The sequence below is a fragment of the Drosophila obscura genome, unplaced genomic scaffold (genome assembly GCF_018151105.1).
Source record: "Drosophila obscura isolate BZ-5 IFL unplaced genomic scaffold, ASM1815110v1 contig_187, whole genome shotgun sequence".
In the NCBI taxonomy this organism is placed as follows: Eukaryota; Metazoa; Arthropoda; class Insecta; order Diptera; family Drosophilidae; genus Drosophila; species Drosophila obscura.
Genome location: NW_024542775.1, coordinates 942087 through 1176467, shown reverse-complemented (window position 1 = coordinate 1176467; position 234381 = coordinate 942087). Strand labels below are relative to the sequence as shown.

General features: G+C 38.0%; 21 protein-coding genes and 2 long non-coding RNA genes across 75 annotated transcripts; 10 read left to right on the top strand and 13 right to left on the bottom strand.

Annotated features, from left to right (window-relative positions):
* Nucleotides 1-4562: 4562 nt before the first annotated feature.
* Nucleotides 4563-8241, top strand: LOC111070763 (zwei Ig domain protein zig-8). 3 transcript variants are annotated; one of them, XM_022361613.2, is made up of 9 exons: nucleotides 4563-4656; nucleotides 5086-5273; nucleotides 5360-5475; nucleotides 5780-5990; nucleotides 6165-6218; nucleotides 6276-6378; nucleotides 6434-6621; nucleotides 6692-6870; nucleotides 8136-8241. In XM_022361613.2, exons 2-8 carry the CDS (start codon nucleotides 5141-5143, stop codon nucleotides 6826-6828), a joined length of 942 nt encoding a protein of 313 aa, XP_022217305.2. In that variant the 5' UTR covers nucleotides 4563-4656; nucleotides 5086-5140; the 3' UTR covers nucleotides 6829-6870; nucleotides 8136-8241. The 3 variants fall into 3 exon arrangements, with proteins under 3 accessions (XP_022217305.2, XP_022217304.2, XP_022217306.1); XM_022361612.2 differs by having other exon boundaries at nucleotides 4580-4672; XM_022361614.2 differs by lacking the exons at nucleotides 4563-4656; nucleotides 5086-5273; nucleotides 5360-5475 and adding an exon at nucleotides 5521-5596.
* Nucleotides 8242-8328: 87 nt separating this feature from the next.
* Nucleotides 8329-19906, top strand: LOC111070761 (rho GTPase-activating protein 6). Of its 6 annotated transcripts, XM_022361600.2 has the most exons (13): nucleotides 8982-9599; nucleotides 9667-11799; nucleotides 12988-13145; nucleotides 15767-15911; nucleotides 16073-16171; nucleotides 16323-16492; nucleotides 16901-17182; nucleotides 17265-17415; nucleotides 17483-17768; nucleotides 17832-17966; nucleotides 19089-19184; nucleotides 19240-19454; nucleotides 19511-19906. In XM_022361600.2, the coding sequence occupies exons 2-13, from the start codon at nucleotides 9813-9815 to the stop codon at nucleotides 19708-19710; spliced, it is 3924 nt and encodes a 1307-aa protein (XP_022217292.1). In that variant the 5' UTR covers nucleotides 8982-9599; nucleotides 9667-9812; the 3' UTR covers nucleotides 19711-19906. The 6 variants fall into 6 exon arrangements, with proteins under 6 accessions (XP_022217296.1, XP_022217293.1, XP_022217294.1 ...); XM_022361604.2 differs by lacking the exons at nucleotides 8982-9599; nucleotides 9667-11799 and adding an exon at nucleotides 8329-8714 and having other exon boundaries at nucleotides 19511-19895; XM_022361603.2 differs by lacking the exon at nucleotides 9667-11799 and having other exon boundaries at nucleotides 9001-9599; nucleotides 19511-19896.
* A 30-nt stretch (nucleotides 19907-19936) lies between these two features.
* Nucleotides 19937-29714, bottom strand: LOC111070762 (nuclear factor 1 A-type). 4 transcript variants are annotated; one of them, XM_022361610.2, is made up of 10 exons: nucleotides 29647-29714; nucleotides 26980-27047; nucleotides 26751-26894; nucleotides 24187-24342; nucleotides 23525-24122; nucleotides 23285-23467; nucleotides 22927-23223; nucleotides 22045-22853; nucleotides 21738-21936; nucleotides 19937-21629 (listed from the first exon to the last, which is right to left on the bottom strand). In XM_022361610.2, exons 3-10 carry the CDS (start codon nucleotides 26829-26831, stop codon nucleotides 21571-21573), a joined length of 2382 nt encoding a protein of 793 aa, XP_022217302.2. In that variant the 5' UTR covers nucleotides 26832-26894; nucleotides 26980-27047; nucleotides 29647-29714; the 3' UTR covers nucleotides 19937-21570. The 4 variants fall into 4 exon arrangements, with proteins under 4 accessions (XP_022217302.2, XP_022217298.2, XP_022217301.2 ...); XM_022361606.2 differs by lacking the exon at nucleotides 29647-29714 and adding an exon at nucleotides 29364-29528; XM_022361609.2 differs by lacking the exon at nucleotides 29647-29714 and adding an exon at nucleotides 28834-29004.
* Nucleotides 29715-31369: 1655 nt separating this feature from the next.
* Nucleotides 31370-34072, bottom strand: LOC111070789. The gene is made up of 4 exons (XR_002607406.2): nucleotides 34025-34072; nucleotides 32114-32235; nucleotides 31950-32060; nucleotides 31370-31878 (listed from the first exon to the last, which is right to left on the bottom strand). It is a non-coding gene; the product is annotated as an uncharacterized LOC111070789 (long non-coding RNA).
* On the top strand, nucleotides 33899-38354 carry LOC111070787 (synaptotagmin-7). Of its 4 annotated transcripts, none has more exons than XM_022361697.2 (9): nucleotides 33899-33974; nucleotides 34860-35021; nucleotides 35248-35385; nucleotides 35488-35569; nucleotides 35723-36025; nucleotides 36108-36188; nucleotides 36456-36624; nucleotides 36772-36984; nucleotides 37087-38354. In XM_022361697.2, exons 2-9 carry the CDS (start codon nucleotides 34861-34863, stop codon nucleotides 37185-37187), a joined length of 1248 nt encoding a protein of 415 aa, XP_022217389.1. In that variant the 5' UTR covers nucleotides 33899-33974; nucleotide 34860; the 3' UTR covers nucleotides 37188-38354. The 4 variants fall into 4 exon arrangements, with proteins under 4 accessions (XP_022217389.1, XP_022217387.1, XP_022217388.1 ...); XM_022361695.2 differs by having other exon boundaries at nucleotides 33906-34038; XM_022361696.2 differs by having other exon boundaries at nucleotides 33927-33974; nucleotides 34832-35021.
* Nucleotides 38355-46585: 8231 nt separating this feature from the next.
* Nucleotides 46586-48427, top strand: LOC111070786 (UV excision repair protein RAD23 homolog B). Its single transcript, XM_022361694.2, has 5 exons — nucleotides 46586-46766; nucleotides 46920-47613; nucleotides 47681-47775; nucleotides 47829-48146; nucleotides 48208-48427. The coding sequence occupies exons 1-5, from the start codon at nucleotides 46701-46703 to the stop codon at nucleotides 48316-48318; spliced, it is 1284 nt and encodes a 427-aa protein (XP_022217386.2). The 5' UTR covers nucleotides 46586-46700; the 3' UTR covers nucleotides 48319-48427.
* A 409-nt stretch (nucleotides 48428-48836) lies between these two features.
* On the bottom strand, nucleotides 48837-50584 carry LOC111070788 (zinc transporter ZIP9-B). Of its 2 annotated transcripts, XM_022361701.2 has the most exons (4): nucleotides 50253-50292; nucleotides 50123-50164; nucleotides 49882-50063; nucleotides 48837-49803 (listed from the first exon to the last, which is right to left on the bottom strand). In XM_022361701.2, exons 3-4 carry the CDS (start codon nucleotides 49976-49978, stop codon nucleotides 49256-49258), a joined length of 645 nt encoding a protein of 214 aa, XP_022217393.1. In that variant the 5' UTR covers nucleotides 49979-50063; nucleotides 50123-50164; nucleotides 50253-50292; the 3' UTR covers nucleotides 48837-49255. The 2 variants fall into 2 exon arrangements, with proteins under 2 accessions (XP_022217393.1, XP_022217392.1); XM_022361700.2 differs by having other exon boundaries at nucleotides 49882-50164; nucleotides 50253-50584.
* A 2180-nt stretch (nucleotides 50585-52764) lies between these two features.
* Nucleotides 52765-54163, top strand: LOC111070843 (RING finger protein 11). 4 transcript variants are annotated; one of them, XM_022361804.2, is made up of 3 exons: nucleotides 52765-52877; nucleotides 53264-53371; nucleotides 53440-54163. In XM_022361804.2, the coding sequence occupies exons 1-3, from the start codon at nucleotides 52869-52871 to the stop codon at nucleotides 53788-53790; spliced, it is 468 nt and encodes a 155-aa protein (XP_022217496.1). In that variant the 5' UTR covers nucleotides 52765-52868; the 3' UTR covers nucleotides 53791-54163. The 4 variants fall into 4 exon arrangements, with proteins under 4 accessions (XP_022217496.1, XP_022217499.1, XP_022217500.1 ...); XM_022361807.2 differs by having other exon boundaries at nucleotides 52766-52877; nucleotides 52942-53371; XM_022361808.2 differs by having other exon boundaries at nucleotides 52767-52877; nucleotides 53259-53371.
* A 3914-nt stretch (nucleotides 54164-58077) lies between these two features.
* LOC111070770 (plasma membrane calcium-transporting ATPase 3) lies at nucleotides 58078-85145 on the bottom strand. Of its 13 annotated transcripts, XM_022361641.2 has the most exons (19): nucleotides 85058-85145; nucleotides 79722-79893; nucleotides 79466-79660; nucleotides 79100-79386; nucleotides 78817-79027; nucleotides 78247-78288; nucleotides 77021-77436; nucleotides 76685-76927; nucleotides 76347-76588; nucleotides 75849-76293; nucleotides 75698-75785; nucleotides 75260-75573; nucleotides 74989-75187; nucleotides 74708-74919; nucleotides 74470-74621; nucleotides 70560-70698; nucleotides 67398-67409; nucleotides 59620-59688; nucleotides 58078-58567 (listed from the first exon to the last, which is right to left on the bottom strand). In XM_022361641.2, exons 2-19 carry the CDS (start codon nucleotides 79876-79878, stop codon nucleotides 58346-58348), a joined length of 3645 nt encoding a protein of 1214 aa, XP_022217333.1. In that variant the 5' UTR covers nucleotides 79879-79893; nucleotides 85058-85145; the 3' UTR covers nucleotides 58078-58345. The 13 variants fall into 13 exon arrangements, with proteins under 13 accessions (XP_022217333.1, XP_022217336.1, XP_022217334.1 ...); XM_022361644.2 differs by lacking the exon at nucleotides 59620-59688; XM_022361642.2 differs by lacking the exon at nucleotides 67398-67409.
* A 733-nt stretch (nucleotides 85146-85878) lies between these two features.
* On the bottom strand, nucleotides 85879-87009 carry LOC111070774 (G/T mismatch-specific thymine DNA glycosylase-like). Its single transcript, XM_022361652.2, has 3 exons — nucleotides 86756-87009; nucleotides 86315-86677; nucleotides 85879-86175 (listed from the first exon to the last, which is right to left on the bottom strand). The coding sequence occupies exons 1-3, from the start codon at nucleotides 86816-86818 to the stop codon at nucleotides 85978-85980; spliced, it is 624 nt and encodes a 207-aa protein (XP_022217344.2). The 5' UTR covers nucleotides 86819-87009; the 3' UTR covers nucleotides 85879-85977.
* Nucleotides 87010-88641: 1632 nt separating this feature from the next.
* Nucleotides 88642-97712, top strand: LOC111070768 (host cell factor). Of its 5 annotated transcripts, none has more exons than XM_022361633.2 (13): nucleotides 88642-88728; nucleotides 89105-89533; nucleotides 89622-89931; nucleotides 89991-90202; nucleotides 90274-90462; nucleotides 93094-93239; nucleotides 93337-94617; nucleotides 94699-95871; nucleotides 95934-96180; nucleotides 96243-96415; nucleotides 96480-96749; nucleotides 96813-97176; nucleotides 97256-97712. In XM_022361633.2, exons 2-13 carry the CDS (start codon nucleotides 89224-89226, stop codon nucleotides 97399-97401), a joined length of 4821 nt encoding a protein of 1606 aa, XP_022217325.2. In that variant the 5' UTR covers nucleotides 88642-88728; nucleotides 89105-89223; the 3' UTR covers nucleotides 97402-97712. The 5 variants fall into 5 exon arrangements, with proteins under 5 accessions (XP_022217325.2, XP_022217321.2, XP_022217324.2 ...); XM_022361629.2 differs by having other exon boundaries at nucleotides 93094-93245; XM_022361632.2 differs by having other exon boundaries at nucleotides 88664-88728; nucleotides 89123-89533; nucleotides 93094-93245.
* Nucleotides 97595-109078, bottom strand: LOC111070772. Of its 2 annotated transcripts, none has more exons than XM_022361648.2 (9): nucleotides 108966-109078; nucleotides 108126-108227; nucleotides 103811-104096; nucleotides 101201-101385; nucleotides 100805-100970; nucleotides 100388-100723; nucleotides 100262-100329; nucleotides 99086-99706; nucleotides 97595-98913 (listed from the first exon to the last, which is right to left on the bottom strand). In XM_022361648.2, exons 1-9 carry the CDS (start codon nucleotides 108993-108995, stop codon nucleotides 98302-98304), a joined length of 2406 nt encoding a protein of 801 aa, XP_022217340.1. In that variant the 5' UTR covers nucleotides 108996-109078; the 3' UTR covers nucleotides 97595-98301. The 2 variants fall into 2 exon arrangements, with proteins under 2 accessions (XP_022217340.1, XP_022217341.1); XM_022361649.2 differs by having other exon boundaries at nucleotides 97596-98913; nucleotides 108150-108227.
* A 106-nt stretch (nucleotides 109079-109184) lies between these two features.
* On the bottom strand, nucleotides 109185-116036 carry LOC111070773 (myb-like protein AA). The gene is made up of 4 exons (XM_022361651.2): nucleotides 115946-116036; nucleotides 113836-115710; nucleotides 110951-112074; nucleotides 109185-109789 (listed from the first exon to the last, which is right to left on the bottom strand). Exons 3-4 carry the CDS (start codon nucleotides 111905-111907, stop codon nucleotides 109763-109765), a joined length of 984 nt encoding a protein of 327 aa, XP_022217343.1. The 5' UTR covers nucleotides 111908-112074; nucleotides 113836-115710; nucleotides 115946-116036; the 3' UTR covers nucleotides 109185-109762.
* Nucleotides 116037-162269: 46233 nt separating this feature from the next.
* On the bottom strand, nucleotides 162270-169879 carry LOC111070800 (protein BCL9 homolog). 2 transcript variants are annotated; one of them, XM_022361734.2, is made up of 7 exons: nucleotides 169851-169879; nucleotides 169048-169221; nucleotides 168626-168991; nucleotides 168350-168571; nucleotides 165766-167880; nucleotides 164352-164548; nucleotides 162270-164287 (listed from the first exon to the last, which is right to left on the bottom strand). In XM_022361734.2, the coding sequence occupies exons 2-7, from the start codon at nucleotides 169208-169210 to the stop codon at nucleotides 162698-162700; spliced, it is 4653 nt and encodes a 1550-aa protein (XP_022217426.2). In that variant the 5' UTR covers nucleotides 169211-169221; nucleotides 169851-169879; the 3' UTR covers nucleotides 162270-162697. The 2 variants fall into 2 exon arrangements, with proteins under 2 accessions (XP_022217426.2, XP_022217425.2); XM_022361733.2 differs by lacking the exon at nucleotides 169851-169879 and adding an exon at nucleotides 169725-169844.
* A 988-nt stretch (nucleotides 169880-170867) lies between these two features.
* LOC111070838 lies at nucleotides 170868-172175 on the top strand. The gene is made up of 3 exons (XM_022361799.2): nucleotides 170868-170957; nucleotides 171021-171241; nucleotides 171306-172175. Exons 1-3 carry the CDS (start codon nucleotides 170947-170949, stop codon nucleotides 171473-171475), a joined length of 402 nt encoding a protein of 133 aa, XP_022217491.2. The 5' UTR covers nucleotides 170868-170946; the 3' UTR covers nucleotides 171476-172175.
* Nucleotides 172176-177255: 5080 nt separating this feature from the next.
* Nucleotides 177256-181863, bottom strand: LOC111070844 (homeobox protein onecut). 2 transcript variants are annotated; one of them, XM_022361811.2, is made up of 4 exons: nucleotides 181470-181863; nucleotides 177923-180656; nucleotides 177678-177844; nucleotides 177256-177615 (listed from the first exon to the last, which is right to left on the bottom strand). In XM_022361811.2, the coding sequence occupies exons 2-4, from the start codon at nucleotides 180576-180578 to the stop codon at nucleotides 177256-177258; spliced, it is 3183 nt and encodes a 1060-aa protein (XP_022217503.2). In that variant the 5' UTR covers nucleotides 180579-180656; nucleotides 181470-181863. The 2 variants fall into 2 exon arrangements, with proteins under 2 accessions (XP_022217503.2, XP_022217502.2); XM_022361810.2 differs by having other exon boundaries at nucleotides 181387-181476.
* Nucleotides 181864-183656: 1793 nt separating this feature from the next.
* Nucleotides 183657-187784, bottom strand: LOC111070798 (43 kDa receptor-associated protein of the synapse homolog). 6 transcript variants are annotated; one of them, XM_022361722.2, is made up of 10 exons: nucleotides 187681-187784; nucleotides 187203-187276; nucleotides 187053-187135; nucleotides 186813-186982; nucleotides 186572-186756; nucleotides 185712-186186; nucleotides 185553-185651; nucleotides 184827-185018; nucleotides 184550-184749; nucleotides 183657-184492 (listed from the first exon to the last, which is right to left on the bottom strand). In XM_022361722.2, the coding sequence occupies exons 1-10, from the start codon at nucleotides 187702-187704 to the stop codon at nucleotides 184078-184080; spliced, it is 1917 nt and encodes a 638-aa protein (XP_022217414.2). In that variant the 5' UTR covers nucleotides 187705-187784; the 3' UTR covers nucleotides 183657-184077. The 6 variants fall into 6 exon arrangements, with proteins under 6 accessions (XP_022217414.2, XP_022217416.2, XP_022217415.2 ...); XM_022361724.2 differs by having other exon boundaries at nucleotides 187203-187470; nucleotides 187681-187773; XM_022361723.2 differs by having other exon boundaries at nucleotides 187203-187542; nucleotides 187681-187768.
* An 8907-nt stretch (nucleotides 187785-196691) lies between these two features.
* On the bottom strand, nucleotides 196692-206799 carry LOC111070796. 5 transcript variants are annotated; one of them, XM_022361719.2, is made up of 5 exons: nucleotides 206719-206799; nucleotides 204668-205652; nucleotides 200366-200676; nucleotides 199664-200287; nucleotides 196692-197117 (listed from the first exon to the last, which is right to left on the bottom strand). In XM_022361719.2, exons 2-5 carry the CDS (start codon nucleotides 205501-205503, stop codon nucleotides 196792-196794), a joined length of 2097 nt encoding a protein of 698 aa, XP_022217411.2. In that variant the 5' UTR covers nucleotides 205504-205652; nucleotides 206719-206799; the 3' UTR covers nucleotides 196692-196791. The 5 variants fall into 5 exon arrangements, with proteins under 5 accessions (XP_022217411.2, XP_041449329.1, XP_022217408.2 ...); XM_041593395.1 differs by having other exon boundaries at nucleotides 199670-200287; nucleotides 206252-206781; XM_022361716.2 differs by having other exon boundaries at nucleotides 206252-206779.
* On the top strand, nucleotides 197324-199006 carry LOC111070797. 2 transcript variants are annotated; one of them, XR_005967790.1, is made up of 3 exons: nucleotides 197324-197500; nucleotides 197561-198213; nucleotides 198285-199006. It is a non-coding gene; the product is annotated as an uncharacterized LOC111070797 (long non-coding RNA). The 2 variants fall into 2 exon arrangements; XR_002607408.2 differs by having other exon boundaries at nucleotides 198280-199005.
* A 2215-nt stretch (nucleotides 206800-209014) lies between the features above and the next one.
* On the bottom strand, nucleotides 209015-209888 carry LOC111070839. The gene is made up of 3 exons (XM_022361800.2): nucleotides 209799-209888; nucleotides 209515-209735; nucleotides 209015-209450 (listed from the first exon to the last, which is right to left on the bottom strand). Exons 1-3 carry the CDS (start codon nucleotides 209807-209809, stop codon nucleotides 209281-209283), a joined length of 402 nt encoding a protein of 133 aa, XP_022217492.2. The 5' UTR covers nucleotides 209810-209888; the 3' UTR covers nucleotides 209015-209280.
* A 2487-nt stretch (nucleotides 209889-212375) lies between these two features.
* On the top strand, nucleotides 212376-214315 carry LOC111070793 (NADH-ubiquinone oxidoreductase 49 kDa subunit). Its single transcript, XM_022361708.2, has 6 exons — nucleotides 212376-212565; nucleotides 212640-212764; nucleotides 212846-212955; nucleotides 213037-213238; nucleotides 213300-213487; nucleotides 213546-214315. The coding sequence occupies exons 1-6, from the start codon at nucleotides 212462-212464 to the stop codon at nucleotides 214233-214235; spliced, it is 1419 nt and encodes a 472-aa protein (XP_022217400.2). The 5' UTR covers nucleotides 212376-212461; the 3' UTR covers nucleotides 214236-214315.
* A 75-nt stretch (nucleotides 214316-214390) lies between these two features.
* Nucleotides 214391-219245, bottom strand: LOC111070794 (transcriptional activator protein Pur-beta). 5 transcript variants are annotated; one of them, XM_022361711.2, is made up of 9 exons: nucleotides 219154-219245; nucleotides 218402-218564; nucleotides 218266-218328; nucleotides 218081-218193; nucleotides 217514-217616; nucleotides 216787-216920; nucleotides 216606-216727; nucleotides 216248-216353; nucleotides 214391-216188 (listed from the first exon to the last, which is right to left on the bottom strand). In XM_022361711.2, exons 2-9 carry the CDS (start codon nucleotides 218445-218447, stop codon nucleotides 216033-216035), a joined length of 843 nt encoding a protein of 280 aa, XP_022217403.1. In that variant the 5' UTR covers nucleotides 218448-218564; nucleotides 219154-219245; the 3' UTR covers nucleotides 214391-216032. The 5 variants fall into 5 exon arrangements, with proteins under 5 accessions (XP_022217403.1, XP_022217404.1, XP_022217405.1 ...); XM_022361712.2 differs by having other exon boundaries at nucleotides 218402-218561; nucleotides 219154-219237; XM_022361713.2 differs by having other exon boundaries at nucleotides 218402-218456; nucleotides 219154-219212.
* A 1283-nt stretch (nucleotides 219246-220528) lies between these two features.
* On the top strand, nucleotides 220529-233021 carry LOC111070764. 3 transcript variants are annotated; one of them, XM_022361617.2, is made up of 7 exons: nucleotides 220542-220556; nucleotides 222924-223075; nucleotides 224180-225876; nucleotides 226025-226708; nucleotides 226819-226984; nucleotides 227082-227444; nucleotides 227584-233021. In XM_022361617.2, the coding sequence occupies exons 3-7, from the start codon at nucleotides 224402-224404 to the stop codon at nucleotides 230035-230037; spliced, it is 5142 nt and encodes a 1713-aa protein (XP_022217309.2). In that variant the 5' UTR covers nucleotides 220542-220556; nucleotides 222924-223075; nucleotides 224180-224401; the 3' UTR covers nucleotides 230038-233021. The 3 variants fall into 3 exon arrangements, with proteins under 3 accessions (XP_022217307.2, XP_022217309.2, XP_022217308.2); XM_022361615.2 differs by lacking the exon at nucleotides 222924-223075 and having other exon boundaries at nucleotides 220529-220934; XM_022361616.2 differs by lacking the exon at nucleotides 220542-220556 and having other exon boundaries at nucleotides 221217-223075.
* The last annotated feature ends 1360 nt before the right edge of the window (nucleotides 233022-234381 follow it).

Sequence of the window (234381 nt, the reverse complement as noted above, 5' to 3'; positions counted from 1 at the left end):
CACGGGTCAGCTTTCGTAGAAGTCTGCATCTCATAGGTCTCCTTGCAAGGACATTTGGGTGCCTCCTTAGCTTGGCCATGTACCTTTCGGCCTGTTGGTTTATAAACCAATGAACAATAGTTCATTGCCTCCACTTTCCAACGCTCAAATGGCAGAAACTGTTAAATTCAAATCTGAGATACCAGGCGAACAGAAATCAGCAGACGGTCGCTGGTTTTTTTAATTTCTCGTTTTTTCTTGTTTCTCTTTGGATTTCGTTGCTTTTTTTTATATAATTTCTCTCATTTTCTGCCTCCACTTTCCACCGCTCAAATGGCAGAAAACTGTTAAATTCAAATTTGAGATACCAGGCGAACAGAAATCAGCAGAAGGTCGCTGGTTTTTTTTTGTAATTTCTCGTTTTTTCTTGTTTTTCTTCGGATTTCGTTGCTCTCTTTTTATACCCGTACTCAAAAAAGAGTTAAGGGGTATATTAGATTTGTGGTAAAAGTGGATGTGTGTAACGCAGAGAAGGAAACGTTTCCGACCCCATAAAGTATATATATTCTTGATCAGCATCAATAGCCGAGTCGATAGAGCCATGTCTGTCTGTCCGTCTGTCCGTTTGTCCGTCTTTTTTGACGCCTGGATCTCAGAGACTACAAGAGCTAGGGCAACCAAACTTGGTTTTCAGACTCATGTGATATCACACTGCTAAACGTTTACTTCAAAATTTCGCCCCGCCCCCTTCCGCCCCCACAAAGAACGAAAATCTGTGGCAGGCACAATTTAAAAGATACGATAAAACTAAAAACGCATTATCGTAGAGAATGACCATATCTACCAGATTGCCGAATCTGAATAAGATCGGATCATAATTATAGCCAGAATGAAGAATTTTCAGTTCGCTCCCCTGCCCCCTCCTGACAACAACCAAGCTACTCATTCGCTTTCTCGCTCGCACACTCTGCCGCGTTCAGTGCGCGAGCAACCCCTAGCGGAGGAGATGTAGAATATAAATGGTACATGTATAATCTACATGTTAGATGTAAAATATATATTGTAGATGTAGATAGAATGTAGAATGTTATACATTCCTACCTTTTACAGGATTTTACAGGATATAACTGAAGCGGTTTTTGGGGGTATATTGCAAATTTGAAGTATGAGGAAGTGTTTTACTCATCCAGGCCTACAAACTGATTTTTGTCCAAGTACACATTTTTTTGTGAAAACTATGATACATTCTCTGGCTATCATTAAAAAAAAAGCATGCAAATTGGTGCACGCGTTTCGGAGATAGCTGGCATGCACCGCCTAATAATACCACCCGACACGATTTTTCCTCAAGGAACCACACTTTTTCGGATAAGTTTGGAGCTTTGAAATTGTTTAATTAGATTTTTTTGAAAAATTTGTTAAAAACGCATTTTTTTTATTATTTATTTTAGAGTTAACAGTTTTTTATTGACATAAATTAAATATCTTACTGAAAGTTTGCCATTCTGAAAATATAATAAGCGTTCCAGCAACGTTTCAAGCGGTAAAATGTGATTTTCGGAGGGTGGGTCAGCCAATTTTAGCTCAGCCGTTTCTCCATGCATTTTAATCAACAATAACACTAGTCGACACGACATTTCCGCTGTGGCCCAAAATGACTTTTTCTGCTAGATTTCGTGATTTAATTTTTTTTAAAGAATTATGGTTTTTTTATTTATTTTTTGTTTTAAGAATTTTTTAAAATCTGGTATTTTTTTATGTTTTTTTTTCAGAGGTAGAGCTTCTATTTTTCAAATAACTTCAAATATCTGGTTGCATAGAACATAGAACAGTACTGAAAAGCTGACAAATGCAGCTATAAATCTAACCCAGTCATTTTGTAGCTGCAGCTTAACGCCTGGAAGATATTAAGCTGATATTTTTTTCCGTAATTTTCACTTTAAAAACTCAGGAAAAGTCGAACAAAAAATTCTTGGCATGTAGTTTTAGAAAGTTTTAGTTTTAGATAAACGCATTAATTAGGCGTCGTTTAAGGTATTGTTCATTAAAATCTATGGATAGACAGTGGAGATATAATTCGATAGCCAAACCTAAAAAATTAAAAAAACAAATACTACTTTTTGGAAGGTTGCGGGCCCAACTGCCGATTGGGAACAAAGCAAACGAATTGGGTTGAATTGTTGGTACCTGAAAGTGTTCCTTTGGCATTAAATGTTGTTGACAGTTCCTTTTTTCGTTTTGTTTTTCGTATTTTATTTGGTGTTATGTTGCTACAAGTTTTTAAAATTATGTGATAAATTTGGTTTTCTACTGCTTGTTACTGTTCTTAAAATAATTTAAGTTTTGTGGCTGTCTTCCTTTGTCATTCGAAACAGATTCCTGTAGAAGAGTCCACACATAGTCGCCCAATATATTCTCATTCAAAGCACCTTGATACCGTCGTTCCATAGCTTTTAATTGTTGGTGAAATCTCTCTCCGTGTTCATCACTAACGTCCCCTAGGTTTGTCGGAAAAAATTCTAAGTGGGAGTGCAGGAAATGGATTTTTAGTGCCATGTTAGCTCCAATTTTTTCATAGTTCTCAATTAGGTCTCGAACTATATTAACGTAATCATCACACTTGGTGTTAGCAAGATTATTTTTTGTATCCAGTCGGAATTGAGTGAGAGCGGTACACTTATAAGCGGTTGCTGGAACCTACTTTTTGTTGCTCTACTCTCTCATCTCAATTTTAACGATATCGCTTTAAGAACTTGCTCCGCTCATTGTTCTTTTCTCTAAAAGTTAAGTTAAAGTCTTAATATTATGGATTTTTGTGAAGTCTGACAGTTGGGACTTCGGCCACATCAGCTTGCTAAATTCGTAACTTCTGAATCAAGATATTTTCATAAAATAAAGTGCATTTGAAAGAAAAATCTTCCAAAATTTAGCCTTAAATGCTAAAGTTATGTTTTTTTCCATCGATATAAAAGGTTTAATAACTATTTTCACTACACATAATAGTTTTAAAATTTATTCTTAATTAAATATAACTTTAAAATATTTAAAAAAAAATACATTTTTTTATTACATAAGTTACATAAATAAGTCAAACCTTTTTTTAAATTGTTATCTCATAAACTTAAAAATTTGTATGGAAGAACTATTTTGCCATTAATTTGAGATGAAATAAATGAAATTGACCTCATTTTCGACCGTTTTTCAACTTTAACTTGAAATTAAAACAATATATCCCTTAATTTTCCCGAGATTTTTTTTATAAAGGCTCTTTGGATATTCCTTTATCTAAATTGTTTATCTTTTTCCTCTTTTGACTTGTTCGGCTTCTACATCGATAACAGTGACGCTACCTCCTACGTAAAAAAGGCAAAATTTTTATTTTATTTGGGAACTAGAGCTGCGACAGCCCATTTCCAATTTTCTTAAAACTTGGATTTTTGAAAGCTCTGGAAAATTATCTATTGGATTCGTGTATTCGATTTAGCCAAAGCGTTCAACAAATTCATTGACTTTTTCCACCTCTTTGCGGCTGAGGCCCCACTGTGCGTCGCTATCATTTCTTAATTCGTCGGCAAACAATAATCAGGCAATTTCCGATTTATTTGCCCAATTTTTCGAAGCAACATATTCTCATCAAAGCTCCATTGTCCGCCGTATCCATACAGTTACCAAGGTCGACGGCATTTTCAGCCCCGTGTTAAAAGAAAGCTCACTGCTTCATGATCTTCGACTAGTTAAGCTGGTGTTTTCACCAGGTCCTGACGGAGTCCCCGGCTGTGTACTCAGGTACTGTGCCGACGCTCCGTGAGGACACCTGCTTAAACTATTCACCCAATCAATTAATTCTTCATGCTTTCTCGCTTATTCGTACAGTACAGTAAACCTCAATTTTAACCAGGACCGTATAGAATCAGTCCAGAAAAATTTTTTTTGCGTTCGCCAAAATTGGATGCTGGTTTGTGACTGCCATCTTACTCTCGTAGATTGCTTTTAATAAACATTCCAACCTCAGTTAGTCGTAGAAAAGCCTTGGTGTGATTTTTATGCACAACCTGATCAGGAATGACGTAGATAGCCCTGACTTGTTGAGTCGCAAAAACTTCACGATTCTAGTTAGATCCACTAGAAACTTTATTTCTTTGTTCCTTCCACTTTGTATATCGAATTATTCCTTGCATAAACCGATTAGGGTCTTCTGCTCGGAATTTATGTAACTCCCTCTACCATATAATATCCAACAGTGATTCCATTCCTCTTCTTAAATCCTTAAATAGACGTTTGTCGATTTTCACTTTTTGGGCGTTCGGTACTACGTATATGAACACCCCTTCTTAAAATAATGTGTAAAATAGGATTGAATATCATTTTGCATAGGTATTTTTATTTACAGTGATATGATTTTACTTAAATTTAAACAATCAATGAATCTATGGTTTCTTATAAAAAAAACCGGTTTCTAGTTTTATTGCCAACTTCATTGTTATACTGTTATACTATGTATACCTGTAGTCCGCATGCGCGAATACTCGCTCAGGGGTGCACAAGGCCGAGCCGCCGAGTCCTGATAAAAGCTTGCTCACAAGTAGTGAAGTCTTTTGGGGTTGAAAAATCTCTACATAAAGCTAAAAATTTTTGTTCAATACAAATCAAATGAGAGCGAATTTTCAACACAATACCGTAAAATCAAAATTAAGTAAAACAAAACGATATTTTGGCAGTTTAGTTATCAGTGCACAATCGCAATCTTAATAATTCCGAAATTAAAACAGCACCTTGAATATGCTAAGCAATATAATATGTTCAATGATACTTTTATCTGAATGTTGTGTGATAAATAAATCTTACGTATACATATATGATATGGATATATATGTGCTTAAATAAATGTGTACGAATTCATAAGCACATATGTATAGTAGTCCCATTTCACATTCACATTTACATGTTAGTTAGATATAGCTAATGCAACTATGTATGTACGTTCCCCACAAATACATAAATAGAGTACATACATATGTAAATTTGAATGTGATTGTTAGTATTTTAAGGTCGCGCTGGTTGAAAATGTTTTTCATATTTAAGCTGAATATTGCGTTTATTTTGTAGGCATGCTAACCATCACCATCCAGCCTGCAACTTCAAGACACTTGTATTAACCGATATGACGGCGCCATTTGTAAAATCAACGTGTTTGGACTCTTCCTTCAACAAAATCAAGGCTTTAATTTTTTTGATTTTGAATTTTAATATATGTTTTCAGCATATTAGTGCAACTTCATTTTTAAACATAAATGGTAAGCTTTTTAGGCTATTAAGAGATCACAATTAGACCTATTAAGTTTTGATCTACGTTTTGATTTATTTGTATACATTATTTCAGACTTAGCAAGCTCGGATCGACCCTTCTTCGATGACATAAGCCCAAGAAATGTCTCAGCTGTCGTTGATGAAACTGCAATTTTGAGATGTCGTGTAAAAAACAAAGGAAATCGCACTGTAAGAAATTACACACAAATACAAATTATTACTGATCTATATTTTTTTGGTTATATTCATCCGCAAAGTGCTTAATACTCGTTCAAATCATATTTAAAACAAAACGACTGCACAATAATAGGTACTAATAGCTCCTATTTACACTATTGTACACCTTGAGCATCGGGTATAATGAGTAAACATATCCACACCAGTACAAGGGCCTAAAAATGCACTGCTAAACTCTTTGAAAATATTAAAAACTATAAATTTAACTATAAATTATAATTCTAACTTTTAATAAATTATTTAAAACTTATTGCAGGTTTCATGGATGCGAAAGCGGGATCTTCATATTTTAACAACAAACATATATACATATACTGGCGATCAACGATTTTCCGTAATACACCCACCCAGCAGTGAGGACTGGGACTTAAAAATTGACTACGCCCAATCACGGGATAGCGGCATTTACGAGTGTCAAGTTAATACTGAGCCAAAAATAAACTTAGCAATCATTCTGGATATTGCAGGTACAGTTTTCCATAAATCACCGAGTATACCTCTTAATGTTTTTATGGTGACGGGGGGCGTTGTCGTTAAGCAATGCCCTCAGAATCTAAGATTAGATTTATATCGGCTCGCTCTGTGATAAATTCCTTTAAAAACTCATTCGGATTTCCGCAATCCATCCCCTTTTTTTTTAGCTGAGAGCGAAGCTAGAGATTTAAATTCGGATAGACGGTATTATGATTCAAAAGGTAAGAGGTCAGCGGTCTGGTGAACATGTATTTATAAAATAAAATTTTCTATAACAGCGGCTCGTGCAAAAATATTAGGATCGACGGAAATTCACGTTAAACGCGATAGCACTATCGCCCTAGCCTGCTCAGTAAATATGCATGCATCATCTGTTTTATGGTAAGGGTGTTTGGACTGCCTGCTATTTATTAACTTCTTTTCCCTCCACCTTAAGGTATCATGGTTCTTCAATCGTCGATTTTGATTCACTGCGAGGCGGAATAAGCTTGGAAACGGAAAAAACTGATATTGGAACTACTAGTCGATTAATGCTGACAAGAGCTTCATTACGAGACTCCGGAAACTATACTTGCGTTCCTAATGGTGCTATACCAGCATCGGTGCGGGTTCATGTATTGACTGGTAGGCTGTTATTATAATGATATTAATCAACGAGCTTCAACTAAAATTTAACTTTTAAATACTTTTACAGGCGAACAGCCGGCTGCAATGCAGACAAGCGCGGCCCTCGGGATGAATGCTCACACCGCCATGATAAACATCATATCAATAAAGTTTTTGTTAAATATTTCAACTCTAACAGAATATATGTACCGAAGAGAGAGATGACTAACTAAGCAACTATTCATACTCTAAAAATGTAACTTTAAGGTAAACTAACATTTTCATTCGTAAACATTTCTCATCGTAAACATACAAAATTTTGTTCAGATATAATAACATTATTATTATTATAATTAGTTTTTTAATTAAATAATTGTGAGAGGCCATTCATTATACCCGTACTCGAAGAGTTAAGGGGTATATCAGATTTGTGGTAAAAGTGGATGTGTGTAACGCAGAGAAAGAAACGTTTTCAACCCATAAAGTATATATATTCTTGATCAGCATCAATAGCCGAGTCGATATAGCTATGTCTGTCTGTCCGTCTGTCCGTCCGTCTGTCCGTCTGTTTTGTTTGTCGCCTAGTTCTCAGAGACTATAAGAGCTAGAGCATACAAGTGTATTTCAAAATTTCGACTCGCCCCCACTAAGGACAAAAATCTGTGGCAGCCACAATTTTAAAGAAACGATAAAACCAAAAACGCAGTATCCTAGAGGATGACTATATCAAAATAAAGTGATTCATTTTCGGTCGCTTCCCTTGCCTTACCCTTACCTGTGCAATGCGCGACATTTATGGAGAAGATGTAGAAATTGCATTGTGTCTGTAGAATCTACATTTTAGATGTATAATATACATTGTAGATGTAGATAACAGACGTTGCAAAAATTTAAAATACAGAAGCGACTCACACGTTCCTTCTCGTTTTTATTTTTAAACCATACATTTTCCGGATATTAAACCCCCAGTTATATATGAGCAAGGATTACCATATAATTATTTATTGTTTCATCTGGTATAACGGAAACTAAATATGTATGCTTTGATCTATCATAGATATTGATTTTGCGTTAACGTGAACTCTTTTGTTACTCTTAGAGAGGAGATTTCAAAATTGGTCAGTGGTTTGTTGCACATAGAAGGAATAATTTTGGGCCCAATCAAGTGTATACGATTATGTACATGTATGCATATATATTTTCGATCAGGTTGAAACACCGAATCGATCTTATTCTGTATTACTTTATTATACATTTTATGGCACTAAGATTTGGACACAATCGGAGTACTATATCATAGTGAAGTAATACACAATGCGAGAAGTGTAGATGGTCGATCAGGGTCAGGCGTGTAGCGTCGAATAGGGGAATGCTCGCAGACAAAATGTGTGAAAAAAGATTGAAAGAGGACGTTGTCGAACCTCGAGGGTATATAAACTTCGGCACGCCGATGTAAGCATTCTTCATTAATATTAATGAAATGAAGTATTAATTGTTATTGTATTTCGTTAATAAGAGCTTTTTTATTCTAGATTACAAGCCAATTCCAATGGAACGATTGTAAAAGAAAGTGTTTATAAAATTATTCAATAAAGAAATACAAAATACAAAATAATTCCTATAGTCATATGTAATTAAACTATTAATAAATACTTGCATAAATGCATATGTACACAAATAAGAAAATTAAAAAGGCTTGTAATTAATTTTCACCCAATTAAGTGGACTTGACTTGGTTTTAGCGAAGCTAAACAAAGCTCCACTACCCACAGTGGTTTTCCATTGCGTTTTATAGTGTCTATAATCATCATAGCAACCAGTGTGAACACACTTTGAAGGAAATGTATGCAGGCTTTAAGTCATATCAACCACCCCACCATTATAGTAAGTAAATAGCTAGTATGTAGTGTATTGTATTTACGTACATGGGTGATTTAGTTTATGCCCTACAGCGAGTGATCTGCTCGTACGTTTCTATTATTTATCAGAGCAGAGCAAGTTTTTAGTCATTAGACAACATCAATGTAGTCTGCAAAATAATGAGAAAATTGTAGGAATAGTTGGAACATAAGGAAAAATACTCGCAGACACTCACACACCCTCTGCAACAGGTATGCCATTTTCCTATAGGAAATACTAGTACTATATATGTATATATTTAATAAATGTACATACACACTTATAAAAATGTACATGCATATGCGCATACGCATACATATAAACATACATGTTTCGTATAGAAATATTTATAAAAAGTGTTCCATGCGTATATATGTACATATGTGTATGTTTTTGAAAGAGAGAGAACTTTAAATGTATTCAGTGGGTATATAAATACATTCAACAAAAATTTCTCAAGAAAAATCAGATTTTTTTATTTATTTTTTTTGTTTGAAACCGTATTCTTTCTTTTATACTTGCTCCCAGGCATTCAACGTTATTCTGGCAGCTAAGTTCTGATATTGAAAAGTTTAACTAGTTGCAATGTAATTGTAATCAACAAAAGCATTTGAAAAAACATATTGTGTGAAATAACGTGTAATGAAAACGGGCACGATAAGCCCTAGAATTTGATAGGAAGCATCTATTGAAATCGCGAATTGTGTTTGCATATTATATTGAATATACATATGTACATACGAGATGTATGCATATTATTGTTTTTACATACATAATCATATATAATGTACATGTATCTATGTAATATACGTATAGCGATAATATCGTAAAATGTTGAGTGTTAAAATTCCATGAAATATTTCAGTATGAATATCAAAGTTTATAAATAACCGTATGCTTTTACAAATGTAATTACGCACGAGTACGCGTAGCTTTTGAGTGGGATCATTTAGTGTTTAAATACGCATATGTACATAAAAGATTCTCCTTAAATATATATGTACACACATATTAAAATAAAAAAAACTTAGCTCTACATACAAATGGGGATAAGCTGACAGTAATTATGAAATCCTCCACCACCTCTGAAACAGATTGTGAGTATTGCGATGTCAGAAAATACAGTTTGTTATATGGCTCATATAATGTATAAATTCTTATAAGGATGAATGTTTATGATGTGACGCGAAATTTATGACCGTACATAAAAGGGAGCTCTTTCACGACCACAATCACGTTGGTTCTTTACATGCACACTAGTTAAGAGGATGCAGTGGAGAGCACCATAGAGAACACACGCTGAAATACACATGCGTACGTACAAGGGTACGGATGCCTCTGTCAGATCGCTTAACAATTCTAATATGGAAGAAAAAACGAAATCAGGACATTTGTCAACATTGCGACGCCCTGTAGCGGTGATCAAAAAGAGATCAGGCCCTTTGGATGTTGCGATTGACAAGCTTAGTATAGCAGCGGAAAACGACTTGTTCACATCAAATGCAAGCATACCTTCGGATGTATACTGTGAGCCAACTAATTTGGCGAATAAGAATTTGGGAAGAGCTTCTCCTGCATCTAGACGACGTCGTTGCAGCACTAAAGACAAAGAAAAAAAACGAGAGCGCTGGTTATTAACTCGAAAGTCATGGAGATATATGACAGATGCTGGACGCAAGCTTATTCCGGAAGGAGCGCAGAGTGGATCAGATAATATTTCCTTAATTGAGGCACAATTTCAACGAGTTTGCGCCTCTGAGCCCCGCTTTATATTATGGCGTCGAAAGACCTCATATCCAGGAGCAATCAACAATTCTAAGAGGCGGCTCAAACTAATTTCTCGGCATACAAGTACAAGTAGCAGTCGCTTTGGAGCGGAGGCAACAGATCAACATAATAATGTCGATCAGACTATTGAGCTATTGCAGTCATATCTCAAAATACGCGATGCGTACAAAACAACAACCTTACTGGGAAGCAAAACAGTAAGACCCGATAAAACTTCATCACCAAGTGCACAGAGGCCAATTAATGAGAATATGTCAAAAACCAATTATTGTGAAAAGTCACTCGAAACGGAGCTCTTGTCTCGTTTAAAATTATTGTCCGAAACCCCCCTATTGGAGCCTATTGGGGGAGTACAATTAAAATTAGATAATATACGACAAGATATTCTTGAAGATAAAGTTATTTTGAGGAAAATATACAACTCACTAAAAAAACAGCAACTTCATCGAATGCTACATTCCAAAGAACCACAAAAACATAATATTGGTCGTGCCTCTTCACTTTCAAGTCTATTCAAATTGAATAGTTACCAAAGCAGCTCTAACAAAAGCTTTTCAAGTGGAGTGAATAGATTAAATGATTACCATAGGTTCGATAAGCTGATATATCAGAACCCGACAAGCTTAGAAAATTGTGATACCAGAACAAATCTGCGTGTGACCCCAGATGAATCTAGTTTGGATCCCCGCATCGATCCTCTAGCAACTGATCTGTGTCCCCTAAAAGGCAACAAAAAAAATGAGAGGATTGAAAGGAGTTTCAACACATGCGGAACACAAACTAGTTTTATACAGCTTAGCGAACTAAAACGCCTGGCTGAAGAATTTGAGCAGACTTTACAGCAGTGCAAAGATAGTTCTGCGCCATCTCTCCTGGATGAAGAGTTGGTAGAGAAACATGGTACGCTTTCAGATCGAAGAAAAAGCTCTATTGATAACGAAGATATTTCACAATCTGTAAGTGACACCATCAAGCGGTACTTAAGGATGGCAAGAAAAAAAACTGTAAACGGTGCGGACGCAAGTAGATTTAAGTCAATTAACTACGATAAAAATTTACGAAACATTAAAGCAAAGGGTGAAATAAATCCTCCTGGAATGAATGAAGGCTCGAACAAAGCTGTTCAAACACTAGAAGCTTGGCCGCTTATAGCGTTGGAGTATGTTCGTGGAAACGAGTGTTTCAGAACCTTGGAAAACGCCCACATGGAATGGAAGAAGGCGGAAGATGAACGACTTAGAACAAAATTAGAATGGGAAAAAACTCAAAAGCAAAATATTAAGGAAAATGTCCAGACTGCTAGCCCAACATATTCGACATGCATTTCAGCACCTACATCTCCAAACAGTCATACAAGACTGGAAAAAACTATTAAAACATCTACCGGCTTGCTGACTTCGAGCTCTCAATTTCTTTCGAATATTTGGCACGGTCACAGCAATCCCGGTAGCACAACTAATTTAATCACCCTAAACGACAAACATGGAAATATAAATAATGCAAATCGCAGTAAGTATTTACATAAATTCATTGAGTTAAATGGGAAAACAAAGAATAAATGGGTCGGCGATGCTTCCTTCCTTCTGTTAGTTAGAATGTAATACCCGATACTCAGTTAGTGTATAGTATGTACATACACATATAATTTATATAATGGAAAACTCAGTCAAGACGTACTGCACCTACCACGCAAGGACTGCAGAATATTAAGGGGAATACTCACAGGTCACTGTCTGGCAGCGGCACATGCAGTCTGATGAACAACGCGTTTAGTGGTAGTGGTGGTGGCTCAATATCAGGTAGTTGCACAATCAGACTCATTTAAGCGCATGACAATGTGGACATTCTTTTTCCATAGCACCAATCCGCACTTTAGGATGAGCGGATGGCTCGTACTCGAATGTGAGAGAAAAAAACGACGCAAGTGTAAATGCTCGATGAAATTGTTGTCGTTGTCTCGACTTTTCTCCGTGACAGTTCATTTTGTACCTGCACGCTTTTCACCTTTTGTTCCTATTCTGATTAGTATTCAGACAATTGCGATATGATCCCACGCACATTTTCGTAACCTTGTTGGAATCGTTCGCCTGTTCTTTCTGCTCTAGTATTTCGCATGCTTATTGTTTTATTAGTTGGACGGCTTAACGGCATTGTTCGATATAATAAACACACAAATTGACCAAATTGATATTTGGTATTTGCATCGAACCACCTTTGCACCTTTCAAAAACACAAAGCCCACATACAAATAAGCATATGTACTTGATTATGTTTACATTTCGTATGAAATATGTAGATATTTTTCATACATAGATACTAAAATCCCAATTACGACATACAATTTTAAAATACGTTACGACCAATTCGCATACAACAACAATTTCATAAAAATCGGACTAGGCATGAAGACTCCAAAAAATTCGTGAAGAGCATTTGAATGGATCTAATGACGTTGATTTGCTCTGTACATTTGCCATAAGCAACCAGGCTCATTCGTTACATATGACACGACAATCCGCCACAACCGATTCTGGATTTGTACTATAGCCTTCAAGGTGTTATTTAAAAATTGGTTAGAGTTTATAACTTACAACTTACACGGTATTTTATAATCGAAATATAAACTAGGTGTTTCTCGTTTTTTTTTTTAATTAGTGAACGGCGATTTCATATAAATAACCCTTGCTAAAATTTCAGATCTAAGAAATGCAACAAGCAATATGCAAAAGTCCAAATCGTTGTCTAACGTTGGGCAATTTGTAACGAAAAAAATTTTGAGAAGTCGTTCCAAAAGCCAAAATAGACCTCATTTACATCAAGAGCTGTCTACAGTCTATCAAAAATGGTTTCCTTCGGTAAGTTACTATTAATTAAATTAATAGTAATATAATTTAATAACACTATTTAAAAAAATCATTGCCTTTTTCTGACCGGCTTGGGGCTCTGCAAAGGCATAATAAATATTTTCCGCTATTTCCGTTTGGAATATATTTATTTAATACAAATTATGATTTTCAACGATATTTTTCTAAACACTTTGTTTGATTTAAAAAACTTGTATCGGCGCCCTTTTTAAACTTGAATTAAACGATCATATATTCAGAAAAATGTTTAAAGTAGCTCGAGCTTTTAAGCCCCATAACCTCTTTTAATACTATTTTCTTTAGCTGTCTTGGCTGTCTGATCTTATAACAATAAAATTTTCATACTTAAGTCTGAGACCTAGCTCAGGCCACTGACAATGACAAAAACCAATGAAACAATGAGAAATTGTCTGTCTTTTCTGTTTTTGCTCTACAAGTATTCCAACACCATTAATGGGTGTGTTGCCTATCTCTCTTGCATTATGATTAAAGTCACATTCTCTTATATTGAGATTTTAAACATATACATACATATGTATATGAAACGATACATAGGAGAAAGTGAAGGAAATTAAATTTATTTGGTTCATGGGCGCATGTGCTATAATTTGCCACACTCAAATATAATGTACATACATATGTAAGGGAGAGGGCCCGGTTGTGGACATAGTTAGGTTTTTGCCTCATAACTTTTGACCAATTGCATATTATACAAACATATGTGTACCAATTTAAAGCTAGAGGCATTGGCTAACTATCAGTGAAGAACTAAATTGATTCCTAAATTCGGAAAAATTGTATCAAGAATTTAGTGAAGTAATCTTTTTTCGAAAAAAAAAAATATAGGCCTAGTTGTGGACCACCCTGAAAAATCCGCTTAAAATTAAAAAATATGAAAGAAAATCACCACAAATTTTATCAAGAATTTAGTGAAGTAATCTTTTTTCGAGAAAAAAAAATATAGGCCTAGTTGTGGACCACCCTGAAAAATCCGCTTAAAATTAAAAAATATGAAAGAAAATCACCACAAATAACGAGAAATTGGAAGTTTGTTTATTTTAAGAGCCTACTGGCTTAAAGAGAAAGAAGGATGATACTTTTTAACATGAATCATCGTAGTCAGAGTCGCAGTGTTTGCATGTGAAGTAGCTGGCACGCATATTAGCGCACTTTAAATGCACCAGACGACTACATTCATTGCATTCGATGGAGTTTGCGGCGGTCAACTTCTTTGGCAGGAGGTGCAGACAGATGATGCAGAAATCCTTATCATCTTCGGAAAGAGCCTTGCTTCGCTTAGCTGCTGGTTTGCCTAATGATGCCTTCCGTCCACGCTTTTTCTGGGCAGAAACAGATGCCTGCTTCCTCAAGGAAGCAATACAGTTTGATATTCTGTGCAGCATTGTACGCGTGAAATGAGATCGTATACGTCACACGTACACATGCTGCCATGCAGCCGCTGCATCGTCTAAATTCGATATCAAGCTCAAAGCTCAAACTAATGTACTGTGGTCTAAATGTTATTTATTTGTACTAAATTACATTAAACAACAATATTATGCAGTAACCAAATACACGCATTAAATACAAAATACAAGATGTCTACAACAGGTATCTTGGCGTGTGTCATAACCGGGCAAAACAGACAATTTTTCCAAAAAACCAAAAAAAATGTTGTGCATATATTTTGGTTAAAAACGAAAACAATTCACAAACTACAATGACCACACTACAAGGAAAACGAAATACTATAATTTTTGGACAAAATTTACATACATTTTTTCGCACTTGAAAAATAATAAAATTTACTTTAAAGTTTTTTTTTCCCCATTTTTTATTATTATGCTCACAGCACCTAGACCAAAGCAGCTATTTGTTTCGGTATTAGCACAAAAACTGCGTATTGTTACCGAATATGACTCCCAATACTCAGTTTAGAAGTATCTGCTTGCTGTCCAAGTTTTTGGGGGGTGGGTCACAACTAGTACCTGGTCCACAACAGGGCCCTCTCCCCTACCAACCGTCACTTTATTAAAAAAAAAGGATGTATTCCGAGGAAATTAAGAACTAAATTGAAGCAGAGGTACGAAAAACAAAACGCACCTAATAATACAAAAAAAAACAAAAAACTAATGTTTGGCTATAAATTGTTTGAATGGTTGTATGTCCTTCATGTAGCTTCTTTGGCCATTTTTTGTTCATCTTTACCATTCCAGAATATGTAAGAGTGCAATTTCGCACTCCTATGTGCGATAGTTCAACATTTCCAGTTACCTTGAACCGATCTTTTTATAGTCAAAATTTAAGTAAATAATATTAATTCTGAAACAGTACACTGCTGTTATTAGCTTTTCAGATTGGAAAAGTTCTTGAAAATTATATATTTCAAACTCTTCAGCTATTCTAAAACTATCAAAGAACTAAAATAAACTTTGAACTAAAATTCCCTAACTTAACAAAAAGAAAAACTTGAACCGTAAAAAAAAGCATAATACATTTGAATCGAAACCTCGAGTCTAACAGAAAAAGTGTGTTTGATGTCACAGTTTTATTGGCGGTTGCATGGTTAAAAATGATAACTCAAATTATTGTATTTTAAAAACTGTTCGCAGGAGAATTTTGTATGGATCTCAGAAAACAATGAAAAGTTTCAAATTGTGGAGACTGTCCTTATGAGTTTATCGAAAACGGAATCAGACTTTCTGAAGCATTTTGCCTTGGAAAAAATAAAGGAACTCAATATTGGGAATAATCTAGGTAAATAGGAATCATTTCGGATGAAAGATAACATTCATTTTCTAAATTGTATTACATTAAAATAATAAATCTTTGAATTTAATTTGAAATAAAAAAGATGAATTTACTTTTTAAAAGCGAAAGTAATAGTTAATTTCCATTTATCTTCCAAATTGAAACAGATTTAGATTTGGAAAAAAAATCACACAAACGACGAATTATACCGAAGAAGAAGTCACTAACAACAAGTTTTTTTGATATTGGAAGAAAATATGAACACAGTAAGATTTTTTTTCGGACTACTCGTAGATTTTTAAATATGGTTTTTGTATGTAAAAAAGATGTAACCAGTATTTACATTTACCTAAAGAATTGCACATTAAATTTATTTATAAATTTCACATTTTAATAATATACTTTTCTAATATCAAGACGGCCAGGAAGTATTTTTTGGGACCTCTTTAGAATGCTGCTTATCAAGATCCGCAGACTCTCAACGGAGCGATGTCGTTGGGACCCGGGCTCGATCGAAGCACTCCCTGATGTCTGTGTTTCAAGGAAGTGGTAATGGCACTGGAAGCAATATCAAGCTGAATGAAAGTGTAAGTACTAATGGGTTTATCTTAATCTGGATGAAAAGCCGAGAAGATATATCCATATACAAGCGCCCATATGCATATGTTTAATCTTCTTTCCCTCATAGACATATCATTGGTCGGAATCTGACAAATCAGACCACTATATCTTGTTTTAGCTAGATTGCTTGAAAATATATGGCTATATTAGCTCGACTATTTATGCTGATCAAGCTTTATCGGGTCGTAAATATGTTCTACATACGTACATACATATGCATGTACATATGTGTTATAACTTATACCCAATTTCATAGTACCAATACCCCCATTCAAGTGTTAACAATTAAACTCTTTCTACTGGTCATATCTCAATTGTACATATACAATATATGGGCCACAAACTTAGCTTTCATGCATTTATCTATTTGTCAGGTTCGGTCTTGTGAAAGTTTGCCGACCAAGTCTATGGAGTGTGGATATATCGAGACGTCGGAACGGTTTCGTGATTCTTTGATCAATTTAAATAAACCATCCTCCTCCTTATCTCATTATGATATGGAACATAATGAGTTAGATTTCGATAAAACTTTACACACTCCATCGCATTTAAACGTACCTATATTTATCATAAATTGCATCGATTATTTGGAAGACAATGGGTTACAAAAAATTGGAATTTTTCGTGTCAGTACGTCTCGGAAGCGTGTTAAGCAAGTATGTTTTTCAAAACTATTAAAACTTAAAAAAATTGTTTGTCCAGCTTTAATTTAAAACCATGAATTTAATGACACACTAGTTACGAGAGGAATTTGACAAAAACTCTCATATGAGAATTCCCGATGAAACAAGTCCGCATGATGTTGCTACCCTACTTAAAGAATTCCTTCGCGATCTTCCAGAACCTCTGCTTTGCAGTAGACTCTACACAACATTTTTAGAAACCCAAAGTACGTATTATACATAATATATAAACGTATATGAACATATATCTTTTATAACAATCTGACTTTTTAGGGATTCGAAATCGCCGCTTACAACTGGAGGGCATTTCCCATTTAATAAAACTCCTCCCTATTTCACATAGAGATACGCTGTATGTCTTACTGCGGTTTCTGGCAAAAGTAGCGGCACATAGTGATGATATATGTGACAGCGATGGAAATATTGAGATGAATGGCAACAAAATGGATAGCAGTAATCTATCTACAGTTTTCGCTCCAAATATTTTGCGTGGTTCAGATCAAGCATCAGCAAGAGATAGGGTGCAGGACCATATGAACGACGCAATAAATGTAGTCAGGTAACCCATAGTTTTTCACTGATAAGTATTTGCTTTCACCTAACCAGAATCTAAATTATTTAGAACTATGATTGACCATTACGAAGAAATATTTAAAATATCAGCAGACTTCCTTGACGTTATTTATTCACATATGTTAGATGCATGTCCAGACATATTGTACGGGTTAATTTCAACCAAAATTAATGGATCACAATGGTAAGAATGATATAAAAATGGAGAGGGCAAAACGTATAGTGCATCATCACGTGAGAGAGGCTGGGCAGATTTGGTTAAAATTGTTATTTAGGAGAATGTTTTTACTAAAGAAAATTTGGGAAATCCTGCGATTGCGAAAAAAGTGATTTTTTATTTGTTTCTTTTATGAAGCGAGGCCGGGTACAGCTAGTTAAAATATAAAATAACAGTGGGCAAGCCTCCTGCGCACTCGTTTCGCTTACACATCCCACATTGATGCTGTCATCCGTGCAATTTTGTTAGAAGTAGTTATATTTTACAGCAGTGACTTTTCGCCCGATATTTTATTTTTTGTGCCTCTTCTTCTTCTTCCTTGTTCTCAAACTCATACACACACACATACGTATACCACCCCCTCTTGTTCTTTTTCCTCAAGCTCATGGAAGTTAGAGAAAGAAGAAAAATAAGAAGCGGCACGCACAAGAAGAGAGATATAATAAAATTTATAGGCTAGGAGTTCTAGCGCTCGGCTTTTTTCGGGTCGAGTCGGTCGGCTGCGTATTTGCATGTAAATATGTACTATATAAGAGTGCAAGCCGGTTCTACATTGTAACAAGAGGCACCGAAAATAATTGATCAAGCGACGACCCCAAACTATTTTATATAAAACGAACCAAACTATTTTATATATTTGAGAAATATAATAAAATTTATAATTGAAACGATTTAATTGCTATGTGGAACCTCTCACTCTTTCTTCTCTTGCGCTTTAGGCTTTTGTAAAAAAACGAACGAATGCAGCAACCAATGTCTCAAAATTTTGTTGCTTGAGCTTACCATCTATGAAAGCTAAAGATAATTTTTTAAATGCGTGCTTTTTTATTTTGACTTTAAAAAGTCGAAATAAATTAGTTTGTTGTTGTTTTAATTCGTTTTATTCGTAATTCATGGTATACTCGTGAATCTCGTAAAACATCATTTTGCAGTTACATACATACAGTTTGGTACGTTGCTGGCCCAACTTCTAACATTTAATCAAAACAAAAAAAACGAAAATAACTTGTAATTTATTAGCTGTTTTGTTACATAGTGTTATTGAAAGATGAATTAAATTTAACTTTGTATTTCACACTTTTTCAAAAGGCAACTGAATCATTCAGATGAGTCGTCAGTAGTTCAAAACAGTGACGCGGCAAGCTCTGCAGATGAGGTTTTCGAGTCTTCGAGACATACTAAACGGTAAAAATAATCGCATTTTATTTTTCAATACAATGAACAATGGTGTGGTTTACAGGTATGGCCAGTATGTGGGTCAGTATGATAACGAATCCGAAAAACGAAAATCGGAAAATCCTGTTAACGAAGAAGTGTTGCAAAATGATCCTGACACTTCTCAGAACGATGCACATAAGAACGAGCTGCCAGACGAAACTTTAAAAGTATTTACTGCAAGTCTTAAAATATCGTTACCGGAGCAATCATTGTTAAAATACAAGGAGTCCGTTAGAGGTAAATGTAATTTGAAACATAAAATTCGAAAACTTTGCTTATGCACCTATATTTAGATAATGAATTAGCGGGCAATAGGCCATCTGAGCCCAGATTGCCAGCAAGCATATCGAATATTGGTTGTGCAACATTGAGTGCAAAGGCTGCAGAATTCGAAAAAAATCGTCCATCCCATGGAACCCAAGCTACAGAATTAAGAAGGAAACCTCTATACAAACGACAGCAGTTGATATCCAGCTCCAGAAAAAAAAACTAAATGTAATGCTCTGATATGGGAGAATGTAGACTCCAATCAGGTTATTAGGATTCTGGACTATGAAGGAAGAACAAATTACATACTTAAGCATTATTAGCCTTTAAGTTTTTCCTTTATATATTGTAATAATCTTAAATATAAGAATGTTTTTTTATTTTAACAAAATATACTCTTAAACTCTTAGCAAAATTCTCTTTTGCGTACAGTCTATTTTAATTAAACATTTGTATATATATGTATATATATATTATATTATAATAATATCGAATATGTGGTAATAATTAGCACTTGCTTCTTATTCTAAATTACAAACAGCTTTAGCATAAGATAGTATTCACAGCCAATTATTAAACGTACTATAAATATTGTTTCGTTTTTTTCACATGCCCTTTGCCTTCGACTTAAAACTATTATTGTACTAAAGTTTTAAAAGTTACTCAATTAAGTTGTGTACGTACGTCTTTCCAGTTTCATATATTCTTAGTATGATAGATACATATGTATGTATGTGCGCATATAAATAAAAAATAATAATATACATATATGTATTTACTATATATTATATATATCTATGTATATATAAAATAATCATAATAATAATTAACTTTCTAAAACAGCTATTACAATGTACCCAAATAACAATGCATGTACAAAATGTTGTCCGTTACCTTTACTGCACTTCGCCTAAGTATCTCAGATTTAAAGGTTAAACGTGCCGCTATGCATCCGGTTGTAAAAATTCTCATTTACAACAATTTTTGCTATTACATTACATATATTGTCTACTTTCTAGGACTGACTATATTAAATGTACATGTTCATATGTATGCTCATAAAGTCTTAACCAAACAGAAAAGCCACATGTCGTATGAAACTTATTGACTTGGTTCAATACTTAGTGGGTTTTGTTTTGTCAATTGACTTCCACCCAAATAGACCATATTGGGTGAAAATCTATTGAATATTCCATACATACATATGTACATACATTTTAACAATAGTTTTGATTAACACTCTTAGACCGCTGGCGGGGAACCATAGCTTTATTGAGCCAGTGGAAGGTTTTTGCATTGTGACCATAAATTTAGCTTTTTTTTAAATCATATTTTAGAAATTACAAAAAAAATAAATAATGTTTAGCACAATTTCATGCTCTACTAAGTATCTATTCGAACTATTCTTTTTGTTCATACCTCATGTACATATTTACATTACGAAGGTCCGGACTCCGGAATATGTATGTATGTAAATACATTCTTATCATGGATACATTATATAAAAAATGAACTTGTTTGACTATTCATGTAATTTAACGATATTACATGTTATTGTTGTTGTCACTAGACCTTATATTGTCATAAGATGTATTTTTTATAAAGGACTGAGATAACATACTCCAAATATGATTAAATTACAATATATCGGTTTTTATCGTTTCTTAGAATACAAAATTGAGAAGCCAAAGCGAAAGAATAATGTAAATTTTTGAAAGCAAATAGTGTACTTGTAGTTCTGATCAAAATGTATAGAATAGCTTTAAAATCCAATAAAAAAAGATTAAATTTCAGTATTCAGTCATTCATTATGGAAGCATCGTGAATAATAAAATTTAATACGATTTTGCTTAGTTAAATATGTTGCCGGCAAAATATTATCACTCCGGTAAGAAATAAATGGGACTTATCTTATTTCATTTTTTGGTTCATCGATTGGTTTAAATATTTATGTTTTGTGTGTTTGTGTGTATTCAGTGTCTTTATTTATTTATGTTAAGGTACTTATATTTATATATTTAATCAATATTTTGGCATGCCCAAGCCTTACGAGTGTGCGTCCAATTTATTAAATTTTGGCGTTAGATCATGACACATAGTCACGATTTGAGTTAGCTGAGTATTCATCGATATAACGATTCGAAGCTGAAAATGCACATATACAACACATATCAAATTAATATTCAAATTTATCTTTGAAATTTTTATAAATCCATGATTGATGTAGGGTTTATGGAAATTAAGTTTACTTACAATCTTCCATTAATATAACTTGTGTATTTTCTATATTTGTACTAGATACAGAGTGTGGAATTAAGTTTAGCTCGTCGTCGCTCCATCGAGTTCTGGCACTAGAACGAGTTACAGCCATGGTTGGAGCTGAGTATAGGCTCAAGTTTGTCGGACTTATTACACCAGACATTGTGGAAATAGAACCGGCATATCCCAGCAGCTGGAAATTGTAATCCGCACGCACGCATATCAAAATTCATTAAAAACAATTTACACAACGTAATAAAATACTATAGGTATTTTATAAAATATATAAATAAATGCTTACCGATGTAGATTGCGAATGAAAGTGGTTAAAATATTCCCTTCCATTAGATGATGGATACATTTGCGTGCTAATACGACTTAAGGAGTTGGAAGCTGCTGGTGAAAGCTTACATCGTCCATTTTCAATATATGCATGTGGACTTGTTGATACCGGTGTCTGAGGTTGCGGTTGGGGTTGGGGTGAAGTAGATGTCACTAGAGTAGTGCAATGAACGCTATGTGAACTGGTATCTGTATTAATTGGACTGTGGTTGCCCTCTATGTTATTTGTATTTCTACTATTTTCTGGCTCCAAACCATTTTTTGTTATGCAAAGGGTATTATTAGTAATATTCGGAGAATGGTTTGTCGAGCCCGAGGGTGAAGGAGGTGAGTGAACCATTGCCAAGTCTCCGCTAGTCCGTATGATTGCTACTGGTCGTGCCATTGGTGGCAACATGGGCGGTAGCATTGTGCTATGATAATGAGTCGCTGGCGAAGTAGCCAATTTCGAATTCCTGAGTTGCTGATGAATTTGAAAATGCGGGGGATGGCTATGGGAAACGTGCGTATGTGGATGGGCATGCTGAAACGCATGATCAATAGTTCCTGTTGATATTGTTGTTGGGTGACCAGCATCTTGACAAACGTATGTGACAAAGTCTGAAATGTCATGGGATTCCGTAGAATACTTGTCAGCAACAGCACGATGACATTGGTCTTCGTCAATTATTGTTGAAGACCTTATATTTCCATGCTGGGGGTAATACAGAGTATTGACTGGGCTGATAGAAGACGAATGCAATGAAGGGCAATTCGGGTGGGAAATACCTACATAAATTTCAAAATATGTATAATAAAACTATTAACGAAGATTAAGTTAATGTGCACTAAGTATACATACCTTCTGGAGAGCGGAATTGAGGTGTTGGCCTATTGTTAAGCGACGTGTAGCGGTGCAAAGAAATCGCTGAGTCTGAATTGGCTGTTGAATCTCCATTTGAGTTATTATTTTCTGTTGCTCGAAGGATTACCGAAAAGCTACTGGTGCAGTTTTCAGCTGAAGTACTTGGCCGAGAAACAATCGGAGGCGAGTTACTTTGATCGACCTTACTGGCATCAGTGGACCCGCCATTGGGCGCTTCTGCGTGTAGTAACGGACTTTGTGATAAATGCATGCTCCTCTGATCTACAAAGTCAACTAAATAAAGTAAATATTAGTTTTTAATATAATTTAGACTATGTGTTTAGGGTTTACTAACTACTATAACCACCAGGAATTGGATTCGCTACAATTGCCGCAGTTTGAACTAAACTCTGGGAGCCAGGCATTGAAGATTCTGAATTCATTTGATATGTGTTGCAATCATAGGCAGCTCCCACGTTTTCCCTCTTAATAAGGTTTGAGTGGAGGTTATTGTCACTGGCTTCATCCAATATTGAATCTGGAATAAACATTTTAGAGTCGCCCCAGCATTCATTTGTTTATTTTTTAAAAATACCTTTCGACAATGTCCAGAGCTCCTGCGATGAGAATACTCCAGTCGCTAAAATAATATCATTACAAACAACTCCATTATAAGGATTGTGTCTCACGCCTTCATTTTTCATATCAACGCCATCTTCTTTTCTCTCCAAAGGATTATTATTTCGAGTATATAATGTCAAATTTGGCGAACTGGAATCCACTGCTTGTGCTGTTGACAATGCCGGATTAGCCGAATTATGAGTGTTTATGAAGTTAGCCAAATACAAATCCAACTCTCTGACAGAGACATTAATGTGATACGGATTGACACAAAGTCCTGGATGCAAGCATTCTGGGTTCTTTTCTAAGCGCTCCCCGTCTGTGCTTTCTAGGGGAATTGCTTTAAAAAGAATGACCATGACCAAATCGAGCCGCCAGACTTTGTCAGCTTGTCTGAGACAGTCTATGCGTCTCATTTTTCCTTTTTGGTCTGGATTTGATAGTACACAAATGGATTTACGTTTGCCGATTATTGATTGCACAAAATCCTCCCGACTTTCTTGTGTTATATCTTTTCTAAGTTTCCCAAGTAGGCGGGAAGCCCATTTTTGTTTAACCTCCGTCTTCTCATTCTAGAAATGAAATGTAAGAACATTTAGGAACGATAGTCATTTTAGTCTATCTTTTTGTTACTACCTGTAGTTCGTCCTTGCAATGTCTTTCCTCTTCTAAAGACATTCGTTTTTCGTGTTTTTTATAATATTTTCGTTTGGCGGCTTGTAAGTTAAACCAAGAGTATGAAAATGATTTGACGTACGGTAAAAGCGCCTCAATAAAGGGGTGAAATTCATCCTAAATTTAAAACAAAAGTAAACGACTTCAGTATGATTACAATAACACATATTTTTGCTTAGTAAAGGCTTCACATGTGCATCTAATAAATTCGTTTTGGTTGTAAAACAGAAACTAAACTAGACTTAAGAAAAACACACAGAGACATAGAGAGGAGAGGCGTAGTTACACAGGTAAATGGTAAACCAACTGGAATAATATAAAAACGAATTTTTTATGTTACATATATGTACATACATATGTACATATTGTTTGTATGCACATATAAATATGTATGTACTCCCAAAAATAATTTTTATTTAATGTAACAGAAAACGGAACACTGTTTGGGTTATACAATAGTAATGATTCAAATTTACTAGGAGCGCAATCAAAGAACATTTATAATATTTTACGAGTATACATACAATACTAGTACATAGTACAATAGTATGTACATAGGATATTATAGATACATAGACACGTTGTAAACAGCAAACGTTATTTCGTCAAGCATTCCCAATTAATGAAAGTAAATATTTCACTCAGGAGGGTAGGATGCAGATGCCGTAACTAACCATAAATGACTCGACAAAAATGGAATTATATAAATTACCTTTGAAGCGCACAAAAAGCTAATTCCTCTTTAAATAATAAACAAAAGCTTCGGAGCCCGAAGATTTTGATACTCTTGCAGATCGAATGTGGCATTACCAATGGTAGCAACTTTTTTTTGGTATTAATTAAAATAATAAAAAAATAAGAATTCTAACTTTAGGTCAGATTATAATCGATAACACACTTGGGCCTTAGAAATGGTTTGATGATATTTTTTTTCTATGGCAGAACTTTTTTTTTAATAATTTTTGAAAACTGGTATTTTTTTATAAGCTTTTTTCAGAGGTAGCGCTTGTTTTTTCACATAACTCTAGTATCTTACGTCTGGTTGTAAAGAACTTTGCTATTTTGAAAAGATAATTAAAACAGCTAGAAGGACACAGGATATATTTTTTTTCGACTTTACCTGAGTTTTTAAAGTCAAAATTTTGTAAAAAATACCTCACAAAAATCATCATTTTTGCATTTCAATGCTTTATATTTCCCAGACGGTAAGCTGAAATTACAAAATGTTTGGGCTTAACTTCTAGCTGTTTTAATTATCTTTTCAAAAAATATTTACAACCAGACGTAAGATACTAGAGTTATGTGAAAAAAACAAGCGCTACCTCTGAAAAAAGCTTTAAAAAAAATACCAGTTTTCAAAAATTCTTCAAAAAAAAGTTATGCCATAGAAAAAAACCATAATTCTTTAAAAAATTTTAAAGCCCCATATCTATTAGAAAAAGTCGGTTTGGATCCTTGAGGAAAAAAAATTTCGATTTTGTCGAGTAGTGTAATTATTGGAAGATGCAAAAAATGCGCGGGGTTTTTCGATCCATGGCAGCTACTTATGTATATCATATTAGATCTGATCCGAAAGTAGGTACATACATACATATGTATGTATACATGTACATTTATTTTGCAAGCAGAAAAAAGAAAGGTCTGTGCAAAGGTAGTCTGTGGCATAGTAGCCATATAATAGACAGATGGACAGATGTACATGTGTGTATATCGTGTATACTCGTGTCCGACCATAACGAAACTTTTTCAATCTATTCAGCGCTACATCTAGTTAAAATTCTAGTACTCCTGCAAGAGTATAGTACATAGTACAAAACTAGTTAAATAAAATGAATTTTCTGAAAAGATGAAAAATTTAACAAACGTGTGAAAACTATCTGTCACCAAAATAGTGGACTGAAGTGACGGTGGATCATTGTCAATAATATAACTTTTGTTGCACTATATGTACATATACATACATAATTATATATATGTATATATTGGTATATTCCTATATATACCTATATAAATCTACATTTGTATGCATGTATGTATATATGTACATATATGAAAATATAACTTTTATATGAATGTACGTACACAGAATGGTAACGATAAGATGACAAGATGCAATTGATGTGTGCAGTGTTTATTTAAATAAAGGTATACATACAGATATTTAACACAGAGACATCAAGATAAAAATTGGAATACCAAGTATTATTAAGACTTTAATTACATTTAAATTTGTTTAATATTTGATGAGAATATGGTTTGCGCATTTCTTTTCCTAAGCATCCAGAGTAATTTTCATACCTGACGATAAAATTAGTAAAATTTGATTATTGAAACCAATATTTTATTAAAATGGTTGTTATGCACGTATATTTATGTATTTGGGTAATGCTCACTTAATTATTTGCCAATTTTTTATAAGCTCATCCCTACAATTACATACACTTTCTTCCACCCTCGCCATTTACAGAAAAATAATATATCTATCGCAGACGAATATTTATAAAAAATGTGTTTCAACATTTTACCTGTCCTGTCGACGATGTTTGCAAATAAGAAGAAACGTCCGTCTCGATCATACAGCTTCTTAAAGTATCTGGTATGAACATACCTTAAAGCAGTCTTTTGTTCATCGAATTTTTTATAGTTTGGAATCCATTGACCATATGTATCTACAATAGAAATAATAAAAAATTCTCAATAGAAGATACTACATAAATCACACGAAATGAAGGCCCCAAGCTTTAGATACGATACCTTTGAAGATCCAATATTCCAATATATTCCAATGGTGTTGGTATCCGATTTGATAAAATCAGGACTAGCTGTGAACAAACACATACAATTGTGTTCAATGAAATAGTAGTGCCGCACCTCACTACTTTCAAAACTCTTTTTGAGATAGTTCTAGTCTTTCAAATTGAACAAGTGATACCTTTACGGAAAGCCTGGAATGTAGGCATTGGATAACCGAAGAAACCCCGTTACATTTGCATTCCATCTTCTTGTTTTACATGACATAAGCCGAATACCCATAAAATATGCTGTTCAATGAAATAGTAGTGTTTTTTTAGAAAATTAAAAAAAACAACGAAACTCAAATAAAAACATATATCTCATGTTCTTCATGTTTCTTGAGCTTTAATTTGTAGTTTTTTATCAATTTGGTTTTCATTGCGAACTTGCACGGGCCGGATATGGGTCATTAATCTCTTGCCAACGCTTCAATAAGATTTGAGCCAATAATCCATGAACCACTTGCTAAAACTAGGCTCTGGTTCACGGATTTGCAGTGTCAACAATGTATTTGGTATTCCAGCATAAGACTTCGATGAGATTTATATCTAGTTGGACAGTTGGCCTTGGAAAAACGTCGATATTTTCCGATAAAAATCAATTCCTAGCGAGCTTTTCTGGGTATTTTAAGTCATTATCCTGTTAAAAGATCCTTTTAACATGAATTTTTCAACTTTAATTTGAATTTAATGTATTCTAAAGTATGCCTACATACACAGTTTCGCTCAAAACCATAATATACTCAAACGCCAGGCTAGAAAGTACTAGCTTATATGAGCTGGGCCCCATAAGGCTCAGCCTTCCATGCCCAATGCTATTTTTTTCATGATTTTAAGTGGTAATTGAATTTCTGTGAATGCCAAACATATTCTTTTGAGTCTATCTTACCATATAATACAACTTTACTATCATCAGTCAAAAGTATTTTTGTCACTGTGACACAGGCCATTCCACATGCGTTTTTCCAAACTGAAGTCGTGCACCCATGTACTCTTAGACCCAAACGCGGAGCTTTCTGGGACTTCTTGCATTCAAATAATGTGTAATCAACCGTCTAAGAACCGTCACATCACTGACAGAGCGATTTAAAATTTTTTTCATAATTTTTGAGGATATTAAAGGCCTGGTCTTGCCTTCGACCATCGCCGACCATCCTCTAAAAAATAATTTTTTCGCATACAAAATCGATTTGCAGTCTACTTCTTTTAGTTAATTGGGTTAAATATAATAGTGAGAGTGCATACAACTTAGTTTTCAATTCCAATATACCTCCTGCCTTAAGTTTTTAGTCTAACTCTTAAGTATCCTCTTCTGGACCGAGCAATGATTTCTTTAACGCTTCAAAATCAAAAGTACCGATATGTCCAAAACTTTCTTTCATCAAATTATTCGATATCTGAATTGAGCTTGCGGATGGTGGCTTATTTAAATTAATTTGCTTTGTTTTTTCATTTTTAAAAATTAATTTAATCTAGCACTACTATTTCATTGAACAGAAGATATCATGGGTAGTTATCTAAAGTCATGAAAAACAAGAATTTGGAATGCAAATGTAACGGGGTTTCTTCGGTTATCCAATGCCTACATTCCAGGCTTTCCGTAAAGGTATCACTTGTTCAATTTGAAAGACTAGAACTATCTCAAAAAGAGTTTTGAAAGTAGTGAGGTGCGGCACTACTATTTCATTGAACACAACTGTACATAAAGCTACAGTATGTCAAGTCCAAATTAATTTTCTTCAAAACAAAATTTTTTTTTTTATTTGAGAGTGCTGCTATGTACAAATGATTTATTTACTATCATAAAAGTACTTACATATTTGGATATGTAAATATATACGAACTTTAGGATTAGTGTTTAATACAAAAAAACCTTAGGAGCCGAAACTCTGGTAAAAAATTTGTGTAATATCCAGATACTTATGTATGTATATGACAGTAAACACAACACATTATCATTGTTTGGATAATACTCGTAGCCAATTTCCGTTAATATTTCCTGCCAAAGATTACACAATCCTGTGTGGCTATTCTATATTACACAATCACGAAATATATCTACATATCTGCATATATATAAATATATAGATATAATCACACACACAAACACACACGCATATTGTACTTTTTCTTTATTTTTTTTTTAGGAAAGCATTGAATATGAATGTTTACATGTGTATGTATGTTTGGTATTCACCGAATGCACCAGACCTAGTGACACATGATAAATATACAACATGCGCGTACATACATATGTATGTACATTCATACAATGTATGTAAGTCTACCGAATTCTTTAACACAACCGAAAGATGACAGAGGAGTTTCGTTATGCAAAGCAAGTACCTGCAGACTAAATTTAAAATTGGCAATTCAGTTGGTGACTGTGTGGACTGGACTCTGTTCTCGTATCCAACTAACAAACAAATACATCGGTTTTGGGAGGGCCTAGTGCCTCTTACTTGGAAAACAAACGGAATCGTTCTAAAAATGGATTCTTCAATGCCTGAGCGAACTCGGACCGCAAGAGTGAGGCCCACGAGAACGAGAGAGCTCATTGTAATTCGTAGTGCGCCTGTGCCACAAAGAATGCTACGAAAGAAATGTGAATTGCAAGAAATAGCCATACCATCCTCTGTTCTGTGCCATGCAGACGATTAATAATGAACCGTGACTCTATAGTATTAGGTTTTACATTCAATTTAAAATGTTCAATTTTCAATTTCAATATATTTATTAAATATAAATAAGCATATTAATGGCTACATACGTAGCCTGCTATTTAAGTTTCTAGCCTAACTATGAAAAACACAACTTAGGCGTTCTATGGTTTTATTATTTTTAAAAACATTCTCCAGGAATAGAAACTCTTCTTTGGAACTTTTAAACCTTTTTTCACAGCACTTTTGGCACTCAGAAAAAGTATCTATAAATCAGGCCTTAATCAGCGTTTTTTTTTGCTTTTAAACATCCATACCGTTGATTATTGATTTTTTTTCGATTTAATATTTATACATTCATGATTCGTAACCTGATGATGCTAACACATCTTTTAAAGCACAACGATCGTATATTTTGAAAATTTTATTTTTTTTTATTGTGTGGGATTCCCATGCTACCACACCTTTTTTACCACGAAGTGATCATGGAAAACCTTATTAATGGTCGTCTCCTAATGCCCTAAGATACCTCAATCTCACAGAATGTGACATGACGATCCTGCTCAATCATTTCGCGCACAGCATCGATATTTTTTCATCGCGTCCACTTGCAATCCAAAATGGCCCAGACTTACCGTGCATGGAAAACGGAAATTGCAAAAAGCGAAGGCATGTGCGTGTGCTCATGTGTGGCAGTATGCTGTCGACATTGGGAATGCCAGCGCCAAATCGTTCGCTGCACGATGCTATGATTGAGATGAGCTGGCCGAAGGAGGCCGAACAGATGTCCTGCTGTTTAATGCGGATCAGAAGGATGTGTACGATTCGCTTATGAAGGTTGTTGAGGAGGGAACGGGATGCTCCCGTTGCATCTCTCGATGCTCCCGGTGGGACAGACGTCATTTCGTTGATTCTGGCAACAACTCGGTCAAGATCTCAAATTGCAACCTAGAGAATTGCTGCCACATGGTTGGAAGGCGGTCGAACTGCACATTCTGCTTAGAATCTGCCGATAAAAGTTCTCACGGTTATGGCATTGCACAAAATTATAATAATCTTGATTGGATTAGTGAACGGGCAATACAAGCAGCGAAAAATAAGGACGTCGGTAACCTGAATTCCATTATTCAAGATCAAATCGCTGGAGAGCTGCATTCATACAAATCCGTTGACAGCGTGACCGACGAGGATGAAGCTACAAATCATCCCATGGAATTTTTAAACTGGATTGTTGCGCCAGGAACTGCCGCATAATTTACTGCTGAAGGTGGGATCGATCAAAATCATTTTGCGGAATCTAAATCATCCGAAATTGTGCAACGGTACGCGGTTGTCCGTCAAGAAACTGATGAACGATTTGGTTCAAGCGACAATTATCAAGGGACAATTCAAGGGATAGTTAGTCCTTATCCCACGAATTCCGATTATTCCAACTAATCTTCCATTCCAATTCAAAAGGATTCAGTTCCCGTTCAATTGCCTTTTGCGATGACAATTAATAAATCGCAAGGCCAATCTTTGGAAGTCTGTGGTTTTTGTTTGTTTTTGCCCGGAAAAAAAATCTAAAAATATTGTTTCCATTCCATTCAAATATATAATATTGAAATTTGAACTATTTTTTTTATTATCAATCTGGAGTTTATCTGAAGGCGTTAAAATGGGGCGAGACAACGTTCGACGGGTCCGCTAGTATTTTATATTTTTAATTATTTTGCTACATCTGTCTACATGTAAATTCTACATTTCCTCCGCCTGCGCCACTGCACAGGGCAGAGTGTGTGCGAGCGAGGAAGAGAATAAGTAGCGACTGCTGTTCTGAGAGGGGCAGGGTAAGCCACTGAAAATTATTAATTCTGGCTATAATAATGTTCCGATCTGTACAAGATTCGTCAATCTGATAGATATGGCCATTATCTACGATACTCCATTTTCTCGAATCTTCAAAATTGTGGATGAGGGGTTATTAAGCTAGAGAGAGAGCCTTGCTGCTATTGCTTCTTTTACCTCAACTGCATTCAGCGTTGGGCCAAGATGCATCACGCCTTCATGCAGATGATGAAAGTGAAGGCGGAGCAGTAGAATGGCACTACCAACGCAATAAAACTGTTTCTGCAGCAAGGAAGAGAATCAACAGTAAGTGCGGGCACGATTGTAAGGCTCCTTTTTCATCCGGGTCCGTAGAACCAGTTCCATGTCAGCGTCTAAAAATAAGAATTATGGTAATATAAGTGCAACCACAGGAAGAGAAGAGGCACACTTTGTTTCAACTCACTTTACATATCCATATCCAAATCAGCTGCTTCTTCTCCGTTCTCCTTTCTGTCATATGGCCAGACTATTTTTTAAATTTTACATGTCTTTAAAGTATTAACATATTTTTTCCCTGCAAGAGAATATTATTATAAATAATGTTTATTAATATATTCATAATGATACCTCTCAATGCACAATTGAATGTTTCGGGGAAAATTGTTTCCCAGTCCGTGATTTCCTTTGGGAATACGAGACCACCTTATATAATTGCATCATAGTCTCTAGGACACTTCGTGTGCATCTGTCTACGTAAAAGCATAAAAAAAAACTCTATTTAATGTAATTTAAAAAAAAGGTAAAAATCCCATATATTGGAAAATAGCTGAGCGAAATTAGTAGAGAAAGTGTCTGCTTCTACTAAATCCAATCAATGTTTTAAACAAAAATATAAAGCTATGTTTTTTTAGAAGCGGTTCGGGACATTTTAGGAGAAAGATGTGCGCGAAAACAATGAGGTGTTTTTTAAGGAAAGTTTTGTCGGCATAGCATTGTATACCTTCGGCTCTTCTTCTAAACTTAGAACAGTCGGAACAGTCAAAAATAAGGTCAGCATATACTAGAAAAGAATCCGAATGTAATTGCTGATATGAGAACAAAAAACCAAATGAAATATTTTAATAATGAAGACAAATAGAATCTAATTAATGCAGCATTATATAAATGACAATTATATATATGGTATAATTTATTATTTTTATTAGTTTTCATAACTATAAAACAAATATTGTTTTCAAAACATTTCGTCTTCACGGTGATCGGTACGGAAGGCGTCCGTGCTGCTGATTGTCAGACACATTACTTTGCCAATAAAATATTGGGAAGCCCATGATATGCCTGGGGAAAAGCGGATGTCTGAGCAGTGTAACCGTTCGGAATGCAGTGCACACCTCTGGTCACACCACTGGCCGCTAGAAGAATATACATATGACATTTGTTTGCTAGCAAACAGTTTTTGGATCTGAAAACTAGGCTTTAAAAAAAAAAAGCAGGTTAATACCAGAAAAGCAGCCGATGGTATTGGATGGTATTTTTTTAGGCCCCAGCTAAATATACAAAATTTCTATTTTCCGTCGCGATTGCCTTCAGCAATTTTTAATATGTCGCCCTTTCGGTGGAACAATCCTATATTTTACTAGGGTCTAGCAAAATTCCATCGGCTGCTTTTCTAGTATTCGGATTCTTCTTCAATATTGATCTTGCATTAGCGTTTGGTCTGCCGCCGCTTACAACATTACCGCTCGTTTCTTCTTAGCTTGGCACTAGTCATCATGTGCTCCAACCATTACTTGTCAACCCTTCGCCTAATGGATCCCACCAATAAAGAAAAGTCATTTTGGTGGTCAATCTTTCCTATTTCTACACTCTGCTAGCGCACAGCAGAGCCCTTACGTAGAGATTGGAGATTTGGGATTTGAGATTTCCATCCTTTTTGGGTTTCGGGAATGGCGGGATAATTTAAACCTGAAGATCCGAACGGAATCCAACATAAGTTATTAGATAATTTGCCCGCTAGTGGAATCGGTGCGAATCGAGTTATATCAGCTTTTAGCTGATTTGATGTTGCCTTTCTTATTTAATTAATATAATACTATGTATGAACATTTGCAAGGTAACTTCTGAGAAGTGTGTTCCGTTCCACACCAAAAAGCATTTTATCGACGCTTTGCTAAAAAAGCTTTTTTTAACTTGCATATACCTGAAACTCTTATATGATTCGAAAAAAAGATAACGCATATTCACATGTGTGTGGAACACACACCACAGTTTCCAGGAATCTTTATACGGTAGGTAGGGCCATCTGAATTTAGTTCTTAAAACGACCATGCGCACTAAGTTCGTATACGAGCTTTTGCGTATATTACCGGACTCTAACTCTTATAATAAAAAATATGTATTCAATTTGTTTCCATTGACATAAGTAGCTGGCTATCAACATTTACTAACATATTGTATTAGAAATAACGTTGTTCTGAATTAAAAATATGTAAACTATACCTATTCAATTGTTATTAACTTTGTTTTTGCTTCACATACCATATACTTGAAAGGAAAGTTTTAATTCGTTGAACGGTTTAATACTCTAGCGGAAACACACGTCCATAAATACATACATGCGAGTAAATACGTACTATATGTATGTATGCATATGGAACGTATATATGTATATGGAATATTATGTTTTACATATCTTTGTGGCTCTCTTGATTTTCATAGACGTTCTTCTCTTCTGAGCCTTTATAGTGTTGTCAACCCTAAAGTGAAAACACCCTATACATATACATAAAAACGAAAAATAACCAAAGTGCTTAACGTAAAAAAAAACTGTCAAAAATATTAACAATCTATTTAACAAAAAAAAAAATGACTTAATTCCAGTCAAGTTCCTAAAAAAAATAATATCAAACCACAAGTTTTAAGTAATGCTTCAATATTTAAAAATTTGAATTGAACAGTTTCCATCCATTCCCTCATCCGACCCATGTCCTATGTATACCATTAATTTCGAAAATGTATATATATATGTCTGCATTAAAGTTATATATTTCCAACATTCGCATGTTTTAGTAAACACAAAAGTCGGCAGTTTTCAGTAATGAATTTTATTAATCCCCAATATATAGATACATATGAAATGTACACACTTAATGTATACATAGATCAATATATGGATATGCTAAGTGTAAATCATCTGGAGTTGTTCAAGCATTGTTTAAGCTTGCATAATCATATTTCGGATAACTCATTCTGCCATTGAATATGTGTATGTACATACATATGTAGTATGTTTATATGTGTATCACAAGTGGAAATATATGTTTTCATGATTAATAAGGACATCAGACCGTTTGTGACTATTTTCTTATTGCAGTATGGCAAGCATAATATTAATAGCATGCCTTGCTATATTGGGACTAATCATTGCAATAGCTTTGTTTCTGGCGGGTGGGTATTTGTGGTGGAGACACAAAAGATCGCAGTTGCAGTTTATTGAGCCCAATGAAGACGAAGAGTCTAGTAGCTACAGTCTAAGGTGAGTAGTATCACGCCATTTATTTTATTTTTTATTATATTTCTGCAGGGATTCCACAAAGACTTACTAAAGAATATATATACAATATTCACAACTAGCCTTCGTTAATAGTATTATTTTCTTACTATAGTTTGCAAAAGTAAACATTTCTGATAGCAAATTTGTTTAGTGTTTAAAAGAAATGAACCATTCAATCCCAATACTATATTTGATATTAAATGTACAGAGCTGCTCAGGACATCGATTCCGGAAATCCGCCTAGTAAACCACAAGTGCCGGTGGCGCAAACGATTACAACTCCCCTTCAAAATAACATCAATCGGAAATTGAATGGATTCTTAAGCCTTAGAACTCCCCTAATTGGGTATGTAGCTGTTTGTATATTCAATGCTTTTATCGATTTCAAAGACCGAATATGATTATTACCGCAGGTATTCTAAATTTATTTAAAATTCATATTTTTTAGTGGCTCGTCACCTGCACAAGCCAAAGCACAAAATGCTTCTACAGGGGGGAATACAAATGATGGTACCTCAAAAGATTCTGCGGTAAGCATAAGTCAAACTGTCTCTTTGTAAAATTGAATAAGCTATTATTTCTTAATAATTATACACTAATTGTCAAACAGAAAAAACAGAACAAAGGTCAAAAACCGCACATCAGTCTCAGTTATTAAATATATACACTTCTCTCCATCTTAGAATAAAAGTATTTCCATGACAGACATGTACCTGGACAGCACGGACTCCAGTGAAAATGTCGGGCAAATACATTTCTCTTTGGAATATGATTTTCAAAATACAACATTAATTTTAAAAGTTCTTCAAGGAAAAGAACTACCAGCTAAAGATTTAAGTGGGACTTCGGACCCATATGTTCGTGTAACCTTGCTACCAGACAAGAAACACAGATTAGAAACTAAAATAAAACGACGAACTTTAAATCCGCGATGGAACGAAACATTTTATTTTGAGGGATTTCCGATACAAAAACTTCAGTCACGCGTGAGAATACTTTTATATTATCTTTCATTACCTGATCTTTAAATTAATACTAAAATAATATATCTACATTCAATTTATACAGGTACTACACTTACATGTTTTTGATTACGACCGGTTCTCCCGTGATGACTCTATAGGAGAAGTATTTCTTCCTTTATGCCAGGTAAACGTTTTGAATTTATCTCAATTTAAAGTCGCACCATATCGGACTACAATAGTATATATTTTGCTTTGTTTTTTTTTATTAAGCCATACCCACCCATACCGTTTTCATATTTGTAACTACATTTTTTCGCAAAACTCAGTATGATATATATATGTAAATGTTTGGGTGTATTGCGTAAGAACGGTCATAGCCGCAGCCTGTTTCTAAGATTTAGATTTCAAAGTACTATTAAATTCGTTAGACCAACATACGTGATATTCTTAGGTTGATTTTGCCGGTAAGCAGTCATTTTGGAAGGCATTAAAACCACCAGCAAAGGATAAATGTGGAGAACTTCTGTCTTCGCTTTGCTATCACCCCTCGAACTCGATTTTGACGTTAACATTAATTAAAGCGAGGAACCTAAAAGCGAAGGATATAAACGGAAAATCTGGTAAGAATTCGTCTCGCGCACATTTTAAATATAATATAAAATAAAAACATTTCTGTCAAACATTTTTTGATAGATATCAACTTTGTTTTATAATTACATCCCTCCTTTGACGTGATCTTTAACCATTTTATTTTGAATTAACTTTAGACCCCTATGTGAAGGTGTGGCTTCAGTTTGGTGACAAGCGAGTAGAGAAAAGAAAAACGCCTATATTTACATGTACATTAAATCCAGTGTTTAATGAATCATTCAGCTTCAACGTTCCATGGGAAAAAATAAGAGAATGCTCTTTGGATGTTATGGTGATGGATTTTGATAACATTGGGCGGAATGAGTTAATAGGACGAATTCTATTAGCCGGTAAGAACAACTAATTATTATAGTTCAGTGTATAATATTAATACATTATTGTTTTCCGACTATTATTGATATATGAACAATATTATGTATATATATTCATAGGAAAAAATGGTTCTGGTGCGTCGGAAACTAAACATTGGCAGGACATGATTTCAAAGCCCAGACAAACTGTAGTACAATGGCATCGCTTAAAACCTGAGTAAATTTAAGATTTAACTTTCAATTTGAGAATATGATAACAACAGTGTATGCATGCACATACATATGTACATGGATTTATACATACCATTATCATACCATGCAAACACACACAATTAGCAGTATTTAATACAGTCTGCACAAAACATAAGTATAAACGCATTGCACATTGGTTGGATATTTAAAATTTAATACCGAGCGAACGAATACGGATACTACAGAAAATAAATCTAACTTCACTTATTGCTCTGAGGTTTCAAAGCCTCAAAAACCTCTCTGAGCAATACTTAGTTTTATGATTACTTGCCTAGGTAGATATATGTACAAATATACGAGTATTTGTATTTGTGCGTGCATGTACTTACATACATATACCCATCTGGGTTCTGATTATGGTTTTTGGATATCAAGGTTCGTTGAATTGTCTTTAAATTTCTATTCATTTTCAATTTCATGAAAAAGAACGCGGCTAAAATCCATTCGAACTGAATTTTTCGTTGAACAAATGGGCATAGTAGTAATTTGTCTTAGCTTGATTAGCTAAATAAATTATTGGTAGCAATAATAATAATAATTGTATCAGATTTATTTTATCGGCGAAGCGTGTTTAATATAATGTAATCAAATAGACAACCCACAAAAACTAAAAGAAATATATTAAAATGTATATAATACAATTGAATTGTTAAATATATTAGATTAAAATAATCTAATAAACTCGTAAAACGACATTGTTACAAGTTACATAAAGCGAATTGTTGTTTCTTTTACAATAAAAGAATATAAAAGTACGATAAAGGTCATATTAATTTTAAATATAGTTTTATCACAAAGTATAAAGTATGATAGGGCTATAGGTTATAGACATTATTTGATTAGAAAAATGAATGCATTAACAGAATACAAATTGAAAATTTTTAATAGTAACTATAAAAAATTAGCCAACCATTGCCGGAACAAGCGTCTACTGCGAAAAAGTGCAAAAATAAAATGACATTTAAATTAAGAATTAACAATAAAGAGATTTATAATTGATGCATTGAAACTGAGTTTGAAAAACGAAAAATCGAAAATACAACCCACCTTGAAATTACATATTTGTTATATACCTGTTATAATATTATTAAACTAATTTATGAATATTACATAGCTGCAAATAAAGCATTTTAAACTTAAATTTTTGATATTTAATGATAACGGGTTTTAATGTTGAATTGTGGGAAATCGCAATATATGTATGTACATACAAATGTGCTTAGTACATACTGTAAGAGTAGTTTCGCTGACGTCACATATGTACATTATATATGTCAGGATGGCAAGCTGAGTTTATATAACACAGACTTATGGCTCTTTTATGAGAAGAAAATTAATTAATTAAATAAGTGAAAATACAAAAAAAAAATTATATTAGAGAAGTTATCCAGCTCCATACATACATACAGAATGTATGTACATGCATACATACGAGGTACATATTAAATATAAATTTTAAAAGTTCATAACAAGCAAATATAAATGGCAGAAAAGAAATCAAATGAAAATTCTTTGGAAAAAATATTATCCTTGTTGAATATGAATTGGAAAGCCCCATATTCACCAAAAAATATGGCAATAATCGAGCGTGCGGTTTTAAAGATATAAGCCAAAATATTACCCAAAATTGCGTTACGTATAACAGAAGAGGTTTGCGAGGCTAGGGTACAAAATGGCAACACTCTGCGAATTGGGTATGTCTATCTGTAAACAAATTTTGTGTGCATGTAAATGAAATATGTAGTGCTAGTTTCAAAGTTACTTAATGTAAAAACCTTCCCTGTTTTTTTATACAAGCCGGTGGAGGCATCTGACGAACGTTACTGGCGTGACGTTACCAAATTCCGCGATAAAAAAAGCCTAAAAAAATATTTTGTTAGCCAAGGAACGAAGGGTCAGCAGTGATGCCAGTGGTGAACTCTGAAATCCGCGATTTCAGAATTGATCGACAAAAGACCGACTGAAAACCATGTTAAACGCATTTGCATCGAGTTCCTTGTGTATTTATTAAATATCTGTGATATTGGTATTTAATATCTGCAGGTGCGCCAGCTGCTCAGCCTCATATACGAGTGCGAAGTGTGCCGCAACATGTTCCGCAGTCTTGCGAATTTCATCAGCCAAGCGGGTCTTCTGCTGTGAGTGCTTGTGAGTGATCACAGCCCAGCAGAATGGATACACATTGAGTGCGCAGTAAAGACAATATCGCATTACCATATTTCTGGTTAAAATCGTGTGAATCATCATTAAATTCGCTTACAGGACCACAACTCCACCATCATACAAACGGGCAATGCAGTCGTGTACGACTTGGCTGCATCCTTTCTAAAATCAAGTCAGTATACAAATATGTGAGGTTATGCTCTATGTACAATTCTAAAAATGTCATCTCCATCTAAAATGTATTTTCTACATCTCCTCCGCTAGCGGCCGCTCGCGCCCTGAACGAGGCAGAGTGTGGGAGCGAGAAAGAGAATGAGTAGCGTGGTCTCGTGCTAGAGGAGGTGGGGGAAGCAACTGAAAATTAATTTCTTTATTCTGGCTATAATTATGATCCGATCCGATTATGATCTGAATCAGAGATTCAGCAATCTGGTAGATATGATCATTCTCTACGATCCTGCATTGGCCGTTTTCTCGTATCTTCGAAATTTTGCTTGCCACAGATTTTCGTCCTTTGTTGCGTATAGAGATAGAGTTTGGTTGGTGCGGTATGGGAAGAGAAAGAATAAGAAAATTAAGGGGGTGCGTGTGAGAGTTTGAGAAAGAAGAAGAGGAACAGGAATTAAAAGATAAGGGGGGTGTGTCCGTAAGTTAGTGATAGAAGAAGAAGAGGTACAGAAAATAATAGAGAGATACGGGTTTTCCCGTCGCCGCCCGATATTTTATTTTATGTGCTTCTTCTGAGTCAGGGGGAAGAAGAGGAAGGCGGAGATGGGGGATGTGTTAGAGAAAGAGACATTTTTGGCGTTATGTCATTGCTACTACTTCTAATACCATAACACGGATGACAGTATCAATGACATCAATGGTATACATTTTTTTGTTGCCAAAACACTTCCTTGTTTATCATTCATTTCAGTATCAAAGCAAAATTATGATGTGTTAATAAGGCGCAATGATCAGAAGAATGATTATGTGGGTTGTGTGAGCTTTGCCATTCTGAAAAGCTAATTGATGCAGCTATAAATTATACCCAAAGACTGAGATTTCAGCTTACCGTTTGGGAAATATTAGGCTTTCAAATGCAAAAACTATGATTTATGTGCGGTACTGAGCAGTCTCAGTAACTTACAAAAAATCTGTAGTTGACCCTGGACAGACAGTTTATTGAAAATTGATAAAGTAATGAAAGGTACTTTTTCGGTTGCTGTCGCTATTCCCCAGTCATATCCTTTTGACATCGTCTCCTTTTCTAGTATTAATAAGTAGTTCTTTGCCCCTTTTTTTCTATAAATTGTTTTACTTTTCAGAGACAAGTTTGCTGGCTTGGCGGCTGTGTAAGCTAGAAAACATAATTTTGTCTCAAGTAAAGCCTCAGACTTTCGACAGTAGACGTGTCTAGAGACGCCTACGAACTCTAATATTGTCTCTCATGCCATCTCTCTCTTCGCATCACAGTTAGCTAAGTCTAATGCCATAACACCATTTTCGTTTTCATACGAATATCATCCCTGTTTCTGTTGTCTAATAGCCTTTTCACACTGGTGACCATCCACCATCCAGTTGTTTAAAGTTAATAAAATGCACTTCTTCGGCTGCGGTCGCTCTTCCCCAGGCATATCCTGGGCTCCCCAATATTTTATTGTGTAATGTGTCTGACTATCAGCAGCAGCAGATGGCGACGCCTCCCGTGCCGACCACCGTGAAGACAAACTGTTTTGAAAACAATATTTGTCTTATATTTATGAAAATTAATAAAAATAATATATATATAATATACATATAATGCTGCATTAATTAGATTCTATTTGTCTATTATATTTTTGCCGCAAAGAATTTCTTATCGGTTTCATACGAATATCAAGCCTGATTCTGTTCGCGAGGTGTTTTTTTGGATCTGAGTACTAGGATTAAACAATGACAGACAGAAAAATGGGAAAAACAACAACACACAGTCCATCAGCTGTTTCCGATTTTTCTTTTAGAATCATTAAAACTTGAAGAAAAAGAAAATGTTATATGTAATATGATGTATGCATTTGCTTCTTCCTATGCATTATTATTTTACAGCCATTAGAAAAACAACAAGCAGCACTTTGAAGTGGTCTGCTAAAATGAGGAATATTTTGATTTATATTTGGCAGGACAGTATTAAGGAGTTTGCAGGGACCTCGGAAGAAATCCCATGTTTATATGGATATCCATGTTTGTGCCAACATTGACGAGGAGGAGATATTAGAACAGATATCTGTTTCGAAAACACTGAAGAGTGGTCATTTGTGACTGCTACTAAATCCAATCTATGTTTTAAATATAAATATGTATATGTATGTGCTATTGTACAGTCACTTTGCTAGACTTTAATGTTAATCCTAATGAATTAAGTTGAATTCAACTTGGCTAACAGCTATGTTTGTTTAGAAGCGGTTCGGGAGATTTTGGGCAGAAAAAGTTACCCGAAAACAAAAAGGCGTTTTTTAAGGAAAGTTTTGTATCGCGTTGTATACTTTGGGCTCTTTTTCTGAGTACAGAACAGTCGGAAGGCTCCCAGCCAACAGCGAGTGCAATATGCTACATGAGTTTTGCAGAGCTTTTATAAAAGAATTCCCAGAAGTGAAATAGTCCACTAACTATTTAACTTCCGAGTTTTTGAGCCTGAGACAATTCTGACATATCATTGCTTTTTGTTCTATTTTCCTGTCTGTCATTGCTTACATTTTCGCAGTAAATTTCACTTTTTCGTTGCATTTGAAATGTGTTGAATAAATATCACATAGAATCGTGCGATTCTGGAACATCCCAGATGGATGGTGGAATAACTCGGAAATTTTCGGAACGGCAAAACCTTACGGGCCATTTCCAAAATGGATGGTGGATGGTCGCCTGTGGGAATAGACTATAATAGCCTTTTCCCACACAGCACATCTATGAGGAACGGTGGAAATTTCTGACAGATGTGAAACTCCGATTCCCGCTGGCCTCATCTACCATCCACCATCTATGAAAAATAGCTGATGCACACAATTTGGTGCAGCGGAAAATTTGTTTCTTTTATAACTTGAAATGAATATTAATAATATTGCAATGGTTGTGAATTTAATTCAGCACCAAAATATACTCTTGCACAATCTAATCATGTTGCTGGACATGGATGATGATAATAATGTGCTCAACATTGACTAGGAGAATTTATTGGAATGGATTTGATTTGAAAACATTGAAGTGAACACAAGTGACCATGTAACTGCTTCTACTAAATTCAATCAATGTTTTAAATACAATTATATATTCTGTTTTTTTAAAAAGCGGTTTGCGATTCCAAAGAGGCGTTTTTTAAGGAAAGTTTTGTATAGCCATAGCATTGTATATTGAGACAATTCTGACATATCAGATGTTTTTTTGTTGTTTTTACCATTTTCCTGTGTGTCATTGTTTACATTTTCGTAGCGAATTCCGATTTTTTGTTGTGAATGTAAAATATTTATGGTTGCATTTGACAATTATCGAAAAAATACCGCACAGAAACGTGCGAATTAGGAACATCCCAGATGGATAGTGGAATAACTGGGAAATTTTCGGAACGGCAAAACATTACCACTAATACTCTCTGCACACAGAGTCCATCCTGGGGGAACGGTGGGAATTTTTGAAAGATATGAAACACCGATTCACATTGACACCATCCACCATCCATGAGAAACAGCTGTTGCTCACAATTGCGTGCGGTGAAAATTTGTTTACTTTAATTAAAATGAATATAAATAACATTTCAATGGTCGTGAATGTGATTCAGCAGCAAAACATATTGTTGCACAAGCTAATCATGTTTTTGGACATGGACGATGATGATGAGGATAACTTTGACGAGGAGGAGATAATAGAATGGATATCTGTTTTGAAAACACTGAAGCCCGGAAGGTTGTGGTCATTTGTGACTGCTTATACTAAATCCAATCAATGTTTTAAATAAAAATATAAATTATATGTGTGTTGAGAAGCAGTTTGGGACATTTTGGGAGAAAGATGTACCCAAAAACAACGAGGCGTTTTTAAAGCTAAGTTATGTACAGCCGTATACTTTGGGCTCTTTGTTTTGAGTAAAGAATAGTCGGAAGGCTGTCAGCCTATAGCGTGTGCAATATCCTGCTTGAGTTTTGCAGAGCATTCATAAATGAGAGAATTCCAGAGGATAGTCCACAAACAGAGTTGTGTATCTGAGACAATTTTGACATATCAGATGTTTTTTTGTTGTTTTTTTTACCATTTTCCTGTCTGTCATTGTTTACATTTTCGTAGTGAATTCCGATTTTTTGTTGTGAATGTCAAATATTTATTGTTGCATTTGACAATTATCGAAAAAATACCGCACTGAAACGTGAGAATTAGGAACATCCCAGATGGATGGTGGAATAACTGGGAAGTTTTCGGAACGGCAAAACCTTACGGACCATCCCAGAAATGGATGGTGGATGGTCCCCAGTGTGAAAAGGCTATAACCATACAGTATATAGATGTGCCAGTTCATACAACGAAAGGGGCGCAAGCTGAGTGTTCTGTCCCGGCTCCCAGCGCTTCGGCTCTGTGAGGCTGAGACACTCGGGTCGGGAGCCATGCCATTCGGGTCGGGAGCTGGGCCGTTCGGCATGTATGACTCATGTCGGGAAGCGAAAGCAAGCTGAGAATTGCAAATGTATATTATACTGTATGGTTAGTGACATTACGGACCATCCATTTCGGGGATGGTCCGTAATGTTTTGGTGGCCTGTTGGAATAGGCTATAAGACTCAACTACATATGGAATTTATAACTTTGCAATCAATGTTTGAACATGGTTGATAAAAATATAACTATTTGAACTCTTTCGGGAATATCCTAATTTGTTTTTTTAATGTACTTATACAAATGGCAGCGTATCTCGCTGCGCTCTCTGTGAGCACCCAATAAGACACTGGACAGGCTAGCCAATAACGTGCAAAAAAAAGACCCTTATCTATACATATAAAAATATTTTGTCACGGTGTTTGTGGATGAACTCCTCCCAAAGGGCTCAACCTATTTTCATGAAATTTTTGCCGTAAATTTTTGGCAGGTCGTAAAATTTGTGATCTTTTTATTACCATCCATTAATTTTTATCTCGATTTTAGTTTTATTGGATCGAGTAGTGCTCTGATTTAGTTGTCAGTGTGTTTTGTGACATAATCTCGATATAATATCTTTCTTTGTGTTTGTTACGTTTGTTTGGGAATTTTATTCATTTCTAATTGAGCTAACTTGAAAAATTCAATCAAGGGGGTCCCAATTTCACCGTCGAATTAATCATGCAACATTAATGCAACATAATAGAGCATAACAGTTGGAAACAGTCCAAAAAGTCAGGTATCGCACTTGCATGAATCTAAATTACAAGAGGTATGAAATGAATAAAGACAATTGGAACGGAGACGTGGGCGCCGCTACATAATTGACAATATCAGAGAAATTGACCGACAACGCCAATAAGTGCATAGAGCATTTACATCCGCTTCGTTCCTTCGTCTCGCATTCGCAAACGAGCTAGATATTGAATATTCCGCACATCAGAAAGTGTTGATTGGTGTACAAATATAGACATGTGTCAAATGGTATGTGTTGGCAATCAGGAAAATTGCAACTACCTCAACCCAAGACACCCCTGGAACCATTCATCAGCTTGCGTATCGGCACGGATCCAGATTTAAATATCTTTCTGAAGTCCATTCGCAAATTCAATTCACACTTTTAAATGACATCGTTCGGAGCAACAGAATAGGACAAGTGTACCACAGAGTAGGCTCGTTGCTTCCAATGCCAAACGAAGACGTCAATAGACAAATATACATCATGGGTGGTGAGGACCAAAATCGCGTAGATGCACGTTGCGGTTACCATAACCTCAATTCGGCAATATCCAGGCGTATAAAACTGGACGAATTACTTAATCAGCACAATGAATTATTGAAATTATTCATTAAACAAAAATTGAAGTCTTTAATGAGATTCATTATTCATGTATTATTGAATGGCAAAAACGAGGATTACCTCATGCACACATTTTAATTTGGTTAGTCGACAAAATACTCCCTGATTGAATAGATAGATCCTCAAATTTCAGATCCGTCTACTGATCAACTACTGATCGATATAATTACCACAAACATGATTTATGGCCTATGGCCCATGCGGTGATATGAATACAATACAATACAATTAAAGAAGAAATATTGATAATGGTGTACAAAACATTCATGATAAAAATCAAAAACGTAGACATTGACATTGGGCGCATTCACCAGGACAACTTGATCAGCGATCAGTGATTAATGTCGTCCATCATGTTTTGAGTTCTGGTGAACGCGTATGATCCATACTTTACTATAGCGACATTGCGAATACAATCGGCTCAGAACCTATCGATATTGGCTTAGAAGTTTCGCGACTCGAAACAAAAAACAGTCACGTAAAATTTGAATATTTGTTCGTAATTCGGAATTTGAGCCGAATTCATGATTTTTTATTAATTTGGTTTTGTTTATTTCTTTTTCGTTGCGATTTAGTTCATACTTGAAGAAATCCATCACTGATGGCTCATCGAGTTGTCCTGGTGAACGCGCCCATTGACAATCGATCGGTATTCTTGCAGTTCTTGAGTTTTGCAGCTAAGTGAAATTTATCAAATACAATTGCGAGTATCTGAATAAAGGCAGCAATATGGCATCAAATTCAAAATGCTGATGTTATTGTCCCTAATATTACGATTAAATGATAATAATACGAGATTATGTTTTTCATGGATATGGATATTTTAATAAAGTTTTATAAAATGATTTAGAAGACTTAGGGGGCTGTCCGACGTGCGAAGCGATTGAGCAAGGGGCTTGCCTTGGGCTTATCTATGTCTTTTTAGAATTTTAATACTAATCTAATTTTGATTTATTAATTTAGAATCACGCGCTATATCTATTTATATAAGTCAATAGTCAATCATATATTAAGTGGTTTCAGAAAGGCGGGTAATGGATTAAAACTATTAATTTTTTAGAGTTTTTGGTGTTTATGGATATTAATTTCTAATCAGTTACTTGTCCAAACTAAAATCGCTTTCAGGAATACCCTTACACTTACCAAAATAAAATATCGATACTATCGATTTACATTTACACAACCCTAATCCTAAATGATGACAAATCACATTTGCGCGACCAAACCACCAAAAAAAAAAAAGGAGAATAATACAGCTACATATGCAAATGTACATTTAACTGCACTTTTATATCTAACGAGTTTTTATTAAAGATAAAAAATGATTATCACCGTAAAAAATCTGCAGCAGCAAACCTTTACAATTGAGTTTGACCCGGAAAAAACGGTGAGTTGAGTGGTATTTCCTCAGTATATGCTCGCGAAACGTAAATATGTACATGTAGTGTAAGCCTACACATGTATGTACATACATAGTATGTGCATATGCATGTGCATTTATGAATAAAGTTTAATTTAATTTCCAAAAACATCTTTATAGGTTTTGGAACTCAAAAAGAAAATATTTGACGAGCGCGGAGTAGAGTACGTTGCGGAGAAGCAAAAACTTATCTATGCAGGAGTCATACTTATGGATGACCGTACAATTGCCTCGTACAAAATTGATGAAAAAAAGTTTATAGTAGTAATGTTAACACGCGATACAGCTGCTTCGACGGTTGCATCTTCAACTTCTGATTCTCAGCAAAAACGGACAACCGAAAGTGAGGGAAAAGTTTTGGGCCTTAATGCAAGTAAAGAAAAAAGTATCGAAAAACCTATAAGCACAAGTGGATCTACTCCCATATCTGGGGCTGTAGAGGCTGTGCCTTCTGTGTCCGTCTCGACAACAGGAACAGAAATTCAAAGACCCTATTCTAGTAGCGATTTAGTTGGAGAGCTGGCTAATGCTTCATTGCAAACGCGCGCCGAGTCAAATTTACTAATGGGAGAAGAATACAATCAAACTGTTTTATCGATGGTAGAGATGGGCTACCCACGCGACCAAGTGGAACGTGCAATGGGCGCCAGCTTTAACAACCCTGAGCGGGCTGTGGAGTACCTCATTAATGGCATACCCGCCGAGGAAGAAAGCCTATTTAATGCCGGCGACGAGACAAATAACCCAAGCCTAAGAGCTCCTGGATCCCAACCTGTATCAGAAGCAGCTGTCGATCTTCCAGCCCAATCCACTGGTAACTTAATTTTGAAATATAAGCTAGCTGAGTAAAACTTTGTAATTTATTTACTTCTTTATTGTAGATCCGTTTGAGTTTTTGCGTAGCCAGCCACAATTTCTTCAGATGCGCTCGCTAATATATCAAAATCCTCACCTTTTACATGCTGTTTTGCAGCAGGTAAGTTCATGAATAAAAAGAATATGAATGTTTTAGTTACTCTTCGAACTTAGATTGGTCAAACGAACCCAGCTCTTTTACAACTAATTTCGGAGAACCAGGATGCGTTTCTTAATATGCTAAACCAACCAATTGAGGGTGAATCCGCATCTGGCGATAACACTCAACGGTCTACGCCTCCTCGCATACAGTCTTTTCCAACGCGTACAGAAAGCTTGCCCTCATCAGCAACAGAAGAAGGAGCAGGGGCCAACCAACGGTCATCTGCTGGCGGCAATGATGCAGATGTCTCCGAACGGGAAGTCACGGAACAGTCTGCCGGTATTGCAACCATTCGTCTAAATGCCCAAGATCAAGATGCTATAGAACGGGTATACAACATTTTCATAATACATATATATTTATTACAATTTAAATTTAATATATCCATAGCTGAAAGCACTCGGATTCCCAGAAGCACTTGTACTGCAAGCTTATTTTGCCTGCGAAAAAGATGAAGAACTAGCAGCAAATTTCTTACTTTCATCCAGCTTCGATGACTGAGTCGGCCAAATGTAAAAAGTTATATATAAAACCTACCTATAAACCGAAATCGTTACTAATAAATTTAGAGGTTAATAAAAATCACGAGATGTGCTAAGCCGCGTAAAAATGCCAAAGTCCTTCATGTTTAGATCCTTTCAGTTTTATCCTGTTTTTATATTTGTGTACTCGCTACTCAAATAGTAGGTACTAGGGGAAAATCTCGTTAAGGTATGTAACAGACATAAAAATATCTCTTCCGATCCATACATTTTTGTAGAATTTTGTTTTTGATTCGTCTTTATTGACGCCTAGACCACAGAGCAACCGGACACACAATCAAGTGTATTTCAATTTACAAAGGTTATATATAATTATAGCCAGGATAAAGAAAATAACTTTCGCAGCACGAAAGACACTCGCCGTCTCTGTTCCTGTGTGCCCTACAAGTTAAGTATGAGTGCTCATGTCCGACATTTAGTCAAAACGTATTAGTAAAAATAAAGGTATACAGTATTAGTAAAAGTACTGGGTACCCGCACGTTCAGACTTTTTTTTATTTATAGATTTTGTGATTTCCAAGTAGTTTTCGCATCTTTTAAAAAACTCACAATAAAAATCTAAATTGATATAAAACATGTATAATTCGATTTAACCAAATGCCAATGCTCTTTCTTTTTTCTGATTCTATCAATTTTAATCATTGCTCTTGAAAACCGAATTAAAATGTTTCGAAATGTAACTTTTAAATTGTATGTACATATATGCACTAAAGATTAATAATTTAATAAACATTGGTGATACGAAACAGTACTGTAGGGACTCAATTATCCCAAACAAACACAGATTTTTATTAAATTTTAAACACGAAATAGTATGAATTGCATGTAAGCCCATAGATGCTACAAATATACTAACGCGCGAAAGACAGGAATGTTTCTGTGTGCGTGTGCTTATTCTAATGCTTATGTCCAAATGTTATGACAAGCGGTAGCAGCGCACCGCATATCATAATTACTAGCTCACTATATCGTAAAGCCTGTATACTATGACCCTGAGTGCTACTCGCGGCACCAATACCGTTATTTTCAATAGTGCCGACATCTCGAGATTCCTCTAATACCCGATACTCATACTGAGCGGAAGTGGTACCTTTATGATGGTGATGGCCACCTTGTGTGAGCTCTGGGAGAACGTGCACAGTGGCAACATACAAAAAAGTTCCGGCGGAAAACAGCATAGCTATCCCAGTAGCATTCACTGAATTCAAGGTCTCCTTCTGCTCCTGACCAATCCCGAAATACGTTAAAATCGTCAGAAGTGGGGCTGATAAGGAAAAAAGGGCCAAATGTCTGCGAATTTGTTGTCGCTCGACTTTCTCGTGCAGCAAAAAGCTAACCAAGCCAAATGCTGCAGGTGCCTTGTGTAGCATAATAGCTAGAAAGACTATTATTTCAACGTCTTGATGACTCGTCGTTGCAGCAGCACCCAACGCAATTCCATCAGCTACGCATCCAAGTATGTAAGAAATATGTAAGTAAGTAATGTAAGTTCGAAAAATAAGTATTAAAAGTAAGTAAGTACCTGCAGCATGTACCACTAATCCAAGAGTGAGGGTGGCAGTATTTTTCTCGTCATTTCCAATATTGCTCCTTCGTTGGGATACATCAACCAGCATCATGAATACAAAACCAAGTACGAGGGAAAGTCCTATAGTTTGTGAGTAGTCAGGCTTGGGACCTGGCGTCAAATCTGTCGTTCGTTCACTATCCATATACAATGAACGAATACCTTCTGGTATAATTACAGCTAAAGCAGTACCCACCAATAAACCAGCGCCAAGAACAGTGACACACTTCAACTTCTCCTAAATTTAGAGAATAGAATATTGTTTAATAAATCTACATTGTACATGCCTCTGCATATGTAAATAAAGACTGATGTACAATGCCTACCTCGCTTAATTTCATCAGCATTGGTATGCTTCCAGCCAGATAAGATCCAACTAGCATCACTATCACCAATAAAATAAGAATTACAGTCTCTTCCGCCATGCCAACATATGAATGGTTGTATTCCTAAAGCAAAACTTGCAAAATTATGTGTCCGCCATGCCAACACATCCATATATACAATATACAATATGTGGACACGACAAGCTGAGTTGCATTGAAATTCCTCGATTTTGATATTCGGTTTAATATTACTAGCAAGCCAAGACTCTCAGCGCAGAAAATATATTTTTCTTCGATTAACTAATCAATTTCCTATCAGATTTGCTAGTTAAAAGTACTCATTTTCATTTGAATTATTCATAAATAGGGTTTAATCAAAAAAGGAAATGGTTTTCAGGTGGAAAATTTAATTTTTTACATGGTAACTACACGCTGGCTACAATTACATATACTCGACACAGCGCTGTCGTACTCGATTGCTGCCCTGAATAAAGCGCTGCCAGAATATTATATAAATTTTGCTACATTTACATATATACGGTCACACCAGAACGCAAAATAAATAAATACTAGAAATGTGGGAATTATCTCTCAAATATACGGTCATACTTACGTATGCGCACAAAAAATACCGCACAGGGCCAAAAAAAATGCTAAACTTTTTTTTTTTTGTTTATATGGTGTACGTTTTTTTTTCAGTATTTTTTTTTCTGTTTTTCAAGTAAAATTTTTGTAATTTTCATATGGTATTTTTTCAACATTTTATAGGGAAAAAACAACAAAAGTATGTATTTGAAGTTCTTTTTAAGTTTTTAATGTTATTGAAATAAAGGAAACACTAGATCAAATCAAAAATATATTTTCGTGATAGTATCGGGCTCAAATAATTATTAATTATTTTTTTGTTGATATTTACTGGTTACTAACCTGATTAAATAGAGCTATTTTTTTTTCTCGGTTTCTAAGGTTTCTGAGGTTCCAGTCACACTCGACAAAACAAATCAAGTGAAATATTTATTTTTCCATATGTTAATATACTTTTGAAAATGACTACCAAACTCAACAATGAATCTCTTCATCGTTAATATTAATGATATGATTTAAAAAATTATCAATGGATATTTTTTTGTACTCAACGGACTTGTGAAGAAAAATATTCGGCACTATTTTCTTGTTTCATGGTCGCGCGAACATTTTTTTGGACTTTGCCCAAAAAACCACCCCAAATGTTTGCAGAAAATTTCGAAAGATTTGATTGGCTGAAAGTTGAAAACGCGTATTTTTTGGGTACAAAAAGCAAAAATATCTATTATTGGAGGAGGGTTTGGAGTGGATTTATATGGCCAAATGAAATTGGCGGACTCCCAAGATAAATATAAATGTACGATTCTCAAATTTAACAAGATCCCACTTCAATACCTAACTTTCTCTGATCACTAACATAACGTTTTTTAAAGACAGGAACGCTCATTTTTTAACCAAACAATTGTATATCAAATACATGTTAAACTTAAGCAAGTAGTAGGTAGCTCAAAATAATATTAATAATAGTCCCTGGAGGGAGGAAATTCTCCGAATCTCTTCAGCTTTTGCTGTGACATTCCCAGGCTACAAATTTTTGACGCACGGGACATTTTCGGACGGATTTTCTCCTCAATTAATTGGCTTGAAATGAAATAATCTTTTACCAATAATTACTGAAACTGTACCTAAATTTTAAACATTTTCATTGGTTGGTGCTTATTATTTTCAACGTAGATTCATTGTTGCGTTCCCGTAAAATGCATTTGATTTGTATGGGAAAATTTTCAGCAACATGGGAAAATGAATTAGCAGCATTGTTGTGCAACTTTGGCAAGAAATGAGCAACAATCTGCATACCTTGGGAAAATGGATATTATGGACTTTAGATATTGTTTGTAATTTCAGGCTCCAATTAATGCAGAAACTACTCAGTCTCTGTTTTAAAGATATTAACGAAATTTTGCAGCTCACGGGTTCCAATAATAGGTATCAGAACCAGGATAAATGTATATATAAAACACAAACATGTGCATTTATAGGAAAAAAACATGTCAATCTAGAATAAAATCATAAATAATGTTTCAATGGAGCTTGGAACAAAACATTTAACATCAATTAAAAGAAATAAGGTATACAAAAGTACATACGCATAGAAGAAACTTGGTTGACCAGCAACACTGACGTCACATTTAGCCAACATTTACGTTTTATGCTTTGGCCGTTTTTGTTTGAACCCTATTATGTAAACAATCCCATTAAAAATAGTTCTGAAAACTAGCCAATCCTAAACAAAATTCATTGAGGAATTGGATAAAATTATTTTTTTAGGGATGAGAGGGCCAACTATCTAGTAATATTAAACTGGATATCAAAATTTTGGAATTTATGTTTTAAATTTATGGTAATGGTATTTCTCGATACTGAAATGGTATTTAATGGTATTTATTTTTTGGCCGGATGGTACTATTTATCGTTATCGTCACGGATTTATTGTGCCCATTTTTGCGTTTTAAAGTGAGCTCCAATTGGATTTTTTAATTCCAATACCGTTTGTCCGCAATTGGGAAAAATCGAATTGGGAATTTCACATTAATGCATAAGGTAAATTGGATTTAAATTTTTTATTGTTCATTTGTACTTAAATATGTAATATACGTCCCTAAAGTCTTACCAGAAGTTTATGTTCACATCTTTTCGTACATGTGTGTGCGTTTATGCGCATAAATCCGGACGTATATACACATTTGTGAACACATATGTGTACATACATACATATGTATCTACAAAGAAGAATAAAGACTAAAGCGAATTGCAATTATTTTAGGAAAAGGGCATACAAATACAAATGGATGTGTGTATAATCATTTCGAAAATACCTACATAAATGAATCCAAATACTAAATTTACATACACACAATTTTTGTATTGACATAAAACTTGACATATCTTTAAATAAATTTCCTTTACGATATCAAATCAAAGGATAGAATAGAATGGGTAATAATTGCTTGAAAATGAACAGTTCTGATGACATTTCACTTTTGCGAGGCAGTGAAAGTCTACACGGGCAAAACAGCGCAGTGCCAATGTTTCAGGTAAGTAGACAAAAAATATTTGTATATGTATGTCCATGTAAATGGCTGAATTTTTTTTATTTTATTAGAATGAGCAGTACCAACAAATCTTTTATCCGACGACCTCCACTTCCATCGGCCATGCTCCAATAGCGGCGGGCCATTCACAACATTCCGAGGAGGACCAAGTAAAACTAGCAAAACGGATTGGTTTAATGCAACATTTGCCAATAGGAACATATGATGGGAGCTCGAAAAAATCACGAGAATGTGTTATTTGTATGGCCGAATTTTGTGTTGATGAAGCTGTTCGCTATCTTCCATGCATGCATATTTATCACGTCAATTGCATAGACGACTGGTTAATGAGAAGTCTCACATGTCCCAGTTGCTTAGAGCCGGTCGATGCTGCTTTGTTAACAAGCTATGAAACAACATAGCTCAACTGCAATATGCCACTGTCTGTTAGTCAATACAGTAGGCACTTTAAAACAGGCAAATACCATGAACATTTTTATTGTTAAACTCGTCATAGTAATCATTGATTAAAAAAGTTTCTTTATCTGTATTGTTACCGCTTGTGGGTATATATTATCATTTTACTATGGATTCAGTTGATATAAGTATATACAATAATAAGTTACATGTGTAAAAATTGTGAGATCAAAATTTATAAAATTATAAGTACTATACATATATGTATATTTAACATTGTTAATATTCAAACAATACTATTAAACACATAGAATAAACTATAGTAAGCAAAGCTAGTGTAAGACTATTATAAAATATACATACAACGGATCTGTACAATTCGTTCAGTTATTTAGGATGGATGGGTGTTTGGCACCCAAAATATAAATATATACTCTTAATTGCTTCTACATGTCGCGCGTTCAAGAAAACTAAAGTGTGTCTTGTAAAAATGTAATTGAAATGACTAACTTAGCGCGTTCATTTTCAGGGAGAATGGGTCGTCTTGGTAGATATGTAAATACATGGCGTGTAAATGACCAAAAATCATAGCAATTGTAATAATTCGCAAATAGCTGGTTGCGGGTCAGTTCATCTTCTGGAGAAAATGTAAAATAAAAAAAGGATATACATATCTTTTTGCTATGACCATTTATTTGGTAGAGAAGACACTTCGCAAGCTTAACGATGGTAAGGGAACTGGATCTAAATTAAGGTAAAGTTGGTAGAATCTCGGTTAAGGAAACGAAATCTTTTAAAACGTTAAACGTAACTATAATAATCACACTCATATTTATAAAATGCTAGCTGAAAATACATACACATTCCTACTGTTGTCTGACTGTCATTCCATACTCTAAGCGATGTTTCAAGTATGAACACTTAAAGTAAAATATCTCCCAAGCTAAATATTTATACATCGGTACAAGTTTTATTTAAAAAGTTTTAAAACACTCTTATTCTTACAACTTGAAAGTGTAAGAAATCTTTAAAAGATATACGAGTATTAAATATAGTGTGATCAACAATTCAGAAAAAATTATTTAATTTATTGAGAAAAATTTAGTAACAAATGATAGTGCATCAGCGTCTGCTGCCGGGGATGGCGACGCTTCCCGTACTACAAGGAGGATCGTCATAGAATCGCAAGCCGCCTACTGAACTGTACTCGCATCATGAACTGTGCACCCGGCAGCAGTGGCATCCCTGGTAGACGCAGCATAATTTTTATATCTTTTTGGAAATTCCACAATCAAAATTTAGAGAAATTTTACAAGCGAAATCTTTTGGGGAAGCTTTTTGGTTACATTTGTGTCGAAACGAAAGAAACGAAAAATATGTGGCAGGTCAAGCTAGGCAGCTGAGATTGGACTGTGCTTCGACATTTTCGACATTGATAAACATCCATATAAATTTTCGTCGATTAATATTTTGTTTGGTTAAGTTTAGATACCCATTTTTCAAGTTCAAGTTTTTCTTTTCTTTTTTTAACGGAAGTAGAGATCTAAATGAGGTTGAGCTTTAATTTTCGGTGGAGATTTACTTATGGGAGGAGAGTTGCTGCTCTGCCAGACCTGTGGCTGATTCACTCATCCAACGGCTTTCCAACACTATCTGACTGTTCTGGCTCTAATTACTTTCGGTGCAGACGGTGCTCTGTTCGCTAATTAGTCTGCACATGCTAAAGCAGGAAACCCACCGACAGCACGTGCGTTTTCTCACCTCACATCTTCGATCTTTCTTTTTTACAATAATTTTCCGAGACGTTGTCGTAAAATCGAAGACTTATCTGTATACGTTGTCCAGAGGCTACTTTTGCAGGATGTACCATCAATAATGTAAAACATTTTTTCCCCACAGCTAGTCACTGGCTGCGCATTTGCAGTGCCATTTGATGAGAAGAAGACCTGACGCCAGCTGGTCTGGCTGATGAATTAATGGAAATTCAATTCAGTGAACCGCAGACAACTGTTCCAAATTGCGCAAGCTGCTCATTTTGCAAATTGCGAGGAGGTATACCTGAAGGAGAACTTTATATCGGTGATACCCCAATGGCTGCTGAGCATCACGAGCCTCAAGTTTATCCATCTGGCGGGGAACAACCTGTCCATGGACATTCGATGATCGGAGTAACGGAGTGGAGCCATGGTGCTCAATATTTTCATGGGCTTGTTCGCGCCTTCGCTTCTGCTATCCATCTTCAGCTTCGATACGCCACTGAAGAAAGCACCAACTTCAGTCTGTCCATAACCTCGTCGGGCCACTATACTATAGTTCGGCCTGTATGTGCTGCAGCTGCAAAGGCTCACCGAAATGGAGTAGAGGGAGCAGAACAGCATCGATGCCATCGTCTGATGGCCAAAAAGTTGCGCCATTTATCACTTCCTGTACACTTCGTCCTCTTGAACTCAGTAGTTTCGTGTGTACCGTATTCAACTTTTGTACACTAGCTCGTCCGCTTTTTATTATGAAATACCCTCCAGACGCGTGGCTGCAGCAGTACTCCGAGAGCGTCTTGTTCCATCTCCTGTCGTGTTGGCTTCCGCAGAATTTGCTTGGCCGCCCTGTCCAGCCACTTCAGGTGTGTCCGTAAAGGTGGCTGGAAAGTCATACTAGAACCGTGTCATCGTCTTGATCACCAACAGCAACGGCGACGGAAAGACCGGCAAGAGCCGGGTTGTGCTCCGATCTTACGTGAGACCGTTCTTACGGGCTGACGGTCTGTGTGATCTTAGTTCCTCGGTTAGCCACAAACGTTTTCCATTTACATGGTGGCTTATTAAGCCAGGCACTCACGATGTTGGATTCTGTCGAATAAAAGCACTCGTAGCTAAGAACAATTCATCAGAATTCGCCTGCCACCGGATACCTAATGTCTTTGCTGAGCTAGAGTCCTCCATTTGAAGGAAATCGGTGCACAGTAAATAGTCCGTAGAAATTTCCTGAAGGCCTTGCACCGTATTACAAGTCCACGAAGTTCCCGCACTATTAATAACTGTGTTGGAGTTCTGTTTTGTGTGCACGCCAGCAAGCACATCGTCAACATACATGGAATCGGATTTGATGTCGCTTGCCTGTGGGTATATCTCCCGCACATCTTGAGCATGTTTCTTGACCGCGAATGGCTAAGAATGGGTCGCAATTTACACCGAAAGTGACAGTTGTAAGCTTATAAGCACAGAGCTCACCATCTTTATTACGCTTTATTTCGCTGGATCGAGGGTGATCTGCCTATACATCTTTGTGATGTCAGTATTAAAATGCTGTCCATTTTTAGACAGCATGATTGGGCAAATAGAAGTTGTCGGAATCATTGTTTGGAGTACATACATATGATGTATGATGGCAGAAGATTCGTCTGATTCCGTCTGTGAAGAAAATTTCTTTCAAACTATCCGTAATGAGTTAAGTGTTAACTGATCTCCATATTCAAAGCAATGGGTAAAAGATGATACACGAAATCTCGGCAAGGCGGTAGCTGGAGAGAAGGGAGAGACTTGGGCCCGTTACAGGTCTATTGTGATGCCGCGTGGTCTTAAGCTCCTTCTCTCTTCCTGACCAGTGGTGAACACTCACGAGTTTTGGCTTTTCGAGAAAACACACACTAAGTACCTGTCTAGGTAAAGTACCCACTCTTAGTCCTCCCTAAGCGGAATAGATACCTAAAAAGCCGTCGAGAGGTGATCACTCCGGGATCACTCTCGTCAGGATTACCGAGTGACTAAAAGAGGAGCTTGTTCGTCCCGAGCAGTGTAGCAAATGGACAGATTTAGAGAGGCCAAGAATCGGATTGTCATGCCCTTTTAACTAGGCATAAGTCAGTCTAAGCTCAAAGTTTATTCTAAACGGATACCAAATTCTTTCTAAAATAAAGTTTTCGAGGATTGTAAGAGAACTCTATGTCTACATTCCCAAATCCTGAATTACGCATAGCAAAAACGTAACAATACTTACACTCAAATTGTATACGAGCTTTAAAAATAGAATACACAACTTTTATCATTGACTCTTTTATTTAATTTGTGTTATAATAATAGTAATAGCATTAATGGCTTGAGTATACGGGACTTGATCGGAACATGTGTATCTTGTGTATGAAATTAGAGTATGATTAGACATACATATGCATGAATTATACATACATGCATATGTGCGTAGTTTCCGTTTTAGTGTGAAAGGAGTTCCGAGTGATGTACATATATATTTATATAATTTGTTGTAAGCCTTAAATATCATTAGGGCACTCTGATTTGTTTTATAATGTATGCATTTCATATTCTCCTAACATCAGTACATACGTATGTACTGTCATCTCTACGTATTCATATGCGCTATCTTGTATGTAAACCGATTTTTGTATAAGTATACTTCCGTTTCTTTGGATAATGATATACACAATACATACATGTACAGTTAGTTACACAATTTTATCTGAGTGTATTTAAACTGATTTGAGTTGACTTCCAAATGTACTAGTGTGTACGTATGTATATGTATATGCAAAGGTATGTTAAAAGGGACTTAAACTGCTGTTTCGGTGTGACTGTGGGATGATAAACGCTCGACATCGATTTCAGGTATAGTCAGCTCATCGGGTATATTGTCGGCATACTCAATGGAAGATGTTTCCGAAAGTCGTTTGCTCAGTGAAGTCTGCTTGCGCAGCACCTCTGCCAGCGACGTGTTGGTGTGTTCACCGTAACGGGCGTCAAGACCTTGCCGGAATGCGTTCACCACACGAATCTAAGTACAAATTAATAAAAAGAAAAGAACAACACCAATAACAGTGACAAGAGAGACGAAAACAACAGTATAAGAAGAACGGTTTCGATCAGTCAGACTAAAAATTATAATAATCGAATGCAAATGCATAAATTCTGTTTGCGTACATCGGTATGCACATACTAACATACGAGTATACATATGTACATAACAAAAAATAAAAAAAAATAAATAAACAGCATTATGTTTCAAATGTGTACATAGTATTGGCATACATCATACATACATTATGCAAATGGCGAGCTAATAGTGGAAGCACACTTACATAAGTAAAACCCAAGCAATCAGACGGACAAAGCAAAAGCGAAGGCATTCCATCACGACGTGTGTGTGCCATGGAACACACCCATTAGAATATCGTTGGCTGGTATTTAGCAGGAGAGTAGTTTACAGATAGTTGATTTGTTTGACCTCCCCAAGAAGAAGGGGTTTGATATTGCATTCACAGGTAGTATATTCAAAACTCATGCGAAACTACATGCAAATATGTGTATGGTATGTATGATTTTCAGCTAAATTCTTAAAGTGTGCAAGAGTGCTAGAAAAGAACACTTTTAAAATAGGCGATGCTAAATGAGAAACCAAGGCTTAGGAGATCAAAATAAATACTAATAATGGAGTATTTAAAAAATAAAAAATTATAAAGCAAGCAATGGGTTAAACACAGATAAATCAAATTCTTCGGCATACCGAAATTTATATAGGTCTAGTTATATATGTATACATAGGTATGTAAAGTTTTCTTAAGTTCTTGAAATTAGTTGACACAAATTGATATTTACTGGACTGAATATTTAAGAAAATTCTACACAGATTCATAGATACTCGATCTTTAGGCTTCTCTTGTTTAATTTATTGTAGTGTTATAGGTTTAGCATACAGTATAAAAGTATTTAGGATCAGACAAGCAGACAAACGCATACAAGTATATTATCCATTTTTATTTTTTGCCAGAGGTTGAGCCTTTTGGTTTTGTAATCAAACATTTTCAATAAAATTAAGAAGGGGCTTACAGCTTGATCAGTGTTGCTCTTGCTATATGGGACCGGAATCAAGCGTTCTTGCAATTCTCCGCCTATCACCTTTAATATTGAAGAGAGAGAGAGAGAGAGAGAGAGATAGAAAGTGAAATAGAAAACAATAAATGGGGAAGAAAAATACAGACACAGGTTGAATTTCAGTTAAGTGTTGCTGCCATAGAAAGTGTTTGCTACAAAGAATTTAACATGAATTATACTAGAATAATGTATATACATACATCTTATGTATCTTTAAATGGATGATAGGTACTAAATAAGCTTATGTTGAAAATTTAAAAATAGCACTAAGTCAGTGTTTACGAAATAAAGACACAAATGCGTATCAGGTTTAGGACAGGTCTCATGTCTGTACAGGTGTGCGTATATTGATGTAAATTTAACAGGAATGGCCTCTGTCTAGGAATAGGTATGTACCTACATACTGCTATATATGTATGTACATAAACGTATTCCTAATATGCTACAAATTAGGGATGAAATTATGCTAATCACACATTTATGCAGTTCAATGGGCGCCAACTTATCCGTTTTTCTATGTATGATTGTAAGCGGTAATGGAAAGAAGATTAAATTAACGATAACAAATCCTTCGGTATAAGAACTAAGATCGTTCTGGGGCAAAAATCAAAACAAGCTTTGCGATGCTTTAAGTATAGCCAGGTTAAAATACTGTAACAGGATGTTCCGAGGATATATGTATGTACGTTCTGCATACATAGGCACATATATGTAGTACCCTTAGCAACCACCACTAAAAATACGCGTGTGTATCGTATTCGTACATATGTATAAGTATGTATACCTACCAGAAAAGGACAATAGAGGGACCTTGAAGGTTATGAATCATTCATACGAACACTCAAACCAGACAGACAAACAATATATGCAAGATCCAGTTAGATGTACAGTAGTTAGTAATGCGATTACTAAATTATTATTATTCTTTTTTTTTTTACAAATAAACAAAGTTATGGTATAAAAAGCATGCTTAAATATTCTAGAACGTAGAAAGTATTACATAATTATCTGGATACTGCAGACTCAGGGACTCTCTGAATTTGATGAGCAAAGCGCAAGTGTGGCTGGGTATAGCAAGCGAATCAAAACGTGAATTAAATGTTCTTATTACACGCACATAGGTATGTATATTCTTATGCATTCTTCATGCACTAAACTACCTGTAAGCTAATTAAATATTTGTTTTTGTCTGATACGGTTGGTCCAAGTTTCAAAGCTTTAATAGCTTGTGTAGTTTACTTCCAATCCTTCGATGACAAACATCGGTAAATTAGCATTTGATTTTCGTGATCTTAGACTGGACTGGACCACCGAAGATACAAACAGATCGAATTTCGAATATATGTACATACATTTGTAAGCCCCAAGTGAATAAATAAATAGGATATTGGGATCGGAAAATGCACGAAAAAACAAAGTATTTAAAAAATAATCTAATACAGATACAGATAATAAGAACGAGCATTTTTAGACTATTGCAACACTGTTGGGGTTCAGGTTCAGAGTGTCATGGTCAGTCTGATTTGGGATTCGGTTCGAGAATAGGTTTGCCGATACCAATTCAAATTCAAATATGTGGTCCGCCCCTTGTTTGACTGACAGCCGCTGAAACAAGTTAGATAATTAAATTCGTGTCTCATTCTGTCCGTTGGAATGGTGCGTTTCATTGTGATTGCTGCGGACTTGCTGCTGCAAAGTGTGAGCTATTTCGGAGAAACCTGGGGATATGGAAGGGACACGCGTAGATTGTGTGGTGGAGACCGGGCCGGATATGTTTATGGATGTAGTACGTCCATTGTGCAAAGTGCGCTGCTGCTGCGGGTCTTCGTCAATGTAAGATATGTCCAACGGCAGCGGGGCGCTTGACAGATTCTGTTGAGGCTGCGGCGGTGGTTGTTGCTGCTGCTGATGCTGGTGCTTGTTGTAATTTGGGCTCAGCAGATTGAAATTGTACAACGGATGGCCACCGCCCAATGGCACGCCTGTCCGAGGACTGCGCAAGCTATGCAAGCTGTGCATCGATCGCCGTTCGTTTAGGTCTTCCAAGGTCGATCGGAAAGCACGAATCACGCGCAACTGAAACAAATGAAATTAGACAACAAACGAACAGAAACAGAAACGTAAAGAAAACTACCAACAAAATAGTAATGCAGTCAATACATACGTACTTATCAACTTTAGTACATACATACATACATAAAACATCAATTACGCACAGGAATCAAGAGGAATCAATAATCAATAAATCAAAAATAAGAATTTAAATAAAATGCAGACTTAACGTAAGCTCTTAACTAAAATCGGATCAAACGCGACAAGTTGTAAACTAATTAAATCACTGCAAAGTGTTGCATTGCCAGGAAAAGCTGTAGCACGGGGTTAAAATTAAATACGCATACTCGTACGTGCAGAGCTGAAGCGTCATGCGGGTGCGGGCTTTTGCTGTACGTTCATTGGACACGGACAATAGGAATTGGGCAACTTTGGAAGATGCGGACGAACGAGTGTTAGAAATTTGCTTGTGGCTTTCCCAATCATACTATGTATATTTATAATTCACTATTGGGCACTTTTGACTAGATAAACGTTCAAAACAGCATTACTTTAATCTGTGAGGAGGTGTAGATATCTAAGCTTTCTTTCCCAAATATGTATGCACTACATGCTACTGCAGAAGACAACCCTTCCAGGCATAGTGGGCGAAAAGTAGGAGCAGCTTGGTAAAACCGAAATATATGTACAAATGTATGTTAGGGGGGCAAAAAAAAAAAATTAAACTCTAGCTTCGGACTGTCAAAAGTTTCTTATCTTTGCAAAATGTTTGGATTTTATTCGTACAGCTTAGTGAAGATATTTCGTGCTTAATTGATCGCAATACATATGTACGTTATTTTGCAAGGATATGATTATAAAAGCCGTATTTTAAAAAGGATAAAAATTGTGTTATGCTTAAACAGCCGAATCAAATATCGAATCGAATATTAGATCGAATGAGAGAAACTCACCAACCTGCAGTTACGACTACCGTCCCATGAACTATATCTGTGGCTACTTACCGAAAAGTTTGCTTTCGAAAAATAATAAGTGATCTACAGAAGTGTACATATGTAGGAGAAAACACCATATTTACATACACTGACAATATTGGTGTCAACTTAGTAGATAGCGGTGTCGTTAGGTACTAATAAAATAAATAAAATTCAGATATTTGACACAATCATCGGTTGTTTGACGGAAACAAATATTCAGTCATTCATCCAACATTCATACACAACTAAATATGTATCGTTTCTCTGTTAACTGTTTCATGGAAAAGGCTAAGCAGTCCATAAATGCATGTAATTGGGATTTAACTATACCTAACGCACAAAGAGGTACCGAACAGATATTTAGATACATTACATAAATGTACATAATAACTCTTACACCCCCAGGTTGATTTATTAATTTATCGCTTTGTTTCTTATTCTTTCTGCTATCGGAGTCTGTGCAGTCGGACGGGTGGGGGAATGGGGCGTGCTGCAAGATAGGGAGCGACGGAATGGGGCTACTCACTATGCTGAAAAAGTAGTCAACTATTTAGGGACACGATTTTATTACTATGTATTTCTATCGACGTGCACAATGGGTCGTTCTTATACAGAGAAATAAAAATATAGTTACGTACTTTTGAATGCTTTCGGGAAATAGAGAGCTGGACTAGCGTTTTTGTGTTGTAGGTAGTAGTAGTAGTAGTAATAGTAGAAGATAGTACAGTAGATATCAAAGTAAGAGAAAGAGTACGTAACATACATAATGTGGAGCGTAGCAGAAGACCCTTTTACGTTGTTGTGGTGGTTGCTGTCGATGTTGTTTGTTGTAGTTGAAAGTAGTAATAGTAATAGTAGTACTAGTAGTAGTAGTAGTTGTTGATGAAAGCTGTTTTTGAATCTTGTGTTGTGGTTTCATTGTGGTACCAATTGTTTTGGTTCGTTTACAGATTTATTTAGATCCAATTTTTTTAAGTTTAGCATCTATACACTGAAGAAATTTCTACCGCGCGTATTTACCATCCCATAACATAATTGTGAAGGAAAAATGTTCGTGTATGTTAACAATTCATTTGTTATTGATGAATTATTGTTGTTTTTTAATGTATTCATACATACATACATATATACAATGGTATATACATATATGTATATATATATTTTTTTCCTCTTTATTTTTTTTTAACAATTAATGTTGCTCTAAAGCCCAGAAAAGAAGATTTTTAATCGCTGCAAATCCTAGCTAAGTACGTATAAATCTACGAGTACACAGGTTTTTGATTTGGTTCTGGGTTTGTACATTAGAAGCGGGGTACTGGCTAATGCCTCATTTTCCATGTCCTCCATGTCTTCATGGACTTCAGTACCATCGTCGTCTACTCTATTTAGCTACGTTTTTAACATTGATGTTCTTATTGGGTATTTGTTATGAGTGTTTTCTTAATTTTCAATTAAGTCCTTTAGAACGTTTCAATTTATTATCAACATACTTATGGATGTTTGAATGAAATGATACACACATTTTTTATTTTGGTATTTGCCCCTGTGTAAATTCGAGTGTACGAGTGTGTCGAGTGCGAGTATAACTGCAGGTTAGTTTAGTATTTATGTAACATTTATGTAGAACGGTTGCTGATTTTATTGCAATTGTCAATTACACTTCAGTCTCTCGAATTGGTTCCGCCGGCTTTAAAATTACAAAAATTAACAACAAATATCTCATAATTACTTTAGAAACAAATCATTTCAAATTCAAAGCACTCAATCAATAGTTATAATACAAATTAAAATGTTAAAGTAAAAATTGTAGATCAAATTCAAATGATGCGAGTATGCTTCGATATAAATGTACGAGTATATCTTTATATGTATGTGTGTTTGTGTCTCTATTTCATTAGGATAAAAACATATAACAATAATTCGTCTGCAGTCACAGTTTCAAGAAAATCCGATACGAATTAATATAGTAATTATCAAATGCGAAGAGAATAAAAATGCTAGCTTCGAGATCCAAAGATTTCGATACCCTTGCAGACCGACTGATCGATATGGACTGATTTCTATGGATACACACATAAGCTACAGTTTCATATGTACGTTTGCCTCAATAGCCTCAACCAAATTCAAACTTTATCCTAAAAATACAGTATTGCAGCACAATATCAGACAAACAATCGGAATGCCCCTGAAGATACTGGTCATACTACACACATATGTATGCACATATGTACAATTGTATTCTTGTATATACTCTGCTCTACTATGAAGCCGAAACGAATTCCTGTTCTGCGTTGCAAAAATATACTTAAGGTTCGTAGCCCACTGCAAGGGTATAAACTTATACTCGTATGCAAAAAATGTATCAGTACGTAGCACTTTTAGCTAAACAACTCTAGAAACTTAATACAAATATTATAGATTTACACAACTACTATATAAACATTATTTCGATCAGATAATTTCGTACTAATTAATTTTCAGATCTTTAAGTCGGAATATCGATTGTTGTGTCAGACAGCTAGACTCTTAATCTTTATCAAGAAATCTTGTAAAATATGTGAAACCGTTTATATACGGACAAATTAGATACATACAGCTACGGTCACCTCACCACTTCAAGACTGTTTCTGAGACACTTCCAGTATTCCAAATTGAAGATGTAATACCTTATTGCACAGGCAGGAATGTACAAATTAGAAAACAGAAGAAATCCCATTCCATTTTCTTGTTTTTCATGAATTTAGATAACTACCCATGATATCTGCTGATCATAGAAATAGTAGTGCTGGGTGTAATTATTTAACAATAACAGAACAAATTCATTTTAAAAAGTCAGCATCAGTAAAACTAAGTCGTATGCACTCTCACTATTGTCTTCTAATCTATTAACTATAAGAAGTAGACTTAAAGATGATTTTGTATGAAAAAAACTTCTCTGTTAGAGGATGGTCGGCGATTGTTGAAGGCAAGAACATACCTAAGTATATCCTTAAAAATTATGAAAAAAAAGTATCATTCAATCAGTAAAGTGATATTTCGTAGACGGTTGATTACATTTTATATAAATGAAAGAAGTCCAAGAAACCTACGAGTTTTGTCATAAAGCACATGGGTGTACGACTGAAGTTAGCTAAACGCATGTGGGCTGACCTGTGTCACAGTTACGAAAAATAGTTTTGACTGAGGATAGTAAAGTTGTATTATATTGTAAGATACACATTCACGGAAATCCGATTACCACCCAAAATCATGAAAAAATATCATTGGGCATGCTCGGTTGAGCACTATGGGGCCCTGCTTATATGAGCTAGTATCTTCTAGTCCGGCGTTGGAGTATTGAGCGAAAATGTGTATGAAGTGATACTTGAGAATACTTTACAATCCTATGCAGTAGTATCTTTTGACACAATAATGACCGGAAACACCCAAAGAGCTCGCTAGGAATTTAGTTTAATCCGAAAAAATTTACGAGTTGCCATGTCCAACTGGATCTTATTCTCATATAAATCTTATGTGGGAATGTCAAAAGCATTATTAAAACTGCTAGTCCGTCAACAGACTAAAGTTTTAGCAAGTGGTTCAAGAATTATTTGCCTAAATCCTATTGAATTCTATAATGGCAGTTTAGGTGACCGTAGCTGTACATGCACACGTCCTAATCCGAAATGCTCCCACCGATCGTGCATGACACCTGCACATGGGAAAAGTGTACAAAAAAATGCCCCAGAATTGCAAAAGCAACATACATTGCAAGTGCATGACGCGGAAAATGTCTGCTCGACTCGAGCCTGGGACTGTGAAGTGCAAAAGAGAACGTCTATGAAGGCAGCAGGTTTATGTATGGGAGAATACATACACACTGTGATTTCCACCAGACTTGCGCACATGAAGATTGGCAGAGACTGCCAAATCCAAAAAGTCCCTGCCTACAGATGTAATAGTTATGTACATATGTACATGTTGTTCTTGGCTTTGATTGCTTGACTCGCTTTAAGGACCATTAACAGCACTATAATTTTGGCTTTTAATTTTCCATCTTATAGTTATACATATTTGTATGTGATACACCCATAAAACAAAACAAAAATGATGCACTTTTTCTTTTGTGTGGCCAAGGCTGCACGCAAAATATCAACTGGTAAAGTTTATTTGATGGTGAATATAATAAAGGTTTGATATGGACAGTCCATAGTAAAAAGCAGTGACAGGTAATAGCACCCCTTAAATCAAGCAACCACACTCACACAAAATAATAAAAGATGCTACGATTGAAGAATAATGTTTTGTAGACATGTAAAACCATTAAGTATTCCGTATTCCAGAAGTTACAATTAATTTCACTAGGTATGTATTTACAGTAGCCAAAGCAAACAGAACAAGTCAAACAAACACACACATACAAATCAATGCTGTACGTATGTATGTTCTTGATAAATAAATTTATTTTGTTTTGTTTGTAGCGACTCTAATTGATAGTATAGTAAATGTGGCAGAGAAAAATACAGCCATAAATGTAGTTATGTAGTATAGTATACTAAGTAAACGCAAATAAGCGCAAACAACGAAACTTCGATGTCTGGGTGTGCATGTGTGTAATTGAATGGGAATCGAAAATAAACATAATAAGGAGCAGGATGGGCTTTTGTTATACAAAAAAAACACTGTCTAGCTGCCAATACATTAAATCATATAGACAATTCTTACCGGTACTGAAATCTGGTCGTTAGTTGAGTTTGCGCGAGTTTTCAATTATGATGCACGGTTTTGACGTTTTGTTTTATCAGTTATCAATTATGTTTATGATGTACATATGTATTACACACATCAGACGTCAAGTTATTGTTTGATTATTTAATTTTTGTTAGTGTTTATTTGTAGTTATTTTATATGATTTTTTTGTAGTAGGTATACAATTATTTTTATAAATTGCAATTTGGTTATTTGTTCAATCAAACATTCAGGATTGGATTTTAGCATTTTAAAAGGACGAAAAATATGAAATGAATATTATCAATTTGTATAATATTTTTAAGTTTTTTTGCATAGGTTTGAGGATACTAGTTAATTGTTATGTAGGGTGCCTCTGTTAGATTTTTAGTATACTCTTTTACACATCCACAAAATATTTTCGAGCCTTGCAGTATCCCAAAGACGCCCCACAGAAAAATGTACATACACACTATGTATCATAGGGGTATAGAGGACCCCTTCATAAATATAAATATGTATGAACATATATATGAAGATTGTCGCTTAGCTAAAAACGAGTAAGAACTGGAGTCGGAAGACTACTGTGTATGTAGTAGAGCGCTGCATGAATCCTCTTTAATGAGTTCAATCAATATAAATCTCTCCTTCAGTCAGATTCGGATCGCCCCGAATCACTAAAAACCGAGTGCGAGCACTGCGGATTCAAATCAGCACATGAAAAATCACTCAAAACAGACATAGAGTTCTTGTGCAATCGGGTTTTTAAACTACACAATTTTTGACGAATATTTGTTTAATTTGGTCGCAAAACATTGCTATATCTGAAATTAATTTTTTCAGTTTATAAAGTTTTCTTTTTCTTGCAGAGGGAGCGCGAAAAAAACTGAAATTTCTGGGTCTGGCAAAGTAAAAATTACGTCACCTGCTTCATTCGGTTCTTTGGGATGTAATGAGAACGCTGAATCGCCGATTGTATCTGACCGGACGAAGCGAATACCGCATCCCTGCTTTATACATATTATTTTTAGATACAATATGGAGGAATTAAGAAAAGAGTATACATGTTAAGTTTCGGTAGGGCCGAAAACATGGGCATTTATTTATTTATATTTGGTAAGATTATGGAGCTGTACATTGTGAATATAGTAGCATATGCAAAAGAGTACAGAGAAATGTTTCAAAGACTGATAAATGTATGTTCTAACATGCTTCTAAAAAAGATAGAATTAAATGAGTATGAAATAGATTTGGCGGGCAAAGAAAGATCTTTTAAAGGACTAAACTATAAATTGAATATGGTTCAGAAATAAAAAATACATACATACATACATACATACATACATATGTTTACCCGAATCATACATCTGAATAGAAAACAATCGTTGAAAAAGTTGACAAGTTGGGTAGAAAGACATGGAAGTTATTGAAAAATAAAGTAAAGAACGTAATGCCGAGCAGAGATAATTGTTTACGAGTATAACGGATACATTTACTGAAGTCTCAGTTAATGCTAAGCCTTTCTAATGGTGTGAGAGTGTGCTCAGTGGTGTCAGAAAGGACTCTGCCACTCTATTTGGATATGTGTGATAATTTTCCAATCACACAATCTAAGCAACTGGTAAATAATAAATTATTTCCATGAAGGGATGCATTTGCTTGCTGGTCGACTTGAGCAAAATGGTATGAACAGCCGAACAGTCTACCATGAAGGTCAGAAATGGAATATTCCATATTTCTTCGTCTTGAAAATTGTCGGAACAATCGGGAAATGTATTGCTTACCAGGTATGTAGATGTACCTACAAAGTGTTTAACAAATGACGGCTTAAAAACTACAAACGGGAAATATGTATGTAGATCCAGACATGAAGCATCAAAATGTACAAGAATCAGACAGAAAGGAGTCAGACGTGGATTCAGAATGGTAGATAGAGAGAACAAAAAAAGGGGGTTGTAGATCAAGAGGGAGAGAGAGCAAGAGAAAGGGCTGTAGATGCAGAGGCTGGTGATCAAATTTGTCTACTGCAACAATAAGCTATACATAAATCGAACTACAAAGTTTTGGAAAGATTATAGTAGCCAAAAGCAACAAAATTGCAAAACAAACTACCAGGCCTACCCTACCCAATAATTTCACCTCGAATCATTCGCAGCATACATACATGCATACATACATATGTACATAGATTAGGTACATATCTATTGTGTTAAAGCTTAAGTGAATCAAAGAAAATCAAGTCTTCGGCATGCCGAATCGAAAATTCTCCTTTGAAATTACTCCGCTAGACATACATACATACGTATGAATGATTAACTTTTGACAAAACTTCCATGCCTTGATGTCACTTATTTTTGTTATATATACATATATATATATAAATATATACATATGTATATATGTATATGTATATACATACATATATCCTATCCTGTCTCTTCTGTCATGGCCCAAAACCCAACATGTGTCTTTGGTGCCCAGTAAGTAATGTAGCTACTGACAGAACACATGTATGTACATACGAATGAGTCCAAAAAAATGAACGTAAACAACGATAATGGCAAAACATAGTAACATACATACATATCTTGTATACCAATGATTAAACAAAATCAACGCAATAACTCAATCAAAGCCAATTAATGAAGATTTTGACACAACACGAGGACACGTCGCCTGGTGCATGCGAAATACAATTCGACTTTTTGACTTTGAATTTTTGTCATTGATTATCCGTATTATCGGTGTTCAATATCGGAAATACTGGATAGCCGAAAACAGTCACATTGGCATTCGCAATGCGACCATAACGAATGTATTTTGGAAAACCAGCCTTAAAACTAAAGTCAAAGACATATGAAGTACGTATTTTATATGTCCGCGTCTAAAGAAATCGAAAATAAATTATACCTAGATATCTGTGTAACATATGAGAAGATTATATGAATAAGGGCACATAAAATACCCATTTAATGTAAATCAATGTAAATATAGGTATGTAAATTGAACGGAAAAGCCGAGAATGAATTATAAAAAACGAAAATTGAATTTAAAAAATTAAAATATGACTACACAAGTTTTATACTCATTATTTAATCGAAGAGTAAACTTTAACTTCTCGACACGAACATAAATGGATAGGCGGAAAGTGATACTTACTTGAGTCTGCAAGCGAGTTAGGCCGCGAATCCATAGAATCTGTCCAGCTCTCGGCTTCTTATCGGAATCAATTGAGTCGAAGCGTTCCTCACCTAAATTCATGGCATCTGTGTACTCCTCGGGGTGGCCGCGACCCCACCTGAAAAATATCATCCATTTTATTTAGTGCATTCAAGACTGTCAAGTGTCTGTGTTAATGTATACCAAATGATTCACACAGCCAGGGCCAAAAAATTATACTATGTATATGCCCACATGTACATGCATATATTTATGTACATGTATGAAAAATGAGACTGAAATCAGTTTGATTGTATTATCTTTAAATCGTTCCTATGTTTGCTATATTATTGAGCACAACAAACATGGCTTTTCGTTTATATTTCGCAACTTGGCCAATGTACGTTTCTTTCAAATACTAATTTATTCTTAATTCAACCCTTATTTCACAACTATTCAATATTTACATTTTACGCGGCCTTTTGTAGCGTAACAGTTTCCAAGCCTAATGCTTGGCTGATGAAATTATGCCATTCGAATTTCTGCTTGGTATGACATCTTATTTCAAATCATAAATATCGCTGCCGCCACATTATCAGTATGAAATTGTGCTGCATTTCTAGACTACTGCTACAGGCATACTGGCTTGAATCTGCTCTGCAAGTTGCCAAAAAACTTTCTAAAAATCTTGGGACTGACTCATCATCTGACAAATTATCAAGATGCGTTTACAAACTTTACACCAGAACATAAAAAAATAACTAAATTTTTCATTATTCTGTTTGATACGGCTCTTGCTTCTGTCTCGAAATATTTTACAAACAAAAACATGTTTTCTTTTTTTTATAGTCAAATTTAATTTACAAAATTCAACAATTTTGCTGCCTTGGCGTTTGTTTCTACTTTGTTCATCACAGAAAACAATTTTTTAAAACCGAATTGATACATACATATATTATGTATATGTATATATACGCCCCGAGCGTCATAACACCTAACGCCAGCCCTGACAACAAAGAGAAGGAAGGATCTGGGTTGAGTTTCAGCTGAAACTTAAAACATATATGATACAAGACTCGGTTTTTAATGGTTATGTTACTTATATGTACACAAATGTATGGTACCTAAAGGGCGAAAATAGCTTTTGCATATTTTAAGTAATCACATATGGGCAGTTCCTATCTGGCGTTACGTTACATGTTACGTTACAAAATGTTGGAAAAAATAGTCAAAAAGCTGAAATTTGGAAAAAAGATTATCCTCGTTGAATATAATTTGGTTAGACCTATGTTCTCCAGAAAAATGGCAATAATCGAGCGTACGGTTTTCAAGATATAAGCCAAAGTAGGACCTAAAAGTGCGTTACATAAAACAGAAGTGGTTTTCGAGGTTGGGGTACAAAATGGCAAAACTCTGCGAATTGGATAGGGCTATCTGTATAAAATTTTTAGTGCTAATAAATGAAGTATTGAGAGTTAATTTTCAAACTTATTAAATGTAAAAACTTTTCCTGTTTTTTTGTTAAAAATCCGCGGAGGCATCTGGCGAACGTTACTGGCGTTACGTTACCAAATTCCGCGATTATAAAAGCCTAAAAATATACTGTTAGCCAAGGTTCGACCAACGTTCTGATAATGGTTTTAGGTAGTTTAATATATTAGAAAGACTTTAAGGAGAAACTTTTGTCAAGAATCATCTTCTTCCTAGGAGATAATAGTAAAAGAAAACATGTCTATAAAAATACCAGAAAATACCAAAAACGTGAACTTTTGCTTATTTTCATAGGTTTTAGGATGAAAGTTAATGAAATTATATGTGAATAAAGTAAGTTACCTTTCAATAAATTTAAAAAAAAAATATCCGGAAAAAATTATATAGAAATCGGTTTTTATTGACTTTTTATGATTTTTGGCCTGGTGGACCTTTTGGCGGAACTGCCCATATGTACATGTAATTATCATTTCGACCAGTTTGGGTATTTACAGTTTTTAAGTGATGGAAGCAAACGGGGACCCGTTGGGGTTTCTTAAAATTTCGATTTGCAAGAAACTAAAAAACGTATAATTTTTAATTTCACACAAAGCGTAGGCTTCTAAAAAATACTGTGGCTCAGTTCAAGGCGACTGGAAGAGTTCAAATATCCCACATAGACGGGACAAAATGCACTGATCCAACTTCTGGTTTGGTAAAGACGTTCGTTAGTGAGCAAAGAAGGAGAAATTGTGCAGTTTTGGGAAAACTAATTCTCAAAGAATCCAAATTTAAGCCGAATAAACATTCAAAATTAGCTGAGGATGAAAGCTTACTATAAAAAAGGTAGCAGGAAACAAGAAATTTGATTCCTCCGGGAGCCGAAAGCCGAAATCAACAAATGGTAAGTTTTATGAGAATGGAACATTCCAACTTTATTGGCAATTGAGAGGTATCACACTACGATATCTGTTATGGTTTTCGGAGCCATATCCCCCATTACATTTTGGCATATGGGGTTATGCATGATGGAAAATCGAAAGCATCTGCAGCGCAGCATCCACAAAAAAAAGATCAAAAGAATTTTTCTTTAACATTCTACATGATCATTGTAGCATAAAAAGTGTTGGCGCAAAGCATCGCGTTTGGTGTTTATTTAGATACGCGCCATGGGACAAGCTTATGGCAACAATGCCTAAAATGTTAAAATTTCATTTAAAATTTTTTTTATAAATTATATTTACATGATTTATCCCCCTGCCACTATTAAAAGAGTCGAAAAATCAACACCAGGGACTAAATGAGTTATGTGATATATATATGTATGTGTGTATATTTAGTGGAGCAAAATTATTTTAGAATTTGTTTTTTTAGTAGATTCTTTTATTATTTAAAAATATTTATTTGCATAAAATCAGCCCATGTTTGCTTTGGCAGATGCAAGTCAGTTTATAGCTTAAGAGAGTGGTGGCATTACTATGTAAATGTTCGTGTTTGATAACATAAATAAGTACAATACAATATGCAAATATAATTTAAAGTACGAACACAGATACATATGTATATACGGCAGGGAGACTAATACAATTTAAGTACATTCATGTGCACACATACATATATAAATGGATATAGATGAATAAGTAAAATTCTTCTCAATTTTGACACAATCATAATGTCGACAATTTGGAAAATGGGAAATTCTTAAACATACTTACATCTTGGGTAATTTTTTATCGGATACCTGCATAGCCTGTATATTTTGGAATATTAACAATACCATACATATATGTCTTATGAGCTTAGTATTAAGCTAATTGTAATCGAGCTAATAAAAGCAACATGCCTTAAAATACTATGTAAATAAAATACTAAATGTAAAAGTGTGAATTGAAGCGGCGATTGTTTAATAATTTTATTGTGTACAATCTAAAATACTGAAGCATAATACATAAATATACATGATATACCTTAAAGAGCTATTTTCGTAACGATTCCAACGCGAACAGAAACGAAACAATAAATACAATATAGAATACATATTCCGATATATGGCTGAGGCAAAAGCAAAGCAGCAGTGCAACCTCCAAAAATCTCTATTCCGAGGGACAGACATAAAATAACTCATGTAACCGAATCACTGTCAAAGTTTTGCCATACAGGCGTACATCCCTATTTGGTTCCGATTAATTAATCTTATAGCATACTCGTACATAGGTATTATTGCTGACTGATTCTAAGGTTGGCAGAGTAGGTATTTGTACTCAAGTCATTTACTTGATCCGTTCGGTTCCCTAATTCTTATTCAGGTTTAGTGGCTTTGCACATTGTATGTGTGTACATACATATGTACATATATGGAATGATCTATTTTTTTAAGCCGAGGTCCATTTAAAAGCATGTTTTGGTCTTATAAGCGTTATAACAAGGAACATTTACTCACGATAGTATTTTGGGCAATTTTCTCGTAGGCACAGACGTAATCAGTTGTCCCCACACAAGTGTGCCGATTCCAAAAAATACACACCAGAGCCATTGGTCTAGCGATAGAGCTTTTGTTGAGAAAGCCATTTTTCCATATTGAATGATTACAACCTTACATTGAACAGATTAAACGGTTACAGGTTAACGTTTATAACGATTTCATAAAAGCTTATTCAACAATAAGATTTACCACATACCTGCGATATCATGGTGAATATCCAAATAGTGTAGAAGATGGGATTCGTCAAAAGTCCCTCAATGACGTTGCGCTGCCCATGGATTTTCCTGGCATTTATTTCATTGAACAGGGTCATCATGACAAACGTATTGAATATTATGGTAAAGTGCTGTGTTGGGCCGGCGTTAAGCTCTTGTCCGCGACCGGATTCAATATCGAGTATCAAATCGCCTACAACGCAATTAGTACAAGAAATTAGGCGATGATCTATAGAAGTAATATGAATAGAATATGACTCACCAACAAAGAGCAGCGAAAATATTATAAACAACTGATAAAGTGCCTGGCCCAAAATGTTTTTCATCATTGTGCGGGAAATTAAGGGTTTTGTGCGACCATAGGGTTTACGGAGCAATAAATCTGGTGTCGGAAGTTCAGTGGCCAAGGCAAGCGATGCTAATGTATCCATTATTAGGTTAACCCACAACATTTGCACTGCCTAGAATAAATTATCGGATGGAGTTTAGTTGAGTTTAGATTATTGCAAAGGCAGTGCTTTACGTGGACATACTTTGAGCGGGGAATCCTGAATAGCGCACGCACCAATAAATGCAACAATTACAGCGACAACGTTGACTGTCAACTGAAACTGCAAAAACTTCGCTATGGAATCATAAACATTCCGACCCCACATCACAGCCTTGACAATACTGCTGAAGTTGTCATCGGTTAATATGATATCAGAGGCTTCCTTGGCAACGTCTGTGCCAGCGATACCCATGGCAAAGCCCACATCGGCCTTTTTTAGAGCTGGACCGTCATTAGTTCCATCGCCTGTCACAGCAACCACTTCACGATTCTCGCTCACTGCGCTGTCAATGATACCTATGATAAAGTAGATAAATTAAAGTTATTTCTCGTATCTACTCGTACGTTTATCTACTATAAGCTACTCGGAATAGACTCAACTGACATTAAACTTTGGCTTTGCATCAACTGTAATACATACCTTTAACCAATGTATACTTGTCAGTGGGAGATGAGCGGGCCAGAACACGCAGCTTAGGCCACACTTTGTCAATAAGATGTTGTTGAATCTATAGGAATGAACAAATTAGTTGTTTAATTCAGAGGCAGAGGCGTAAAAGGGCAACACTTACATCGCCATTGGTATCCCGAATTCGTCGGTTGAACTCTTTGCCTTCCAGAATGAGGAAGTCATCGTTGGGACGCAAGATACCGCATTTGCTGGCAATTGAGCGTGCTGTGTTGATATTGTCTCCAGTGACCATACGGACAGTAATGCCAGCACGCTGGCACTTACGGATGGCGTCCGGGACTTCAGGACGCACTGGATCCTCAATGCCAACGACGCAAAGGCAGGTAAGATTTGTCATAATGTTTTCCTCATCGTCCCAGTTTGGCTCGCCATCAATGTGGACTTCGTTCAAAGCTGCTTTTCCAGGCACAAAGTCTCGATAGGCAACCGATATGGTGCGTAGACCATCGCATGCCATTGGCTCGATGACTTCACGTATCAATCGTTCCTGCATGTCCCTTGTAAACTTCTCCAGGGTTCCCTCGTGGCCGTAAATGAAAGAGCATCTGTAGACACAGCACATTAAAGCAGACTGACCAGTTAGCCGGATTATACAAACTTTTTCATGATAATCTCTGAGGCTCCTTTCGTGTACAACCGATAGCCACCATTCGGTCTGGGTATTACCGTTCCCATGCTCTTGCGAACCGAATTGAATGTATAAACGCGCGTGAATTTATCCTCTGGAATTTCGTCCCGAATAGACTGATACTTGACTCCCAGTGCCTGGACAAAGCCCAACAGAGAGCACTCGGTTTTGTTTCCAACCTGAATTGGTAGGTCTCCGGGGTTGTGTCCACCCTTTTTTTTTACCAAAAAGAACACACATAGTTTACAATTAACAGAGGATCGTTAACAGCCAAACATCGGTGAAAATAGATATAGATAGATCATTACCATGATATTTGAAGTATATGCCGAGTTCACTGATATCCCCATTGTAATCAAATTTCCCACATGCTGTGGAATATCGCTGAGAGTGGGCAATACCTTGCATAGTTTCTCACAGATATAGGATTGCACCACGGTCATGCGATTGGTTGTAAGTGTTCCAGTCTTATCGGAGCAAATGGCAGTGGCATTGCCCATAGTTTCGCAAGCATCCAAGTGACGGACTAGATTGTTGTCCTTCATCATTTTCTATTGGAAAAACAAGAATCGAGAAAAAAACAAAAGACAGCTGCTGTGAGACGAGTGCATTCAAATAGTCTTCGATGGGACAATCTAACTAACCTTAACCGAGTAAGCCAGAGACAGGGTTACGGCCAGGGGGAGTCCTTCAGGCACCGCCACTACTAATACTGTGACACCAATAATCAAATGCTTCACCAGGTTGTTGGCATAGGTGTTCTTCCAGGGCTTCTCGTCAATCACAAACGTTTTAATGCAGAACTGAATTATCAAAATTATAACCGTCAGCACGGCAATGGTTGAGCCAGCGTAACCGATCTGTATAGCTAGTTTCGTCAGCTTGGCCTGCAGCACGGACTTTTCCTTCTTGTGTCCTGTTTCAGCGGGTGCTGATGTCGAGGATGATTGCGGCACATGGTTGCCATCTGACTCGGACTTGGTTCCCTCGCTGACTGGCTGCCGCTGCGTCGACGATTGCGTTTGGGTGCCCTTCATTGGGGTTCGACCATCGTTCTCACCTGCGTGGTCCGCAAAAAGGTATGGTGTGACATTCAATTATTTTGACATAGCTTCTCTCATATATACAACGTCACGGATAATGACTGATAAACAGGCCCACTGTACACTGTATACTCATCTGCTTTCAAATCGTGTAATATACGTATGTAAGTATTGTTGCAAGACAGCAAGACCTTTGGCCAAGTGTCGGACTGGGGTGGGGTAACGGACGTCAATATGCATATACAGTGAAAGCTTTCTAGGACGAAGTGTCAGTGTCCCCCCCTGGAAAGTTGTCAAGGAACGACATGGCTGATGGTTGGATGAAAAGCAGTCGGCATAAGCAAACTCATCCCATACCTGTTCAATGTCCATTTTTCGTCATCGTTTTAAATCAGTTATAGTAAATTTTCAAAAAATCCATCATTCCTTTCATAAAACTGTTCTCAAAAAGTAATCTGTCTGCACCGTCAATATCAACGATTAAACATCGATTCAGCTGATGTTTAAGACTGAATGGGGTCAAGATCCCAGGCCACTCCATATTGTAGATTGTTTATTTTCCTAAACCGAAGAAGTGGATTGGTCGAAACCTGTTTCACTTAATTTTGCTCATTTGTGAGGCAGAAAATTATGTTTACTTTGGTCCTGCCACGTAAATTAACAGATTAGTCCGCGTTTTCTGCAGTAAAGAATTCCCTTAAGGCTCAGATGCATATGTACATACATATAAATATATGGGGGCATATAGGGACCTTATCACTGTATATACATATGAGGTAAGATTACAAAGAAAATCATAACACGAAGATAATTACGAAGTGATTCACCTGTCAGACTCTTGTTTGCTTGTTTGCTGGCCTTTTTAGCTTCTGAATATCAATAGGGATGTGCATGTCGTTCAGTTATTATTCCATTTTAGTCAATTCGATTAATTTTATTTGGGGTTTATTAGATTTTTTTGTAGATTTTTGTTGGATTTTTGTTTGTTGGTAGATTGATTGGTAGATTGGTTGGTTGGTTGATTTGGGTAGATGGAGGAGTTCAATGATGGATCAATCAATTCACATCATGCAATTCGCAATTCGTATGACAATTGGGATATGAAAAAAATAGCAACAACAAAAAATAATAAATAATAAATATATTTAAAATAGAAATATTTTCAGCAGTTTAGTGAGATCGGTTTTACTATAGCTAGTTCACATGTTTAGCAATTTCCACAAGACTTATGACGTGTTTGCACAAACATACGAGCACATACATATGTATATACATCAAAGTGGATTGGATTGGAATTGACGTTATAGCCGAATTTATCACATATGTATGTAAACTCTCCTGAATCAATGTGAATCTTAATTGACAGACTATTGTGACATGTGTATTGTGATACATACCCTTCTTCATCTTTTTGATTTCAGCTTCCTGCTCATCGACAGCAGCTCCAAGGAGTGTAAATATAATACCCGCCTGAGAGTTGACACCGACAGCGGTGACAATCATTTTTCCGCTGCCTTCCATCACGTGTGTTCCGGATAGAACCATGGGATCAACATCTGGGCCTTTCTTGACATGATCCGATTCACCAGTTAGCGAGGACTCATCAACCTTTACGGAAAACACGGGAGCACATTCAAATATATCCAAGTAAATCTAATAGGGAATAAGGAATAGCCTTACCTTTAGATCGTTACTTTGTATAAGGCAACCGTCGGCTGGCAACAGATCGCCATATTTAATCTGCGCAATGTCGCCAACGAGAATATCCCCAACCGAAATTTGGCACACTTCACCCCCTCGGATAACCGAAAACTTGTGCTCGCCCTCAATACGGTTCTGCAAGCCCCGGAACTGTCGCTCCTTTGAGTAATCGTTAAAGGCAGTCACTATCACAACTACAATAACAGATATGAGAATGGCCAAGCCTTCGATCCAGCCATGGTGTTCCTCCTCCTCTTGTAGTAAAGCTGTGTCAAAATACATATATAGAATCATAAGATTCGGCTGCCAACTGTTATAGCTAGGATCAGGAATTCAAACACTTACGTGCATCTTCGTCGGCGGGTTTATAAAAAGATAGACCAAGCGATACTAATGCAGCTACCTCTAAAATAATAAGTGTTACATCCTGAAGAGCCTCCCAGACCAGTGTTAGAAAGGTTTTCGGTGGCTTCGGTGGTATTATATTAGAGCCGAACGTCTCGCGCCTGTGCTCTTCGTCAGCCTTCGAGCCACTTAAACCTAAAATGAATATAACGTGAACACATTTCGCACCAATTGAAAGTAATATGAAAGTACTTTCCTTCATTCGGAGATGTGTATAACTTTTTGCAGAGTTCGTGAATACCACCAAATTCACCAATCATCGCTACACCTTCCCGTCCGCGATGCTCCATGAGCTCACGTAATTGCTTAAGTGATATTCCATATTGCGCCGGTCTTCCATCTATAGTTGCCATTTGTTATTGTGGAAACTATAAAGGAGATTCGGTATGTTAACATATGTTATGTAAAGCCAATCACCACATCTATTATCTGATCTATGTTTGGGCTCTAATTTAGCATCTTATTTAAAAATTAATTAATGAAATTCTTTTTTGAATTGAATTTGAATTTTTTTTATTGTTACAATCTACTGACCGACTCTCTTCCAAGTCGAGATGGCCCGGCTTGGCCCGATCACGCAATCAAATTTTTAGGCCCGAATAGGCCCGGTCCGGTCATGTTTAAAATAGGGCCCGGCCCGGCCCGCTAATGCAATTATTACATGAATACAAAAAATAAAATTTTTTGCTGCGAGGCCCGCGCCCATCTCTACTCCCAAGTGATACCGTTGCACTATGGGGAAAGCTCCAATTTTTCGGGTATTAATTAATAACTTTTAAACTAAGCAAGATTTTTCGATGCGGTTTTTATATTAATGTTATGTACACCCCTAAAAACATTTTTGGAAAAAGTAGGCGTGTTACCGCCCACAAATTTAAAAAAAAATACATTTTTTTTTTAAATATTAAAAACTCCTTTATACATAAAAATAAAGTTTTACTTTTGGAAAAACTTCATTTTGATGAAATTCAGGAGCTAAAGAAATAATAGTTAATATTAATAGAAATTTCTAAGTTTTTTCTTAATTCATCTTCGAAATCCTCAATAGTTTGATATGGGCCTTCAATTTCACATAATAAGAGGATTTAAAAATCGATGGGAAGGGCAAGGCCTTTATGCTTGCTGCTTGAATCAACAAAGAGACATTGCTCTTGAGTTTTTGATAGAGCTGCTGCTTGTTTTTTTAGCTCCTACCCCTTTAACAAGTAATCAACTTTGGATGACCAATTTGTCGATTATTGTTCCTATTTGAGTCGCTTTTGTATACTTTTGTTGTGCTCATTAACCAATTTGAATGCTTTTTTCAAAATATTTTTTGTTCCGCATGCATTTTTTCCATTTGGCATTCAAGTTTCGGCACACAATTTGACTTTTACTATTTAAATATAGCACATGTTTAAAAAATGAAAGTTTTTTTAAATCTCTTCTTAAAAAAATCCAGAATCGCATTTTCTTGATTGCATTTGCCTTTTTCCTTGAGCCATACATCAAACAGCTGCGCGTTTGAAAACTCGAAGTCCGCTGCAAAAAATTAATTTGCGCAGACAGTGCGGAAAAGTGTGCATTGAGACAAACTGCCTTAAAATCAAAATTATTAGCTCTACGACATACAATTGGACGTACACTTATCAACCGTTCTGGTTTTTTTATATGTCTCCACGAACTTGAAACATATTTCCAAGAAATGTGCTTTGAGAACGTTTCCTACTTTTACAAAATATTAATAGAACACGCACAACTACAAATTATTAGTACAACCATTACATAGTTAAAACCCATGTGATTGCTATCCTTTTTAAATTTCACAAAAAGAATGTTTCGCGTTTGAATAGTGGCATTTTGAAAATAGGCTGCAAAAATATTGCAATCTTAAAGCAAGTGCTTTTCTACAGCAAAAGCTGACTTTAACAGCTGTTAGACTTAACAGTGCTATGTTATATAACATTTTTGGTATTGGACTTTACAGTTTGAAGTTTTCTTAATATTTTACCAAAAAAAACAACCAATTTTAATACTTTAAGAAAATGACTAAATACCCGAAAAATGGGAATTTTCCTCATAGTGCGTTGTACCAGTTAAGTGCGTTTTCATGAACGCCATTCACTATAGCATCGAGCCCGACAACACAACCCCTCTTCAACCAACCGTTCGCTCCCTGTGACGTTCACTCTGTCCTCCCCACATACCTTGAATGAAAACTGCATGCGTGTTTTGACTCTTTTCACTTAATAAGTACATAGATGTTTAGCCGAAAATAAACTGACTATCGGGTATCTGTAATTTTTTTTTTAATTTACCTGAGCAGTGTCGTGACGGTAGTATGAGTACGAGTAAGCGGATTTGAATACCCCGTAGATATTTTTAAGGTAACGAAGTAGGCAAAGTTCTAGCAGACACTATCTCGGACTCGTATTTTACTTTGAGGAAAGATAGTGAATGACGAAATGACGACTATCTAGAGCGAATTGGAACGATGCGGCTACGTTTTTTGTGCCATATCAGTGATATGAGATATGGGTTTCGTTTAAGATAATGAAGCTTGTCTCACAATCAGCTGTCTTCCACAATCTGATGACGTCAAATTATACCGGTACTAACTGATTCCTAACGGTAAATACCAGACGAATCAGTGGTGAGGTATCTGTATCCAAAAATAGAATTACGCCCTTATACATATGTATGTACACATACATATGTATGTATGTATGGAGAAGTTTGTGGTTGATCGCCACCGGACCAACTATATACATACATATTTATGTACATACATACGCATAGTCAAGTCAACCAAAGTCATTGTATAAAGATAGTTAAGTAGATAAGCAAAATAAAAGGAATTTAAAAAAAAAAAAAACATGTAGCACAATGCGCTGCCAACTGGCGAATAATTCCGCTGTCGAATAGTAAATAACAAATAAGAGGATCACTGGAGGATACCCCATTGTCCACTAGGCGATTTTCATTTCGACACAGTTATCTGAACCGAACCCGGCCCACTGTGCCGCCTCCTTTGGTATCGTTTGTATCCCCCTTTCATTTAGTTCAAAAAGTCGCCGTATGGCTGGTGGCGCCACTGTGATAAATAAGGGGTGTGGAGGGGAAATGCAAGAAATATACTGCTATGTACTAATCTACTAATTAATAATATTATTCCTATAATTAATACATGCAATTATTTCAGTCTTTTTCACAGTAGATGAGGATGCGGATGCGGCGGAGAGCAAGGGCGGCAGCCGCAGCACCAGCCAGCGACGTCTCACCCAGAAAACTTACGTCATACGTCATGACGTCATGAGCTTTGCACTGGTATTGGCCGCATTGGCATTGGAATTAGATACTTACAAGCCTTCCAACACATTCACCTTATACACTCGAATATATTGATTCTGATTCTATAAACTATCCTCTGCTAAATGGACGATTTGGGTTTCTATTGTGTATGAGTGGGCGTGGACAATGCGGGGGGGGGGGAGGGAGTAGCCCACTTGTTTATACGAACATACGTAGATGATATCACATCCAGTTCAGTTTCCCTGACCGCATTAGCTATCTAAATCCATTGACACATCACGTATCGTATGCACAAAATTTTTATGTTTTCTATACGTACACACAATAAAATGGTTTCTTATGTTACACGCCTAAGTAAAAACGCCGCGAAACAGAGTAACTATTTAATTTTACGAGAGAGTCGTCGTTGTTGTTTTAGCAGCTGGCCGTGTTTTAGCTATTTTTAAGATTGAGCAGCACACACCCACACCACACACTCACGGGAAAAGACACAGCGCGAGGCGCGAGGCGGCGAATATCAATGGGAACAGAGGGGTTGTTAGCCAAACCGACTCGACTGGATTTTTCTGGTTAACCACTCTTGGTATTACACAATTAATATGGATTCGACTATCAAATTTATTTGTATTTGTATTCCCTTTTCCTACAATAATGTAGTCTTTTTTCTTCTTTGTACATACATATGTATGTATGTACACATGTGTGTACACAAATGTATGTACGCTTATGCCTAATTTTTACCTAATGCATTAATATGAAATTCCCAATTCAATTTTTCCCAATTGCGGACAAACGGTATGGGATTTTTCCCAATTGCGGACAAACGGTATTGGAATTATAAAAATCCAATTGGAGCTCACTTTATAACGCAAAAATGGGCACAATATATCCGTGACGATAACGATAAAAAATACCATCCGGCCAAAAAATAAATACCATTAAATACCATTTCAGTTTCGAGAAATACCATTTGAATACCATAAATTTAAAACATAAATTCCAAAATTTTGATATCCAGTTTAATATTACTAGCTAGTTTGGGCCTCTCAGCCCTAAACAAATAATTTTATCCGATAGATACATCAATTTTTCACAAGATTGGTTAGTTTTCAGGAGTCATTTTTATTGCATTGTTTACATAAAAAGGTTCAAAGAAAAAACGGCCAAAGCATAAAACGTAATTGTTGACTAAATGTGACGTCACTGTTTCTTGTCAACCAAGTTTCTTCTATGCGTATGGCTTTTCTATACCTTATTTCCTTTAATTGATGTTAAATTTGTTGTTCCAAGCTCCATTGAAACACTAATAATAATTTTGTCCTAGATTGACATGTTTTTTATCTATTAATGCATATGTTTTGTGTTTTATAAATACATTTATCCCGGTTCTGATACCTGTTATTTGTACCCGTCAGCTGCAAAATTTCGTTTATATCTTTAAAACAGAGACTGCGTAGTTTCTGCATTAATTGGAGCCTGAAATTACAATTAGTATCTCAAGTCCAGTATATCCATTTTCCCAAGGTATTCAGATTTGTTGCTCATTTCGTGCCAAAGTTGCAGAACAATGCTGCCTTTTCATTTCCCCATGCTGCTGACATTTTTAACATACAAATCAAAGGTTTGGCGGTCATTTTGAAAAGTATCTTAATAGATTGAAAAATAAATATTTCACTTCATTTGTTTTGTCGGTGCTGTCCTGTCCTGGAACCTCAGAAATATACCGAAAACAAACTTCCTCAAAAAATTAACAAAAATTGAAATCCACCACGATTTGAAAGAGCGAAAATTTAAGAAAAAAACCTGCGTATGGCGTTTTGATACGCTATGTTATTTAAGATTGAATAGCTAAAAATTGAATTTAGTTGATTAATGAGATACGACATACCGTAAATAAAACGTGGTACTAAATTTCGACGTCATAATATCCAGAAAAATATAATACGGATATTTAATGAATTTTCCGGTATTTTACAAATTAATTTAATCCAATGATAATGGTACTTGAAGTAGGCAGATCAGGCGGAAAATGTGATAATAGTAGATTAAAAAAAAAACAGAAACATGATCCAGATGAACAAGACACTGGAACTGGCAACCAATCTTACTTTATGTCAATTCTCTCAAAATTATATTATACCTTAATAAAAATTCATCAAAACTAATTTTAATTAAATTTCTTTGTTCAATTTTAAAAATTTAATTTCGAACCGAGCCCAATACTTAGGTACACATACATACACTTTTAAGATGAGGAGCACTAATTATTAAAAAAATTGTATCTGAGAAAAAACCGAAGACGAACCTCTTCCATGCGGATATATGAAAGACTGCGGAACCTTTTTAAACCGACACCGCTATTTGTAGATGTTTTGAACAGACTCTGACAGCTGTTTGTATACATTATCATTATCTTATCAAAGTTATTCTGCACTGCGGCGTTCCGATAGTAGCGTAACGTAGCACAAACATATTCATACACTTCCAGACTAACATATTGGGCCTTGTGCACGACTTGCGTTTGCTGTTGCGTTGCCCCATGCCGAGTCCTTGCTCCTGTGCCTGCCCTTGGTTCTGCTCCCGACCTTGCCCATCAGAGTTGTCTTCCGGTTGATGCAGTTCAGTGCTGGGGATGCCATTGGCGACGCCGATGCTGTATACAATATATGCGAAGGTGGCGGCGTATTGTACAAACTGGGCGGCATCTGATGGTTGCTCTGTGGCGATGATGCAATATGCTCCATCGAGAGCGGGTGCATTGCAGACAATCCGGCTGTCTGTAAGTTGGTATTTGTGTTGGTATGTTGGTGCTGCTGCTGTTTGGCTGGCATTATGTTATCCATTGTGGGCTTTAGCTTCTTTGGCCTGCCCCGCTTTTTCTTGGGCATTTCCGGATTGGCCCCACCCGCAATCATGGAAAGAATCATAATATTATTAAAGTCGTGGTTGACCATTTGTTGACTATTCATTGTGACTTTGCTTCCCGTGGAAGGGTCAGTCATCTCTTACCCCTTCACCTTCTTGGGTCTTCTGATGTCCAAACAAATAGCTGTTTTCCCCAATGGTAGTGGTGTTTGGAACATTTCTTATGGTATTATCACCGCCAGTATATGCAAACGTTCCACGTTCATTTACATTGTTAGGAGATGGCACAATAGGTCTTATATGTGCTGCTGCTGCTGCTCACTGCATTGACGTATGCGCTGATCTGTGAATACGCACTCCGACTCATCAATGTTGGGTATAAGACCATTCAGAAAGTCACGAAACTTCTTTAGCGCCGCATAGTAGGGAACTTTATCTGCGGCGCGTGGCAGCTGAGCGCATCGTGCTGATGATGAGGGCATCACCCAAATGTACTGCAATAAAATGAATTGAATAATTAAAAGTGTTTGAGTACAGGAAATTCAATAGGAAAGTAATAAACAAATTGAATGGACATTTAAATCAGATCCTAATGTACAGTCGTTAGTCTATAGTAGGTAGATAATAACTCACAGTGTCAGTGCCATCGACACGATCAGGTTGACGACCAAAGTGAAATTCCTTTTTACCCGAGAAGACCTCGAATATCAGTTTGCCATTGAAAACGGCAACTTTGGGGCGGAATCTTTGCCGTTTTTCGAGCAAAATTCGGCTTCCCTCCTTGATTTCTTTTCTGGTCAAGTCAGCCGAGCCTTTTGTGGCACGCGCCACCATATTTGTAAAGCCAATGCCGTGATTAAGCAGCTTGTGATCCTCATCCGCGCTCATTTGCTCCTGCGTGAGTTCAGCCAAGTACAGGCACTTCCAGAAACGATTTCCGGGTCCAGCGTAGTGATGTCCCTTGTATGCCGCAAAGAGACCAGGGCTTATACCGACCTGCCAAATGTTAGTCTCTATCATAGACTTGGTTTGGGAAATAGGGTGATCGCATTTTATCCGAAATTTACAACTCACTATAACGATATCGAGGTTATCACATAGATGGTTTGGAATTGTCCTTTTAAGGGCCTCGGACATGCCATTAAATCTGTCGTGCACCTTGCCTTGGCCTTCATTCCCAGTAGTGAATCGCCAGTAGCCCTCTTTGATTGAGGCGCCCTAATTTTGGTTAATGTTTGTAACGGGGGCCATTTACTTCGAAAATTCGCCCAAATACTGGCGGTGTATAATTAACTTAATAATATAAGAGTCCCAGCCCCACCGGCACGAAATAAGTTGATGTATGCATGCTTAAAACGAAAGTATAAATATTTAAAGATATACTTAAAATCTTTTGGTATCGTTTTTGATTTTTCAGTATTCAAAGTATGCAACAATTCGGCACATCTTTTTGTTTAAATTAAACATTATTTTAGAAACAATCCAATAAAAGGGAGCCCTTAAAAGGAGCCAATCTTGTAGAAAAATAGTTCATCAATATTAAGCCGAATATCAAAATCGAGGAATCAGATTTCCGATCATAGACAGAAAACGTTTAAGTTAACCCATTGTCGACAAGTGGGCATTTTATATAACTACACACCCGAATATTTTTTATACCCGTACTCGAAGAGTTATGAGTTCAGTTCTGAAAATTTCCCAGTTATTCCACCATCCATCTGGGATGTTCCTGATTCCCACGATTCTATGTTATATTTATTCGAAAATTTTCAAATGCAATTCATTGGATTTATTAGAAGCAGTCACAAACGACCACGACCTTGCTGACTTTGGGGTTTTTAACACGATACTAATATCTCCTCTTAGTCAATGTTTGCCTCAGCAACGTTATTACATTCATAACCATTGCTAAATTATGACTTTTAATTTTAATTTTACAATTAAACAAATTTTCCACCTCACCAAATTGTGTGCATCAGCTGTTTTTCATGGATGCCAGTGTGAATCGTAGCTGGGAAGGGGTCAGTGCAGAGGGCTATTATGGTCACACTTGAAAACTATCGACTAAATATCGCATAGAAACGTGTGGATTAGGAACATCCCAAGATCGATGGTAAAATATCTCGGACACTTTCGAAACGGCAAAATCCTACAAACCATCACAGATATGGATGGTCGGTTGGAATACAAACAAATCGCAGCTGACTGAGCTACCAAATCATAAGGCACTTTTTGCCAGCAACAATTTTTCCTGATCTGGGTACTGGGCTTTAAAATAAATTAAATACGCAGTGTAAATTTTGTATAAAAGCATGCAAGAATGTATAACCGAAGAAAACGCTGGATGCAAACACTCGAAAAGCTTGCTACAAAACGGCAATAATGAAGACGATTTGTATCTAATTAAGGCAGTCGAATGAATACGGAATATGGATATTATTTTGAATTTTTGTATACCCCGTTCTCATTGTGTTAATTTATAAGGAGATAAAAAACGTGTTGATTGCATTTCTGTCTGTGAGTTGTCGGCCTTCAGCTTCACAGCGTCTACAAATTATATTTGATTGAAATGAATGGTCTTTTTTCTTTTTATCTGAGTACTAGTCACTAGAATCTAATCGGTAGGTAGTGTAGTCGCTGAAATAGAAGTTTTCCACTCTGGAAGAAAGAGAAGGAAGTGACCGCAGCGACGCAGAATGAAAAGAGAACGTTTATAATCAAAATAATGATTCGTTAAGTCTTACCGGTTTCCGAGAGAATGTATGTATATAGTAAAATCATTATATTATATTTTAGTTAGGAAGAATACTAAAAATATATTAAAAAATTATTTATACTAATAGTGATATTTTTGATAAAAATATATTTTTTTAAATATCGATGTATCAAAAATATTCACATCGCTAGTGCTTCGTTGTGTGGTGGGATATTTTTGACAAAAATATATTTTTTTAAATATCGATGTATCAAATATACTCACATCGCTAGTGCTTCGTTGTATGGTTGTATGGTGTATGTTCGGCATTTTTTTGCACATTCGAAATAGAGTGAGTAATTTGTATTAAAATAAGCTATGCTTCACTAGCATCGGTGCAATCAAGAACTCGGTAAGAAGACTGGATGATTGAAAAATGAAGCAAGTGATATGTAAACAGTTCGCACATAAAATATGAACGGCCAAGTGTGAAGCGTCCATTCGCAGCATTGCCAGGCGCAAATAGATTGTAGCGCATATAGTTGCTTTCGGTGTATATCAAATATTTTGGTATTTGTCGTCTTTGGAAAAATACCTACAAGAACCAAGCCAAGTAACTACTTAAATTTTGGATAATATTTATTAATATACATATACAAGACATATGCATATATATACAGAAAATAATTTGATTGATATTATTTTTATAAAATGCATATTTTTGATAGGTTTTGGACTATTTTCAGTTGAATACGCGGTTTTTTATGAAAAAGAATGAATCCTTGATTCGTTTGCATTCTAAAATTATTGGAATTGTCTAGTGTAAAGTGTGAAATAACACCATAACATGGAGAGTTTAGATTTCGCGGGGCCAACCAAAGGAGGAGTAGCTATAGCTACATCCGAAGATCTGAGCAAGGAGCAGATATTACATTCGGAGGGCCTAACACCCAATGATATGGATACAGAGGAAAGTTTAGAGGAAAGCAGTGCGGCGACTAACTTGTCTGGCTTTCGTTGGAAACGTGTTCTCAATCCGACAGGACCACAGCCGCGTCCGAGACACGGGCATCGTGCCATAAACATAAAGGAGCTTATGGTTGTCTTCGGCGGTGGAAATGAAGGAATCGTTGACGAATTGCATGTTTACAACACAGGTATTTTGAGTCTGTTAACATAGTTTAAAAACATATTTAAGCATTATATCATTAAAACTTTCCTGTCGTGTCTATGCTCACATTACAGTTACGAATCAATGGTACGTGCCAGTGCTCAAAGGAGATGTCCCTAATGGATGCGCTGCTTATGGTTTTGTTGTTGAGGGAACTCGGATGTTTGTTTTCGGTGGAATGATTGAATACGGAAAGTACTCAAACGAGCTTTATGAGCTCCAAGCGACCAAGTGGGAGTGGAGAAAAATGTACCCTGAATCTCCGGACAACGGCTTATCACCTTGTCCACGCTTGGGGCACAGTTTCACAATGGTTGGCGAAAAGATTTTTCTCTTTGGTGGACTTGCAAATGAATCTGACGACCCAAAAAACAATATTCCAAAGTAAATAATAGTTTCCCTAACCTGTGGACTCTGTAACAAATTGTTTTGTATTTGACCAGATACTTGAATGATTTGTACATACTGGACACACGGGGAGTTCACAGTCACAATGGTAAATGGATTATACCAAAAACATATGGCGACAGTCCACCACCTCGCGAATCCCACACCGGAATTTCCTTTTCCAGTAAAAGCACTGGAAAATTGAACCTATTAATTTATGGAGGAATGAGTGGCTGTCGTTTGGGAGACTTATGGCTGCTCGATACTGGTAATAACCCTTCACTTTATTAGCAATTGCCCAAGGGTTCTCATGGAATCGTTTCAACTATTTATCTTTAGATTCAATGACTTGGTCCAAACCACGCACACTAGGACAAGCGCCACTACCGCGCTCATTACATAGCTCAACAATGATTGCCAACAAAATGTATGTTTTTGGCGGATGGGTTCCCTTGGTAATTAATGATTCCAAGTCGACAACGGAGCGCGAATGGAAATGTACAAATACGCTTGCGGTCCTTGATTTGGGTATGTAAATAATACTAAATACTTAAGCCCTGCATGAGCAGGCAACCTAGTTATAGTCAACCGATTTTTATACAGCTTTTTGCATGAAAACCAAAACTGCAGCTTGTTGATTTTTTGTGGAAACACTACCGATTCTATGTATGGTCCAATTTAACTAAATCTGAATGAGTTTTGTAAAAACAGCTAAACACCCTAATTTGAAAAAAAATTTTAGCTTACGGGAATGTTGGCCCATTGATTAAAATCGATGAAATTATGAATAAAGAATATTTTCTTAATATTTTGGATTGAATTTTAACTGGTCTTGAACACTAGTTTTGCAATTTTGTAACCCATGTCCAAAACCTATTTCATTTTTTTGTAAGGTTACGCCAGGACCGTCTGCAAGTCTATACAAATTATACAATATAGTTTTTTTTCTCTTTAATACGACTATTTCTATGGTCCCTATGGCCCTATGTAGAAATGTGGGGGAAAGCGTCTCCAAAATTACCCAGGTTATACGGTCCCTTGAGACAGTACTCTCGAATTCCCGGTCCGCGGACAGGTATCGTTCCGTGGATCTTTTGGTACCGGCCGATAAAATATATTTTATTTAATATTTAGTTTTCGTAGGCGGTAAGGACCCCGTAATAATTGTTCCGCACTAAAAATATGAAAGTTGAGCACGCTTGTGCTTAAGCCATACTTGTAAGATCTTAAAAATATATTGGAAATGAGCATTTCCAAACTGCCGTGACTTATATTGAGAAAAAAACGAACGTACGGACTCCTACGCTAAAATAAGCTCTGTCGTTACGTTGGACTTCAAGACTGGCGAATGTATTGCAATTAGTTCAAATAACGAAGCTTTGTTAAAATGCAATAATTCGGCTGCTTGTGATCGACATCCATGCGCAAAGAAATTGGTTAAATGTTTGGAGCCCTCGGAAGAGGGCTACCAAAGAAAAAATAGCATTTGTAAAGGTCCTCAAAATAGCCATTTTTTGTGAGATGACTTCATCATTGGACTCAAATCTCTTTCCGCCTGGTTTCTACAGGTTTGGAAGCAAGAAATAGTCAGTAGGGACTAAATCCAGATAACTGGTTGGGTAAGGGAGCAATTGGAAGCCTAATTCATGGACTTTCGCAATGGAAACTGCACATGTGTTTGCCCTTGCATTGTTCTTGTTGAAAGATTTTTTCTGGGCCAAATACGGTCATTTCTTTTTCAAATCCTCATTAAATTGATCCAATAAGTTGGCATAATATTCGCAACTGTCTGTTTTACTTTGGTCTCTGGTGTGTTGTGGTGAATCCACGGCCTATCCGCGGCAGCCATATTACGGAAAGCTTTTCCTATCCAAGTGATCATTCAAAGGTGAACCCACTGAGCCTATGGTTTTCAGAATCTCTTGCAATTTCAATCTCCGACCATCCAACACCATATCGTAAAATTTCAAGTTCCTTTTTTTTTTTGAATAGGACCTCAACTGGGCGTCAAGGATGTGCGGCATTGTTTTGTGCTTGTACGGGTACAACGAAAAAGAGTAACACCTTTTTTTTACCTTTGATATCGACGAAGAACAGATCCCATAGTATTTATGTATCAATCCTTGGCTTTCCTGGTTTCAGTTTCAATCCTTTGTTTTCCTTGGTTTCAGTGGTATTTTTTCCGTCAAAAATAATGCCTAATAATCACACAAAATTCACTTTGTTCCATTTTGTCTTCAAATGCAAAAGTTACCATGCTCAAACTCCCGCCAAACCTCGGTTGACAAAACTAACTGAAACTTTTTAGGCAATCAGCTGATAAAAAAAACTAATAAAATATTTATGGGTGATTAGAAATGTGTTCTATTTGTATGGCCGATTACTTGTCAGCCCACCCTCGTATGTACATACAAACACTTCTCTAGTCGCTGGTTTTCGCAAATGTTAGTCGATTCTAATTTTTCTTTTTTCTTGTAGTTAAAACAAATTCAAATTTACGTATTTAAATTTATTTTAAATTTACGTATGTAACTCTTTTTCCGTAATTTTGACTGAACGAAAAAATAATAACAAGACCTAAATTTTTTTCAGTAAGTTAATTTAATTAAAAAATTATGTTGAGATAGGATCAGAGGTGCCATAACCTTGTGCAAATGATATTTTGGTTCGAACTATTCAACGTCGGCCAAAGGCGGTGGCTTTAATGGCAAGGATACGGATACCAATCATAAAGTCACTTCAAAAATTTTAAATGAGAACAAAAAATTTAATTGTTCGAAGGAAAAATCCAATTGAGGTGGTCAGGCATTGTATTCTCGGATAATATTTTTAAACCCGTACTTAGTCAGTATGTTTGAAGTTTTTACAAAAAAAATGTTTGTCTCCCACTATAACCTTTGGGGGATCTTAAAGAGAAGAATTGGTGGCTATAATTTAAAAATTAGGGATGATTTCTGAAAACACAAATTCGTATGGTACTCTACTCCATTGATCCATCCATTTTTGGATGACGGACGTAGATACGTCCAAATATTACAATTTATCTACCAGCCTTTGAAGCTAGGAAATGATTTTTCCTAATAATAATAATCGTGCTATTTCAGTCTGACTGTCTTTTTATATGCCCTTTAATTAATTTATTAATACATTTACTTATAGACACTATGACCTGGGACAATGTCACCTTGGATACTGTGGAAGAAAACGTACCCCGGGCTCGTGCCGGTCACTGTGCAGTGGGTATCCAAAGTCGCCTGTATGTGTGGTCAGGACGGGATGGCTACCGCAAAGCATGGAACAACCAGGTTAGGGTGAGATATTCTCCTGTTAAACTTTTAAGAAACTTGTTAAGTCCGAATATAATATTAATTCATATTCAACTCAATGTACTCTCGTGCATAGGTTTGCTGCAAAGACCTCTGGTATCTGGAGGTGACGAAACCTCTTTATGCAGTTAAAGTGGCACTTGTGCGCGCATCCACACATGCCCTTGAGCTATCTTGGACTGCAACTACCTTCGCAGCGGCCTATGTGTTGCAGATTCAGAAAATAGAGCAAGCAGCAAATCCAAGCTCGAAGCAATCAGCTCAAAGTCTGGTGCAATATGGAACAACGTCTACAGTAGCCCCACCAGCAAATGGCTCGGAAATTACACCTTCAGTTGGAATGGAAGCTGCGTTAAAGTTCGAAAAGAGTCAGATTTCAGTGCTGCATCATGCGGCGGGGGCGGCAAGTGCATCCGAAGCAACCGTTCAGGCAGCAGCAGCTACGACGAAGCCTGCATCTGTATTGGGAAGTGTTAGTTTCACGGACATATCGCAATCTGCATCACCAAACACACAATTGCAAATGAAACCGATATCTCGATTGTTAGTCGAAGCTGCTGCTGCTTCATCGAAATTTGAAAAGAGTCCGGGCGCAGCTAGCCTATCCGAAGCCGTCGTGCAACCACCAACAACTGCGGCTAAGACCGCATCTGTACTGGCGAGCGTGGGATTCACTGACATTGTACAATCGTCATCGACAAACACCCAATTTCAAGTGAAGCCTGTCACAGCTGTGGCCGGAACTTCTTTTACCCTGCCAACATCGACGATCGGTGTACAACCGCAGATATCCATAATCAGCAGTACTGCAGTTTCTGTCGGGGGTAATGTTGCAACCACTAGTAGTAGCAGTGGCATGCTGCAAAAGTTTCGCTCCAGTCTAGTCCCTTCACGGACATGTTCCACAACCACAACAGCAGTAGGAACTGGCGGGGACACTTTGGCTGTGCGCGTGTCTGGTTCAATGGCATCGAACGTTGTGCTCAGTTCTTCGGCTTCAAGTGGCAGCCTACGCCTCGTACCCAGCGTAACTGCATCCCAGACACTGCGTCTAGCATCCACACATAGCACTGGGGGAGGCACCGCAACTAATATTATAAAAACAGCACTGCCGAGCACTGCTGTTCAAACGCAGCACACAGGACAGGCGACAACGTCAATAGGTGGCAAGCAGTACTTTATCCAAAAGCCGCTAACCCTGGCTCCAAATGTGCAGCTGCAGTTTGTTAAGACAAGCGGTGGTGGCATGACCGTACAGACGCTGCCCAAAATGAACTTTAATATAGCCAAAGGAGCTACTTCACAGGGTCTTTCGATTACAAATCAGCAGTTGTCCGCCGGCTCCGCCCAGATTCAGGTAAGAAGGACGCGTGTGCAAGAGCCACAAAAAGCGCAACACTTGGAACTGAAATGCTTTTATCATGCTTTATTTTTAAAGATTACTTCTGGAACACAAAAGTCGGTGTCTTCGGCTGGCTCAGCAGTTTCATCATTAGCAGGACCGACGCCGCCTGGGAGCCAGCATCATAAACCTATTGTATCTGGCAACGTTCTGAAGCTTGTTTCACCACATGCAATGACTAGTGGCGGCAAATTAATCATGAAGAATTCAAACATTCTGCAGATGGGCAAGGTGACGCCAAATGTAATGGGCGGAAAACCTGCTTTCGTTATAACAAACAAGCAGGGAACGCAGCTGGGCAACCAGCAGATCATTATTGTCACCACAGGCGGCAATCTGCGAACCGTTCCTGCCAGCACTGTGATGAGCACGGCCGGGACAGGAACGGGAGCAAGCATAGTTAGTATAGTGGGCTCCACGTCGACCACCACTAGTACCCTGCAGGCGGTTGGTGGTCAACGAGCGGTGATATCCAACCAGAGTGGCGTCAAAATGATACGCAACTTATCATCATCCACATCAGTGGCGACTGGACAAAAACTGAGTAGCTCTCCTCTACAGCAAAAGACGGCACTATATATAGGTGGCAAACCAGTCACTGTAATGAGCACGAATTCTGGAATTCCTGGATCTAGCAGTAACTCAAATAAACTAGTAGTTTTGCCAGGGACAAGTGCGACCAACGTTGGTTCTACCACCACACTTAGCGCCAGAAAAAGCTTCGTTAACATTTTTAATGCCGGTGGCAGTTCACGTGCCCTGACTTTGACGACCAAGAGTGTGCCAGCCAAGATTGTGCAGTCGGCACAGGTGCAGGTACAGAAGGAGGCCGTAGCCGATAAGAGCAGTCCGATTGCGAATATAACGGAAACTGATCCTATGGACGATATAATAGAGCAGTTGGATGGTGCTGGCGATCTATTACAAAAGCATCCTACACATGAAGCCGAAGGGAGATCTGAAGAGGGAGTAAATGACGACAATGCCACATCAACGTCAGCTTCAGCGTCAGGCCATTCTGATGGCCAGTCATCTGCAAGTGGCTCAAGCGATCACAATCAAAGAATAACTGACCAACAAGTGGGCACTGTTGAAGATATAACCGGCGTCAGCAGCACTACTGATACCAAGGAGACACCAGCGGAAAGCATTAAAAGTGTTAATAGCGCTGAATCCGGGGAAGAGAAGATGAATTGCATTGAGTTTATGGTAAGCAGTGTTTACTGATGTGTATATGACGGTGTTTCTCATTACCTTTATTATTTTCATAGGCCAAGCCTTCATCCTCGGACAGTACCTGCAGCCGGCCAACAACGTCTGAGACTGAAGCCGCCACTATACTAACAAACATAAAAGCTGGAGAGGCTTTAGTTTTGGGGAGCGCAGGAGTCGGAAAGGATCCAACCATTTCCACTACTCGTGGAGTGGGAGACGATGGAACTCGAGATACGGATGGTGATTTTGGTGCAGGATCAATGCCTATAGCCATACCTCATAAACCTCATCAACACCAAAATGGTTTGTACCCATTCGGCAATGACAGGGCACAGTTTGATATTCGTGTTATTTTCTTGTTTTAGTGGATGGCTCACATTTGGAGGCATTAGCTTCAGCAGCTGTAATGCAAGCAGCCACGGCAGATGCTACCGCTTCGGCGAACTCTAGTCAAGCGGTGAAAAGTTTGTTCGAACGATCGGGTAGCGGCTCACTAGCACAGATAGGAAATGCAACTACTGATAATCCACAAACCAATGTTTGTACCTTGAAAAGTGCTTTATAGCAATCCCTTTTTATTATTTTACTTCGTCTGCTTTTAGGATCAACAAAACGCCACCACCCCTCCAGCGCAAAACACCTCACACAACGAAAACGAGAAATGGCAAACAGTCGGGGTATTCAAGGACCTCTCGCATACAGTTACCAGCTATATTGACTCAAAGTATTTCAATGATGGTATTCTTGAAAGCTTAGATGTCGATAACTTGCCGGACTTTAATCAATTTCCACGCATCAGCTTAGATCCAGGAACAGCTTATCGCTTTCGGTTGGCTGCTATTAATTCATGTGGCCGTGGCGAATGGGGAGAGGTTTGTTTAAATTTGATTGATTGAATTTTACTTTTATCTATTACCAAATTTATCTCTTTACAGATATCCAGTTTTAAAACCTGTTTGCCCGGCTTCCCAGGTGCCCCATCGGCAATAAAGATTTCAAAGGACGTTAAGGAGGGCGCTCATTTAACATGGGAGCCGCCTCCAGCACAAAAAACAAAAGAGATAGTCGAGTACTCGGTATACCTTGCTGTAAAGCCCACGACAAAGGACAAGGCATTGGCGTCGCCACAACTGGCTTTTGTGCGAGTATATGTAGGTGCAGCCAATCAGTGCACAGTGCCGAACGCCTCGCTTTCTAACGCACATGTAGATTGCTCGAATAAGCCAGCTATTATATTCCGGATTGCGGCGCGCAACCAAAAGGGTTACGGACCAGCGACGCAAGTTAGGTGGCTGCAGGGTAATTAAAGATTTAAATAGTTTCTTTTAATATGTACCCATAAATGGTACTCTAAAATGTTTATTAAAACTTCTTGTAGATCCTGCTACAACTAAACTACAGACGCCCGCAAACACGCTAAACTTAAAGCGGGCTCAGGACAAGACTTTTAGTGGCACTGGTAGCCCGGCTAATTCGTACTGTTCACCTCAAAAGCGTGGACGTAGCGGTGGCTTGCAGGATTGATCATCTAATTAGCTATAGTCTATAGATATAGGTCTAGAAATAAAGGGATGTGTCACCATTAAGATTCACAGTAATTACAACTGCCTCCGCCGCAAAAAATACAAATTAAAATCGAGCCCATTTCAAATATATATATATGTATATATTTGAGTGCTCGAATAGAGCATTGACGTCGGTGTGAATATATGACCTTTTTCTGATGTGTATAGATCTTAAGCACTTGCTATATAAGATGTTCATTGATTAACCTCGAGCAAGAAAACGATAAAATGAGAATTGATGAAATATTAATTATATAAAACGAATTTTCAGAACTAATTTTAAATGCAACTTCTTTTGTCCGACCTATATCATAGGAATTATACATATATACTCAGTGTAGGAACCAAAGATTAAGTTTAGGGAACGTTAATTTTCAGTGACGTAATTATGTTCCTGGCAGGAATTCCGAATATTGGATATAGCTCTCTTCATGCAAGATGTATATTATACATGGCAACCTAGTGCTCCATATATGAGATCCGAACTTGAGCTCCCTCGAGTCCAAGCAAATTCATTTACAAGTGATTTATTTCTTTAATCTTATAAACGTAAACATAACACAAAGGATTTTTTACATGATTTCTAATCTGGTTCCGATAAGTGACGATCCATATAATATTGCACACTGACTTACGGGCATTGCTGTAAGTACATACAAACGTAATCGCATTTACATATTGAAATATGTACCTCATTTATGGTATAGTATATTCATAGAAGTTTGCACATACATATATATATGTGTACATATATTTAATCCTATTTTAATTGCTGCAATCGACGCAATTACGAAATCGTTGTACTTGATTCTGTATTTTTATCTGTACCTATCCTACTGGGCTCCATCACCGCCAAGCTTCATGAGCTCGGCGGTACTTGTTGCTCTTGCTGATGTGTCGAAAATCGATGCTGTTCGTTACTGTTGACACTGGCATTACCATTACCATTACCACCATTGGGCTGTTGCTGTTCTGACTCGCTTTTGACGCCAGTACTGGCAGCCAAACGGAATGCCGCCTCATGGGAGCGCAGAATTGCTTCGGCCTGCTGGTGCATGCGGAGAGCGGTTTCTGGATGGTGGTGACTGTGTTGTGAATGGGCTTGCTGAGTACTAGGAGCCACTGCATGCTGTGAGTAAGTTGACGCCTGGTGATGATGCTGTTGCTGATGATGGAGGGCCTCTATCGCATTCATTCCTCCCAAAGTTGAGTCTGGTTCTAGGGAGCCACGCATCATGCTTACGTTCATGTTCATTGCAACGGACGATGCGTTAGCTGATGACTCGTTTTGCATCTGCAAGCTCGGCACATTTATATTCGGCGAACGGCGAGAATGGGAATTGTTCCCAGGATGAGAGTGCCCGTGCCCTAACAAATGTGACAACTGCTGATGATGGTGCTGTGGTGTCTGCTGCTGCTGCTGCTGAAGATGGTGAGGGTGCTGATGGTGTGGCAAAGAATGTTCGCCGAGCTGCAAAGAGGACCAAAACAAAAAATATTACGATTCGTTTTTATAAAAAAAATCAAAAAAAGAGATGAGCGAAAGTCACAAATTTAAGATTTGATTTTCAAATTTCGATTTAGTAGCAATTGCAACTGCATGTCAGCTTCGCTAATCTCTAATTTCAGTTACCATCTCTTACATGCTGTTGGTGCTGGAGGGAATGGGAATGCGCAGAGTGTCCAACAAGTGCGGTAGTAGCATTGTTGGGATTGTTCATACGCATAGCAGCGGCAAGGTTAACCACAGCAGCTTGGACGGCCGCACTGGGGACATTCGAACAATCAACTCCCTCCTGGGGTCGGGATGCTGCTACAGCTGCGGCTGCTGCTGCCATAAGTGACATTCGATTGGCGACGTGCAGCCCGGTATCCATACTGTATTGGCTGGAGTTGGGAAGACGCAGCTCATGGTTCATTTTGCTGGAATTGCAGTTGTTGTTGTTCGTGCAAAGGGTGTTGTTATTTGTGCTGCTGATATTGTTGTGGCTACTGTTCTCGTTTTCACTCAGGCCGTGATCGTGATCGTGGTCTTGATCTTGATCGGAGGTTGATGACGACGAGAGTCGTCCGTTCGAAGAACATTCCGAGTTTGCTGATGGTGACGGACACTTTGAGTTGGATCCTCCTGAGTTTGTCACACCCATAGGCAGTACGTTTCTCGCCTCTCCAACTCCAATTGCGCTGACAGCACCTGCGCTGCCGGCGGCTATTGTTGCCGCTAGTATGCTCTCGCGCTCTCGTTGCTCTGCTGCAGCTCGGGACTAAAGTTGAATATTTAAATATATACATATGTATGTTATTATTATACCAGTAAAAATGCGGAAAGATTTTCTGAAATAATAGCCTCATTTTAGCCCCTGCATATTGAACGTTCCTATAGAAGGAGTTGTTGATGCTGCGAGTTTTTAGCTTGACTATAAAGAACAGCTTTCGCTGTTAAGCTTTGGAATATACTTGCTAACAAATTCAATTTCTAACGTTCAGTTGAATTATTTTTGGTAACTAAATTTATTTTCTCACAAAGACTTATTTTTCAACCGCCACTCCTATCTGTCCGATTTTGATTTTATTTGGCCGAATCGATAACGAAACTTGTTGGGTTTGGTTGAATTATCTTCAGAAAGAAATATGCTGTCTGGACCTGATTCGATACCAACAATAATATTAACTCCGGGTATAAATGGCATTTCTAAAGATTTTTAAGTATAGAAGCTTCCTTTAGAAGCCCAGACCAGTGGTGGCCCAAAGATCAGGGTTAGCAGTATGTACAGTAAATTTAAGATTTTAATTGGGTTTGGTTGTTATTCGTAACATACCAAGACGTATTGAGCTGCGAACTGATGCTTGGGATCCATACGCATCGACTCCATATGGGTAAGAAGGCCTGTGGGAGGTTACAAAATGATTAAAAGGCCTGCTTTGGAAACTATTAGCTCTACTACCGTTTTCATGTGTGAAAACAGCCTGGCACACACTACAGGGCCACATGCGAAGGCTGTTTGGGAGCTGGGAGGTCTCGGCGTGGCAAGCCAGATGCTTTCGCAGAGAGCCTTCGTTGACGTAATGCTTGCCACAGACTGGACATGGATGATTGGCAGTTCTTCGTTTTCCCAGGTAGCTGTCGCTGAGGCTTGGTCCACTCCCAGTTGGGGGATGTGTCGGTATCCTCGCACAGGTGGACTCGGATGTACATTGTGAGCCAATTGGTCCGCTCCCACTTACACTATCATTTCCGTTGCCACCCGCACAGTTTATGATCTCACTAAAATGCGATGCGGCTGCGGGGATTGGGGTGATTTTGAACTTATGTTACAACTATTCAAACTCGAAATTTCATGGTCTGCTCTTTTGTATCTTACCTGTTCCACTTGGTGCTGGGCTTTTTTCTTCATGAACGTGTTTCATATGGTCCATGAGCGCCTCGGTACCAAGAAAGAGCTTGTGGCACACCGGACAGGATGTTGCATTGGGACCACCGATGAGTGCCGCATGCTGCTGCAAGACACCAAGATGCAGCTGTAGCTCCTGTCAGTATTATGCGGCATTTGTTGGTTTGTTGGTTGTGATGATGTTTGACACGTGCACATTAAAAGGACAGATGAGATCGATAGCGAAATCGATGTCGATGTCGAAAGATAGAAAAAAATAATAGAATGCCACACGGACGACACCGTAAATGAGAGTGAAAAATGTAGTTATTGTTGTAGTTGTGATTGGGTCAATCTTAACTATTGTATTATTGGATCAGAACTCACTTTGGATGTGTGCGTCCGCAGACTGGACTCAGTGGCGAACCCCTTTCCACAAATATTACAGTGAAACGGACGATTCTTGGCACGTTCCACTTGGGCGTCATGATTTCGGAGATGTTGTTGCAGATTGGAGAGCTGTATGAAGGCTCGACCACAGTCGGGCAGGTGGCATTTGTAGGGGCGTTCTCCTGCAATTGTGTGTTTAATAAATCTTTAAATATTCTAACCGTCAGTCTAAGATCAGTCTATTAGTTATATAATCATGTAGATAGTGTTCGCATTATTAGCTACGCTTACTGGCTGCTAATCACACACTAAGTAGTACTTACATACTAGTACTTAGATATGTACATAGATGTATCCTTGAAGTACTAATTCAGATACTGATGAGTAATCATAATAACTAAAAATAAATATTCTAATTATCCTCAAACCCAAGTTTCAAAGGGAAAAAAGATTTTAGTTAAAAAAAAATGTGTGGCCTTAATTTAATACTGCCCGGAGAGGTCGCCAAAATAGCTGAAGGCGCGTAATTGACTGATTGACTTCATTTTAACGAGATTAAACAGCAAGCTCTCGAAAATGACGTCTAGACCGTGATGAAAATCCCTTTGGTGCCCAACCGAAACAGTGCAACTGGGAAGCTTTTTAAAAAGTTGCACTTCTCCGGAAATTACGCATTTTAGATTTAAAGCAAAATTAATTTCATTTGAACGCGCAATTAAATACAAAGTGGGGGTCAGCGACAGGGACAGCGCCAGGGACGGGACAGGGATAGGCCACGGCCGTCCGGGGACTGAGAACCTGAAGTCTAAAACGTTTAAGCTACTTAGAGTCACTTTGCTTTCCAGTAGCATTAAACACAAATAAATAGTTACAAAGTGCAGTCGTGTAGATGAAGATGCGGTCACCGTCGAGACACCGTCAGACATAACACAGGCCCACACTCTTCGGAGTAAGGCCAGCGGCAACGAGAGCAGAAATTGCAGCAGTGTTCACACCTTGCGGCACGTAGTCGCTGCCTTAGCGCCACTTCATTTGACCTGTCACTTTAAACGCCTTTAAATATGCGATGGAGCTTGGCTTGACTAGCTTGGAACTTCGCTTTGCGGCTTTTGGCCACTTAATGGCTCGCTATCCATTATATGTCGCGCTTGTTAGCAATGATGTTTTTTATTTGCGCCTGCTTAACCTTTAAGAAACGCCTGAGACACTATTGTCTAATTACCCCAGGACCAAGACCAACACAGCGGCCCAGGCAGGATACCGGCAACCGTCCTTCATAAAGAGGTAAAATGCGACATCATCGCAGAGGTTGCCGTTGCCGTTTCCGTTCCCTGCTGCTGTCGCTATGCTGCCGTTATCGTGGCAGGGCGCAAACTGGTTTATAATTAAAGCGTATTTTATTTTTTTTACGTATTTTCACAAAAAATATATATGAAAAAACGCAAAATAAAAAAATCAGGCAATTGTAAAGTTGCAATCAGGTGTGATATAATTTGGTTGAGCAGAACGGAATACGGTGGCACTTGAATAGCTCTGGGTCTGGGTCTATCAAATGACATTGAATGCAGCTAATGACGTTGAATAATTTCAGTTGTTGTTTCGCCGCGACCTGGCGTGAACTCATATTCCTAGACCTATTCATTCTTCACAGCTGTCTTCTGTCGCAAAACGGGCTGCTCGAAAAGCACTCAAAGTTTATTTAATTATCTTTGTCATTGGCATTTGCATTTGGAAATGGGTGTTGCCAGCCTTAAAAAATATTTGCCGAACGCAGGATACACGGATACGAATACGAATACGAACTTGAAGGTCCATGAGATAGGGACAGCGGCAACGCCAACGCCAACTGGTGAGAGGGAGACAGTGACCCATGGCAGTAGCAGTTGGCAGCAGACGACTGAGTGCCTATGAAATTATGAGTCTGGGGCTCGGACTGAGGCTGGCGGCCGTTTTTAATTAATCAAGAACGAGCACTAAGCATTTTTCATCAGCTTTGTAATTACAATTAGAATGAAGAAGATAAGATCAAATCAAGAAGGAATAAGCACATAATAAGAAAAATATAAATTGCGAAAGAAAAACAGAAGGAACGGGTGAGTCGCTTCTGTGGACGCGACTCTACTTTTATACCCGTAGTCAGTCAGTATATATATATGTATATGTGAGCTTATGCTTTATGTAGAATTTTAAAAATTTTATATTTTTTCATTTTTTTTTGCTACATCTGTCATCTACATCTACAATGTATATTCTACATATCTGCGAAAGGTCGCGCACTGCATAGGGCAAAATGTGTGCGAGCGAGAAGGAGAATAGGTAGCGTGGCCTCTTGCTGGAGGAGGTGGGGGTAGCAAATGAACATTGTGGTGGCGGAAGGAGGCGGAGCGAAATTTTGAAATACACTTTTAAGAGTGGGAAAATTTGGTTGCTCTAGCTCTTATAGTCTCTGAAATCTAGACGACAAACAACACGGACGGACGGACAGACGGATGGAATGGAATCGATTAAACGGAAACGGATCTAGGCTTCTGCGTTCACTACGATGATTCCATACGTACATACATAAATACATACTTTTACTACGTACATGAATAAGTCTAAACTTACCTGTGTGCAAACGCGTGTGCTGTTGGACATGGGACAGCTGCTTAAATCTACGATCACAGTAAGAGCATTTGTACGGCTTTTCTCCAGTGTGGACACGGATGTGCTGAACGAGCTGGTGATTGCTGGAAAAACTCTTCATGCACTGTTGGCACTGGTGTGGCTTGGTGTCCGTTCCGGGTGTAGCATTGCCAGCCAAGTTAGGCGTGCCGGTAACTCCGTGCGTCGCCAGTCCGACGCGAGGAATTTGTTGTTGTATTTGCTGCATGGCGCTTTTGTGCATAAAAAGCTGAAATTGCAAGTAACACGTTGAAACAGAGTAACAGAGTCAGTTGATAATAAAAGCCAGGAAGGCTTTGCACTTCCCAACCTGCCTCAACAGAGTAGTGTTATTAGTTCACTAAATCTCAAACTTGTTCCGGTTTTATGCACATTTTGAATACATATGTGTTTACATATGAACATATGTATGTAGGTGCGAGTACATATAGTATATCCAGTAATTAGGGAAGGTTAAACATTTGGTCCCCACCACCTCCATGGGAAAACTGTCTCCGCGGGGGGCTCTACCGGTTCCATTTATAGATAGATTATCTCGACTACATTTTCGCATTTTTTGTTCCCGTGTGATATACATATACATATGTACAAACTTTTTTGTTTTAAAGCGATTTTTATAAAAATGTGTATCGTTGCATGTTGTACAAGTGAAAAACATGTCAGCAAAAGTTCACCTTTTTGTTCAAATCGAGAATAAAGAAAAAAGTCAAAACTATAAAAGGTAAATAAACAATGCTATCATTGGTCATATCATAGGTGATCTAGAAATACAAAATCTAGAAATCGGTGCTGCTCACCTTGCGAGGCCGCCATAATTGCTGATTTTTAACAAATTTTCATTGGGGCCAAAAAAATCCAAAAGCAAATAGAACATGAAAGAATATTCAGCTTCGGGCCGAAATTTTAGATACCCTCTAAATCAGTGGTCGGCACGCACACAATCACATGTTTTGCAGTGCGATTGTGTCCGGAACAGCAGGAACAACGGAACAACATTGGTGCCTACCACTGTAATACACGTGTACGTGAGCGGCATCGCAGCAGCAGCGCCTTTACCGACCCCTGTTCTTAATCGATCGTATGACCCAAATACCGATCTGATATGATTTCGTCAAATCAAGAATAATAGAGCTTGGTTTTTATTCCCAAGTAGCTGGACTATATTTTTATATTAATAATAATAATGTTAACAATTATTTACTGATGATTTACACATGCTATGGGAGTCGAACTGAGGGGGGGGGGGCTGGACTAGTTTAAGAAGACACAGAAACGACCTCTCGGCTATTTATGCATCTGGTCAGAAGCCCAAAAAAATAAAGGTAAACGAGGAGGAACGTTATGGGTCGCATCTGTTGCCGCGACTCAACTTTTATTCCCGTACTCAGTCATTATTTACATTGTATGTACATACATATGTGAGCTTATGATTTATGTGGAATTTTAAATTTGTATCTGTTTACATATTTTTGCTACATCTACAATGTAGTTTCTACATATCCTCCGCCAGAGGTCGAACCCTGCACGAGGCAGAGTGTGTGTGAGCGAGAGATAGAATGAGTAGCGCTGCGGCGCTGCAAGGGATAGGTTGCTCTTGCTCTAATAGTATCTGAGAACTAGGCGAAAAACAAGACGGACAGACGGACAGACAGACAGACATAGCTATATCGACTCGGCTGTTGATGCTGATGTGTATATGCGTTATAGACATCCACTTTTACCACAAATCGAATATACCCCTTAACTCTTCGAGTACGGGTATAAAAAGTAAAGAACAGAAAAGAAGTCCAACCGGAGAACGATACCAAGTCCGATACCGATACCGGCCGTTGTTCTCCAAGAGGTAAGTAGGTGCAGAGTGATAGCGAGGGGCGAGGCGAGGCGAGGCCTGCTTGCGTACGACGCTCTCTGGTTGGTTGGCCATGTGGCCGATGTTTTGTTTTCACTGGTAACGGCGGTAACAACCTCCGTCGTTTCGCCACAACCACTCGTTTTTGGCCGAGACAGACTGCACTTTTTATTCATTTGGCTTTGGTGAGTAGTCGTACATGCACAGGAACAGATAGAGGCGGACACAACTACAGGCGTCTTTGCCCCTTCGCTTCGTCTTGAATCGCATAAAAATGGCGAACGAACTCTACAGGACTCTCTACTGTGTCCAGAACCAGCCAACAGCAGTTTGCGAATCGCCGGCAAATGAGATTGCGATAATAAACGGCGAGGAGAGGCGAGGCCACGCCAGGCGAGGCGAGTGCGATAGAAGAACAGGTCCAGCACGGCATGGCGGGGCGTTTCTGTGTGGGTCCTCGGCATCTGTGTGTGTGCGTGGAATAGTGTGAGGTGGACTGGACCTGGACGCGAGCCAGAAGATGTGAATAAAGGGGAATAGCAAATAGATTGTGTATATATATAAATGCATACATATGTACATATTTATGTGCATATTCTGTGCATATATACAAAAAAATTCTCACGAAAAACGTTACTCTGTATTCGAGGCGATGGAACATACATACATACTCGTTCATACATACATGTGTATATGAAAGTTTAAAAAAGTCTAACAAAAATTCGTACAATACCTAAATAACTGACTGCGAGTACTGAACCTGAAGCGCTTGCAGGAAAATTTTAGAACAATTAAAATGTTTCTATCTCCCGGCAAATAGAAAGAGTTTACACTTCCATGTTTATAGTTTAGGTTTTTTTAGTTTTTTTAGTTTCATTCCTTAAATGTTATATTTTTGCCGTTTCTTCATTTAAGTCCTCGACCCCAATTCAATACACAGTCACTGAGGGATGGACCTACTAGCAGGGGTAGTATACATAATGCATTTACAAGCCTATACCGTCATTCCCTATACCTTAGGGGTAGCAGGAGGCGGTAACCGTGTTTCCCCCTGTTGGTCGAAGGTAAACTGAATGAAATAAAAATGGTTGCAAAAAATGTGTGGGGTGGTGTCAGGGTAGCAGTTCTATAAGAAAAGAAATTGTCGGTATTGGGGGTAGGACAATAAAAAATTAATGCCGTTTTCCTTAACTACAGTAAATGTGTATGTCTACATTCATATGTACATATGGGTCGACACCCTTGAAAATTTGAAGAATTTTCCAATTTCCCATTCACGGCCATAAAGTACATAGTCTATCACAGTAACTCAAGGCCACGCATAGTACAATATAGTATATGGTAAGCATTCATGGGATTTTTTCTAAGGGCATCTGCGTCTTCGAAAGCAAAAATATTCCTGTATAAGCTTTTCAATTTTTAATATGACTCATATGCATATATTAATTTTTGATTTTTTAAAGCTGGTACAGAATACATACATGCATGTAAGTTTATTTCAAATTATTTTCGTCCAAATAGAAGATGTACTATTTATCATCGAGGACTAAGGCAAGACATGATTTTTAGGGCCATTAAAAATTAAACAGCTCGCCATACATACGAGTGTGTACATATGTACAATGTACCAAAATGTACCGTCTCTCATTGTGCTGATAATGCTCTGCTAATTTCCATAAATAAAACTCTTTAAAAGGGGGTCATAATATGGAAATAAAAATGCAATTCTTTATCTGTGATTTTGAATTCGATGAAAGAATACATATTTATAGCAAATGTATGTTGATACGTTAAATTGTCTTGAAAGAAATCGACAACCATCGTAAGTGCATATCTCAAAACGCTGATACAGCAATAGTAATACTGGTCTGTTGAGCAATATGTATTAGTAATCCAATAAAAAAGTCATCATCCGATTTGACATGAGATGAGGGCCTGTGTGAGCGGCGCCTGTATAATCAAAGTACTATAAGAAATTAAAATGAAACCAATTGAATGTAAACTAAAGTAAAACATTGAAATATTGTCAAGAAATAAAAAGTTTATTGCTAACAATTTAAGTGTTACCGGCAGCTTTTTTGCTACCAGTTTTTATAGAGGAAAGTAAAACTTAGGCTAGAATTTAAACTAATAAAAAACATAGGAATACAAATCTTACGTTAATTAATGTCACATTTTATGTGTGCACAGTTCATTATTGAAGCGTATCGGAATCACAAAAAAAGGTGCTAGTACTTCTTCTAAGCGGTCCAGATTAGCGCTTCTTACTTCGAGCTACATAAGTTTTGCTAATGTTAATTGTTTGATTGTGTGTGTGTGTGGAATGTGTTCTAATCTGAGAAGTGTTGTGTTGGTGTTGTGGTGGTACAATTGTTGTGTTTGTGTCTTTGACGAGGAAGAGTACTATACACAACGGAACAGATGCCAACTCACTCGTTGCAGGGTTGACCAACATTCTTCAAGGGTGCGTTCACTGATCGCGGCTGCGCTGCTCGACCGGGATAGCTGAAGCTGCAACGGTACAAAAAGTTTACAAAATTACAAATAAATGTTCATAGTAATAATAATGCGTGCATATGTACGTATATACATATGTATGTGTGTATGAAAGTACATATTTTCATGTAATTAAATTATTATCATTTAGTTTTAATTTACAAAGGATACAAAATAAATAAAATCCTTTGGCAAGAGCATGAGGCTTCGTAGTTGTCTTCCAAATATTGTCGAACAGTACATAATATCTACAATACTATCTACATGTAGATATGAGAAAACAAGTTTGGATTCAAAGTAATTAAATGTTTTGAAAGCTCTTCTTGTAATCGAAGCATTTCCTTAACCATATAAATATCTTACAATATTTTCCCCCAGGGGGTTTGACGTTTATTGGAAAGAAAAATAAAAAGATTTTCATATGTGAGTAAATATTTATTTATGTGTGTATGTCTCTGTCAATGTCTCCATGCCAATAATATAATTAATAGTAAATTCATATGTATATAAACAGATCGACAGGTTCCATTTTGCGAATCGTATCGAGTTGGCCAGAGGAGAATATGGGAAATGCCATTTTAAATTTGTTAAATAAAATAAAATAACCCGTTATCTATGAAAGGTGGTTTAAACTAAGTAATAAAAAAACACCATGAGCTAAATAAAGAAAACTTCCAATCGCCAACGAATAAAATCGCGTAGGTTTAATATCAATTTTGAAAAGTTAGGTTTCAATTGAAAATTAAAAATTACATCGTGCTCCTCTTCATAGTCAAGTGTCATTGTGTAAACGATACCGATCAAGTTAGCCGATCGTAAAACGAAACGAAACAAAACGGAACGAATACAACACTCAGCTCCTCTTTGTTAATTCTTAATTTTTTTCTTTTTGTTGAGTTTCAGAGTCGCGCACGTTTTTCCATATTAGTTGTCGGATTGGTTTTCTTTTTCGGATTCGCTTGAGTTAAATGGGTTTGGTTAAATTATCAACGTTATCCACACAATTGGATCTGGTAGACTGCACTGGACTGGATAAGATTGGATCCATACAGCACTACAATCTGCCTTGCCGCTAGTTTATTTATGGGCTTCGTTTCGTTTTCACTCATACGAGTATGCAGCATATGATGTGCATGCGGGGGGAGGCAGAGACAATCAATGCCCTGAAAGACTATTACAGTCTGAACTTTTGCTGTACTCGTCGCCACTTTATTCCTTTTATTTTTCGGGGGCCTTTTTATTTTTTAGTTTCTAGCGTTGTTGTCAATCAAATTTACAGTTTCTCGCGACCACGACAACTTTAGCGAACGGATTTATTGAAGTTAGAAGCGCGGAGTCACACAACCTTACGGTCCGATGTCCTTTGAACTTCTGCCGGTAGTCGGTAGTCCTTGGCGGTGCAGAGACGCTGCGCTTATCATCCACAAACGGGACACTGTGCCCGTACCAGGTTCTTCTTCTTATACTATCGCGCCGTCGTCGCTGTCGTCGACGTCAGCTCCTAATTCTGCGTCTCTTTCTCTGTTCCTGTACAACGCTACGCCACGCTATTATTGTTTTCTTGAAGGAAATATGCGCTGCGCGAGTAAAGTTATAATGAAAAAAAGACAGACACAAAAAGCTCCCCAAGAATGAGAAAAAACTCGTTCGCTCTCTCTTTTCTGAACGCATAGAATGGGGAAAAGACAAGGCAAGAAAAGGCAAGGAAAAATAAAAACGAAACGTCTGGCGTAGGAACAACGAAACGAAACGTTCTTGTGTAGTTGTGAATGTATGTAGGTGTGTGTGTAGTATAATACTAAACTTGCGTCCCCCCATCCCAACCCACCGCCTCATAAGTTATAACTGAAACCAGTTAAGGATTCACGCACACACACACACACACATACACACACACCCACAGATAAAGGAGGAGAAATTGGGGTTACTTCAAGAAAAAGCACAGCGCAAAAACTAAGCAAACGATAAGAATATACATATTCTCGCTCTCACTCTCACTCTCTCTCTCCCTCTTTTGCTCTCATCCCACTATTTCGCTTTCCTGCTCAACCCCTTTTTCCAATTTCCATCCCCTTACCCAGACTAGTCGATACACATACATACATATGTACATATTACATAGCGAGGGGTCTGGTCTGGTCTGGTCTGGTCTACGTGTACAGATGTCCAAGGAAGGAAAAAGTCTCAAGCGGTGCAAGAAAAGGGCTGTTGGTATCATTTAAACGCCAGGAATTCCAAGAACAATTACATTACCCCTTCAGTTCAGGGTTCAACCAAGAGGAGAGCTTTTTAACCCCTCAAAAAGGGGTAAGTAAGGTAATAGCTAAACATTGCTTGCTTGCTTGCCGTTGGGATATTTTGAGAGTTTCTCTTAATGCTTCGAACGTTAGCCACTGGAAAAGAGAACACTCGGATCAGGAAGCTCTTGGACACTGGAAAATACTCGTACGTGGCTCGTGGTCGTGCGGGACAAAAACACGCACATCCGCACGAATGCGTCAAAATATCGGTGGTCAAAGCCAAAGCCGTTCACTTTGAAACTTTAAAGTAAGAGTAGAAAGAAAAATAACTTTCAAGGACATCAATAAGGAAATCTACTGGTCCACGTTGTACACACACATATATATATCTATATATATATGCATGTACCACTCCACTAGGTACTCCACATGCAAATAGAATGCACCGCTATGCTTACATATGCATATGTATATGCTTTGTATGTAACAAAGTATTACCTGAATCTCGTTGGCCATCTTGTCGTTGTTGTATTTAATTTCGGGAGTAGAGCTGCCACCAGATGGAGTTATTGAGTGCTGAGGCGACTGCTGACCTTGTGATAACGGTTTGTTTAGCACTACCGTTCCAGGAGGCCCTGGACTCTGTAGCTGCCGGTGGGGCTGTGCCTGTGGTTGCTGAAGACCTCCTGAAGTCTGTTGTTGAGTTTGCTGATTGGATTGCAATTGATCCGCGCCGACGCTACTAGTGCAGGTAACACTTGCAGCGGCATCCGGGCCGGACCCTGGGGCGTCACCCGCATCGTAGAAGTCACCAGTGTATGCCTGCTCCGTCTGCTGTTGGCGGCTTTCATCGCGTCGCTGCGGCTGTTGGTCAAGCTCTTGTTTTGGCTTGATGGCGGGATTTAATGAATTATGGCCATAGCTTCTGAGCATGTTGGACTGATCCGACGGGGGCGAAATGTTATTCTGTAGAGCTGTAGACTTGAGGTGGGCAGCGGCGGCGGCGGCAGCCGCGGCATTGAACAGCAGGTGATGATTACTTAGCTGCGGGGCTGGCGCCGAGAGCTGACCCCTGAAGGAATCGGGGCCGTAGGGCTGCTCGACATGGTGATGGTGCTGCAGGAGGTGACCATGTTGCTGAGGCCCGCTAGACTCCATTTTAGTGCCTAGTGACAGGTTGTTGCTATTGCTGCTGTTGCTGGTAGCCGTGCCATCTGAATTGGCATTGGGGGGTAACTGGTGATCCTGCTGCTGCGAGATTGTCGGATGATGTTGATGCTGGTGATTGTGATGCTGGTGGTGGTGGTGGTGCTGCTGCTGCTGTTGCTGTTGCTGCTGTTGCGGTTGCTGCTGTTGCTGCTGTTGGTTCGGAGGAGTGTGTTGATGAAGCGCCGTGTGCAGGCCGAATGGTGCACGGGCCTGCTGCCAGAAGTCTGCGGCGTCCATTTTGAACATCAGGTTGAAGGTTGTCGGGTCGGGAGCCTTTTTTTTTATTTGTTTTCTTTATCAATTTCCTATTGATGACCGACCTTGGACTTGGACCCCCAAGATTAGAACTGGCCAGTCCAGTGCGATTGATTGGCGCTTGCCCACAGCATCTGGACTTCAAATAAAATCACTGTCTATAAAGAAAAACAAATATTTTACAATAACTGTATTAGAAATGATACAATAAATATAAGCACAGTATTTTCAGTATTGTTTTTAATCAAAAACTATTATATCTCAGAGGGATACTCGAGAGTTGTTGTCTTCTAAGCGCAGGACAGGCAATGGCCAATAGGCAAAAGGCATATGCAACTTAATCAACTTCTTTGTGCATTAAGGACCAATTAGTACTTAAAATGTGAACAAGAACTGAACTAAACCAAGCCCCCCCCCCACCAAGCCTTTTGAAACATTCTGCAGTTGCTTTGGATCCCAAAGTGAACATTTGCACATTATTCATTAACTTACTATATTTAAATGAAACAGGATAAATAGGATAATGTGTTGTCTGGTGTCTGAAAATAAAACAATTTTAAGACTATCGAACAGCACATTGACATGCGGACTGAATTCAATTCAACAGGCGCCAACTATCAAAGCTGTGATTCATATTGAAGAAGCCCTGACTGAGAGAATTTCTCTTGCAGTTGCAACAAAATAAAATAGCAAACTTGTCATTTTCATTGTAGCTGCCATAATGGCCGTATTGCGACGGTGGCCAGTAGATGCGAAAGTTCATTCTTGCTAATTCTTATGTCTTGCAATTTGTATTTTATACTCCCGTATTTTCTAAAATATGCATGTATGCATATGTACATACATATATGCAGGATAGGAGTGATCAATCCGTTTAGGTATTTTTGCGAATTCATTATCCAGCTCAGCTCCAGTGCTTAGCTGGCAAAATTGGTGGGCAGTAATAATAGGTGGAGCGATAATTAATACAAAATCGAACATATGTATGTACATATGTACATACATACTCGTAGGGAAAGGGGCCGATCGGCTTTTTTAAAGGGCTGATTGCTCAAGGGATATTTTGCAACACTCAGTCAACAGTGATTTTTCAATATATTTTAAAATAAATATTTCCTCTTTGTTTATGCTTTGATCATGCTATGGCCAAAGAGAACTTCACTTGGATTTAATAGAATACTGTTTAACTTCGTTGGGCTGGTCCACCACATACTCGTACTCATATTCCAGCAACTGGGACCGGCTATTTATCAATCTATAAGCCAATATACAAATACATATATGTATGTACTTTTTTATGCACGGCCACGGTTACGGTCATTAGAAACGAAGCGGACACGGAGACGGATACGGCCACGTCCACGACTATAACTAGTTGTTCGCAGTTAACTACCGATAACCTGGCGGCACGCGAGTCATTGAAAAACTAATTTTTGTCGCCGCCTCGGCGAAGTATAAATATGACTGTTGCTTGGGGTTCAGTTCAGACACATCTCGCTTAGAAATAGAACTTGTACTTGTACACAAAAGCGTGAGTCGGCCCGGCCTGGAGTAGAGTTCGTTGGCGGCGCAAAGTAAGCCAAACGTCTTCGTTTTTGACCTCAACGTTAACATCTTCGGCAAAATATCTTCGCCTCGTCTTCGTGTCCACTAACACTAACACCAACATCCATCTGCTCTGCGCTTAGAAGCTCTCAGGCAACCAGGCCGGCTCTCTTAACTTGCTCTTAGTTGTGTAGGGTAGACAAAGCAAGCAAGTCAGTGTCCGTCAGCAAGGAAACAGCTATGGAGGCATCCCAAGAATGGGTTGGATCATTCCGACTCACAATGAAATCAGCTGGGAAAACTCTCAAGTACTCGGAATATTTGTATTTGTATTTGATTTGCATTCGCTTTGGGTTTGGAGGAGGTTGACTTACATGCTGTGCACTCACATTCCTGATGCATCCCTGATCCTCCTCAATATGCCAATGGCTCCAGGCATCTGATGATACTCCAGTAATATCTCTGGGTATAGCTATTTTCACTTGATTCTTAAATATATTTTTCTTCCATGTGTGTGTGTGTGTGTGTGTATTACATTACTTAGTTATGCATTATTGAAAGTTATTTGAACATAAGGCCGGAATAAGGCACACGTTGCGGTTTCGCGATATCGTAACTTCGTAATGGTAGTTTACTAGTGACCGTTTTTTGTTCAAACTCGTTGATTGCTCGCTCCAATTTAGTTTAGACTTGGATAGTTTTAGTTTAAGATTTTTCGTAAATTTTACATCACAATTTGTTGCCTTGCCCGATAACTTTGTTTATTTGTATGCCCAAAATATCACCCAAATGTTTAAATATATATTTTCCCTCCTCAGGCATATGTTGGTATAAAAAATATAATTAAATATAATACACAATTCTAAGCCCTGTCTAGCTTACCCTTGTCTCCCCCTAGTTCATTTTGAATATTTAAAAACTAAAACAAAGCCAACAATTTGATTCAGCCGGATATTAATTTGATATACTCGTATGTAAATTATGTCTTCCTCGATTTATCAAAGTTACTAATATTATACCTATGCTGTACTTAACGGTTATATGGAGAAAGTAGTCTGCGTGTTTTAGTCTGTGTTTTAGTTGCTATCGATTAGTGAGTACTGATTCCTACTTCGTTACGATAATACACATATTTAGTATTAGTTTCTGTATCAATCTCTCTCCAGATGCTATACTATACTATACTATACTATACTATACTATACTATACTATACTATACTATAAAAACTCTACTACTAATGCTTTCTTTATGTTTCAAAGTCTATTTACACAAAGTGATCGTGCATATGTATGTATGTATGTATGTATGTATGTATGTATGTATGCCTATGTGGGTGTGGGTGTGGAGGTTGGCTATGTCTAGCTTCTGTGAAAAACGCTAGCTATATGGTAAGTGATATTCCAAACTGTCTGTTCCGGTGTCAGTGTGTCTTGAGCAAGCATTCAACGAATGTATGTTGTTGCTGTGGCTAGTGCACCGTCTAATATGTTCAGGGTATGGGTATGTGTTCGAGCCCAATGTCTACACTTAGTTACTTCTATAATATCTGGTTATAATACAACTTCAAAGATTTATCTACAAGTCAAGTCGAATTCTCTATATATCTTCTCTAGGCCTGATAAATATCATTGCTTGTCATCCCATTCCCTGTTCAAAAATCTTGTTATATCCTTGATAAGGTGAGGCTGGAAAAGCGTTAAATTTATGATTTTCCAGATTCGGTTTCACGTTTTCTATTTTTATTTTTTAATTTCTTTAAATCTATTCATCCTTCATTATGTTGTTTTGTACTTTTGATTTCAATTTTGCAACTTTTGTTGTTTTTAATTATTCCGTTTGGTTTCGATTGCCGAATATTCAAATTTTTGATAGATTTTAAACGGCTCGTTTTGGTTCGGGTTGGGGTTCTGTTCTCGTTTATTGATTTTTGGTTGACTGAGTTGGTTTTATATTTATATGGCTATATGGTTATATTATGTGCTTGGTTTTCGGTTGTTGTTGGTTTAATTGATCAGGTCTAGAGTTGATGTTGATGTTGTTGTTGTTGTAGTTGAAGTTGTTGTTGTTGTTAATTCCTTTTGTTGTAATGAGTATTGATAAAAAAATCAGAGGTTATAACTGCATCCGTTCTATTGCTTTTAAAACTGAGTGATGGTTGAGTTGAGTTAGCGTGGACTTCTATGGTGGCTATAGGTTTTAGTTTTAAAAACGTATTTGGTCTATTGTTTTTGTTAAAATTATGATGATCTGAAATCAAATGGGAAAAAAACGGTCAGATACTTGACTCTGTGCAACAAAGCCCAAAGGGTATTAAACGATGCCCGACAAATTCAAAATTCAATTTATTTGAATTTCCATGTATGCTCGTTTTTGTTGTTGTTGTTGTTTGTTTTGTTTTTTGTTTCTAATATGAGTTGAATTATTTGTTTGTATCACAATCCACATTTCGTATGTGTATAAGTTTAATAGCTAAGTTATGCACATTTGAGAAATAAAAATGCTCCGCGAGGTCTGGACGATCCGCAGTCGGCTGTTCTACTCCATGGAATATTGCGTTTGTGAATGCGGCGTCCAAAATAATTGAGAATAAAAATCTGCCATCGCCTGCTGCCTCAGCGCAACGTCGACGATGCATTGATGGATGGGAGAGAGAACAGGGGGAGCAGCGGTTTGCTTATTATGAGATAAAAATTGTGTGCGATAAACAAAAAGCGACAGCAGCAACAGCAGCAGCAACAGCAGCAGCAGCAGCGGCAGCGGCGGATGTGGATACAGATCCTTGCCCTGGACCTGGGACCCATCGCGAATGCTATGCCAGCGCCGGCGCTCTCGACAAAGTGCAGTTGCAGTTGCAATGCCAGTTGCAGTTGCAGTCGTCGTCGCAGTCGGTGTCGGTGTCGGTGTCGGTGCGCTGCCCAGGCATGTCCAGGCATGTCCAGGCACAGACTTCTCCTGCTTTGCCATGTTGTCCCATGTGTGTGCTTGTATGTGTACAAAATTCGTCTGCCCCATACCACGTTTCGCATGCATTTTCGTTGCATCATCCCCTATACCGCCCCCGTCCATGGATTACTATCGCCCTCCCCCCACACACACACACACCACATACATACATACAAACACACACACACGTACATACGGGTAAAGTGCGGCTCAAGTGCAATTTTTGGTTGCATTCGGCTCTCCCGCTGCACTTTCTGCAGTAACGTAACATCCCTTATATGGCGGCAATAGGAATGACCAATGCAACAACCACCACCATAGACCCGCGCTGCACCCACAGTCAGGTCCCGGACCTGGACCTGGACCTGGTCGATGGCATGCAAATTTGTGCACGATTTAATGTCTACTTCAAGGCCTCTCTCTCTCTCTCTCTCGCTTTCTACCTCTAACACACACACACACACACACACACAGTTTTGTTGACTCTTTCTGTCTGGCTTATGTTTATGCGTTGCATTTTGTGCATGCATGCGTGTGTGTGTGTGTGTGTGTGTGTGTGGGGTGTGTGGGGTGTGTGTGTACGCTCTGGATGCATTTCCGGTCGTCGTCATGGCGCGTAGCATGCACATAAATGTTTATGCATTTATGTATGCATATATCTATGTATATGTATATGTATATGTATATGTATGTATGATAAGCATATGATACCGAACCTTTAGGTACAAGTACATAAGCATGTGCATATATGTACATACTGGAGTTCATCGCTGCCACGGCTGCCATTTCATTGATTTTTGATTTTCATCTGTGCAGTGTCCAGTCCAGAACATATCGAACCATATCGATTTTCCTTAAACGTTACACCAAAACGAATGTCTCAACTCTTTCAAAGTAGCATATGACATGCTACCAAGGTCGCGTTTCAGATGCAATGCAGTCGGAGCCTGAGCCAACAGAAAGAAAAAATGCACTCCTCCACAACAGAGACTGTCTGTCGGCCATACAATTATAGTCAATTATAATTAATCATGGCTGCCATGCTTTAGCCGATGCTGCAGATAACGAACACGATATAATCAATATATCTATATATATTATATATGTATGTACTTATGTATGAATATGTACACAAGAGAGGAAATGGAGGGCATCCACATCTGCATGAAATGCCTATTTATTAATTTATATTAATCCCCTAGAACGGAAATTCAAAGTACATAGCATATATGTATGCATACATATGTATTTACATTTGTACATATTTATGCCCAGCTTTCTGGGCAGAATATGGTTAGAGGAATGTGGGATTATCGCCAATCAGTTCGAGCGGACAGAACCCAGGTTGGTTTGGTTAAAAAATTATTTTTTTGAAAGGAAGCGACATACTTCTTAACGATAATTCATACGTAAGATATGTACATTTGAGATACAATAATTGCTGATGGGCTATGTGGACTACAAGAATATGCGAACATACGAGTATTTATTAATCTCAAATTAGTGTTAAGATATATCTGAGATAATTTTTATTCACTAATTAATTAGTATTTTGAGCTACAAACTCATTCAGCAAGGACCAGCAAGTCTCAATGAACCCAGGCGCTCATTGCTCTTATCTCCCATTGATACAATGAAAAAAATGTATTCCGGACGGACCTCTGTTGTAATAATAATATCATTCAAATCGAACTAGACAGAAGATAGTCTGTTTTCCCTGGGAAGGGCTACTAGCCAAGTTGTTATAGCAATGAAATAAAGATATAATCTACATTACCTACCAACAGTTACCCTTTTAATCAAAAGTCGGTTAGATAGGAATCGACCACTTAGCCTCTTTCCTTATCTCTTCCCAGCTCAGCTAAGGAGGAGCTTTTATTCCTGAGATGTACTCTGAGAGAAGGCATAACTTATGCAAGTCGGCCTCCTGGCTAATGTTAGATAAATTAAGTTTTGCTGATCTTCGAAGGTTTCCGGTCGGAAACCTATAATTTTTCCCAAATACACATTCGCTCATGCAAAAGAAGCCAGAAGCAGCGAATATCATACCCAAATAATATATTTACATTTACATGTACACATGCATGTAAATGCATACATATGTACATATATTCATTTATTGCAGAATAATGATGCATCTCCCAACATTTTGTTGCAAATCGCCCATCGCATCACCCTCACGGCTACGCTGCGTCAGTTGCGAATATTCTCATGCTCAAAAAATGTGTACTAAGGTTATAGTTTCGTTTGAATACAATTTATAGGGAATAAATAATAATAATTTCCAAGCGAACAATGAGGGGATGTACATACGTACAAACGGACGAGTGTATACTTTAATTATACCTTGAGATGGTCTGGATTCACCTTATAAACATCCCAGAATATAGGCATTTCATAGTCACCACCACCCCATCCCACCCTTTCGGCAAAACGCCAGTATGTAGATGTAGACACTGATGCCGCGACTGACGACTGAGTGGTCATAATTATGTGGAAGTTTCCCCGACTGGACTGCTGGTCCAGACCACCACCTGCCATACATATGTACATACATATCTGCAGCTCCATTGTATATTGCCGCCTGCGAATATTTGAATTCATTTAGGCTCGAATATTCACAAACGCACCCACACCACACCACACTCATCGGTTTCACAGAATTACAATTATACGTATGTGTACATACAACCATCTGTATGTATGTACATGCATACGTAAATTGTACATAATCGTGGTCCTGTTTAACTAATATATGCATCGAGATATCTATGTGCAGTCTGCATGCATCGCTCCTGTTTAACAAATATAAGACGATACACATATACATATATGTATATAATTATTTATATGTACATATGTATAATAAGGGACACACACACGCACACAATAGCTCCGTTAGAATTGTTAATGTCAATATGCACAAGGATACATACATACATACACTTATAATAAGTACGGGCACATACATATGTACATACCTGCGTGTGCTTAGAGGATAGATCTAGTATGCATTTAAATGTGCGAATATATATGCAAGTGCGTATGTGTGGAATGCGTCTGGATTTGAAATTGGCAATGGCGAATGCATGTCCACGCGCATGCAAGCATGTAAATATGTAGATGCAGATGTAATTATATGTACATACATACATATATGTACATGCACATGTACATATGCATGTAGAGTTCTTTCAATCATTAATTGTTCCAAAGTGGCTTTTCCAGCGTCCCTCCATCAGATTTCATGCCTCGTACTGACACTGACACACACTAAAGAAAACAAATCTTCATTTACATATTTATATTGGCAGCATAAGCAAATGCATTCTTTTGTGTTGCTGTTGATGTTGCTGTTGTTGTTGCTGCCCCTATCCTGTTGCCTGACAGCCTTGGCACGATAATGAGAAAACACTTGGCATACTGAAGCTACAATTTACAACTAAAGGGAAACTAAGTGGAAGTAGCGGCATCGGATCGGCTGCCTCGGGGAGTCGCGATCACGATTTGCGGTCAGCAGCAGATGGTGTGCCACTGACCCACCATCCGTTGAATTGAGTTAAGGCGATTGCGAAATTTCTTCCCCAAGCAGACATATGTATGTATACATACAAGAATATACAATACATAAATTTAGCAAGAGCCCAGATGCGAAGGGTATGGGCTATGGTAGACTCGTAAATATGCATTTATGTATCTGCAAGTGCACATCTGCTCCCGCGACATCCTTTCGAGGCAGCACAAACTAAAAAGAAACAGAAAAGAAAAGAAAAGGCCCATCGCGAATAAACACTGCCCTTGGGCTAGTCCATATACTAGCTATATTCCTAGATCTACTCCTATCTATGGTACAATATACATACATACGTATGTGTTATTTTACTGAGAAGTTTCACAAAATCACACAACCCAAACACACCCTTGATATTGGTGCGTAAGCTTACTTACCTACTCCGAACCCAGGACAGATGCAGGACAACGGCTAGCACTAAGCAATAATAACGAGATAGCTGAGATTTTGATAAAAAAAAATACATACCATATATACATACATATGAACATATCTGTCATGGGTCAGGAGAGCGCAGACTCAGGCAACTAGATGCAGCAGCAACCCCTAAACATAAAGGGGTCAGGCAGGACACGCCAGCCCCAAAAGCATTATTGCGCAGCTCAGGATGGATGAGCCGTTCACATTTTAACAAGAGCCAGATGGTGTTGGTCCGGTGCAAATACAGCTCCAGTGAATAACGGGACCTGGACCTGTGATCAGCGTCGCCGGCAGACAGGACAGGGCAAGGCAGGGCAGGGGCAGGGGTAGGGTCGTTGTTGTTCATTAATTTATGCATAAAGCGGACAGGACAGGACAGCGAGCAGCGAGCAGCGAAAGGGCATCAAGAGGGACGGGACCATAGGACAGCCGCTGGGACAAATAAAAAGTAATCATTTAGGCAGGCATAGGTAGATAGGTCACGGAGCCGAAAGCCAAAAATACTATACTGTAGAAGGGTTGATGGTTGGACACTGATTTGCCAAATACTTCCCATCCATCCCCCGAAGAGATCATTTACATATCACGTGTTCTCTTGGCGGATGCACCCGGTCAACTGAGCCACATTTGACGGAGATACAGATACTCGTATGTACATACATACGACTGTACGTATGTATATGTACATATGTAGACTTAGATGTCTGTGAAGATTTTAACAGCAACGCACGGAAGGAAACATCTGCGACAGCCTCAAATATATTTAAGTATGTTCTCGATCATCCCAAACAGTCCCCTCGATATAGTCATGTCCGTCTGTTTGTCTCAATGCAATCGAAGGATCTAAAGCTTTCTGGTTGTAGATCGACAGGAGAGCACAGACCACACCATTCTTGGAATGGAATGGCATACGAGCATATAGTAGTATGCGATTGGAATCAACCTATATCCGAGATCCATATCAAATACGATAAGAACTCACGGGACTCATAGGAACGGCCGATCAAAAAAGGAAACAATTTTCGTTTTAGAATTATGGTACGGATAGAAGCATAGCATCCTTACCCTAAAAAGTATATACTTTGTATGTATGTACATGATGACAAGCCGAATCGGTTGAGCGAATTAAAACAAAGGATAAGGATAATCCAATCAAGATTTTAATATAATGTAGTTACGTACATTTTGTTGCACAGCCACAAAGATTTAGTCAGAGTCAGAACACAATGCGTACATGTATGTATATGAATTATAGAATTGGTTGAAAAAAAAGCAAAGATTTGAGAAAATCGACTTGAGGTCGATGCGGGTTATTTGAACTCAAGGACTCCTTGTGAATTAAGTTATGGTTCTAGATTTAATCAATTATAAAGCATAAATAATCAATCACTGGTCGCACAGAATAGCAAAGTGTCGGAGAAATGCAAACGAAACCTGAACGGCCAAATGAATGAGTAGGTGGGGCCTTATGAAACAAAGAAGTTCATAAAATAAAACATGATAAAATAAAATCGCAAGAAAAGGAAAAGAATTCTATATGAAACACTGCCATTTTGTCTGTGTGTTTTGAGGCCTTTGCAGCCCCTTTTCAGACACTCCAACCCATCGACCCCTTCACGTTCACCCACAAACCACCCCAGCCCCACCCGTGCTCAGTCATCGTTAGTTGTAGTTGCCCTTTTTTCGTTTTTCGTTTTTATACCCGTACTCGAAGAGTTAAGGGGTATATTAGATTTGAGGTATAAGTGGATGTGCGCAACGCAGAGAAGGAAACGTCGAGTCGATATAGCCATGTCTGTCAGTCCATCCGTCCGTCGTCTTTGTCGCCTAGATTTCAGAGACTATAAGAGCTAGAGCAACCAAATTTTTACACTGTTACAAGTGTATTTCCAAATTTGGCCCGCCCCCTTCCGCCACCACAATTTTCAGTTGCTACCCCAACCTCCTTTAGTGAGGCAGCCGCTACCTATTCTCTTTATCGCTCGCACACACTCTGCCATATGCAGTGCGCGACCTTTCGAGGAGATGTAGAATATACATTGTAAATGTACATAGATGACAGATGTAGCAAAAAAATGTAAAATATAAGATTTTTAAAATTCTACATAAAGCATAAGCTCACATATACATATATATACTGACTGACTACGGGTATAAAAGTAGAGTCGCGTCCACAGAAGCGACTCACACGTTCCTTCTCGTTCGTTTTTTCTTTCTGTCTTGAATAGATGTTGGCATGGCGCACTTCCTTCCGTAATGGCAACAACAGCAAAGCTCCCGAGTCGGCCTTGATGGATGGCGATGGCAATGGAATGGCCATGCTCCAAGACAGACAGAGACGGAAGCAAAAAAAGGGGATGCGATGGAGATCCCGCGCAAATAAAATGTAATTGAGGGGAGAACCAAGCCAAGCCCAAGCCCAAGACGATGCTAGCACTGACAAAACTTGGAGAGGTGGTAGGGTTGCGTAACTGGACTCGGCCCAGTTCTCAGCAGTGCTAAAAACAATTTAAAATTTAATTTTGCCGAAAAGCAGAAAAATCAACAGAAAAATGGATGTGGCAATACGGTGTCCGAGCCGAGTAGGACGTGGCTGTGGCCCGGGCAAGGAAGCGCGTTCACTTTCTTTCGTCGTCTTTTTTTCTGTACGTCATAATCGAAGGGTATTTTGGTTACGTTCTCGTCTCTGACAAATGTAGTACTAGTACATTTTACAATGTAGGAGACTCGCCGGTTTCAAGCAGCCGGGATTGCTTGCATTTCAAGTACAAGTCCAGATTGTGGATTCTTTTATTATTTTCTTTTTGTTTCTGTTTCTTTTACTTTTTCCTTTCTCCTTATTTTATCTCTGCTAGCTTGTTTAATTGTCTGAAAAGTGGCGCAGTGGCCGTGGAGCATTGGGAGTGAGATTGGGAGTGGGAGTGGAAGCGGTTGCAGATGGGGGAGATGTGATGGGAATAGCTGAAGCAAAAAAGACCAAGAAAGTAACTAAAATCTTGAAAAGAATTCGACGTAACCGCCTGCCCATTGGTCAATACCATCCTTCACCCACCTTATGTCCGTATATCGCGATTTTAGTATTTTAGCTTCAAGATATGTATGCGTTGTTTTGTTTTTGTGTTTGTTTGCGTTTGTGTTTTTCCAAATTTGGTTAATTAGTATATGTGTTGCAGTTTTGCAGGACACGAACGCGCACCGAACAAATAATGCTACATTCATGCGGAATAGAAGAGCAGAAAGAACTGTCGATCGAATCGAAGAAGATAACGAAAATGTGCGTGAGGGCATATCGCACTTGCGTGAATCTCATTCACAAGAGGTACGAAATGAATGAAATGCACAAAGACAATTGGAACGAAGACGTGGGCGTCGCTACATTATTGACAATATCAGATTAAATGACCGACAACGCCATAGAGCATTAACATCCGCTTCATTCCTTCGTATCGCATTCACATACGAGCCAGATATTGAATATTCCGCACATGAGAAAGTGTTGATTGGAGCTATGTAAAGGGAATGTCCCAATTGTCACGCGCTCAAGTATAAACATGAGTCAAGTGGTATGTGTTGCCCATCAGGAAAATAAAATAGCATGTTGAGAGTTATTATAATATTTTTCAATGATTTAATTTTTTGTATGGATTATTTATTTATTTATTTTATGTTTGCTACTTATTTATTATTTAATTATTTATGATTATAATATAACTTGAAGATTATATTATTATTTAACACAAAAGAATTATATATGATAATGAATGAAAATAATTTGGAGATACGAGATAATTTTTTTAATGGATATATTTTATTTATAAAAAAAAATAAAAAAAATGTTTAATACAGAAAAATAAATAACTCTGGAGGTTGGCGATCGAGCGAAGCGAGTGAGCAGGGGGCTTGTGCCCTAGTATATATACATATATATGGTTAGTTTAGATAATAGCCACTAATGGTATGCTCAATCCTTAAATTTTTCACATTTCACCGCATTTTTGCTTGTTTCTTTGGATTTAATTAATTTTCCTAGGACAGCCCACGGTCGCAAATAATTTAATAGACTTTAGTAAGTATACACTTTCTACATTAATTTAAATTAATACCCACAAAAAACAAACTAACACATATGTACATAATCTTTTTTTACATAAAAATTCTACATAGTCTGGCCTTTCAGTTCCATATTTTACATTCACCTTTTATTAAAATTTATAAAACTTACAAGTTCACAAAGTCAAGAAAAAGAACACCGATTCGAAATTAATGGAAAATCTGCCGAAAAATCAATAATATGTTTTCATTTTTTCTAGCCAAGATATGCACTATGAAAATAAGATTTTGTTTCTGTGAAGTTTTCGATTTAATGCCAAAATATCGGCTGGGCTGTATGGCCCAATGTGGCGCGAATAGAATGCGAGGGGGCTTGCCCCCTATTATACACTAGTATACCCTAGTATACTCACTTGGTTGTTGGACTTGTTTTTTATTATAACAAAACTGGAAAGGTCCTCACCTCGTCCGCGGTCTCGGTCGCCCAACCCAAGTGAAAACCGCAAACTCAATTTTTGTAAAAAATTGTAAAATAAGCAAACCAGCATATACCACGTTATTATCTTTTTACGTTTTTACATTTTATACCTGCCAACGATATGAATCAAACTGAAAAATAACAAAAACAACTGAAAAAATAGGCCAACATTCCACTTACTGTACTGGTGTCTTTGGGTAGCAGCTACTTGTAATTATATAGTTTGCAATGCCAATGCCACTCACTTCCCATCCGTCCAACATACCCCTTTCACGCACTTTTCATCACACACACACACACATAGATGCATAAGTACACATGGATATGGATATGTATGGGCATATGCGCCCTTGATAATGATGATTACACGGAATGCACCGCGGAGGCACTGTAGCGTTAAAACGTTACCGCTGGACCGCTCAGTGACGTCAAAGTTGCTTTCCGATTGACTTTTTCAGGTAACGGCAAATGTGTACGAAAGAAAGGCTTACGGACGCGGACGCGGACGACCCTTTATGTATATTTATGTATATGTACTTACATATACATTTTTGTTGTTTCCTCGATTCGGAGTAGTTATGGGATACATATTTCAGACTCTTACGTACTCGCGGCAAGGAGGAAGTGCTCTGCTCTGAAATTTCCTTCAAGGTATCAAATCTTGTCATAAGTATATCCATATCCACTTCCGCACCAGAGACGGTAGTCCTCAGTATCCCAGTACTCAAAACTTCCACGAACTTCTTGGTGTACTTTCAAAGATGAATATTTTTTTCCAAGTCTTAGATTCTCAGATTCTTTGTCCGCGGTAATGGTAATTCGTACAAAATGAATGCAAAAAATTCAATGAAAATAACCAAATAAAAAGTAATCAAAACTTTCCGAGCTGTGACTCGAAATATAAAGTTTGCACGCATACTTGTACAAAGGCAATCAAAAGCGAAAAAGAATTTTGTTTGTATCCGCAACAACTTTGAACACCACTTCACCAGCACAACGTAGGTAACAGAATCTGTTTTTAAAGCAATCGAATAGACGTAGAGTTCACATCTTTAATGTACCTAGTACCTAGTTAGATATAATGGGGATATGTTTTTACTAATTACATTTGTACCTTGCACCGACTGACCATACACCTCTTTCCTCTTGATTTAACTTCATTTTCAATAAATTGCTTACATAAAAAATTACATTTCTACTTAATGTGCGTAATACTTAATGACTATGTCCTTGGGCTGATCTGTATGTTATTGGGCTAATCGGTGCTAATCGGTACAAGACCTATTCGAGTAACATTTCTTTCATTCCATCATCAACAATTCACATACATATCGTACGGTACTGTTCTGGTTCGTTAAAAACCCATTAAATCAAACCCAATCATTAAAAGGCGTTGAAAGTGAAAAAATGATTCCTACAAGAAATTCGATGTAAAGGAAATGGTCAGAAATTTAGCGGAAGACGGTCCAGAAAGGATAACAGGTTGCTCCAAAGGTATTTTAAACATGTTTCCACTTTGTAATAGGTAATGACGGATTTATATTGAGGGAGGAGTTTTCTTCCGTGGCGCTACAATCTAGTAGAAACACTATGCACTATATACTCATCTTCAGAATCATCGGATTGCTGCGTATATTCAGCGTATATTCCATCGTCCCATCTATCAAAATTTTTGCTATTTCAACGAAAATTGAATAAACACGGTTTTAATTAGAATTATTTTTTAAAGTTATAAAGCTTTAATTTTGGTCTTTCTTTCATAAATCTTGGTCTATCAATTTCGTAAATCTAGGCCTTTGAAAACCTTGGCTTTGGCCTTGGGTTGGGAAATTTGTTGTTCTCTTTTTAGAACAATCTGTACCTACATTTTCATTCTGATATCATATCAGAACGATTTAAATGGAATTCTATAGTCGAAAATGTATTTTAGCATTAAGAGAAATAATAGAATAGAGAGATAGTATATTAATATTATTAAAGAATAACTAACTTAAACCCTTTTTATGAAAATTTAAAGAAAACATAGGAAACTAGCGATCTGACCACGCCCACCCCAATTACCATTGAGAGTAATGCACTATTTGCCTCTTAATTAGCCCTGCAATTGAATCAGATTTGATCCAAATCCTGATCAGCAATCTAGTAGAATATGGTCATTCTTTATAATTGTGGATGCCACAGATTTTTGTCCTTTGTCATGACGGAAGGAACGGGGCGAAATTTCGAAATACACTTGTAAAAGTGTGACATCACTTGAGTCTGGAAACAAAATTTGGTTGCTCTAGCTCTTATAGTCTCTCAGAACTAGGCGAGGATTACCTTGAATGCCTCCAGCGGCACTCCGGGCAGTCGGATTTGGCGTTCCTTCGAAGGTCGGGTCGCCGTAGATGGGGAGTTTTAACCGGGCAGGGCAGCCGTTACATTTTTTCAGTGCTGACCGGCATTCAATTTAGCCTCACATTCTCAAAACAAGACGGACAGACGAACAGACGGATCGATAGTAATGTAATGTAAAATGTAAATGTAGTTATGTTATTGACTAACACAATTAGCGACACCTAGCGGACGGCGGCATCGTGTTACTCTGACAAAAGCTCGCCGAAATGTAACTAAATATCGTTATCGATTTGTCACTTGACAAAATCTGAGGCTTATGAAACTGATAATGATTTAGGGAAATATTCATTCTGACAAAAGCGTCCCCACCCTAAAAGTATGCAATGTTAAATATTTCTAGCACAAAAATAGTGCTGTAAAATATAATATCTTGATCGGCCCGAAAATAACGGCGAAAACCAGATATATGTATGTAAATGACTGGAGAAATAATCCTTGATCCTTGAGAAGGGCCGGACTTCATCAAATCAAGGACATTTGCACGATCACAGGGAGCCTCTTCCCACCCAAATCGGCCGTCACGCTACTCCAACCACCCTGCCACCTCCACCCATACGTGAACACACACTGTACGAGTATCATCATATAAACACATTCCCAGCAAATTGATTTAAAAAGTCGTAAAGCCGCAAAGCAATTAATTTACTTTTGATAGCTACGTTCTCGCACGAGCGTGAGCGGGTGCGGGTGAGAGGGAAGGAGAATGCCAATGAAAATCCGATTTACCTTTGAATGGCCATCCAAACAAGGGCGTAAAAAATTGTCGAAGAGGAATGAGAAAGTGCCAAGCCAAAAAAAATGGTAAATGTGAAAAAACGGCACAAAATTTCGCAGGGGATCAAGACAGTAATTGCCGCGATTTGCCGCCTTTTAAATTGTTTTTTTATGTTTTTTTTTTTTTTTTACTTTTCCACACCCACTGACGGAGCTTTTTTTATTTTCACCACACCCAACCGTCAGTGGGGTCTTGGTCTGTCCAGGGACCAAGCCAAGCTGCCCATTCACTTGGCATTTAAACAAACACATTATGTTGTTGGACAAATATTGTGCGGCGAGGGCACGGGCACGGGCACAGCCTACGACCGCGGGGCTTGTCCAGCTCCAGTGGTACAGGAGTACCGCAAAGTCATGTTAATTAACATGCGGCCAGGCCAGGCTGGGGCTGGGGCTGGGGGTCAGTACCGTACCGGCATCAGCAGCGAAACGGACAGCGAGCCAAATGCCAATGTGAATTGCTCTCCTGTTGCTTCAGCTGACGCCCAATTTTGAAAGTGTGAAAAAACTTGGCTAAAAAAACGGTGGCAAGGACAATAGCCCCCCAAACCTCTGCTCACAGGATATGCATTTTTCGAGTGTCGGAGTTGGTCTTTTTTTCTTTGCGTGTGCCCGCACACGTCAAAGCTGGCGAAGTATATTGGGTATATTGTATTTGTGGTAAAAGTGGATGTGTGTAACGCAGGGAAGGAAACGTTTCCGACCCCGTAAAATACATATATTATTGATCAGCAACAATAGCCGAGTCGATATAGCCATGTCTGTCTGTCCGTCTGTCCGTCTTGATGAGCGCCTTGATCTCTGAGACTATAAGAGCTAGAGCAACCAAATTTTGTTTCCAGACTCATGTGATATTTTATAGCCAGAATTAAGAAATTTATTTTCAGTTGCTTCCCCAACCTTCTTCAGCACGAGACCACGCTACTCATTCTCTTTCTCGTACGCACCTCGGCCTCGTTCAATGCGCGAGCGCCCCCAGCGGAGGAGATGGAGAATCTAAATGGATGTATAATAGATGTAGAATCTACATTTTAGATGAAGAATATATATGTAGATGACAGATGTAGCAAAGAAATGTAAAATATAAAATTTTCAAAATTCTACATACTGACTGAGTACGGGTGTAAAAGTAGAGTCGCGTCCACAGAAGCGACTCACACTTTCCTTCTCGTCTCTTTTGTGTCTTGCAGGGACGACTCACGACTCCCATCCATCCCATGCCCCACTTGTCCACCACCAACCACATGGGGATTAGCTCATGTTCTCTCTTATACCACCGCATCGATTAATTGGTCTCGCCTTGTTTCGATATTATATTATGGTATTATTTGTTATAAAGATAATGTTGCATTTTCAGTATCATCAGGATCTAGCTCTGGCGCCGCAGTCTGGAGCAGTAGAGATACACAACTTTGGATCCTACACTTGCTTTTCGAACTCCTACAGATGCCGCAGCATCAGACTACATCCGCTAACAGGAAACAGGACAATTTGGCTTGCAAAGTTTTATACAATCTTTCTAAAATTTAATTAAATTTCTTTTCTGTTCCGGTTTTTGGCTACACAAATAACCAGTCGAATCTTCGCGATTTACTAGTATTACTAAATTAATATGTACATAAGTATAAATGTAATCTTATGATTTTAACGTGTGTGTGTGTGTGCGTAAGAGAGAGAGAGAGAGATATAGATTAAGAGCGGACATATGTCAGGGGAATCAGCACCGGGATATCGCTTTCTTTATTATCCATAATTCTAATGATCCGATCTGATCCATTCCGCAAGGTCGCACACAGGATTGGAGAACGTAAGTATACATTATTCCATTCAAATTTTTGTTTATTACTTAAAAGTGTGCTAAAGTATGCCCTGCCATCCTTTTGGTAAACCCTTGAGGGTATGCATAATCATTCTCTATATATGTACATAGTTCCGTTTTCTTAAATGGCTTTCTTAAATCCTTAAAATGATTTCTCAAGCTTTATAGTCTCTGAGATCTAGCTGCTCATCAAGAGGGAAGAACGGACAGACAGCCGGACGGACAGACAGACGGTCATGGCTATATTGACTCCGCTACTACTGTATCTGTATCTACCCGAATCTAATCTTTTAGCACACAGCGTAAAGAGGGCTGAAGCTTGGAAATCCTTTCAGATGAATCGTGCGGTCTCACCATTAAGTCATCCGTGGCGGATAGATCATTTTATATTCCCGTAGACACAACAGAACGAATAGATAATCGCAAACACATTGATATCATATTCTGTACAAAAAACAATTATAGCACAAACAAAAAATTGCGCAAACTAAAAACTTTGCGTGTTCTTAGGATATGCTGTCGGGGCTGATTATGTTTTTGTTTTAATATTGACATTAAAGTTAAGCTCAAAATGTAACCCGCTCTTTCCTTTTATTCCAATAAGGATATCAGTTCTTTTCACAAATGACCTCCTGAAGAGAGAGTCAGGCTGGTCTCCGCGCCGCTCCTCTCTTTCTCCATTTGGAAAAGTCTCTTCACATGTTTACACATATGTGAAAAGAGTCAAAGTAATCGGGCAAAGAGAAAATGCGCACAGAGAGGCGCGCACGTACTCTCTTCTGTGACTAAGAGCTTCTCTTGCGATGGCTTTGCCTTGGAGACGGACGTGTGATTTGGAAGAAAACAATCCATCTTTTCGTAAGCGCGGCAACAATGGCTATGACTATACCCAAGAACATAACTATGCTACCAAGATAGAGATGTCTTAGCACCCAGAATACATGCGGAAGCGCTTACTAACTTCACTAACCCTACTCACAAACTTAGGGCGAGGTATGGTACTCGTAAGTGCAACTAACATTCGTCATAAGACGAATATGCATGCCCAATGGTGAGCTAGTGGAATCGGACAACCAGATGTCAATACATACATACATATGTGTGTACATCCGTACATATGTTGTGTCCAGTTTTATAGCTCTTTAAAGGGGAGAAACCAATCTCCATCTCCGCACAGACATGTATCAACAGGCAACAGGCTAACGTGATAAAGACCCTTCCTAAAATGCACTGGAATAGAAGCCTGAAGGTCAATTTTTTATTCATTGCTTTAGGCCATCGCTTTTTTTCAGGCACTTAGTATCCATTATCATGTTTTTTCACGTTTGGCTGTGAATTTTCCCCAGCGTGTCCTACTTCCCCAAAACCAAATTTTACGACGGGTTGAGGTACAACCTATACGTACCGCAATTATCTCAATTATCGCCAAAACTCATATGGGGGTAGAAGGTGGATGTGCGGGGCAAAAGCTTAGCTGACATTGGCAAATAAAATTGGAAAAATGTACAATTAACTTTGTTCCAGGTTCCAACACCAAAACCCCAGCCCATTGTCTCCAGAAATGTCTGTTAATCGCGTAAATGTAATCTTAAAATGTGTAAAATCGTAAAAATCGCATAAATCGTGAGATTTTCTAATCAGGATAGATATTCTGCAATGTATGTACAATGTACATTAAATGTAAGTATGTAAATAAACATATATCGCTTTTAGTTTCACATTCACATGTCTGCAGTAAAGACCGTAAGTACGGTAAGGGAGTAAACGGAGTGGAGTGGGTACTTCTTCGAATAAAGGGTTGATGTTGATGTTGACAACGCGGTCAAGCCGAAAGGAATGACCAGCGCAGCGCGTCTTTGCGGACTTGATTATTCGAGCTGCTCGAAGCCTGGTCCTGGTTCTAATGCAAGACAACAGCAAGATGCTTGCTTAGTTATATCCTTTGGTCAGGTCAGGGAATGTTTGTACAAACAAACTGCCAACTGGTTTATATTTTGTTTCGCTGTTGCTCACTGCTGGGAAAGCAAACCAGTTTTTGACCATTGACCATAGTCCAAATCTGACAATAAGAACCTAAAAAAATTTGAATCGCAGCCGGCGTTTTGCGCGGTCAAACATATTTTCCTAACTTCCTGTCCCTTTTTTGGTACTTTTCAACCCTTTCCTTGCCATTCCATATAAATCGTTTCATGGATTTTATTGCATTTTTAGCTGGATTCTTTTTGGCTGATTTGCATAATTTTTGTTTTTGTGAAACACGAGACTGGACAAGCGCCGAGCCCTACGCATCCAAGGGCGACATCTGCTTGACCTTTTCACACATATTCATACTCAAATCAGCCGTCCAAGCCCAAATACGAAATGTACAAATGTACATATTGTAAGTTAACGTTCTGTTCTGTTAAGATTTCTTCTTAAGCCCAACAGATGGAGATAGATTCTAAATAGAGTCTAAATACGAGTGTTATGCAGTAGTTCAAAGAGTAGTTCATATTATGCATTTGACGAGATGTTTTTAATTTTGATTTGCCTTTAACCTGCAACTTTGACCAGATTGTTCATTTGATGCTCATAATTCAGATCATCTAAGTAGTAGTAGTAGTAGTAGTAGTAGAAGTAGTAATAGCTTAGTGGGCTGATGAGCTGAAGGCTTTTATATAGTCGTCTGTGAGTGACCTTCCTATGATCGATTTTTTGATTAAAAATCATCCTTTAATCAAATCTGGTGTCTCAGCGCCCTCGCCCTTATTTTCATACAAAATTTCAGGTCTTATATATCCCATCCATATGCCGATGTAAAAATTACCTTTTCCACTCGGATCAGATCCAATCTCTCTACTGAGCCCACACATATGTACACTCTTGGGAATTCCGCATTAGAGTGGATACCCATTTTGGTGATCTACATATATATAGTTTTAAGATCATTGCCAACCCATAAATAAACTCAAATAATATCTGAATTCATATACACACAACTCTCCCAAATTGTGAGCAAAATTCCAAGGTCTCATGCTGTTAGCAGGGTATATATTATAGTGTTATGAGAGTATAAGTTTATGTCATATTAAACTTGAAGTTATGCATAGTATTTACGTACATCCATCTAGTCAGATGAAATTAGGCATCTGAACCGTGTTCGCCGTGTGTTAGTGCTGACAAAAAGCCACCCCACTGCTGCGCACCCCCGTTCCAAGAGCAAAGCCGCCATTTTTAGCACCAAGCAACCACCATTCCTACCAGTCTTATGAAATTTGCTAAAGACAACCAAAAATGTGAATTATATTTGTTTTTCTTAACCATTTTTATAAGCTTCTGTGAATATTTATAGTAGGTACATGCATTCATACATACATATACCTTTTTAACTGTACATAGACACCTCAATCGCGGCAGTGCCCTTTTCCGGGAAAGCGGAAAAATAATGATAGTAATTGTTAAGCTATTTAGTTGTTTCAATAACATTTCTGTTCGAAATATTTGATAAGAAATATGAAGAAGAATTAAATTTTTAAGCAATGTTCACTTCACATGGGGCATTTCCGCCAAAATGTCTACCATGCCAAAAGCCATGAAAAGTGAACAAGAACAGATTTCCATATCCCGATATTTTATTCTAAATTTATTGAAACCTAAATAGTTTAACCCATTGGCATAGAACCGTGAGAACCCTTTCAAATAGGCCAAAGTTCACTTTTTCAATTTTTATAGTCATGTTTTTCCTCTCAATTATCTCCTACTATGTATAATGATTCTATGATTCTGGATCAAATATTTCCCCACATTGAACTCGATTATTGTAACTAACCCATGTCAATTTGTGTTTGTCATTAATTTCAGATAATCTCTATCTGTGCCAGCTCCGAATGAAAAACGAGCAAATATAATGACACATCGATGCCTTACCAAACTCCTGAATCCAAATAAATAGAATATACCCATGCTTTAATATTCCCATATTCTTGCAAAACACTCAGGAAACGAACGAACGAACGAAAAGTGGATGTCATGGGATCGGTCTTAATATATTATTTTCTTAACGGACGGACACATCTCAGCTAACAAGTAATCCCAATAGGATGACTACTATATTAAATATGTAGAGTAGATGTAGCATGAAAACATCGATCCAGCCTTGATTTATTGATTATATTGAAAGCGGTTTTGTCAACGTACTCGTAATAAACGAACGAATCTCCTTTTCTGCTGATACTCGTATTTAGCAATCCTAGACATAATTTATACTTCACAGTTTAATTAACATTTAATTCGTTAATATACTCGTATATGTATGTATACATAAATCATCGGTTTTCTAAATCATGAACCATTCGTATTACTACAGCGAGATCGGGAGAATTAGAGATCCAAGATTCAGAATAACGAATACTCATGTCGCAATGCATTTGGCTAAAACGAAATAATTTCGACTTGAATGTAACAAGAGAGTTTGTTCTTTCTTATTTTTAAGAATAGTACATATGTATGTATGTATGTATGGATGTGTGTACATACATATGTATGTATGTATGAATGTATATTTGTATGATTTTTCTTGTGCAGTAACATGTTTCAGGACACACACCCCCCAACCTCAACCCAACGCTACATTCTAATTCAAAAGTATAATGAGTTTCTTTCACTGCCATTCCTTGTTCTTCCCGCTATATCCCACCCACCCATCGACCCACTCACTCTCGCACACACATACTAAAAGAAGCCATCTCTACAAGGGGTTGTTGGATTCGCCAAAAGCATCGCATCGAATAAGAAATACACTCTGAGAGTTAATACTGTCTTCCACAACGGGATGGGATACAATTCCTGACCGGACCGGGTAAAGTCTAGCCTAGTCGTGGTGCCTTGCATACGTGGCACTCTTATAAAAAGGCGTAAGGAGCTAAGGAACAAGAAAATGCCCGGTATCCTTATGTACAAGCCGACACACCCACCCACCTCTTCACTAGGTACAACCAACTCCTCCACCGTTTCCTCAGCCGCTCCCAGGAGAATGCAAAAGAGCACATGGGTACATACATACTTAGAGATGCGTCGATGCCAGTTAGTGGCTACTCTGCCTTGTAGCAAATAGTGCTTTCCACATGATTTTTACAATAAATACATTAAATAAGAGAACTTCCATATATGTATGTACATATACTAAGTACACAATATTGAAGTTTTCTTTTATACTATTTTTTTAATGTTTAAAAAATATTTTTCAAAATGTGAATTGAAAACGTTATTCTCAGATCCCACGATTGGAATTTAAGCCAAGCCTTGGTATATGTATGTATATTATTAATATTGTTATTGTAATGTTTGAATTAATCGAATGAAATGAGTGGTGTACATGGTACATACATGTGTACATACATATGTGCATATGTAGGTCCTCGATCCGTTGAATGTCTCCAACAATCGTTATGTCACTGCATTTTCCACTGGGAGGCCATGTATTTCATTTCCGCACAGCAACCACATTTTCGCGCACAGGATATGAGGGTGGGAGTGGAGGCGGGGAGTGCTTCCACACAGGCATCTGCGCACATCTATACGAAATACACATACTCGTACATACCTCGCCTTCATTTTTGTTACCGCCAAATGCCATGGCTAAATTTTTTGTAGAATATTTTTGAGCAACTTTCTTCAATTTCTCCGCCAGCGTTGGGGTTTTTTTTTGTCGTTTTGTACTTCTTCCTCCTTGCACTATGCTGTACGCTGTACGCTCTACATATGTACTATCCCTATGTATGTATGTATGTATATACGTGTCTTTCATGTGGGTATGTGTATCTGCATATGGATGGGGATGGGGATGTGGATGGGGATGGGGATGTGTATGTAGTTCTTGTGCGCGTGCTGGTGCTGTTTTTTAATGAAACACAACCCACTCACTCAAGTGGCGGCTTAAGTTTCAAAATGCCAAAAGGAAAATGGGCGAAACGGAATGGTGGAATGGTACAAAGCAAAATGGGTATGGGGTAATGGGGGAAAGTTGAACGGGGGTAAGGGTAACGGTTGTACCGTGTCCCGTTGCTTTCTATTTATGGGGAGCGAAAGGGAGCAACTTATTGCGAGACTGGAGGCAACGACACAAAGGAAACGCAAGGCATAATACAAAAAAGGCAAAGGAAGTTTTGAAAAATAAACGCAAGCGTTGGGGATAAGATAAAGGATAATTTTATGTATGTATGTACAACTAACCTATTGTATGTATTCTTATTTCGTGAATTATGTATACTGAAGAGGGTATGGACACACATACATACGTACATATGTATGTTTATTTGTACATATGCTGATAAGTATGTACAAAAGTATAAGAACGTGAGCACGTGCGGCATTACAAAGTAAAAGAGTTTTCCGTCTGAAATCTGTCGACTGTACCTGCCTGCCTGCTCGTATCAATAATTTGTATTATACTCGTAAGCTTGCAGCCATCTTAAAAAAACGAATGCATATGTACATACATACAACTACATATTCAGGAGCGAATATGAAGATGCAACAATGACACAAGTTTCGCGGACATTTAATTATCGAATTTGAACCATAACTTGAGAAAATACACGAAAACACAGTTCCTACAGTTGTTTTTGCATTGCTCAAACGAAGAAAAGATTATGTATATTGTTTGTGATTCTGCAAATCAGTGTCAGTTATCCCTGATTTTAAGTACACTAGCCCGTCCTCGCGTACTGTGAAGAAACTTGTAACCCCATAATTGTGATTATATTTTGGGTTTAAGCCTACATATATTAGATTTGAGGTGGAAGTGTGTAACACCCACAAAGTTTATATGTACATACATATTTATGTATTAGCAGTCAACAATTCACAATTATGTACATATATTCTTGATCAGCATCAATAGCCGAGTCGTTATTGCCATATCTGTTCTGTCGTCCGTCCGTCGAACAAGACGATGCATTAAATCGGGGAAATTCCGTTCCATTGGCATTCCATCTTCCTGTTCTTCATGACTGTAGACGAGTACTCATGAAATCTGCTGTTAAATGAAATAGTAGTGCCGGGTTAAATTAGTTTTAAAAAATAAAAAAAAAACAAAACAAGTTCATTTAAAGCAAGCTCAGTGTTGTTATTGAATAATTTGATGATAGAAATTTTTGGACATAGCGGTAGTTTTGTTTTGTTTGTTTTTTGGAGCTTAGAAGAATTTGTATTCACACATAATACTACATCTAGTTGAGCCAACCACCGATGAGATGACACTGAGCTGTACTGACGGCGGAGCTTCTACAGCCAGGGAGCAACGGGCAATTATTTAGTCATGCCGAAAGGGGCATGCCGGATGGCGGATTCTATCTGAATAGCACCTGGTTTACGGACGGCATTCTCTGGGCCGATTGTATAATATGTTTCATATTGGTCGAACTCTGCAAGATCGAACTATGGATTATGGAGCAGCCATTTTGGTGGAAGCGAGACCTGTTTCTCCAAAGAATCAATCTCCAAGAATTCTATAGGATCGCCAAAAAAGCTAACGAAAAGATTATCAATGACTTTATTAAGAGATTTGAGAGGAGAGCCGCAAAAGAAACAGCTTATTGTCATCCGCATAAGCATACTTATTACGGAAGCGTTCGAAATAAGTAGGACCAGCATATTCCAGGCGGAAGTCTTCGCCGTTTCGACCTCAATCTCAGCAATCAAATTTCTGATATCTACAGAAAGCCAAGAACGAACGCCTTACCGGGCGTATCACTGACCAGAGTGTGCTTGGTCTTCAGGTCAAAACGGTATGAGGACATGTGTGGCCAATTGGGGGGGAAATCGGTGTATGTGGCGTACCTGGCGTATAGTCGGTCTTCTGTTCGTGGTGCTTGATCTTGCCCATTTTTTTCCAGAGCGTAAGCTCCAGGGGCGGGTGTATCACTTCCTCCTATCATATAATAAGACTGTTCAAATAACGAAATCGAGCAATATCAAATCAAACTAGTAACTAAAGATGAAAGTAACTACGCACTACAGGTTAGTGCAGATTATAGTCGAAGGGGGGTTGGTTAATAATAAACGGGGGAGTTACCAGCACCAGTATGGTGTTGATGGGGTGCGCACCACTTGATAATGGTTGGGACCTACCATACATACATATATATCATAAATCATATATATACAGTTGTGTTCAATGAAAAAGTAGTGCCGCACCTCATCACTTTCAAAACTCATTTTGAGACACTTCCAGTTATCCAAATTGAACAAATGATACCTTTTTAAATAGACTGGACTGTTAGCATTAGAACACCGAAGAAATATCCATACATTTCAGTTCCATCTTCTTGTTTTACATGACATAAGCCGAATACCCATAAAATATGCTGTTCAATGATATAGTAGTTTTTTTAGAAAATTAAAAAAAACAACGAAACTCAAATAAAAACATATATTTCATGTTCTTCATGTTTCTTGAGCTTTAATATTAAGTTTTTTTATTAATTTGGTTTTCATTGCGAACTTGCACCGGCAGGCTATGGGTCATTAATCTCTTGCCAACGCTTCAATAGGATTTGAGCCAAAAATCCATGAACCACTTGCTAAAACTTGGCCCTGGTTCACGGATTTGCAGTTGCAACAATGTATTTGGTATTCCAGCATAAGATTTCGATGAGATTTATATCCAGTTGGACAGTTGGCCATGGAAAAACGTCGATCTTTTCCGATAAAAATAAATTCCTAACCATTATCCTGTTAAAAGATCCTGTTAACATGAATTTTTCAACTGTAGTATAAATGTAATGTATTCTAAAGTATACCTACATACACAGTTTCGCTCAAAACCACACTATACTCAAACGCCAGGCTAGAAAGTACTAGCTTATAAGAGCTGGGCCCCATAGGGCTCAGCCTAGCATGCCCAATGCTATATTTTTCATGATTTTAGGTGGTAATCGGATTTCTGTGAATGCCAAACATATTCTTTTGAGTCTATCTTACCAAATAATACAACTTTACTATCATCAGTCAAAAGCATTTTTGTCACTGTGAACACAGGCCATTCCACATGCGTTTTTCCAAACTGAAGTCGTGCACTCATGTACTCTCAGACCCAAACGCGGAGCTTTCTAGGACTTCTTGCATTCAAATAATGTGTAATCAACCGTCTCAGTCACATCACTGACAGAGCGATTTAAAATTTTTTTCATAATTTTTGAGGATATTAAAGGCCTGGTCTTGCCTTCGACCATCGCCGACCATCCTCTAAAAAATAATTTTTTCGCATACAAAATCGATTTCCAGTCTACTTCTTTTAGTTAATTTGGTTAAATACAATAGTGAGAGTGCCTACAACTTAGTTTTCAATCCCATTATACCTCCTACCTTAAGTTTTTAGTCTAACTCTTAGGTCTCCTCTTCTGGACCGAGCAATGATTTCTTCAACGCCTCAAAATCAAAAGTACCGCTATGTCCAAAACTTTCTTTCATCAAATTATTCAATAACCAATATGAGCTTACGAATGGTGACTTATTTAAAAAAATTTGCTTTGCTTTTAACCCAGCACTACTATTTCATTGAACAGCAGATATCATGGGTAGTTGTCTAAAGTCATAAATAACAAGAATATAGAATGCAAATGTAATGGGGTTTCTTCAAGTTTCTAATGCTTACATTCCAGGCTTTCCGTAAAGGTATCACTTGTTCAATTTGAAAGACTAGAAATATCTCAAAAAGGGTTTTGAAAGTGATGAGGTGCGGCACTACTATTTCATTGAACACAACTGTATGTATGTATATATATATACGAGTATTTGTGGTCTTTTATTTGTCGATGGCAATCATCATTCGGTTGATAAATACGCCCTCTGAGGGTCCGGCTAACCTAACCTAACCTGCATTTATCATAATACTAAATTTAGAAAATAGTATTCGGTCTACTACTATTTGTACTGCTGCTGTCTGCTGACTGCTGACTCGTTATACCGTTTTCTTTTTGCGCAGTAAAGTTAATAACACATTCGACGACGACGACGACGAGGCAGCGCAGCAGCAGCACATGTATATCCTTTATTTCAGGCAGAATACATTTTACACGCCAACCACATGTCATGTAGCACTCAGTGGCGCCATTCCCGCGACAGTCACTTCTTGAACTAACGCTTACCCTACAATTCTCGCTGCTATGAAATTTCAAATTGTAATTTTTTTGGTTTTTGTTTTTTGTTTCTTGGTTTTATTATTATTATTATTATTATTTGTATTAATTAATTAAAGAATTAATTATTGTGCCTTTTATTGTTAACTTAAAATATACTTTCAAGAATCTTTTGATGTAAATCCCACACACATGTTAGATAAACATAAATATGTACCTATGCGTACATATGTATGTAAATGTATTTACCATTACCAATACCACCGCCTTGCGTCGTGTCTTAAGTTTTTTCGCCATCCTGCTGGGGTCCTCGTCCTCGCTTTTGACGTTGCGTTTGGTAGCCTTCGTTCGGTTCGCTTAATTTTCTTCTTCCTTCCAAATATGACCCCCAACAACCCCAAGGCTGCTTGCTCGGACTGCGCGCTGCTTAACATAATGAGGGTGTTTTTTGTCTGCGCTGATGCACATGCTTAAATGTACATACAGAGTCTTGTACATAGTAAACGAAAGTTTACCAGCACATGTTTGACTCAGTAGACTCAGCAGACTCAGCACATACCTAGGTGGTCATGTACTCATGTACTGTACCGAATTGTCTTCGACTATAAACTTAGCAGATGAAACAAGCACGTCAACATCCAATACATAAGGCAGAAGACGGTACATACATATGTACTATTTGCCCCACTACATGGCTATGGCTTGAGGGAATCTTAACTAACTAAGTATACATATATATGTATGTACATACATATGTATGTCTGAATACTTGGATTCTTTCCTCGATTAGATAATCATAGCTTCAGGCTTAAAAACGCCCAGATTCAACCGGCAAGTTCTAGGAAGAAGAATTATTCACCCCTATCCCTCACCCTCACCCTCACCCTAACCCTAGCCCAAGCCACGCCCCGCTTCGCACTCATACATCCATTCATTCAAGTTCCAGCTGCGTTTCTTCTACGCCGCGTGTGTGTGAAGTTTTTAAACCGTGGTAGCGAGGCCACGCCCCTCGACCAAGGAGCGTGAGTTTTCGTATATTTTGTAAGAAAGTTTATTATCATAGCTGTTGACAGTGACTTAAAAAGGTTGGGGAACTTCTTAGGGAACGTTAAATATTATATTACTTATCCAGGCTACATAGAAATGTAGATGCAGATTAATTCAAAAGCCAAAATTCCAATGATGACTTATTAGATTTATAACCATAGCTTAAAAAAAAACCAGAGACCTACTGTTCTTGCAAAATGTGGACAAGGTGTATTCTGTTGAAACTTTGATTTTACATAATAAATAGTACATACATATGTACATCTCGGGCGGAATATGACGTTTTAGTTTTTTTATAAATTTTACTCCAAGACCACAAAATTTCCTGAGGCATATTCCAGCTGCAGAAAGTCGGTACGAAAACTATCTTGCGATGTACATATATTTGGATTTCAAGACGAGTAACGCAACTATACATATTTAATGCACAAAAGTATTTTATATTGTTTCATGTTCCTAGCGGTTCCCTTTTGGGAACTTTTAGCAGTCTTAGCGCCGCGAAACCTTATGGTTCAGAAGAGTAACTCTGTATTGGATTGTTCATGAATCCAATCCTTTCTAGCACTAGAATATTACAAAAAAAAACCTACTATTTAGTCACTAAACAATACTTGTACATGGTACAGTCACTATAAATAAGCTGTTTTTAAGAGCTTTATTTTAATTTTGTTTTGTTTTAACATTTTATTTTTAGTCTTATGTTGTATAGAGCTGTTGGTGGATTTTAAGATAATGGAGCCCAATATCTCGATTTTAATATTAGCTTAGGTTATTTTTGAAACGTACATAACATATTGAGAAAGGTTCTACTCAATCTTGTCACAAGTAGCCAAATTTTTTGCGGTATAGTATCCCAAGAAAATATTTGTTTTAATTAAAATATGCTCAAAATTTTCAGAATCAATTGATTTATTGAGGACGGATTGAGGCATTGCTGGCAACCCATCTTTTCTAGATACCTTTTCGCAGCTTCAATACATTCATTAACATTACACACATCAGACCACCTAACCTTGATTGACTTTTAAAACGCTTTATTCAACTTTAAATGAATAGATTTACAGTCGATCAATTGTTTTCTGATTGGATAGAGAGATTTTTGCTACAATGCTGAGCCGCCACCCTGGAAGAAACCAGCACTGAAGATTTGTAACTGGCGCATTTAAGTCTGACAAAGCAGTTAAACATACATTCATACATATGTATATATACATATATATATATAATAGTGAACAATAGTGTGATGAGATCCAAAATAAAAATAACGAATTTATTGATTGATCCGGGAATAAGATAGCGAAGCAGCTATTAATTAGAGTTCTGGTCATTGAGAACAAAGAATATTTAACTCAATATCTTAGTGCACTATTGTGTTGATGTAGTCGGAGATCCAATTGAGCAGTTTTACGATTCCCTGCAATGATATAAAACAAGTTAGCATACATAGATTCAGATAGGCGAATGGCAAAGGGACTTAGCATTGTCGATGAGAAAACACTTTATAGAACCGGAAATGCACGTTGAAGGGATATTATGATTTCGGTGAATTGTCACAAAACAACGAACATTTCCCAGAGCCAGACCACTAACTTTATTTTGTTTATTTGTAATATTGGAATAATTTTTCAAACTAAAACCAAAATATATCAATTAAGTAACCTCAAGTAACCTTAAGATACTTGAGCGCCCTATAGTACATCTACGATTTGGTGTCCAATTTGTAAAACGGCCCCATTCGATATACATATGTACAATTTGTATGCTCCGATTTGCGATCGGATACATTATGGTAATAACCTGCTTAAACTTGACCCAGATCGAATAAAACTATGGCGTTAAACTATGGACGGCAACCACTTCACTTTGATTTGGATCCGGGCTACTGCAAACTTGCTGTCTTGACTCGCTAAACTTGACTCGTGCTAATGCTGCCTTTTGCGTTGCAAAAAACTACTCTTTTATTGCAATAAGAGAGGAAAAATTCTCTTTGAAACCGCTTGGCCACTGGTCAAATTACTCGTATATATCTTGCGCATGCTCCTGCTTCTGCTCCTGCTTGCCTACAAAGAAGTGGTCATTATTGAGTCTTTCAGAAATTGAAAATTAAATCGCTCCAAAGCCAACACAATCGACTGCAACTGCATCTGTCTGGCGGGGAAATGTTTTGAACTTTCTAGGAGCCCCCTGCCCCTCACCTCACACCCCTATCATCTAATGGATAAGGCCTTCATATTGAACTTGGATTCAAATCGACTATCCTTGTCCTTGACCTTTGAAAAACACATACCATACCTGCCATCTTAGTCAGCCATGGAGCTCCCTGGCTATTCGGAGACTCAAATCTGAGGAGCTTCGTGCGGTTAAGATATTAAGCAACAATTTGAAAAGTTAGTTTTCAATATCCTGAAAAATGCACGGCGGTTTTAATACAAGCAAATTTGATTGCAAAAAGGGTCGATCCTTACCCTTATCCAAACTGAGACTCAGTTCTTCGTCCCGACCCAAACACAATACGTTTAGTTTTAACTTATGTCTTATAGATTATTCCTTCGGGTCGATAAATAGCTACATACATTTGTACATGCCCAACATACTAAACTCAGCTACACACATACATACATATATGCACACATACATTCTTAATGAAAATACAAATCTAAACAATTCGCGGTACTAATTGGTCTTATTCGATCCCAATTCACGAAAACCCACGAAACGAATCTCCTATTGGCACTGTCTACTGTCGCCCCATGAGAAAAAAGGTGTACGACGTCGACAAGGGTTGTGTTGTCTGGTGGTCAAGCGGTCAAGATTTTAAAGTTTTATTGTCTTTTTGCACCCAAGAAAAGGTTTTAAATTGGTGAGAAAATTTTCTGGATAGACTGGTTTTTCAATAAATGAGAAATGTTTCTTGAAAATCTATCCACAAACGGGCTGTTTTGCCCTTTTTTTCAACGTTTGGTCTGCCCCCTCCCCAAGGGAGTGATGAAGTAGGCAACGAAAACACACCACCCCACCCCACCCCTAAGATCGCGAGAAGCAAAAAGGAAAATTTCATGGAACACGAAAAACTATATTTAGCTGGAGACTAAATGGTGGAAAGACGCGAAGGTCCTGCGCGAAATAGGAAGTCATGAAAGAAGCGAAGCCAATAGGCACATCGCGTCCTGTTCCGCATCGTCCTTGGCTCACCATTGGTGAAAATTATTTTCTGCGATTTTCTTAGCTCTTTTTCCCAAGCAACGCAGGCACATAACGTGTATGGAGGCGAACCTGGGAGCTGGATGTACTACTTCCATTCCCCTTCTCATGTATTGGAAGGAGTCGGAGTCTGAACACACAACAGATACATATTTGAAAGTTTATGCATATCCATATCCATACATACATACATTTGTATGTATGTATATGTATCTAGTATATTACACTCAGAAAAAGGTTTTTCAGCATCAGTAAAGGCTAGAGTACAGGCTTCCCTTCCCTTCCCGTAACATATACATAAGTACTAGAAAGAAAATAATATAGTTGTTTTCTGTATTTCGTTTGCATTTTTGTATTTTACCCTTTGTTTTCCTTATAACGGCTTAAGATATCTGTGGAAGCCTCTCCGTAAATACGATTGAAGGTTTGTACATAGAATTATTATAAAAATTATATTTTCTCTAATATATAAAAAGCTCGTGTCACGGTGTTTTTGTTTGAGCTACTCCCAAACAGCATGATTTGCATGATATTTGTGTTCGAATAGGTCATTGTGCGAATAGGTCATAAAGTATTTTTCGCCTTCCTAGCACTTCCCACCATCTTTTAATCGGAATTTTAGTACTTAGTATTGCTGTATGACCAATATTCGAATATCTCATACAAAATTTAAGCAAAATCCGAATGCTTTGCTCTATTTGTAAATGTGAGTTACCAGTTTTGTGACTGAGTCTGAGAGGTTTGCATACCGATTTTCATCAGTGTGTGTTTACAGTGTGTTACAGTGAACAATAGAGAAAAAAACATGTGTCAGATGCTTGAATTTATTCGAAAAATGTTAAAATCAGCAGAAATGCAATTACCTTCCAAATAACATCGTTCGGAGCAATTGCCAGGTCAGCTAGTATATTATATATATTTTGTATGAATCTTTATTTAGAGAACTTTATTTAGAGAAGAAATTTTGGTGTTTTCCCGAACAACTCTGAGCAAAGATTAAAAGACTAATCTCAGTCAGTACGGCATGACAACATACATGTAATCCTCGATCTACTTGATCTGCCCATTCTTTACTCTATTTATCTAGACGGTTCCGTTCTTTGGAATTGGGACCAAAATAAGTTTTTGTGCAAAGTTCCATTCGTATGGTCTAAAGCTGTTTATTGAAATAAAAGTTGGGCGACGAACATGACTTTGCAGACTGGCAATTGATGCCTGATCAAGAAGAAACATACTTTATGAGATCGGAAAATTTTTGTTGTGCATCTTGGCCGCTCAATAGTATAACTAATGTTCAATGTTGAAATTTAAATTAAAACGTCCGGTGTCTTCCTTGTCCCGTGCCAAGGGGGTGGTGGCTCAACCACTAGAGTGGGTGGCCATTTTGCGTAGCCATTGTTGGTTTAAGTTCCTCTTGGTGTGTTCGTTTATATGTTCAAGGGTAGATTTTTATGTTTCGTTGTTGGTCTATAAGTCAGAAAGTTTAAAAATATTGCCATTATCACAAAATGATGCACTTGCTTTCCCCTCACATACTAAATGAAATGAAAAAATGAAATGTTTAGTCCGTATAGAGCATACAAATTCTTAGTCACCATCGATAGCCCAATCTACATATTTCTATATGGCACTGAAGGTGTTTCTGGGCCCCTAAATGTCGGAGAAAATAAGAGCTAGAGCAAACAGATTTTTGTGGCAACACACAATATCAAGTTTGCTTCAAGTTCGCCCCTCAAAAATTGTGAAAGACGTGTGTGATACACAATTGTATTGGCTCAGAACTTTAATTTTTCCAAGCTCATGGGCCCAAATATTAAAGCCACAATAAAGAGAAAAAATCAAATACTAAACAAATGTTGGATATGTGCATAAGATACGTATATGTACATATATTAGTGTATATGTATTTCGGATCTGTACTTAAGCCTCCGGTTTCTCTAAAGTAATGTCATTTTGTTTCATTAGATGTGCTGTTTTTCACGCCAAAGCTACTACGTTACAAGAAAAGCATTTAATGCTTATTTTAATTAAATAAGTATTCGTGTACGTCTTTTATTCAATTCACTTTGAGCACACACATTTCCACCCCAGCTATCCACCCAGTACAGTTGTGTCGAAAAAGCTAATATGACTGTCTCCACTCCAGTGCCACTGCCTCTGTTTTCGTTCCAAGGCCCATGCTCATGTCTTAAAAATATTCCTAAATTTTCTTGTCGCTCTCCTCAGGAATATATATGCATAACCACAACCCGCGAGATTTTCCTCATTATATTGTCCTATCACATATTGTACTTATATACATATATAAATATGTATACATATATATATTATGTATATATGTGTGTGTGAAAGTATTCACCCCTCGAACGCAAAGGACGCGCAAAGGACGCCCAGGCAGCGCAATTTGATTGGTTGTTAGAACTCGCGTTCTTCGCCCCATGGAAGAAGTTATAGGAAGGACAAGAAGGAAGGACATGAGAAAGAATAGGTGGAACCGAAGGAGGAACTTGGCCAAGAGGCGGTATGTATGTATCCCCAAGACCCCAAGACGCAAGAAATGCTTCGCGGCAATCCGCTCGGTACGGTGTTCACACACACTTTTAAACCGCTTGAACGTTAAAATCATACGCTTACTATGTACATACATATGTACATATGTATGGCATTTGCACATACACGTATAAACAAATTTGGGTGGAAACTATTCGCACGGAAGGCAAGGAAAACGTTAAAAATTATTCTAAGGACTCTGATTATAAGAAATGGACAAAAAACATTTTCACATCTAAAAACCAGTCATTCTTAAAAACTTTGGCAGAGATGATGATGATATCACAGAGGGTCTCTGTAGAATTCAGGTCTGGATTTAATGCTGATCAATTAAATACAGCTATTTTGCAACCTGTAAGGAACCTGTTGGTAAAATGATAGCCATCCTCTCCACGACAAACCAGCAATGGGGATTGGGAATCATATGACCGATGAGTCTCGTTTTGCATGGCCTATTACGATTGATTTATAATTTCACTTTGCCATTAAGGCAGCACAATCCAGGCGTTCCTCCAGCAAACTTCAATGCAATGCCCCGCAATGCTCTCAAATTTTAGTGACTCAATGCGGCGGTCTTCTCGTGCAATTTTTTGTTCTTCATTAGTTAATTGATTCGCACTGGTTCGTAGCCTAATTGCTTTACTGCTTCGTGGGGAAAGATTAGATATTCTTGGTCGCGGCATCTATATTAATCTGTATACATATATTAATGATGACAATATTCACACAAAACCATTTTCAAAACAAATCTCAAATTTATGTAACACTTTCCACACAATTTTCCGACTTTTTCAACATACAGGCACTTTTAAACTAATATTTTTATTTTTTCGACAATTAGCCCAATCGGTCTAACCAGATTTATTTCATCTGTACTATACTCTATAAGCACTTTAAACCGACTGACTTTATTTTTTGATCTATGTAACACTTTCCATAAAAAAAACAAGCAAACGTTTGACAGCCCTGGAAAGGCCTACTTCATACAACAATACTAATGTTTTCCGAGCGCGATTTTCCGAGCCATGGTCGCTTTTTCCAATGTTTTTCATGGGTATTTTGATGTCGCACTTGTTAAAAGCGATTCTACTCAAAATCAAACATTCTCAGACCTACATCCATTATGAATTCTTATTCTACGTTTATTGTGAATTTATTCCAAAAATTTATTATTTTTACCAGTTGAGATTCAAATCTTTTGAGCTGTAGAAGCAAAACTAGCCTTTGTTCAGACTTTACATATGCAAGGGAAAAAAAATATCGTACTTTTTAGTTCCCTAGCTGTAGGATTGTGTGATGCACTGTATCTCGGTTCAAGGCAACTAGAAATGTGGAAATATCCCACATAGCATATCAAAATGCACCATTACAATTTCTGGGAGGGTAAAGATATCAGGGATTCAAAATTCAAAACGAGAAGGAACGTGCGAGTCGCTTCTGGGGACGCGACTCTACTTATACCCGTACTCAGTCAGTGTATACATTTTTGGGCTTATGATTTTTTAGAATTTTAGAATTAAAAAAAAAAATTTTACATTTTAAATTTTTTTGCTACATTTGTTATCTACATCTACAATCTATATTCTACATCTAATATGTAGATTGTACATGTACCATTTAGATTCTACATCTCCTTTGCTAGGGGTTGCTCGCGCACTGAACGCGGCAGAGTGTGCGAGCGAGAAAGAGATAGGTAGCGGGTCTTCGGCAGGAGGGGGGCGGAAGAACCAACAGAAAATTTATTTCTTCATTCTGGCTATAATTATGATCCGATCTAATTCAGATTCGGCAATCTGGTAGATATGGGCATTCTCTACAATACTGCGTTTTCAGTTTTATCGTTTTACTAAAAATGTGCCTGCCACAGAATTTCATCCTTTGTGGTGGCGGAAGGGGGCGGGGCCAAATTTTGAAATACCCTTGTAGCAGTGTGATATCACATGAGTCTGGAAACCAAATTTGGTTGTCTTATAATCTCTGAGATCTAGGCGCTCAACAAGACGGACAGACAGACATGGCTATATCGACTCGGCTATTGATGCTGATCAAGAATATATATACTTTATAGGGTCGGAAACGTTTCCTTCTCTGCGTTACACACATCCACTTTTACCACAAATCTAATATACCCCTTAACCCTTTTTTGAGTACGGGTATAATTAGCTTAGTATGAAAGCTAACGAAAATATGGTCATTCGCAATCTGATTGAGGGTCAACAAAAAATGCAGCAGAAAGGAAGAAAATAATGACTCACGCACGCAACACGATAGAGACACTCAATTTCTTATGCTGCACAGAAATCACATATCAGAAAAGGATAAGTTGTATCCGAAAAGCATGGTAAATTATTCCAACTAATAAGAAACAATTGAAAGGTATCAAAATACGACATCTGTTATGGTTTTGGGGCCATATCCGTTATATAAAAAACACATTTTTGCATGTTTTTCAAAATCATATCTTTTCTGTTGGATGAAACGGCCTCAATCCTTTCGGGTTCTGAATCAATTAAACTTCTTTTATGGTGTTTCATGCTGGGAATATTCAAAAGTCTAAAAAACATTAATCGCAGTAGTTTCAGAGTAGCTTGCAAAAATTTGGAGACGAAAATCCCGATAAGGGGGCCGTGCCGCTTTTTTATCTGTTTAAAGTTTAAACACTTAAAGCTATTACGCATAGCAAACTGGGAAAGAAAGATCGAAAATAAAAAAATGTTAGCCAAAGAATATTGAATAGAATACAAATAAAATGAGTTTTCAGCGTAAATTTCCCAAAAGTTTTCTATTTATCTTGAAAAGTTAGGTGCATCAGTTATTCGTAGTTACCCTCTATGTACATCTGTATGTATGGATAATATAAGGTTGACTACTAATTGTTGGATTATACAATAAGATAAGACTAAATATTGAATACCCCAAATGAAAATACTTATATTAAAGTAGGAAAATTGTACTTTATTTTTTACTTTTCAACGCAATTTAACGTAGAATTAACACTACACATTTAATGATAACATTAACAGTAACATTGATATTCACTGACAAAGGCTCGTCGGCATCAAACTGTACATACTGTAGAGCTTATAACAGCTGCCTACAGCCCAATAGATGTCGCTAACTAATGGACCGTAGAAGGGCTGCCAGATCGCGCTTGAAAAAAATACCACACAGTCTGGCAGCTTCCTCCTCGTTGACCCTATGTCAGACAGGTGGCGTGGCAATATTAGCCATGCTTTCGGCAATATTGGAGCTGATTTCGGTAAAGTCCAGGAATATCTGACAACTGCCTTGCATTGCACTCACGTGTCTTATCCATTAGCATAAACTCAGCTGAGTCGTCCATGGGCCGGAAATAAGCGCTGGCCACTCTCGCCACCAAGGACCCACACCACACAGGACCCAGGACCCATCCTCGGCTAGGTAGGACTTGAGATCATCCAGCGAGGGTATCGTGTCGCAAAACTATCCCGGCGCCTCACGTATTTTCGCAATGAAAAATTCGTAATAATACTAGTTGAGTATCATCTCTCCCATATGATATGTGCCTCATTGCTATTAGCTTTGGCAGATTATAATTAATAATTGTATGTTTATATTTTCCGAACCGAAATGTAAAGTCTTTGTATTTTTTACTATTTATACATTAGTGCGGTATGTTTGACTCTGATATGGTCTGGTAAGGCAATAATCGTCATCTATTTTTGTCCTTTTAACAGGTGCGAGTCACAAAGGAGTCGCAAAGGTGCAAGAAAATAAATTCGGCTTGTTAGAAAAAAGTTATAAAGAATATTTATTCCAATAGCCTCGTGGCAATAGTGACTGATTACACTAGTCAACACGATTTTTCCTCAAGGAACAAATTGAACTTTTTCCTAAAGATTTGGGGCTTAGAAATGGTTTGATGATATTTTTTTTTTCTATGGCAGAACTTTTTTTTAAAGAATTTTTGAAAACTGGTATTTTTTTTTAACCTTTTTTCAGAGGTAGCGCTTGTTTTTTTCACATAACTCTAGTATCTTACGTCTGGTTGTAAAGAACTTTGCTATTTTGAAAAGATAATTAAAATAATAATTTGTGTATAGGTGCATTAATTTGGCGTCGTTTAAGGTATCGCTCATTGTTTTGCTTTGCTCCCAATTGGCAGTTGGGCCAGCAACCATCGAAAAGGTATTTTTTGTTCATTTTTTCCATATTTTAGGTTTGGTTAACGAATTTTAGCTCCAAAGTCTCTCCATAGATTTTAATGAGCGATACCTTAAACGACGCCAAATTAATGCACCTATACACAAATTATTATTTAATTATTATTTTAATTATCTTTCAAAATAGCAAAGTTCTTTACAACCAGACGTAAGATACTAGAGTTATGTGAAAAAACCAAGCGCCACCTCTGAAAAAATCTTAAAAAAAAAATACAAGACTTCAAAAATTCTTCAAAAAAAAGTTCTGCCATAGAAAAAAAACCATAATTCTTTAAAAAATTTTAAAGCCCCATATCTATCAGAAAAAGTCGGCTTGGATCCTTGAGGAAAAAAAAAGTTCGATTTTGTCGAGTAGTGTTATTTGTATGGAAAAATATTCACTGGAAAACTGGATGTATAAATAAGGAAATGCGCCAAAGTTGGACGACTCCGTGTCAGAGAAGCCACAAAAACTATACAACAGTGGGCTTCGAAAAAATAATTTAATTATGGAGCGCCATTTCTAAGGGTCCTCGGATGCGTCGGATGCTGGAGCACTTGGGGAAGGCCTTATGAGGGCCTTTTCTTTTACGCTAAATGAATATTTTACATATTCGTTTCTGTGCAAACTATTTTGAACAGTATTATGAATAATTTATGAATAATATGAAAATGAGTACTTAAAACTAGAAAATCTTTTTAAATATGTTCAGGCCTGAGAGTCTTATTTTGCTAATAATACCGAATATTTGGCTTTGTGTTGTGTAGCCAAATCGAAGGGTGGGGCGGCATGTTTTTTATGGTGCATCACGATCACAAGCAAGCCGACATAATAAATCAAATGGAGTCAATTGATGTACATAAATATATGACATTTCGGGACATATGGAGCATCCTGGTAAAGGATACTGTTTATTTTAGATAATGCTGCATCTGCCACGGCCACTGTTCTCACTGTACCGCTCGTTATAAAACGAAGAGTTAGGGGGTATATTGTATTTGTGGTAAAAGTGGATGTGTGTAACGCAGAGAAGGAAACGTTTCCGATTCAATAAAGTACATATATTCTTGATCAGCATAAATAGCCGAGTCGATATAGCCATGTCTGTCTGTCCGTCCTTCTGTCCGTCCGTCTTGTTGAGCGCCTAGATCTCAGAGCCTATAAGAGCTGTAGCAACCAAATTTTGTTTCCAGACTCAAGTGATATAACACTGCACAAGTGTATTTAAAAATATTAATTTTATATCAAAGATCCACATGTCTTCTATCATTTTTTTATATATACATACATATACATATGCAATGTATGCATGGTATGTGCATGCATATACATATGTATGTGTGCACCATATTTTCCGTTTAATATTATTCTTGCATTTGTAGGATAACGATTGATGATTCGGAGGAATGAGCACAATTATATTTTGAAATTCCAGTCAGTTGTCAGTTGTTTTTCCAGTAAACAGTGGTTATGTATCCAAAAATGGAAACGGAACGTTTTCCAATCCTCCGTTTAAATTAGATCAATGAAGATGAATAAAACAACCGTTGCAAAATTAACCATTTTGCCGTCTTATGCTTGGGAGGAGATACAGATACAGCAGCTCTTACTTATTGGGCAATCTTCAACAAATCGTAATGGATTTTGTTGTGAAACTTGCGATGTCTCCATACAATATCAACGCAGAAAATGGAAAATCAAAAACTATTGTATACACTTAAGTACTCGGTAATTTAACTTGTGAAAAACCTTTGCGATGTTTTATTTTGCATGCTTCATCCCTGCAATTATCCTTACAACGAGAATGTGACACAGCGAAACGGCAGGAGCTTTTTGTCTTGAAGGAAATCCTCTCTTTTAGCAACTCCCTTAAACGATACACACCCCTTAAATTTCCAGCTGGAAATATGGAACTTTTTTGATACACACCCCTTAAATTTCCAGTAAGGGGAAAGAGAAAAATTCCTGTTTCACGAACCAATGAAAAACGAGAGGAAACATTTTGGTTTATTGCATTTTAGCATCCGATCCTGTCCTGCTTCTTACAGAATTGTCTTCCTCACTAAATTAACCTCCGTATCATTTGATTCATTCATAAATTTTATTTATATAAAGTAAGTCTATAAAGTGTATACTTAAAGAATAGAGTTGGTCGATGAGCAAATACATACAAATTTGGGGAACAAAAATAATCATCTGTAATTATAATAAAAAATTTAGTTCCAAGAAAATACATAACTTCATCTACCCCACATTACAAACAAAAGTTAAAATAAAATATATTTATCTAAACACATACACATATGTACATATGTATGTATTATATTCTTGTCATCAACAATAGCCAGTTGTCCGATTGTAAGACTTGTGGAAATTAATGATTTCATTTGGACACTTAATTTGTATTTAATATTTATTTCTGCGACGCTCTCATAACAATTTTAGCAAGTACGGAAACAAAAAAAAGTGACTTGATTAGAAATTGAATTGGATTGGTTTTCCTCTCCAGCAAAATCAGCTTGAGTTAGCGGAGACCACAATTAGGATGTCAACAAGACTTTTCTTCATGGCAACAGCAACAATGTAAGAATTGCTATAATGTAAGAAGTAATGAATTCATCTAGATATGTACATCTATGTATCTATAATACAGATTCTATATAAAAAATGAAAAACCAGGTATACAAATAACGACAGCAAAACCAAAAACGATTGGCGGTAACTTATTCATTAAATTATGTGACTTCTTTCTGTTCAATCTGTAAGATTTTGTAATAATTCTGTAAAAAAAATCCTGCTGGTTCAGTCACATACCACAAGGTTTTGCATGATAAGATAAGATAGCTTGACATAAAATTTGTCCTTATATGATACAGCCCAAGGAAATCTTACGTTTTGCATATTACTTTAATATTTATAAGAAGAAAAAAAACATTAGTGCTGAACACAAACACACTTGCAACTTTCGCCAAAACTACGCCTGGCACTACATTTATATATTTATATTATATTTTTGCCTGCTGATAGTACCTGGGGACATTTCGTATTTAAATGCAGCCCTCGGCAAGCTTTCATTGCTATTGTTTTCCAAGTGCCAAGCCAAGTTTATTGAATAAATTTTTCTCTTCGCGTAAAAGTACTTAAAAGTTGAAGAATTACGGGGGATGAGGACGACGGAGCAACAGCAAAATGGGGACACAGTCCAAATAAAACCGTTAGCTGAAAGGGGTTCACAATAAGCGTAGGGTGGGCCTCACAAAATGTAAATCGGGTTGAATGGGACAGTATAGTACCATGGCACGAAGCAAAGAAGAATCGAAATGAAATATTCTGGAAGATTGATATGTCGACACACACTCGTACATAAATTAAATATAGGACAGCTATTTGAAACGATTGGTCCTAAGACACCTTTTGAAAAACTTTAATAACAATAATTGTAAACTTAAAAACTTAACAAGTGTTGTTCAATATTTCAATATGATTCTATTTTAGTAAAATGTTTTCATGTAGTAGACATACATACATATTTGTATTAATTTTTACCCAGGCAATATACTCTTTCGATCAAATTTCTTTGGACACGGAAAAATTTGTATTGAAAATTAAGACCAGGGCTGTTTTGGACTGGTGTACTCTACAAAGTATCCCTTCCTTCCTTTATAAGAAAGGGGAAAAAATTTAAATAAATAAGATGAAAAGCAACCACCAAACGCAAGGCCAGATAGCAAGTACGAGGGCGGATCAATAAGTCCGAGACCTGTTGGATAAAAAACAGGTTTTTGGATACACAATTGTTTTATTTATAAACATGGTCTTGTCTTAGCTTTATAAACTTTTTTCATCATTTCTCCAAACTTTTTATCCCTTAAAAAAAGGATTTGTCGAGGTCCTCAAAATAGATTTTGTTTGACAGAAGACTTGATCATTGGACTCAAATCTCTTTCCGACGAGAAATTTTTTCAGTTTTAAAAAAAGTAATAGTCACTAGGGACTAAATACAGGGTGAAGAAGCAATTCCTAGCCTAATTCATGGATTTTGGAAATGAAAACTGCACATGTCTGTACCCTTGAATTGTCCTGGTGTAAAATAAATTTTTTCTTGGCCAATGCAGTCGTTTCTTTTTCAAATCTTCATTAAATCGATCCAATAAGTTGGCATAATATTCGCCATTGTCTGTTTTACCCTTTCTGAAGGTAATCAATGTGTTTTCTTGGCTGAAAAGTCCACTGCGAGTCTGCAAGTCCATATTGCGAAAAGCTTTCTCATACTTGCAAATTCAATCTCCGATTGACCAACACGGTATCGAGAATTTTTTCAATTTCTTCGGGTATAAGCTTGCTATCAATGGCATCAAACCACAAACAAACTGGAGCAGCTTCTTCAAATTTTGAAAGGAATCAGCTAATAGATGACTTTTTACAGTCAAATTTATCCGTTCTTATCGCTCAATGCTATAAAAATAACTTATTTCGATGCAGGATACGCTTTTCACAGGACAGCAAGCGTAGTACGTCCACACTTCCATCGTCGCTATCATATCTTAATTCGTCGGCAAACAATTACCAAGGTCGAACGGCATTTTCAGCCCCTTGTTAAAAGAAAGCTCACCAGGTTCTGATGGAGTCCCCGGCTTTGTACTCAGGTACTACTAGAAACTTTATTCCTTTGTTTCTTCCACTTTGCATTAACCGTTAAGGGTCTTATGCTTGGATTCCCTTTACCTTATAATATATACCACTAATTCCATTCCTCTTGATGGGCCACTTGATGGTGCAGTTATTGAATATCAACGTCCAGACTATGCAAAAAATTATTGTCATATCAATTGGCGAGAAATTCAAAATGTCTCGGACTTATTGATCCGCCCTCGTACGATTTGAGAAAAGAAGGAAAATTGAGCGACTTGGTCCATCCGCACACCCTCGCCAAACCATTACGGCCCACCCCACCCTATCTCCGCGTCAATCTGAAAGCCAAGCCAAGGAAAGTCGAGTCGGTTTCCATCGCCTTACAGCTCTGCGCAGTTCCTGGCCGTGCCGTCATCGCCATCATCAATATTTGAATTTAAAATTTCTTATTTTGCAAAACACGCGCCATATTTATTTCTTTCTTTTGATTTTTCTCGCCTCTCCTGCTATCGCCTTTTCTGCGTCTCATTTTCTGTCAGTCCGGTCAGGCATCCACCACTGGCACTCCCTCTTCCTTTGGTCCACAATGCCGTTTTGTTTTATTACGCAAGCATTTTCCTCCATTAATAGCCGCGAGCATTAAATTTTTAAATCAGCATGGCGTGGATGGAAAGAAATGGTAGTGGGAGTAGGATGGAGGATGGAGGATGGTAAATGGCGTGGGTACAAACGGGATGGCGATACAGGGCGAAAGAAGTCATCGCTAATGATGTCCCGGGTACAGTACAGTCGCGCATAATTGTATACACCGACAAAGGATGGTTGCGCATTTGTATCTGGACAAGTACAAATAGAAGGACAAGTACATATGTATGTATGTATATATGTACATTCCACGAAAAATGTACAAACTATTAGGTAATCGAGATACTTTTGTGTAGTCACAGTCAAATTATACGTATGCGGGATATTGAAAAGGTCTGGTCTGGTCTGCGTTAAGTATAGGTGCGAAGCGAAGCGTCTGGAGCTCTCACAGGTTACAATACTTTCATTAGGGATGGTAAATATCATCTATGCGCTTCTTGGGATCGCCAAGATTCATATGCAAATGATCAGTTTTATATCTCGTGTTCCAAGTAGACCGCACCAACCCTTTACGTCCTCCGCGTGGTGCCATTGTAGGAACCTAGCCTTGCAGCTGCGCTTGCTCGGGCCCAGGGGCCTGGACCGTTACCGGACACTGGATGATCTGACCAAAGGGTAGAGGAAGGAACATCTGGAAAACTGGTTTTCTCACGCTTACCCTATCCTGGCATAGCGATCACAGGACAAGAACGACCCTGACAGCCCGAAAATCTCACCGCGCGAGTATTCAAATTGTATTTGTTAATGTTCGCTGGACGCCACCGTCACTTCAGCTTGATATCGTCCACAACCCGGCTAATACAGCCCAACGGACACCTAGTGGTGAATCCGTAAGAGGGCTGCACTGGGGTTAGGTCAGTTGATTTGAATTTGCATAAACGCCCGACCTTCAGCAATCTGAATCAGAACCGGTAAACTAGTCAGACCGGTTGTGTGTTGTGTCCTCTCAGCATATGCATGCCCATCGAGCCCATCAGTGCCCAAGGGCCTTAGCTTAGCATAGCCCATGTATGCCTGGCCCAAAAGCCCTTTAGCACATGTCCTTGTCGTTTCTGTAGCTGTTGCTGCTCCACTCTTTCACCCTAGTTTCTACATACATTCTCTCTCACATGTGAACGTGGAGAGGGGAGTCAAAGTCACACTCAGCTCACTCTCGGCTGGTTTTAGCACACATTCAGTACGTGCCAGAAAAGCTCGGCTAGGCTCATTTAGAGTTTGACGCTGGGGCATAGCAGTTGAATGTTATTGCACAAATCGAATACGGATGCACGATACACACCTACATATGTACAACTGACCTTTTGTTCAGAATGGATAGCCGGCGGCCTTGCGGCATTTTCAAATCTGCTGAAAGACCGGACAATCTTTACTTACGGAGTTGTTAAAAAAAAATTAAAATTGTCTACGACAATATGTGGATATCAATGAACTTTAATAGCACTAATATAGAATCATAATGAATTGAGTGGAACTGCATGAGAGCATAGTGTCAAGTTACTTAAATAATACATCTATTGTAAAGTGTGGATACGAATGAATACTATGGATACATACTACATACGACATATGGGCTTTGCGTAATTTTCCTGTCTAATCCAATGAAAATCTGTCTCGGAAACCATGAAATCAAAGAGAAGCAGCATCTGGCAGAAAATTGGAGAATTTCCAAAGTGATTGTTATTATAATTGGGGGAAATTTATAATTTGAACTACCAAAATGCAAGTCCTTCGTTTGCGTGTTGCGAAACAAGTAAATCGATCAAGAAAAAACAAGTATCAATCATTTTCACGATTTTGGCTGTAGTACCCATCGATATTATATGCATAATTACACAAAGTGCCCCTAACGGTCCTGCAATATGAATCAGCATAGTTTTTGGTCATCCTTTTCGTCAAAGTCGATGAAATCCGATAATTTAAACAATTTTTTTTTGAATGTGCGTCTGCGTTTTCATTGGATTGGATATTTATTATCGCCGGAACAAGGAAAACTTCTCTTCGCTAAAAACTTTCTATTAGTAGCCTTCCTAAGTGGCCAAACAAAACAGTCTCAGGTCTTTTTTGACATTTTCCTTTTTCTCTACACCATTTTGTACTCGAGAGAGGAGAGTTGTCCCATTTGTCGATTGTCTACTTTTCGTTTTTTTTCGCTTTTACATTGCCAAACTTACGCAAGCAATCTGAGGGTGGATTGTATCGGCCGAGCTTGGCCAACCATTTTGTTTTATTTCACTTGAAGAACTCACACACCCACCCATCCACCCTCCATCCACCAACACAATCAGATGAGGTAACTAGAGAAATTCCAATAGCGTTTTTATACCCGCTACTCAAAGAGCAAAAGGAATTTACTAACTTTATGTAAACGTATTTAAATATAGAAGGAAGGACATATATGTATGTACATATGTACATATGTATGTATATATATTATCAGAGACGGTCAGTTTTCAATTCCTGCAAATCTCAAAGACTACCGCTAGCATTCACCTAGTGGGAATCCACGTTTTGCTGTGGTCGCATGGATAAGAAATCAGAAACTAAGTAAAACCAGGCCATGTTTCATATAACATTAATTTTTGCAATAAATTTAAATATGTACAATGTTATTTATTTGACCATTACGAGTAGATATAACTACAATATTATTCATTTGACCACTATGAGTAGATATAACTTCTAACTGGTTTGCCGTTGCGTGAACTCGCAATATTTAATTCTGGTTTCCGCCATCTTCTGTTCATCGTCTCCCGGTCTGCATCTGAATGATCAGCATGTTCCTCCCACGAAGAAATGTCTGATTCGAAAGCCATTTTATATCCAAAACTCGAAGATTTGAGGGATTTATATATTAAGTAGTTTTGTGGTGAATGGCAATATGTATATATCTACGTCTGTATATCGGTCTGTCCTTTCGTCCATGCGTCCGTTCATCTGTCTCGTCTGATGCCTTTTTCTATAGAATGTCCATGACCATATCTACTAGACCCAGACTGCCTTTTACTGGCAAACGGCGCAGCTAAATCTATAATAATATGCACTATACTTTTGTTGTAATGAATAAACCTTTCACTCAAGAATGATATGCATAACATAAACTTCTGGTTGAAACGGTAGCAGATATTCAACTATTCTATTCATTTGCTTAGTTAGCGTACATTTGACAGCTCTGAAAAGGCTTTCTTCTTACAAAAATAATTAAATCGTGACACTCCCAGCCGCGTGCGCGTTTTAGATATTATTATATAGCCATCGTGGGACAGCATTTTATGATATGTCAAAATTTCTGCTTAATCGGTGCAGGCTTTTCGAGTTCTTAAGTCGGATACCAACCAACAGAGCCAATAGATATAGATAATAAATTACATTTTTATTAAGTTATAAAAAATTTGTGTAAAATTAAAATTGAACATGTGCATACATTAAAACCAATTAATAAGTTAATAAAAAAATAAATTCTGAACATAAATTTGTTGCATTTTTTTTAGGTAAGCCAATGCAGCTAAAAATATTGAACAATTAAATAGATATCATTGAAATAGACTCAGGGATTTTCTACGCGATTTAATTTTTTAAATGAAAGTACGAATGAATATGGAAAATTTGTATTTTTTTCATTATTCAGGACAAATTAGCGTTCTAAGTCAAATGGTTGTATTATAAAATATTATTTTGTGTGAATACCCTAAAAAATTTTGCTTTTTATAGATCAATGGGACTTAAAATGAATATAAATGTCAAAATCTTTCAAAAGCTTTGATCAAATTATTATTTTTATGATATTTGAAGCTTAACTAATAATGAACAAGGCAAATTTTGTTTAATTACTTCGTAATGTCCTTCAGGTCATTAAATCCTAAGGAGACTACAAAAGGCACTGAAAGCTCACTACGGACATGTTTGAGGCATTTCTTGAATGATAAAACATCTTTAAATTGTCGACAAGACTCATGTTTCTTACGTAAAAGCTATCCCCCATACGATATCTGTAATATGCCGATCGGGAGAGTAAAAAGACCACCCAATTAAGGTACAATTTTGGTCTTTAATCCAGTTCTTTATCACTGTAACAGTATGTTTGGGGGAATTATCCTGTTGAAATAAGCAATATCATGTTGTGAAACTCTGCAAAGGACTTCAAGAGTAGCTTTCTGTATCAAATTATTCATCTTAGACGAAACAAAACTGGTATCAAATGAGCCATAACAAGATATGGCACTTCATAACACTATGCCCCCCTCAGGACTATGGTGCTGTGTCCAAAATGAAATTATTAATTAAATCCCTCTGATCTATACAAATTGCAACTTTTTATACCCGTACTCCAAAAAGAGTTAAGAGGTATATTAGATTTGTGGTAAAAGTGGATGTGTGTAACGCAGAGAAGGAAACGTTTCCGACCCCATAAAGTATATATATTCTTGATCAGCATCAATAGCCGAGTCGATATAGCCATGTCTGTCTGTCCTTCTGTCTGTCTGTCTCGATGAGCGCCTAGATCTCAGAGACTATAAGAGCTAGGGCAACCAAATTTGGTTTCAAGACTCATGCGATATCACACTGCTACAAGTGTATTTCAAAATTTCGCCCCGCCCCCTTCCGCCTTCACAAAGAACGAAAATGTGGCAGGCACATTTTTAAAGATACGATAAAACTGAAAACGCAGTATCGTAGAGAATGATCAAATCTACCAGACTGCCGAATCTGAATCAGATCAGATCATAATTATAGCCAGAATGAATTTTCAGTTACTTCCCCCGCCTACTTCAGCCAGAGATCCGCTATTCATTCTCTTTCTCGCTCGCACACTCTTCCTCGTTCAGTGCGCGAGCAACCCTTAGCGGAGGAGATGTAGAATATAAATGGTACATCTATAATCTACATGTTAGATGTAAAATATACATTGTAGATGTAGATAACAGATGTAGCAACAAAATGTAAAATTTAAAATTTTTGTTTAATTCTAAAATTCTAAAAAATCATATGATGCTCAAAAATGTATATGCTGACTGAGTACGGGTATAAGTAGAGCCGCGTCCCCAGAATCGACTCACACGTTCCTTCTCGTTTTCATTAGAAAAAACGGGTTTGAACCATTTTTGGACTTGATCAGGATAATCCCCCCAAACATACTGTTACAGTGATAAAGAACTGGATTAAAGACCAAAATTGTACCTTAATTGGGTGACCTTATTACTCTCCCGATCGGCATATTACAGATATTGTATGGGGATAGCTTTTACGTAAGAAACATGAGTCTTGTCGACAATTTAAAGATGTTTTATCATTCAAGAAATGCCTCAAACATGTCCGTGGCGAGCTTTCAGTGCATTTTTTGAGTCCCCTTAGGATTTAATTACCTGAAGTAATTTACGAATTAAAAAAAATTTGGCTTGTTCTATGGGCATAGAGAACACAGGATATAATTTTTTTTCGACTTTTCCTGAGTTTTTAAAGTCAAAATTTCGTAAAAAATACCGCCCGAAAATCATAATTTTTGCATTTCAATGCTTTATATTTCCCAGACGGTAAGCTGTAATCACAAAGTGTTTGGGCGTAACTTCTAGCGGTTTTAATTATCTTTTCAAAATAGCAAAGTTCTTTACAACCAGACGTAAGATACTACAGTTATATGAAAAAAACAAGCGCTACCTCTGAAAAAAGATTTTAAAAAAAAACCAGATTTAAAAAATTCTTAAAAAAAAAGTTCTGCCATAGAAAAAAAAAATATCATCAAACCATTTCTAAGCCCCAAATCTTTAAGAAAAAGTTCGTTTTGTTCCTTGAGGAAAAATCGTGTCGGGTAGTGTAATTTATGATTATTCTCTTGATATAATCGGGTATGATTTTAGCCGAGCAGGGGTGGGGGTAATTCTCACGTTCAACCAGCATTGAAATACAAAAAATATTTGGTAGAAATATTATTTCCATTCTACTATCATGGCAATTTTCAAAATAAAATTTACAGACACAATTTGTTGGACAAGTTTAGTTGTGTTAATTATCTTTTTAATGGAAGAATTTACAGTCATCTTAAAATTGGATATAATAGAGTTGAGAGTAATTTTTTATATTAAATTTTTACATAGATTTTCTTAATTGCATTTAACACAGAGAGCAGCTTTCAAATGAAAATACAAAGACAGCTGCATTTAATTAACTGCTAGACCGATAGCCAATCATTTATACACAATCGCAAGTCGATTCTTACGGAGTTCGTAAAATACATGCACAATATACGGATGGGATGGATCTCTTTTTGATAGAGTGTTTCAATTGTTTCTCCCCATCTAAAACATCTACGATAATAAGCTTAATGAAAACCTTATTTAGAGATGGATGCTTGATAATGGAGACTAGTATTTGAATCATGGCAAGGACTGCAGTTTCGTAGCAGTTGCAAGCTCTTACTTATTCACAAAGAATGCCGGATTGGGTGACAAGTTAGGTGGCATCGCTATCATGTTGCCTTGCTGCTGCTGCATCTGCTGTTGTTGCTGACTCCGTGTATTGGTTGCGTAAAGCTGTTGCTGGAAGCTGTGATATTGCTGTGCATACTTTAGATCGTTTGAAGAGGGACCAACGAAATTAACGCTAGTCGCGCCATTGGCTGTGCTATTACCGGCTGCAGACATTATGTTATTGTTGCTGGGCCCGATTACAGACTGCCCCTGCATCTGTGCCTGTATTTGTCCTTGTCCCGCTGCAGGGCCAACACCGACACCCGTTGGATTTTGGCACATCCCACTAGGCATCGACTTTAAGTGTTGAGGTTTTGTCTGATTGGATTGTTGTGATGCTGAAAACATGCCAGGACCGGGACCGGGTCCAGAACTATTACATGGTGCGTTATTAAAAATAGCAGTGGGGTCGCCACCGCAATCAAGCTGCCCATCTGGTGTGTGTGCGAACTGAATCTGCTGTCTATTGATCAAGTTGCCGACGGGTGCTTGTAAACGTGGACCCATTCCGTGTTGGCGCATCCCATGTGGGCGCATACCGCGTATCATCGACTGTTGTCCAATGCCCATTCCCATATCATGACCTGCCAGAGTTCCCTCGTCATCCATGACACTTAGTTGATTACAATTTTGGAAAAAGCCCATGCCGTTTCCAGGATTGCCTGGATTATTGGCCATCTTATTCTGTTGCTGCAGCTGCTGTTGTTCGGAGGAGGTGTTCATAAGCATTGGTCCTGCTCCTGGACCAACCATCATTCCACCATCACTTCCGAGTGGAGGACAGATTGTTGGTGGCCCATTGCCACCTGCAGACAATTGCGGGTTTGCGTATCTCTGCAAAAACTCCAGGCTAGGTGGCATTCGTATATTGCCGACTCCATTATTATTGTTATTGTTTGCGTTCTGTGGTCGAACTGGCATGTACTGTATAGTATTCGGTGTACTGGCTTTTACCTGTATATTTGGGTTAAAGTTCGATCCAAAATTGACAGGCATTCGACCCATTAAGCGCGCGCCTGGTGGTAGAATGCCATGGAAATTCGGTGCATTACCTTGTGACGGGATTGGTCCCGTGCCAGGGCCAGGCCCTAAACCTTCCCGTATAACACCGTTGGGAGAATTAGGGTTAAATCCAGGAGGAGCACCTGGAATGCACATTTTGGGATTCAGCATACGCTGACCCATCGGATTCATCAAGGGATTCATGGGGTGACAACTGTTTTGGGCATTCATGGCATCCATGCCAGTTGGATCTATGCCGGACATCATTCCAATTCCATGCTCTATGTTCATATCAACCGGTCCTGAACCTGGTCCGGCTCCACCCATCATATTCATCCCACCAGCACCGGCAGGACTTCCCATGCTGGAAACACAGCTGGTAAGCTGCTGGGACATCTGTGCCAATGAAGATATTGGATCAAAGTTCTGAGCCATTTTATTTGGGGGCGGGCGATTACCACTGTTTGGATTCAGTGGAATATTATCGGAACGCCGATTAAATTGCACCTGACCACCAGGTCCAGAATTTTGTCGCTAAAATAAAATACAAAAATACTTTAAAATTGAGTCAGATAAAATTCACCAAGAGGGAAATTACCTCCATGGCAATATTTGAAGAGGATACTTTATAGGCATTCAATGCTGTATTTGTATTGCTTTGCATATGTGGATGTGGATTAAAATTCACGCCAGGACTAGAAGCTGCAAATCGGGTTTCCATATTTGCCTCTATAAGACAGTTTCCTGGAGAACGTGGACGATGTGGGCTTGGTCGTCTATTTTTCATATTGTCTCCTGGAAACAGATTGTTGGAGAAGTGTGTTAAAAAAAATTGCAAAAAGGGTAGCATCAATAGTCAAAGCTTATAATTCTATTTTACACTAAAATTTTTTTTTTTTTGACACGGTTTTTCGAATCAGTCTATTCCTATTAATTAAAGAAAACGGATCGGCTTGTGTTCTTAATCAAGAATTTGATCTTATGAGGTCGAATTACATATGTCTTTGTTCTATATGTCATAAACATCTGAGCAAAAAGTTATGCTTAGGAGAACATTGCATCTTTGTACCGCCGCTGTGGCCGAGACTCTACTTTTATACCCGTACTCAGTCAATATATAAATATGTGAAATTATGTTATATGGGAACAAACCTTTTAATACAAAAAAAAAGATAGAAAACAGAATCTTTTACAGCTATTTTTGCGTTTAAATATCTGTTTGTTAGCTCTATGCTTAGTGCAAAATGATGGGGCTCATCGAGTTTTAGTTTTAATAATAATTGCAAAAAACATGCGGTAGCGAACGTACGAAAAGTAGACCATTTGGGGATATGCCCATATGAAGAATTTTAAAAAAATTTTACATTTTTTAGCTACATCTGTAACCTAAATCTACAATGTAGATGACAAAACTTCTTCGCAAAGGTCGCGCACTGCACAGAGTGTGTGCCAGCGAGAAAGAGAATAAGTAGCATCAGCAGCGCCTAGGAAGGTGGGGGGGGGGGAGAATTTTTACTGAATTTTTATGTCCATTATGTCTATAATAATGATCCGATTTGTACCAGATTCGGCAATCGGATAGGTATGTTCATTCTCTATGATTCTGTTTTCCTTTTTCTCGTGCCTTCAAAATTGTGGCTACCACAGATTTTCATCCTTTGTGAAAGAGGAAGGGGCCGGGGCGAAATTTTTAAATACAGTTGTAGCAATAGGATATTACATGAGTCTGGAAACCAAAATTTGGTTGCTCTAGCTTTTAGTCTCTGAGAACTGGGCGATCATCGGGACAGACATGGCTATATCGACTCGGCTATTGATACTGATCAAGAATATATATACTTTATGGGGTCGGAAATGATTTCTTCTCTACGTTGCACACATCTACTTTAGCACAAATCTAATATATTCCTTAACTCTTCGAGTACGAGTATAATGGTAACGTTTTTTTATGATGGAATTCAAAAAGTATTCGGCAAATAAGAAATATCGTATGCATAACTATTTTGTATTACCAGAATTGGAATTGGGTTGGTTAAACGACTCCAGTTCCTTCGGGGATAGGTGAGATAGTGGCGTGCTCGGATTACTGTTTAGATGATGATTTAGCACTCCTGATGTACCGCTACTTCGATTTCGATTGGGATTCGAGTTTTGATTTGATGGCGAGGCCGCGTCCGTCTGAAAACAGTTCTTCGAACCTGAGTGCACCGCCATTGTGTTTGCTTGCGACGTGGCTACCGCCGCAGCTGCCACCGCTGCTGCTGCAGTGGTCGATACCGGTACTGATCCCGGACCATCCATGCTGGGTGAATTGGCTGGTAATCCCAAAGCAGCACCAGTGGTTCGTGGAGAAGGCAGGGATAGGTTGTTTGGACTCGATGGATTTGGAGATTGAGTGGCAATCGGAACGGAAGCCGACCGCTGAGTAGAATGATATGGCGGCGGAGGTCCTTGGAGAGAGTTTCGCACCTGATTGCTGCCGGCAGACTGCTGATGTGGTTGTGCCACTGGCGGTCCTGAAGGTCCTGCCCCTGGTCTGGCTTTTCCTCCTTTCAAGCGCTCTTCGAAAAATTGCTGTTGAATTTTTGACCACTCCATTTGGGCCATTCCCGCTTGAGGCGCCTGAGATAACCCATCCTGCAGTTGATTTGGCATTCCTTTAGACATATCTGGCCCGTTTCCTATGATGCCTATGCCACAGTTCGGGTTTCCAAACTGGTTTCCCAGCAAATCTGATGAATTTGCAATCAAATTGCCGTTTGGGGCTCCAGAGTTTGGGCATTGCATGTTAACGTTTATTGATCCTGCTCCAGTCACAGGTGTCGCTCCCGGTGCTGGCCCGCACTGCAGGCTATTTTTTTGACCACTATTGCACATTGCAGTTCCCATTTCGGACATTGCATCTCCAGCCAGCAGTACATCTTCTGACAGTCCTGAGCCCGTTATATGTTCAGGCTTCATATTTCCTGGCAAGTGCATATGACGCATTTGCGGATTTACAATAGGGGACCCGGCTCCTGCACTGCCTCCACCAGGAATGCTCATCATCATGTCGGTTGGCAACTTCGACAACTGATTTCCCATTATTTGATTTGCTCCACTGCCATTATCGTTCTCTGGAAAGAGAAATTGATTCATTTTCTTGATCTTGGCAAGCTGCTCTTCCCGATGCTGGCGCTGCTGAGGAGTAAGGTTCTCGTCTGGCACTTTAACCCCTTGAAGCGAAATAATGTTGTTCTCGTGGCTGAGGTTCAAGTCGTTAGACTTTCCCTGACCCAAGTCAACGCCCGCAGCTTCCAAGAGTTTTATTGCTTGTGACTCATTGGGTCCGTTGCAGCTTTCGATGTTATTTCGAGCGTTGGATCCAGAGCCGCTTCCGGTTCCTCCCGCAACCGCTCCCACTCCGGTCTCCCAGCACATTAGATCGTTCTCATTAAGGTTATCTGGCTGATCAGCAAAAGTACTGCCAGGAGCATTCATAGAATTACGTTTACTGTTATCAGCTTGATTGAACTGCGGTTGCGACTTTTGAAGACTGCCCGACGACTTTGATTGTGGCGTCGACTGCTGGGATAACTTTGATACAAGATTGGGACCCGTTGCAGTGATTCCGGGTACAATACCCATCCAAGGCATTCCTAATGAGCTCTGCCGTTGCAATTTGTTCATTTTCATCGGATTTTTCATAAAAAAGTCCTCCAGAAAACTTTTTGTCGCTGGCTGAGTGCAGTGGTAAGCAATGATAGTTTGGAATTGACCACTTAAAACCGATTCAGCTCCTTTGTTTGCAAGCTGAGTGGAAAATACAAATATGTGATTCTGCTGTTGCATGTAATCCAAGCAATTTCCCACTCCCACGCCGATAGAGGTACCTCCATTGCCTGTCATTAAATTTCCCATTCCAACTCCAACGCCACATCCTGGTCCTCCTGAAGTGGCATTGGCATGTGGAGCACTTATGTTTAAAGCCACTCCGCTGGAGCCGGGCGTAGTGTTGGAAGTTTCGTTCATTAAATCGGAGCTTAGTTGATTGCAGCCAACACCTCCCATGCCTCCCAATTCGTCAGTGCTCAACGCCGAGGTCGTTTTTTCGGAGCTGCTGCTTCCGACATTGAGTTCCATTTTAACTAAATTGGATAAGGAAAATATTTTGTATCAATAGGTATAAAAATCTAAATAGGTAATTCTAAAGATAACCTCCCAGATCGGCCGCTCCTATATATGACATAATGGCCAGCTATAATTTAGGCTTAATTAAATAACTGTGTTAAAAAAGTAGATATTTTCGGATCGTTCTTATTTAATCTTGCTTTTTGTCAGACTTATGTATCTTCCTATTTTCCGGACCATTTATAAATACTGCCTGAGGTACCCGAGAAGGGTTTTCAGACAGAAAGTGCGGACAGATAGACTCACATCGTCGAGCAAGAGAGGAAATCAACTTTCTGCTCCCGTATTACCCACGAAATAAAGTCTACGAGGTCCAGATAGTAGGTTAACGGTTTATGAGTCCAGTCGGTAAGTTGGCGATACAAGCACAGAAACTTATTTTCGGAGCGGGTTTTCTATGGCATCATGCATGTCTTTTGAACGTACCAGTCGCTACTGCACTCTCCTGTGCATTCCCAGATGGGCCTCCAATTGAACCAAAACCGACAGGTGACATGTTTGGTGAGTGGTTCTCTTCTTTCTTCACATTCACCAAGCTAGTTAAAACGTCGGCGGGTTCCTCTTTGATCGCAACGGAAGCAGCGGATAACGATCCCGATCCTGAGCCAGCTCCAGAACCTAAGCACTTAGCTTTATTGGAAGCTTTTTCTGTTGGAACCGTAATTAAAAATAGTTGAAAAATAAAAAGATAAATAAATTTACCCGCATCTTCATCCTTGACAATTGTCTTTTTCTTCTTCGAATGCTCATCCTGCTGCTGGACAAGATCGCTATCACCCATTTGTGCAAGGGCAGCTACCGCAGATACATTACTGCTATTGGAGTGTTCACTGGTATTGTTTGGAGAGGCCACCAGACACGAGTTGATGCTGCTCGAGGAGTTCTGCCTCAGCATTGGTGTGCTGACAGCGCCAACTGCAGAAGACGATTGTTGTCCATCGGCGTTAGCCGTTCCAGAGTTACCGTTACCCCCTCCACTCCCATTTCCACTTGTGCCGATGCCATCTTTCCCACTCTTTGGTACTCCATTATTCTCGCTCGCATCGTCTGACATTGCTTTTGTTTGATCTGCAACGATTAGCAATTATATAAAGAATCAAGAAAAACGTGTGCTGGACCCTTACCGGGCGATAGAGTAGCAAATGGTTCACTTTTGGGAGAGTTGCCACTGGCGCATCCAATCCCGATCCCGATCCCGATCCCAACCGACGATGCACTTGTTGAAGCATCAACGTTTGCTTGTGTCTGTGCTTGAGCAGGGCTAAGTGGCATTGTTGTCGACAGCATTCTACATAAGTCTACATGGAACGAAGACGAAGGCGTTTTTTTCTGGCCAGTGCTAACAATTTGCTTAATTACTTAGTCCATGCTCCAGCTACTAAGATGTACATATAACTTTTGATTTATTGCAATTAAAATTCTAGGCAAACAGAAACGAAACCCAACCGTAGAGAGCAGAGCACATATGTATGTCACTTTACGCACACTGCCGCATTATTGCATTACCATACACTTCAATACACTCCACTCACTTATTTTAGGCAACGACTAATTCCTGACTACTCTAATTGATATTATATTTTTCAATATATCTTTTCGCCACTCAACAATCTATTTATTCATAAATGTATTCATTCTAAGGATCATATCATGCCTACGCATGTACATATGCCCCAAGTTTCACGATTTTCGGTATACAGAGGCATGGACTGGACTAATACTATTACACTTGTACAAAAATTCACCAGAACAGCCAGAGAAAATGTATAATTTTAGGACTCAGCGTATGAATTGAACGGACCATTTACATATGGTAACAGGCATTAATTCTCAGCCCTTTTCGCGCGCTATTGCTTAGTTGGTTATCCGAATTCTTAGTAAAAATATCCAAATGTGCATTATTATTGTTTCTCTTAATATTGCCCACCAGTGTGCCCGCGGCTTTATCGATCAAATATACCCATCTGACCCTCATAAATATACTAAAATATTCCTTTTCATTTTCAAAATATACCGTAAATATACCGATGAAAACGGTATTTTTTAGACAGGTTGGCAGGGTTGTCCAGGGTCGACAAATGGTGTGACCCTTATATTAATTAAGACGGCAAAATATACCGAGGAAATAAAACTAGTATCGGGCTCAAATAATTATTAATTATTTTTGTTGTTGATATTTACTGGTTACTAACCTGATTAAATAGAGCGGGGTTAAGCTATTTTTCTTCTCGGCTTCTGAGGTTTCTGAGGTTCCAGTCACACTCGACAAAACAAATCAAGTGAACTATTTATTTTTCCAAATATATACATTTGAAAATGACCACCAAACTCATTTAGCGCACAAAAAATACTGACATTTTTCGCTCTCAATTCGTGGTGGGTTTTCCAAATTTTCTCTCTTTTCAGAGGTGAAGAGAACGTTTTCGTGGTGACTCGCCCCTCATTTTCGTGGTGTGAGTAACATGCATCTTACGGAAACGCGTAGCAACAATGAATCTCGCGCCCCAAATGCTTACAGAAAATTTTGAACGATTTGATTGGCTGAAAGTTGAAAACAGTTGAATCTTCTTCATCGTTATTGTTATGATTTATGTTATGATTTAAAACATTATCAATTGAAATTTTTTTGATTCTCAGCGGACTTGTGAAGAAGAATATTCGGCACTATTTTCTGGTTTCATGGTCGCGCGAGCATTTTTTTGGACTTTGCCCAGAAAACCACCCCAAATGCTTACAGAAAATTTCGAACGATTTGATTGGCTGAAAGTTGAAAACGCGTTACTTTTGTAACGGATTTTATACCGAAAAGTATTTTTTGGGTACAAAGAGATAATGTTTATTATTGTATATCAAATACATACATGTATAAACTTAAGTAAGTGACAAAAATTGGTTAACCAACAAACAAAAGGACAACATTAACAGCAAATAAAAAAAGTTTAAAAAAAAATTTAAAAAATTTTAAAGTGACAGTGTTGACAACATAAACAATTACAATACGAGTACAAGTTGATTTGGTGAAAATGGCAAAACGGTTTGTTTAAAAAATTTAAATTAATTTTTCCATGTGTCAAATAAGAAAATTTATCCTTTTCAGTTTTAAACTAGATCTCGAGGGATACGAGGTTGATGACATTGTCAGGTTGTTTTCAAACGGCCGCTTGCCGACCCAGGGTGTGTTTGTGTCATCGTCGTCCCAAAACCAGAATGCATCTAATCAAGGTGATCCAGATAAAAATCCAATATTTTATCCAGCATACGACGACGACCCCGAAGCAATTCCAACCCCAACAGCCGCCGCAGTCACTTTTAATAATGGTATGCTACATTCAACATTCGTTTTATTAATATTAATCAATATTTTCTCTCCATTCTAAATCAGAACACCAACTAACAAGACCAATGCCCCCACAAACACCATTTTCCATCGATTTTGTCCAAGAAAACCAATCGTTCCCACCGAATACTATCAGATGCCGCTCCTTACACCTCCGGTTGAGAAGTTTCAGGAAATTCAATCAACGACGACGACAACGATCCCAATCCCAATAGCATCAACGTCTTTCCCCCTCAATACAAGGGAAGAGCGGGCTCAATTTCTTCTCCAATTGCATGATGATCCTAGACAGACGTATGATGCTGTACCGAAGCTTGTAGGGATGCGTTTTCGGAAAATTCTTCCCAAGCCCAACCTTACATCCGGCGATGGCGGCGGCTGCTCCTCCACAGCATTATCAAACAACTGCGAAATCTCTAGAGCCACCACCACCAACTTATCAGAGTCACTGACTCCCTTTCATACACACGCAATTTTGATGGCCACCGTCAGGAGAAGGTCAGAGAGGGGAAAAATATGAAGAGACATTTTCAAATCCCGTCTGGATTTGAAGAGCCAGAGCCAGGGTTTCGCCATGTGCAACAGGGCTCCAATCAGTGCCAGTACTGTGGAAAATGTGAAACAATCAAACAAAAACAAGACCTTCACGAGACAACTTGCAAACATCTCCACAAGCCGTTCGTGTGCCTAAAGTGTGGCTTTTGCACCCCCAAAGAGTAAGCTACGTTCGTCTGGTGCCCATAAACAAGGATGAAGCGTATGGTTTGGTGTACTTTTTCAATTAATTGGCTTGGTATGAACTGAAAATAACGTGAAAAATACGGCGAGTCTGATACAAATTATTATCGTCGAAATTTAAAAATGATTATTATTTAAAATTACGGGTTTTATTTGGAATAAAGATTTATTGTTGCGTCATCCCGTAAGATGCATTTGATTTGTATGGGAAAATTTTCAGCAAGATGGGGAATTGAAGTAACAGCATTGTTTTACATCTTTGGCACGGAATGAGCAACAATCTGCATACCTTGGGCAAATGGGCATTATGGACTTGACATTTTTGTTTTAAATATTAACGAAATTGTACAGCTTATGGGTACCAATAATAGGTATCAGAACCGGGATAAATCTAATAAAACACAAAACGTATGCATTAATAAGTTAAAAACATGTCAATCTAGGATCAAATCATTATTAATGTTTTAAAGCAGCTTGGAACAACAAATTTAACAATTGCACGAGTCTGGCAGCGCCACAAAAACGACGTCACTTTCGTTTTATGTTGTTTTTGTTTGAACCTTAATATGTAAATAATCCAATAAAAAGGACTTCTGAAAACTTGCCAATATTGTAGAAAATGTATTATCTATCGGATAAAATTATTTGTTTAGGGCTGAGAGTCCCAGCTAGCTAGTAATATTAAACGGAATATCTTATTTTATTTTATTTTATTTCCCTGTATTCTGGACGCGTACTCCTGCCTTTCGGAGGAGGGAATATTAAATGTGCCGTTTTCCTCAAACTATCGAAACAAGCTACAAACTAAAGACTACAGAGACTGTATAATATCCATCTTGACCTATGTATAACTAGGAGGGAGCATCGATTCGAAAGTGGAAAAGGGGCAAGTGGGAAGTGGGAGGAGGATAGGGTAGGGTAGGGGAGAGGACCATAAATGATAAATGTAAATATACAGATTGGAGAAGCTTCGTGCTATCTACTCCTTCTTCGCCGTCAGCTTGGCCTGGGCAGCCGCCTCCTTTTTATAGTTGTGCACATAGAACGAGCTGAACATGTAGGTGAAGAGCCCAGCGTTGAATGTCACAAGGGCGGCAATGGACTTGGGGAAGTTGCAATTGGGCTGGAACTGGATCTGCAGCGTGTACACAAAGATGATTAAGAATTGTACCTGCAAAAGATATGTCGAGATTTAGCCAAAACGTTCCACTACTCCCATTTCGTTAAATGGAAATGGCACGTTCTCCTCCACATCAAGACATGCTGGCATACATAGACGGGAGTCAATAAGATCACACTACTCGATACCATTTTTCCGCTTCGAACCAAACTAATTATACCCGTACTCAAAAAAGAGTTAAGGGGTATATTAGATTTGTGGTAAGAGTGGATGTGTTTCCGACCCTATAAAGTATATATCTTCTTGATCATCATCAATAGGCGAGTCGATATAGCCATGCCTGTCTGTCCGTCCGTCCGTCTTGTTGAGCGCCTAAATCTCAGAGACTATAAGAGCTAGGGCAACCAAATTTGGTTTCCAGACTTATGTGATATCACACTGCTACAAATGTATTTCATTATAGCATTATAATTATAGCCAGAATGAAGAAATTCATTTTCAGTTGGTTCCCCCTCCTTCTCCAGCGCTGCTGACGCTACTGATTCTCTTTCTCGCTCGCACACTCTGCCTCGTTCAGTGCGCCAGCAACCCCTAGCGGAGGAGATGTAGAATATAAATGGTACATCTATAATCTACATATTAGATGTAAAATATACATTTTAGATGTAGATGTAGATAACAGATGTAGCAAAAAAAGGAATATGTAAATTTTTTTTTTTAATTCTAAAATTCTACAAAATCATAAGCTCAAAAATGTATATATTGACTGAGTACGGGTATAAGGAGAGTCGCGTCCCAGAAGCGACTCACACGTTTCTTCTCGTTTTTTCTATGGCAGAACTTTTTTTAAAGAATTAAAAAATATTTTGTATGCTTTTTTTCAGAGGTAGATGTATTTTCATATAAATTAGATATCTTACATCGGGTTGTCACGAACTTTGCCGTTCTATAAAGCTGATAAATGTAGATATAAAGCGCTCATCAAGAGGGACAGACGGACGGACGGACAGATGGGCAGACAGACATGGCTATATCGACTCGGCTATTGAAATTGATCAAGAATATACGAAGGCTGTACATTGTATATGTAGATGTAGATAACAGATGAAGCAAAAAAATGTAAAATTTAAAATGTTTTTTTTTATTTAAAGATTCTAAAAAATCATAAGCTCAAAAATGTATATACTGACTGAGTACGGGTATAAGTATAGTCGCGTCCCCAGAAGCGACTCACACGTTCCTTCTCGTTTCACATAAAAAAGTTTACCCTCTTGGATAAAGATATTTAAAATTTAAAATTTATCATTTTTGTGTGGTATTTTTTTTTTAAGTTTTTATATTAATAACTCAGGAAAAGTCGAAAAAAATGATATACCTACTGTGTCTTTTTATTTTTTGTGTATAGGTGCAGTTACTAGGCTTCGTTTAAGGTATTGCTCATACAAATCAATGGATAAACGGCTGAGCTTAAATTGGTTGACCAACCCTCTGAAAATCACAGTTTACCTTTTGGAACGTTGCGTGCCAGCAACGTTTTGGGCCTTTTATAATTTTTACTCAGAAGCTGCAGCGCAAATATTTACAAAAGCTAATACGTTGACAGGAAATTTTGTTTACCTTTCACAGTATTTTTGATTCTTAGAATTGAAACGAGAAGGAACTTGTGAGTCGCTTCTGGGGACGCGACTCTACTTATACCCGTACTCAGTCAGTATATATGTACATTTTTGAACTTATAATTTTTAAGAATTTTAGAAAAAAAAAAAATTTTACATTTTACATTTTTTTGCTACATATGATATCTACATCTACATATACAATGTATATTCTACATCTAACATGTAGATTGTACATGTTCCAGATAGATTCTACATCTCCTCCGCTTGGGGTTGCTCGTGCACTGAACGCGGCAGAGTGTGCGAGCGAGAAGGAAAATGAGTTGCGTTGTTGTTGGCAGGAGGGGGCAGGGGAAGCAACAGAAAATTAATTTCTTCATTCTGGCTATAATTATGATCCGATCAGATCAGATTTGGCAATCTGGTGGATATGGGCATTCTCTACGATACTGCGTTTTAGTTTTATCGTATCTTTGAAATTGTGCCTGCCGAGGAAGAGTTGATGTGAGCTAGAGAGAGAAAATGAGTGAGCGATTTGTTCATTCTGGCTTTAATAATTCGGCAAACTAGGTAATGCTATACGATTCCGCGTAAAATTGTGAATGCCACAGATTGTTGTCCTTTGTGTTAATAGTAACTTAAATGTTGAACACTAAATAAAACATCATCGCGGGTTAGGTTCAGATTTAACACATATGCATATGTACATTCTGCTTGACTTCTGCTTAGCATGTTCTCTATATATTTATTTGATTTTAGTTTAACTGAAAGTGTAACAAAAACATTTGTAATTCATAACGACGTTCTCTAAAAGTGCCAAAGCACATTATGAAATAAGCAATCAAAATGGATTATAAAATTTGAAATTGGTGCAGAAAAAACGAAAAAAAAACTGGATGGCTATAATTTGTTGTTGCTTTTTAAATTGTATACATACATATATATAAGGCATAGATACATACATAGGTACTTACATAGTTACGGTTGGTTGCCTTTAATTTATTATTGCATTTACTTGATTTTTACAGACACTTAATTTATGAATCGGTCTATGTCTATACGTACGAGTAGATGTGGATGCACACTATACGAGTGCTCTTAACCCTTAACCCACCCTTTGCCATTGCAAAAATTTTATTTAAACTAAATTGACTAGCATACATACATATTCATCTTATTGCATTATTGCATCATTGCCCTTCACCTTGCCCTTCCTTTCAATTAGCATACAGATACAAAAAAGTGCTTGTTACAGCTGCAGTTGCAATTGCAGTTGAGTATTATTTAAACTTTATGATTGTATACATAAAGCATATACTATACATACATACATACATATATATGTAGGGTAGTTATGTAATACGAGTTTACTAAATTATTTGGTGTGAGCTTTTTGGTTGTCTATTCTTGAAATAAATAGTAGCATTGCATATGCATCTGCATTCGATTTATTCGTTCGAACAAGCGATCGAATAAGGGCAGGGCATAAATATATGTTTGTAAGTATTTTGCTTATTTACACCTCATTATTTGCTCAGTAACTCAGTAACGTAACTCAACTTAATATGGATTTTTCATTTAGCATTTTGCATTACTTGTTGCGATAAATTATTTGCACCTTTCTAAGTTCTATGTATGTATATAATGTAGTGTGTTGTTTATCTTATAAATTTGACTAGATACAGTTACATTTTTAGACTTTTGTATCGGTAATAATTAAGTTTTGGGAATCCTTGTCCCACTACCTCTACTCTACCTCTGCCTAAGGCCAAATAGGGACCTAAACTTGGCCTCTCAACATACATACATATGTACATGCACTGACACTCGAACAAAACACAACACAAACACACAATACACAATACATGTGTGTATGTGTATGTATGTTACAAAAATACTATTGTAGATAAATTTCTCTTGAAAGGATAATTCATTTGAATTGTGCTATGTGATAAGTGTTACTGGATTTTTCATCTATGTATACTGCTTAATCTTTTTACACCTTTGGGTTTGCACGTTTTTTTACAATGGAAACAACTTTTTGAACGTGAGTTTGAAATCCTTAGCAGACTATCATGACTTTCAGGTCATCCAGGTAATCAGAAATGCCTAAATCATCAATACAGATGTTGGTTTGATGCTGTTGCAGCCCATTACTTGAGCTTGGGGCCCAATTTTCATCCGCGTCCTTAATCTCGGCCAAACTATCTACATAACCCTCTCCATCTCCATCACGATCACCATCACAATCATCGTCTGTTAATAGAGTATCTTCAACCTCCACCTTGCGTGGAATTTTATTGCTTTGGACTCTCACTGTCCTTTGGGAAGCAGATTCAGATTCAGATGCAGATGTAGATGTAGATGCAGAAGAGTAAATCTCTATATCGGAGCGCATGTGTCTGTGGGTACTTGTGTGGTGTGTCCGGGTGCGGGTGCGGGTACGAATTTCAGATAGCTTGGCCTCCACCCCATTCGGCTTGTTCTTGTTGTCTGATTGTTGCCTGCATCGGCTATGCTGTCACAACATATCGCCCTGATCGTCACTGTTATCCCCATGTTCGTCAACTAAGTCAAAGTCGTGACTTTCCAGCTCCAATTCCATATCAGCCTCGTCATCAAAGGCCCCAATGGGCGACATCGCTGTCGTATGGATATTTGCGTAGCTTGCATGTGATAAATTATTGCTTGGATTTTGGTTGTGATCCTGTTGTTGCTGACGGTTCTGCATCGAATGCATTGCATTCTTGGTATCGTCATCGCGCCACTTGTCCATGGATCGACGACGAGCGTTCATAAAGAAATTACCCACGGTGGTGGGCTCCAGGCCCAGCTGCCGAGCAATCGTTACTTGCATCTCCTTTGAAGGCCTCTTGGTTTCCTAAATTTGTTGTTCATTTAATAACTTATTTTTAAGAAGCAATATTGGAATTGGAAGCTCACTTTAAAAATTGCTTGAAGAGTGCGTCGCTGAAGGTCGGTAAAAACCAGACGAGGCTTCTTTGGCTGCGGCATTTGCTCGATCTGCGGTTCCTCCTTGCGACGACAATTGACAATACTGGCAACGGAACCGCTCGAAGAAGAGGCGGACGAAGATCCACTGAGCAAAGCTGCAAAAATCAAAATGACAGAAATGATAGAAATCCACGTGTATGCACATTTGAGTAAAAAACCATAAGTGCACTCACCGTTTGCCGTCATCGTGGGCATGGCTATAGCCGGTGACGGTGACGAGTCTGTAGCCGTTATGGTCGAAGTTGCCGCCCCTGCCCCTGCCCCTGGCCCTGTCGATACCGATACCGATGCCATGGCCACTGAAATCGGTGTACGTTGTGGTATTTGGGCAGCAGCCATCCGCAAAGCGGACATACGTTGGAACTCTGGCTCCTGCAGCCATTTGAACATCCTGCGGAACGTTTCTCGTCCGGACTTTAGCTTTGACCATGGCTTTGGGTTGCGCAACAGATCAGATAGTGTTCCCTGGGAGCGGCAAAGGACGCGCTGTGCGAAGATTGCCTGTGGAATGCTGTATCTCTTCAGTTCAGCCGAGATACGTTGAGCCAGCTCTTTTGTGTTAATCTCTTCCATATCACTTGCACTGCTGGTTCGGCTTCCGCCTCCACTAGTGCCTGGGTTGGATTTTGGGGAATTTGATTTTGACAGCTGCTGCTGTTGCACGTTCTGGTAACCATTCTGATGAGACTGGGCCTGTTGATGGCTTGTGTTGGCCTGTGCGTGAGGGTTGCACTGATCGCCACTAATATCTTGGCTTTTGTGTAGGAAGTGTTGATGTTGATGTCGTTGACTTGGATCGTCGCTCATTCTCATGCCTGCAGCCCCATCATCCGTCCCAGGTGGAGGTGTAGGAGTTAGAGAGACAACAACAGGCATGTCGGCTGTGAGACTTTGTATCGAGCCATTTATGTTAGGCAAGGTGACGACCGATGTGGGCGAGTGTAGGGACATGGAAACAACTGAGCCGGCGGAAACTGAGTGGGGACTGAGTGTTGGACTATGCTGAAGTCCGGCCGTGGAACTTGTCGACGAGGACGTGGCCATTATCAGCTCATGGTCATGGTGATGCCCGCTATAGGATGACTCATAATCACTCACAACCACACTGTCCCCTATAACACCGGTCGGAGAGAGGCATATCACCTGCTTCTGCAGAGTTACGGGTACCAGCTGGAGTCCGTGTCCGTGACCATGACCGTGTCCTTGTCCATGTCCATGTCCATGTCCATGGCTATGTCCGTGGGTAGTCACTGCGTCTCTCTTTTGGCCGTTGACGTTGACTCCTATCTGCAACTGAGGGGAATCCGAATGCGGGGAAAGAGTCACACATCCACCAGTTACTGGGGAAGGCACTGACACTGAGGAACTGTGCGTATGCAGGTCGCACGAGACTACCATGCCCGTGAGCCCGTGGGATGGAGAACCGGAGTAATTGTGTGGGGGCGGAGAAATCATCGAGGGCAACTTATCGTAGGAGGAATACGGCGACTGTACTCCAGATAATCCACTCAGCCCAAGGTGGCCACTGCCCATCGGCATGGGGAGGCTTGAGAATGAGCTGCAATCGTTGTTGCTGCAACCAGAAGAGCTGACATTACCACTACTGACAGTACCGGTCTCTGCACCGCTGCCGGATGAGTTGGTTGTGCCTTCTGCTACTCCTCCCCCTCCTCCCCCTCCTCCCCCTCCTCCACCTCCTCCTCCTGCTCCCCCTCCGGAGATGTGGCCTGAGTAGGCGAACTTTTCGGACATCGTCGATATGGGCGGAAGTGGTTGGATGGGTGTCAGAGTGGCGTACGAGGTTGGACTAAAACCGGGCGGTGATATGCGATCATTGACCGATGTTAACGTTTGATATGAGCTGTGCTCCAATACAGGACTGAGTAATTGACCGCGTCCACCGGAGTCTCGATCGTCGTCGTCGTCTTCTTCCGCATCCCCATCCACATCCTTGTCGTCTTCGTGCGACTGTACAATGACCGATAAAACCTCGCTGTGAACGCTTCCATTGTGTCCTAGTCCCAGCTGGGCTGATCGATGGTGCAGATTTTGATGTACTTGGCCATGAGTTTGATGGTGCGTTAAATGACCGTACTGATGCTGCTGTTCTAGTAGCTGTTGATGTTGGTGATGTTGGTTCAGTGTGACTTCTTCCTCCTCGCAGGCTAAGCCGTCTGACGAAAGCTCATCCATTATTCCAACACCGACGTTCGAAACGTCTCCATCCATATTATGGCGTTTGCTGGCTTGAGGCGCATTCCTAACCTGGCTGAAACCGTGATCTCGACGCACTATAAGAAGCTTGTGCTCCTGCTTGACAGATACCCCTTGGGACAGCACCGAGTTCACTGTCAGTCCGTCCAAGCTAATATCCGAGCCAACAAAGTCCACTGGGCTACTGGCGATCATCCGCTCCTGTCGCTGCTGGTGCTGGTGCTGGGCCTGGTGGTGGCCCTGGTGCTGGTGCTGGTGCTGATGCGGGTGCTGGTGTTGGAGCAACGACAATGGAAGTGGCAAGTTCCTACCCTGTATCTGTAGCTGGTGAGGCACAATCTGATACGCTGTCTGCACACTGCTGTGCCCGATTTCATCAATGACCATCACAACAGAACTGGGCTCCTCCTCGCCAGCGCCGTCCGCCGAGGACATCATTGACTGCATGGTCATGGCAAGGGTCTCATTGCTGACACCATGTAGACTGTGTGACTCGGACTCGGAGTCGGCCTCTTGGTGCTGGTTCTGGTGTCCAACGGTAATGAACTCATTGGCCTCGTCCACCAGTTCCTGGCTAAATGTCTGGGAATCAATGATTTCGTTAATTGATTCCATTCCTTAAAAAGCTTCTCGGGCCACAGTTGTCAATAGCAAATGGTTGGAGATTCCACTTCAGTTATCATCAAAGTTTAACTGCAATAAACGAATAAACGACGTCAAACTGATGAAGAGAATTGCATGCACTGCATGAGTACTGTATTGTATCTAAAGGAAACAGAACCGGAAACGACTTCAGTTGAGCTCTTGGTAAATTATGTAACTGTAAGGCGAGTTCATCTTAGAAGAATAGTTCTGCCTTCCCTAAGGTGGATGCACTTAAGTATGACTAATAAAGATATGCGTTGCAGGTATTACTTAAATTTTCCCTTCTACATAGTACAAACATGTGTACATATGTACATACAAACATACACACTTATGTGTATAGTCGCATGCAGTATGGGTGCATTTACATACGGACGTATGTATATATGTACATATATGGAAACAAATGAACATATTATGTACCTATATGCAAATAAATATTTTTACGCATAGCTTTTAAGTTTACTCTGAGTGTGTGTGCGTTCGGTGTGTGTGATATGCTGGGGGGTCTGGGTCTGTATTTATTTCTTGTATTTTTGTTAGCCATGGGTTCCGTTCCGTTCCGTTTCTTCATTGTTTTTGTCGCTTTTGACGTTGCCATCCATCCATCCATCCCTTAAGGGTTGCTCCGACCTAGCTACACGCTGTACATACATGCTTACGCACACACATACATACATACATTTGTAAATACATACATATGTATGTACATTTACTGGTATAGGGTCGTAGAGGGGGTTGGGGTTGCTTGCACTTTAGAAATAAATTTTATTTTCACCTTTTGATGTGTTTTATCTGTTCAGTTAACCAGTCTCAACTTTTGTTCGCTCTCCCTGATTTTATATTGTTGATAACATTTACCTTAAATGGATGCTGACTCGAAAACTACATCATCACGAGAGCCGCGAGGCGAGCTTCGCCCCACTTTGTGCAACTCGATACATTTTTAAAACGTACACAGGTACACAAATGTTTCCGGATAGTATAGTTCTCTTTTCTGGACTTTTTACACAACAGAAAAGCTGCAATTTAATTCCGATTGCTTTTTGTTAATTTGATAAACTGGGCCTAACTGCGATTCCTGATTTCGAATCGATGGAGAATTATAATTAGAGCATTTCTTATAGCGAAACCTTCAGTTGGAAAATTCTCTACGCATGTAGGTGTACGCGTGTATGCATGAGTGTACATGTACATGCACACACATGTGGGTGTTATTTTGTGAAACTTTGTTATGTGACGACCGCCGCGTTCCATGAAGTTTCGGCTACTGAGCAGCCACAACACGCCACCCCTCGCGATAAGGGTTGCGTTGCCGATGCCGATGCCGTTGCCGTTGCCGTTGCCGTTGCCCGAAGGCGGACACAACATACACACGGATACGGATTTGAATGCTTGAGCATGCGCATTGCATTGCCATTGCCGTTGTCGTCACATCCACATCCACATCCACATCCTGCTCATACCGACCACCTTTTGTACTTCAAAGTGCCAGCTGGCGCTGTATACTTTTTGGAGCGCAGCAGGCAAGACTTACCACATAAGAAAGATCGCTGCTGTGGAACTTGAAAATAATCTGATTTGAATTGAATTGAATTGAATGGAATTGGAGGGGACGGACAGTGGATCGACAAGTGGATCTCCTTTCCGGCGGGGGCAGAAATTAAGAAGGGCAAGCAAACATGTTCCGTTCATAATACTCTTACCACCACCCACTTACCACTTGGTAAGTTCTCATAATATTCAATATTAAAATTTTAGAATATCAAAACACAATATAAATCATTTCTAAATATTTAGACATCCCGTGTTTTCGATAAGAAATGGAATTCGCCTAATAGTAGTAATTTTTCCACTTTTTGCATAAACCAAAACAACAACAAATTGCGAATTCCGGTTGAAAGAAAAAATATCAATATCAATAGTTGGCATTGGTTACAACTGTTGTCTGTCCGTAATTCCTAAATTTTTCGATTAGATTTAATACCTTTTATCAAGATGTTGAATGAGCGACCAAAATGCTGTGCCGAGCCAGAATGTGAAAACAAACGAGAAGAAATGTTGTGAGTCGCTTCTGTGGACGCGACTCTACTCTACCCGTACTAAGTAAGTATATCAATATGTGAGCTTATGAGTTATGTAGAATTAAAAAAAAAATTATATTTAACAGTTTTTTGCTACATCTGTCATCTACATCTTCAATGTATATGAATCGATAAAAATTGTGGCTGCCTGAGAACTAGGCGACAAAAATGAGACGAACAGACAGACATGGCTATATTGACTCGGCTATTGATGCTGACCAAGAACATAAGCACTTTACGGGGTCGGGTCGGAAAAGTTTCCTTCTCTGCGTTGCACAAATCCACTTTTAGCACAAATACATTATACCCCTTAACTCTTCGTGTACGGGTATAAAACACGGAACGGGTGTAAAAAAAAGGAGGGCGTCAAACGACTATTGAAAGGGCATTTGCTCCTCATGCAAAATCTTGGTATTGTATTGGTATTATACATAGTATAAATGGGTTTTTCCCAAATATATGGCATTTTAAACTATAATATTTCAATTTCGAAAAGAAAAACAGATTTTTTGTATCAAGACAATTTGAGAATGGAACACTATCGATATCAAAAAGTTATGAAAACCGGAGCGCACAAATTTAATATTGATTAAATTGCAATTGCGATTGCCTCGAGTGCAGGATTATTCATTTGAGCTGCAAAGGTACTCTAAATCAATTCGCTGGCAAGCCTACACAACCCTACATATCAAATGGCTCGCTGAGACGGTGTCCTAGATGTCTGCCAATTGGTTTGCAACTACGTCGCAAGGTGGGAATATTGAATTATTGAATTATTATTGAATTTTAATTTAAGTATTATATAATTTTGAGAGAATTGCCAATTAATTAAGGATTTGGTCGAACATGCAACATGTCGTTTGCATGTTGCTGAATTTGTGAAATTGAAATTAATCATTAATAATATTAACACTCAGTAACTTTTTTATTTAAATTTTTGAATTTTAAGAATAAATATCGTACATATATGAAGAATATACATACATATATAATTTTAAAACTTGAACAATGCACCTGACTGATTTGTTTATTTGATGGTTTGGTTAAGGTACTCTAAGTAGTTGTTCATTTAGTAATGAATTAAGCTTAAGCCGTACGATCAAATGCCTATCAGTTCCTATTTATTGTGCTTATGAGAAGCATAGATTGGAAAGTGCATTTTCTGTTAACTTTTGTATGCATTTAGAATGCAACTTTCAATGAGCACATACATACATGCATACATACATCCATGTGTATGGATGTATTATTTGGCTATCTACGTCTTTAATCAATCAAATCCCCTCTCTCCAGTGCTAAATTGTATTTTAAATACTCGCACCGCTACGCTGCCGATTCGAAGAGCAATGATGTTCCACCTGTTCTTCGATGTGTAAGGGGGTCAATTATACAGACGATGTGGCATTTCTTTCGCTATCGATGGTCAAACTGGATGCGCGCAAGGAGGCCAATGAGAGATTGCTGTGATACAAAGCCTTCGGAGACAGAAGCGTCGCATTCTGAATACTAACGCCTGGCATCGTTTTGTTGATATTGCAAAATACAGAAGACCCATTGACTGAACGCGATTGCGATGACAGAGCTTCGGATTTCATCGCCAAGAGTCCATCGACAGAAAGCGCATTAGCATTCAGTGTGACCGTAATGGCGCTACCCCCATCAATGCTTTCATTCTCGCCCACCACGGGTACAGAGCCGCCACCGCAAAGGTGCAGGCGAGAGTTTAACAACTTGTTGCAGGCTGGACACGATCTTGCTGGTCCGTTCTTGTCGCGCCGTCGCATTATTTCGTGAGCGCATCTGAAATGAGTGAAAATAACATTGCCAGACACAATTCAATATATATATTTTACTTACCTAGCATGGAGAATGTGTGCACAGGGTAGAGCTTCTAGGTTTCCCGGCTGTAGGCCGAATAGTTCCCCACAAGCACCACAGTTCAAGCCTAGTGCAGCATCTGTCTGATTTGCGAGACGGAAGTGAGTGTTATACTGATCCTCGTCGCCCAACGCACGGTATATTAAAGCCAGTCGACAACGAATCTTGCGCACCAGAAGCTGCAATAATCGTATAGATGTAACATACATATGTACATATGCAACTTTCCGGATCTAATATTGGATCTAATAGTCACCTTGGCACCAATTGAGCTGGCAACCTCCAGTAGACGTGTGTTAAATTCCAAAGGCCTGCAGTTGCAAATCTTGTTCTGAAGACGTAGAGTCTCCAGGCACCGGGCAGCCCCATCCATAGCCTCCATTTGAGCCATGCGATCCCCTAGACTTGCCGATGTGCCCATTGCCTGCTCATATTGTCGGAAAGCCCGCTGATGTAAGAGTTTTCCGTCGGTCAATCAAAAAATAAAAGGAATAAGTTATAATAATAATAATGATAATATAGAGATTTAAATAAGGTTAGGTTCAGGCGGCCGTCGGGATCAAAAGGATCCCGACACACTTAGGCTGGTTTCGGCCCGTAGAGATTTTACATCTACATCTACATTTTATATATGTATGTAAATATGTATACATATGTCATTTAACTATAAATACCATAAATGCTATCGAAATGGAAATTTGTCGATTGTCCGAATAGAAATCTCTTCAAACTAATTCGAAATAAAGAATTACGGATAAATATTTTTTGCTTTAAAAATCGTGCAGGAATATTTGATCTCACATATGTACATATGTATGCACTTACATATGCACATGTGCATGTGCATGTGCATACTTATGCGAGGCTACTTATAGTTTGCGCTAAAGTGCAAAATGAAAAAGTACAAAAGTTTTCTTAGGGCAGAGGGAGGTGACAACTTAGTTGCATTTAGGCCATGCCCAAGCACGTTTTTTGTACAAACATCAATGTCCATTTTTTTCCGGTATATGTCCCCCATAACGCGGATACTTCTAGTGTATGTGGCCTGATCTCCGGATATGAGCGAGAGTTTAGTTGCCTCCTAAAACAATGAAATTTATCAAAACTTGTCGACTAATTTGATAGATATACCGTCAATTACCTTACAGTAGTCCTGCGCATCCCCCAGCTCGCCCTGCTTTCGCAAGGAGGCTGCCATGCGCAGCAATGCGGCTCTATGATGACACGAATTAAGGTCACCCAGTTGTAAGGAGCGAGACAAATCGTAGGCTTTGGATGCGTAGGTGGCACTTTTGTCGTTATCCTGCAGTCGGCCGAAAAGTTCGGAGAGTGCCACGTACACTTGCAGCTCCAGCGAAGGATCGCCAATGGCTGTGGCTATCTTGTGTGCCCCCTGCAGGCCCTCCAATGCTCTGGAGAACCCGCCCATTTCGAGATACACTCGTGCCACTGTCAAGTGGACGAGTCCACTACGGCATTTCGTTCCGCATTCGTTGTAGAGTGAGTGGCGGGCGTAGCTTAAAGCTCGCTCCAGACCACCTAGACTAGCATGTGCCCGACTGAGGTTTAGATACGTCTCTGCCCGCATGTTGGGTGAATCGAGTTCCTCTGATATGCTAAAAAAAAACAAAAGCACCGGTTAACCCTGATCTTGATGAGACTATGAAAGTATTTAGGCCAGACTATTACAGCAGCCAGTCGCCGGGTTATCTGCTCAATCATGTGAAACATGTGGTCAAAGCAATAGTATAGTTGAAGGCTAACCGAATATCGAATGGTATTCGACACCATTCCTTTCTAGATCCTTTCTGTTCCTTTCTAGAGCTAGAGCGCTTAAATATTCATCGCTATATGCGCTTGTACGCTTCAAAGAGGAATGTTACATATCGGTCGAAGAATGGTCTCTCAATTATTAGTAATATTTGGTCGGGCATATGTACAAAGGAGTATATCCTAAATAATACCTATCCTATACACACAAGGGAACACCATTGTACTCACCCAAGCTGTTGATGACCGAACTCAATAGCTTCACGAAACTTTCCCCAATCCATATGTGCCTGATACAAATAACCCAGTAGCTGGAAGCAGTCCTCGCGACGACACGTGCCTTTCAATGCACTACGCCAGGTGCGGACTGCTGCTGTTTGATTATTCTGCTCATAAAGCCGAAGACCTCGTTCAATCTGTGAATATGCACATACATATGAAAGCCGTAAAGGTACGTTAGGGAAATATTCACCTTTCGTTTTGCAATATACTGTCTAAGACTTCGTTGGCAGGCCAAAAAACAGCTGATTACAGAACCAGAACGTAATAGTCCTTGGCCAGTCCAGAGAGAACGCGAACCTGCATCTGGACTTGACCCATAGCCCGCAACTCTCGAATAGCTCTCATCTAATTGGCATAAATCTGCAATCAAATGTTGTCATGTCCTGGTATGTACGTGTACTTGCTTATGTATGTATTTTTAAGGACAAACCATTTGAGTTTTCCAACAAGTATCGCGATCCATCGGGTGACGCTAGAAGGTGAGTCGCGGATAGATTTTGGCTTGGAGGAATGCTAAAATTAAAAGGAATTAGCCTCCATACGTACGAGTATTTGAGCAATATTTGCTGAATTCATATACCTAAGCAGATCCTTGGACGCAATGCTCTCCCATGACATGACAAGCTTTTTAATTATTTCGTACTTGCGATAGACCTTTAAAGAGTACCGTATCCCGATGGTGTAAAATCTTTGGCAAGATATACATATGTAGCTTTATTTAATGGGATTGTGGTACACTATTTACGTCCAGATTCGCGTTTTTTATTTCGGGTGAGTTCCACATGTACATACATACGTATGTACGCACATAGGTATGTTCATACATACCTAAGTACGTCACACTTGACCTAATAGAGCGTTGCACAGTTTCAATCTGAGTGACCTTGCACAAGCTTCCCGTACACTACACACCAGCAATCCTGCATTCGTATACGTTAATACATTCATACGTATGTGTATGCAAGAGTCCTGCATGCCTCTTATATCAACACCAACACTACATACATTTCATGCAAAATGGATTTAATTTTAAAAATTGTTATCATTTGCTTACTAACACGCTTTCCGAACTTGTTGTACATGTACAATTAACTTGTTTGTACTTGCTTTGATTTAATTTTGAGCATACTTATCTGCGTAGACGGCAGGGAAAATCGAGACTGACAAAAGCAGAACTTGGGTGGTGGTTGTTTTTCTCTCTTTGCTACAGGCTCCTTGCTTTGAGGCTGCGCGGTCCATTCATGATGTGAATGGGTCAAGAACTGAACTAGTTTCGCTCAGCTGCACTCTCAAAAAGTGTTTCTCCGAATTACAACTAATGGTGTCCTCTCGTAGTACGTATGTGTAATACCCTTTAGTCAATATAGTAAGTATTTTGTTCTTTTGCTGGCTCCAACAGTGCTACAAAATTATAATATTTTAATGTTTCTTAGGCCTGCTTGAGTAGATATTGTGAGCATCGTTAAAATTTGGAATGTATCCTCAAAATCGTTTTAATAAATTCAAACACTGTTTACACACACATACATATGGGCAGTTCCGCCAAAAGGTCCACCAGGCCAAAAATCATAAAAAGTCAATAAAAACCGATTTCCATATAATTTATTCCGGATATTTTGTTCTAAATTTATTGTAAGGTAACTAATTTACTTTATTGACATATAATTTCATTAACTTTCATCCTAAAACCTTTAAAAATAAGAAAAAATGTTCACATTTTTGCTATTTTCTGGTATTTTTATAGACATGTTTTCTTTTACTATTATCTCCTAGGAAGAAGATGATTCTTGATAAAAGTTTCTCCTTAATGTCTTTCTAACATATTAAACTACCTTAAACCATTATCACAACGCTTGTCCAACCTCGGCTAACAGTATATTTTAAGGCTTTTATAATCGCGGAATTTGGTAACGTCACGCCAGTAATGCTCGCCAGATGCCTCCGCGGATTTTTAACAAAAAAAGAGGAACACTTTTTACATTTAATAAGTTTGAAAATAAACTCTCAATACTTCATTTATTAGCATAAAAAATGTTATACAGATAGCCCTATCCAATTCGCAGAGTTTTGTCATTTTTTGGAGAATATACACTGACGAGCAAAACTGTAACACGATGTCAGTAGTCTCACTTCAACGGTCTGTATCTTCTGTTCTCTTTTATGCATGCTGAAGATCTTAATCTTGTTTTGTTGGTGATTAAGCCTACTATGTTTTCTAAAAATTGCTTGCCATTTGATAGGCGGGGAGAAATATTCCAAGACAAAATGTAAAAAAAGTCAAATGTTACAGTTTTGCACTGCAACTATATTTTAAATGAATATTTTTATTGAAATTTTTTTAGTAATGTGTCCACAACCCTTTTGATTTTTCGAGTTCTTTAATGCGATTTGGCATACTTTGGGTGTATCGTTGCACAAATTCAGGGGGTATAGAGTACCAAACGTCCTTGGTCCTCTCCCACAGCTCCCTCATTCCAGTTGGAGGGATCGCATACTTCGCAGTGCAAAACTGTAACATTTGACTTTTTTTACATTTTGGTTTGGTACATTTCTTCCGGCGTATCAAATGGCTTCAAATTTTCAAAAAAAAACTAGTTAAATGATTCACCAACAAAACAAGACTAAGATCTGTAGCATGCATAAAACAGAAGACAAGCTACAGACCGTTGAAGTGAGAGTACAGAATTAGTGTTACAGTTTTGCTAGTCAGTGTAGGTCTAGTGTAGGCTTCAAATTTTCAAAAAAAAACTAGTTAAATGATTCACCAACAAAACAAGACTAAGATCTGTAGCATGCATAAAACAGAAGACAAGCTACAGACCGTTGAAGTGAGAGTACAGAATTAGTGTTACAGTTTTGCTAGTCAGTGTAGGTCTAACCAAAATATTCTCCGAGGATAATCTTTTTTCCAAATTTCAGCTTTTTGACTATTTTTTTCAACATTTTGTCGTACGAATATAACGTAACGCCAGAGAGGAACTACTCATATGTACATTAATTACACTGTGCGACAGACATTTTGTACTTTGCACGAGGCAAAAACTGTGTTGTAGGCGAGAGGAGTAGATCACTTCCTCATACTTCAAATGTGTAATACTTATATCCCCAAAATCTTTTTTTTAATTTCAAAAGGCGCGATTTGATGACAATTTGTACTTTTCTACTTTTTACTCAGAACCTGCAGCGCGGCTATCCAAAAAAGTAATATGTTGAAGCAGTTAAAACTGATCCTACATTTAAGTCTTTATGTACATTGTACACAGGTACTTTGTAATCCAGTTTTAGTGGTGAACGGCTGTTTATTAGCCAATGTAGATTACAAGCTTTAAATTTAAGTATATTTCTCTTGGCGCTATGTGTTTACGCCAAGTAAGCTTTCTATCCAGATGAACACCAAGGTATGTTACTTCGGTGGTTCGTGGAATGTTGATTTTATTGAGATATAATGGAGGGAAAGTTTGTCTGTTTAGGGTAAAGGTGAGTGCGCCAGTCTGCTAGCCATTTTTCTATAGCCACGAGAGGAGATAATAAGTGTGCCGTTGCTCTTGTTGGGCACTTGGAGCGACTTAGTATGGCAGTATCATCAGTAAATGACGAAGTTGTTGTTAGGCTGTTTGTCGGTAGATCTGCTGTGACGATGATATACAGTGTCGGTCCAAGCGCCCCATTTCATCATACTGTTTAATATCACAGTAAGGAAATATTCTGCACAGCTCAGCAATTCTATAATCATTTTAGGGGAGATGAAATCGTGGCCCGGAGCTTTCTTTTGCTTTGAGATTTGGTCTTTAATGACCCTTGTGACTTCTCCAGATTGGAATATGATAGACGGAGTAGCTTCGGGATTGTTGTTTGATGGGAGCACAAAGCTCTTTGTTGGTGGGTGTGGTTTTAAGACGTTTTCGAGAGGGACGGCAAATGTAATTGCTTTCTCTTTGTTGCTGCGAGTCATTCTCCTGATTGTGTACGCAAAGGTGATTCACTCTCGATTGGTGGGCATACACCTGATTTAGCTTTCCACAGTTTGCTAGTGGAGAGTTTCTCCGTATAGGATATTTTAGCTCGGTTTTTTTCATCTTCTAGGGCTCTGCGTATTAGGTGGTTGGCTATTTTTAGCCGCTCTATCGAGGAAGGTGATCTATGGGCTTGTCACTCTCGGCGAAGCCTTCTTTTATCGCGTAGCAGCACTTCAATGTGCCTAGAAACACGACTACTGTTGGAAAGTTTATTAGATGCTAATATTGGTGTTGAGTGTTTTGCCGCCAGTGACATTGAGGATACTAATGCTACGACTGACCTATCAATGTCATCTTTATAATAAATGTTTGGGCAGCTATCAATATGAGAGCTTATGTACTTCCTGTATTTGAGCCAATCTGTTTTGCTAGAAGTTAGAAAGTGTGGGCGTTCCGAAAGCTGTGGATGGTCTAAAGGTGAAGTAGAATTGGCGAGTGATCCGATGATAGATCTGTTAAGTGATCTACATGAATCTGAGCTTGCAGAACTCTTCGTATAACTGCAAAATCAATCCAGTCGGGTTGCTTGTTTGGATCTTGCCCGGAGAGATAAAGTCTAGCTTCTTTCGTTATAAAGTTGTGTTCCTTTCGGGTTGGTAAGTCGAGATCCCCAATGCTTGGCATTGTAGTCACCAGCTGCTATAAATCGGTCACCTAGTAGGTCGAAGAATCTTACAAATTCTGTTTCGGAAATGCAGAAGCGCGGTGGGCAGTATACTGCGGCTAGGTTTAGGTAGGTTCAATGTACGCCAACGCCAGTACCTCCATGTGCCTTACCATCGGGATGATTTGTCGCATAGAAGTTATAGCCATCGAGGTGAAAATAGTTTTTATTTGTCAGGCGAGTCTCTGATATGAGCATGGCGTCAATGTCGTTGTATGTAGGTTGTCGTTCGTTGTATTGCTACCATTGTGTTTGTTATAGTTACCAGCATTGACTCAATTCCACTAGGCAATTGGGATGGATTTGCAGTGAATGCTGGGCAGTAATTTCTGGGATCTGATTTGATGCCTGATGCTGCATTATTACTGGTGTTTGGTGGTAGTTGGTTGAAGTGTCGGCTTAGAGACTGAGGGGTATGACCCGTTGTTTTAACTTAACGCCTGAGCAAAAGAACCTCCTGGAGTCGTAGCTAATGGTATATACATATGATAAGTTTTGTCGGACGACCGGGCTTCGAGCTGCAGTTATTTGTTGGTTTAGGCGATTTTTCAATTCTTTATAGACAGGACAACCTCTATAGTTGGCAGTATAGTTTCCTCCACAATTGCTACATTTTTTTGCAGATGGGTCCTCCTTATTTACGGGGCAGGCCTCAGTGAGATGAACATCACCACAGGCAACGCAGACTTCCCGTAGAGTGCAATAAGTTTTCGGGTGTCCATATTCCTGGCAATTTGTGCATTGGACGGGTCCATTTCGTTTGTGTGGTTCCAAAACGGTGATCCTACGGTGTAGTAGATATTGAAGCTTGTAGATTGGGTGAACTTCATTTATACCCGTACTCAAAAAAGAGTTAAGGGGTATATTAGATTTGTGGTAAAAGTGAATGTGTGCAACGCAGAGAAGGAAACGTTTCCGACCCCATAAAGTATATATATTCTTGATCAGCATCAATAGCCGAGTCGATATAGCCATGTCCGTCTGTCCGTCTGTCCGTCTTGATGAGCGCCTAGATCTGAGAGACTATAAGAGCTAGAGAAACCAAATTTGGTTCCCAGACTCATGTGATATCACACTGCTACAAGTGTATTTCAAAATTTCGCCCCGCCCCCTTCCGCCCCCACAAAGGACGAAAATTTGTGGCAGGCACATTTTTAAAGATACGATAAAACTAAAATCGCAGTAACGTAGAGAATGACCATATCTACCAGATTGCCGAATCTGAACTAGATCGGATCATAATTATAGCCAGAATGAAGAAATTAATTTTCTGTTGGTTCCCTCTCCTTCTCCAGCGCTGCTGACGCTACTGATTCTCTTTCTCGCTCGCACACTCTGCCGCGTTCAGTGCGCGAGCAACCCTTAGCGGAAGAGATGTAGAATATAAATGGTACATGTACAATCTACATGTTAGATGTGGAATATACATTGTAGATGTAGATGTAGATAACAGATGTAGCAAAAAAATGTAAAATGTAAAATTTTTTTTTTTAATTTTTAAATTCTAAAAAATCATAAGCTCAAAAATGTATATACTGACTGAGTACGGGTATAAGTAGAGTCGCGTCTATAGAAGCGACTCGCACGTTCCTTCTCGTTTTTACTTACATGCATACTGTCAGGTGTCAGATCTACCTGGAACATTGGCTGGGGAATTTTATTTCTATTTATGATGTTCATAGCCATTTTGACTTGGAAGCCCTTATCGTTAAGTCTATCTATTATCTCATTGATTGGGATTGTTGGTTCGATTCCTTTGATAACCACTTGTAATCCTTTTCTTCTTTTAAGTTGGTAGGTGAAGTGTTTTCATTTTCTAGGTATTTCGCAACTGATCGAGAGTTTAGTTCGTCATTGACTTGTATTTTTGTTTAATGGACGTGACATAGAATGTGTGTTGGCCAATTTGATCAGTTATTTTTTTTTTTCTTTCAGCACAATTTTCCTGTCGAACATAAATAGTCCTTGCAACGAGACGAATCTAATTGCAAAAGGAGAAAAATAGAAGACTTTTTGATGCAAACCTTAAAATTGTATCTGAAAAAACTGGTCAGGGCAGCAACAAATAGTGAATTCGTGCGAACAGCTGTGGCAGCACGATTTTGTTATCGATAAGACTCCGTTAAACAAAGCAGAGGCCTTTTTGTATGAGCTGACATGCGTTACATGGGTATAACAGCAGTAAATTTTGTGCTGAACAGTAGAGGAGGAAAAAACACAGTTTTGCGAATGTCGGACCGCCTTGAAATGAATAGTATTACTTTTGGCTGAAAACGTAAAACGCTCAAGTAAGTAAAAGCAGGAGCTTGTATGATTACAAAATTTGAGTGGCTCTTTAAAAGTTGGAAAATGTTTGAAATTGGTACTTTTGGCTCTTCCGTCTCTGCCGACTACATTGTAGTATACTAACCAGATATGATGAAATCAGAAAAGCCAGGAAGAAAGCTGAAAAGGTCAAAATGTGATTCTGGTTCAGAATTTTGTTTTACTCGCAGCTGCCTGCCACTATAGCTGTGTACTGCAGGCACAGTTACAAAATAATAAAAACCCCATATTGTATGTCGCTGATTCTGTACGTACGTCCCACCGCAATAATAATTATCATAAAGTGATTCGCGGTTGGTTTCGACGTCCGCGATAAACTAGAATCTAAAATGTATGTATAGTTTTAACCTGAATGTAAATTCAAATTTTTTTATTTTCATTATTACATTTTATCATTATCGCATGAAATTTCTCCACTGTTACTTGATCGGTTCTCTTTTCGTTCCTGCTCGTACATAGTTTTTGTCTTATGCATTTGCTTATTTTACCCCTTATATGGTATAAGTAGATATTAATATGTTGCGCTACCATTACAAACTACAATATACTTCTCATTTTCACCAACATACAAATACATATGCATACATGCTATACGAATCAATTTAATTAAATCAATTTCTTATTGATTGATCGGTTCGGACTACATTGCATTTATGTGGTTTACAATGTGATGTTTTGTTATGTGTTATTTGTGCATCGTACATTGTATAATGTATTATCCAAATTAAAATGACCGTGCAATTTAACAAAGTTTTCAAACATTACTGATCTGTGAACGGTGTCGGGTTGTACTAATTATGTACAACATGCATAGTGTGACCTTGAATGTGCGTGTGAAAAAAATTAAACCTGTCCAAGAATGATATCAAAGCAAGGGGTGTAAAGGGAGCACAGACACTCGTCCTCTTTGGCTCCCACTCTGTCAGTCTCTCGTCCCCGTTAAGCCAGGGATCATCTTTAAGTTGTATGCCGCCTTCTCCCCTTCCCTCCCCCCGAGTTATGTATGTATGTATGTTGTAATGTGTACTGGATGAGTATGTGTTATTCTAACGATTTTTTAATATTATTCGGACTCAGGTTTCTTATGATGTGGTAAGCTATCGTTCTATTGTATGTATGTATCTATATGAATGTATGTATGTTCTTGTATGTATTTTTTCTTAATTGAGTGGTGCATTGTATTTGTTGTACGTTATGTACGTTCGCTCTGTGGTGGAATCTGGGACTGAATCTAGAGTTCGGTTATTACCGTTGGATGGTATAAATTCGGTTTAGTGGTCAGGTTAGCTGTGGCAGTACAAGAACAAAATTCGCCTAGAGTACGAAAGAATTTGAGAAAGAAGAATTTAAGCATTTTGGGATTGCTTGGGCTATTTAAAAGTGCACGTGCACATACATATTCGCGCCTACGTATGTGGATTGTGGATTACAAAACAAGTCGAAACTAAAAAAACAAAACTACACAGTTTTTACAAAATGCACAATTAACGTGTTACTTTGGATCTATATTTGCAGCCATCTCAGATTTATTCTTAGATTACACACCGTCTGTTATTTTGTCGGTCATCGACTATAATTTGTGTCTATTCGCTGTGTCAAGAACAGTGTTTTGTTTTTTATGTATACATATATATATATATATATGTGAGTGTGTGTGAGTGTATATATATAATTAAATAATACACACGATTCTATATGTCCACTTATTTAGTATGTTATTCGAATTCTTCAATGTTCATGTAATGTAAATTTTAAATCGCGTCACTTTTACAAAAGTGGAGTAAACGATGCAGTATTGTTTATTTTATACGATATTTTAGTTCGTTCCTTGATCTGATTTTGTTTCTTTAGTTTTATTCAATATACAATGTCTATAACGTTTCACCTAAACATTTGTTTTGTATATAAATAAGTATGTATACTATATGTATATACACATATATTTTCATTAATTTGAAGAAACACTTCACTATACTGCTTGGTTCATTTACAAAATAAGAGTATGATTTAAAAAGTAAACATCAAATAAAAACAAAACTTAAAAAGAACTTAAAACTTACAGTTGAGTTCTTTGAATTTCACCTTTACCATATTCAAAATACTTAACACGAATGTTAATATACATAAATGCATACGAAACATACATACATATACATGAGTTGTTTCATTTATCATTATATACGCGGACATCATCTGCTAATGCATTAGCACTAAGCTGCCTTTGGATACCTTACTCGCTAATTTTCTACACGTCCTCTATATAAACGTATTCTAATAAATATTGTTATAATTTCAGTCGAAATGCCCATCGTGCAGGTTATTGCACGAGGAGTAAATGTGTGTATGCGTGTGGTTTGGTGAATGTGTATGGGATTCAGAGCGTTTAGGTAAATTCAATTTCCAAGCCATTCCCAAGGCAATTAACTCTCTTTAGTAACAAATTCGTAATTGGCACCTCACCTCCATCTTCCTACATTTTCACTGGATGAACCACGAAATTCGGGAATGATAATTGACACATTTCCAGCCATACTTATCAACTGCCAGTTGTTTGTGTGATCTGTTTGGCTGAACTTTGTGTCTTTTTACATTGCCGTAGACTTGGATGTTTCTGAAATAAATGTGAACCTACTCCATAAAGCGATTTTACAAACAGAAAAGGGCACAATATCGATGAGGATCGATGATGTTGTCATAGTGGCTAGTGGCTAGGCACGTGACGGTGTATATATGCATTTAGCTATGAAGCTAGTGCCATGTATACCTGGCCCATTGTACTGCACTTAATCTCAATTGCTGCCGACATCCTTCATTTACTTAGCCATATCACTTATGTCTAGATTACTACGTCTAATTTTTAATACGATTGAAATAATTAATTTGTTTACTTATGAATTCTATTTCACCTTTCTCCTTTCTTTCTGTTCTCTTTTCGTATATTTTCGAATCACTACGATTCGAATCAATTACAATTACATTAAATCATTAAAATCAATAAATACAATCTCACCCCTCCGAACTCACACAAATCCCATCAAAATTAATATTTTCATATTTTCGCATATTATGATGAATGGAAAATAGGAAAATTTAGTGTTAAGTGACATTTATGTTATAAATAAATATTTCTGAGCGTAACGGGTCAACTGGTGTTCTCAACAAATTCACCGATTGCCCTTGGTGTTGATGATTCCGTAGCTCTTGCTGGAGGAGGGACTGAATGCCATATTTTCTGGGCGGAAACGCTGGGTGGGCAATGTTATCCGAATTACTTGGTGCATTGCAAGGATCGCAAAAATGCTGACTAAAGACGAACTTAACCAATTGCCAGACATGCAACAGGTTAACGGGGAAGGCAGAGGCAGCCAGTAGGATATCCAGATCCAAACGTTGAAGTTATTTCTACCTGCAATCGCCGAGCCACTGTTGTATGTAAGCTCTTCGTTCTTCACAACCTCGTTGGGATGTTTGTCGTAATGGTGGTGATCATCTACAAATATTTAACAAAATACCATTATTAAACTAATGAAACATATATAAAATAATATAAATTAACATAAACTTCTTTCATAAATTATAATTTATCTTTAATTTTCAATTAATTATTCATACAAATGAAGTTGGTATTGGACGTAGGGTGTAAATATTGTACGTACATAAATGTATGTAGATCGGTAAACTGAAATATTGAACATGGTGACATTGTATTTTATCTTCTTCTGTCAATTTTTATCAAACTTTTTTTGTATATTTAGTAGGCATGCGAATAGGTCGTGAAGTATTTTTCATCTTCCTACCACTGCCCACCATATTTTAGTCGGAAATGCTCTATTTCTGAATGTGTGTTACACGTTTTGTGACTGAGTTTGAGAGGTTTGTATGCCGATTTTTATCAGTAAGAACTGCAATTTGGTCAATTTGTGTGTATTACAGTGAACAAAAAGGAAAGAAACATACGAAATAGTATAGCAGAACAGTCGTACGAATCCAACAAGATAACGAAAATGTGTGTGTGAGCATGTCGCAATTGCGTGAAGCCCAATAACAAGAGCACGGGTTGAATGAAATCCACAACGACTATTGGACCGGAGACAACGGCTTGCTCACCGGCACGGATCCAGATTCATGTTCACACGTTTGAGTTATCCGTAAAATTCCTGTCATTGTTTTTACTAACAACAAGATATTTTTAAGGAAAACTAATTTGTTTCCACGGGTTGTGTTTCTGCGAAGATCAGAAAAATTTCACCCAGCAAAATCTCACATTCATTTACTAGTAAAACTTGTACCATATATGTATGTATATGTACTATGTAAATTCTACTAAGAAGATTGCACACCCCCATTAGCTTCATATATTTTATTTTGTTTTTGTTGTTGCAAACATGCAGATTCTTTACTGTTATCTCTTCTGCTGTTATCGTATGCCCTTTCACTGGAAAAAATTAAATGCGTTATTTATTTTGAAGTTTACCAAGAATCCAAGATTTCAACTAGTGAAATATCCGAAAAAAAAGGAAGGAATCGCAAAGCTATATCTAATTTTGTATGCAATAAATCAGAATATGGTAAAAACAACAAAGGCGGTAATAATAGATTGATTTTCAATGCTGACTATAGAGCACTTTTTAAGGATGCATCTCCTCCTTTAGCAAAGATCAGAGAAAAAGTTGATGTTAAAGCGAGCTTATCTACGATTCAGAGATGGATAAGGAACGTAAACTGAAGAAAAAGCCCCCACTTGACGATTCCCGAACAAAGATACGGCTAAATTTTGCAAAAGAGCATCAGACTTGGAATTCTGATTGGCACTATGTGGTCTATTCGGATAAAAAAAAATGTAGTTTAGAAGGTCCTGACGAATACAATTACTATTTCCATGATCTAAGGAAGGAAGAGCACCAATTGGATCGTCTTAATAGTCGGGCGGGAGGAGTGATGGTGTGCTATCTCCTACTATGGTCAATGTGAGATTTTTTTTCGAGATTTAGCATGAAGTTTTCAACATGACAACGCTCCGATCCACACGTCCCTTGTGATTAAATCAGGGGCTGAAGACGAAAATGTTAAATTAATGCAGTGGCCGCCTTACTCACCCGACATAAATATAATAAATACCCCGTGGGGATTGCTAGCTCGCAATGTTTAAGAGTTTGGTAAACAATACTCTATTAAAGAAGAATTTATTGAAGTCATCAAGAGTGCTTGGTCAGCCATTTCTTTAAATATAAATTTCCCATCTTTGAGGTCATTCTCAACAAATAAGTTGGAATAATCGAAATTACAAGTTTAAAAATTTATTCATATCTCAGAAGGTTAAAACAAAATTAAAAAAGCGATATGTGCTAACCTGATGACCAAAATAAAAACTAAATTTTCTTGTCACGCGAAAAAAATTTGTTAAAATATTAAAATAGGTAGAATCAATTATTTTTGTTTTATTCAACGAAGAACTTAATAGCCTATAAACAACAACAATTTCAAAATCTTAGCTCTGTTAGTTTGGTCAGAATTGAGCCAAAATAGCGAAAGCGAGGGGTGTGCTAACCTGATGAAGATATATGTACATATATGCAGTGACTCGAATTTATAATACAATAATAAATATGGATGGAAAGTAAAATTTGGATACATGATGAATGTACGGGAAGCGGTGGGAGTGCAAAATGAATTTCTGGTTGTTTTACTTACTTTTCGTATTCTGATTGTCATTTATTGGTGTCTGATTGCTAGAGTTATTAAGATTATGAATTTGACTGTCTGTGGTATTCTCAATTTGGATTCTATTTGGGTATTCTGGATTGAACAATGGTCTATTATCAATAGCAAATGATGTAAGTGTCCGTTCGCCCAAATTTATAGTGCTCTGCACTATGTTACTCTGATTTGTGTCAACGACTGGTGGTAAGTAAAAAACATCACTATCACTTGCAACGTTCAATGAAATGGTTCCGCCGCTACCGTTGCCTTTACCGCCACCAACTTCTTTTGTGTAGTAATGATTATCGGAGGACTGTTTAATTAATGTATCCTTACCATTACCATTAGAGTTGCCGTTGACGTTACCCTTGTGCGATGGATAGCTGTGCTGCGTTGGCACATTGTTTATCCGAATGCCAGTTTGAATGTGGTGATGTCCCGGGTATGCAATATTTACCCCACCACGGCCAGGTGGCAGCATGTTGATGCTACCATGACCATGACCAGGAGACAAGATAATTCCACCACCAGCTCCACCTCCAACGCCACTAGAGCCAACATTGTTACCCATAATGTTCGGTTGAATCGGTATCCGGTTGAACTGATCGATGTTCGTATTGATCGAGGTTCCTAGGCCATTAATGTTGACATTGTTTGGATGTATGGCTATTCCCCCTGAGGGGGATCCGCCCGAGAGTCCTCCGTTGACACCGCTTATTCCAATGGTGTTTCCGGCACCAGTATTGTGGCCGTAGCCATGTCCATGACTGTCATCATGGGCCGCGATATTGACACTGTTTCCTCCTCCTGTGTCTGCGCCTGCCACAGCCACGGATGTGGTGGTTTGTGTGGTCTTGTTCTTTTCTTCCGTAGCGCAGCACACTTTGAACACAACTTTCATATTGTTTGTGGAGCAACGGCCCCCAATGCGTCGATACAAGTCGTCTTTCGATGAAGTTGCTGTATTTGGGAACAAACAAATTTAATGGGTTTGATTAATAAAATTATCTTTAAGATATTTAATGTAAACGAACTCACAAATGAAGTAATAATCATTTCCAGGTAGGAACTCCAAGCCACCTGGCTGCGGTGTAAATGGCCGGAAAGTTATTGTAAAAAACATTAATTTTTGAGGTTTATCACATATAGCTATTACTCGCGGATCTGCATTTGTTATGCGACATGTTTCGTACTCCACTTTAGACACATTGTATATTATATATTTCTCTGTTTCGTTTTCAAATGTCCCTGGCTCGTACACTGGACATATTATGTGCACCTGGTCGAATTCGAAGGCCAGGTTGCCTTTGTTGACATCAATAATGTGATCGGTGTTGTCTATCCGAAATCTGCGGGATAAATTATTATTATTTTTATTTATTTATTATTATTATTAATAAACACATATTTTCAGACAAAACTCAAATTATCAAAATAAGAGAATCAGTACAATTATTCAAATTTAAATGGACCGCGAAAAGACGCAATCCACAGCTAAAGCCGGTCAATTTATAGGTCATTTTGGTACCGGTGTCATGGGGCGTGGCAAACACTATAGACTGGAGAAGGTTTCGTGCTTAAAGGGAAAGTAATAATTCGGGATAATAAATACTATTGGTTGTTTAGCTATTATGATCAGAAATGATAATAAATAAGATAAAAACGCGATCAACGAAGTTATTCGTCAAAATATCAGTAGATATACCATTATGACAACGACAGGCGAAGTGCCATAATTTTGCTCCTGTTCAGCCTTAAAAATGTCTAATTTTGAAACTAGTATTGAAACTATTAGAAAAAGCGTTAAAGATTATAATTTAATGACACGAAGCCTAAGGAAAAGATGTTTACTGGCAAAAAAACCTTCAGTCTCAAGGTTTAAGTTTTCTGGGAAACACCTAAATTGAGTTAAAACTATTTTTTTTTTTTTTGTATTTTGGTATCTCGTTAGTATCTAAAACGACTATGGTTATCCGAATTTTCCACAAAATATTCAAAAACCGTACAAACTGCGGCACCGTAAACAATGATTTCCCAGCTACGGAACTTTACCATTATATGTGTAAAAAACATTTTGGATCCTCATTCATTCATTCAAATATCCACCGAAATCCCGTACCCGTACTCAAAAAAGAGTTAAGGGGTATATTAGATTTGTGGTAAAAGTGGATGTGTGCAACGCAGAGAAGGAAACGTTTCCGACCCCATAAAGTATATATATTCTTGATCAGCATCAATAGCCGAGTCGATATAGCTATGTCCGTCTGTCCGTCCGTCCGTCTGTCCGTCTTGATGAGCGCCTAGATCTCAGAGACTATAAGAGCTAGGGCAACCAAATTTGGTTTCATGACTCATGTCATATCACACTGCTACAAGAGTATTTCAAAATTTCGCCCCGCCCCCTTCCGCCCACACAAAAGACGAAAATCTGTGGCAGGCACAATTTTAAAGATACGATAAAACTTAAAACGCAGTATCGTAGAGAATGTCCATATCTGCAATATTGCCGAATCTGAATCAGATCGGATCATAATTATAGCCAGAATGAAGAAATTAATTTTCAGTTGCTTCCCCCTGCCCACTCCTGCCAACGACCAAGCAACTCATTTTCCTTCTCGCTCGCACACTCTGCCGCGTTCAGTGCGCGAGCTGAGGAGATGTAGAATCTAAATGGAACATGTACAATCTACATGTTAGATGTAGAATATACATTGTAGATGTAGATGTAGATAGCAGATGTAGCAAAAATATGTAAAATGTAAAATTTTTTTTTTTAATTCTAAAATTCTAAAAAATAATGCTCAAAAATGTATATACTGACTGAGTACGGGTATAAGTAGAGTCGCGTCCCCAGAAGCGACTCGCACGTTCCTTCTCGTTTTTTTCTGAAAATGTTGATGGTTTACTCTGAGTTTTTTTCTATTATTACAATCTGCAATTAAGGTAATCTCTAAAAAAAAACTAAAATTATTATGGGGAAGTGCTCGTAAGTCCTTTTTTTGAGGATATATGAAAAGTCATATTGTCACTACTATTATTTTGACCGCAGCTGCACATGAACCCGATCGCAGAGATTAGCAGCTACATATGTCAAAACAGATGAAAGACCAATAGGCCAACATTGATAAGAAACTACAGTAACTCTGAGGCAGTTCAGTGTTGGGATGATGAGATCAAACAAGAAACCGCAAGAATAAACGAGGGGGTGAAATTCGGATCGAAAATCGCTTCAGTCAATAGGAAATGGATTCTTCTGTAATGGCAACATCTAAACCAAAATTCCTAATTTCCTAATTTTGATTGCACACCAATCAGCTGCTGAGGTGCTGCAATCGATTCCCGGCGTTGCTGAGTGTGCCCTGCAAGCGAATGTCTGTTGGCTTAGAAGGGGCTTAGTTAAAGGAAACGTGGAGCCACTGAATGGGCTCCTAGTCGGAGTAGATTTTATGACCCGTTATGGTTCAACACTGGAAGAAATAGTAAGAAATATGCAAATCCAGCAGTCCAACTATTGGGTTTTAGTGTTATTCACGCGATACCACATTTCCGCTCTTTTTATACCCGTACTCAAAAAAGAGTTAAGGGGTATATTAGATTTGTGGTAAAAGTGGATGTGTGTAACGCGGAGAAGGAAACGTTTCCTTTCTGTCTGTCCGTCCGGCCGTCCGTCTGGTTGAGCGCCTGGATCTCAGAGACTATAAGAGTTTGGGTAATCAAATTTGGTTTCCAGACTCATGTGATATCACACTGCTACAAGTGTATTTCAAAATTTCGCCCCGCCTCCTTCCGCCCACACAAAAGACGAAAATCTGTGGCAGGCACAATTTTAAAGATACGATAAAACTAAAAACGCAGTATCGTAGAGAATACCCATATCTACCAGACTGCCGAATCAGATCGGATCAAATTTATAGCCAAAATGAAGAAATTAATTTTCTGTTGCTTCCTCTGCATCCCCCTGCCAACGACCCGGTACCTATCTCTTTCTCGCTCGCACACTCTGCCGCGTTCAGTGCGCGAGCAACCCCTAGCGGAGGAGATGTAGAATCTAAAAGGAACATGTACAATCTACATGTTAGATGTAGAATATACATTGTAGATGTAGATGTAGATAGCAGATGTAGCAAAAAAATTTAAAATGTACAATTTTTTTTTTATCATAAAATTCTAAAAAATCATATGCTCAAAAATTTATATACTGACTGAGTCGCGTCCCCAGAAGCGACTCACACGTTCCTTCTGGTTTTACTTTGAGAGATAGGTTCCAAATTGCTATCCAAAACGGTTACGAATATCGAGAAATTAATAAATAGACACATTAAAGATGTATACAATTTGTTAAATATTTCAGAACGACAAAATAGATTCGTATTCGTTGAACTTTGAGCTTTTTCTGTTCGTGAAAGAAGTAGTAATATGATAATGGGATGTATAATGAACGTATTAAAAATCCACAGATTTATCTATACATATATGCTACAAATGTATTTATGTACATATGTATATATGTATATAGGTACATGCTTGTATGTAGACTGTAATGAAAATAATCAAAATCGGCGAAGAATATACGAATAGCTGAAGGAACAAAGACGATTGGGACGAACGGCTGCAAAGCCCATTCCTATCCCATTCGTGGTCCCCTCCACGCACGCACGCACGCATGACTACAACCTCCTCGTCGTTTCCTTGGTTTCGTTGTGCCATTCCAGGTTACTCTCCTTTGTTTTTTTTAAGCGCTTTGTAAATTAAAAATCACCCCTAATGATGAAGTACGCATATTTTACATGCCTTCTTTAGCGACAAACTCACCATCACGCATCGACTTGCAACTAGGGTTACATGCTCTTGCTGGGCGCACGGTGTTTTTTTTTATTTGCACATATTTGAATACGTAGCCACCCACCCAAAATCCCAGTAGGACTAGCAACAACAAGACCAGATGCACACCCCAACGACGCACTTACCTCTCCTTTCCACCTCACCTTTTGCGTAGAAGAGGGAACCTTTCTGTGAGATATGTTTATGTGTATATATGTATGTACATCATGGCAATTCAGTAATGCGAGTTTGATCACTGCAATGAACTACAATGCAAATGCAGTACAGACCCAATGGATCCGACAAATGACTACAAGACATTCGTTATGAAGTTTGTAGTTCACTTAAGGACGAACCTATGAAAACTGGTTCTTAGCTAGTTTTGAACCTATCTAAGGAAATGTTGCACATATACTAAATACTAAATATACATATCATTGCATCCAGTGAAACAACAGCTTCAGATTCCTGAATATTTAACAGTTTGAACGGTCTGCTTAAAGTTTACATTCAACTTACATGCTGTTCGATGTATTCCAATGCATGTAGAAGGTTTTGGCGCAGCTGGACATGGTCGAAAGCAAAACGGTTTCTATGCAGATCAGCGTGAGCAAAGTGACGAACGATGTAGCGCCTAATGTGGGCAAGGGAATTAACATTTTGCATCGCACCAGCGAAGAGGATGAGGAGCGGTTTTTATTCTTGTTGTAAATGTGATTATGGACTCTTCGCGTTGTGTTCTTGATATCGGGATGTTCACGTTGATGTTGCTTTATTGTTCTATTCGCACCTAATTCTGTTGATGTTCTTGCATCCGATTCGACTTCTGCTTCTTCGCTAACAGCCGCTATAGCTGCTGTAAAAGGTTGCTGCTGTTCCAAGGAATTTTTGGACTGGAACGGCAAAAATGTGCTGTTGGCAACGCTCTTGCTTTTGCTCTTCGATTTTCGATGCATAGCTGGTTGGTTAATGCTAATCGTTGTCGTTGTTGCCTGGCTTCGACTTCGAACACTTGGCATTCTCGTGGTAGTCGTTGGCATGTATAGCTTAACGTTCAATGGATAACCAGAATATGGCTTTACCCGCTGCTCCTGTGGACACTTATTGCAGTTAGGGGTAGCGTGATCTCCTCCTTTCGCCTCCTGATGTTTCTGCGGCTCAACCACCTCCTTTTTTAAAACCAAGCAACTCTGAAGTTTGTTGCGACTTAACTGGGGCTTATTGCAACATGGCACGGATGATTGCCAGGCATTTCTTACTTGGGCTTCTACCAGTGGCTGGTTCTGGATCTGTGACTGCGTCTGTGGCTGGGTCCAGAAGAAAGTAGCATGCAACTCCTTTGCCCGCTCTGGCATTCTTTTAGCACTCTTTGTTCGATGTGAAATATTGCTTAACTGATCTATATATGTTGTGTGTGTGTAAAGTGCGACCGCCTCAATGGTTTATTTCACTGCAATTTAACTAATGGCTTCGTCGGCACATGCCGATGTGTATCTTGCTCCATCTGTAACGTAACCAAGATAAGAATTAATGTGAAGCGATATGGTACGTCAAGAGTAATATGTAGGTGTAATGTGGTAGACCCGCATCGGGCCTCCAATTTCAACAATGCCAAATGCCAGTACATGTACATGAGCGTTGACGGGTCCACGGATGTCAAAATCATCATTAGAACTCTAATGATCGTGCTAGCATAAAGCGCATTTGAGTAATAGGTGATACGGTGCAAGACTTAAAACCAAGACATTCTTCCGTGTAGGATCACACAACTCATCTTTAGCACATTCACTTTCACATCCATTTCCCCAGCATTAACCTTAACCCCACGAACTGACACTTCCACCACAATTATGTACATACATATATGTATGTACTAGTTTCCACAAATATTGTATCTCAAATGAATACTGATACATATCTTATAGGGTCATTGGGCTATGCTATTGTCAAGTGTCCTGGACTCAGGAGCATAGAATCTCTGGTAGAATCGTAGTGCAAGTACGTATTTCTGCTTTGCCTAGGACTTTACAGGACCACAATTGGAATTTAATTGGAATTAAAATTCACGGTACGGCCTAGTGCTAGTGTGCTAGTGCGATTTACCCTCGGACTCCTGTCGTCACCTTTTCTCTCTTTCGTTAATATAAACTTCTTGACGGCAAACACATCCGAGTGCATACGTACGTATTTATGTATGTATGTATACACCAAATGAGACGTTTTCTGTATACATACACGGCGACAGCGACGACGACGACTCACTCACACAGTCCCGAAGGGAAGTAAGCTGTGAAAATAGAACCCAAACTTGTAGATATATTCTTTGCTATTTTCAAATCTGGACTCAATTTTCATTTAAAATGTTCAATTTGTAATAGCAAAACTTTCCCGAGCATTCACACATACTCATAAAAATAGGGAAACACAAACAAACACGCACACACAGCCACTGGGTTTTTATGTACACATTTTCTTTCCATTTCACTTCTCAAACGAATCACATTTTCCATCGGTTTTCAAAATGGAATGTATGTTTTCTGAATGAAAAACAGGATCCCGAGGATATTTACATCAAGGCGCTACCGTGCACAGATTTTTATTTTCTTAAATATTTATCTAAATATAATTATAGTATCAGCGTGACCGTGACGATAACGATAAAAAATACCATCCGGCCAAAAAGTAAATACCATTAAATACCATATCAGTTTCGAGAAATACCATTTAAATACCATACCATAAAACGCCAGGGCCGAAACTTAACCCACTTAACACCCCTCTATTTAAAAAGTAGAGCACCCTTTGTTAAACCACTAACCATACAGTATATAGATGTGCCAGTTCATACAACGAAAGGGGCGCAGCTGAGTTTGCAGCGTACGTTCCCAGATCTTTGGCTTTGGGAATGGCCGCGTTGGGCTCATGAAGTCACACGAGCCGACTGGCAGCAAGCATGCATGTGTTGTGTACGTGTACACTCCAAAATATATGATTGTATGCATAGAATAATTTTTAGCTGCCGAAACCGACTTTGTTCGAGATTTCAGTTTACGTAAACGTGTGTGTGCCATGTATTCACACATACTGTGCTTGTGTGTGGGCTCTACAATTTTTGGCCGCTTGAATTGGTTTTTCATTTTGTTTTGAGGGCTGATGTGATGTAGCGACCTATTCAGGGCCGGATCAACCCTCAACCGGGCCCTGGGCAACCATCAATCTGGGGCCCTCCTTTATTTTGTATTTTTCTCAGTGGCTATTATATTTTTTATTCATTATTTGGAGTTCTGTTTTTTTAACAAAATTTTTCTGTTATCCCTAGGGGGCCCTAGGCAACTGCTAATCCGGTCCTGGACCTATTCCCGTCGTAAGACTTCATATTTTCTTGAATATGTGTGAATACATGGCACACACACGTTTACGTAAACTGAAATCTCGAACAAAGTCGGTTTCGGCAGCTAAAAATTATTCTATGCATACAATCATATATTTTGGAGTGTACACGTACACAACACATGCATGCTTGCTGCCAGTCGGCTCGTGTGACGTCATGAGCCCAACGCGGCCATTCCCAAAGCCAAAGATCTGGGAACGTACGCTGCAAACTCAGCTGCGCCCCTTTCGTTGTATGAACTGGCACATCTATATACTGTATGGTTAGTGGTTAAACTACGGAAAATAATACTGTTTGTAAAGGCTCCTTGTAACTCCATCCTCCTTTTTACTTACAAAACAAAAATGACCACCGACATCTTTAACCTGTAATGCGTAAAATATGTTAAATTTCGTGGAAATAATAAATACCCCCCTGGTCGACAATGGGATAATGTTCTATTTTATTGTATGAAATCGTATTCCATAATTTTGATATTCAGTTTAATATTGCACACATAGTTAGCCCTCTCAGTCCTATACAAATAATTTTATCCGATAGATACATCAATATTCTACAAGATTGGCTACTTTTAGAAGTCCTTTTTATTGCATTGTTTATATAAGGTTCAAACAAAAACGGACAAAGCATAAAACGTAAATTTTGACTAAATGTGACGTCAGTGTTGCTGGTCAACCAAGTTTCTTTTATGCGTACATATGTACTTTTGTATACGTTATTTCCTTTAATTGATGCTAAATTTGTTGTTCCAAGCTTCATTGAAACATTAGTAATGACTTTATCCTAGATTGACATGTTTTTTACCTATTAATGCATATGTTTTGTGTTTTATAAATACATTTATCCCGGTTCTGATACCTATTATTGGTACCCATAAGCTGTAAAATTTCGTTAATATTTAAAACAAAAATGTCAAGTCCATAATGTCCATTTGCCCAAGGTATGCAGATTGTTGCTCATTCCGTGCCAAAGATGTACAACAATGCTGTTACTTCAATTCCCCATCTTGCTGAAAATTTTACCATACAAATCAAATGCATCTTACGGGATGACGCAACAATAAATCTTTATTCCAAATAAAACCCGTAATTTTAAATAATAATCATTTTTAAATTTCGACGATAATAATTTGTATCAGACTCGCCGTATTTTTCACGTTATTTTCAGTTCATACCAAGCCAATTAATTGAAAAAGTACACCAAACCATACGCTTCATCCTTGTTTATGAGCACCAGACGAACGTAGCTTACTCTTTGGGGGAGCAAAAGCCACACTTTAGGCACACGAACGGCTTGTGGAGATGTTTGCAAGTTGTCTCGTGAAGGTCTTGTTTTTGTTTGATTGTTTCACATTTTCCACAGTACTGGCACTGATTGGAGCCCTGTTGCACATGGCGAAACCCTGGCTCTGGCTCTTCAAATCCAGACGGGATTTGAAAATGTCTCTTCATATTTTTCCCCTCTTTGACCTGACGGTGGCCATCAAAATTGCGTGTGTATGAAAGGAAGTCAGTGACTCTGATAAGTTGGTGGTGGTGGCTCTAGAGATTTCGCAGTTGTTTGATAATGCTGTGGAGGAGGCCGCCATCGCCGGATGTAAGGTTGGGCTTGGGAAGAATTTTCCGAAAACGCATCCCTACAAGCTTCGGTACAGCATCATACGTCTGTCTAGGATCATCATGCAATTGGAGAAGAAATTGAGCCCGCTCTTCCCTTGTATTGAGGGGGAAAGACGTTGATGCTATTGGGATTGGGATCGTTGTCGTCGTCGTTGATTGAATTTCCTGAAACTTCTCAACCGGAGGTGTAAGGAGCGGCATCTGATAGTATTCGGTGGGAACGATTGGTTTTCTTGGACAAAATCGATGGAAAATGGTGTTTGTGGGGGCATTGGTCTTGTTAGTTGGTGTTCTGATTTAGAATGGAGAGAAAATATTGATTAATATTAATAAAACGAATGTTGAATGTAGCATACCATTATTAAAAGGGACTGCGGCGGCTGTTGGGGTTGGAATTGCTTCGGGGTCGTCGTCGTCTGCTGGATAAAATATTGGATTTGTATCTGGATCACCTTGATTAGATGCATTCTGGTTTTGGGACGACGATGACACAAACACACCCTGGGTCGGCAAGCGGCCGTTTGAAAACAACCTGACAATGTCATCAACCTCGTATCCCTCGAGATCTAGTTTAAAACTGAAAAGGATAAATTTTCTTATTTGACACATGGAAAAATTAATTTAAATTTTTTAAACAAACCGTTTTGCCATTTTCACCAAATCAACTTGTACTCGTATTGTAATTGTTTATGTTGTCAACACTGTCACTTTAAAATTTTTTAAATTTTTTTTTAAACTTTTTTTATTTGCTGTTAATGTTGTCCTTTTGTTTGTTGGTTAACCAATTTTTGTCACTTACTTAAGTTTATACATGTATGTATTTGATATACAATAATAAACATTATCTCTTTGTACCCAAAAAATACTTTTCGATATAAAATCCGTTACAAAAGTAACGCGTTTTCAACTTTCAGCCAATCAAATCGTTCGAAATTTTCTGTAAGCATTTGGGGTGGTTTTCTGGGCAAAGTCCAAAAAAATGCTCGCGCGACCATGAAACAAGAAAATAGTGCCGAATATTCTTCTTCACAAGTCCGCTGAGAATCAAAAAAATATCAATTCATAATGTTTTAAATCATAACATTATTAATAACGATGAAGAAGATTCAACTGTTTTCAACTTTCAGCCAATCAAATCGTTCGAAATTTTCTGTAAGCATTTGGGGCGCGAGATTCATTGTTGCTACGCGTTCCCGTAAAATACATGTTACTCACACCACGAAAATGAGGGGCAAGTCACCACGAAAAGTTTCTCTTCACTTCTAAAAGGAGTGAACATTTTGAAAACCCACCACGAATTGAGAGCGAAAAATGTCAGTATTTTTTGTGCGCTAAATGAGTTTGGCGGTCATTTTCAAATGTCTATATGGGCAGTTCCGCCAAAAGGTCCACCAGGCCAAAAATCATAAAAAGTCAATAAAACCCGATTTCTATATAATTTTTTCCGGATATTTTTTTCTAAATTTATTGAAAGGTAACTAATTTACTTTATTCACATATAATTTCATTAACTTTCATCCTAAAACCTATACAAATAAGCAAAAGTTCACGTTTTTGGTATTTTCTGGTATTTTTATAGACATGTTTTCTTTTACTATTATCTCCTAGGAAGAAGATGATTCTTGATAAAAGTTTCTCTTTAAAGTCTTTCTAATATATTAAACTACCCAAAATAATTATCAGAGTGTTTGTCCAACCTCGGCTAACAATATATTTTTAGGCTTTTATAATCGCGGAATTTGGTAACGTCACGCCAGTAACGTTCGCCAGATGCCTCCGCGGATTTTTAACAAAAAAGAGGAAAAGTTTTTACATTTAATAAATTTGAAAATTAGCTCTCAATACTTCATTTATTAGCACAAAAAATGTTATACAGATAGCCCTATCCAATTCGCAGAGTTTTGCCATTTTGTACGCCAACCTCGAAAACCACTTCTGTTTTTTGTAACGCACTTTTAGGTCATACTTTGGCTTATATCTTCAAAACCGTACGTTCGATTATTGCCATTTTTCGGGTGAATATAGGTCTAACCAAATTATATTCAACGAGGATAATCTTTTTTCCAAATTTCAGTTTTTTGACTATCTTTTTCAACATTTTGTCGTACGAATGTAACGTAACGCCAGATTTGTCGAGTGTGACTGGAACCTCAGAAACCTCAGAAGCCGAGAAAACAAAATAGCTTAACCCCGCTCTATTTAATCAGGTTAGTAGCCAGTAAATATCAACAAAAAAATAATTAATAACACTACTAGACACGATTTTTCCTCAAGGAACAGAGCCAACTTTTTCTTAAAGATTTGGGGCTTAGAAATGGTTTGATGATATTTTTTTTTTCTCTGGCAAAACCTTTTTTTTTAAGAATTTTTGGCTGTTGGGCCCGCAACCTTTCAAAAGGTATTTTTTTTTAAATTTTTTCATTTTTTAGGTTTGGTTAACGAATGGTTTAGCTCCAAAGTCTCTCCATAGATTTTAATGAGCGATACCTTAAACGACACCAAATAAATGCACCTATACACAAAAAATTAGAGAACACAGGATTTTTTCGACTTTTCCTGAGTTTTTAAAGTCAAAATTTCGTAAAAAATACCGCACAAAAATCATCATTTTTTGCATTTCAATGCTTTATATTTCCCAGACGGTAAGCTGAAATCACAAAGTGTTTGGGCTTAACTTCTAGCTGTTTTAATTATCTTTTCAAATAGCAAAGTTCTTTACAACCAGACGTAAGATACTAGAATTACGTGAGAAAATCTAAAAATAGCAAAAAAAAAAATACCAAAATTCTTCAAAAAAAAGTTCTGCCATAGAAAAAAACCATATTTCTTTAAAAAAATTTAAAGCCCCATATCTATCAGAAAAAGTCAGTTTGGATCCCTGAGGAAAAAAAAAGTTCGATTTCGTCGAGTAGTGTAATTAACAATTATTTGAGCCCGATACTACCACGATAGTATCGATTGTTTTTTTCAAAACATTCAAAACTATCGATGGCTATCAATCGTTTGACAGCTCTACCACAGCCGAATGGTCAGAAAACTCAGCTGCGACACGTTCGGTGTATAAACTGGCACATCTATATACTATATGGTTAGTGCTTCGGCTTTTCGCTCGGTTTTTAAATCCCGAATTTCGGTATTTTTTTTCGCTAAACTCACAAAACTATATAGCCGATAGTTCGATATCGATATATACACAGGAAAAGCATAGGAGTAAGTGCTGTTAACGCGTGGCTAGGGACTGTTAATCAACATAATCAAAATATCCAAGAAATTTATTCATTCAGCTGCATTTTCTTGTGAGAAATGGCGTTTTCCAACATTTTGAAACGCTCCCTGCGCTCCGGGTTGCAGTTGCAAGGTTTTGGATTACAGCCACCGCAGTCCTCTGTAATTGGATGCTTACTAAGGTATAGCATCTCACCGCTTACATAATTGTAGAAAATTGCATAGAATTACTTTTGTTTTTTTTGCCTCTTCTCAGTTCGCATCAGCACCGCCGTGGAGCTGCGAAATGGTACCCAGATCCGGAATTCATGAAACAATTCAGTGGCCCTGTGATGTATCCCGACGAAGTAACTTCGCTCTGGAAAGTGCCCCCATGGAACAGTATGTACATTGTTGCGGCACATATTCCGTTGACAATATTTAGCCCTTCCATTTCCACCTTCCCACTCTAATCCTGAATAGGTAAAGTCACGCCCGTCGAGAAGTCGGTGCGAAATTTGACACTTAACTTCGGGCCGCAACATCCTGCTGCCCACGGAGTACTCCGGCTGGTGCTTGAACTGGACGGCGAGGTTAGTGGGCTAAGTGTTCTGAGCTTGTAGTTTGAGAGGGGAATGAGAACGATTAAAAGTACTGGTATCTTCTTTTTTCAGACTGTTATGCGTGCGGATCCACATATCGGATTGCTGCACCGTGGCACGGAGAAGCTGATTGAGTACAAGACGTATACACAGGCGTTACCGTATTTTGATCGCCTGGACTATGTTTCAATGATGTGCAACGAACAGTGTTATTCGCTTGCAGTGGAAAAGCTGCTTAATATTGATGTGCCTATCCGGGCTAAGTACATACGCAGTGAGTATATTCAGATCATATCACTACTATAAAATACATTTTTTTTCTATATTCGCTCCAGCTCTGTTTGCTGAAATTACACGCATTCTAAACCATATAATGGCTGTGGGGACACATGCCCTAGACGTTGGCGCACTCACTCCGTTCTTTTGGCTTTTTGAGGAGCGCGAGAAAATGATGGAGTTTTACGAGCGTGTTTCTGGAGCCCGTATGCATGCTGCGTATATTCGACCAGGTGGTGTGTCGTTGGTAATGTACATGTCAGAGGTTGTCAGAATTTATGAAGACCTAATCTCTGAGCTTTCAGGATATACCGCTTGGTTTAATGGACGATATCTATGAGTTTGCCTCAAAATTCGCCGAGCGCCTAGACGAAGTGGAGGATGTGCTTAGCACAAACCGCATCTGGGTGCAACGTACCGAGGACATCGGCATTGTAACTGCTGAGGAGGCTCTTAACTATGGCTTCAGTGGCGTCATGCTCCGTGGTTCAGGCATTAAATGGGACTTGCGCAAGCAGCAGCCATACGACGCCTACCATCTCGTAGACTTTGACGTGCCGATTGGCACAAAAGGTGACTGCTATGATCGCTATCTCTGCCGCATCGAGGAAATGCGTCAGTCCCTCCGCATAATCGACCAGTGCCTGAACCAAATGCCTGCAGGAGAAATCAAGACGGACGATGCTAAAGTGACGCCTCCGTCGCGTTCCGAAATGAAAACGTCTATGGAGGCACTCATTCATCATTTTAAGCTTTTTACTCAAGGCTTCCAAGTGCCACCTGGTGCCACATATACAGCCATAGAAGCACCCAAAGGCGAGTTCGGTGTTTATTTAGTGTCGGATGGCTCCAGCCGTCCATATCGCTGTAAGATCAAAGCTCCCGGATTTGCGCACTTGGCGGCGCTGGAGAAGATTGGCAAGCAGCACATGTTGGCCGATGTCGTTGCCATTATTGGAACATTGGACGTAGTGTTTGGCGAGATAGATCGGTAGACCGAAGATTATTTAATCAATATTACGCTTTCATGAACTTGTGTATATGAAAAATTGTTATTAAAATCCGAGCTATGATCGTAACAAATTTTGTTTATTCTCTTTGTATTCAGAACGCACACCACATCATGGATTTATTAAACCCATTTTTGAGTTAGAGTGGGAAATAGGCGATTTATTTTTGCAATCCAAAACCAAGAAAAAAAAATCCATTCCATTACAATTGTTGAATTTTCTATATCCTTTACAAATATGGACACACTTATCGTTCCTATATTATTGAGTTTCAACTTTATTTCCATAGTACTTTCACATAACTCTTAAAATATACAATATGTATTCTTGCCAAACAACATTGAAGATAAACTTTCTGGGTTTTAAATATATAGTTTTATATCTTTGTCATATCTATGTTAGCTTATATTTACCAGGTAAATATAAGAGTATGGAGAGTTTATGGCTCCGACTCCGATTTTTAGCTTCGCCTTCATCTCCGGCTCTATATCGCATGCGCGTAGGTTTATTCCAATGTTCGTTTTAATGTAACAATTTAACACACATTATGCATGTACAATTTTTTTTTGTTCTTTTATGTAATGAAGTAGCGCCCGTTTTCATAATCTTACGATAATAATTCAATGGCAATTCTCATTTAACTTAAAAGCTGAAAAGTCATACATAATACATTAAAGACTAAATAATTAATTTATACACTGCATCCAAATATAGATACATTAATATACTCGTATGCAGATACCAGATCCAAACATACACATTGATGTCAATAGATAAACTCCAGCAAATAGATAATTTGTCGCGTAGCTATTTATGGACTCGTTTTTTGCTTTCAAATAAAATCCACCTGCGAACAACGACTGGGATGTGGATGTGTCTGTGTTGCACTATCAAGTTATGTTATTATAATTTAGTTTGCTATGCATTTTTATCGTATCTAAGAATTTTTATTCTACGTGATCACATTGAAACTTTTGTTTTAAAAACGCTTTTAGGAGTTATTTTAAGATACATATTTTGTAATATATAACATATTATTTCTAGAAGCTTTAACAATTTGCAACGTACATATGTATTTACTATGAAAGTTTCCAAGTGGCATTAACCTGATTAAGATTGAGACATAATCTATCAATTAGCTACATATGTACATACATCTCCCATGAGATTTCGCAAGAAATATATCCCATGGCTTGTTTCTAGTATCGGCCAAAGCAACGGTAAGACGTATGTACATCAATTTAGGCAGATAAATCAATCAGATCATCAATCAATCAAGCATAGTCAAAAATAACTAATTCATTTTTTTACATTTTCCAGACGCTTTTAAGCAGCGTCATTCATTTATGTTAATCAATAACAATTGTAGCCATTGTAAGAGACGTTTAGAGTGGCTTGGCTGAGGTATGTATGTAATTCTGACTGAGTACGCTTACATACAAGTTAATTCATTCGATTGTGTTTGAGTTGGTTGGTTAGGTTCAAATTGTCTCTACTTCAACGCTAGTTGATTTAGTTAAACTATATTATAATACATAAACTAAAAAATACTAATACGTCATTCGCTAAATGCTACTGTGTGTGGGTGTTTATGTATATTATGTTTTTGTTTTTTTTCTTTTCAAGCTGAAACATTCACATATTTTAAGGTTTAGTTCTTTCGAACATTGCAAGCTTTTTAATTTTTTCCGTCACTTTTGATAAGCTCTTGCGTTGGTTAGGAGCCAAGAATGATGCACTCATCGCTTAAAATTTCTTAAATCGGCTTCTCTCCAATACCCTTTATTTAAGACTATTTGCAGATGTCGGTAGATTAATGTCGGCAGTGATTGGGTCGGACGTTTTCTTCATTTTGTCGCAGTAATCATTAAAAATATCACGAAAGCGTATCCAGCACTTTTCTGGGATAGTAATTGAGGTTCGAAAATTATTTTTCACCTATAACAAATAAATCAGATTTTTTAATGTATTATTGTATAATCAGTGCTAATACATACTTCACTTATCCGCATATAGACTCCACGATTATTTTGTCCAATATCAAAATAAAAGTTTTTATTATCGACTTTCATATGACGCTCTTCGGGCAAATCCCCTTTAAACCTAATGGAAAAATAAATATCATTGAAATATATTTATATTTTCTATTATCCATATTATATAATATCCAGATGTGGGTCCGGAAACGCTATTTTTTACGCTATTACTTTACATTGAGTAGAACAATGTTAGAAAAAAAGCCAAAGCAGGAGGTCAAACAAATGAAGTTTAAAAATAAATCATGTATACAATATACATATGTACATACATACATATGTACCTATAAATAAAATAGAATATATATTTTTACTTTACCCTCCATCATTAGCCCCAAACTCTTCCAGCAAGTCTGTAAGCGCATCTCGAAACTCGATCATTCCTTGAGCTGGTAATGCGATTTGCGATCGAGGTCCACCCCTTGTTATGGTTTGTGATACCTTCAAATTGGTATTGTTAGCCTATATTAGCCAATATTTGTCAACATAATACATATTACCCGAAGAAAACGACCGCGGGCATTCTCCTTCAGATCCAAATAATATCTTCTATAATCTTTGATCATCATTTCGGACTTCAATTTACCATCCTCCGGCAAATTGTCTGTGTTCGGAGGGCCTGTGTTTTGACCAGCTTATTATTAATAATTATTTTATTAATTCCAAAATAATCTAACTAAAACAAAAGAAAAACGTAGATTCGGCTGGCCGATGTTGAAATACCCTTGCAGAATCCAAAAACTTATCAATTAAGAATTAACAATTGCAACTACAATATTATTTTTTGCTTAGAACGTTTGCTTTCATATCTCATTTTCTTATAACACAACTTTCAAAAAAGTTTTTTTATACTCCACATACATATAGATGTGTATACATATAGATATAAGTGTGTGAAGCAATGCTTTGCGGCAGTACCGCGCAGCCTTGCCCTATTAGTCCCCAAAACACTGTATGAGACCCTAAAATCTTTAATTTAATTTAAGTGTAGCATTAATAAAGAACTGAATACAAAAAAAAACATAGATATAGATATAAATTTCTCCAATAACCACAGTGGACTATAAAAGGGACAAACGGACGGCCAAATCGATATAATCTTTAAATTTCTCAATAGAAAAATAATGCGACTAGTTTCGACACATTTTTATTTTGACTACCGCAAGATTATTTTTATAAATTGTAAGTTCTTGTTCACTCTGCAAGGGTACATCAATAATTTTGTACCTAGTGATGCATAGTAATCACTAAAGGATGATAAGTGGTCGCGAAATTCGGCTGCAGTTGAAAGGGCCAAATATATTTGACTTCGTCTGCCATCAGCACCAATCTGAAATTAATAAATATTCCTTAAGTACAAGTATAACCAATTTGCATTCTAGTGTCCAGACTGTACGAGAATACGACACTAGTCTGGCCTTTGCTATGTCAGATATAAAAAAAGTATTCTGATATTTATCAAATTTGTGCCATTTTATACTGATACTTGTTGATTATGTTGAGAAGGAGATTGATTGACTCTGGCAGATTATTGAAATGTTAGCTTTTTTATCTTGTCGAGACAGAAATTATGTGCGTTTCATGTTTGTAGTTTACACACGATTTTTATCGTTGGGTAGTCCGAAGTGATCTTAATTTGTAAGATTATGTATGTGTATATAAAGGGACAAAATTAAAATAGCCTTTTTGTTGGTCTATCTTAGCGCAGGACCGCTGTCTTGTTTAGGTGTAGATTAATGTACATTTAAAGAAAGAAAGGAAAATTTGACTATGACTTTTCGTTTTTGATTTTACCTCGGCTACTTTAATAAAACGCCCGCGCCGATTTTGTTTTACATCTAGATAGAATCGCTTTGATTGTATTTGAAGCATCTTTGTAGCCAGTTCCTGTTCCACTGTTCCGCCACCTTTAAGGAAATAGGAGTCATTTAGAATATTTCGATGGTAAAAACGCAGTAATCGTTAGTCGACATATGTACCTTTGCCAGAGGAATCGAAATCGTTTCTGCTTGAGGAACCCTCCATATTAGCGACATTATATTCTAGAATAAACAGTAGGGGAATGTTGGTCAGTCCACAGGCGACTCACTCGCTTCCGCTTCCACTTCGACATACTTGATCCTCCTGAGATGCCTTCATCTCCACTTCCAAGATCAGACATTACGAAATACTGTCAATGAACAATTTTTAGCTTGGTAAGTTTTTGCGTCTATTTCGTTTATTGACACTTTCGCTCTTTGATTCAACTTCAACCCGTCACTGCTCAATCCGTAGCCTACTATGAAAAAGTATATACATGCGTGGTTGATATTCATATGCAAGTATGTAATGCACGGACACAATTGAAACATAAGGGAATGGGAATGAGCGTAAATTTATTCTCTCTTGTACATATGTATGTATGAATCGACATCAGCTGTTAGCTTTTCCCTTACACAGGCAAAAACCTTGAACGTTTTCGCAATTGCATGTGTACGACCATCGTACATATACATATGTATGTATGAACATGTAAGAGTATGTGTGCATGTCATATCTGTATGTAAATGTACTTTTTCACTTGCATATGATTGTTAAGATTGATTAATTTAGTGCAGAAATAACCCAAACTTTATATAATTTAATCACAGCAAACGCCAGAACTGTGACCAACATTTAACTTGTAATGTTCCTACGTACACTACACCCACACATAGATACAATTTCGAAAAATTTATTTTTGCATGTGAGCTTAAGTATAGGTCTGGTTGATTATATTATAAGCATGTGTGTTTAATTCTGTGGACTTTGGTCTTGAAATGAAACATGAAATGCAACACTTTCATTTGAATTATTTTTTCAATTCAAATAAAATCACAAATACGTACACACAAACACACACACACACACGACTTTTTCACGACCGACAGAAATGTAAAAACCTCTCGTGCGGTGCGTTAGTCAACACTAAGACGATACTAATCGGCCGTGAATTGTTCGCTAGTCAGCACTGTGAATACCCATATTAATCGGCAGGTCCATTGACTACATGGGAGTAGAAGAATGTATGAAAACTAGGTACGTATGTACGTACAAATTTCAAAAGAAATGCGTTAAATTCTTTGTCAAAACGACTTCTTTTTACGGGTGCATCAAACGGGTAGTCCAAGCCCTCAAAGGGGCCCTACGCAACCATCCATTTGGTGAACCTCCTTTTTTTCACGCCCTTACTTTTTCCATTTGATATACAAACTTATAACTTTTTCTTGGTTGGATTATTATTATTTTTGTTGTTGTTAATTTTCAGTGGCTATTATTTTTGTATTTGATTATTTGAAATTTTTTGTCTTTAGCCTAGTACTCAGATCGAAAAAAACACCTCGCGAAAAGAATCAGGGTTGATATTCGTATGAAACCGATAAGAAAATTTTTACGGAAGGCAGTACTCAGATCAACAAAAAAAAAAGGTCGGTATATACTGGAAAAGTATCCGAAGTATTTGCTGGTTTTTTTTGGTATGTTTAGACCCACCTCGAAAGTTATATCAAGTTGATATATTTTGCCAGCAAACACAAAGCAAACATTGGAATATGAGAAACAAAAAACAAAACGAAATATTTAAATAATGAAGACAAACAGAATCTAATTAATGCAGTATTATATGAATGACAATTATATGTATATTATAATATATTATTTTTATTCATTTTCATGAATAAAAAACATATATTGCTTTCAAAACATTCTTCACGGTGTCCGGCCCGGGCGGCGTCGCCGCTGATAGTGAGACACATTACCTTGCCAATAAAATATTGGGGAGCCCAGGATATGCCTGGGGAAGAGCGGCACCAGCCGAAAAAAATGCATTTTATGAACTTTAAACAAAACCAAGCAGCTGTCTGAACAGTTTAACCGTTCGGAATGCAGTGCACACCTCTGGTCACACCACTGGCCGCTCGAAGAATATAGGAAATTTGTTGCTAGCAAACAGTTTTTGGATCTGAGTAATAGGCTTTACCAAAAGTTTCGGTAGGTACTATTGTAGAATAGAGTTGAATAGTAAAATATACCGAAATAATATACCCAGGAATATACCGAGTGCCCTAGTATTATACATATATACGTGAATATAGTTATCGATACTTTTTAAAGATATTTTTAATAAAATCCCTAAAAAATCTTTAAATATGAGAAAACGCGTTAGGTACAACTCAAAAATTCGTGTTTAAACTTAAATCACAATCAAAAGCTTTTTCGTCTTTCAATTTGCGGCATTTAGTGGGTGGTGACGGTTCGTGACGGTTCGGGTTTTATTGCATGAATAGCAGCTAAAAAATATACATACATCATATTCATAGTTTTGTTTTGATTCGCGTGATTGTGATTCCCAGCAATCTACAGTTTTGTGTATAACAATTGTGTGTGTGTTTCTGTTGTATAACAATTATCAAAATTTCACCACATTTATACTACTCTGAGTTGTATGGGATTTAATGTATGTACAAACATATATACATACATACATATCTATATGTATACATACATATGCATACATGAAAAACGAAACTGAAATTATGCACTGGAATTATACAAAACAACGCAGCACAATAACAGTAACAGTGTAACAATAGCAGGCTCTATACTAAACTTACCCAAATACAAGTGAAACGTGAGTACATAACTATGTACTACTCGCATGCATATTATGTAAATATATATCTACACAAATACTTATTTCTGCTGCTCCTGCTCTTGCTCTCCGTTTTGCATCCAAAAGCGAAAAGCACCGTGAAAAGCGAAAACAGAAACATCGCTAGCGAAAACCAAAAGACAGAAATACATGCATGTGTACATAATATAATAAAATACGAGTACCGTACCGACTCGCTGCTAGTATCTTTATCTTTTATTTTTGTATATTTTCTGTGTGTTTGTATCCAATCCGCGGTACATATACATAGGTACATACATATGTAGGTAGGCACAGTACATAAATATGAATGTACCGAAAAAGAATATGTACGTATGTGACTGCGTGTGCACATACATACATACATATGTATAGCATGCGAATAACGCGAAAATTTCACAATCGATGAATTGGATTGGCTTTAGTGCTGTTATGCTGTTATGTTAACCTTATCTAATTTATTAGTTCGATCTAATAGTGTGTAGGTTAAACTTTGGATCATTTCTCATTTCTTGAACATTTTTTGACTAATGACGACAATCGTAAGTAACACTGTCCGGGGATGTATATCCATACATATGTATGCATATACTTACGTACATTTAGGCGCATGAACCGGTTGAAACATTCATGTACATATGTATGTGTACGTACTGCTGGCCGAAACTGTTTTACTAAACCGTTTTAAGTATGGCAATTGGGAATTTACATCTGCACACATGTGTGTGTATTTACATATGTATCGATCAATTGATATCTCTGTCTACAGATCCAGCACAAATGGCGCGAATTTGAATGATGTGTGTTAGTGTACGCTACTGCCACTATTCCAGTATCCAGTCGCTATCAATTTTCCATGATGTTTTCTGGAAATACTGGCCTGCACGGGCCTGCTGGACCTGGCCAGCTCCAGCTCCCCATATTATCCCAGCCAAAATCACCCGCCCCACCCCATTCCAGCCCCCGCATTGGATGCAACTGTTTTGTTCTTGGTTCGATCTGTGTTAGCTTTGCTGCTGCTGACTCTCTCGGACTGGGTCTGACTCAGTTCTACTCGTTGCTTTCGGGGCTCTTTCGTGACAGGGATACGTTGTACATGTGCACGAATACGTATGCGATACACCTACATGCATATACATATGTACTTTGGATAGACAGGGTGCCCTACGTTATTGGTCCCACGCTGTTGGACAAACACACAAGCAAGAGTGCAACTGTGATTAGCTATAGTTGTAATTTTTACTGCTTGTTACAACTTGATTTTTGGTCTATTGCACCAATACCATCGTATTAGAACCATACCATCTAGGCAATGTGTCAATACTAAGAAAAATGGTAACTTTAGTAAATGCTAAATATTGTATGCGCACATATCATATGTACATATATTGTTTAGTATGAGCTTGTTTTTGGTGTCGAACCCTGTAATTCTGAATAACTGTACACACAGCCCCACACATGCACACAGCCACACAATATATGAGCTTTTTCGTCAGTGCGTACTGGTTTGGATGTTGCTGTTTCTGCTGCTGCTGCTGCTACTGCTGTTGTTTCTGTTGTTGTTGCTGACTTTGCTAAACTTTCTGGTACAGTAGTTTGGACACACATGTACAAATGTAGGTACATACAGTCGTACATAGCTACATAAGTGCACATATAGATATGTACATATGTGCAAAAGTATATGCATAACTTGCCATTGCCATTTTTCGCTTCGTTGCATTTTGGGGGATTTGCTTAAATATTATGTGTATGCATATTTCAATCTTTATACGTTTGTACGTAGTCCTAGGTACATACATATTTGTAAATAACTTGTAAGTTATTGCTAAACAACCGTAATGATTGTAGATTAACTCTATGGATGGATGCAACTATGGATACTTTCTGTAGATGTAAATACATCTTGTGTACATATAAATACTCTATTTATGTACATATGTATGTATGTATGTCATATTATTATAGCCTCAATAGCATAGGAACGAGGAATGAGCTCTTTGAATATCCCCAAATCCAGCCTTACTTTAGTATAGCCCTCTCGCGAAGGACATCGATCTCACTTTCCATATGAGCGATCAGTTTTTCAAGTCGACCTTTCTGTGACCAACGCATTACATGTAAGTTGTAGGTGTTCATTGTATGTACATAGGTATATGTATAGTCTTCGCTTTTATAAGCAGCCTTTTTAAATTTAGGTACTCTCCGGGTTACGGTATGTCAGTCTGTCCGTCCGTCCGTCCATCTTGATGAGCGCCTAGATCTCAGTGACTATAAGAGCTAGAGCAACCAAATTCTGTTTCTAGACTCATGTGATATCACACTTTTACAAGTGTATTTCGAAATTTCACCCCGCCTCCCGATTCACACGTTTCTTCTCGTTCTTGCTGAAATTAATCCGATTTTTACAACTATGATATGGTAGATACAACTGGTTTTCGGAGATTGGTCTAACGATTAAGCTAATGATGCTAATAAAGAATCCATGTACTATGTTTGTACATATGTATGTATCTATGTATAACATCAATTTTTATTGGGTGGAGAGTAAACGAGAAGGAACGTGCGAGTACTTGCGAGTACTTATACCCGTACTCAGTCGGCATATACATTTTTGAGCATATAACTTTTTAGAATTTTAGAATTAAAAAAACATTTTAACATTCTAAAATGTATATTTTACATCTAACATGTAGATTATAGATGTACCATTTATATTCTACATCTCCGCTGCGGGTTGCTCGCTCACTGAACAAGGCAGAGTGTGCGAGCGAGAAAGAGAATGAATAGCGGATCTCTGGCTGAAGTACGTGGGGGAAGCAACTGAAAATTAATTTCTTCATTATGGCTAAATTTATGATCCGATCTGATTCAGATTCGGCAGTCTGGTAGATATGGTCATTCTCTACGATACTGCGTTTTCAGGGTTTGTAGGGGCGGAAGGGGGCGGGGCGAAATTTTGAAATACACTTGTAGCAGTGGGATATCACATGAGTCTGGAAACCAAATTGGGTTGCCCTAGCTCTTATAGTCTCTGAGATCTAGGCGCTCATCGAGACAGACATCGACCCATTCACTTTTTTTGATTACGGATATAAAAAGAAAAAAAAAAAAAATAATGCTTATAATAATGATGAACCTGCTAATACTGTAACACTGTAGTACTGTATTTTGAGAAAAATAACACAAATATAATATGTTTGTTTGAAATCCAATCTTTTCAGTCGTAGATTTGACGTGTCTATACGTAATTCAACTTATTCGGCACGAATAACTACTATATAAAGCCATGAGAGGCGCACGGAAATTCATGTGATCCACTACGAAAAACATATACGAGTAGTATTAGAAGGCTTAAATAAATATCGACAGGTTCGTGATGGAACCGGGATAGAACGATTTAAAACCACAGTTTTATATATAAATGGACGTTTAATAACAAGGAGATGCAAGTGGAAAGTTTATTGCCAGAGAAGATCCCACTGATAAGTAGTTCCTTTACTCATTCGCCTAAAGTAGCTCCAATAGTCTTAAGAATATTGCCAAGGCAAGAAAATATTTCTTTCGCTGGTCAAGAAGATTTAATTAGAATCCTGCAAGCAGCTCTGAATATTGAAATGGCCTCAACTGAGGATGGCAAATTGGGTACGACAACAGACACAGTGATTGCGACAGCGGCAGCATCGAACCCATATCAAAGTAGTTCAACCAATGGCAACGCCAGCAAGGGTGCCGGTTCGAATAATTGCAAGCGCCAGAAGTTTTGCGGTCTGGCTGAAACCACTAACAGAAGCGGCGGTGATCTTAATGATCCCATCTCCATCCAAGCTCCTGGCGTGGAACCGGATAAGAGTGTAGGAGACAGCGAAGGATCCCAACATCAACATCAATCTGGCACCGTCGATAAAGCACAAGCACAAACACCGTCAGTTCCAGTTCTCGATAGCTCCAGTAACTGTGCGAGCAGTAAAAGTCCGCAAAAGATTGGCGGATATGAAAACGATCTCTATATTGCCCCGGAGCAGGCTCTGGTTACGAGCGTAGAGTTGGTAGTGCCAGCGCCACAGACAGCGGCTGTGCGGCACTCTGAGGAGCCGTGTTCAGTGTCAGTGGGAGACTCAACTCTGATCAACAGCAACAAACTGCAGTACAATTCGGGTGCTCTTTATAGCACGGGTTCCTCCAATACGACAAGAATTTTGGCAAATGATAAAATCGATGGTTGTGTAAATGACTCCTCCAATTTGAATGTAAGAATTCCTACTAATTTAGCATTAGCAGCAGCAACGGGTGATATTTTGCTGGCCGATCGAAGGGCATCGATATGGGCTCCACATGATGAAGAGCAGGAGCAAGCCACAACGCCAGAGACAACGGCACCAGGCGACACCAAGCAGGGATCTGTGAGTGTAGGCTCAGAGCTGCCTTATCGCACGGTACAGCAGCAACGTAACTCTGAACTGTTGCTTCAGATCGAGAAGGAAGGCTCTGGAGCAGTTGAAGTACTTCCATTAGCCCTGCAGCATCATCACGATAATTTGACACAGGTCCAATACGGCCAACAGCAAATTATTGATAGCCAGCTTCATAGCAATATGTACGCACAAATGATGCAGCAACAGCAACATCACCACCATCAACATCAACAGATCATTCATGACCAAAACTCCCGACATCAGCAACATGCAAGCTACTCCAGCTATAACCCACATTTTCAGCATTCTGAACTCTTTGGAGCACATCAAAGTTCTGATCATCATCATCAGCAACAGCAACAGCTCCCACATCACATGGAGTGTCATGGGCATCTGCATCAGCCGGCTCCTATTGCCCAACAACAGCAGCAACAGCAAATACACGAAGCTTATCACGATCTCATAATGGATGATTTTCACGAAGATCCCAGCTCCGCGTACAAATTGTAAGTAATAAAAAATATTCAGTATTAAAATCAGGTATAATAATACTCTGAAGTACTAAAGAATTTTTTATCGGCAACACATTATATTTTTGTGCCATTTGTGCATTATTCCATTCGGTTGATTCATTTTTGCATTCAACTTTTACAGAACGCTCTCTCCTGCTAATGCGAAGCCGGAAAATCAAGACGATGGCTACGAGACTAGTGCTGGCGATGTTCTGACTCCCAATTCCCACAGCTCGTCCACACACTCAGTCACACCACAGCATCAGATGCAACACCCCAACATTGGGCTAATGCAACAAAGTCAAAACAAAACGGAAGAGCTGGTGTCCTCCCAGAGTACAGTATCCGTTGCCGTTACCGCTGCCGGCCCCTCGGCTTCTAGCACCAATGGCAATCAGGCACAAGCTCCTCCGAACCTGCCACATCTTTCAATGGCTCATAGCCAGAGTGTTAGCTCCCGAGGTTCCAATGCTAATGCTGTTGGTGTCGATCCATATAGCTTCATGGGCGAGGAGATGCGCATGCTTTCCCCTGTTAGTCGCCATATAGAGGACGTCGCCTCAAATACGGGCAGCTATGCAGCCGTACCAGCGCCAATTTCAGTGCCAAGTGGAAACACAGAGTGTTCCAGAGGGGACATATATCAACATCCACAACAGCACCTGCACAACAGCGAGCCTTACAATGACACAGATAAAGTAGAGTCCAATGACAACTCTCTCTGCGGGCTGCCCTCTAAGCCAACTCCGAAGAAAAGAGGTCGAAAAAAGAAGCTTATAACTGAGGGGGACGCAATGCAAATGTCTGCATCCGTTTCTCAACAGGGGTAAGTACTGTCTGAAATGCACTTATACATTTGCCACAGGCGTAAGAAATCATGTCTGGCAACCGCGGGTATTACCCATGCATATTCTGATATCGACTTTTGCTCAACAGAAACTGTGCCACTAATTCTGGCTGTGATGATGCTACTGGCGATTCACTACTGGGAATGAAGCCCAAGGAGCGCAAGAAGCACGACAGATTCAATGGCATGTCCGAGGCAGAGGTCATTAAAAGGACTATCCCAGACCATCTATGTGATAACCTCGATATCGTTATAGTGAGTTGTAAATTTCGGATAAAATGCGATCACCCTATTTACCAAACCAGTCTATGATCGAGACCCATTTCTGAAACCTTCCACTAACATTTGGCAGGTCGGTATAAACCCTGGTCTCTTTGCGGCATACAAGGGACATCACTACGCTGGACCCGGAAATCATTTCTGGAAGTGCCTGTACTTGGCTGGACTCACGCAGGAGCAAATGAGCGCGGATGAGGATCACAAGCTGCTTAATCACGGCATTGGCTTTACAAATATGGTGGCGCGTGCCACAAAAGGCTCGGCTGACTTGACCAGAAAAGAAATCAAGGAGGGAAGCCGCATTTTGCTCGAAAAACTGCAAAGATTCCGCCCCAAAGTCGCCGTTTTCAATGGCAAACTAATATTCGAGGTCTTCTCGGGTAAAAAGGAATTTCACTTTGGTCGTCAACCTGATCGTGTCGATGGCACTGACACTGTGAGTTATTATCTACCTACTATAGAGTAACGACTGTACATTAGGATCTGATTTAAATGTGCATTCAATTTGTTTATTACTTTCCTATTGAATTTCCCGTACTCAAACACTTTTAATTATTCAATTCATTTTATTGCAGTACATTTGGGTGATGCCCTCATCATCAGCACGATGCGCTCAGCTGCCACGCGCCGCAGATAAAGTTCCCTTCTATGCGGCGCTAAAGAAGTTTCGTGACTTTCTGAATGGTCTTATACCCAACATTGATGAGTCGGAGTGCGTATTCACAGATCAGCGCATACGTCAATGCAGTGAGCAGCAGCAGCAACAGCAGCAGCAGCAGACAGAAGTCAGCAGTACAATACAGTCGCATGTCGATCAGCAAGCTGGCTTGATATTTGTCGATGGAGGTGGTGGTGGTTGTGCTAGCGAAGGCGGAAGCGTTGATGGTCCAAGCCAGATGTCTGAGAAACTATTGCCACATATGACACCTAATGTGCCATCCCCTAACAGTGTAAATGAACGTGGAACGTTTGCATATACTGGCGGTGATAATACTATAAGAAATCCCCCAAGCACCACTACCATTGGGGAAAACAGCTATTTGTTTGCACATCAGCAGGCGTTATCACAGCAGCCGCAAGAGAAAAAGAAACGCGGCAGACCCAAGAAGGTGAAGGGGCAAGAAATGACTGATCCTTCCACGGGAAGCAAAGTCACAATGAATAGTCAACAAATGGCACACCACGACTTTAATAATATTATGAATCTTTCCATGATTGCGGGTGGGGCCAATCCGGAAATGCCCAAGAAAAAGCGGGGCAGGCCAAAGAAGCTAAAGCCCACAATGGATAACATAATGCCAGCCAAACAGCAGCAGCACCAACATACCAACACAAATACCAACTCACAGACAGCCGGATTGTCTGCAATGCACCCGCTCTCGATGGAGCATATTGCATCATCGCCACAGAGCAACCATCAGATGCCGCCCAGTCTGTACAATACGCCGCCACCTTCGCATATATTGTATACAGCATCGGCGTCGCCAATGGCATCCCCAGCACTGAACTGCAACTACACTCAAGTACACGGACATGGAACTCCGCCAGTGGGCCAGTCGGCTTCTGCTGCTCATGGTACGCCACCTATTCTTGATCAGCAGAATGATCTCATGTTGTCCCAAAAACAGAGCCAGCCAATGGGAATGGGCATCGGCATAAGAGATCAACCGCACTTGGGCGAAACGCCGCCGCCTAATTCTCCGAATATGTGCACCGTGGTCGATTTCGATCAACCGGAAGATAACTCTAATGGCCAAGGGCGGGAGCAGAACCAAGGGCAGGCACAGGAGCAAGGACTCGGCATGGGGCAACAGCAAACGCAAGTCGTGGACAAGGCCCAATATGTTAGTCCAGGCCATGAAGCCGATGCGAACGCAGTACATTCTCAGGATCATTATCAGCAGTGGATTTCGCCACATACGCACCAAGGCCAGAAACCGATTCTCCAGCAGATGCATCAGCAGCCACAGCCATTGCAGTACCATCAGGAACCGTCGGAGCACTGGCAGCGCTATGAGGAGCAAAATCCCTATTTGCTAATTTCTCCCCACCATCAGCTGGAGCAGAGTCCCCAACTGGGAAACATGCAGAGTCAGAACCACAGTACATCTGTCCAAATCGGTTCAGACGTCGCACGTAAGAGCTTGTCAGGCTTAGAGTCGCTGGTTGATCAAATTCCCGCTATCAGAGAGCATGAGTCTAGCACCATACCACCAGCAACGGCCGCAGCTGCGGCTGCTGCTGTTGAAAGTCGATTATTGGGGCTACAACAACAGCAACAGCAGCAGAAACGTTGCCACCAGGACAACACAGTACAGGTGGAGTCCTGTAGATCTGCGAACGACGGCAGCAATGTACTGAATAATAATTTTTCTGTTAGCAATCTCGCTGCCTCTGCTGCGACAACGGACAACGTAACTGCATATAATAGCAGGGCAGACAACCGTGGCAGCAGCGAAAGTAGTAATAATAATCACAACAATTGCAGCACCAGCAATGAATATGCCATCCATAGCCCCACCGGTTATCCGCATCATGCCACACATTTGATCACAAGCGCGTTGGGAGCAACAATAAATAGTCCGGAACCGCATCCACATCCGCATCCACATCCACACCCACATCCACACCCACATACACATCCGCATCCACAAATGTATATGGATCATGCGCACATTAGCAGTCATATGGCTCATATGTCACCAGTCAATGTGAATTCAGTGTACGCGCCAACAGCATATGGATCACATCCCCAACATAGCACAGGTGTTCCAAGCGAATATGCTGCCACTCATGGCCACTACGGCCTGGGCAGTCCTGTGCAAGCTACAGGGCCAGGCAGCACAACCACATTGCATGTGCCAAGTCCAAATTATCCATATGCCCACCATCCTTATAGTCACACACCGCCACAGGCAAACTATCCAACTTATGGTCATCCTCATACTCACCATAGTCATCCAACGCATCATCTCAGCGTCTTTGATCGTCTCAAGCCGTCCGACATAAGCGGATACGGAGGTTTCTGATGGAAGCAAACAGAACCAGAACAACATCAGCAGAAATTGGCGTAACTAGAATCACAACGATACGAATAATGCGGCTCGATGCGAATGTGAATCGTAGGGTACAGCGACAGCTACAGCGCTTTTGCGTCCCGCCGCATCTCAGCAATATTTATCAATCTCCGGCCTTGCCGATTCTAGTTTAAGTAACCCTTAGATTTAATAAGTAAGATAACCAAAGACTTCGCCTAATAGATTTTTCTTTGATGTAGCGTTACATACTAAAATTGGAAAAAACAATAATAATTAAATATAATAATGATATAAATTATATTATATACGTAAACGAAAATTAAATTTGCATAGTAACAAAACATTTGTTACTCGAACTTTCAAACAGTTTGATAATATTCCTCTACTAGAGCCTTGCATGAACCGACACTAAAGGATACATTATAAGCAATGTGAAACTAACAACCATTCGCTGTCGCAGTATGATCCAATGATCCGAATCCCCTAAACGAAACTTTAAATGGCGTCTAGTTTCAGGGCAAAATTAAACTACCTTTACAAGTAATATAAAATGCCTTTGATTTATGTATTTTTTTCCAACATTAAAACCAACGAATTTAACTTTTTTATTAAAAAATGGGCCTGAAAATCTTTATTACAACCATAGCCCGCCATTTTTGTTATGTTTAGGTGATAAGTATCAAGACGGTCAAAACAGTGATAAAAGTGTAGCAACTGCCTTTAATATTGATATAATAAAAACTAACAGTAGATTTATGCATGGCTCTTATAAATACATACAAATACGTACAAATATGAAATGCGAATATAAAAAAAACGAATACTCATGGAAAATCGTGACCATTTTAACTTGTTTAATGAATAATTTCTCAGTGCTGATGTTTTTAAAATACCATCTTGTAATTTCTGTATAACAACTGTTGCTGTCAATAGTATACCGTCACGAATTTTTAACGGAAATTGTCACAAAGCAAGACACATGTTTATGTTTTCATATACATAAACTAGGATAAATAGTGGTAATATCCAGTACTAACATGTACATTACAGCATTCAATTATCTATTGGGTAACCAAGCAACGAGATCGAAAATAGGAGTAGCAGCTACTACCAATGTCAATGTACATAAATACATACTACTACATACATATGGATGTATATTAAATGATTATTGATATACTCGTATAATGTATATGCATGTACCCTAAGTGTCAATGGGAAAAATGATCTACTAGGCATGTATGTATGTTTGTGCACTGTGTCCTACTAATAACTATTAAACTTAATGCATACATGTGTGCACACCGCGAATTTAAATTTAATTACACAATGTTAAAAGTTTATAAGCAAAGGATTTATGTACTTTACATAAATTTTTTTGTATTTTATGTATTTCTAATATTATTTAAATATGTATTAATGAATGTTAGCAACGCATTACTACAACAATAAAATCAGTTTTTAAAGGTGCAATCAATAAACAGTATACCTAGACTATTCAACGGAACACCAACGTAATATTTTGAGCATCTGATTTGCAACTTTAAAAATAAATCAACTATTACCACCATAACGCGTATATTTAAAGATAGACACAAATTTAAAAGCTTCCATACAAACTGCTTAAAATAATATATATTTTGTTTAACAATCAAAGTCCAAATTATATGAATAGTGAAAATTATATATTCTTCATTGTTTTCTATGATAAAAAATACACATGTCCGCGTATGTTCTTATTATAACTATTTTAATAGTTTATTTTAAACAATGAAAGAACTGTATTCTCATTGCAATACAATATCCAGATTCATGATAGTATCATGCTGTGATAGTTATTGTCGAAGACTATTGCATTACAACTTAACGATCACTGTTTAGGCTGAATAAATGTAACTCTGTGCTAAAAAAAAAGATGAGGCTAGAAGGCTAATAAATGAAGCCTATACAATAAGAATATTTGTGGGTCATTTTCCACTGAAATGCGAAGATTTCTTTTGGACAACTATCGTTTTAAACTGTCTTAATATAGTTTATTATACGAAAACCGCATTACTTGGTAGTTTGTTCGATTAGACATTTCGCTATGTACTGTCGTAACTGGAAAACAAATCAGTACATTTTAAATTGCAGAGCCATATTACAATATGGAAAACGGTTCGTCATTTGTTACTAGAAATGTCTTTTTATATATATATATATATATAGTATATACATACATATGTATACCAATATTAACATATATTCATAATATTTCTGACAATTTCTGGTGATATGTAGGTACATATCAAAGTGCGACTAGTACTCGCAAGCTCGAACGCTGACATATGTACATATGCATATATGTACATACAAAATTATTTTAGCATAGAAAATTTGTGCCAACACATCGATCGTATTTTCACTGTGCTGTTGCAGATTTTGTAATCTATGAAATATTGAATACTGAAGAACTAGTGAATTTCAAAATTTGCCTCTCATAAAATATTATTACAGTTTGTTACTGCAATTGTAATTTTCATTGTAATTTTTTTCATTTCTGGAGACTTTTCAAAGATCACTGTCTCCCATAAAAATAAGTACATTCGGTAAGCTAAGCTAAGCTTTTTCTATATGCCGAAATAGAGAAATTATTGATGGCATGTCGGGAAGTTTTAGGAGAAGGGTTTGAAGCATAAATAATTAAATAGGCATTCATACTTATGCTTACTTATATAATTGTGACATAAATACAGAAGTAATACGGAAGACTGTGACGAAATGTGTATATTGTGTGTAATAATTAATTACTATTTATATATATTATAAAGTAATACTAATGTACGTATGTATATTCTTATATATGTATATTCTAATATGTTTTACTAAGATAATATTTCACATCTACGTGTTTTTTTGTTTGCTCATTATAGACAATGCAAACACTTTCTAGGGCATAATAAAGCCTTAAATGGTTTATATTTTCCTTAAATGAATGTAAGTATTGTACATGATGATTTATGTTGTCTGGCCAAATAGAAACAACTATAGCATTAGAGGCTAACAATGTGAGGCATGCTTGCTTTAAGATTTGGCCACGGAATATTTTTTGGAAACCTACGGCCTGGCGGAGTGTCAATATTCAGAGCTGAACCCTTTAATATTCTAATTTCTTAGATGTTGATAAAAGGTTTGCTTAAATGGTCTGATAAAATGATTAGTTCATGCCGTATTAGGTTGTTAAACCAAACCGACGCTTACAATTTAGCGTCCGCCGAGCTCTAATACTCGAATTCTATAAAGACGTTCGATTCTCTCGATATCTAATTGATTCTCGCAACTGCGGGAACTGCCAACAGACAGTTTGCTCTTTGCCAAAGTGGGGTCAGAGTGATGGTAAGATTTTGCAGTTGGAGATCAGAATTGGGCAGTCGTTCGCTCTTAAGCTCGCTTGGCTCGCAAAGGAACAAGTGCATTTAAAAAATTTTCTGCGCCCGCTACTGTCTAGCATCCACAATTTTAAAGAGCGAACCGAACGCAGAATCAAAGAGAATGTCCATATCTACAAGATTACCGAACCTGAATCATTAATATAGCCACAATAATGAAAACAATTTCAAGTGGCTTTGTCTGCCAAGCTCTTTGTAATCAAATAGTTAATTATATAGAAAGACCATAAAAGAAGTGCAAGAACTAACATTAGAGTCATTAGAACATAACTAGCTGTCGTGGTTCCGCTCTTTCTCACTTTGTTTTTCCCATCTCTCATGACAAGTGCGAGCAAAGGTGAGAGAGATGATCGGTCGGTCTGGTTTGCTCGTTTCCCTCCTTACGAGCATCGTTACCAAAATACAGAGTGAGATAGAGCATGAGCGACTAATCGATAACGGCTTTGGCGCACTTGTTGAGGGTGACGACGTTAATTGATATCTGCCTTGGACCCAGCTCCGATCTCCGCCATCACAAGTAGACACTTGTTGATTCCCTTTCACGTCCTCGCCTATTTTGCTGTAGTGCTAATTTCTGAATCTTGTGAGTGCCCACAGATTAGGGGCAGAAATTTGCACGCCAACAGTGATGGCGGATCGTCTGCATTGGTCGTTACCTAGGTCAAGTAGCTCCCAGTAAGTGTGGTGAAATGACTACGACCCGACCCATAAAGTATATATATTCTTGATCAGCATCATTAGCCGAGTCGATATAGCCATGTCTATCCGTCCGTCTGTCTGTCTGCCTGTCTGTCCTTATTGATGAGCGCCAAGATCTCAGAGACTATACGAGCTAGAGCCACCAAATTTTGTTTCCAGACTCATGTGATATCACACTACTACATTATTGGCCTTTAGCCGCATATGC

What these genes read in the sequence shown, in the direction of transcription:
- LOC111070763 (XM_022361613.2), top strand. Translation starts at nt 5,141, where the DNA reads ATGACGGCGCCATTTGTAAAATCAACGTGTTTGGACTCTTCCTTCAAC. An exon ending in AAAACAAAGGAAATCGCACT is followed by an intron (nt 5,476 to 5,779) that starts GTAAGAAATTAC and finishes AACTTATTGCAG; the next exon opens with GTTTCATGGATGCGAAAGCG. An exon ending in ACGGTATTATGATTCAAAAG is followed by an intron (nt 6,219 to 6,275) that starts GTAAGAGGTCAG and finishes TTTCTATAACAG; the next exon opens with CGGCTCGTGCAAAAATATTA.
- LOC111070761 (XM_022361600.2), top strand. Translation starts at nt 9,813, where the DNA reads ATGCGTACGTACAAGGGTACGGATGCCTCTGTCAGATCGCTTAACAAT. An exon ending in TATAAATAATGCAAATCGCA is followed by an intron (nt 11,800 to 12,987) that starts GTAAGTATTTAC and finishes CTAAAATTTCAG; the next exon opens with ATCTAAGAAATGCAACAAGC. An exon ending in ATCAAAAATGGTTTCCTTCG is followed by an intron (nt 13,146 to 15,766) that starts GTAAGTTACTAT and finishes AACTGTTCGCAG; the next exon opens with GAGAATTTTGTATGGATCTC.
- LOC111070762 (XM_022361610.2), bottom strand. Translation starts at nt 26,831, where the DNA reads ATGTTCATACCAGATACTTTAAGAAGCTGTATGATCGAGACGGACGTT. An exon ending in GCTCTGGACATTGTCGAAAG is followed by an intron (nt 23,468 to 23,524) that starts GTATTTTTAAAA and finishes TGTTTATTCCAG; the next exon opens with ATTCAATATTGGATGAAGCC. An exon ending in TTCATTCGCAATCTACATCG is followed by an intron (nt 21,937 to 22,044) that starts GTAAGCATTTAT and finishes TACAATTTCCAG; the next exon opens with CTGCTGGGATATGCCGGTTC.
- LOC111070787 (XM_022361697.2), top strand. Translation starts at nt 34,861, where the DNA reads ATGGCAAGCATAATATTAATAGCATGCCTTGCTATATTGGGACTAATC. An exon ending in TCTAGTAGCTACAGTCTAAG is followed by an intron (nt 35,022 to 35,247) that starts GTGAGTAGTATC and finishes TTAAATGTACAG; the next exon opens with AGCTGCTCAGGACATCGATT. An exon ending in GTACCTCAAAAGATTCTGCG is followed by an intron (nt 35,570 to 35,722) that starts GTAAGCATAAGT and finishes TCTCCATCTTAG; the next exon opens with AATAAAAGTATTTCCATGAC.
- LOC111070786 (XM_022361694.2), top strand. Translation starts at nt 46,701, where the DNA reads ATGATTATCACCGTAAAAAATCTGCAGCAGCAAACCTTTACAATTGAG. An exon ending in AGTTTGACCCGGAAAAAACG is followed by an intron (nt 46,767 to 46,919) that starts GTGAGTTGAGTG and finishes ACATCTTTATAG; the next exon opens with GTTTTGGAACTCAAAAAGAA. An exon ending in TCTTCCAGCCCAATCCACTG is followed by an intron (nt 47,614 to 47,680) that starts GTAACTTAATTT and finishes TCTTTATTGTAG; the next exon opens with ATCCGTTTGAGTTTTTGCGT.
- LOC111070788 (XM_022361700.2), bottom strand. Translation starts at nt 50,351, where the DNA reads ATGGCGGAAGAGACTGTAATTCTTATTTTATTGGTGATAGTGATGCTA. An exon ending in TGCTGATGAAATTAAGCGAG is followed by an intron (nt 50,165 to 50,252) that starts GTAGGCATTGTA and finishes CTCTAAATTTAG; the next exon opens with GAGAAGTTGAAGTGTGTCAC. An exon ending in ATTAGTGGTACATGCTGCAG is followed by an intron (nt 49,804 to 49,881) that starts GTACTTACTTAC and finishes TTGGATGCGTAG; the next exon opens with CTGATGGAATTGCGTTGGGT.
- LOC111070843 (XM_022361804.2), top strand. An exon ending in GCGCAGTGCCAATGTTTCAG is followed by an intron (nt 53,372 to 53,439) that starts GTAAGTAGACAA and finishes TTATTTTATTAG; the next exon opens with AATGAGCAGTACCAACAAAT.
- LOC111070770 (XM_022361634.2), bottom strand. Translation starts at nt 79,878, where the DNA reads ATGGCAACTATAGATGGAAGACCGGCGCAATATGGAATATCACTTAAG. An exon ending in AGCAAACAAGAGTCTGACAG is followed by an intron (nt 77,437 to 78,246) that starts GTGAATCACTTC and finishes CGGACCACGCAG; the next exon opens with GTGAGAACGATGGTCGAACC. An exon ending in CTCTGGCTTACTCGGTTAAG is followed by an intron (nt 76,928 to 77,020) that starts GTTAGTTAGATT and finishes TTTTTCCAATAG; the next exon opens with AAAATGATGAAGGACAACAA.
- LOC111070774 (XM_022361652.2), bottom strand. Translation starts at nt 86,818, where the DNA reads ATGTCCGAGGCCCTTAAAAGGACAATTCCAAACCATCTATGTGATAAC. An exon ending in ATAACCTCGATATCGTTATA is followed by an intron (nt 86,678 to 86,755) that starts GTGAGTTGTAAA and finishes AACATTTGGCAG; the next exon opens with GTCGGTATAAGCCCTGGTCT. An exon ending in GTGTCGATGGCACTGACACT is followed by an intron (nt 86,176 to 86,314) that starts GTGAGTTATTAT and finishes ATTTTATTGCAG; the next exon opens with TACATTTGGGTGATGCCCTC.
- LOC111070768 (XM_022361629.2), top strand. Translation starts at nt 89,224, where the DNA reads ATGGAGAGTTTAGATTTCGCGGGGCCAACCAAAGGAGGAGTAGCTATA. An exon ending in CCAAAAAACAATATTCCAAA is followed by an intron (nt 89,932 to 89,990) that starts GTAAATAATAGT and finishes GTATTTGACCAG; the next exon opens with ATACTTGAATGATTTGTACA. An exon ending in ACCTCATCAACACCAAAATG is followed by an intron (nt 96,181 to 96,242) that starts GTTTGTACCCAT and finishes TTCTTGTTTTAG; the next exon opens with TGGATGGCTCACATTTGGAG.
- LOC111070772 (XM_022361648.2), bottom strand. Translation starts at nt 108,995, where the DNA reads ATGACACTTGACTATGAAGAGGAGCACGAT. An exon ending in TCGCAGCTCAATACGTCTTG is followed by an intron (nt 99,707 to 100,261) that starts GTATGTTACGAA and finishes ATTCAACTTTAG; the next exon opens with TCCCGAGCTGCAGCAGAGCA. An exon ending in CCCTCCAGCACCAACAGCAT is followed by an intron (nt 98,914 to 99,085) that starts GTAAGAGATGGT and finishes TCCTCTTTGCAG; the next exon opens with CTCGGCGAACATTCTTTGCC.
- LOC111070773 (XM_022361651.2), bottom strand. Translation starts at nt 111,907, where the DNA reads ATGTTCAAAATGGACGCCGCAGACTTCTGGCAGCAGGCCCGTGCACCA. An exon ending in AGATGGCCAACGAGATTCAG is followed by an intron (nt 109,790 to 110,950) that starts GTAATACTTTGT and finishes TTACTCGCGCAG; the next exon opens with CGCATATTTCCTTCAAGAAA.
- LOC111070800 (XM_022361734.2), bottom strand. Translation starts at nt 169,210, where the DNA reads ATGCTGTCGACAACAATGCCACTTAGCCCTGCTCAAGCACAGACACAA. An exon ending in GGAGAGTGCAGTAGCGACTG is followed by an intron (nt 167,881 to 168,349) that starts GTACGTTCAAAA and finishes TATCCAATTTAG; the next exon opens with TTAAAATGGAACTCAATGTC. An exon ending in CCAACCCAATTCCAATTCTG is followed by an intron (nt 164,549 to 165,765) that starts GTAATACAAAAT and finishes ATCTGTTTCCAG; the next exon opens with GAGACAATATGAAAAATAGA.
- LOC111070838 (XM_022361799.2), top strand. An exon ending in CGCAGTCACTTTTAATAATG is followed by an intron (nt 171,242 to 171,305) that starts GTATGCTACATT and finishes ATTCTAAATCAG; the next exon opens with AACACCAACTAACAAGACCA.
- LOC111070844 (XM_022361811.2), bottom strand. Translation starts at nt 180,578, where the DNA reads ATGGAATCAATTAACGAAATCATTGATTCCCAGACATTTAGCCAGGAA. An exon ending in GCCCACGATGACGGCAAACG is followed by an intron (nt 177,845 to 177,922) that starts GTGAGTGCACTT and finishes TGATTTTTGCAG; the next exon opens with CTTTGCTCAGTGGATCTTCG. An exon ending in CTCTTCAAGCAATTTTTAAA is followed by an intron (nt 177,616 to 177,677) that starts GTGAGCTTCCAA and finishes CAACAAATTTAG; the next exon opens with GAAACCAAGAGGCCTTCAAA.
- LOC111070798 (XM_022361722.2), bottom strand. Translation starts at nt 187,704, where the DNA reads ATGTACAACAAGTTCGGAAAGCGT. An exon ending in GGAAAAAAATGGACATTGAT is followed by an intron (nt 185,019 to 185,552) that starts GTTTGTACAAAA and finishes CTCTTACATCAG; the next exon opens with CGGGCTTTCCGACAATATGA. An exon ending in CCAGCTCAATTGGTGCCAAG is followed by an intron (nt 184,750 to 184,826) that starts GTGACTATTAGA and finishes CGATTATTGCAG; the next exon opens with CTTCTGGTGCGCAAGATTCG.
- LOC111070796 (XM_022361719.2), bottom strand. Translation starts at nt 205,503, where the DNA reads ATGCCAGAGCGGGCAAAGGAGTTGCATGCTACTTTCTTCTGGACCCAG. An exon ending in TGGAATACATCGAACAGCAT is followed by an intron (nt 200,677 to 204,667) that starts GTAAGTTGAATG and finishes TTTATCCCGCAG; the next exon opens with ATTTCGGATAGACAACACCG. An exon ending in AAATGATTATTACTTCATTT is followed by an intron (nt 200,288 to 200,365) that starts GTGAGTTCGTTT and finishes TCCCAAATACAG; the next exon opens with CAACTTCATCGAAAGACGAC.
- LOC111070839 (XM_022361800.2), bottom strand. An exon ending in CGCAGTCCCTTTTAATAATG is followed by an intron (nt 209,451 to 209,514) that starts GTATGCTACATT and finishes ATTCTAAATCAG; the next exon opens with AACACCAACTAACAAGACCA.
- LOC111070793 (XM_022361708.2), top strand. Translation starts at nt 212,462, where the DNA reads ATGGCGTTTTCCAACATTTTGAAACGCTCCCTGCGCTCCGGGTTGCAG. An exon ending in GTAATTGGATGCTTACTAAG is followed by an intron (nt 212,566 to 212,639) that starts GTATAGCATCTC and finishes GCCTCTTCTCAG; the next exon opens with TTCGCATCAGCACCGCCGTG. An exon ending in CCGGGCTAAGTACATACGCA is followed by an intron (nt 213,239 to 213,299) that starts GTGAGTATATTC and finishes TATTCGCTCCAG; the next exon opens with CTCTGTTTGCTGAAATTACA.
- LOC111070794 (XM_022361711.2), bottom strand. Translation starts at nt 218,447, where the DNA reads ATGTCTGATCTTGGAAGTGGAGATGAAGGCATCTCAGGAGGATCAA. An exon ending in TTTCGATTCCTCTGGCAAAG is followed by an intron (nt 218,194 to 218,265) that starts GTACATATGTCG and finishes ATTTCCTTAAAG; the next exon opens with GTGGCGGAACAGTGGAACAG. An exon ending in TGATTACTATGCATCACTAG is followed by an intron (nt 216,921 to 217,513) that starts GTACAAAATTAT and finishes ATTAATAATAAG; the next exon opens with CTGGTCAAAACACAGGCCCT.
- LOC111070764 (XM_022361615.2), top strand. Translation starts at nt 224,402, where the DNA reads ATGCAAGTGGAAAGTTTATTGCCAGAGAAGATCCCACTGATAAGTAGT. An exon ending in GCATCCGTTTCTCAACAGGG is followed by an intron (nt 226,709 to 226,818) that starts GTAAGTACTGTC and finishes TTTGCTCAACAG; the next exon opens with AAACTGTGCCACTAATTCTG. An exon ending in GTGTCGATGGCACTGACACT is followed by an intron (nt 227,445 to 227,583) that starts GTGAGTTATTAT and finishes ATTTTATTGCAG; the next exon opens with TACATTTGGGTGATGCCCTC.